This window comes from Podarcis liolepis (assembly GCF_965112155.1).
Source record: "Podarcis liolepis genome assembly, chromosome: 3".
Classification (NCBI taxonomy): domain Eukaryota; kingdom Metazoa; phylum Chordata; class Lepidosauria; order Squamata; family Lacertidae; genus Podarcis; species Podarcis liolepis.
Window position 1 is genome coordinate 123,815,412 of NC_139557.1, and position 282,226 is coordinate 124,097,637.

The 282,226-nt window shown below is 49.0% G+C and overlaps 9 protein-coding genes across 17 annotated transcripts in view; 6 read left to right on the plus strand and 3 right to left on the minus strand.

The window, feature by feature from the left end:
* SLC35F6 (solute carrier family 35 member F6) overlaps positions 1-3,532 on the plus strand; it is a 16,187-nt gene extending 12,655 nt beyond the window's left edge. Inside the window, exon 6 of the mRNA XM_083494706.1 lies at positions 1,280-3,532. Coding sequence (XP_083350832.1) covers positions 1,280-1,746 — 467 coding nt within the window. The 3' untranslated portion in view covers positions 1,747-3,532. The remainder of the gene's footprint in view (positions 1-1,279) is intronic.
* A 1,385-nt stretch (positions 3,533-4,917) lies between these two features.
* Positions 4,918-21,554, plus strand: LOC310702687 (uncharacterized protein). 2 transcript variants are annotated; one of them, XM_083494667.1, is made up of 6 exons: positions 4,918-5,307; positions 6,653-6,757; positions 9,002-9,097; positions 15,317-15,854; positions 17,138-17,344; positions 20,370-21,554. In XM_083494667.1, the coding sequence occupies exons 1-6, from the start codon at positions 5,242-5,244 to the stop codon at positions 20,579-20,581; spliced, it is 1,224 nt and encodes a 407-aa protein (XP_083350793.1). In that variant the 5' UTR covers positions 4,918-5,241; the 3' UTR covers positions 20,582-21,554. The 2 variants fall into 2 exon arrangements, with proteins under 2 accessions (XP_083350793.1, XP_083350794.1); XM_083494668.1 differs by having other exon boundaries at positions 4,933-5,307; positions 6,653-6,761; positions 9,015-9,097.
* Positions 21,555-22,738: 1,184 nt separating this feature from the next.
* Positions 22,739-63,275, minus strand: CLU (clusterin). Of its 2 annotated transcripts, none has more exons than XR_014523568.1 (9): positions 63,126-63,245; positions 44,441-44,555; positions 38,795-38,943; positions 35,085-35,252; positions 32,141-32,582; positions 29,848-29,961; positions 28,403-28,629; positions 25,397-26,185; positions 22,739-25,056 (listed from the first exon to the last, which is right to left on the minus strand). XR_014523568.1 is itself a non-coding variant. In XM_083494636.1 (9 exons), the coding sequence occupies exons 2-9, from the start codon at positions 44,526-44,528 to the stop codon at positions 22,984-22,986; spliced, it is 1,377 nt and encodes a 458-aa protein (XP_083350762.1). In that variant the 5' UTR covers positions 44,529-44,555; positions 63,126-63,275; the 3' UTR covers positions 22,739-22,983. The 2 variants fall into 2 exon arrangements, 1 of the variants encoding a protein (XP_083350762.1); XM_083494636.1 differs by having other exon boundaries at positions 22,739-22,990; positions 26,004-26,185; positions 63,126-63,275.
* A 10,003-nt stretch (positions 63,276-73,278) lies between these two features.
* Positions 73,279-156,668, plus strand: SCARA3 (scavenger receptor class A member 3). 2 transcript variants are annotated; one of them, XR_014523552.1, is made up of 7 exons: positions 73,285-73,945; positions 87,700-87,756; positions 90,741-90,860; positions 98,561-98,659; positions 102,089-103,132; positions 112,806-113,613; positions 156,164-156,668. XR_014523552.1 is itself a non-coding variant. In XM_083494463.1 (6 exons), the coding sequence occupies exons 1-6, from the start codon at positions 73,939-73,941 to the stop codon at positions 113,243-113,245; spliced, it is 1,767 nt and encodes a 588-aa protein (XP_083350589.1). In that variant the 5' UTR covers positions 73,279-73,938; the 3' UTR covers positions 113,246-116,167. The 2 variants fall into 2 exon arrangements, 1 of the variants encoding a protein (XP_083350589.1); XM_083494463.1 differs by lacking the exon at positions 156,164-156,668 and having other exon boundaries at positions 73,279-73,945; positions 112,806-116,167.
* Positions 144,718-169,798, minus strand: CCDC25 (coiled-coil domain containing 25). 2 transcript variants are annotated; one of them, XM_083494862.1, is made up of 9 exons: positions 169,649-169,790; positions 166,195-166,245; positions 162,424-162,463; positions 155,556-155,607; positions 154,236-154,311; positions 153,473-153,576; positions 150,341-150,543; positions 148,802-148,847; positions 144,718-146,470 (listed from the first exon to the last, which is right to left on the minus strand). In XM_083494862.1, the coding sequence occupies exons 1-9, from the start codon at positions 169,671-169,673 to the stop codon at positions 146,441-146,443; spliced, it is 627 nt and encodes a 208-aa protein (XP_083350988.1). In that variant the 5' UTR covers positions 169,674-169,790; the 3' UTR covers positions 144,718-146,440. The 2 variants fall into 2 exon arrangements, with proteins under 2 accessions (XP_083350988.1, XP_083350987.1); XM_083494861.1 differs by lacking the exon at positions 144,718-146,470 and adding an exon at positions 147,177-147,218 and having other exon boundaries at positions 148,751-148,847; positions 169,649-169,798.
* A 26-nt stretch (positions 169,799-169,824) lies between these two features.
* LOC310702555 (uncharacterized protein) lies at positions 169,825-184,236 on the plus strand. 2 transcript variants are annotated; one of them, XM_083494302.1, is made up of 7 exons: positions 169,825-170,150; positions 174,298-174,393; positions 175,349-175,720; positions 178,205-178,256; positions 178,366-178,441; positions 178,994-179,086; positions 181,753-184,236. In XM_083494302.1, exons 3-7 carry the CDS (start codon positions 175,601-175,603, stop codon positions 184,043-184,045), a joined length of 2,634 nt encoding a protein of 877 aa, XP_083350428.1. In that variant the 5' UTR covers positions 169,825-170,150; positions 174,298-174,393; positions 175,349-175,600; the 3' UTR covers positions 184,046-184,236. The 2 variants fall into 2 exon arrangements, with proteins under 2 accessions (XP_083350428.1, XP_083350427.1); XM_083494301.1 differs by lacking the exons at positions 169,825-170,150; positions 174,298-174,393 and having other exon boundaries at positions 175,212-175,720.
* Positions 184,237-185,883: 1,647 nt separating this feature from the next.
* ESCO2 (establishment of sister chromatid cohesion N-acetyltransferase 2) lies at positions 185,884-199,544 on the plus strand. 2 transcript variants are annotated; one of them, XM_083494407.1, is made up of 11 exons: positions 185,884-186,035; positions 188,752-188,811; positions 190,326-191,322; positions 192,631-192,727; positions 192,912-192,972; positions 193,125-193,248; positions 194,104-194,235; positions 194,713-194,802; positions 196,037-196,174; positions 197,838-198,022; positions 198,703-199,544. In XM_083494407.1, exons 2-11 carry the CDS (start codon positions 188,768-188,770, stop codon positions 198,833-198,835), a joined length of 2,001 nt encoding a protein of 666 aa, XP_083350533.1. In that variant the 5' UTR covers positions 185,884-186,035; positions 188,752-188,767; the 3' UTR covers positions 198,836-199,544. The 2 variants fall into 2 exon arrangements, with proteins under 2 accessions (XP_083350533.1, XP_083350534.1); XM_083494408.1 differs by having other exon boundaries at positions 185,940-186,035; positions 188,693-188,811.
* Positions 199,545-203,398: 3,854 nt separating this feature from the next.
* PBK (PDZ binding kinase) lies at positions 203,399-225,962 on the minus strand. The gene is made up of 8 exons (XM_083494755.1): positions 225,848-225,962; positions 223,985-224,056; positions 222,234-222,330; positions 220,176-220,318; positions 218,279-218,448; positions 206,033-206,162; positions 205,663-205,833; positions 203,399-204,029 (listed from the first exon to the last, which is right to left on the minus strand). Exons 2-8 carry the CDS (start codon positions 224,040-224,042, stop codon positions 203,824-203,826), a joined length of 975 nt encoding a protein of 324 aa, XP_083350881.1. The 5' UTR covers positions 224,043-224,056; positions 225,848-225,962; the 3' UTR covers positions 203,399-203,823.
* Positions 225,963-229,241: 3,279 nt separating this feature from the next.
* The window catches only part of SELENOI (selenoprotein I), a 55,927-nt gene continuing 2,942 nt past the window's right edge, over positions 229,242-282,226 (plus strand). Inside the window, exons 1-10 of one of the 3 annotated variants that reach the window (XM_083494662.1) lie at positions 229,242-229,476; positions 260,210-260,278; positions 260,671-260,779; positions 263,024-263,098; positions 264,356-264,618; positions 272,076-272,184; positions 274,203-274,251; positions 276,566-276,746; positions 278,844-279,026; positions 280,647-282,226. The exon at positions 280,647-282,226 is cut by the window's right edge and continues 2,942 nt beyond it. In XM_083494662.1, the coding sequence (XP_083350788.1) occupies positions 229,420-229,476; positions 260,210-260,278; positions 260,671-260,779; positions 263,024-263,098; positions 264,356-264,618; positions 272,076-272,184; positions 274,203-274,251; positions 276,566-276,746; positions 278,844-279,026; positions 280,647-280,769 (1,218 nt within the window). In that variant the 5' untranslated portion in view covers positions 229,242-229,419 and the 3' untranslated portion in view covers positions 280,770-282,226. Of the gene's footprint in view, positions 229,477-239,400; positions 239,520-239,619; positions 239,746-260,209; positions 260,279-260,670; positions 260,780-263,023; positions 263,099-264,355; positions 264,619-272,075; positions 272,185-274,202; positions 274,252-276,565; positions 276,747-278,843; positions 279,027-280,646 lie in introns of those variants that run through there. The other 2 variants (XM_083494663.1, XM_083494661.1) reach the window with 2 other exon arrangements.

Here is a 282,226-nt window from a genome sequence, read left to right on the forward strand (position 1 = left end):
TCTTTTATTTCTAGGACTTCTCTCCCTTCTCCATCATTCTGCCCGGACACTGAGGTCCAGCTCCGAGGGCCTTCTGGCGGTTCCTTCCCTGCGAGAAGCCAAGTTACAGGGAACCAGGCAGAGGGCCTTCTTGGTGGTGGCACCCGCCCTGCGGAATGCCCTCCCACCAGATGTCAAAGAGAACAACAACTACCAGTCACACAATCAATCATTCGGTAGCTGAACTGGGTACCACACAGTAACAAAAACAAAACAAATACGCAAAATAAATAGCAAAAACAGACAGACCTCAGCGTAACACTCAAATGGGAGCACATTCAGCTTCCAAAAAAAGTTGGCAAACCGGAACACTTACAGTGGATGCTCGGGTTGCGAACGTGATCCATGCAGGATGCATGTTCGCTGCCCACAGCTGCACGTTTGCGCACGCACGGGTTGCAATTCGGCACTTATACACAAAGCACGATTTAGTGCTTCTGCGCATGTGCGACCCCCGGAAGTAACCCGTTCCGGTAGTTCCGGGTTTCAGCAAGTCCGTAACCCGAAAAAATGCAGCCTGAAGTGTCTGTAACCCGAGGTATGACTGTACTTCCGGGTTTGCAGTGTTTGGGTTCCAAGTTGTTTGAGTACCAAGGCGTTTGAGAAGCAAGGTACCACTGTTCTGGCTATGTGCATATCATTCAATACTGGCTACATGCAGCTCATTCAATAGCCACCCCCTCCCAACGCCTCCCCTTCTCAAAACTATGTCCAAAATCAAATAAGGTCCCCAGCCCTATCACTTTCTCCTAACTGATTAGGACATTAAAGGCTGTTCTCATGCCATCAAAGAACTTACCGTATTTTTCGCTCTATAAGACACACTTTTTCCCTCTTAAAAAGTAAGGGGAAATGTGTGTGCGTCTTATGGAGCGAATGCAGCTTGTGCGGCTATCCCAGAAGCCAGAACAACGAGAGGGATTGTTGCGCAGCGATCCCTCTTGCTGTTCTGGCTTCTGGGATTCAGAATATTTTTTTTCTTGTTTTCCTCATCCAAAAACTAGGTGCGTCTTATAGAGCGAAAAATACGGTAACAAGAGACAGGGAGGGGGAAGGAATAGAAGCAGGAAGGATAACCGTGTCAGATCACTAACCCCTCGAAATACCATTTATCTTCCGGATAGATTGCCCATACAGTGGGTGGGTCATTGTTTCAGTCTACACCTCTCGTTCGGTTAGTTGACGGAAAGCCATGGCCCACGTCCCCCTTTCTGAGCACCTCTTTCTCCTCCCTGCTCAGGGTTTTTCGGCTTCCTCATCCTCTCCCTCCTGCTGGTCCCCATGTACTTCATCCCGGCGGGCAGTTTCGGGAGCGGACCGCGCCACGTCCTGGAGGACGCCCTGGACGCCTTCTGCCAGATCGGCCGGGCGCCGCTCATCGCCGTGGCGCTGCTGGGCAACATCAGCAGCATCGCCTTCTTCAACTTTGCCGGCATCAGCGTCACCAAGGAGATCAGCGCCACCACCAGGATGGTGCTGGACAGCCTGCGCACCGTGGTCATCTGGGCAGTCAGCCTGGCTGTGGGCTGGGAGGTCTTCCATGCCCTCCAGATCCTCGGGTTCTTCATCCTCCTGTTGGGCGCCGCCATATACAACGGCCTCCACCAGCCCCTGCTGGCACGGCTGCCCTGGAGGGCAGCGGATGCAGATGTGGATAGGGAGGGCCTCTTGGCCGCGGATGGAGCCTCCATCAACGGAGACAGCTGACCGCCAAGCTGCGCCCTTGCCTGCTCCAGAGCTTGGCCAGACCTCTGCTGGGTGGGCTGGCTAGCTTCTCAGGCTGGAGCACGAGACTGGCTTGGGGGTCTGCGTTGCCGTGAAATGTCGGGACGTTGCTCTGCCACCTGGCTCCTTGAGCAACTGCCAAGCAGATGCCCTCTGCCTCTGCTTGACCACATCTCTCATCGTCTCTGGCCGTGATGGGAGGTGGAGCTCCAACGTGAGCTCGACATTGCCTGCTTTAAGCAATTGGTTGAGGGTTTTCTGTCGCTGGCTGAAGTCAGCGTGTGAGACATCTCTGGGCAGCTCGACTCGCAGACTGAATCGGCTTGCTTTGTGGGGACCCCTAACGCCACCTTCCGGGATTTCCCCCCAACTTCCTTCACCCAAAGGTGATAAGGGAAGCCATTGCAGTGAGGTTTCCCAACAACCCTTTCCAGGAAGGAATTCCCTCTTTCTGCCCCTTCTGCTAAACAAAATATTTCTATTTGCTCTCATCCCCGCCCAAAAGGATGCCCAGAGTCCAGAACTCTCCTCCACACTATTTCCCAGAATCCCCTCTGATGCAGCAACAAAGTCTAACCTCCCCCAGGCTGGCCGCCTCCAAGGTATTTCAGACAGCAGCACCATTTGGGCTGCAGCGGATGGAAGTTGTCGCCCCAAAAATCTCGAAAGGGGGTCCCAGGCTGATGAAGTCTGCTCTAACTTGGCAGTTCGATGTTGTTTTTCCCCACTGGGTCTGTTCCAAACCTCCCTAAGAAAAGCAAATGAGCATCTTTTTCTTAGGCCTCCCCTGTTTCTATCACACTTGGGGTTCTGCAGGAGGCGACGCCACAGATCCGGCCCCTTGAGGCTAGAGTTCGAATCAGTGGCATGGGAATCACTTAACAGCCCTCACACCAGCGGCACTGGGCGCAGTTGTGGGTGACCTGAGAGTCCTTTGCCCTGTGGCACGGCGGGTCGCTGGGCCTTGCCTATCAGATCATCTTCGGGTTGCCAGAATTACTGGGGGAACCCATTGATAGGGGCTCCTTCCCCGATGGATCACGTAGCTGCGATTGGGGGCTGTGGGAAAGGAAACACCCCAGACATGTCCCCACATATGCTGCTGTTGCCTTGTCCACATTTTGGGGGGACAGGGGTGTCTCTGCTTCTTCCTAAGGCTGGAGCTGAGTGATGGGGATCGAAGGGATCCTCGATGTTCCCTTAGTATACTCAAGAGTAGGCAGCACCCCGGTTCCTTCGCCCGTCATGTGACGGAATATTCCCCCTTGTTCTGAGCATTTTGGAGGGGGCCCAGAGAGCTCACTCCTCAACCCTTCTCCTGATTCTGTTCGGAGCCTGCAAAATGTGTTGCCCCCCAGCTATCAAGAGTCCTGGGACCTCTTAATTTCCCACTGCTAGCAAGGTGAAGGTGAGAGCTGAGGTCTTGCCCAGTTGTAGGGGACTTAAGAGGGCTCTCTGGTGCCATTTTGGGGTCCGGTCGTATGGAGGGCACCCCTCACTCTTGCATGCAAGCCACGAACACAGCTGGTCTAAGCTGCGCAGCCAGGATCCGTCTCCTCGACAAAGTTCTCAGATGCTGGGCAGACCCACTTCGGTGCTATGGGGGACGAGAGGGAGGGGTGGGCTTGTCTTTGCCTTGGGACTATGAACAAGAATGCATTTATTCACCAATAAAAACTTTCTCATCGTAAGGCCGTTTCTAAAAAAAAAAACACTGGCCGAACTTGTTTTTTTTAACGTGGGCTTTTGACGGCATGTATGAACCCAGGGCTCTCTTTTTTGGGACAAGGGGGGTGGTGGCAAGATTAAAAGGTTCTTTAATTCCTCCTCACTGTCTGCCATCAAGGTTGTGTCATCTGCATATTGGAGGTTGTTGGGAGTCATTTTGGACTCACAGCTGTCCATGGAGGCACAGGTCAGATCTGTATCCAGGGCAGCTGTTTACCAGCTCCATCTGGTACGTAGGCTGAGACCCTCCCTGCCTGCGGACTGCCTCGCCAGAGTGGTGCATGCTCTGGTTATCTCCCGCTTGGATTACTGCAATGCGCTCTACGTGGGGCTACCTTTGAAGGTGACCTGGAAACTACAACTAATCCAGAACGCGGCAGCCAGACTGGTGACTGGGAGCGGCCGCAGAGACCACATAACACCGGTCTTGAAAGACCTACATTGGCTCCCAGTACGTTTCCGAGCGCAATTCAAAGTGTTGGTGCTGACCTTTAAAGCCCTAAACGGCCTCGGTCCAGTATATCTGAAGGAGCGTCTCCACCCCCATCGTTCTGCCTGGACACTGAGGTCCAGCACCGAGGGCCTTCTGGCGGTTCCCTCACTGCGAGAAGCCAAGTTACAGGGAACCAGGCAGAGGGCCTTCTCGGTAGTGGCACCTGCCCTGTGGAACGCCCTCCCACCAGATGTCAAAGAGAACAACAACTACCAGGCTTTTAGAAGACATCTGAAGGCAGCCCTGTTTCGGGAAGCTTTTAATGTTTGATGTATTATAGTATTTTAATATTCTTTTGGAAGCCACACAGAGTGGCTGGGGAAGCCCAGCCAGATGGGCAGGGTATAAATAATAAATTATTATTATTATTGATATTTTTTCTGGCAATCTTAATTCCGGCTTGGGATTCATCCAGCCCAGCCTTTCGCATGATGAATTCTGCATATAATTTAAATAAGCAGGGAGACAATATACAGCCTGCCCACCCCTGTCCCCCAGTTCTAACTCGAGTGGCTTGCCGGTTCCTGCTCCAGGTGGATCACGTTTAGTCAAAACTCTCCACTATTACCCGTCCATCTTGGGTGGCCCTGCACGGCATGGCTCATAGCTTCTCTGAGTTATTCAAGCCCCTTCGCCGTGGCAAGGCAGTGATCCAGGAAGGGCTTTAAAATTATAATACATTATAAAAAAATTACTTTATATACTTACTTATTTATAAGACTTCAGTTATCCCCAGGGTAAAAAAAGGGGGGCGCACATTATCTACCTGGCCTGGGGCCCCTGCCTGGCTCTGCAAGATCCTGCTCCCAGGCACCAGAATTTATCCAAAGTGCAAAGCCAGCAAAGGAAGGGGAATGATGGATCTATGGGGCGAGTGACCTCTAGGGGGCGGAGAAAGAGACCAGCTGCAGCGGATCTCCCTCCGCGGGACTTTCGCTTTCCTTTTCCGCGGTGCGCGCCGCTGCCGGGAACCGTGCGCGCTCAAGGCCGTGGAGAGGGGTGGGGGCTTCCACCCAGGGGGTCCCAGCACCCCAAATCCCGGATTGAGAGCCGCGCCCCGGGGGTCCCAGCCTGGGAGAAGCCGGCTTCCAATTCCCCCTGCAGCGCGTTCCGCAGGTCAACTCCTCGGACTTTGGCCGGCCAGAGGAGAGATCCAGCCCGGAGGGCGCGGCTCTTTCCGGGGATCGGGGCCCTGGGCGCTGCGGAGCAGACAGGGTTGGGGTTCGACTGAGCGCCGGATCCAACCCCACCGAGTTATGTCCGGGGGGTGGGGAGACCAGAGCAAGGCAGAGAAGCCCCCCCGACAAGCATCCCGTTGCCAGGTGAGATGGAGGGAGGCGAGGGATGGGCGAGGCACTCTGCACATGCTCGGCGGCTTCAGGTCAGGGGAGACGCCTCTCCTCCCGTGCAGAGAGCCCCACTCAATGCAGAAATTTGGGGGGGGGGGCAAAGCTTCCTTTGCTGCTGATGGGACCGGGGGAGGGGAGCGTTCCTGAACCAGAGCAAAGTCCTCGCCCCTTTCTTGGGAAGTGAAAGCGGCTAGGAAGAAAGTGAAAGCGAAAGGGAGCCGCTCGCTTAGCGGGGGGTGTGGGTGTGTCTTAGCTAAGGGGGGCCAAACCTCACCCACCTTGCAGGGCTGTCGTGAACATAAAATGGGGAGAACCATTTCGGCCCCAGCATCACACGCCTTAATTGGGACGCGGGTGGCGCTGTGGGTTAAGCCACAGAGCCTAGGACTTGCCGATCTGAAGGTCAGTGGTTCAAATCCCCGCGACGGGCTGAGCTCATTTCTCGGTCCCTGCTCCTGCCCACCTAGCAGTTCGAAAGCACGTCAAAGTGCAAGTAGATAAATAGGTACCACTCTGGTGGGAAGGTAAAAGGCGTTTCCGTGCGCTGCTCTGGTTCGCCAGAAGCGGCTTAGTCATGTTGGCCACATGACCCGGAAGCTGTACGCCGGCTCCCTTGGCCAGTAAAGTGAGATGAGCCCCGCAACCCCAGAGTTGGCCACGACTGGACCTAATGGTCAGGGGTCCCTTTACCTTTACCTATCACGCGCCTTAAAACCTGGGCCAAAAATGGGATGGTTATAGAAGATACGTTCAAATACAATAATAATTTTGACTCCGTGCTAGCATTCGAGTGATAAAGGAGATGGATTTATTATGTCTTCAGAATGCATTGGAAAAATTCTATAGAAAGGTTTATTGTTTTGCGTACATTCGATTTTAAGGCAAAATATATGCAAAGAGACTTGACAGGAAGTCAAAGTTGAAGAAAAGATTTTGGAAGATGAAAGGGGGGGGGGAATATTTACTTTCATTATGATCATTGTGGGTGTCTGCACATATGTGTGTTTTTGTATGGAATGTTTGGGAGGAAATAAGATGGTAAATAACAAACTAAATATTGATGTATGTAATTTTTATTTCTTAATTATATTTAGTGGTAGCATGGTTGTATTGTTTTTTGTAACATAAAACCATTCAATAAGAATGATTTTAAAAAATAAAATAAAACCTGGGCCAAAATCTAGGGGGCGTGCCAGGAATCATAGTTTTGCAAGCTCCCTCCCGACGTCTCACGCTATAATTCCCATCAGCCCTGGACAGCATGGCCAGTGCTCATGTGTGATGAAGTTCAGTGATTCCTGTTTGTGCTGTTTTTAAGGGGCACCCTCTGTGTTCGCAAGGTCAGGCAGAGATCAGAGGTGGTTCACCGTCAAAGCGAACATGGAGTCGGGCAGAAAAAGGCTCTCTGGACTCAGAGCCGCAGGCAAGTAACAGAGTCATCTTCTTAAGCTACTGACGAGAAGTTCATTAAGTTCATTCTTTCCAATATTGTGCTTTTATATCATTGCAATTTGCCATGGGAACCTCGTCCTGAGGGGCAGGTGAGAAACCAATAAGATAGCAATGGTGATTATATTAATCATCAAGATGGAGGGGTTGTTGCTTGCATCCGTCTCTGTATCAAGAGACAATGGAGTGTGCCTCCGGGGGTGAAGTCAAAGCACTGTGTTTGCAGCTCCAAAGCGACTTTCCTGGGGTGCAAGCCTGCATCAAGGTCCTGGGTTTCCCAGGGGGCAAGACTTCTTGGGGTTCTTGGCCTAGCTGAGGGGTTTCAAAGGAAAGCACAGCAAGACACTTGACCCCTGTTTGGCTGCAGGAGTGCCGGAAGGAGGCATACAAGGTGCTAGCCAACCATCCTAGGAGGCTCCCACAACCCCAGGCATAGCTGTCAAGTGTCCCTTATTTGAAGGGGCAGTCCCTTATTCCAGCGCCATGTCCCGCTGCTGTCCCTTATTGATGGATGTCCCTTAAATGATGTCCCTCAAATTTCAAAGGAAGCACCTCCTCTCCCTCCCTCCCTCCCTGCCAGCCAGGGAGGAGGGAGGCTCCAACTGTGTTGCTTGGTTCTTTGCTCACCCAATAAGAAGTCTAAGAACGACTTGCGGGGTGGAGCTGGCATGCCTTGTGTGTGGCTAGTTAATGCAAGCTGATGGGGTTTTTGAATTCTGGACGCCATTTTGTTGCACGTGCTGCTGCAAACTTTGCAGTGCAAAGCCAGGCCGGGGAGCCATCTTAAGTTGAGGCTGCATAGGCCTTGTGGTGCATGTGATTCACATTCTATTCAGTTGAACCTCTGGTTACAAAGTTGGTTGGACAGTGTTCTCAAAGCTACCAGCATGAGTTTGACCAGACTGCAGGAGGACAGGAAGACTGGAGTGCCTGGAACAGGTGAGGCTGCAGGTCCCTTATTTTGGCTGCTGGTCCCTTATTTTCAAATCTGTAAGTTGATAGCTATGGCCCCAGGGGGTCGAGAGTAATGAGATCTGGATCCCAGCAAACAGTGATGAGACTCTTAAAAGCAGCATGAACCTGTTTGGGCTCACCTGTCCAGAGTTTTGGTTTGGGGTGCCATCAGTATGCTGATGACACCCAACTCTATCTGTTGATGGACGGCCATCCTGACTCGGCCCCAGACACACTGACCAGATGTCTGGAAGCTGTGGCTGGATGGTTACGTGGGAGCCGGTTGAAGTTAAATCCTTCGAAGACAGAGGTCCTGTGGCTGGGACGGGGCGATATGGGATTGGGGGGGCAACTCCCATCTCTTGCAGGGGCGCAATTAGTGCCAGCATCGTCCGTGAAGAGTTTGGGTGTAATCTTTGACACCTCTCTTTCCACAGAGGCGCAGATTGCAGCTATAACAAAGGCGGCATTTTTTCATCTCCGCCAAGCTAAGCAGTTGGCTCCTTACCTCTCTCGCCCTGACCTAGCCACTGTGATCCATGCAAAGGTCACCTCCAGACGGAATTATTGTAACTCGCTCTACGTGGGGCTGCCCTTGAGACTGACCCAAAAACTCCAGCAGGTGCAGAATGCCGCGGCAAGACTCCTTATAGGGTCCTCGCTGCGAGATCACATTCATCCAGTACTATACCAGCTGCACTGGCTCCCGGTGGAGTACAGGATCAGGTCTAAGGTGCTGGTTTTGACCTTTAAAGTCCTATGCAGCCTAGGACCCTTGTACCTACAGGACCGCCTCTCCTGGTGTGTCCCACAGAGGACCTTACAGTCTTCAAATAAAAACATCTTGAAGGTCCCAGGCCACAGAGAAGTTAGGCTGGCCTCAACCAGAGCCAGGGCTTTTTCGGCTGTGGCCCCGATCTGGTGGAACGCTCTGTCCAAGAGACTAGGGCCCTGCTGGACTTGACATCTTTCCACAGGACCTGCAAGACAGAGCTGTTCCACCTGGCCTTTGGCCAGGGCACAGTCTGACCCCCTCTCTCCTTCTGTGATTCTCATAGAACTCTAGCCCAATGGATGCCATTAATTTGATTTTGAACTGATTTTAAAACAAATTGATTTTAGAATGCTGTGTTACTTTTATTGTTGTTAGCTGCTCTGAGCCCGGCTTCTGCTGGGGAGGGAGGGGTATAAATAAAACAAAGATTATTATTATTATTATTATTATTATTATTATTATTATTATTATTATCATCTCTATTTACAGCACCAGGTTCAAGACACGGCAGAGAGTGGAAGTTGCACCACAGCAAATGGAGCATCAAGTCAGACAGAGGCGGGCTCTCTGGAGTCACAGCTGCAGGCAAGTAACTGAGAGGCATCATAGTCTTGTAGCGTTGGAAGGGACCCGAAGGGGCATCTAGTCCAACCCTCTGCAGAACAGGAATAATAGCCTGGAGACATTCAAAACAGGAAAAGTTACTGTATTTTTCGCTCCATAGGGCGCACCGGACCATAGGGCACACCTAGTTTTTAGGGGGGGAATAAAGAAAAAAATATATCCCCCCCCAGCCCCAAAGAGCAAAGAAGCCAAGACACCGAGCAGGATCCATCCCACTGGCAGTCTTGGCCTCCTCTTTAGCCATGCACAACCTCCAGCCGGGAGAGGCTGCGCGTGGCTCTGGCAGAAGCCAAGACAGCGAGCGGGATGGATCCCGCTCGCTGTCTTGGCTTTGTTTTTAGCCGCGGGGCTGGGGTGGGGGAAGCCCGAGCTTCCCCCAACCCCAGCCCCCAGAACAGGTCCGGGAGCAGCGGCACGGTTGCGTGCAGCCTCCGAAGGCTTGCGGGTGGCTGCCCGAAGCCCGGGGTGCGCAGCGCTGCGCTCCCCGGGCTTCCAGCTGCAGGGTGCTATCGCAAGCCTTCGGAGCCCAGCGGAAACTCCCGCCGCGCTCCGAAGGCTTGCGGAGAGCTTCCAGAAGCCTGGAGAGCGAGAGGGGTCGGTGCGCACCGACCCCTCTCACTCTCCAGGCTTCAGCGAAAGCCTGCATTCGCTACATAGGACGCACACACATTTCCCCTTCATTTTTGGAGGGGGGAAAGTGCGTCCTATAGAGTGAAAAATACGGTAACTGCATCTTTTTCTTCTTTTTCAAAACCCAATTAAAACTATTTCATTTAATTAATTGGTCATAAACAATAAAAGCCCCCAAACAGCCCAAGTGTTCAGCAACCTCAGCTTTGTGCAGTTGGAGTCAGTCCGGACCTCACCCTCCTAGACTCATGGAACTTTGAAGTGTCAGGCATAGCCCTATTGGCTTTAGCCCAAACGTAGCAGAGTTTTCCTGCACAGTGAAGAAGCTAGTTGCGGCGGTAATGACTAGTCAGCTAGACTCAGAATAACTATTTACAGGATTTATTAAAAAGGAGAAAAATAAAACCAGCAGAGTTTCTGCATACAAATAAAAGCAAAATAAATCCTCTCTTTCTTTCTCTCTCTCTCTCATAACCATACACAGCACTTCTAACTCCTAACACACCTCACACCAAACTGTGCTAGCAATCCCTTGATAACAGAGTTGAGTGCTGCTCGTTAACCAATCAGAGCAAGTAGTTTCTAGGTCAAGCAGACCTGGGCTTTCTGCCAAGAGTAAATTGACACCAGCTTGAGTTAATTGGCGAAGCTAGAATCTGCAAGTTTCCCACGAGAACCAATTAACAGAAACTGAACACCCCCTCACAGATTCTGCTGAACAATTAACTCCAAATACACCTATGTAGGAGATTCTTTTTCCAGCAAACCTAAACCCTTGCACATTCGCTTGTTCTTTACCTTTGCCAATGGTTTGATTAATACATCTGCTACATTTTCTTCACTTGATACATAAGTACAGGTGATTACATTGTCTTGTACACAGCAACGTACATTTTGGTATTTTACAGAGATATGTTTGGAACGCGATTTGAAACCCTCTGTTTTACTTAATGTTATACAAGCTTGATTATCAATGTAAACTTGTACTGGTTCTCCACAATTTACATTTAAATCTGCTAACAAATGCTTGAAATAAATCACCTCATTGCACAATTCACTCAATGCAGCGTACTCTGATTCCGTTGATGACACACTTACAATGTCTTGCTTGCGTGACCGCCAGCTGATTAAAGCTCCACCGACCATTATGACTAGTCCTGTGACAGATTTTCTATCTGGCAAATTTCCCCAGTCACTATCACAGTAGCAACTCAACATTTCGTCCTCGGAAGAATTTAATTGTAACATATAGTCAATTGTCTGTTTGAGATATCTCAGAACTTGTTTTACCCCTTTCCAGGCATTTAGTGTGGGTTTTGAGACCAATCTACTTAATATGCCTACTGCATAGCTAATATCAGGTCTGGACCACTGTGCTAGATACAATAAACTTCCAATTACAGAGTGATATACATCAGGATGTTCAAATTCAGGACTCTCATCTATATGAAGTGTTTTTATGAAACCTGGATCCATAGGCACCGCTGCCCCTTTGCAATCCTGCATCCTGTATGTAGTCAGTAGTTGTTTAACTTTGTTCTGCTGACTAATTAGGCAGCTGCCATCTTGGGCCCAGCACACTTCCAACCCTAGATATGTCCTAACCGGGCCTAAGTCCTTCACTTTGAACTTACTGGACAATTGCTTGGCAAATCTTTTAGTTTGTTTATCTGTTTTACAAGCATACAAAACATCATCTACATAAATCAGACAAAACTCTTGATCACTGCCTGTACCACGTACATAAACACAATTGTCAGCTGTACTCTGCTTGAAACCAAATGACACCAAGGCCTCATGGAAACATTTGTTCCAAGATCTTGCAGCCTGTTTGAGACCATATAGAGCTTTGTTTAATTTCAACACTCTATTGGAACCTGTCCCATAACCAGGCGGTTCGGCTAGATACAGGTTTTCTGATATTGGTGCATGTAAATATGCAGTCTGAATGTCAAAATGGTTTAACAGGAGTTTTCTCTTTGCTCCAAGCGTTAAAATCAGCCTTACACTGTCTCCCTTAGCAGTAGGGGAAAAAGTTTCGTCATAATCTTTTCCAGGCCTCTGAGAATATCCTTGAGCCACTAAACGAGCTTTGTATTTGTACTCTCCTGTCACCAGAGGTTTAAGTTTGTACACCCACCTGCAGCCTACAATCTTTGCCCCCTCAGGCGCTGCCACTGGTGTAAAAACCTTGTGCTCATTCAGAGAGGACATCTCTTCCTCCATTGCCTGTTTCCAGCGCTCTGCCTCCTCTTTTGGTAACTTTAACACCTCCTGAAAACTCTTGGGTTCTGCAATTACACTAAACACATTTGCAGTATCAGGAGAAAAACGCACCGGAGGCACTCCTTTGTTTTGTCTTTTAGATCTTCTGGGAGAAAATTTTTCTTCTGACCCACTTTCCTCCTCAGAACTACGACCTCTCTTTTGTTGCTTAGCAACTGGTCTTTGGCTAACTCCACTTTCTTGAGAGCTCTTATCTGAACTTTCCTCCCCCTCAGACTCTGATTCTCTGTGTCTACCTTCAGAGTCATGAAGCTCCTGGGAAGGTTCAAACCAAACCTCAGTATTGGCATGTAGTCTCTCCCAGCCACTATGTTCACAAAAACTGGCATTCCTGGAGATCACAATGCCATTTGTCCCTTCAGCAAAGCGGAAACCTTTTCCCAGCTCCTGGTAACCCACAAACACTAACTGTTTGGTCTTAGGATCTCCCTTCTTCCTCATTTGTTTCGGAATTAATACCCAGGCTTTTGATCCAAACACCTGCAAATGGTCAATTTTGGGTTTTTTCTGAAACAATTTAAAGTACGGGGTTGTACCTATTGTTTGATGAAAGAGCCTATTTTGGAGATAACACGCGGTGAGCATGCTCTCCCCCCAATAAGACATGGGCAAATCAGCATCTTCAAGCATGGCAAACATCATATCTTGTAAAGATCTGTTTTTTCGCTCTGCAACGCCATTCTCCTCTGGGGAAAAAACGTTCGTTTTTCTATGCCCAATGCCACGCTTTTGTAACCAATCTTTAAAGGCATTTGACATAAATTCACCACCTCTGTCCGTCTGAATCCTTTTGAGTTTAATGGACAGAAATCTTTCCACAGATGCCACCCAGCCTTTAAACTTAGTGAACACGTCACCCTTATTCTTCATGGGAAAAACCCAAGAGTAACGTGTGGCGTCATCCACAATTGTTAGTGAAAAACGCGATCCACCCCTGCTTACAGCAAATGGACCAATTACGTCCATGTGAACCAGCTGTAGCGGTGACTCACTAACTCTGTCACTTCTGGGGTAAGAGACTCTGTGGGTTTTAACCTTTTTACACACATTACAATCAAGGTACTTGTTACAACTCTTTAAATTACCCCCATCAGCCAATTCAGACATTTTTAGTACACTTTTCCAGCAAGCATGCCCCATTTTCCTGTGCAATAAGTGCACACAGTTGTCATGTATAGCTTTGTTATTCACTGCAGGCTGAGATTTACTGACTACTGCTGCAACTTGAGATCCTGCTTTAAGCCAAAACAAGCCTCCCTCTGACTTAGCAGTGCCTAAAATCTCACCAGCCTTCTTAATAATGCAACTGTCTCCTTCAAAATGCACTTTAAACCCAGCTTTTAGCAAACAATCTACAGACATCAGATTGCTCCTTAATGAAGGCACACACAGTACATTTTGCAGGCATTCATGAAGACAAGGAACAAAAACTGCACCCCCTGAAATCACTTCGGAAGTACTTCCGTCTGCTAGAGCCACCTGGCTGCGCTGTGCTGAGTTCTTGGAAACAAACAATTCATCTGAATTCACGATGTGGCGAGACGCTCCCGAATCGACCACCCAGACCGCTTGTTTCTCATCAGCAATCTTGACCTCGCCGGTCACCAGCTGAGCCGACTGTTTTCGTTTGAAGAATTTCTTTTTACGCTGCTGCTGCTGCTGCTGCTGCTGCTGATCTCGTCTCTGCTCCTGCACCGGCAACTGAGACTTGACCAACTCCGGACATTGTCGTTTTAGATGCGCTGAAGACCCACATCGGAAACAACGCCTAACAGCAAACGCTGACTCCTCACCAGTACGCTGCTTTTGCTTCACCTCTGGCACGGCATGAGAACTCCTTCCAAACCACCTGCCAGTAGAAGCCTCTGCAGCCAACGACCTTTCTTGCCTCTTCTGCCATTCTTCAATCAAACGCCCAGTAACGTAACTGACTGATAAATCACGCTCCCGCATGCCTTCTAGAGACAAAACTAAATTATCCCAGCTTTCCGGGAGAGAACTCAAAATAATAGCCACCTTCTCCTGCTGGTCTAACGCACAGTCTCTTTCCTGTAGCGCAGCAAACTTTAACTGTAAACTGTGTAGGTGTTCTTGCATTGTAACCCCAGGCTGTAACATTGCCTTGTACAATGCCTTGCGAATGAACAGCTTGGAAACCGCTGTCTCACGCACATGGAGTTCTTTAAGTGCTTGCCACACACCTCTAGCTGTCTTGATTCCCCTCACATATGGCAACTGGGAATCTTCCAGCCCCAAGACAATTGTGGCCCTTGCTCTTTGGTCTTTATCGAGGTCTTCATCATCAGGCTTCGTAGGAAACTTACTCACCACTTGCCAGAGACGATCCCTCTGCAGCACTGCCTGCATGCGTTCCGACCACAGCAAGTAATTGGAGTCATTCAGACGCTCAAAAGCCATCTGAACTGGTTGTGAGGCCATCTTGAGAGCGATGTCCCTGGAACCCGGAACCAGCTACTCACGACCACCGAGAGAGAAAACAGGAACCACAGCACCCAGCACTCACATGCTGCAGCTGTTGTCCTTGAGTCCGCTGCGTCACCAGCTCACCACGGTCAGGAACCAGCCAGTGTCCATCTGCTGCACCAACAGGAACAACAACTTCTGGAACTACTGGAACCAACGCCGTTGATGCTGACACCACCACAACTCAGGCTGGCAGCACAATGCCCATAACCTCATGGAACTTTGAAGTGTCAGGCATAGCCCTATTGGCTTTAGCCCAAACGTAGCAGAGTTTTCCTGCACAGTGAAGAAGCTAGTTGCGGCGGTAATGACTAGTCAGCTAGACTCAGAATAACTATTTACAGGATTTATTAAAAAGGAGAAAAATAAAACCAGCAGAGTTTCTGCATACAAATAAAAGCAAAATAAATCCTCTCTTTCTTTCTCTCTCTCTCTCATAACCATACACAGCACTTCTAACTCCTAACACACCTCACACCAAACTGTGCTAGCAATCCCTTGATAACAGAGTTGAGTGCTGCTCGTTAACCAATCAGAGCAAGTAGTTTCTAGGTCAAGCAGACCTGGGCTTTCTGCCAAGAGTAAATTGACACCAGCTTGAGTTAATTGGCGAAGCTAGAATCTGCAAGTTTCCCACGAGAACCAATTAACAGAAACTGAACATAGACTCCTCTTACAAGGCCTGTTACGTAGCTCAAGGAGTTTCCCACAGGGCTCTGGGCTCGCCGCACCTCCCTGCTTAGATTGCCTTGACAGCCTGGGACCTTCCCTCTTTTGCAGACTTTGAGGGGTTCCTTGCACCCCTTGGCCTCCCAATTCCTCCAGGCCCAGGAGGTGGTTGTCCGAATCGCTGCCCAGCTGTTGGCCGATGATCAGCCCCTGAGAAGCAGCCTGCCAGCCGCAAAGCCCAACCTGCTAGAAGCCAACCAGCGGCTCCGTCGTCAGCTGAGCGAGCAAGAGGAGCTAGTTTTCCAGCTGCAGGAGAGAAATCAACAGCTTCAGAGCATCCAGGAAGAGCAAAGAGCCCGCAGGCTGGAAGAGAACCGGCAGCTGCAGGAGCAGAAAGAGAAAGTGTCCCGTCTGCTGAAGGAGAAGCAACAAGTCCAGGAGAAGTTGGAGGACCAGGAAAAACTGGTGTCGGAGCTACTGGGGAAGAATGGGGAGCTTCAGCAGGAGCTGGAGGAGAAGGACATCCGAGTGTCACACCTGGTGCAAGAGAACGACTGGCTCCGAAAAGAGAATGCGAGACTCCAGAGGAGCCCCGGATCACAGAGATGGGCTTCTTCCTCCTGGCCCAGTTCTGCTCCCACACTCACAGGTAAGCAAATGCAGCCATTTTGAGTGTGAGTGTCTGGAGGCGGTTGGAGGATGGATGGCGGCAAACAGATTGAGGTTGAATCCTGACAAGACAGAGGTACTGTTTTGGGTGGACGGGGTGGGCAGGTGTGGAGGACTCCCTGGTCCTGAATGGGGTAACTGCGCCCCTGAAGGACCAGGTGCGCAGCCTGGGAAACGTTTTGGACTCACAGCTGTCCATGGAGGTGCAGGTCAATTCTGTGTCCAGGGCGGCTGTCTCCCAGCTCCATCTGGTACGCAGGCTGAGACCCTGCCTGCCTGCAGACTGTCTCGCCAGAGTGGTGCATGCTCTGGTTATATCTCGCTTGGACTACTACAATGCACTCTACATGGGGCTACCTTTGAAGGTGACCCAGAAACTACAACTAATCCAGAATGTGGCAGCTAGACTGGTGACTGGGAGCGGCCGCCGAGACCACATAACACCAGTCCTGAAAGACCTGCATTGGCTCCCAGTAGGTTTCTGAGCACAATTCAGAGTGTTGGTGCTGACCTTTAAAGCCCTAAACGGCCTCAGCCCAGTATACCTGAAGGAGCGTCTCCATCCCAATCTTTCAGCCCGGACACTGAGGTCCAGCTCCAAGGGCCTTCTGGTGGTTCCCTCATTGCGAGAAGTGAGACAGAGGGAACCAGGCAGAGGGCCTTCACGGTGGTGGCGCCCACCCAGTGGAACACCCTCCCATCAGATGACCAAGGAAATAAACAACTATTTGACTTTTAGAAGACATATGAAAGCAGCCCTGTTTAGGGAAGTTTTTAATGTCTGATGTTTTCTTGTGTTTTTAATATTCTGTTGGGAGCCACTCCGAGTGTCAGGGGAAACCCAGCCAGATATGATGATGATGATGATGATGATGCTGGGAAGTTGGTTTGACTACAACTCCCATCGACTACCCTCACCTTGTATGGTCATACCTCGGGTTACAGCCGCTTCAGGTTGCGTTTTTTCGTGTTACGCACCCGCCGAAACCCGGAAGTACCAGAACAGGTTACTTCCGGGTTTGGCGGTCGCACATGCGCAGAAGTACTAAATCGTGCTTTGCGCATGTGCAGAAGTGCCAAATCACGAATCACAACCCACGCATGCGCAGACGTGCTGCTGCGGGTTGCGAACATGCATCCCGCACGGATCCACTGTAAATCAGTAAACAAAAATAATGTAGCCAAGTAGGGGTGGGATTCCAGCCATGAACTGAAAGGGGTCTCTCTCTCCCCATTCCCTTCTTCCCTTCCTCCTGTCCCCAGCCTTCCCCGTGCAGGTCTGGACCACTGGGCAGACAGGAGGCTGCGAAAAGGACATTGTCAACGACGTCTCCAAGCTCCTGGCAGGCCACGGGATCTCCCTCCAGCAGGAGGCTTACGAAGAGAAGTCTGACCGCTTCCTCCTCCTCTTCTGCCCTGTCTCCTCCCGCGTGGGCAGCGACACACTCTGTGCCCTGGCGGCGCTGAACAGTGAGTAGCTCTTGCAGGGCAAGCAGGTCTGCGCTCTGCCCCACGCGGACAAACAGCTTGCATTCATGTCCCCCCACCCTTGCAAGCATCATAGAATCATAGAATCCTAGAGTTGGAAGAGACCACAAGGGCCATCGAGTCCAACCCCCTGCCAAGCAGGAAACACCATCAGAGCACTCCTGACATATGGTTGTCAAGCCTCTGCTTAAAGACCTCCAAAAAAGGAGACTCCATCACACTCCTTGGCAGCAAATTCCACTGTCAAACAGCTCTTACTGTCAGGAAGTTCTTCCTAATGTTTAGGTGGAATCTTCTTTCTTGGAGTTTGGCTCCATTGCTCCGTGTCCGCTTCTCTGGAGCAGCAGAAAACAACCTTTCTCCCTCCTCTATGTGACATCCTTTTATATATTTGAACATGGCTATCATATCACCCCTTAACCTCCTCTTCTCCAGGCTAAACATGCCCAGCTCCCTTAGCCGTTCCTCATAAGGCATTGTTTCCATCCCAGTAAGGGCATCTGGTTGGTCACTGGGGAAACGGGATGCTAGACCAGGGGAGCATCCTCTGGCCTGATCCAGCCAACAGGCTCATGTCATGGGCTTTAAAAAGCTACAGGGTACCTCTGGATGCGAACGGTACCCGTTCCGGAGCCCCATTCACATCCGGAAGCGAACGCACCCCGCGGGTCACGATTCGCCGCTTCTGCGTATGCACGTGACATCATTTTGACCGTCTGTGCATGCATGAGCAGCGAAACCCGGAAGTAACGCGCTCCACACCCCGAAAAAACGCAACCTGAAGCGGCTATAACCCGAGGTATGACTGTACAAATTGACTCCAGTCTTTAGAAAATACTCCATCTTCCTGGTTTCTTAATACAGTGGTACCCCGCAAGACGAACGCCTCGCGAGACGAAAAACTCGCAAAACGAAAGGTTTTTTCGTTTTCGAGTTGCCTCGCAAGACGAATTTCCCTATGGGCTTGCTTCGCAAAACGAAGCTTGCCCCGGGGACAGCGGGTCTTCTCTTTTGAAGCAAGGGGCTGCGGGGAGATCGCTTCTCCCCACTGCCCCTTGCTTCAAAAGAGGTCCGGGGGGCAGCGGGGAAGAAGCGCTTCGCTTCCCGCTTCCCCCGACGTCTTTTGCAGCAAGGGGCTGCAGGGAGATCGCTATCTCCCCGCAGCCCCTTGCTTCAAAAGAGGTCCGGGGGGCAGCGGGGAAGAAGCGCTTCGCTTCCCGCTTCCCCCGACGTCTTTTGCAGCAAGGGGCTGCAGGGAGATCGCTATCTCTCCGCAGCCCCTTGCTTCAAAAGAGGTCCGGGGGCAGCGGGAAGCGAAGCTCCGATGCCCGGCGGGGGGGGGGGACGTCTCCTCCCACCGCCGGGCATCCGAACGAAGCTCCGATGCCCGGAGGGGGGGGACGTCTCCTCCCGCCGCCGGGCATCCGAACGAAGCTCCGATGCCCGGCGGGGGGGGGGGGGGACATCTCCCGCCGCCGGGCATCGGATGGCTTTCCTGAAGACTTGGGGTGGGAGGAGGGTTTTCCTTCCCACCGCCAACATTCAGAATGCTGTTCTGAATGTAGGCGGTGGGGAGGAAAAACCCTCCTCCCACTGCAAGCCCCGGGAACAGAGGAGAAGCGCTGCCTTCCCCCCCGCCTGCCTTCCCCCCGCCTGCCCCGGACGATCTTAAAATGCTGGCGGGCGGGAGCGAAGCGTTCGCTGCCGACCCCCAGCATTTTAAAATCTCCAAGGGACAGCAGAGAAGTCTCTGTCCCGGGGAGATTTTAAAATGCTGGGGGTGGGGAGCGAAGCGCTGCCGACCCCCAGCATTTTAAAATCTCCCCGTGTCCCGGGGAGGTTTTAAAATGCTGGGGGTCGGCAGCGCTTCGCTCCCCACCCCCAGCATTTTAAAATCTTCCCGGGACACGGGGAGATTTTAAAATGCTGGGGGTCGGCAGCGCTTCGCTCCCCACCCCCAGCATTTTAAAACGCTGTTCCGAAGGGGGGGCGGGGACACCTGCCCCAGCCGCCCCACTTCGGAAAGCTGTTCCGAAGTGGGGCAGGGGGCGGGGACACCTGCCCCAGCCGCCCCACTTCGGAAAGCTGTTCCGAAGTGGGGAGGGGGGGCGGGGACACCTGCCCCCGCCGCCCCACTTCGGAAAGCTGTTCCGAAGTGGGGCGGGGGGGCGGGGACACCTGCCCCCGCCGCCCCACTTCGGAAAGCTGTTCCGAAGTGGGGAGGGGGGGCGGGGACACCTGCCCCAGCCGCCCCACTTCGGAAAGCTGTTCCGAAGTGGGGCGGGGGGGCGGGAACACCTTCTGAAGGCGGGCAGGGGGCGAAAGTCTTTGTCCCCCCTGCCTGCCTTCCCAGGGGCTTTTAAATCGCCCCGGACAGCGGAGAAGTCCTCCGCTGTCCGGGGCGATTTTAAAATGCCGCCCGCCAGCATTTTAAGATCGCCCCGGACAGCGGAGAAGTCCTCCGCTGTCCCGGGGTTTTTTAAAATGCTGGGGGTGGGAAGAAAAGCCCTTGTCCCCCCCCCCAGCCTTCAGAAGAGGTCCGGGGACAGACTGTCCCCGGACCTGGTCTGAAGGCGGTTTCCCTAGGAACGCATTAATTGATTTTCAATGCATTCCTATGGGAAACCGTGCATCGCAAGACGAAAAAACCGCAAGACGAAGAGACTTGCGGAACGAATTAATTTCGTCTTGCGAGGCACCACTGTACAGTCATACCTCAGGTTGAAGTAGCTTCAGGATAAGTATTTTCGGGGTTGCGCGCTGTGGCAACCCGGAAGTAACATAGCGCGTTACTTCCAGGTTTCGCCGCTCGCACATGCGCAGACGCTCAAAATGACGTCACGCGCAGAAGTGGCAAATCATGACATGCGCAGACGCGGGTTGCGTTCGCTTCTGGATGTGAACGGGGCTCCGGAACGGATCCCGTTCACATCCAGAGGTACCAATGTAATAATAATAATAAATAACATCAATGATAACGTTTCTGTTCCATTTCCCCCCACCCCAGGAGTACGAAAGGCCGTCCTGGTTGTCCTTCACCACAAGCCGAAGGGCAGCACCCAAGAGATCTTGGACACCCAGCGGCAGGTCCAGCACGAAGCCCTGGTGCGCACGGTGCATGGCTGCTACAGCATCCAGGACGGATTCTACCCCTGCGAGATGAACGAGGCTGCCGTGGCGTCCGTGGCAAAGGCCATCCGGGAGAAGAGGAGGAGCTGAGCCACAGATCCGGCGCTCCGACTTCTGTAGGGTGGTTGACCGCGGTGGGCATGCAAAATCGAGTTTTCAGGGAATGAGGGTGCTCACCACACTGTTTTTTGGACTGGCTAACTAAAGGCTGCCTCCACTTGCGCTGAGCTGTCATGATATGGGTGCAGAGCTCTCGGAAGAAGGTGCCTTGCCACAGTTAGAACCTCGGGGCCATCTAACTCTACACTGTCTACACAGGCTGGCAGGGTTCTCTCCCCGCCTTACCTGGAGATGCCAGTGGAGAGTTTACCTTGGACCTTCTGCAGGCCACGCAGGTGTCCTAGCACTGGCTGCCTTCAGCTGGGGAGAACGTCACCTTCAAGTTTCCAAAACCCACCGGCCCACTTCCAGCCGTGATGCTACCTGGAGGAAGCTAAAAGCCAGCCTTTTTGCAGGAACTCTGCCTTACAAAACCATGGCTGGAACAGCTCTTGAATCTGGTTGCTACAGGAGAGAAGTGCAGAGTTTTAAATTTTGAAATCAGGGTTTTTTAGAATTGCAATTGGGGTTCAAGTGCCAAGGGTGGTGGCTGAGAAATTTGGGTCACCCGTGTTCCCTGCCAGACGTCCAAAATCTGCAGCCAGGTTGAAGCCCAGTTGCAAATGTCCAACCATGTGCATATGTGCTTTTCACACAAGGAGCACACATGCAACTGTGTGAAGGTTGTCACGGTTGCTAAATGTGGCTGTTGCATTGACGACGGAGACCTGAGCACCCTGTAGACTTCTGCTTGTATGTGTTTGCATGCCTGGATTTGCATTGGTGACGGGGGTCTTTTCGGTTTTCTAAGCCTCTAAGAGGAAGGCGTAAAATTAGAGCTACACTTCAGGGGTGGTGTTGGGGACAGAGAAGGCAAATTCGGGTCTGCTCATACACCTGTATTAGCAACTGTTGTGTCCCCAGTGTGAAATATGGAAATAAAGCTAATAAATTGGGCTACTGAGCCACTGACTGCATTTTTGTTCCCTACAAAATCCAGCCTGTGAACGACCCTTTTTATCACAGACCTGAGAGATGGGCCTATGGGTGCTGCAAATTTGTATTGTCAGCGATGCATCCTAAAATAATTTTCAGAACTGCGAGTGACTTTTCAGCCTGAGGAAGAGCAAATACGGACACGCCATACATTTAAAGCATATTTTCCCTCCGTGGAATCTAGTGGGGGGAAATGCGCTTTATAGTTATGGCATGTTTGCAGGCAGAGACCGTGAAATATTATTTAGTGAACCTTGTTTGTCTCTATACAGTGGTACCTTGGTTCTCAAACGCCTTGGTACTCAAACAACTTGGAACCCAAACACTGCAAACCTGGAAGTAAGTGTTCTGGTTTGCGAACTTTTTTTGGAAGCCAAATGTGCTCCATTTTAAGTGTTACGGATCCGATTTGAGTGCCACACTTCTGAGTGTTACGCTGAGGTCTGTCTGTTTTTGCTATTTTGCATTTTTGTTTTTGCGGCTCTTATTTTTTTGTGACTGTGTGGAACCCAGTTCAGCTACTGATTGATTGTGTGACTGCAGTACATTGTTTACTGCTTTCATTTTATGGATCAGTGGTCTCGTTAGATAGTAAAATTCATGTTCAATTGCTGCTTTAAGGGTTGTTTTTTAAAAGTCTGGAATGGATTAATCCGTTTTGCATTACTTTCTATGGGAAAGCGCACCTTGGTTTTGGAACGCTTTGGTTTTGGAATGGAATTTCCGGAACGGATTAAGTTCGAGAACCAAGGGAGCACTGTATATTAAAAGTGTGCTAAGGGCCAAGCTACAAGGGCTGGCACATTTTGCAAGGTGGTAATTCACCTGCTCATTAAGTACGCAAGCGCCAAGGCCCCAACTCGCATGCTTGCAGTTACTGGTTAATGACTGAAACAGAGAGATTCATAGAACTATAGGCTTGGAAGGGACCCTCAGCGGTCATCTATCTCAACCCTCCGCAATGCAAAAATTGCAGCTAATGAACCCCAGCAGTTGGCCACCGGACCTCTGTTTAAAAACCTCCAGGGAAGGAAGGTCCACTTTCAGAGGGAGTCCAACGGCTCTTAAGTCTCAGAAAGTTGTTCCTAAGGTTTTTCCTCTAGAAAACCAAACATATAGGAAACACACAAAGCACCAATACGTCCCAGAGCATTGGGCCTAATATAATCTTTTATTTCGGGTTCGGATCAGCAAAGACCCAGCAGCAAAAACAGGGCAGGCGGTACAGTGTAAACTACTAAGACAGACGGACAGCGCTTGGCGGGCGAAGGTCCTCGGAGGCGCGCTAAGAGAGCATTGGCAGCAGGAACGGCAGAAGGCTATGGCTTCTCTCTCTCTCCCTTGTCGTGGCCTGAGATCCGGGGGGGGGGGGTAGGCGGGGTGGGGGGGAGGCAAAGCTACTCCCTGTTTGAAGGGGGGAGAGAGAAGGGGAAAAGAGAAGGTTATTTGTTGCGGAAGAACTACCATATTTTTCGCTCCATAAGACGCACCTTTTTCCTCCTAAAAAGCAAGTGCGTCTTATGGGACGAATTATGGTCTGTGCATCTTTTGGAATGAATGTGTGGACGTTTGCTGGCTCCCTTTCTGCATAGCTGTCAACTTACAGATTTGAAAATAAGGGACCAGCAGCCTCGAAAATAAGGGATCAGCAGCCAAAATAAGGGGTTTTGGCTTCGTTTATGCACTGATGGAGCCAGGCTGCTTTGGCTGCGACTGACTGTGTTATGCCGGGGGTTGGACTAGATGATCCTAAGGGTCTACAACTCCGATCAAAGCAGAGTGGCAGACAAAACTGATGAACGACGTCCAGATGGCAAAGCTTACAGGCAGAATTAGAAACCAGGAAGAGGGGGAATGTTTATAATTTAGCTGAAAAGCTATTGTCAAGAGTTACATACATTGGTAGGACTGACAGAAAACTTGTAGTAAAAATTTGAACTATGGATGGACAAATGATTAATAAAAATAGAGTTAGGAAAGGGATGCAGAGGGGGAAATCACTACATTAAGATGCTGCACTGGTTGGAGGGGATGCTAAGCAGCACGTTGGGGCTACCGTCGTCCTGGCGCGAGGAGTTCCATCAGCCCTTCCCCGCCCGAGAGAGAAGGAGGGAGGGACAGAGACACTCGCCCACGCTGCCCGCAAGCCTGGCATGAATCGGTTGCGGCGCCGCCCCTCTGCGTCCCTCCCCATCCCCTCCTCTTCCTCCTCCCTCAGGCCGCCTCCTCAGCCACTGCTGCCACCTCCGGCTTCCCCTGGCAGCGCGGCGGAAGTCTCGCAAGAGAGGGGCTGACTGCCCGACCGCTGCCACCCATCTCCTCACAATGCGCCCCTGAGGGGGGAAAGGGAGAGACGGAGACGCGGCAGCTTGTGCGCACTCTCTCGCTCGGAGGACCCCGAGCCGCTGCTTCCGTCCAAAGCCGGGAGAGCATGAAACCCGGGAAATTAAGGGACATCATCAATAAGGGACAGCAGCGGGACATGGCGCTGGGATAAGGGAGTTTCCCGCCTAATAAGGGACGGTTGACAGCTATGCCTTTCTGGCCCCGCTCCCTTGCCCAGGCCTCCATTGTTGAATGTTCTGCAGACGGAGGCTGTTTGTTTCCCCAGCGACATGGGACTGGCTGATTAGATTATCTGTCTGCAAACTGCAGAAAGGGCTCCCTTTCCTAAAGAAGCTGCAGAACTCTGAATTGAACCCCATAAAAACAGGATTTTTTCCCTTTGCAAAGTAAGCTCAACAACTTTGAGCTGATCCTCAAAAAAAGGGGGCTTTCCTCCTCTAAAAACTAGCTGCGTCTGATGGTCAGATGCGTCTTATGGAGCGAAAAATACGGTGAATAGCCAAATACAGCGGCCAAATACCCCTGGGAAGCTAGGAATCCAGGTAGACTGCCCCTGGCCTTGGAAGCCCCCTAAGAAGAGCCCATGGAGCCCAGTCCGTTTCTGAGAGGGGGGCACACCGTTTGGCGCCCCCAATTCAAGGCATGGCCTCTCAGGGGAGCCTGCGCCATCTGCCTCGGCTACAGCTCAGAGGGCTCAGTTTCCCAAAAAAAATTAAGTAGCCCTGTGTTTGGGCTGGACCCCTTCGGACTGGGTGCTTGGGGGGGTGTCACATGATGGAACGCGCCAGTGAGCAAACTCCGATCCCATGCGAGACCCCCCTCCCGCAGTCCTGAATGGTAGCGCCCAAAGAGCCGCTATGGAAGCGCTTTAAACAGTCACGGCTGGCCCCAAAGAACCCTGGGAACTGTAGTTTTCTCAAGGCGTGCAGAGCTACAATTTCCAGAGTTTGCCGTGGAGAAGGAAGGATGGTTAAGCCATAAATCGCTCTGAGAATTGTAGCTCTGCAGGGGGGATAAGGATCTCGGCGCCCTGAAAACTACAGCTCCCAGAATTTTTTCTGAGAAGCTATTACTGTTTAAAATGGTATCTAGTTAATCTGTTGTTTGGTCTACCGTTATTTTAACTTTTCTTTTTAAAAAAAATTTTTTTATTGATTTTACAATTTTTTATACACAATACAAACAAATAAAAAGACAAACAAACATGTATAATTTCATGACCTTTTTTTTTCATAAACCTTACTTCTCGGACTCCCCCAAACCTCCCCTTTCTGCATCCAAAATTTAAAAATTATTTCAGCAAATCCTAACTTTAATCTTCTCGAATATATTCCTTCATTATTCTTTTCTTTAACTTAATCCTTTATCGCTGTAATCTCCTTATCTTTCTGAAGAACCTCAACATTTTAACATTCATCAATTTTATAATATTTCTTAAGATAGATTTTAAATTGTTATTTTAACTTTTCAAAAGTCTGAAATTTCTGTCAATAATTTTTTAATCTTTTTTTTAAACCACTTTGCGGCCTTTTTCTCATTTTAAATCAAGCAGTTTTTATAAACTAAATAGTGCTTTAAAGATATGGTGTGAACGTGGCCAAAAGAGTGCTTTAGCAATCAATTATTCATAGGGAGCTCTGGGAATTGTACCTGTAGGGGGATAAGAATAATGAATCACAAGATGGGAGGGACACCCCAGGGTCATCTAGTCTAACCCCCTGCAAGAAAGGAATCTCAGCTAAAAGCATCCATCCCTGGTGGCCATCCAACCCCTGCTTAAAAAATAGGACCAGATCTACTCCACAATGCACTCTCTCCAGCTATTTCTGGACTACAATTCCCATCATCCCCTGCTAGCTCAGGATGATGGGAGTTGTAGTCCCCCAAAAAACCAGCTGGAGACCCAAGTTTGGGAAACCCTGGTCTACACGGATTGGCAGCCATGGCTGTCTGGGGTTTCAGGCACAGAGTCTCCCCCCAGCCCTACCTGGAAGTGCCACCGCATTTCGAACCCAGAACCTTTCCCCTGCAAGGCGGATGGCTCTAGCTACTGAGCCCTGTGGACACTTACACTTCGTTGGCCTTGAACTGGCGGATGGCCTGCTTGGTCACCAGGTCCATGAATCGGGGGTCTTTCACTTCCAGGTCCCCCGGCACCAACAGGGTCAGTGGCTCAGAGTCAAAGAGCTGGACGGTCACCTGTGTGTCCGACGGCTGGGCTGGGTCCTCGGGGTCAGAAGTTTTGGTCGCCACCTTGGAGAAGAGGGGGGAAAGCAGATCAATGGCTCTTAGCACATGCAAGAGATTCAGAAGGCAGTTCTTCCTTCACACTGGATTCTCCCAGCTGTGACCGGTGTTGCATTCTGAAGGCAAAGGAAGGACTGGACCCCAATTAAGACAATAGACAAGAGGCTTGACCAGCAAGACCCTGGGAGAAAGTGCGCATCCCACTCCCTGGCCCAGGTCATTCTTATTAACAAAAGAACTTCTACAAAGCGTTTGTAAGAACCAATCAGATTTCCCCTGAGCATTTCAGAAAATCCCCACGAGGGGACAAAGTTAAGCTTCTTAACTACAAAGAACTACCGTATTTTTCGCACCATAGGACGCACCGGACAATAGGACGCACTTTGTTTTAGAGGGGGGAGAACAAGAAAAAAAAATTCTCCCCCTCTGCTCAGCGCCCCTTCAGTGAAGCGGCAGGAGGCGCTGCACAGAGAGGGGGAGAACTTTCCCCCTCTTGTTTTCCCGCTCTAAAACAAGGTGCCGCTCTAAAACAGGTTACCTTGGAAGCCTGGAGAGCGAGAGGGGTCGGTGTGCACTGACCCCTCTCGCTCTCCCGGCTTCAGGTTGCTTTCGACCTGCTCTTTGGGGCTGGCGGGGGGAAGCCCACCACCAGCCCCAAAGAGCAGGTCGGGGAGCAGGGAAAGGCGTGCAGCGGAGAGGCTCCTGCCATAGCCGCGCGTCACCTCTCCAGCCGGGAGAGGGTCGCGGGGGGCTGCTTTAGCCCCACGCGCGCGCTCTCCCGGCTGGAGAGGTGACACGGGGCTGTAGAGGTTCCTGCCATAGCCGCGCGTCACCTCTCCAGCCGGGAGAGGGTCGCGGGGCTATGGCGTCTTCGCTCCGTAGGACGCACACACATTTCCCCTTCATTTTTGAAGGGGAAAAGGTGGGTCCTATAGAGCGAAAAATACGGTATTTCCTATTTTGAGCATGCACACATGTTTAGGCTAAATAAAACAGGAACCCAGGAGGAATGCATTTAGCAAACCCCAGAGATCATAAATAGGCAGTAAAAGGAAAGAGAGGCATTTTACCACCTATATGTGAACTCTGTTTCCTGGCCCAAAAATCAAACTAAAGATTAACAAAAGCCACAACTTTTGGGTTGTGGAATGGGTTACTTCCATGTTTCGGCGGTCGCGCATGTGCAGAAGCGCTAAATCGTGCTTTGCGTATGCACAGAAGCGCTGAATCACAACCCACGTGTGCGCAGACGCGGGTTGCGAACGCTGTGGGTTGCGTATGTGCATCATGCACGGATCATATTCGCAACCCGAGCGTCCACTGTAAATTACAACAGCAACAAACAACCACGACTAACAAAAAAAAAAAAAAAAACAACCATGGCTTAGCAAGGTTTTTGTGTTTGGACATAATGCCAAACCACTGTTAAACCATGGTCCGTAAGGCAACAAACCATGGTTTGCTGGTAGAAAACAAACCATGGTCAGTGTGCTTGGCTGCATCCGCACATGCAGACAAGCCATAGTTAGGCTGAGCAAAGCATGGCGGAGCATAATAATAATAATAATAATAATAATAATAATAATAATAATAATTTATTATTTGTACCCCGCCCATCTGCCTGGGTTTCCCCAGCCACTCTGGGCGGCTTCCATAGAAACCAAAAATACAGAAAATATCACAGATTAAAAACTTCCCTGAACAGGGCTGCCTTAAGATGTCTTCTAAATGTCAGGTAGTTATTTATCGCTTTGACATCTGATGGGAGGGCATTCCACAGTGCGGGTGCCACCACCAAGAAGGCCCTCTGCCTGGTTCCCTGTAACCTCACTTCTCGCAATGAGGGAACCCCCAGAAGGCCCTCGGCGCTGGACCTCAGTGTCCGGGCTGAACGATGGGGGTGGAGACGCTCCTTCAGGTATACTGGGCCGAGGCCGTTCAGGGCTTTAAAGGTCAACACCAGCACTTTGAATTGTGCTCGGAAACGTACTGGGAGCCAATGTAGGTCTTTCAGGACCGGTGTTAAATGGTCTCGGCGGCCGCTCCCAGTCACCAGTCTGGCTGCCGCATTCTGGATTAGTTGTTGTTTCCGGGTCACCTTCAAAGGTAGCCCCACATAGAGCGCATTGCAGTAGTCCAAGCGGGAGATAACCAGAGCATGCACCACTCCGGCGAGACAGAGGCACAGGGGCGGACTAGGCACAGGGGCAAGGAGATACCCACCATGGTGACCTGCAGAAGTTTGTCGCTATTCCGCGTGACGTTGGCTAGGCGGGACACCCAGCCAAATTGCTGGTTGAGCTGGTCCAGGAGACTGGTGGTGTTGAGCATCTCCTCCTGGAAAGCCTTGAGGATTTCGTCGTATCTCCGGGTAAAGCGCTCCGCCAGTCGAAGGGCGTCCTCAAAACGCTCTCTCAGCAGGGTCTGCTCCGGGTCTGTCTGGGAGCAATCTGGAGGAGGTTTGGAGGCAGGGAAGCAAAGGTCGAGGGAATAAGAGAATCATAAAATTGTGGAGCACAGAATCTTTGATCAAAGATCCTTCTGGAAAGCGAAGGATCCAGAGCAAAACACCCTCATCTTTCCCCCCCATATAATTTTTACTGATATTTTAAAATTACAGTCAGACCTCGGGTTACAGATGCTTCAGGTTGCGTGTTTTCGGGTTACAGATGCGCCGAAACCCAGAAGTAACCTGGGTTACTTCCGGGTTTCGGCACTCGCGCATGCGCAGAATCACGAAATCGCACTTTGCACATGCACAGAAACACTGAATCGCAACCCGCACTTGCGCAGACGCGACGCTGCAGGTTGCAAACGCTGCGGGTTGCGAACGTGCCTCACACATGGATCATGTTCACAACCTGAGCATCCACTGTATAAGAAAAGGAAAAAATTACAGAAAGAATAGGAGAGAGAGAATATATGCCAGGAAAAGAAGTATTATGCAGACTCATGCACGGAACGTGAGTACAGCAGAATATGTTTGAGAATATTCCAAATATTTGGGGGGGGGAAACACCAACTGGGGGAAATTAAAAGACGCCTGCTTCTTGGGAGAAAAGCAATGACAAACCTAGACAGCATCTCAAAAAGCAGCAACAAAGGTCCGTATAGTTAAAGCTATGGTTTTCCCAGTAGTGATGTATGGAAGTGAGAGCTGGACCATAAAGAAGGCTGATCGCCACAGAATGGATGCTTTTGAATTCTGGTGCTGGAGGAGACTCTTGAGAGTCCCATGGACTGCAAGAAGATCAAACGTATCCATTCTGAAGGAAACCAGCCCTGAGTGCTCACTGGAAGGACAGATCGTGAAGCTGAGGCTCCAATGCTTTGGCCACCTCAGGAGAGGAGAAGACTCCCTGGAAAAGACCCTGGTGCTGGGAAAGATGGAGGGCACAAGGAGAAGGGGGCAACAGAAGACGAGATGGTGGGACAGTGTTCTCAAAGCTACCAGCATGAGTTTGACCAAACTGTGGGAGGCAGTGGAAGACAGGAGTGCCTGGCATGCTCTGGTCCAGGGGGTCACGAAGAGTCGGACATGACTAAACAACAACAAGAAAACTGAATGGACAGTGGTGGGGTGGGGGGGCTCCAACCCAAAAAGAGAACACTGCCCCCCCAAAGGGAAGTTGTTTTCCTGAATCAAGAGGCAGCCTTGACCGACTCACCAACGTCCAAGATGGCCTGGCATTTCTCACACTTCTCCCTCATCCTCAGGCAGCCGGCAGAATTGCGGCGGATCTCGCGGCACACCAGGCGGTCGTCCGCAGGACTGGGGGCCCCTGGCAGAGAAGGAGAGAGACGGTGACTCTGATGGCGGGGGCTTCTAGTCCCTCCCTGATGCACCCGAGACACAAACTGGCATCTTCCATTAAAGCCAAGGGGAACTGCAAGTATCGGAATGCTTTCCTCGCCCCCATCCTAATGGGAAAAGGGGGCGGCTGGGTGCTCAGCAACAGGCCAGCTGCCTTGCAAGCAGAAGGGCCCAGGTTCCATCCCCACTGGAGCTGGACATATCTCCTGCCTGAAACCGGGTATGCTACCAGTCTGTGCAGGCAGTATTGAGCTACATGGACCCACTGACCCAACTCATTGCATACGGCATCACGATACTGGTTGTTTCATTTCCAGTTCCTTTCCTAATGATTCCTAGCATGGTGTTTACCACACACAGGGTCAACCTCCTCATCAAACCATCCACTCCTTCATAGAATCATAGAGTTGGAAGAGACCACCAGGGCCATGGAGTCCAACCCCCTGCGAAGCAGGAAACACCATCAGAGCACTCCTGACATATGGTTGTCAAGCCTCTGCTTAAAGACCTCCAAAGTAGGAGACTCCACCACACTCCTTGGCAGCAAATTCCACTGTCAAACAGCTCTTACTGTCTGGAAGTTCTTCCTAATGTTTAGGTGGAATCTTCTTTCTTGTAGTTTGGATCCATTGCTCCAACCTCAAGGTCTCGTTCCTGGTTCATCAGTTCAGACCCCACGAGTGCAGGTGTGAAATTAAGATTTTTTTCCCCCTCCGACATGCATCACTTTGCACTTGTCAACATCTAACTGCATTTCCCATTTTGCCACCCATTCACTCCTTTTGCAGCTCTTGGCAACCCCTTTTGGTTCTAACCACCTAGATAATTTGCTCTAGATAATTTGCAAACAAGTCAAAAAGCACAGGTCCCAATTCTGATCTGGGCTGGGGACTACACTTTCTACTTGTCTCCATTATCACCAACAAAAAGGACTTTGGGGAGGGAGTGCTTTTAAACATTTTTTCCAATTCATTATGGATCATTTCCCAATACTTTTTACCCTTTTACAAGTCCACCACATATGAAAGAACATTCCCTCTGCCTCTTTGCATCTCCAGTACCTATCTGATTCAGTCTTATACATTTAAGCAAGCCTAGTAAAGGTAAAGGGACCCCTGACCATTAGGTCCAGTCATGACCGACTCTGGGGTTGCGGCGTTCATCTCGCTTTATTGGCCGAAGGAGCCGGCGTACAGCTTCCGGGTCATGTGGCCAGCATGACTAAGCCGCTTCTGGCAAACCAGGGCAGTGCACGGAAGCGCCATTTACCTTCCCGCTGGAGTGGTACCTATTTATCTACTTGCACTTTGACGTGCTTTCGAACTGGCAGGAGCAGGGACTGAGCAACGGGAGCTCACCCCGTCGCAGGGATTCGAACCGCCAACCTTCTGCTCAGCAAGTCCTAGGCTCTGTGGTTTAACCCACAGCGCCACCCGCGTTGCCTACTCGGAGTTAAATACCATCTGTAAATCATTTTCAAGTAGTTCTTCAAAGAATAACATGCTGTAAACTTCAAATCGCTTCTCCAAAGTTTTTCCCAGAGGTTAAATTAACAATTACACCCAGTACGTTTGTGAGCACAATTCAAAGTGTTGGTGCTGACCTTTAAAGCCCTAAACGGCCTCGGCCCAGTATACCTGAAGGAGTGTCTCCACCCCCATCGTTTTGCCCGGATGCTGAGGTCCAGGGCTGAGGGCCTTCTGGCGGTTCCCTCATTGCGAGAAGCCAAGTTACAGGGAACAGGCAGAGGGCCTTCTTGGTGGTGGCACCCGCCCTGTGGAACGCTCTCCCACCAGATGTCAAAAGGAACAACTATCTGACTTTTAGAAGACATCGGAAGGCAGCGCTCTTTAGGGAAACTTTTAATGTTTAACAGACTACAGTGGTACAGTGGTACCTCTGGTTAAGCACTGTTCTTTTTTCCCCTTTTTTCTTTTAATGTTTAACAGACCACTACCCAGGGTAGCTGGGGAAAACCAGCCAGGTGGGCGGGGTGTAAATTATTATTATTATTATTATTATTATTATTATTATTATTATTATTATTATAATCTATATTATGTCCTATATCGATTGCCTAGCAGGCAGGCAATTCTGGACAGGTGTCGGAGGCCAGACCTGCTCACCTGCCCGCGATCTCCACTCACCTGTCGGGAACCTCCCCAGGGAAAGCCCCGGCCACTGGCCGTCGGGCCCCTTCTGCACCCCGTCCATGAGCTTCTGGGTCATCTGGTGGAGCGACTGGAAGAGCTGGTGGAAGTCCTGGTGGGGTCGGTACTGGCCTGGGAAGGAGGGGAAAGGGGACACATCCCGGGCCAGGCGGGACCCCGGGAGGCGGATGCTGCGGATGGGACCCCAGAACATATCCCGGAAGCCGCTGAAGGGCGACTGGAAGAAGGGGGCGAGGTGCCCGTAGGCCTGGGTGCTCTCTTGGAAGATGTCATCCACGCCACCCTCGACCAGGCTGTAGCGTTCCTCCAAGTCGTCCAACCGCTGCCCTTGGTCCTCATCTGCATCCTTCAGGGAGTCGATGCGCTCCCCGTTGACCCAGATCGTGAAGGGCGAGGAGTGGTTCAGGAAGTCCTCCAGCTGGAGCAGTGAGAGCAGAGAAAAGCCCAGAGAATCCTTTCAGCTTCTACACCTAAAAAGCCTGAAATGGCTCAGAACCGCCTCTCCCCATATGACCTGACCCGGACCCCCCAATATCATCTTCTGAGGCCCTCCTTCGTGTGCCTCCTCTTCAAGAGGTCCGGAGGGTGGCAACATGAGAGCGGGGCCTTCTCTGTAGTGGCTCCCCGTCTGTGGAATGTTCTCCCCAGGGAAGTTCGCCTGGCGCTTTCATTATACACCTTTAAAGGTAAAGGGACCCCTGACCATTAGGTCCAGTTGCGAACGACTCTGGGGTTGCGGCGCTCATCTCAATTTACTGGCCGAGGGAGCTGGCATACAGCTTCTGGGTCTTGTGGCCAGCAGGACTAAGCCGCTTCTGGTGAACCAGAGCAGTGCACGGAAACGCCGTTTACCTTCCTGCCAGAGCGGTACCTACTTATCTACTTGTACTGGTGTGCTTTCGAACTGCTAGGTGGGCAGGAGCAGGGACCGAGCAACGGGAGCTCATCCCGTCACAGGGATTCGAACCGCCGACCTTCTGATCGGCAAGTCCTAGGCTCTGTGGTTTAACCCACAGCGCCATACCTTTAGGCACCAGGAAAAAACATTCATTTTTAAGCAGGCCTTTGGTTGATCTGATTCACATCCTATGCCCTTTTAAAGCATGGCTCTTTTCTGGGGTGGGTGGGTGGGTGGGTGGGTGTTATTGGGGTGTTGTTTTTATTGTGATTATATATTTTGTGGTTTTTTTCTGTGAACTGCCCTGTGACCTCTGGGTATAAGGCAGTATATAAACTCAATAAATAATAAGAAGATCAGAAGAGACAGGCCGGATCAGGCCAGTGGCCTGCTAGACTAGCATCATGAATTTAAAACAGCTTTAAAAGGTAAAGGGGACCCCTGACCGTTAGGTCCACTCGTGGCCGACTCTGGGGTTGTGGCGCTCATCTCGCTTTACTGGCCGAGGGAGCTGGCGTACAGCTTCCGGGTCATGTGGCCAGCATGACTAAGCCGCTCCTGGCGAACCAGAGCAGCGCACGGAAACGCCGTTTACCTTCCCGCTGGAGCGGTACCTATTTATCTACTTGCACTTTGACGTGCTTTTGAACTGCTAGGTTGGCAGGAGCAGGGACCGAGCAACGGGAGCTCACCGTCGCGGGGATTCGAACTGCCGACCTTCTGATCAACAAGACCTAGGCTCTGTGGTTTAACCCACAGCGCCACCCGTGTCCCATAAAACAGCTTACAGCCATGAAAATAAGGTGGTTCCTAAAATCATTCCCCTCAAAAGGAAGAGGTCAGGGTGGCAAAGAGGAGGGAGTCCCATGGAGAAGTCTGTCTCTCTCTGGGGCCCCCAGAGGCGGAGGAACTACCAAGAGGGTCCGCTCTGCACCCAAGAGGGTCCCTCCATCCTGAACAAGGGCAGCAAATGGCCCACAGCCCCTGGACATCAGCTCTAAGAAGAAGCATCTTGCATTAGTTTAGAACGGGGCCTTCTCTGCAGTGGCTCCCCATCTGTGGAACGCTCTCCCCAGGGACGTTTGCCTGGCGCCTTCACTATACACAGACCACTGTATTTTAATACTTTGTTGGAAGCCGCCCAGAGTGGCTGGGGAAACCCAGCCAGATGGGCGGGGTATAAATAATGAATTATTATTATTATTATTATTATTATTATTATTATTAGGGAGCTGCCCCATCCCCGTGAGATCATTCTGGGTGCCCTTTCCCGAACCTTTTCCAACTCTTCGATATCCTTTCAGAGGCGAGGCGACCAGAACCTCCAGCCCTAGGCTGCTTCACCCCTTTAAAACCCGAAATAGTTTGCAGAGTCTGGGTACCTTAAGGACTTTCTTCCATATGCCCACCCCTGGGGACCCCGTTCATCACCTGAGGTCCTGATCCCTGGCCCCTGGCGCAACAAGGGAGGACGAGGAACAGAGCCTTCTCCGGCTGCCTTGCCATGCCCGCCCCTGAGTGCCCCGCCTGGCCCCATCCAGATACAGTGGTGCCCCGCAAGACGAATGCCTCTCAAGACGGAAAACCCGCTAGACGAAAGGGTTTTCTGTTTTGGAGGTGCTTCACAAAACGAATTTCCTATGGGCTTGCTTCGCAAGACGAAAATGTCTTGTGAGTTCCTGCTGGTTTTTTTTCCTCCCCCCCCCTTTTTCCCAAGCCGCTAAGCCGCTTATCAGCTGATCCTAAGCCGCTAAGCCGCTTAACAGCTGATCCGCTAAGCCGCTTATCAGCTAATCTGCTAAGCCGCTTAACAGCTGATCCGCTAAGCCGCTTATCAGCTGATCCGCTAAGCCGCTAATCCACTAATGGGCTTGCTTCGCAAGACGAAAAAACCGCAAGACGAAGAGACTCGCGGAACAGATTCTTTTCGTCTTGCGAGGCACCACTGTATTTATCTTTCCATATCAGATGTTGCCCCGGTTCTCCAGGCAGGTTCTTGGGGTACACAGCTGACATGCTCACCTGCCTGCCGACCAGACCGGCTCCACTGTGGCACGTCCGGGTGTAGAACCTCATGCAGGTCTGCTTCAAGCAAGGCTTGCACTCTTCCCAGAGGGCCAGCATGGTCTCGTTGCAGACCTCCTTCTCACTCAGCTGTTTCTCAGTCTCCTGGGCAAGGAGGAGAGCTTCCTACAAAAGCCAAACAGGGCTGTTAAGTTCTTTGCAAGAGGGCAAAGGATTAAGACACTTTGGGAGATGATTCATAACAAAATGAAAAAGGTATTTAAATATACCCTTTTGAAGAAACCAGAGGCCTTTCTCCTGGGCATGGTCGGCCAATTGGTGTTAAAGAAAGACAGAACATTTTTTATGTATGCTACAACAGCAGCAAGAATACTCATCGCGAAATATTGGAAGACACAAGATTTATCTATTCGGGAAGAATGGAAGATGAAGTTGATGGACTATATGGAATTGGCGGAAACGACTGGCAGAAATCTGAGACCAGGGAGAAGAGTCGGTGGAAGAAGACTGGAAAAAGTTTAAGACTATTTATAGAAATACTGTAAAAATAATGAATGTTAGAAAAATGTTGGAATGAAGTTATATGGCTTTCGTAGAAATGCTATAAGGAATTAAGTATAAATAGATTAATAGAGTATTAAAGGGAAAAATAAGGTTAGAATATGTTAAGATAATTATAGGATAGAAAACAGAGGAAGATGGAAAGGAATTGCTGAAACAATTAACAGAAGTGGAATACAAAAAGGGAGGTGTGAGGAGGTCGTGGAAATAAGGGAATGAAAGTTAAGATATTGAAATTGTTTTTTGTTTTAAATGGTTTGTGTCTTGTTTTGTTAGTCTTATGTTTGTTTTTTTGTTTGTTTTCTGTTTTGTTGTGTTTAAACGGTTGGAAAATTAATAAATATTATTTTTTTTAAAAAAGACAAGTAATAAATGTTGGAAATGTATTGTGTAGTTTTTAAAAAAATATTTTTCTAAAAAAATAAATTTTATTAGTATTTTGCACACAACAGCAACAACACATAGAATCATAGAATCAAAGAGTTGGAAGAGACCACACGGGCCATCGAGTCCAACCCCCTGCCAAGCAGGAAACACCATCAGAGCACTCCTGACATATGGTTGTCAAGCCTCTGCTTAAAGACCTCCAAAGTAGGAGACTCCACCACACTCCTTGGCAGCAAATTCCACTGTCAAACAGCTCTTACTGTCAGGAAGTTCTTCCTAATGTTTAGGTGGAATCTTCTTTCTTGTAGTTTGGCTCCATTGCTCCGTGTCCGCTTCTCTGGAGCAGCAGAAAACAACCTTTCTCCCTCCTCTATGTGACCTCCTTTTATATATTTGAACATGGCTATCATATCACCCCTTAACCTCCTCTTCTCCAGGCTAAACATGCCCAGCTCCCTTAACCGTTCCTCATAAGGCATCGTTTCCAGGCCTTGGACCATTTTGGTTGCCCTCCTCTGGACACGTTCCAGTTTGTCAGTGTCCTTCTTGAATTGTGGTGCCCAGAACTGGACACAGTACTCCAGGTGAGGTCTGACCAGAGCAGAATACAGTGGCACTATTACTTCCCTTGATCTAGATGCTATACTCCTATTGATGCAGCCCAGACAAAAAATATCAAAAAATAACAATACACAATGCACAAAAATCAACATTTGAAAACTAAAACAAAAACAAAAACAAAACAAGCCCATAGCTTACAAGTTAATATTATAAACACTAAAACAACAAGACATTGACTTCCACCAATCCCACGGCACCTCCTTTATCTCTCATTGTGTCTTCCTGTTTTCTTTATCATCTCTATCCTAACATCTAGATATAAATCCTTCTTAACTTAACTTAATAATTTTTATTAAGTTTCTTACAGATATAACACATATCACAACAAAAGAAAAACAGGGGGGGAAACAAAAAGAAAAAAAGAGTGTCAAAACAAGGTACTCGTAAATACCTAAACACCCTAAACAACACAAATTAATTAATTAATTAGACTTCTAACCTCATAAACATATTTTGGGCTTCCTCTGAGCCCTCCCATCTAATTAAAATGTAGCAGTTTTCTGATATCTTTTTTTTAATAAAAAAAACCCCACAATATTCCAATTAAAATAAAAATTCTTAACTTTTCTTAAAGTTCAAAATCTTATTTATTTGATTAACTCTTAATTTAATCCTAGCCCTATTTTGGTACTTTCAAGTAATTTCTAATTTTTAATATCACAGTATTTATGCAAATAGTCCTTAAATTTCTTCCACTCTTCTTGGTATTCCTCTTCTTTTTGGTCACAGATTCTTCCAGTAAGGTCAGCCAGCTCCATATATTCCATCATTTTCATCTGCCATTCTTCCACAGTTGGTACTTCTTGTGTTTTCCATTTCTTGGCTATTAAAATTCGAGCAGCAGTTGTGGCATACAAAAATAACTTTACATCTTTCTTGGGCAGTTCAGAACCTATTATTCCAAGGAGAAAGGCCTCTGGTTTTTTAGTAAATGTATATTTCAACTTTTTTTTTAAAATTCATTATAAATCCTTTCCCAGAAGTCTCTCACCTTGGAACATGGCCACCACATGTGATAAAAGGTACCTTCCTTTTCTTTACATTGGAAATGTATTTTTGGAGAGGCACACAAAGGATGAAGAAGTTAAATCTGTGATGATAGATTGGGCAAGAGATGTCAGACATAACATAATGTTTGAAGAACTGGGAAAGGTTGTGGAGGAAAGGGGTCAGGTTCACTGCACGTACGGCGTTAAAGGAAAATGTTATGAAAATGATGTATAGATGGTACTTAACCCCTGTAAAACTAGCAAAGATTTAACACAATAGCGATAATCTATGTTGGAAATGTAAAGAAAAAGAAGGTACCTTCTACCATATGTGGTGGATGTGTCCCAAGGTGAAAGACTTCTGGGAAAAGATTTATAATGAATTGAAAAAAATGTTGAAATACACATTTATTAAGAAACCAGAAGCCTTTCAACTTGGAATAATAGGTTTGGAATCGCCCAAGAAAGATGTCAGATTGTTTTTGTATGCCACAACTGCAGCTAGAATTTTGCTGGCCAGAAACTGGAAATCACAAGAATTACCAACAATAGAAGAATGGCAGATGAAGATGATGGATTTTTTGGAGCTAGCCGACCTGACCGGAAGAGTCTGTGACCAGAAGGAGGAAGAGTACCAAGAGGAATGGTAGAAATTTAAGGATTATTTAGTTAAATATGTTAATTTAAACAGAACTACTTGTGAGTAACAGATTGGCCTAGGATTTAAATATGTGAAATTGTATAATACTACGGATAGAAGTCAAAATGAAAAGAAAGAAAGATGTTAATTGAACAAGTCAATTTTATATGAAAATAGTGTTGGAAAATTGCTACAAGCTAGGGGGATTTGAGGAAGTCACCCAACAATGGTAACAAAACTGGAATTTTTACTGTTAGGATAAATGTTTGTTTGTTTGTTTTTCGATATTGTAATGTTTTTCTTGTTTGTTGTTGTGTTTGTTATAAATTTGGAAAACCAATAAAAAAAATTGGGGGGGAAATAAATGTCAAAACCAGCACCTTTGGGGGCGAGGTCAAGCTGTTGCAAGGTTGCAGTAATTTGACCTCACCCCTAAGGCGCTGCTGGTCAGCTTTGAGTTGCATCTTTTGCAAGAGTGGGGCATTTTGGGGGAAGTTGTGCAGACAGACCTCCTTCTGCTTCTTGGTGTCCTCCAAAGCGTTCAAGATATCCCGGTGGTCCTTGCTGGTCTGGTCCATGAGGACCTTCATCTGCCGGACACCGTTGATGGCATTCTCCAGCTCCGAGTCGACCAACTTGCTTCCCGTTTCAGACATCTCTGCGGGAAGAAAACTCGAACACTTCAGAAAACGGCTGGCAGAGGCAGAGAGAAATCGCTTCCCGTTTCGTGGGGTCGTCTTGAAGGAATGGGTTTCCCAAACCCAAAACTGATTGTGCAGGCAGTTTGAAACTGCACCAAAATCCCTATTTGTCCTTAGCTAAAATGCTTTAACTTGAGCTCTTGAGCCAAAACCCAGCTGTATAAACAAGTGCTCAAAGCTCTCTCCCTTATCAGTCCATGAAGGCTGGTAATGACGGATGGCCTTGTCCATTCCAAAGCGAAGACCACAAAGACGCACAGACCTAGTCCGGGAACAGCGCCAGAGTATGTTCTTGGAGTTGGTGACCTCTTGCTCCAAGATAAGAGTAGGAACAGGAATATCCTTTTATGGTCAGAAGTACAGGAAGGAATACCCTTTTGTGGTTAAGAATACCGGAGCAGGAACATATGTGATGTCAACCTGCGTGTATAGGCTGACGTGGTTGGATTCCTGGGGAAGGAGAGAGAGGGTGCCTGGAGGATATATATACTGCATGAAATTTCTTTGGACTTGCTGTGGACTGACCACGCAAGTGCCTTTCTGCTGTTCCGGAGAGCAGAACTATAGAACTCTTTCTCTGAACCAACCCTCGGTGTCATTTGACTTCCTTCCTCCTGTCCGGGAGCAACGCAGACCCAATCGCTGAACTCATATAAGTCTGCAGTCTCAAATAAGAACGCCTATCTATTTGGAGGAGGAGTACCAGGAGGAATGGATGAAATCCAAAGAGTATTTAGTTACCGTATTTTTTGCCCCATAGGGTGCACCGGCCCATAGGACGCACCTAGTTTTTTGGGGGGGAAATAAAGGGGGGGTTATTTTTCCCCCAGGCGTGGGGCTGGGGCGGGGGATGCCCAAGCTTCCCCCGACCCCAGCCCCCAGAACAGGCTGCTATCCGCAAGCCTAGGGAGCCCAGCGGGAAGTCGCGCCGGTCTCCCCAGGCTTGCGGATATCTGTCCCCTGAGCTTGTGGGGCTGGCGGTGAGGAGAAGCGCGCTTCTCCCAGCACCAGCCTCCAAACCAGGTCGGGGAACAGCGGGATGGCAGCGCTCCGCCTCCCCGCTATCCCCCGAGCTTGTGGGGCTGGCGCTGGGGAGAAGCCCGCTTCTCCCAGCACCAGCCTCCAAACCAGGTCGGGGAACAGCAGGATGGTGGCGCTCCGCCTCCCTGCTGTCCCCCAAGCTTGTGGGGCTGCCCAATATCTGCACGAAGCCCGGGGTGCACTGTGCAGCGCGCCCCAGGCTTTGGGATGAAGGCTGCTATCCGCAAGCCTTGAGAGCCCAACGGGAACTCCCGCGGAGCTCCCAAGGCTTGCGGATAGCTTCCTGAAGCCTGGAGAGCGAGAGAGGTTGGTGCGCACCGATCCCTCTCGCTTTCCAGGCTTCAGCGAAAGCCTGCATTCGCCCCATACACATTTCCCCTTCATTTTTGGAGGGGGGAAAGTGCGTCTTATAGGGCGAAAAATACGGTAAATATGTTAAATTAATTGGAAAAGCTTGCAAATACTAGAGAGGCTTAGGATTTAAACATGTACAGTGGTGCCCCGCAAGACGAATGCCTCGCAAGACGGAAAACCCGCTAGACGAAAGGGTTTTCTGTTTTGGAGGTGCTTCGCAAAACGAATTTCCTATGGGCTTGCTTCGCAAGACGAAAATGTCTTGCAAGTTCCTGTGGGGTTCCCCCTCCCTTTTTCCCAAGCCGCTAAGCCGCTTATCAGCTGATCCTAAGCCGCTAAGCCGCTTAACAGCTGATCCGCTAAGCCTGCTAAGGTGCTAATAGCGCTAATCCGCTAAGGCGCTAATGGGCTTGCTTCGCAAGACGAAAAAACCGCAAGACGAAGAGACTTGCGGAACGGATTCTTTTCGTCTTACGTGGCACCACTGTAATGTGTTAAATCGATATGTTGAAATGTCAAATGGGAATGAAAGAAAGATGTTAAGTGATTAAGTGATGAAGTTTATGAGAATATTGGTTTTGGAAAACCGTTAAAATGATATACATTGAAACTCAGCCCGGGGGATACGAGGAAGTCACTTAACAATATCAATAAGATTGGTTCAATTAAGGCGTTGATTTATGTTTGTTTGTTTGTTTGTTTGTTTGTTTGTTTGTTTGTTTGTTTAAAAAAATTGGAATATCAATTTTAAAAACTGGGGGGAAAAGAATGTTTATCTATTTGTTTACTTGTTGCATTTCTATCCCACCTTTTTCTCTGCGGAGCTCAGGGTCGCGTAAACAGTCTTCCCCCTTCCTCATTCAATCCCAACAACAGCCCTGTAAGGCTGAGAGGCCAAGGTCATACCCGGTGAGTGGGGGATTCGAACCCTGGTCTCCCCCAGCTCCTGACCACCACGCCTTACTGGATCTCAGAAGAAGAGCCTTGCTGGATCAGGAAAGCGGTCCGTCCGGTCCAGCATCCTGTTCTCACAGTGGCCACCCCAATGCCCTTTTGCAAGCAGGATTCGAACACAAGACCCATCTCCCCTCCTGCTATTCAGAAGCATTGCTGCCTCTGGCCATTGAGGCAAAGCATAGCTGTTGTCGCTAGTAGCTATCAAGGGCCCTCTCTCCCATGAGTTTGTCTCATCCTCTTTTAAAGCCCATTTCAAAACTTTTCGAAAATTATTGTTAATTTTTCTTGTTTTTATTTTTACTTCTTTTGTTATTTTTTAGTATCAGGTCAGGCTTAAGGTGGTGGTTTTGACCTTTAAAGCCCTTTGTGGCTTAGGGCCGTAGTATTTCCGGGACCGCCTCTCCTGGTCTGCCCCGCGGAGGACCTTAAGGTCCATGAATAATCGTAGTTTAGAGGTCCCGGGCCCTAAGGAAGTCAGACTATCCTCCGCCACGGCCTTCTCAGTGGTGGCTCCAACCTAGTGGAATGCTCTGTCCCATGAGACCAGGGCCCTGCAGGGTTTAACCTCCTTTCGTCGGGCCTGTAAGACAGAGCTATTCTGCCTGGCCTTTACGTAATTTGAATTCAGCCTGATCTTTTATTCCCCTTCCTTCCCTCCCCCTCCCCTTTTTATGAAGATTCCCCGCTCTGGGATCCCACAGCTAATTCTCCCCTGGTCTCCTCGCCGGCCCAAATAGGACTAACTTAGCCAGCTAGCCCTGGCGATCATCTAATATTTATTGGATGGATTTCCCCCCTAAATTGATTTTTGAATTCTGAATTTGTTGTTATTCACGTTTTATACTGTATTTTATGCTGTTTTTTGTTGCATCAATTAAGTGTTTTAAATTTGTTGTTAGCCGCCCTGAGCCCAGTTTTCTGAACCTGGAAGGGTGGGATATTATTATTATTATTATTATTATTATTATTATTATTATTATTATTTACAGAATCAATGTAAAGAAATGGACTCCCTTGCAGGGTTTGATGAAGCACTTGCAATTAACAAAACAAATGCAGAAAATATTATTATTAGTCTCATTGTTAATTTTATTGTTTTATCCTTGTTTGTAATTTTTTCCTTTTTTTTATAATCAAGCAGCTCATTCATGCAATTTATAAACATACCATGCATCCCAGAACTTGGGGAAGCGGGAAAAAGCCACTGACTGGTGAGTTATTGTTGCTTTTTCCTGCCCTTTTTTTGCATCCTGTCTGGGGCTTTTCAAGCGCCAACAATCATTCCCAAATCATCTAAATACACACAGAAGCAGCAGCCTCCGCCCTGCACCCTTGACCGCAACCCTGGCAGTTTGGCAACCCTAGCAAAACATTGTGACCTCGCCAGGCAGAAATGATTCCCCCCACGAGCCCCTGAGTCACAGTTCTGGGAAATGACTTCATGGTGCAGGTGTCGAAATGATGCCCTTGCAGCCTAAAATTGGCAAGAACATTTCTTTTTATCCCTTTTTTTTAAGACTCTGGGCATCTATTATGGATGCACAAAGGAGTTGTGTGTTTTTTTAGCAAACCTGATTGACAAATGCAAAAATGCAAAAGCGTTTTCCAGTCCGGGGCTCCTTCAACTGCTCTGGAATGAGAAGCACTTCAAGCACAGTCATACCTCTTGTTACGTTTGCTTCATGTTACGCTTTTTCAGGTTGCGTCCCGCAGCGACCCAGAAGTACCGGAAAGGGTTACTTCCGGGTTTCGCCGCTCGCACATGCGCAGATGCACAAAATGACATCATGCGCAGAAGCAGTGAATCGCAACCTGGAATGTGCAGACGCACAGACACAGGTTGCTTTCCTTTCATGTTGCGAACGGGCCTCCAGAACGGATCCTGTTCGCAAGCAGAGGTACCACTGTACATTAATAATAATAATAATAATAATAATAATAATAATAATAATAATAATAATTTATACCCCAGCCATCTGGCTGGGTTTCCCCAGCCACTCTGGGCAGCTTCCAACAAAGTATTAAAATACAGTAGTCTGTTAAACAGGGACACAGGTGGCGCTGTGGGTTAAACCACAGAGCCCAGGACTTGCCGACCACAAGGTCGGCGGTTCGAATCCCCGCAATGGGGTGAGCTCCCGCTGCTCGGTCCCTGCTCCTGCCAACCTAGCAGTTCGAAAGCACGTCAAAGTGCAAGTAGATAAATAGGTACCACTCCGGCGGGAAGACAAACGGCGTTTCCGTGAGCTGCTCTGGTTCGCTAGAAGCGGCTTAGTCATGCTGGCCACATGACCAGGAAGCTGTACGCCGGCTCCCTCAGCCAATAAAGCGAGATGAGCGCCGCAACCCCAGAGTCTGCCAGGACTGGATCTAATGGTCAGGGGTCCCTTTACCTTCTACCTTAGTCGGTTAAACATTAAAAGCTTCCCTAAAAAGGGCTGCCTTCAGATGTCTTCTAAATGTCAGGTAGTTGTTTATCTCTTTGACATCTGTTCGGAGGGTGTTCCACAGGGTGGGTGCCACCACTGAGAAGGCCCTCTGCCTGGTTCCCTGTAACTTGGCTTCTCGCAGGGAAGGAACCGCCAGAAGGCCCTCGGTGCTGGACCTCAGTGTCCAGGCTGAACGATGGGGGTGGAGACGCTCCTTCAGGTATACTGGACTGAGGCCATTTAGGGCTTTCAAGGTCAGCATCAACACTTTGAATTGTGCTCAGAAACGGACTGGGAGCCAATGTAGGTCTTTCAGGCCTGGTGTTATGTGGTCTCGGCAGCCGCTCCCAGTCACCTGTCTAGCTGCCACATTCTGGATTAGTTGTAGTTTCCGGGTCACCTTCCAAGGTAGCCCCACGTAGAGCGCATTGGAGTAGTCCAAGCGGGAGATAACCAGAGCATGCACCACTCTGGCGAGACAGTCCGCGGGCAGATAGGGTCTCAGCCTGCGTACCAGATGAGCTGGTAGACAGCTGCCCTGGACACAGAATTGACCTGCACCTCCATGGACAACTGTGAGACCAGAATGACTCCCAGGCTGTGCACCTGGTCCTTCATTTAAGAAGAATGCAGACATATAGAAGTACCAGCTTCTCCACCGTTGCTTACTTACGTTTCAGCTCTTCAGGAGGAACAAGGCAGTGTCCGCCATCCCAGAAAAAGAGGAGCCCCAGCAGAGGGAGCCATCCAGAAAGTGTCATCTTCTCCGCAGAAACAAAACCAGGTTCCTGAAAAGATAAGGAAAGTCGTCAGGAAGACAGCGGGAAGGGTTCAGGTACTGAACTGTTCATGTACAGTCACACCTCATGTTACGTTCTTTCAGGTTATGTCCCGCCGCGACCCGGAAGTACTGGAAAGGGTTACCTCCGGGTTTCGTCACTCGCGCAGAAGTGCAAAATTACGTCACGTGCATGCGCAGAAGCGGTGAATCGCAACCCGCGCGTGCGCAGACGTGCCGCTGCGGGTTGCACTCTTTTCATGTTGCGAATGGGCCTCCGGAACGGATCCCGCTCGCAACCAGAGGTACCACTGTATGCTACAACTGCGGTTAGGATATTGCTAGCACAAAGATGCAAAAGTATTGAAACTGAAGGAGAATGGCAAGGAAAGCAGATGGAATATGCTGAAATGGCAAAACTAACGGAAAGACTTTGAGATAAAGACAACAGAGATTTCAAGAAGGACTGGGAACCATTTCTGGTCTATTTACAGAATCAATGTAAAGAAATAGACTCGCTCACAGGCAGGCCCAGACAGAGGGGGGGCTATATGGACCACTTGGCCCGGGCCTCCGATTCCAAAAGGGGGCCTCGCCAAAAGCACTATTGTATATCTATATTTTCCATTTTGTCTTTATATGCAGATACGGTTCAAGCCTTGAAATAAAATTATTTGTCAGCATAACTTTTGGGGAAATTATTTATATACTTACATATGTATAAGACTTCAATTATCCCCAGGGTAAAAAAGGGGGGGCACATTATCTGCCTGGCCCTGCTCACAGGGTTTGACTAAACACTTGCAATTAACAAAGCAAATGCAGAAATAGAAAGAGGGTGTTAAAATAATAAGAGAAGAATTATTATTTTTTTAAAAAAAATAAAGAATAAAAAATATCCAATAAGGATATGCCAAAAAATCCAGAAAAGGAAGTTGAGGGAAGTCGGGGGGGGGGGCGTGTTGAGGATTTATAATGCATTTTGTTTTTGAAATAATGGTGGTGGTAAAATTCAATAATTTTTTTTTTAAAAAGGGGGGTTGAGATACTCCAAGGGTGAACAGGATGGACACCTCCAAGTGCAAAAAAGTTGAAGCGTCCCTCTCCTGCCAAAAAAGCACAAGGAAGCTATGGAAAGCAGCGGAACTCCTTGCTACTGGAAACCAACCCTGTGCCCTCTCAGTCACTGAATTACTGAAATTGTGACTGTTGGCTGTTGTTTAAAAAAGTTTATTACCAAAAGTTTATTAGCATTGTTTCCATGTTTGATCTTGCATTTGGATTTTGCAGTGGCTGCATGTCACAGTATAAGCCACTTTTAATTGAATACTTGTAAGGTGAGTTTGATGTCAAAAACTGACCAGCTGATTTTGGGGATGAGAACATAAGGAGAGCCTGGCTGGATCAGGCCCATGGCCTATCTATCCCTGTTCTCACAGCCGCCGACCAGACGCCCCAAAGGGAAACCTGCAAGCGGGATTCGAACTCAGGAGCAACTCTCCCCTCCTGCAGTTTCCAGCAACTGGGATCCAGAAGCATTGCTGCCTTTGACTTTGGAGGTGGAGCAGAGCCATCCTGGCTAGGAGTGATTGACAGCCCTCTGCTCCTCAACGAATTTGTCCAATCTTCTTTCAAAGCCATCCAAGTTGGTGGCCGTCACTGCCTCCTGTGGCAGGGAGTTCCACGGTTTCTCTTAAATAATAATATTTATTATTTATTATTTATACCCTGCCCATCTGGCTGGGTTTCCCCAGGCACTCTGGGCAGCTTCCAACACAATATTAAAATAAAGTAATGCATCAAACATTAAAAGCTTCCCTAAACAGGGCTGCCTTCAGATGTCTTCTAAAAGTCTGGTAGTTGTTGTTCTCTTTGACATCTGATGGGAGGGCGTTCCACAGGGCGGGCGCCACCACTGAGAAGGCCCTCTGACTGGTTCCCTGTAACTTGGCTTCTCGCAGCAAGGGAACCGCCAGAAGGCCCTCGGCGCTGGACCTCAGTGTCCGGGTAGAACGATAGGGGTGGAGATGCTCCTTCAGATATACTGGACCGAGGCCGTTTAGGGCTTTAAAGGTCAACACCAACACTTTGAATTGTGCTCAGAAACGTACTGGGAGCCAATGTAGGTCTTTCAAGACCGGTGTTATGTGGTCTCGGCGGCCGCTCCCAGTCACCAGTCTAGCTGCTGCATTCTGGATTAGTTGTAGTTTCCGGGTCACCTTCCAAGGTAGCCCCACGTAGAGCGCATTACAGTAGTCCAAGCAGGAGATAACCAGAGCATGCACCACTCTGGCAAGACAAGGGCAGGTAGGGTCTCAGCCAGCGAACCAGATGGAGCTGGTAAACTGCTGCCCTGGACACAGAACTGACCTGCACCTCCATGGACAGCTGTGAGTCCAGAATGACTCCCAGGCTGCACACCTGGTCCTTCAGGGGCACAGTTACCCCATTCAGGACCAGGGAGTCCTCCACACCCTCCCGTCCCATCCCCCCAAAACAGTACTTCTGTCTTGTCAGGATTCACCCTCAATCTGTTAGCCGCCATCCATCCTCCAACTGCCTCCAGACACTCACTTTATCTGTCCTGAATGTTCCAACATTCAGCTTCATCACATGTCCACAAGTACCGGTGTGAGGAGGGAGAAAAACCTTCCTCTGCCCCCTTTTTCATCTTTAATTATTACATTTGCATACCGCCCTTCATTTGCACATCTCAGGACGGTTCAAAACATTTAAGGAAAACCCACAAAATAAGTATTAAAAGCAAGAACAACAACAAACCAATTTTAGAGATTGCCTTAATTGCAGAGGCTGCCGTCATGCTCTCTGAACAGCTGGCGCTCTGGCCGTGCGCAGTCTGTGCCTTATCTAGTCCAGCCATTGAAAAACAAACAGGAAACTTGGCCGCAGAGGAGATTGTGGCTGAAATGCGCTCCACCTGCGGCCCTTGGAAGCGGCTGGAGTTTTGCATCGCTCTCCCCGTCCCTCTGCCGCCCTAGAGACCAGCTGCAAGACCCCCCAAATAGAGCCACAAAATAGGGGTGGACATGCTCTGAGTACAGAGTGTCTGAAGGGAGAAACACACAGAGCTCAGAAACAGAGAAGTTTCTTGGCCGGCCTCCCTCGTCTCCATGGCCTGGAGCTTCTGGAATCCAGGGGGGGTGCGGAAATGGGGGCCGCATTGTGCCAAGGTCCCGCTTTCTGGAAACTCCCTCCCTTGTGCCCGTTGGGAGGAAGAGTTGCGTAACAGATGGCACTGCCATCCAAGGCAAGCGGGGCGGGCAGGCAGCTCTCACGGAGAAATAGAACGAGGGGGGAGATTGGGGGAGAAGCTGGCTGCGTGTGCCCTCTGAATCAGCAGGCATAATGGAGGGGAAGAAAGGAACAGGCTGAGCCTCCCTCCCTGGGAGATTTTGTGCCTTCAGCAAGACTGGCAGATGGATCCCCACCAGGAGAGGAAAGGGGGAGAGGATTGCTGGGAAAGCGTTCGGAAAAAAGCCAACCCAAACCACCGAGGGTTTGAGCAAAAAATTCCCAAATGAGGGCAGGCTGGAGGGGGGCTGGCAAAGAGAGAATAGACAGGGGGGAAACCTTGGCAGACTTTGGTAATCTTTGGCAACACGGTGCCCTGAGCGAAGCCAACATTTGGAGCCCCCAACTCGATCTTCTCAATTGTGGATCTCCTTGATTTTGAACCCCCTTGGCTACGTGTCGGTACAGTGGTACCTCTGGATGCAAAGGGGATCCATTCTGGAGCCCCATTCGCAGCCAGAAGCGAATGCAACCAGCGTCTGCGCATGCGTGGGTCATGATTCGCCGCTTCTGCACATGCGTGTGACGCCATTTTGACCGTCTGCGCATGCGCGAGCAACGAAACCCGGAAGTAACACGCTCCGCTACTTCCGGGTCGCCACGGAGCGCAACCCGAAAATACTTATCCCGAAGCTACTTCAACCCGAGGTATGACTGTACAGGGAAACCGCAAACACCACCCAAAATCCAACGCTGCTCTTGCTCCGAACACTAGAACTCGCAGTCATCGAAAGAAGCTGAATGTTGGAAGATTCAGGACAGAAAGTGACAGATTTGCGTATAAGCAAAACAAGCTATAGCTTCGGGCCCCGCTGTCTTGGAGGGCCCCCCAAAATTTAAAGTATACCTGAAGGAACGTCTCCACCCCCATCGTTCAGCCCAGACACTGAGGTCCAGCGCCGAGGGCCTTCTGGCGGTTCCCTCGCTGCGAGAAGCCAAGTTACAGGGAACCAGGCAGAGGGCCTTCTCGGTGGTGGCGCCCGCCCTGTAGAACGCCCTCCCACCAGATGTCAAAGAGAAAAATAACTACCAAACTTTTAGAAGACATCTGAAGGCAGCCCTTGTCCCATTAAACTTTAATTAGTTTAATGCTAATCAAATGTCCAGTGCGCTTCCGATGCCACAATGTCCCATTACAGCAGAGCATTTCGCACAGCGGCTCAAGAAGGGCTGGAGAGTCAGCATCTTTTCAATAAAGGAATCTTGGAGCAAGCGGTTTGGAACTCAAGTAAAAGGTTTATTTACACAAAACAAAAAAACCCTGGTGAAGAATCACACATTTCAGCAAACACGCCCCAAAAGAAAAGAGAAGGTGGGAAGGAGGGGAGAACACATGAGTGAGTTGACTATTTATACAAACTCACATTCCAGGAAGCCTAACGACCTCCAGCTGCTCAGTGACTAGAGCGTCTTGATTAGAGCTTCTTAACCCTTTAATACCAACACCCCCTCTCGCTCGTAACACTGAGCTGTACCAACCTTAATTCAAATTTAAACCTGAACAGAAACATTTATGAGATTGCGGACTCAAAGCTTTTGTAAAACCGTCTGCGAGATTTTCTTGGCTTGGACAATACTTTAGTTCAATTAAACCTTGTTTTACACTTTGGCATACATTTTGATAACGGATATCCAAATGTTTTGTGTGTGCCTTGAATTGACCTGATTTAGCTAGTTTAATACAAGGTTGATTGTCTTCCCACACTCTGATAGGTAGGGAACATTCTCCAAACAATTCTTGTACCAGTTGCTTATAAAATTCCAGTTCTCTACATACATCTGATAATGCATTGAACTCAGATTCAGTTGAACTTAAAGCTATAAGTGATTGTTTTCTTGATCTCCAACCAATTAGTGCATTTCCAAATTTTATCGCCATTCCTGACACTGATTTTCTATCTGGTCCAGCATCTGCCCAACTGCTGTCAGCCCAACATTCAAGTTGTGTGCTGCCCTCTGCTGATAGTTTTAAGCGAAACCTTTTGGTAGTTTGGAGATACCTTAAAACTCTTTTTACTCCTTGCCAAGCATGCATTGATGGTTTTTCAGCTTGTCTGCACAGCATGTTGACAGCATATGTTATATCGGGCCGAGTCCACTGTGCAATGTGGAGTAGACTGCCTATCGCTGACTGGTAAACCCCGGGATTACTGAACTCTGCCTGTTGCTCAGTTTGAGCATCCTTTGTGTAACTTAACTCCATTGGGGTTTTAACACCAGCACAGTTCTCCATTTTAAACCTTTCCAGCAACTGCTGGATCTTAGCTTCTTGGCTGAGCCAATAGTTCCCATCTTCATCTTGCTGAATTTTAACTCCTAGATAAACAGATACATTGCCTAGTGATTTTATCTGAAACCTTTCTCCAAGCTTTGTGGCAAATTGTTGTGCAAGTTTATCGTCCTTTCCACTGTATAATAAATCATCAACAAATATCAAGACTGCTTCTTGTTCACATCCCGAGCCTTTTAGATAAAGACACGCATCTGCTGCGCTCTTTCTGAACCCCATGCTCTCTAGAGCATCGTTTAAGCAGGAATTCCAATTGCGGGCGGACTGTTTCAACCCATAAATGGATTTGTGTAGGCGCCAGACCTGGTTTGGCTTGTCTCCTTCAAAACCTGGTGGTGGCGTCATATAGACTTCCTCCTGTAAGTCTGCATTTAAATAAGCCACATTGACATCAAAATGAAACAGCTTATTTCCCTTCTTAGCTGAAGAGGCTAAAAGCATTCTTAATGACTCTGATCTTGAAGTAGGGGCATAGATTTGAGAATAGTGAACTCCTTTGCGCTGCGAAAACCCTTTTGCAACTAGTCGGGCTTTATATTGCAACTCCTCAGTAGTTGTGGGCTTTAAACGATATACCCATCGACAACCTACAGCTTGTTGCCCTTTTGGAAGCTCTGTACTTGTAAACACACCGAGAGACTTCATTGAAGCCATCTCTTTTTCCATTGCTTCCTGCCACTTTGCGGCTTCTGAGCTTGGAAGCTGTTGTACCTCTACATAGCTATCTGGCTCACACTGTGCCATATTTACGTATACACTTGTCACCTTAAACCGCTCTGGCGGCTTGCCCTTTGTGGCACGTGTTGACCTGCGCAATTGTTCCTCTTGTGCCCCCTCTGACCGTTGGCTGTCAGAATCTGTCTCAGACTTTATGTCTGGATGTGCCTCTAGGGATAAAGACCTCCGTTTAGATACCTCCCTTGGGCTTGGTGTTGCAGGCGACCTGCTTCGCTTTTGCTGTCTGCTAGGCCTAATGACTGGCGATGTTGGAACACTTTTAGATTCTGGCTTTTCTACCTTAGGAGAAGAACCTTGTGCCTGGTCAGAATCTGCATCTGAACCATGTGCACCATCCCCTTCTGGCTCATCACCCTCTGGACTTTCATTCTCAGCATAAATGCCTAAATCATCTCTCAAAATGTCAGGGTTAGCATGTAAGTGAGTCCATCCGGATTGCTCACAAAATTCAGCGCTCCTACTGAGGACCACTCTTGTAGTATCCCCATCTGGGTTCACGAACCTCCAAGATTTGGCATGTGGTTCGTACCCACAAAAGATGAGTTTCCTAGCCCTTGGACCTCCCTTTTTCCTTAACGCTTTTGGGATAAGTACATAGGCTTGCGATCCAAACACCCGAAAGTAATTAACTTTGGGCTTCTTCCCATATAAAGCAAAATATGGCGTAGTATCAATTACCGAATTATATACTCGGTTCAGAACATGAGTAGCCGTCTTCCAGGCTTCCGCCCAGTAACTTTGAGGAAGTTTAGCATCAAACAACATAGAGTTTGCCAACTCTTGCAGAACCCTGTTTTTACATTCGGCCACACCTCCTTCTTGGGGGGAATAAGGTGTAGACAGACGATGCTTAATTCCCTTTTTCTTAAAGAAATTCTGCAACACAGACCCGGTAAATTCTGACCCTCTGTCTGTTTGAAAAGCAAGTACTCTAGTACCGAATTCAAGTTCTACTGCATGAACCCAATTTCTAACAGTTTCTGCAGTATCTGCTTTTGTTTTGAGAGGAAAAAACCATGTAACCTTTGTTTTGTCATCTGAGAGACACAGTGCATACCTCGAACCTCCCATGCTAGCAACAGGCATTGGGCCACATAGGTCCATATGCACAAGTTGGAACACTTTGTCAGATTTCCTATTTGAACTGGGATAGCTGCATCTATGAACCTTCGCCCTTTTGCATGCAGTACAATCCAAATACTTAGTACATTTGTTCAATTTGCACCCTTCTGATAATTCAGGTTGCCTTTTAACATACTGAAAATTAATATGTCCCAAACGGCGGTGCCATAAATGAACACAAGAATTATGGGTAGGTGAGTTCACACAACCAGCATGAACCTGTTCAACTTCATCTGGACTTGTCTCAAAATAATATAACCCATTTCTGCATTTCACCTGCAAAAGAGATACGTTATTCTTTGAAATAGTGCAAACCCCATTTTCAAACACAGTTTTAAACCCATTTCTATCAAGTTCTGACACAGACAAAATACACCCCTTCATTCCCTTCAGCACGTAGGCATCAATTTCTGTTTGCAAACACTTCAAAAACACTGTGCCTACGGTCTCTAAGGAACGTTTAGTTGAATCTGCCATTGTCACAACTTTAAGGGTTTGCAAATGTCTGCAATTCTGCAAACGGACACTAGATGGCGCCACCAGGTGGTGAGATGCACCACTGTCGATCAACCAGCGTAGATTGCTGCCTTGGCCACGCCCTTGCATCAACGCCATTGCTGAAGCCATGTGCTGTGTGCTGTGGGAGTAGCCACGACCTCCTCCTCTTCTTCGACGTCCCCTGGAACTCCTTGTCTGGTAACTAGGGGCAACGGCCTTGGTGCTATCTTGACCAGGTTCACGTGTACAATTCCTGATTAAATGGGAAGAGGAACCACAGCGAAAACAGTGTCTAGCTGCAAAAGCATTTACTGTGTTCTCAAACTCAGCATCCCCACTCTTAGGCACAGCATAACTCCCCTTTGAAGACAAACCTCTTTCTCTTTGCCTTTTATCCTGTTCATCTGCAAGTCGAGAAGAAATGTATTCAAGGGTTAATTCAGTTGAAGGCATAGCTTCCAAAGTTAAAGCTAGAGTCTCATAGCTTTTATCAAGAGAAGACAACAAAATGTATGACTGCTGCTCCATAGAGAAAGGAATGCCCAGCTGTCTTAGTTGATTAAAGGCAGACACCATTTTGGCAATATGTTCTTTCACACACGCTCCCGGTTGGAGACGTAAATCAAACAAACATCTTGTAGCATGGATCTTGGCCCCCGCAGTGTTTCTGGAATTTAGCCGCTGCAGAACCGTCCAGACCTCATGCGTGTTCTTTAACTCAGAAACATAAGGCATTTGCTCTGGTCCCACTGCCAAAACTAGTAGACCTTGGGCTTTCCTGTCGCGTTTCTGTGAAGCTGCCGCTGCTGCTTTGTCTTCTGCAGACGCGTCTGCAGCTGCCTGTAAAGGCGGTGCTTCAGTACAACTCCACAACTCTTTTGCTTGCAACCAAACCCTTACTCTAGCCTTCCAATCTTGCCAATTTTTCCCATTGAGTCGCGTAAAGGGGACAGTAAAACTTTCCTGGGACTCTGCCATCCTCCCTGGGGCTTAGGAACGATACTCACAGACCTGTAGACCGTCTCCCAGCTGCTGAGGTGGCTCCTCGAGGAATAAGACGTCTTCCAGCGAGTACAAACTGCACAGTGCCTCTTTAAAACTTTTCCTAGGCACGTTGCAGGACTCAAGCTGCTTTGAAGGCTTTCGTTGTCGGCAACCGCTTCTGTCTTTGCTCCAGACCTTTCATAAATCACTCTGAACTGCACTCCTTATCTCCTTCTTGACGTACAAACAGCCATAACCTGTCCCATTAAACTTTAATTAGTTTAATGCTAATCAAATGTCCAGTGCGCTTCCGATGCCACAATGTCCCATTACAGCAGAGCATTTCGCACAGCGGCTCAAGAAGGGCTGGAGAGTCAGCATCTTTTCAATAAAGGAATCTTGGAGCAAGCGGTTTGGAACTCAAGTAAAAGGTTTATTTACACAAAACAAAAAAACCCTGGTGAAGAATCACACATTTCAGCAAACACGCCCCAAAAGAAAAGAGAAGGTGGGAAGGAGGGGAGAACACATGAGTGAGTTGACTATTTATACAAACTCACATTCCAGGAAGCCTAACGACCTCCAGCTGCTCAGTGACTAGAGCGTCTTGATTAGAGCTTCTTAACCCTTTAATACCAACAGCCCTGTTTAGGGAAGCTTTTAATGTTTAATAGGTTATTGTATTTTAGTGTTCTGTTGGAAGCCGCCCAGAGTGGCTGGGGAAACTCAGCCAGATGGGCGGGGTATAAATAATAAATTATTATTATAAAGGAAAAATCCTGGATGTACATTTCCAAAATACAACATAAAAAACAAGTAAAATACAGCAACAGTGTTTTGTGTTGTGTAGGCTCCTCTGATGTAAGTCATGGGACCCACCTGCTAGCCTGCTCCCTAAAATATCACATATAAAAGGCCCCATTACCTTCAGTAGCTTAAAGGTAATGGGACCCCTGACCATTAGGTCCAGTCGTGGCCGACTCTGGGTTGTGGCGCTCATCTCGCTTTACTGGCCGAGGGAGCCGGCATACAGCTTCTGGGTCATGTGGCCAGCATGACGAAACCGCTTCTGGCGAACCAGAGCAGCGCACGAAAATGCCGTTTACCTTCCCGCCAGAGTGGTACCTATTGATCTACTTGCACTTTGACGTGCTTTCAAACTGCTAGGTTGGCAGGAGCAGGGACCGAGCAACAGGAGCTCACCCCGTCGCGGGGATTTGAACCACTGACCTTCTGATCGGCAAGTCCTAGGCTCTGTGGTTTAGCCCACAGCACCACCCGCGTCCCTCTTCAGTAGCTTAGGGCCTCATCAAACCTCGATCCAGCCCTGGGGAACTCGCAGCAGCAGGAGACCAACTGCCCATCATGGGGCAGGGAGTAAAATGCACATTCGAAAGGAACCATTTTATCCTTGAGTACCAGGGGGCCGCCCCACACAGGAGTGACACCCGGGGCAGCAAGAGGCTGTGTGCTTTGGATCCTTGCAACAAGTAGCCAGTGTATCCCAAGCCGCCCTTGGCCTCCCCAGAGCTCGATGGCGTGGGAAGGGAGCAGAAATGGCATCGTGTTGCTCAGAGCCACAGGTCAATGGCAAAGCACCTGCTCAGGGATGCAAGAGGTCCCTGTCTCAAGCCCTGGCACCGTCACCTGGGAATGCGTAGCCGGCAAAGAGCATCTCTCTCCCACCCTCCTCTCCTTCCACCTGCTCAGCAGCAGGGCAGCTGCTTGGCATTGAGAAGGCCCCGGGTTCAACACACACACCCAGCATCTCCAGTTAAAGGGATCGGGTAGCAGCAGGGGATGGGAAAGACGTGGCCGGGCCGGCCCAGGAGGCCTGCCAACAATTCTGGGCTCAATGGAGCAGGGTCAATGCACTACCTCTTTTCAGCAACAAACACAGTTTTCTCTCTAGACGGGCAAAGACAAGGGGGACCCTGCAAAAATTCGACACATCCACACCGTATACCGTGATTAAAGACGTAAGGAGAGACTGCTGGATCAGGGCTGTTGCAGGAATTTATTTATAGGTGGGGGGGGGTTGCCCCTCCAGCAGATATCCTGCACATGCAGCCCACTACCAAAATCAGCACAGCCACTTTTGTGACTTGTCCCCACAAAGCACTTCATCACAGTTTCTTCCTATCTATTCAAAGGGCCTCTGCTGCAAATGTAAGAATTCACTGCTAAATGTATCTATGTACTGGCTCACTGGGAAAACTTCAGAAATTCATCTAGACCTGTGAGCTCAGCTCCTCAGCAGCCCCTCTGCCTGAGGGATAATTCCTGGCATCCTGAGACCTGAGTGCCAGACAGGTAGCCATTCCAGAAATAACAAACGCAGATGAAGACAAAAGGGTGTGATGAACTTGGCTGGGAAACAGGGAAATGTAAATATCTCTTTTGTTCCACTTGATGGGTGTTTGGTGGAGGGCAAGGGGAACCATGGGGCAGGGTCCAGGATGCTCAGATTACTGCCACCAGACCTCCCCTTTCATGATGTAACCATGATGTATGAGTGATGTAGTTTGGGGGAGGAGTAACATGGGGATTAAAAGGTAAAGGGACCCCTGACCGTTAGGTCCAGTTGTGGCCGACTCTGGGGTTGCGGCGCTTTTACTGGCCAAGGGAGCCGGCGTACAGCTTCCGGGTCATGTGGCCAGCATGACTAAGCTGCTTCTGGCGAACCAGAGCAGCGCACAGAAACGCCGTTTACCTTCACGCTGGAGCGGTACCTATTTATCTACTTGCACTTTGACGTGCTTTCAAACTGCTAGGTGGACAGGAGCTGGGACTGAACAATGGGAGCTCACCCCGTCACGGGGATTCAAACCGCCGACCTTCTTATTGGGAAGTCCTAGGCTCTGTGGTTTAACCCACAGCACCACCCGCGGGGATTAGCAGCTAATAAAAGTTGGGTTCTCTTTTGTTCTGGGCTTCCATCTTGTTCCACCTGGTGGCAGGTGGGAGTCCTGTCGCGACAGTCTTCAATCAAGACCAAGCCTACTGGCTGCTGTTTTGCTCTGCTATTCCTGGCTGGGGTCCTTGTTTTTTGTCCAAGGGAGCCCTCGGATTTCTCCATTAACAGGGCAAAGGCTGCTCATCTAGTCCAGCATTCTGTTCTCACTGGGGCAAACCAAGCAGGATTCGAACACAAGAGCAACTCTCCCCTGCTGCAGTTTCCAGTGAAATAAATATTTTGATGCTCCCTTTAAAAGCACCCCAGCCTCGTAGGGAGGACAGGACCCACAAAGAGAGCACTTTTGCGGAGGCTCTGCACCAGTCGGGAAATATAGTACAGTACAGGAAGTGGGTTCATGCTTTCAGAAGACATTCAGAAGTCTCACTGCTTCTGACTGTGGAGGCAGAGCCGAGCTGTGATGGCTAGTAGCCCTTGACAGCCCTCTTCTAATAAATAAATAAAATAATAATAATAATAATAATAATAATAATAATAATAATAATAATTTATACACCGCCCTGTCCGGCCAGAGCCGGGGTCAGGGCGGCTAACCCCAATAAAAAATACAGTAATAACATAATACGGGGGGGGGGGGAGGCGAATTTAAAGTACAGGTTAAAATGCAAATTAAAATGCAGCCTCATTTTAAAAGTAGCCCATAGATCAAAACCATCAGGGGAGGGAAACATAAGGGTCAGACTGAGTCCAAACCAAAGGCCAGGCGGAACAGCTTTGTCTTGCAAGCCCTGCGGAAAGATGTCAAGTCCCGCAGGGCCCTAGTCTCTTGGGACAGAGCGTTCCACCAAGTCGGGGCCAGCACTGAAAAGGCCCTGGCCCTAGTTGAGACCAGTCTAACCACCTTGTGACTTGGGACCTCCAAAATGTTGTCATTTGTGGACCTTAAGGTCCTCCGCGGGGCGTACCTCTATGAATGTGTCTCGCCCTCTTTTAAAGCATCATTCGAAATTGGCTGGTCAATTGGTTTAGTCAAAATGTCAGTGGAAGGAAACTGGTCCAGCAAGTGAGATCTCAGCACCTGCTTTGTCTCTGTCTTTATTCTCCGGGACCAACGAGGCATCAAAACGAGCGAAAAAGAGAAAAGCTGAAGGGCAGAGAATGGGGCTGTGATTGCCAGCAAAGTTGGACGGCTGCCCTTCTGCCCAGGCTGCAAAACAAAAGAAGCAGGGAAACAGCTCTGGGACAAAGTAAATTCCTCCCAGAGATAAGGCGCCAGACAGGGAAGAGGAGGAGGAGGGAATTGTTCCTGCACTTGAAACAAAAAATAAAAACAGAGAAAGAGAGAGAGAACCCTCTTGATTCAAGCCCTGAGCCCTTGATTGTGCAAACAGACCATAATGATCTTCCATGCCCTTCAAACACACACAGCTGCCCACACCACCTCTCCAATTCCAGGGCCTGGATGAAAAACACCGAACGGTGTCAGCTGCCGTTTCACAGCGGCCGGCATTTCACACGAGGAAGCCAGCCACACAAATCTGCCGGGATCACATTCCACAAACTGGCTGCGCATCGCTGGCCCTCTCTCCAACCAGATTGCATCTCAAATGAGAAAAGCCAGTAGCTCAGCCCAGCCTGGAAGCCCTGCCAGGCCACAGTTGCTCAGTGATGGCAGAAATGCTCTCTGCACTGTTCTTCCCATGCTCCTGTGTTGATTTCTAGTGGGCCCTGGCAAATAACAATCAATCAATTGTTACGGAAGGGGGGCGCATGTCTTCACTACAATATATTTGCTCAATTTCTCTAGGACTCCATCACCCCTCCCCTGTCCTCCATAATCTCTCAAGTAAGGTGTCAAGACCCTAATCCTGTCAAAATCACTCTGCCAAACCTTTCCTCCGGGCAATGCCAGGTGACAGACTATGCGTACATGGACCATTGTCTTCTCAGGATGTGCTTATCTGCGCATATCTCCAGCTCTGCATATTCCCCCCTCCCTATGTTAATCCAGTGTAACCCAACCTTTCCTAATTTATTATTATTATTATTATTATTATTATTATTATTATTATTATTATTATTATTTATAACCCGCCCATCTGGCTGGGCTTCCCCAGCCACTCTGGGCGGCTTCCAACAAAATATTAAAATACAGTAATGCATCAAACATTAAAAGCTTCCCTAAACAGGGCTGCCTTCAGATGTCTTCTAAAAGTCTGGTAGTTGTTGTTCTCTTAGTGGGAGAACACTAAGTGGGAGGGCATTCCACAGGGCGGGCGCCACCACTGAGAAGACCCTCTTCCTGGTTCCCTGTAACTTGGCTTCTCGCAGCGAGGGAACCGCCAGAAGGCCCTCGGCACTGGATCTCAAATAAAGTCTTATTTTCCAAATGATGGACTGACTGTGATTGATTCTCAGTTAAATATCTGGCTAGTTCAGAGGACAACCTTGAGCCAGGTTAAGAACTTCGAGTACTTAAAGAAGAAAAGTCACTTTTCCCAGGGACAATCCTAATTACATTTTCTTAATGGTGACACGGACCATTCATAATGTAGGGATATTCTTCACAACTGTGAGGGTTGGGGCAAGTGAAGATGAGCGACGAAATTTAGGTACAGCCTTTTGCACTGCTCCTGCTGGGGCTGCGCGGAAAAGGCATTTTGGTTCCTGAAATTCATTCTGGTTGTGCAGATCAAATAAAACTGCTAGAATGCCACAGGACTTTGCATTAGTGTGTGAACACAGCCCAGATTCAATGATCCCCAGATGGTGGAGACGTCGGGCACCAATCCTGGCTCCCGGGCATCTTCACTTGGTTGCAAGTGGTTGATAGCCAGATATTCCACTTTGGTGGCTATAACCTTGGTTTAAGGAACCTAGCTTATATATTTTAGTTTCTAACATCTAGTCCAACCCCCCTGCAAGGCTGGAATCTCAGCTAAAGCATCCCTGACAGAGAGCCATCCAACCTTCGCTTAAAAACCTCCACCACCTTCCAAGGGAGTCTGTTCCACTGTCAAATGCCTCTTACATGATGCCAGCTCTGCGATGCGGGCAAGTCCTTCCACCCCAATAACAGGCACAATCTTTGTATTCTTTGATATCAATAAGCCATCCGCTGCGGCGCTCTGAATACAGCAAGCGTTCCCTGTTTGCAGACATAACAGGCTCCTTTGCAGGGGAGAGAGGAGCCAATTTGGCCAGCTTTTATGAATACTCTTCCAGGAATCTTTCGAGATTTGGGTTAAAAAAAAACCAAGAAAGTTTCTAGCTCTCATTAACGCAGAAGAATACGTTGCCTGCAAACTTGGGAGAACAGATGAAGGCCGAAAGCCTTTCAAGGCAAGATCCAGTGTCAAAATGAATGGGGCCAGTGGCGTAGCGTGGGGGGTGCAGGAGGGGCCGGCTGCACCGGGCGCAACATCTGGGGGTTAGGGGGCGCAAATCCACGGGTTAGGGGGCGCAAATTACTTGCCTTGCCCCGGGTGCTGACAACCCACGCTACGCCACTGAATGGGGCACCAAATCACAGGGGTGTGCAAGAGAGATATGATCACTATTGTCATCCCTCTAGAGCCCTCGCGTTTGACACTCTTCCCTGCTGCTCTTTGAGCACCAGAGCACAGCTATCCGGTGCAATCGCATTTCAGAGCAGGAACAAAGCACGTCGTGAGAGATCAAAAGGATCCTGCCCCGGGTCTTGCACTTAAGGGACATGTTGCCCCAAACACCTAAAAATCTGCAACAATTTTCCAGCCACAAGTGGGGGAGAGAGGGAGAGAAGGAATAGAAGTATCAAACGCTGCCACAAAGAACTACAATAGCAGAAAAATGGAACAACACGGCTGGTGGGTTGCTATTCGGCTGCAAAAGGCCCGTTTTAGAGCTCACCAGAACCTAAGAAAAGCCCTTTCTGGGAGACGATATATAATGAAATGGAAAAAAATGTTTAAAATAACTTTTGTTTAAAAAAAAAACAGAAGCTTTTCTATTAGGAATTATGGGTACAGATGTTCCAAAGGAGACCAGGACGCGACAACAGCTGCACGGATGCTACTAGCCCAGGGATGGGAAGAAGAAAGAGTTCCCTATGCCAAGCTGAGCTGATGGACTGTGCAGAGATGGCAAAGTTGACCGGAAAGCGAAGGAACCAAGAGGATGAAAACTTTTAAAAAGAATGGAGGAAATTTATAATCTGTTTCAGAGACAAAGATGAAAACAGCAGGGTTTTAATCTCACTTGCAAAACACTATAATTTTATGTTTGTAAAATCAAATAAAAATGATTTCATCAAAAAAAGAACCAAAGGAGAGCCTGCTGGGTCAGGTCACCCTTTTTTCAAACCATCCAAACTGCATGTGGCAGGGAGTTCCATAGTTTCTGCACTGAATGAATCTGTCCTGAATCTTCTAACCTTCAGCTTCATTAAAGGTAAAGGTAAAGGGACCCCTGACGATTAGGTCCAGTCATGGCCGACTCTGGGGTTGCAGCGCTCATCTCACTTTATTGGCCGAGGGAGCCGGCGTACAGCTTCCGGGTCATTTGGCCGGCATGACTAAGCCGCTTCTGGCGAACCAGAGCAGCGCACGGAAATGCCGTTTACCTTCCCGCCGGAGCGGTACCTATTTATCTACTTGCACTTCGAGGTGCTTTCAAACTGCTAGGTTGGCAGGAGCAGGGACCGAGCAGCGGCAGCTCACCCCGTCGGGGGGATTCGAACCGCCGACCTTCTGATCGGCAAGTCCTAGGCTCTGTGGTTGAACCCACAGCGCCACCCGCGTCCACAAATTCTAGAGTTATGAGAGAGTTATGAGTCATCCTCTATCCACTACCTCCAGGCCAGGCATAATTTTTTATCCTCTTCCTCATAGCTGAAAGCTGTTCGACAGTGATACAGACTCCCTCGGAAGGCGACGCACTCTCCATCACAGAATCATAGAGTTGGAGGGGACCTCAAAGGTCATCCAGACCAACCCCCTGCAAGGCAGGAATCTCAACTGTAGCATCCATGAGGCTGGAGGCTTTCAAGCAAACGTTGGGTGGCCATCTGTAAAGGATGCTTTAGTTGCAATTCCCGCATTGCAGGGGGTTCAGCTGGATGACCTTTGGGGTTCCCTCCCTCCTCCAGAGTTGTTTCTGCTCGTCATTTCTAAAAAGCCCCAAAGGCTGCAACCTTTCTTCATGGAGTCGTTCCATCCCTTCAATTTTGCGTGCAGTTTTCTAAACTTCTCCCACCTCTACAATATCCTTTTTGAGCTGGATGAAGGCTGCAACTCGGGCGAGGAAAGAGGGCGCTGGAAGGGATTGGGGTACCCTCCCTCTTGCAATCTGGGGTGGTGCAGGGCCTGCCCCCTCAAACTCCACCCCACCCCCTCCCCTTCCTCGGTTTCCCCCATGGCGGCATCTAGACTGGCCAAGACCTGCACACTTCTTCCCTCTGCCAAAGCCCCAGATAGGAATTCAGAGGCGTGTTTTGAACGGTCATGAGGTCTAGAAACCTTACCAGGCGAAAGCCCGCCGCTGATGCGTCAACAACTCTTTGCCCGAGTGCCATTCCGGGGTCAGCAAAGCATTGTTTCCCAAAGGCAGCCACGGAGCCAGAAACTGCATCAGGGACACCGTGCCCAGCCTACGAAAGGAACACGGTGTACCTGGTCTGCTTAATCTGACCCAGCTCAGCTGCGGTGACAAAGCCTTGCCCATCCTCAAGGCCAGGGACGGATTCTGCATGGCAACGAGGGCGGGGCTCAGGCCACAGGATCTGCACCACACACACACACACACCCCGCAGCCTCCCACATCTCCAGGGAGGGGAGCTGAAGGCTCCCTTGTCTGAATTCCCAGAGGGATGCTGCCAGTCAGTGCAGGCCATATAGGGAGAGGTGGGGCAAAGGTTTGACTCGGGATAAGGAAGCTCCCAACTCCGTTCAGTATAAGGAAGTGAAACACTCTTAATTGAAGGGGGGAAGCACAAGGCCTGGGTTCTCACCACTATACAGCACTTCCCTCCAGCGTGCCCCCTGGAGACTGCGTTCAGGAGCCAGGTTCCCAACCACTAGGCGACACAGCCTGCCCTCTTTCCCATCAATGTGCCACTCTACGGCAACCCGCACGCTCCGTCTCGGGGGCGCGCACCCAGCCCATCCTCTTCCCCCACACCCCACGCCGAGCACGCGCGTACAAACCAACCCACACGCGTGCGCGTACACAGACACACACACCCCTCCAGCAACGCAAGACGTCCCAGCCCGAGTTCTCCCGCAAAGACCCGCTCCTTTCCCACCATCCCCAAAAAGGCCGTTTTCTAACCGCGTCCTTGAGGGAAAGCGTTCACACGTGACGCGTGTGCCCGCGCAGGTCAGACTAGGGCTTTCCCCGCATCCACCTACACAGCAGATGTGCGGTGGTCGTTTCTTGAGTCGACCACCCCTCCCCGCCCCACTTGACCTACTCCGAAGCAGGTGCGCCCTGCAGAGCTCGCCTCTCCGGCTCCGCGCACGTGTGGATGCGCTGCTCCGGAAAGGAAAGGGGGGGGGTTCTGCCTTTGCAAATATTAACCATCCTCGCCTCCCCTCGCGCGCGCGCTTCCCAGCCCTTTGCAAACCCTGCCCGGCCTGCGCACATATCCGCAGCCGCTGTTTGGAGGCGAAGGGCGCAAAATCCAGCCGACTTTGCGCGCCGCCTCCACTTTCCCTGCAAAAGCGCTGCAGCTGCATCACCTCTCGAGTCGCTCTCGGCTTGTCCTCCTCGCCCGGTCGATCCGTGGCGCAGTGGCCGCTCTGCGCTTTTATAGGCGGGTCCTTCCCCCCCTTCTCTCCCCCCCCCCAGCTGCTCTGAGCTCATCACAAAACAGACATCAACCTCCACCCCCCTCCTGCCCGCCAGGGATGGAGCCTGGGAAAGAAGCAAGCCAGAGCGCAGCTCCCGGACCTGCCGCCAGGGGCAGCTCCCGCTCCATCGCCGACGGAGCGCCCCCCAAACCGGTTCTGGCTCCCCCAGACTCCCGCTGTTTGTTCAAGCATCTGGGGTCCGTTCGTAAAAGGGGAGCCAGAGCGACCCCCCAGGCCTTCTCATCGTCCCCCATCACCGCAAAGCCCCTTTCTTCAGAGCGTTCTTCGTGCACATGAATTACAGTGGTACCTCGGGTTAAGTACTTAATTCGTTCCGGAGGTCCGTACTTAACCTGAAACTGTTCTTAACCTGAAGCACCACTTTAGCTAATGGGGCCTCCCGCTGCCACGCCGCCGGAGCACGATTTCTGTTCTCATCCTGAAGCAAAGTTCTTAACCCGAGGTACTATTTCTGGGTTAGCGGAGTCTGTAATCCGAAGCGTATGTAACCTTAAGCATATGTAACCCGAGGTACCACTGCATTCGTTGTTGTCGTTGAGTCGTGTCCGACTCTTTGTGACCCCCTGGACCAGAGCACGCCAGGCCCTCCTGTCTTCCACTGCCTCCCGCAGTTTGGTCAAACTCATGCTGGTAGCTTCGAGAACACTGTCCAACCATCTTGTCCTCTGTCGTCCCCTTCTCCTTGTGCCCTCCATCTTTCCCAACATCAGGGTCTTTTCCAGGGAGTCTTCTCTTCTCATGAGGTGGCCAAAGTCTTGGAGCCTCAGCTTCAGGATCTGTCCTTTCAGTGAGCACTCAGGGCTGATTTCCTTCAGAATGGAGAGGTTGGATCTTCTTGCAGTCCATGGGACTCTCCAGAGTCTCCTCCAGCACCAGAATTCAAAAGCATCCATTCTTCGGGAATCAGCCTTCTTTATGGTCCAGCTCTCACTTCCATACATCACTTCTGGGAAAACCAGAGCTTTTACTATACGGACCTTTGTTGGCAAGGTGATGTCTCTGCTTTTTAAGATGCTGTCCAGGTTTGCCATCACCTTTCTCCCAAGAAGCAGGCGTCTTTTAATTTCGTGGGTGTTGTCACCATCTGCAGTGATCATGGAGCCCAGGAAAGTAAAATCTCTCACTGCCTCCATTTCTTCCCCTTCTATTTGCCAGGAGGTGATGGGCCCAGTGGCCAAGATCTTCGTTTTTTTGATGTTGAGCTTCAGACCATATTTTGCGCTCTCCTCTTTCACCCTCATTAAAAGGTTCTTTAATTCCTCCTCACTTTCTGCCATCAAGGTTGTGTCATCTGCATATCTGAGGTTGTTAATATTTCTTCCAGCAATCTTAATTCCGGCTAGGGATTCATCCAGCCCAGCCTTTCGCATGATGAATTCTGCATATAAGTTAAATAACCAGGGAGACAATATACAGCCTTGTCGTACTCCTTTCCCAATTTTGAACCAATCAGTTGTTCCATATCCAGTTCTAACTGTAGCTTCTTGTCCCACATAGAGATTTCTCAGGAGACAGAGGAGGTGATAGAATCATGGAATTATGCTGTTGGAAGGGATGCCAAGGGTCATCCAGCCCAACCCGCAGAGATGCAGGAATCTCAACTAAAGCATCCATGATAGATGGCCATCCAGCCTCTGCTTAAAAACCTCCAAGGAAGGATAGTTCACAGCTTCCCAAGGGAGACTGTGACCACTGCCCAACAGTTCTGACTGTCAGAAAGTTTTCCCCGATGTTTAGTCTTGTCAGTTGAAGCCATGGGTTCGAGTCCTGCCCTCCAGAGCAGGAGAAAACAAGCTTGTTCCCTCTTCCATGTGGCAGCCCTTTAGATATTTGAAGATGGCCCTCATATCTCCTCTCAGTCTTCTCTTTTCCAGGCTAAACATGCCCAACTCCTTCAACCCTTCCTCATCAGGCTTGACTTCTAGACCCTTGATCATCTTAATAATAATAATAACAATAAATTTTATTTATACCCCGCCCTCCCTGGGCTCGGGATGGCTAACACCAGTACAAGTTACAGTAAAAACATAATAGGGAGGAAAAGGGGGAAAAACCATTTAAAATACAGGTTAAAATGCAATTTAAAATGCAGCCTCATTTTAAAAGTAGCCCATAGATCACATCAAGGGAGGGAGACATAAGGGTCAGACTGAGTCCAAACCAAAGGCCAGGTGGAACATCTTAGTTGCGCTCTTTGGGTTTGGTCTGCCAACCAGGTGCAAATCCTCCTAACAGTTGCCTCATCCAGCCCTCATTTTGCCTACTTCTCCACGAGAATATCGTGGGGGACTTTGTCAAAATCAATTTCAATAGGAGCTTTGCAACAGGTGGGACAGGGTTCTTACAATCCCCATCTTGCTTGTTTTGTTTTTATTTATTAGATGTCCTCCCTGGGATCCATTCCAACTCTACAATTCTGTGATTACATTTATATACCATGTTTTTCTTCCAAGGAGCTCAGAGAGGTGTCCTCGTTTCACCCTCACAACAACCCTGTGAGGTGGGTTAGGTCAAGAGACGAGGACTTGAACAAAATCACCCAGTGAGCTTCATGGCTGAGCGGGGTTTCGAACCCGGGTAAACTGCTCCCAAGTTGTTAAGGGCTTTACCGGTATATACCATTAGTAACACTAATCATAGTGACAATAATAATACCATCTCCACAAGAACCTGTGATAACCCAAAGAATCGGGTTGTGGGTGAGAGTCTGGGTCAGTTCAAAGGGACAGCAGCGGTTGTGGCTACAGCAGCCGGGCAGCTGTGAGGGTGCTGACGTCCGCACGTCCAGTGGTGGAAGTGAAACTGGGGCAGGGGGCTAAAAATAAAAGAAACGCTTGCTCAGCTGTGGCAACTGATCTCTTGCCAAATCACAAGATCTGTCTGGCTTTGGGGTTTGTCAGATCTGAGAGAGGGGAGTTTTGTAGAAGGGAACACACATACACACCTTAGAAACCTCCCTGGATAGCATCATAGGATTCTAGAGTGGGGATAGACCCCAAAGAGGGAATATTCAGGGTGGCAGGAGAGGATATATGGTTTATTAATATGAAATATTTATTAAGATTTTCAAAAAAAATTACAAAATAGAAAGAAGAAGAAAAAGGAAAATACAAAATATAAATGGTTAAAAACAATTCAGTCCTTCCATCACATATTTTCATTTGCTTATTTCCCAGACCTCGTCACGCCTCCCATTTCTGTATTCCAATTCAAATTTTTAATTCAGCAAATCCCTCCCCTCTTCAATCATCTTAAACTTCAATTTTAAAATATTATAACATTAAATTTTTACCTATTAATAACCATTTTCTCATATTCTCTTATAGCAGTACAGCCAAAGACCACTTAGTTTCTATCCAACATCATTCTAACATTCATTAATTTTACAATATTTCTGTAAATAGTCTTTAAATTTCTTCCAATCTTCTTCCACCGACTCTTCTCCCTGGTCTCGGATTCTGCCAGTCATTTCCGCCAGTTCCATATAGTCCATCACCTTCATCTGCCATTCTTCCAGGGTGGGTAAATCTTGTGTCTTCCAGATATGGTTTATTAATATGTTTCCTAACTTGCATTAGCAAGTTACTTTACTTAGCAGAGTTTACATTCCTGTGATGGCCTGGGATTTAGTCTCAGATGCTGAACCTGAGGGATCCCAGCCTGCACAGGATTCCCCGCCTCCAGAACCAGCTGAGCCGGGGCTGGGGCTTGAGCCTGAAGGGTCTTCACCTGTGCTGGGTCCTCAGGTGCAGGCACCAGCTGAGTCTACTCTGGCTCCTGAGGTGATGGAGGATCCATTGCCTGCAGGTGCTCCACTCTCAGCCCCATCAGGGGAAGCGGAGGTTGCCTCTGGGTCCGGTAACCCTCCAGCCTCTCCTGAGCTGCAGAGGCTCAGGGCAGAGAGGCAGAGGGAACTAAGTTCCCGCGGGAGGAGTACTCGCCTCCAGGCCAGGAGAGGCGAGTCACCAGAGGATCGGGGCCGCCCTATGCCTCAGGGCAGATAAAAGCCAGCCAGCCCCAGTCCCAAGTTGCGGGAGCAATTTTGTAGGTTGCCAGTTCCTGCCTGAACCCTGTCTTGCTTTCCTGCCTGACCCGCCCTGGCTCCCTGCTTGCAAGCCTGCTCCTGACTTCACCCAACTCCCTTCCCTGCACCCAGCTTCAGCTACTATGGACTGCCTCCACGTTGCACCTTTGACCACAGACCTTGGACCTCGCCTCTCGGGTAACCCACGGGACCAGCACAATTCCCCTTTTTACATGCACAGCAGATAGCTGGTTGCAGGATCGTGTGAGTCTCTCGCTGTTATACAATTCAGTCTGTCTCAGATTGAATTGTATAGTTCCTGGTAAGTTCCCTTGAATCCCTCTTAAAAGAATAAAGGCGCCACAATCTTATTCAAAGTCAATAAACGAAGTTTACTCACATCAGTTCACAGTTGGATTCCTGAAGGCAGAGTTAGTTACAAATATGTACATGTGGATCTACCCCATATGGGGGAATAATCCCAGTCCTAGATAAAAGCTGGTCAAACGAAGAAGGAAGTGAAAAAGAGAGAGAGTGCTGTGTGACTCGTCCTTTTGTTACCTGGACAGGTTAGGTCACGCCCACTTCTAGTCACATGCAAAAGGAAGGATGCTCCAGCCCAGGAGGAACAGGAAGTTTCAACTGGCTGGACCAAACATCCCCTTGCATGTCCACTCTAGGAAAACAAGGAATGTTATATTTGACTGCTCCCAGTGGATTATATCCCACACCCAAAGGGTTATCTCATACAACCCCTTGCAATGCGTCACTCTTAGGTGCACGGTGGGGCCCCGCCAAAGACTGCCCTCTGGAGCCAGGGGCAGCTATTATTGTTGTGGGCATCCGTCTCTCTCGGCAGGCAGTGGAGGAGTGTGCCTTCATGGGTAAAATCAAACAGTTGGAGCGTTTCTGCACTTGCTGTGGCTGTAGAGGCCGATACAGGAGAGACATGTTTCATTGCAGCCAGGGCAGATGAAGGCGTCCAGTTTCGCGACTGCAGACACACCAGGGCGTTTCTTCTCTCACCACCCCTTCTCTCTCTCGTGTGTGTGTGTGTGTGTGTGTGTGTGTGTGTGTCTCAGGAAGCAAATCCAAAAGACTGTAGCTATAGGTGGGTCATTCGCACTACGGTGCACAAATAACTACAAAAACCAACCCGGTGCATGAAATTCAGTGAGTGAGACTCACTCCTATGGTGGCAAGATGAACACATGAAATGCTGGTGTGGTCAAAGAGCAGGGCTTTTGGCCTAGCTGGGGCCATTCGCAGAATCGGAGATTTGTAGGGCTGGAGGGGACCCCAACGGTCATGTAGTTCAATCCCCTGAAATTGCAGCTGACAAGGTGGCCGAGATTCTGAGCTGCTGTGTGCTTGCTCAGTGCAGAGTAATCACCTGAAGGGGGGGGCACAGAGGCTGGGGTTGTGGGGGGAGGAAGAAAAGAATGAGCAAGGTTGGGGGGGGGGCTTGAAAGTGAGTCTCCATTTCCTGATGGGCCTCCCTTCTGTCAGCAGAGGGCAGCAGCCCCAAACACTCAAGCCCTCTGTGGGAACGAGGGTCTCTTGTTAGCCTGTTGCAAGAAAGATCACCAGGAGAGCACTGCAGCGACCCGGGTCAGCCAAAGGGGGTCCAAAAAACCTGTCTTACTGTTCTCCCAGAGGGCAACCAGTTGCCCATTAATAGAAATAGAAATATTTTATTGTCACTGTACCACTTGTTTAAAGGTAAAGGGACCCCTGACCATTAGGTCCAGTCGTGACCGACTCTGGGGTTGCGGCGCTCATCTCGCTTTACTGGCCAAGGGAGCCGGCGTACAGCTTCCAGGTCATGTGGCCAACAGGACTAAGCCGCTTCTGGCGAACCAGAGCAGCACACGGAAACGCCGTTGACCTTCCCGCCAGAGCGGTATCTATTTATCTACTTGCGCTTTTTGTGCTTTCGAACTGCTAGGTTGGCAGGAGCAGGGACCGAGCAACGGGAACTCACCCTGTCGCGGGGATTCGAACCGCCGACCTTCTGATCGGCAAGTCCTAGGCTCTGTGGTTTAACCCGCAGCGCCACCTGCATCCCTCGTACCACTTGTTTACAGTGAGATTAAACAAGCCCACCTCCCCCCATCTCTCAGTCCTTGTTACACTCTGGGTGCTGTCGTACAACCACCAACCCCAAACTTCAGCTGCAATGTTGCTGTCTTCCATTCAGCAGCCTCACGGCCCACGGGTAGAAACTGTTCTTTAACCTGTTGGTGCGACTTATCATGCTTCCGAGGGCAGGAGATTTCAAAGGTGCTGGCCAGAGTGTGAGTCATCCCTGAGAATGTTCCTCGCTCTTCTGAGGCAATGGTCTCCTGTGATGACATCTAGTGGACTCAGGGGACAGCCCATAATATCATGTGCTGTCTTCACCACCCTTTGTAGGGACTTTCTGTCCGTGGCTGTCAAACCAGCGTACCACACCGTAATACAGTATGAGAGAACACTTTCTATCATGGTCCGATAGAAGGAAATCATCAGTTGCTGTCTAACATTTATGTGTGTGTGTGTGTGTGTGTGTGTGTATCAGATGACTTCTGATAGGAGGGTGTTCCACAGGGCGGGTGCCACCACCGCGAAGGCCCTCTGTCTGGCTCCCTGTAACCTCACTTCTCGCAGTGAGGGAACCGCCAGAAGGCCCTCGGTGCTGGACCTCAGTGTCCGGGCTGAACGATGGGGGTGGAAACGTTCCTTCAGGTATACTGGGCCTTTGAGGCTGTTTAGGGCTTTCAAGGTCAGCACCAACACTTTGAATTGTACTGGGAGCCAATGTAGGTCTTTCAAGACCGGTGTTATGTGGTCTCGGCGGCTGCTCCCAGTCACCAGTTTAGCTGCCGCATTCTGGATTAATTGGAGTTTCCGGGTCACCTTCAAAGGCAGCCCCACGTAAAGCACATGGCAGTAGTCCAAGCGAGAGATAACCAGAGCATGCACCACTCTGGTGAGACAGTCTGTATTGTATGTTCTTTCTTCCCAGAAGTCCTAGGTCAGAGGTCAGCAACCTAAGGCCGATGGGCCAGAAGCGGACCGAGCCACCCACTTGGCGAGTCCCCGTGCGCTGCGCTAAAGTGGCGCAGTGTGGTGCAGGGACTCTGTTCCGCGGCTCTGGAAATCGTTTCTGTGCATGCCCGAAATCGTTTCTGTGCATGCAGAAGCGATTTCCGGCACCGCAGACATGCGCGGACGCTATTTCCAGCATCACACTGCGCCAGTCCTCTCATCTTCCATCTTTTTCCTGCCCCCACCCCCTTCGCTTCATTTACCATCCCAGTGAAGAGTAATGGAGAACTTGAATGCTTGGACACTATTTTGGGATGTTTTGCTTGGCCTAATAAAGACCAGTTATTGATTTTGAGATTTTCCTTATGGACCAGCAAGGCTATCTCTGCTTCGTGTGTGTGTGTGTGTGTTCCTTAGAAACCGAAGTTTGTGAAAACAACTTGTAAGGCACAAATCCAGGAAGCACTTCTACAAACTCAGCCCCACCGAAGGTCCCTAAGGCTTGAAGTGATGATGGCTGCAGTTTTAAAAAATATGAACATGTTCTCAATGTGTTCCAGAACGTTAGAGCTGGCACCTCTACAGGATTTTAATTCCTTCTTTAAATAAAAGAAATGGGCGTTTGGCCACCAGCTCTAGAAATCCCCATTTCAAGAGACTCGGAAAGAGATAAATGTAAAACTGTGATAAATGTACAATTCTGTTTACGTATAGGGTCTGTAATGCATCTGCATAAGGGCTTTTGTATGTTTACATGTGTGTGCTGTTGTGTGTCTACACAAGTACGTCATGATGACAGTGAGTTTTTAAAAAGGCTGAGTGGCGCCCCTTCCCCCAAAATGTGACTTTGTTTGAAGGGCCCCCAAACTTTCAGTCAACTCAACCGACACTTGCTATGCACAATGGTTCTGTGCTCTGTGGTTCTGGGCACCACAGTTCAAGAAGGACACTGACAAACTGGAACGTGTCCAGAGGAGGGCAACCAAAATGGTCAAAGGCCTGGAAACGATGCCTTATGAGGAACGGCTAAGGGAGCTGGGCATGTTTAGCCTGGAGAAGAGGAGGTTAAGGGGTGATATGATAGCCATGTTCAAATATACAAAAGGATGTCACATAGAGGAGGGAGAAAGGTTCTTTTCTGCTGCTCCAGAGAAGCGGACACGGAGCAATGGATCCAAACTACAAGAAAGAAGATTCCACCTAAACATTAGGAAGAACTTCCTGACAGTAAGAGCTGTTGGACAGTGGAATTTGCTGCCAAGGAGTGTGGTGGAGTCTCCTACTTTGGAGGTCTTTAAGCAGAGGCTTGACAACCATATGTCAGGAGTGCTCTGATGGTGTTTCCTGCTTGGCAGGGGGTTGGACTCGATGGCCCTTGTGGTCTCTTCCAACTCTATGATTCTATGATTCTATGACACACTATGTACCAAGACAGTATCATTTTTCTAAGACCCTGACCTGTCGAAGAAATCACTGTTCTATGGGATACAATGCTCCTTCTTTCAAAGGAGTCTGCAGCCTCCATTCTGCAGAGCAAGTCACTTTTGCTGCCACTTAACAGGTGGGAAACTGAGGCTGAGGAAGGCTCATAGCTCAGGGATAGAGCACTTGGCTTCCATGCAGAAGGTTCTGGGTTCAATTCCTGGCATCACCACGTAGGCCTGGGGAACGATTCCTTGCCCTAGGGAGCCACTGCCAGGTGCCGTTGATAAGTGGCCTGGAGACCGGAATCTGTCCAATATCAGGTGAGCAGATGGACACCAAGGGAAGGCACTGCTTGCTAAACAGCTGATTATCATCCAAAGCATACGCAACACACTTTTAAAAGCACATGATTTCCCCAAAGAACCTTGGGAACTATAGATTACCCTACACAGAGGTACCAGCTTTCTTAACCAACTGTAGTTCCCAGGATTCTTGGGGGCCGTGTGCATTGAATTTCCGCTAACAAAGAAATAGTACCTCAGGTTAAGAACTTTGCTTCAGGATGAGAACAGAAATTGTGCAGCAGCGGCGCAGCAGCAGCAGGAGGAGGCCCCATTAGCAAAGTGATGCTTCAGGTTAAGAACAGTTTCAGGTTAAGAACAGACCTCCAGAACGAATTAAGTTCTTAACCTGAGGTACCACCGTAGTGATGTATGGAAGTGAGAGCTGGACCATAAAGAAGACTGATCGCCAAAGAATGGATGCTTTTGAATTGTGGTGCTGGAGGAGACTCTTGAGAGTCCCATGGACTGCAAGAAGATCCAACATCTCCATTCTGAAGGAAATCAGCTCTGAGTGCTCACTGGAAGGACAGATCCTGAAGCTGAGACTCCAATCCTTTGGCCACCTTGTGAGAAGAGAAGATTCCCTGGAAAAGACCCTGATGCTGGGAAAGATGGAGGGCACAAGGAGAAGGGGACAACAGAGGACCAGATGGCTGGACGGTGTTCTTGAAACTACAAACATGAGTTTGACTAAACTGCGGGAGGCAGTGGAAGACAGGAGTGCCTGGCGTGCTCTGGTCCAGGGGGTCATGAAGAGGCGGACACGACTAAACGACTAAACAACAAGAACAAGTCGAGATGCTTCTGAATCCCTGTTGCTGGAAGCCGCAGGAGGCGAGAGTACTGTATTGCTCTTGAGTTCAAATCCTGCCTGCAGTTTTTCCACATGCATCTGGTTGGCTCCTATGAGGACAGGACGCGGAACTAGGTAGGCCATTGGCCTGACCCAGTAGGCTATTCTTAGGCCCCTCCAGAAAGGGCATGCTTGGAGGGTGGGGAGACCCCGGATCCCCCCATCTCCTCCCCCCCCACTGCCTGCCTCCTGCTTGCCTCTTTCTCTCCCCCTCCTCTCCCCCCTTCCCCGGTGAAGAGGACATTTGTTAGCAATTAGGGCTGGAGGGAGGGGACCCAGCGCATATTTCGGCAAAGCTCCAAGGCCGCCTCGCCTCCCTTTCCTCCCCTCCCTCCCCCACCCCCTGCTGGATTTGGGGGCAGCGGCCATGGGAGGGAAGGCTCCAGCCAGCCGGAGAGGCGGCTGGCATATAGAGGAGCCACTCGCCCTGTTTTGAAAGCGCGAGGAAGTTTGTCTGGGCAATGGCCCAGGGGGAGCGCGCAGGAGAGGAGAGAGTGCGGTGCGCCCTCGAGGCAGCAGAGATGCGGCTCTTTGCGCACTGACTGAAGGCCACTCTCTGGGGCGAGGGGAGCCAGGCAGGGGATGGATGTTTAGCCAGGAGGAGGAAGGAGAACCCAGCCACCTTCATGGGGCACTGAAGGGGTGAGTCTCGCCGCCACCTCCCTCGGCGCACCGATGGCCAGGTGAAAAAAATGGCCCACTTTTAGCAGCGCTGGATGGAAGCGAGGACCCCCTTCTCCAGGCTGCGGGGAAAGTATGTCCACTCCACGCTCCGGAGCCGCGATGCTCTGTTCCCCGAGCCGCGTCCGGTGTCTCTGGGATGCGCTGCTGGGATGCGGCGCGATCCTCTGAGCTCCATCCTCGAGGACCAGAGACGTCTGGCAAGCTGCGCCTCTTCACCTGCAAGGCCTATCGAAGTCGAACCTCCCTCGCTCGCTTGCTTGTTTCGGTAGAAGCGGCTCGGACTGGGTCGTGGGGGTCGCAGTTCTCCTCAGGGGGAGGATCATGAAAGGTGAGTCGGAGGCAGCGAGGCTGCTGGGTTCCACAGAGCTCTTTGTCGCTTGCGCTGCAAGAGAAAACGGTGGCGACCCTTCTGGAAATGAAAGAGAGGTCTCCATTTAGGGATCTGAGGTTTGTTTAGAATTGACGCAGCTCTTCAGAGCCACAGTTACATTGCTGTCAACTTTTCCCTTTTCTTGCGAGGAATCCTATTCGGAATAAGGGGATTTCCCTAAAAAAAAGGGAAACGTTGACAGCTATGCAGTTATGATCTATCACCTGCCCTGAGGTTCGTACTGGAGAATGTCCATCTGGACATTAACGAACCTGGGTAAAGGCGTAGTAGATCTGTTTGGATCTTCTGCCTTGCGCGTCCAACTGACTTGGGCTGGCCGGGATTGCGCGCATGGCACCCGCTGTGAGGAGTCCTGGGTGCACTTCTGAGCCTGAAATCTTCTGGTTGACTCTACAGACATGATGTCAGCCACAGTCAACAGCTTGTAGTGCCCAGGTCAAAGGAAGGAATAGTCCCACTCTATTCTGCTTTGATCAGACCCCACCTGGAGTCCTGTGTCCAGTTCTGGGCACCACAATTTTAGGAGGATATTGAGAAGCTGGAAGGTGTGCAGATGAGGGCGACCGAGATTATAAAAGTTCTGAAAACGAAGCCTTACGACGAATGGTTGGGGATGCTTTAGCTGAGATTCCTGCATTGAAGGGGGGTTAGGCTAGATGACCCCCTGGGGTCCCTTCCAACTCCACATTTCTATAATTCAGATCTTTCCTGTCATTTCTTACGAAAGGCTGTGTTTTGATGTATTCCCCCCCCCCCCAAAAAAAAACCCAGCTTCGATCCAAACTGGGCAAAATAAAACCCCAGCTGCGTTTTAAGATGGCGATGTGCCCACAGCCTAAATCTCCCAGGCGCTGAATTCAAAATGAGCGTCCCCTTTGCAAACGCCGGAGACCCCGAGATGTTTGTCCGAGGAAGGCAATGCCGAGGGAGACTGGGCGAGGAAGGCAGCCAGGAATTGCTACCAGGGGTCTGAGGAAACACAAGAGGCGGGGGTGGGGAGGGGGGAGTGGGCGGGAGAGGCGGGGCCGGTGGGGTTACGCAGAGGGCTCACAGCTCTGGCTACAACAGCGGCTTATTGCTTGCCTTCCAGTCCTCAGGACATCCACCCAGCCCCCTCCCACTATTTTTTCTTTTCGTCTGACTTCAGAGATCAAACGTACAGCTCAGATTTCAGAGTGCAAATTACCAGAAAAACAGATGGAGGGGACTGGACGGGACTGTTTCTCGTCCGTGCGCAAGACGCATCGTTTAGCGCTGATAGTCATAATTGCGGGCTTGAAACTTGACCCCGCAAATGTCGCTGGGTTCCTGGTGCAGGAAATTGCAGAAGCGCCGTTTGAATCTTCTCTTGGCCCAGGCAGCTTCTCAGTCCTGAACACGCCCTGAAGTTTCCTTTTCCCTCGCTCTCATCCTGCAAGCGCCACCCTCTGGGATTGCTGCGGGCCGGTTCTGCCGCCCTGGAGTCACAGAATTGTAGAGTTGGAAGGGACCCCCAAAGGTCATCCATTCCAACCCCTACAGTACAGGAATCATAGCTGAAGAATGCCTTAATCCGAGGTTTCAAAGCAGAGGTTGGGTGGCCGTCTGTCATGGATGCTTCAGCTGAGATTCCTGCATTGCAGGGGGCTGGACTAGATGCCCCTTAGGGGTCCCTTCCAACTCTACAATCACAACCTGACTTGTGGGAAAATAAACCCCACATAAAGGTAAAGGTAAAGAGACCCCTGACCATTAGATCCAGTCGTGGCCAACTCTGGGGTTGCAGCGCTCATCTCGCTTTATTGGCCGAGGGAGCCGGCGTACAGCTTCCGGGTCATGTGGCCAGCATGACTAAGCCGCTTCTGGCGAACCAGAGTAGCGCACGGAAACGCCATTTACCTTCCCGCTGGAGCAGTACCTATTTATCTACTTGCACTTGGACATGCTTTTGAACTGCTAGGTTGGCAGGAGCAGGGGCTGAGCAACGGGAGCTCACCCCGTCGCGGGGTATCGAACCGCCGACCTTCTAATCGGCAAGCCCTAGGCTCTGTGGTTTAACCCACAGCGCCACCCACGTCCCCCCTAACCCCACATACCTGGGAGTAAACTTACTGATTTCAATAGGACTTCTGAGTAGAGCAGACATGGTTAGAAGTGCACTGTATGTATTTATTGTTGCATTTTGTGGCCTATGTAGGCATGCATTCTGTGTGTGTGTGTGTGTGTGTGTGTTTGTCTTACATACACAAAGACGCCCTGACCTACCGGTACTTCCTAGTGTTTAGACATGAATGCAGCGCAGAACTAGGGCATCATCAGATAGCATGGATGGGGCAGTCAGTGGGAATTCCTAGTCATTAGGAAGACAATGGACTCAAATGACTGGGAAAGTCTCATAACAACCCAAGAAGAGCGCTGCTGGATGAGGCCACTGCCCAGCATGGTCTTCTCACAGCGACCAACCTGATGCCTCGATGGGAAGGAGGATCAGAGCCCAAGATCCCCCCTCCCCTTTCCGGCACGTGGGATGCAGAAGCATTACAGTGGTGCCCCGCAAGACGAACGCCTCGCGAGACGAAAAACTCGCAAGACGAAAGGTTTTTTCGTTTTCGAGTTGCTTCGCAAGACAAATTTCCCTATGGGCTTGCTTCGCAAAACGAAGCTTGCCCCCGCTGTCCCCGGACCTCTTTTGAAGCAAGGGGCGGCGGGGAGAAGATTGCTTCTCCCCGTTGCCAGCCCCGCAATCTCCGGGGACAGAGGGGAAGGTGCGCGCGCGCCTTCCCCTCTGTCCCCGGACCCCTTTTGAACCAAGGGGCGGCAACGGGGAGAAGCGATTCTCCCTGCTGCCTCTTCCCTTGCTTTAAAACAGGTCCCCTCTGTCCCCGGACGGTCTCCATAGGAACGCATTGATTGATTTTCAATGCATTCCTATGGGAAACCGTGCTTCGCAAGACGAAAAACTCGCAAGAAGAAAAAACTTGCGGAACGAATTAATTTCGTCTTGCGAGGCACCACTGTACCATGAATGGCCTCTGTTCTAAACAAAATCTGCCCTTATTCCCTTATGGGGGACACAAGAGCCCATATAGAGCACTTACGTAGGTTCCCTATTGGTAGGAGAAAATAACAGAGGCCAAGCAGAGAATATTGAGAAGCAAAGCAGTTAGTAAGACTGATCTTTATTACTCTGTTGCAACAGGGTCATCACTCCCCACACACAGGAGGGAAGAGGAACCCAGAACAAAGGTGTGCCCACCCTTATATAGACATTTTAAATTCCCTGCCCTGGAGCTCAAGACCGCCCCTCCATACATCATACTTACATCACAGAAAAGGCGGTCTACAGCAGAAATCTGAGTGCATTGTTTATCTCATCTGACAGGTTACCTATTAATGCTCACTTGATTGGATACCCTGGGGAGCCTGGCCAGTCTTTTGTAATGATAAATACTTAGTTCCTGGGCCATGTCACAGGCTCACACCCTATTCAAACACAGACATACCCTTAAGACAGGATTTGTGAAGGAAAAGACAATGGGGAGGCTTTTCCATTTTCCTTTGACCTTGCAGAGAAAACATTTGGTCAGTCTGGGAATCAAAATTGGTTTCAGGTCGGTCTTCCTGTGCTGATCTATGTATGTGCTTGGTTGGTACATTATATATCTAAGACCTTAAAATTCTTATCACAATTTATATCCTCCTCCACAAATCTGTCTAATCCTCTTTCAAAGCCATCTAGGTTGGCTGCCATCACTGCCTCCTGTGACAGGGAGTTCCATAGTTTAACAATGTGCAGCGTGAAGATGAAGTTTCTTTTATCTTTCCCAAATCTTCCAGCATTCAGCTGCATTGGATACTTGCAATGTCTCCTTTTTGCAAATGAATGGGAGTTGGGCAACTAGACCAGACCCTGAGTCATTCTTCCAGATCTGTGGATTCCAGCCCCCTGCCCTAACTCCAGCCCCCCACCCAGATGATATGCAGAACAATCCCTGTTTCTTTGCCTTAAAAGCTGCTCCTGTCCAAACAAAGATTCGGAGCTCTCTTCGTCTTGCACGCACTGCAGAGCTTCATTTTTGGCTAACAGAACCCCATCATTACCAGATCCCCAACCCGGAGTTTACAATCAATAAATAAATTAAAGGCCTGCATCTCGCAAACTCACCAGTCCTGGGAGTTTAAGCTAGCAATCATCTCATTTCCAAATGGAGGGCCTGGTCCTTGTTTGCTCTCCTTCAAAGGCCTCCTGGAGTTCACCCTGATATTTGTGGACCCCTTCCATGCTGTAATCACTCAGAAGAGAGACAATCTGCAATTATGCTGGGGAAGAGGAAGGGCTGAGTATTGGGCTGGACTTTGATGAGCATTTCTGTGGATCCCAGACTGGGTTTGGAGCTTATTAATTTGATGATGAAGATGATGATGATGATGATAATTTGGGGCAAATAAAGGGGTATGTGACAGAGGTTTAGAAAACTATTCACAGGCATGGGGAGAATAGGCAGAGAAACCTTTTCCTCTTCTCAGCTCCTAAAGCTAGACCCCTGTGAGGATCATGTAGCCAAGCAGGCAGATTCACACTGTTAGTGGAGAAATCTGAGGGCTCCCTTGGACAAAAAACAAGGACCCCAGCCAGGAATACCAAAGCAAAACAGCAGCCAGTAGGCTTGGTCTTTACTGAAGACTGTTGCGACAGGACTCCCACCTGCCACCAGGTGGAACAAGACGGAAGCCCCGAACAAAAAAGCCCCCAGACTTTTATTAGCTGCTAATCCCCAAGTTGTGACGCGGGTGGCGCTGTGGGTTAAACCGCAGAGCCTAGGACTTGCCGATCAGAAGGTCGGCGGTTTGAATCCCCACGACGGGGTGAACTCCCGTTGCTCAGTCCTTGCTCCTGCCAACCTAGCAGTTCGAAAGCACTTCAAGTGCAAGTAGATAAATAGGTACCGCTCCGGCGGGAAGGTAAACGGCGTTTCCATGCACTGCTCTGGTTCGCCTGAAGTGGCTTAGTCATGCTGGCCACATGACCCGGAAGCTGTACGCCGGCTCCCTCGGCCAATAAAGCGAGATGAGTGCCGCAACCCCAGAGTCAGCCACAACTGGACCTAATGGTCAGTGGTCCTTTTACCTTTACCTAATCCCCATGTTACACCCCCCCCAAACTACATCACTCATACATCACGGTTACATCATGAAAGGGGAGGTCTGGTGGCAGTAATCTGAGCATCCTGGACCCTGCCCCATGGTTCCCCTTGCCCTCCACCAAACACCCCTCTAGTGTAACAAAAGAGATCTTTACATTTCCCTGTTTCCCAGCCAAGTTCATCACACCCTTTTGTCTTCATCTGGGTTTGTTCTTTCTGGAATGGCTACCTGTCTTGCACTCAGGTATCAGGATGCCAGGAATATCACCCAGGCAGAGGGGCTGCTGAGTAGCTGAGCTCACATGTCTATAGGAATTTCTGAAGTTTCCCCAGTGAGCCAGTACATAGATACATTTATCAGTTAATTCTTACATTTGGTATCATGCAGCAGAGGCCCTTTGAATAGATAGGAAGAAACTGTGATGGGGTGTTTTGTGGAGACAAATCACAAAAGTCACAAAAGTGATTGCACTGGGTTTGGTAGTGGGCTGCATGTGCAGGATATCTGCTGGAGGGGCAGCCCCCCCCCCAACCTATACATAAATTCCTGCAACAACAATTCCGTCCTTGGATGGTCTCTTCCAACACGGCAGCTCTATGATTCACACAGCGCTTTGGAATTCAACACCACAAATTCCTGTGGCATCTAGTAATTTTTATGGCTTTAAAGTCAGATTAGACAAATTGAATAAGGCTATCAGTTTCTATGCCTCCAGGCAGAGAAGCAACTTGGCCCTTTCCTGAAACAACTCATTTGGTAGGAGGAATAGAATTGTAGCACTGGAAGGGATCCCCAGAGGTCATCTAGCCCGATCGCAGGAATCACAGTGAAAGAATCCCCAACAGATGGCTATCCAGCCTCTGCTTGAAAACCTCCAAGGAACGATAGTCCATCACCTTACGAGGGAGTCTGTTCCTGTGCAAGCAAGCTTTCGAGCTGCACAGGTCTCTTCATCGGGCACAATGGGAAACACAACTAGATCACAGGTACTCCTTTGGCAGATCCTTTCCACAGGGTGCAGCGTATGCCTCTGACTTTGGACCCCAAATCTCCAGGGTGCCACTCGGCGCTAAGATTTTCACCTGGGAGCCCTCTGTCCTTCAGATGGCAAATATTTGCTTGCCTTCGCCGCAGGAGGATAAATGCAGGTGCCAGGTCTGCTGCTCTGGAAAACAGCCTGCACCTGGCCAGACCGCTTCTCCCTTCCCCTTGTTGATGTAAGGGAAGATGGGGGTTTCATAAGCTGTTGACCCAAGGAAGCCCGTCAGATGTTGAAAGGCTCTTTGCAAACCCCTTTGCTGGACTGATTTCGATCCACATCAAAGTCCGGGCACTCAAGCCCATGGTAACCATGAGAATGCCAAGGGGGCGCAAGGCCTGGCGGAACACAACGCCCACCCTCTGGGCAGCCACCTGGGTGAGGCTAAGACAGGGGCTCCTGTCTCAGGTGTGTAGGGCAGCGAGGAGAGCCAGCACCAGGACCTGGCAATCTGGGGCATCTTTCTGCAGGGCCTGCAAGACAGAGCTGTTCCACCTGGCCTTTGGTTTGGACTCAGTCTGGCCCTTATGTTTCCCTCCCCTTACGGTTTTGATTTATGGGCTACTATCAAAATGAGGCTGCATTTAAATTGCATTTTAACCTGTATTTTAAATTGTTTTTTTCCCTATTATGTTTTTACTGTAATTTTACTGGGGTTAGCCGCCCTGAGCCCTGGGGTATAAATAAAAATTATGATGATGATGATGATGATGATGATGATGATGATGATGACACGGGTGGCGCTGTGGGTTAAACCACAGAGCCTACGACTTGCTGATCAGAAGGTCGGCGGTTCGAATCCCTGCGACGGGTGAGCTCCAGTTGCTCGGTCCCTGCTCCTGCCAACCTAGCAGTTCGAAAGCACGTCAAAGTGCAAGTAGATAAATAGGTACCACTCCGGCAGGAAGGTAAATGGTGTTTCCGTGCGCTGCTCTGGTTCGCCAGAAGCGGCTTAGTCATGCTGGCCACATGACCCGGAAGCCGTACGCCAGCTCCCTCGGCCAATAAAGCGAGACGAGCGCCGCAACCCCAGAGTCAGCCAAGACTGGACCTAATGGGCCCTTTCCCTTTCCCTATTATTATTATTATTCTCATCATCATCTGCCAGGGCCCAGTACTGATGCCTGCCCCTGACCTCATAAGATCCCGCTGGATCAGGCCAAAAGCCCATCTACTCCAGCATCTCTTCTCAGCATGGCCAACCAGATACTGTAGATAGTTCAGGTCCAAATATGCAAATAAGGGATTGAAAGTGACATTCAGTGATTGGGTAGTTACAGAAAGTTGTTACTGTTGCGTTGTACTGGAGCTCTATATAAGCAGGCTGGCTGAACCCTTCAGTTCAGTTCTGTTCTGGCCTGTGAATAAACAAGAGCTGTTTGAAGAATCGCTGTGTCGTCTGATATGTTCACCCACAACTTAACACAGCCAGCAGAATCCAAGCTTTGTCTTCTGCTGATCTTATTCTTAATTTCCTTCCTTTCACTCGGGGAGACTCCAACTTGACAATATCTTTGTCCCTTCTCGACAAGTCAGCCCCTTTTCCATAGTCAACACTGAAATCCATATAATATTTAAAGGCATGTTTCAAAGTCCCTCCAAAGTTAAGGGCCCCCACAACTCCGAACTCCCCCCGGCCCAAAGCCAGACTCGAAAGGTCAAAACATCCCTGCATAGGGCGATCCATCCAGCCCCCCCATCTCCAAGCCAAACAGAACTCCATCTCTCCAAATCTGACTTTTTCCAGGTTCATTCGTCGAATCCAACAACTCATGTTCCTGCTGGGCCACAGCTCTCTCCATTTCTTCTACTTGAGGTCCAGCAACAACCTCCTCCTTTATCTGATCTGTCAAAGCACATTCCTGGATTAATTCTGAGTGGGTTCTATATAGGTACCCACTGCCTGTCCAAAATTTCCGACCGCAACAGTCATCAAATCCATCTTCTCATGTAACTGTTCCAATAAAGCACTTGTCTTGCAGAGAGCAAGCACCAAAGCCTCCTCTAAGCACATTCTTGTTCAAGGTCGAAGTCTGGTCCCACGATCTTTAATCTCTACAGCTGCAAAGCTCCCCAGTTCGACTCTAATAACAGTTTCACAGGCTCCCTCTAGGGGAAACAATTTCTATTTGTATCCATCTTCTTCTTCTTCTTCTTTTTAAAAGCAGATCTAGCAACAAAGTTTTCCTTTTTCAGATATTTTGTTCCTTTCAAATGCGAAAGGGAACAATGGAATCAATATGTTTCTCTTCTTTTGACTATCTGTCAAAAATGTTTGTCCACAGTCAATGAACTTCCCCAAAACGTCTGTCCTGACACCCCACTCCCAGGTTCAAGACGGTGGAAATTTACCTTTCTTTACTCTCTCTTCTGCAGGTTTAGACAGTCTAAAAAAGGTTCCCCCCTCTTCTCCTGCTTCCAAGGGGGGTTCAGTAATTTTAAATGATGAAAATTTAATCCTTTACAAACGACTTTCCAGACTCTAGCTTGCCATGTCTTTGCTTCAATCTATTTACAAAAGCGGAAGGCGGACTTCCTGTTTAGACCTTCCTGCTTCAGTGCCAAATTAAGAAATTTCATAGTCCAATTTTCTGTTCTACTCACGGGCAGTTGTTTAAAATCCAATTGTCCACAGGAAAAAGTCAGCGCTCTCCGGCAACAGCAATGCGGCTTCACTCCGTGAAAGAAGCAGTCGATTCGAAGCACCGCGCCACTCACCCCACGTCACTCCGGATCCCCGAAACCGGGTTTCCCCGCGAGTAGGGGAGGTGCAAAAGGTGCCAGCTGAATCCCACGTCCACAGGCTTCTCCCGCCTGTGGTTTTTAATGGGTCTCCGCCTCGCCGTGGCAGTTCAGACCCTGATTTCCACGGAGCGGATTCCTCCCGATCAGAGGAAATCCGCCATTGCCAGAGGCGCCAACCCGGAAGTGTTAACCTTCCTTCTTTCATGGCCTCTGAGTTGTTTGCACAAGCGAGTTGAAATAACCAATGATAATAATAATAATAATTTATTATTTATACCCTGCACATCTGGCTGGGTTTTCCCAGTCACTCTGGGTGGCTTCCAACACCAATAACAGAATAAAACTTCAAACATTAAAAACTTCCCTAAACAGGGCTGCCTTCAGATGTCTTCTAAAGATGGGATAACTGCTTATTTCCTTCACATCTGGTGGGAGGGCGTTCCACAGGGAGGGTGCCACCACCGAGAAGGCCCTCCGCTGGTTCCCTGTAACTTGGCTTCTCGCAGCGAGGGAACCGCCAGAAGGCCCTCGGAGCTGGACCTCAATGTCCAGGCTGAATGATGGGGGTGGAGACGCTGCTTCAGGTTTAATTCTGTGCTGCGTGCAGAAATCGTTTTATCTCTCCCGAAAACCCCAACATTCAGTTTCATTGGATTCCAACTCCACCATTCTATGATTCTTTGAGTCTCTTGGTTTGTCCTTTTATTTTTATTTTCTGGCTCAGAAACGTCCGCCAGTCTTGTGTTGCTGACAGAGCAAGTCAAACCATCTCTTTTTAATTTTTTAACCCTAGTAGGCACTTGGAGGAATGGGTCTGAATTTGTGACCGGTGATTATCTGTTTCCCCCCTCAAACTGAGACATTGGTTTGCTGCTAATGGATTCCATCAGCCTCCAGCAAGCGGGTGCCATTCAGAATCTTTGAACTACAACTCCCCGGGGCCATCTGTTTAGCACCCAGGTTTATGGATGTATTTATTTCACAAAATTTATACACCACTTAAAAACAACTCTGTAAGTCATTCATAATATAGAATCACCAATCAACTAAAAACAGATTTTTAGAAGTCCACATTCTGCATGTCTGGAGAGGCTTGCCTAAGCAGAAATGTTTTTAGCCGGTGCTTGAAAAAAGCACAGGGAGAGCGTTTGCCTGGCGTCAAGTGGCAGGGAGTTCCAAATTGATTCACTCCCCGCTGGCATCTGCAGGAAGGGCTTGCCCGAAACCCCGGAGAGCCGCTGCCAACCAGTGTGTACAAGCCTGACTCAACATAAAGCCGTTTCCACTATTCCTGTACATTGTTGTAAACAAAAATTGCCCTTTTCCCTTATGGGGTATCCAAGAGGCCATATAGAGTCCTTACGTAGGTTCCCTATTGGTTGGAGAAAAGAACAGAGGCCAACCAGAGAATATTGAGAAGCAAAGCAGCTAGTAAGCTTGATCTTTATTGATCTGTTGCAACAGGGTGCTCCCCTCACACGCAGGAGAGAGGAGGAACCCAGAACAATGGCGGGCAAGGCCTTATAAAGACTTTTGAAATTCCCATCCTGTAGATCAAGACCACCTGCAGAAACATCATACATACATCACAGAAGGGGTGTAACCTAAGACCACCCCTCAGATACATCATACCTACATCACAAAAAGGTGGTCTAAATCAGAAATTTAAATATTGTTTTTCTCCTGTCCTTGTTTATCTGCTGTCTGGCAGGTTACCTGTTAATGCTCACTTAATTGGATTTCCTGGGTAGCCTGGCCAGTCTTTTGTAGTGATGAATACTTAGTTCCTGGGCCAGGTCACAGGCTGACACCCTATTCATGCACAGACATACCCTTAAGACAGGATTTGTGAAGGAAAAGACAATGGGGAGGCTTTTCCACTTTGACCTCGCAGAGAAAACATTTGCTCAGTTTAGGAAGGAAGACCGGGAAGACCGACCTGGAACCAAAATGGTTCCAGGTCGGTCTTCCTCTGCTGATCTATGTATGTGCTTGGTTGGTACACTTATGAACATTACCATATATCTAAGACCATAAAATTCTATCACAATATTCTGGGACCGATCAGATTTGCAGTTCGAAACATCTGGGAGACGCCAGGTTGGGGGAGACTGGCTTATGTTGCTTTCAAATATAAGGCGTGAGTTGCATTTCTGATTTGGCTTTGAGGTGTTTCATTGTTTTTTTATGGCCCTATCGCCAGCCCCCCTCGGCTTTATGGAGCCATGAGACAGGATCAAGAGGGAAAGGAAAAATCAATAGCAGACGGTGCTGAAATAAACTGTGCCCTGAGTGCCTTTGGAAATGAAACCTTCCCCCTCATCCATAGCTGCCTTATACAAGGCCGGACCATTGGTCCATCTAGAATCATAGAAGTGTAAAGCTGCAAGGGACCCCCAAAGGTCATCCAGCCCAACCCCCTGCAAGGCAGGAATCTCGGCTAGAGCACCCATGAGAGATGGCCCTCCAATCTCTGCTTAAAAACCTCCAAGGAGAATTCACAAGGGAGTCTGTGCTACTGTTGAACAGCTCTTACTCTCAGAAAGTTTTTTCCATGTGTTGAGTCGTAAACTCCTTTCTGGTCACTTGAAGCCATGGGTTCGAGTCCTACCCTCCAAGAGCAGGAGAAAATCTTTATTATTATTTTTTATTATTTATTGAATTTATATAGCACCCAATACCCAGAGGTCCCTCTTCCATGTGATAGGAGAGCCATCTTCCAACATCTCAAGGGCTATCTCCTCTCAGTGTCCTCTTTTTCCTTCTAAACATACCCAACACCTAATAATGGGAGACTACTATAATGTCAAAAGGGACGCGGGTGGCGCTGTGGGTTAAACCACAGAGCTTAGGACTTGCCGATCAGAAGGTCGGTGGTTCGAATCCCCGCGACGGGTTGAGCTCCGGTTGCTCGGTCCCTGCTCCTGCCAACCTAGCAGTTCGAAAGCACGTCAAAGTGCAAGAAGATAAATAGGTACCTCTGTGACGGGAAGGTAAACGGCGTTTCCGTGCGCTGCTCTGGTTCGCCAGAAGCGGCTTAGTCATGCTGGCCACATGACCCGGACCCGTACGCCAGCTCCCTCGGCCAGTAAAGCGAGATGAGCGCCACAACCCCAGAGTCGGTCACGACTGGACCTAAAGGTCAGGGGTCCCTTTACCTTTACTATAATGTGAGCTGCATTTTCCAATTTAATTTTTTTATTTTTTATTTAGTCTTCAGACCAGCAGCGGCTAGTTTATCAAATGTTAGCTATCAAATGTTAGTCATTCCCACCCCCCAGAAGCAGAACTTTACTTTTTTCTTTTTTCTTTCTGCAAATTCTTGTACGCTGTGATGGCTTTGGTGATTTCTTCCTTGTAACAACCCACAAAATTAGGAGAGGGATCTCTCCACGCTCCCACCAAAGCAGCTAAACCCCAACACCTAAACCAACTTTGTCACCAGGGAAACATTTGGTAATTACACATTTCATTTCCTTTTAAAACTGTTTTTTAGAATAATAATTATATAATAATAATTTATTATTTATACCCCACCCATCTGGCTGATTTTCCCCAGCCACTCTGGGCGGCTTCCAATCAAGTGTTAAAAACAATAGTGTTAAATAGAAGATGTAATTAACTGCAAAACACACAAACAAAGCAATGCAGATTCAATGTGTGTGTGTGTGTTTTACAGGAGGATATAAAAAGAGGTTTAAATGGGTATTTCTGAACTATTAATCAGTTTCAACGGCTGCAGCATATGGCACTGTCTTACCTTAATTCTCCCGAAATTCTGCTTTTGACTAGGCATGAAAAACTAAGTTCGCAAATACAATGCAAATAAAGAAAAAATAAGAATAAATAAACATACCCAACCTCCACTGTTCCTCACAAACATGGGCGCCAACTCCTAGGAGCTGAAGTCCCTTCACCCTCCCCAATAAAATATTTCAGGTGTCCGGGGGGCCCCAAGACTGATGGGCGTTGCCATTCAAATGGTGCGTGTGTCCCGTGTCATGTCCTTGATTATGTGGGGTGGGGTTTGCCTGGGCCCCCCAATATTTTATTCAAGTTGGCACCCCTGCTCACCCACAATACTGCGCGCCCCTACCTAGCAGCCAGGTGGCATTAGCACGAAGGAACCCCTCACTTAGTTGCGTCTCTCACATCCTGGCTCCCTCTTTTGAGATGTTGATGAGGACACTCAAGGGGCCAGCGAAGGTCCTTGTTGTGTAACTAAACTTGTCTGACTAGCACAGGAATTGGAAGGGGGGACACAGGGCATCATCTAGACTGACCCCCTACCCCTGCCCACAACAGTGTGTATGTTTGTAAACCATAAGCCTAGCTGCTTTGGGTGAGGAACCCGCTCCGAGGGCTCTTGAAATCTTTCGTCTGTCTTCTTCATCCCTCGATGGCCGACGTCTCTGCCAGCTCTTATTCTCCTTGTCAGAGTGCCCGGCTTGCGGCTGGCAAAGAAATCCCTGGTGCGCCCTCATCTCTTAAATGAACCACAGCGTCCAAGAAACACAGAGCCGGGGGGGGGGGTTGAGCTCTTTGCTCTTTCCCCCGAAGCATCCCGGTTGTACTTGGCCATCTAGCGCTTTCGAAAAAGGCTGGAAGCCTCAAGGGAAGTGGGTCAGAAGGAAGTTCCGGACCAAAAATTCAGAGTAGGTTGATTGGCACCTGTCTGTCTCAGGAGTCAACGAAGGGGTGCGCATTCTGGGGTGCAGTCAAACCGTCGTCACTTTGTCCTTCTTAATTTTTAACAAAACAATGTTTTCGTTTTGTATTTCAGAGGAAGACCTCATTGGAGAAGACGACGAGATGCCATCTTTCAGATACAGGCCAAATGGTAAGAGCAGCTGGGCAGGGAGTGTGTTAGTGCCCAAAAGAAGAGTGTGTGTGTGTGTGTGTGTGTACGCTCGCATGCTTGCAAGCGGTGATGGTAAGAGAAGGAACATACATAAAAGTACTGGGCATTTGAAACATGCCACAGCGTGCGGGCAGAGTAGACTAAACGGATGGAATCCCTGAAGAGACACAAAAATACCTTTGGCATCGTTTAATAACAAAACTCCTCTAACACACATCTTGCATTGTGTCTATAATCATCACCCATCCATTCACCAGGGGAGAGGAAGGTACATATTGCACAGTATATATCATTCACAATTTCTGACACAGCTAATTACAGTGACTTATCCGCACCCGATACACTGCTAAACAGCTGTGAAAACTAGGCCAGGATATGCACTCCTACTTTTAAAGTGGTACACATCTTGTGGAACAATAATGAACCCTAACATTTCAACAAGATATTCAAGAAAAAGTGGCAGCGGAGGCAGCAACGTAATATGAACTAGGACTCCTCATACAGCTTTAATAATTTTTATTATTTTTTTATTAATTAAATAATTTAAAAATATTATTACTTTTTATTATTACCCACCCTCCCCAGCCAGAGGCGGACTCAGGGCGGCTAACACCAATAAAATCACAGTGAAAACATAATAGGAAAAAACCATTTTAAAATGCAGGTTAAAATGCAATTTAAAATGCAGCCTCGTTTTAAAAGTAGCCCATAGATCAAGACCATAAGGGGAGGGAAACATAAGGGTCAGACTGAGTCCAGACCAAAGGCCTGGTGGAACAGCTCTGTCTCGCAGGCCCTGCGGAAAGATGTCAAGTCTCACAGGGCCCTGGTCTCTTGTGACAGAGCGTTCCACCAAGTCGGGGCCAGTACTGAAAAGGCCCTGGCCCTAGTTGAGACCAATCTAACCACCTTGTGACTTGGGACCTCCAAAATATTGTCATTTGTGGACCTTAAGGTCCTCTGTGGGGCAGACCAGGGTCCCTCCAGACATCCTTTTTACTGAACATTACTATTTGTGCTCGTGATGCTATCGGAGCAGTCAGATGAACGTGATCAAAAATTATCAAGGGGACAGAGGGATTCCCTTGCAAAGGGAGACTGCAGCGTTTAGGACTTCTTAGTCTGGAGAAACGGCAAGCAAGAGAAGGCTTATAAAATAATGCAATGACCAGAATTATTTGAGGGAAAGAATGTGCTTTAAAGTTATGGTGTGTCCACACCCCGGCATGCACTAAAGAAGGGAACCTGAGCATGGGCAGCTACTGAGCAGAAAGTCGGCTGTGATAATTAACTGTCATGAACGCTTTAGCTGAGATTCCTGCATTTCAGGGGGTTGGACTAGATGCCCCCTTGGGGACCCCCCCTTCCAGTTCTATGATTCTATGATGCCAACAAGCTTTCTGGATCATCTGTGGGTGGGGGTGGAGTTTTCAGGCCAGGGGAGAGACCTCCAGACAAATGTAAACTCCAGCATTTCTGATTAAGACATTTAAACTTGACACTGATGCACAAACACCTTTGCTAGACACACAATAGTCTCCCATCGAGTGCCCCAAAATCCATCTATTCTGCAGAACAGCCGTACGAGAAATATGTAAAATAACTAAGCAAGTATTAGAAACCTCCCCAGAATTGGCCCTGCTAAACATCTTCCAAGACAATAATGCCCATTTACACCACAAAGAACTCATAACCCACCTACTTTCAGCAGCCAGAAACATCATAGCCAGACACTGAAGAGACCTGTCAGGAGTAAGCATGGACCAATGGTGCAAAATAGCATGGGAAACAGCCCTACTAGAAAAAATAACCAATAAACTGAAACTGACACGGGGACAAATAGAAGAAGACGCCTTCACCCCGGTATGGCTCCCCTTTATCACATACACAGCCCAACAAAAGGACCCTGACCATTAGGTCCAGTCGTGGCCGATTCTGGGGTTGGCTGAGGGAGCCGGCGTACAGCTTCTGGGTCATGTGGCCAGCAGGACTAAGCCACTTCTGGCGAACCAGAGCAGCGCACGGAAAACGCCATTTACCTTCCCGCCAGAGCGGTACCTATTTATCTACTTGCACTTGGACGTGCTTTCGAACTGCTAGGTTGGCAGGAGCAGCGACCGAGCAATGGGAGCTCACCCCATCATGGGGATTCGAACCGTTGACCTTCTGATCGGCAAGTCCTAGGCTCTGTGGTTTAACCCACAGCGCCACCCGGGTCCCTTACACAGCCCAACAAGACAATGACAAAAATCCACCAACAGCATACAAATCAATATGGGTAACCTGATCCAAAACACCCACCCACCTCACTCACACATGAAAACAAAGACCACCACAGCCAACCACAAATGAACAGCCACACCCTGGGCCAACCCCAACCTCTCTCACCACCAAAGGAACACAAGTGAATAGCAGAGAACCTGCACAAGCAACGCTGAGACAAAATCCCACATATATTAAGTAAAATAGAAACATCTTAGAATCATAGAATCCTAGAGTTGGAAGAGACCACAAGGGCCATCGAGTCCAACCCCCTGCCAAGCAGGAAACACCATCAGAGCACTCCTGACATATGGTTGTCAAGCCTCCGCTTAAAGACCTTCAAAGAAGGAGACTCCACCACACTCCTTGGCAGCAAATTCCACTGTCAAACAGCTCTTACTGTCAGGAAGTTCTTCCTAATGTTTAGGTGGAATCTTCTTTCTTGTAGTTTGGATCCATTGCTCCGTGTCTGCTTCTCTGGAGCAGCAGAAAACAACCTTTCTCCCTACTCTATCTTCCTAATGTCTCAACAAATGAAACTGATCTGTAAAAAATTTTGCTTAAGAGAGAGAGAGAGAGAGAGAGAGAGAGAGAGAGAGAGATATTGCACATACTTTTGTAAACCAAGAAAATCTTTAATAAAAATACATTAAAAAACAACAATAGTCTCCCATCTGTTTTGTGCTCCCTCCCCAATCCAGGCCGGATGAGGACCAACTGCAGCCAGTGCGAGAAGACCCTGACCCTGCAGACGTCCGTGAAAGTCCTGTATGTCTTTGTCGTCTTGCTCATTGTGGCTGTGGTGGTGCTGGCAGCTCTGGGTGAGTAGGACACACACATCCCTCCTGTCTCTCAGGTTCAGGAAACAGAAACCGAAATCATCAAGGGTGTGGAGTTGCTCCACTCTGCAGGAAGCTTGCAGAACCCAGGGACTTTTTAGTTTAGAGAGAAGACCAGGAAGAGACAACACGGTAGAATTATGCATTGCATGGAAAAAGCAGACAGAATTATTTTCCTCTCTCAAAAAGCTGGAACCGGTGAAGATCCAATGAAGGTGAATGCTGGAAGATTTGGGACAAGGGAAGGGCTTCTTCGCAAAGTGCATAGTTGTGGGAATGTTCAGGGATACAGGAGAGGATATATTGTTTGATTACATCCTTTCCAACTTGTGTTAACAAGTTATACAATTTAGCAGAGTAACATTCCCCTTTTTAAACTTGCACAGCGGATGCGTTTGCTCAGGATCGCTAAAGCCTCTAAAATAAGTTTCCTTGGTAATTTCCCCTTTAGTCCCTTCATAAAAAGATAAGACACAACACAGTCTTCTATAAAAGTATAAAAAGAGTTTACTCACTCACTCACATTCTGTTCACAGATGGATCCCAGAAGGCAGACTTAAGCTATAAAAGTAATATACCTGGAATTTATCTCATAAAGAGATAGTCCCTTTGTCCTATTTTGGCTGGAAGATGCCAAGAGAGCATCTTAGGCTAAGCAGATGTTGCTTCTTTGACCAATGTGGTCAGAGAGAGAGAGAGAGAGAGAGAGAGAGGTGGCTGACCAGTCCTGCTTTTTTGTTACCTGGGCAGGTGAGGTCACACCCACCTCTAGTCATATGCAGAGGAGGTCTGTCCCAGACAGGAGAAACAGGAAGTTCCGACTGGCTGGTCCAGACATCCCCTTTTTATGTCCACTCTAGGGATGTTGTACTTGTCTGCTCTGTGTTTCACATCCCACAATAGTTAAGCTGTGGAACTCTCTGCCACAGGAAGCAGTGGTGGCCACCAACTTGGATGGCTTTAAGAGAGATCCAGGCCCTTTTGGAAGATCCATGTCAGTCAGGGTTTAGGCCTGGTTTTGGCACATTAACTGCTTTGGTCACCCTGTAGGATGACCTCTGTCAAGAGAGACAACGGAAACATGTCCCTATTAATTCTTCTCAACCTCTCAGCGGCTTTCAATACCATCAACCATGGTATCCTTCTGGAGCGACTCTCCAAACTAGGGTTGGGTGGCACCGCTTTGCAGTGGTTCCAGTCCTACTTGGATGGTCATTGCAGAGGTTGCTCACCAGAGCAAGACGGTCTGAGCATATTACACCAGTCCTGGTCCAACTGCACTAGCTACCAATTAGTTTCCGGGCTCAATACAAAGTGCTGGTTTTGACCTACAAAGATCAGGACCACCATGTTGGCATACAACCAAGGATCAGGGGACAATTGGCAGGCCCCCAGCTGGCTCCAGCCCACCGTCCGTCAAGAAACCAGGAGTCAAGAAACCAAAGGTTCAAAGGTCAGGAAGCAAGGAGTCACAAGGTCAAGGGTCCGAGGATCAGGATGCAAGGAGTCACGAGGTCAAGGGTCCGAGGATCAGGAAGAAAGGAGTCACGAGGTCAAGGGTCCGAGGATCAGGAAGCAAGGAGTCACGAAGTCAGGGGTCCGAGGGTCAGGAAGCAAGGAGTCACGAAGTCAAGGGTTCAACAATCAAGAAGCAAGGAGTCACGAAGTCAAGGGTCTGAGGGTCAGGAAGCTAGGAGTCAGGAAGGCAGGGGTCCGAGGATCAGGAAGCAAGGAGTCACGAAGTCAAGGGTCCGAGGGTCAGGAAGCAAGGAGTCACGAAGTCAAGGGTTCAACGATCAAGAAGCAAGGAGTCATGAAGTCAGGGGTCCAAGGATCAGGAAGCAAGGAGTCAAGGAGCCAAACACAGCAAGGCAAGAAACATGTTGCTGTGGCAAAGTGCTAAAGGGAAATGCTGACCTTATATCCCTTCCCAGCTCTTGCCACCAGGTGCTGTGAGTTCCCAAGCGGCCTCACCTGTGCGGCCGCACCTTGCCTCTCCAAAACAAAATTAGGAAGGCCCCAGTCCTGCAGAGTCCTATTGGTCACAGGGCCTGGCTCCTGCACACACTCCTGACGCCCCCCTCTTTCCATCCCAGGCCTCTCTGCCTGGGCGTCTTTCTCTGCATCCAACCTCCTGCGCCAGCATCCGGCTCTCCAGGAAAGGAGGCCCTTCTCTCATCTCTGGGTCTCGGCCGAGACCACCCACTGCCTCTTGGCATGGCTGGCGCACCAGGTGGCCTGGGCTGAGAGCCCTTCCTTGGTCTGAGGCAGAAACTTCCCTGCTGCCCCCAGGTGGCCTTCCCTGCCGTGTTGTTTTGGGCAGAGAGAAGCTGCCCTCTCTCTCGAGATCACGTGCCCCAAAGCTGAACTCAACTTGTGGGGCTGGCACACAGCTGAGAGGAGCCTGAGGTTTGGGTCCTGTCCCAGCCCACAGCACAGCCACGGATTCTGCAGCCCCAGCAGCTGCCTGGGTGGCGAAAGAGCTCTGCGTTCATATATTCATTGGCCTGATCCTCTCCTTACGGTCTTGCAAGAGAATCACAAATCACACCTAAGGTAGCAGATGCCCGATGCAAATCGTGCAGACTGATGCAAATCGTGCAGACTGATTGCAACTTTCGCTCAGAATACAGAATTTCAGGTTTGCTTGGTGCAAAATTTCAGGGGTTGTTTTTTTTAGCCCAAGACCACCTTGTTCCAATGAGTCCTGCCCTTGAGCCAGTTTAGCGGCAGGAACATTCAAGGATCTCAGATGGAGATGCAGGTGGGGTCTGCAGTTGGCTAGAGAAGTGGGGGCATCAGCTGGCAACCAAAGTTGCCTAGAGGACAGGCAATGGATGGGCAAGAGAAGGCAAGAGCCAGCCCGAGAAGCCAGGTTGGGGGGTGCAGATGCAATAGCTTTGAGAAGCTGGCCCCCACAACACCAACAGGCTGCCAGTCCAAACCTAAAACTGGCAATACACTCATACCTCAGCTTACAGACACTTCAGGTTGCGTTTTTTCAGGTTGCAAACTGCCAAAACCCAGAAGTACCGGAATGGGTTACTTCCGGGTTTCGGCAGTTGCACATGCGCAGAAACGCTAAATCGCGCTATGCGCAGAAGCGCCAAATGGCAACCCACATGTGTGCAAACGCAGGGCTGCAGGTTGCGAATGTGCATCCCGCACAGATCACGTTCGCAACCCAAGCATCCACTGTACAGTCGTACCTTGGATCCCAAACGGCTTGGTACTCAGACCGCAAACCCGGAAGTGAGTGTTCCTGTTTGCAAATGTTCTTGGGACCCCAAATGTCCAACGGGGCTTCCGATTGGCTGCAGGAGCTTCCTTGCAGCCAATTGGAAACCGCACCTTGGTTTCCGAACATTTCGGAAGTCGAATGGATTCCGTTCGACTTCCAAGGTATGACTGTATAAGGATCAGTTTCAAGGCTCAGCTGACCTGCGTTCTGAAGAAGGCAAGATCTCAGCATTGAGCAGAAGGGAGGAAGGCTGTCAGATTTCTGTGTATGGCTCAAAGCTACGCAATTGGTAAAGCTTGGTTATTTATTTATTTATTTATTTATTTGCATAACGTTTTCACATTGCTTGAAATGTGAAATGTGGAAAAAAACCTCACCTCCAAGCAGTTTCCAAAAAAAATGGTAAACACAATAAAATTATCAATGGAATTGGGAAGCTCCAGTTAGTGCAGAATGCTGCAGCACGATTGCTGACCAGAGTGAGGCCTTGCCAGCCATACAACACCTAGGATCAGAGATCTGCACTGGTTGCCAATTTGCTACCGGACCAAATTAAAGATGTTGCTAATAGTATAATAAAACCCTTAACAACTTGGGACCAGTTTGCCTACGAGATCATAATACCCTTCTGCATTTGTAATAAAAAAAAACCTCCCTCTTTTAGTATGGCTTTAGTATAGCAGCGTCTACACTCTGGAACTCCCTGCCAATTGATACCAGGCCTTCGGTGTACACTTTTCAACGCCTGCTAAAAACATTTTTGTTTAGACCCAGATGTTTAAAAAGTTGCTGCGAGTTCTTTTCTTAGCGTATTGTTCATTCCACTTTTTGAAAGGGTTAAATTATTGTTGTTAATTTCTCTTATTGACCATTTTATTGCTTTCCCCTTTTTTAAAAAATCGCTTTGATGGGCTTTTTTTAAAAAAAACAAACCCTCAAATGTTGGATGGATTTTATGAAATAAATAAAGCGCCAATACTTTTCTAAGCACCATACAGAGATTAAAACCAGCATGTTCACAGGGAAACACGGCACAAAATGAACATGACATGGGGAGGGAAGAGGAAAGCAAAGCCAATCCTTGAAATTAGTAACTGGCAAGGGGGCAGGAGGGGGGAGTTTGAAAGGAAACCAGATCTGGGTCAGAAGTATTTTTAAAAATAAAGAATCCATTTCTGAAAAATGCCGGAAACTTGGGGAATTATGTTGATAGGCTGCACTGTAAGCATTTTCAACATTGCAAGGTTGGTAAATGAAGCTGAGATTGTGCCTAAAATCTGGTTTGACGAAAAAAGAAGATTGAAATCCTGCACACACACACACACAGCGTCAACCAAGCGGTGTCACCATTTTTCCACCACATTTTCCCCAGGAAAGGAAACCTCGAGGGTACAATACAAAGCGAAAAGTGAGGATCAGATAACCAGCTGGCTGGGAGGAACCGGTGGGATACGGTGGACTGCAAGCGAGAAACATGAGTCAGGAAAAGCGGGCGATTGCCAGGAGAAGGGGATGTTTCTTGGGGATGCATTAGCCAAAAGAACGTGAAACAGTTCCGCTCTGCTTAGTCCTTGGCTGCAGCCAGGATCTCCACCCTGGAAGGAGGAGGCGGACAAATTTCAGAGGGTAAAACGCAGCAAAACGGGGGGCAGGAGAGCGGGGTGTTCTGCTTGCAGAAAGGAGAAGAGATTGCCCTTGTTGTTTCTGTTGTTGTTGTTTAGTTGTGTCCGCCTCTTCGTGACCCCCTGGACCAGAGCACACCAGGCCCTCCTGTCTTCCACTGCCTCCTGCAGTTTGGTCAGACTCATGTTTGTAGCTTCGAGAACACTGTCCTGCCATCTCGTCCTCTGTCATCCCCTTCTCCTTGGGCCCTCCATCTTTCCCAACATCAGGGTCTTTTCCAGGGAGTCTTCTCTTCTCATGAAGTAGCCAAAGTCTTGGAGCCTCAGCTTCACGATCTGTCCTTCCAGTGAGCACTCAGGGCTGATTTCCTCCAGAATGGAGAGGTTGGATCTTCTTGCAGTCCATGGGACTCTCAAGAGTCTCCTCCAGCACCAGAATTTAAAAGCATCCATTCTTTGGCGATCAGCCTCCTTTATGGTCCAGCTCTTACTTCCATTCATCACTACTGGGAAAACCAGAGCTTGAACTATATGGACCTTTGTTGGTAAGGTGATATCTCTGCTTTTTAAGATGCTGTCTAGGTTTCTCACTGCTTTTCTCCCAAGGAGCAGGCGTCTTTTAATTTCGTGACTGCAGTGATCATGGAGCCCAAAGAAAGTAAAATCTCTCACTGCCTCCATTTCTTCCCCTTCTATTTGCCAGGAGGTGATGGGCCCAGTGGCCATGATCTTCATTTTTTTGATGTTGAGCTTCCGACCATATTTTGCGCTCTCCTCTTTCACCCTCATTAAAAGGTTCTTTAATTCCTCCTCACTTTCTGCCATCAAGGTTGTGTCATCTGCAAATCTGAGGTTGTTGATATTTCTTCCGGCGATCTTAATTCCGGCTAGGGATTCATCCAGCCCAGCCTTTCGCATGATGAATTCTGCATATACCGTATTTTTTGCACCATAACACTCACTTTTTTCCTCCTAAAAAGTAAGGGGAAATGTCTGTGCGTGTTATGGAGGGAATGCCTACGGGTGGCATGCCTACGGATTTTCCTCCTCTAAAAACTACGTGCGTGTTATGGTCGGGTGCGTGTTATAGAGCGAAAAATACGGTAAGTTAAATAAGCAGGGATAAGCTAAACAGGCTATAGCTTAGGGCCCCACACTCTTGGGGGCCCCAAAAAAAAATTTTAAGGAAAAAAACCCTGGATGTACATTTCCAAAATATAAGATAAAAAAGCAAATAAAATAAAACATACAAACAGCAGCAGTGTTTTGTGTTGTGTAGGCTCCTATCTGTTATGTGTAAATGGCTTTAGATACTTATGAGGTCCATAAATGACCATATAGCATATATTTAACACAAAAAACAGCGACAATTTGTTGTTGACAAAGCGCAGCTGGACATATAAAGGGCCCCATTACCTTCAGGAGCTTAGGGCCTCATCAAAGCTAACTCCGGCCCTGACCGAATCCATAGATGAATTATGCAAAGCTTTGTTGATTCATTCCAAGAAGTTCATATCAGTTGCACTTTCATCAATACTGGAGCAGAGCCGGACAATATATTTAAAATACTTGCAACACCCCAGGGTACCTCCTTCTATTCCCGCTCAACCACTAAGATCACTTGCAAGTATGTTGTTAGTCATTCCCCAAGTTGGTGAGGCTCATTCAGCAACAACCAGAAACCAAGCCTCCTGTGTCATCGGCCCAGACCTGTGGAACTCTCTGCCACTGGAGATTTAGCAAGTGTCAACTTTTTAGTAAACGGTGAAATTTTTTCTATTCCACCGGGCCTGTGCAGGCAATTAAGACTGGATCCTTCCCAATGGTTCATCGATGTCTGTTTCAAACTATTTTCATACAGCTTTTATCGTACGGCTTTGTTTTTATGGCTGTAAACTTCTTTGATATATATTTTTGATGACATGGTGATGCACATTCTTTTTTATAATTAATTGAATGAAACACATTTAGAGCACACGACTTCTCCCTGAAGAATCCTGGGTAGTTTGATCAAGGTGCTGGGAATTGTAGCTCTATGAAGGGGGAGGGCTCTTGGGGGGGGGGAATCATGTGTTCTAAACGTGTGTTGGATGGTGTGTGGATCTGCCCTTTCCGTTTTTAGCATGTCTTGCTTGCCGTATAAGCGTGAAAACGAAGGAAATGAAAGAAGGAACTGGCAAGGGACTATGATTCAAATATCTTTTATAAGGCACAGCAAACCACACATTATCAAACAGACACCATATACAAATTGTGCAAAATTCGAGCTCAGCATAACAAGGTTTGTCCCAGTCAGATCTTTAACTCCAGAGGAAATCAATTTGCATATATAATACAACACAACACTACCACATCACCGATCAGTTAAGAACCACTAAATCTCTTTGTAATGGCCCGGTCTTTCTACATGGACAGCACTCAAAAAATCAGCCACTATTAAAGTAATTTGATCATTCCTGTCCGAAAGCAGGTCCTGTACCGTTGGTAGCATAGAAATCAGCCTATTGAGTTGTAAGGCCTCTAATAATTGTCTTCTGGCATAAATGCCGAAATCACAAGAGAAGAAAATATGCTCCAAAGTATCAGGTTCCTGTTTACTACATTTGCAGAGATGATCTGATTCTGGGAGAGCTAAATATCTTCCTCTCACTATCAGTGAGGGAAACATATTAAATCTGGCTAACATAAACAGCCTGCACAGTTCATGAATCTTCAGATTTGCCGTATAAATGTGAAAATGAAGCTATCAAGGTGCGCTTGTTGTTCAAAGCCAGGTAGCCCCAGGGATAACGTACTCGCTTTTTGTGTCATCCTTGCAGTTTTCAAGAAGGTGGATTCCATAGCTGACGATGTTAACTCGGCCCAGACGTACTATGAGAAGAAAATCGGGTCGGTCGAGGAGAACCTCCAAGAACTGGGTAAGTTGGAGGTTTTTAAAGAAAGGTTAGGTGTCCACCTGCCGGGGATTCCTCCTTACCTGTGATCCCTGCATTGCAGAGGGTTGGGCTCGATGACCTTTGGGGTTCCCCTCTGATTCTGTGAGTCAGCTAGCTCAGTATTGATTACAGCAGCTCCCTGTGCTGGACCCGGGGGTTAACGCGAGTAATGCGGTCCAGGTCTGGTCCCAAATCCAGGGGCTCCACGAGGAGTCAGTCCGACAGGGCCAAGGCAGGAAACCAGGCAAGGACAGGCACAGGATCACAGGCAAGATCTGGCAAACAGCAACATTGCTTCCGCAACCTGGGACGGGGTCCGACAGCCTTTTATCTCTGTTGGGGTAACGGCCGGTCCTGATTCCCCGGCGACTCACCTCCCTGGCTCGCCCGAAGGCGAGCACTCCTCCTGCGAGTACTCAGGTCTCTCCTTCTCTCAGACCTCAGTCTCTGCAGCTCAGGAGACATCGGTGGGTTACTAAACCCAGAGGCCGCCTCAGCCTCCCCTGACCCAACCGGTAGTGGAGCAGCTGTAAGTGATGGCCCAGCTGGAGGCAACGAGGTCATCCCCACATCTGGAGCCAGGGCAGGATCAGGCCCCTGACTCGGCCCAGCTGGTGCTTGTTGCAGGGGAACCTGTGCAGACTGGGACTCTTCCGGATCAGGCCCCAGACTTGGTTCAGATGATGCCTGAGGCAAAGGATCCGGTGTGGACTGAGACTCCTCTGGTTCCGAGTCTGAGCCCGAGTCTCAGGCCATCACACTCCCCAGACTGAGGTTGCTCCCAGCCCTGCCTGAACATGACAGGGGTTCATCCCAGGACCTTCTGCATGCCAGGCAGGTGTGCTGCCTTTGAACTACGAACCCAGGTAAACCACAGCCAAACTCGGCCTCCTCCGCCAAATCTAGAAAAGGCTGCAGCCTCAATGTCACCTCTCAGCTCGCTCTCAGGGCAGAGCAGGGAGACTTCCCTCACCTCCACCTGTGTCTAACTCAGCTCCTTTAACAGGCCATGTTGAAAGGGACATCTCCTCTGAGTTATCCATCTTTAGGTACTGGCATGATTAAAGTTGGCAGGCTGCACAGGGGGTTGGACTAGATGGCCTTCGGGGGTCCCTGCCAACTCGACAATTCCACAGTTTTGCACACAGCTAGTTTTCCACGCTGGTATATGCTGCTGGGATGAGCAGTTTCCACCCTGGTGACAATAATAATAATAATAATTCATTATTAATAATATTATTATAATATTAATATTATTTATACCCCGCCCATCTGGCTTGGCTTCCCCAGCCACTCTGGGCAGCTTCCAACAAAATAGTAAAATACTGTAATGCATCAAACATTAAAAGCTTGCCTAAACAGGGCTGCCTTGAGATGTCTTCTAAAAGTCAGATACACTGGTACCTCGGGATGCGAACGGGATCCATTCCGGAGCCCCGTACGCATCCCAAAGGGAATGCAAGGCGCGACGGCGCGTGGGCGGGTCGCGTTTTGCCGCTTCCGCACATGCGCGTGACGTCATTTTGAATGTCTGAGCACTCTGTTACTTCCGGGTTGCCGTGGAGTGCAACTCAAACACGCTCAACCCAAAGCACATTCAACCTGAGGTATGACTGTAGTTGTTTATCTCCTTGACATCAGATGGGAGGGTGTTCCACCGGGAGGGAGCCACCACCGAGAAGGCCCTCTGCCTGGTTTCCTGTAACCTCACTTCTCACAGGGAGGGAACCGCCAGAAGGCCCTCGGCGCTGGACCTCAGTGTCTGGGCAGAATGATGGGGGTGGAGATGCTCCTTCAGGTATACTGGGCCTTTGAGGCCCTTTAGTGCTTTAAAGGTCAGCACCAACACTTTGAATTGCGCTCGGAAACGTACTATAAATGTAAGCTTCTGTCAGGTGCTCAGGGAACAGTTCTTGGAGGTCTCTGTTTAGCAGGTCTTGCAAGATCTCGGTCGCAGAGGAAATGGATGAGTCAGACTTTGAAACGAGAAGAAGCAACATCTGCTTAATTGCTGAGCAACATGTCTTGTGAGGGAGCGAGAAAGTTTGCTGTCAGTCAGCAAACTTGACGCTTGGATTTTGCAAGCATCTGCAAGCGATTGGGACGTCTCTGACTCACTCTCAGGAACCAGGGGAAGCAGTTTAGCAGTCCCCAAATTCTCAGTTTAGCCAAATTCTCAAGGGGGCTTACTCCCTGGTCCAGAGGCTCCCAAACCTTTTGCGGGGGTGTCACTGTCCTCCTGCTTCCCACTCACCCCCAGTGTTGCCCCCCCTACCCTATAAAAAGGATTATTCAGAACAGCGGTTGGAACAACCCACTTGAGAAGATAATAACGCAATGGAATTCAAAACAGTAGCAACTAATTGCATGGTTTTTCTTTTTCAAAATCCAGTTAAAACTATTTAGTTTAATCAATTCCACGAAACGGATGAACTTGATCTAGTGAAACCAGCTTTTCAAAGTCTGATAGTTATTTATACCTCCAGTCCTGCTCAGCCCAGGGAATTTTGGAGCATTGATGCCTCCAGCTGTAGAGGCAAAGCAAAGCCATCCTGGCTAACAGCCACTGAAGGCCCCTCCTTCTCCAGGACTGGGTCCAATCCTCTTTCAAAGCCATTTAGGTTTGTGGCCATCACTGCCTGCTGTGGCAGGGAGTTCCACAGGTTAACTCTGCACTGCATGAAGAAGGATTTAATTTTCTCTGTCCTGAATCCAGCTGCACTGGGTGTCTGTGACTGCTAGTCTTATGTGAGAGAGAAAGAGAGAGAGAGAGAGAGAGAGAGAGAGAGAGAGACTTTTCTTTATCTACTTTCTCCATGCCAGGCATACATTTATAAACTTTCCTTTTTCCTTTCCCCTTCTGTGATGGAACTCCTATTTGGGGACTTCCCTGGCTTTTTTCTGGCCCACGTAGGGCCAGTCTGGATAGTTGGCCTTGGTGAAGATTTGACGTTTTCATCCCCAAAAAGTTTCTGATTTGAGGTTCTATTGAAATGAGGCTGCATTTTAATGTTGTATTTTATTGTTGTTTTTAACAAGTATCTTAGTCAATTGGTTTTATATCTGGTGTTAGCCGCCCTGAGCCCGGTCTTGGTGGGGAGGGCGGGATATAAATAAAATAAAATAAAACTTCTGTCATATACTAGAAAGCCCCAATGCTGCATCCTTCGTTCATAGGGGACTCGATTGATCTTGTTGGCCTTTTCTTTGCCTTTTCCAGCTGTTCGATACCCTTTTTGAGCTGAGGCGACCAGAACGGTGCACAGTAATTGGGCAGATTCGCAGTTTTATTTCCGTGGTGCATTCTGCCGTTTAGCTATGGGGAAGGACAAGGCCTGGTCAACTGCTGGGTATGTGCTAGAAGCGGTTTAACCAACCTGCTTTCTTTCTGCACCCCACCTTCCAATCCAGATCAGAAATCCCTGGGCAACTGCTCCTTCTGCCACGATGCAGGCCAGCTGGGACAGGAGATCAGCAGGCTGCAAGAGGAGCTGGAAGGAATCCAGAAGAAGCTCTTGGCGCAGGAGGTGTTGCTCGACCGCGCTGGCCAGACCCACCAGCAGCTCTCGTCCGCCAGCAACAAGATCAACGACGAGGTGGACGGGTGCTTCTCCGCCATCCAGCGGGTCAACCAGAGCCTGGCGCTCTTCCTGGCACAGGTGAGGGGCTGGCAGGGGGCCACTTCCGAGCTGGGCAGCTCGCTAAAGGAGCTGTCGCAAGAGCGCTTTGACATGGAAGCCGCCGTGCAGCAAATGAACTTCACCGTCGGCCAGACCTCCGACTGGGTGCACATCATCCAGAGGAAGATGAACGAGGAAACCTTGACGCTGCAGAAGATCGTGTCCGACTGGCAGAACTACACCCGCCTGCTGGGGGGCTTGAGGACCACCTCCTCCAAAACTGGAGAGCTGGTCAAGGGCATCCAGACCAGCCTGGGCATCACCTCGCAGAGGATCGGGCAGAACTCGGAGGGCATGCACGACCTGGTTTTGCAAGTCATGAGCCTGCAGTTGCAGCTGGACAACGTCTCGTCCTTCCTGGACGACCACGAGGAGAACATGCATGACCTCCAGTACCACGCCCGCTACACGCAGAACCGGACGGCCGAGCGCTTTGAGACGCTCGAAGGACGCATGACCTCCCACGAGATCGAAATCAGCACCATCTTCACCAACATCAACGCCACGGACAGCCACGTCCACAGCATGCTCAAATACCTGGACGACGTCCGGCTCTCCTGCACGCTGGGCTTCCATGCGCACGCCGAGGAGCTCTACTACCTGAACAGGTCGGTCAGCCTCATGCTCAGCGCCACCGACCTCCTGCGCGAGCGCTTCAGCCTTCTCAGCGCCCGCCTGGACTTTGACATCCGCAACCTCTCCATGGTCATGGAAGAGATGAAGGCGGTGGACACCCGTCACGGACAGATCCTCCGAAACGTCACTGTCTTGCGAGGTGAGAAGCAGCGATGGGGAGGCAAGCGGGAGGCACAGGGTTGTTTTTATCATTACTTGTTAAATTCATTAGCCACCCTTTTCATAGAATCATAGAATCATAGAGTTGGAAGAGACCACAAGGGCCATCGAGTCCAACCCCCTGCCAAGCAGGAAACACCATCAGAGCACTCCTGACATATGGTTGTCAAGCCTCTGCTTAAAGACCTCCAAAGCAGGAGACTCCACCACACTCCTTGGCAGCAAATCCCACTGTCAAACAGCTCTTACTGTCAGGAAGTTCTTCCTCATGTTTAGGTGGAATCTTCTTTCTTGTAGTTTGGATCCATTGCTCCGTGTCCGCTTCTCTGGAGCAGCAGAAAACAACCTTTCTCCCTCCTCTATGTGACATCCTTTTATATATTTGAACATGGCTATCATATCACCCCTTAACCTCCTCTTCTCCAGGCTAAACATGCCCAGCTCCCTTAGCCGTTCCTCATAAGGCATCGTTTCCAGGCCTTTGACCATTTTGGTTGCCCTCCTCTGGACACGTTCCAGTTTGTCCGTGTCCTTCTTGAACTGTGGTGCCCAGAACTGGACACAGTACTCCAGGTGAGGTCTGACCAGAGCAGAATACAGTGGCACTATTACTTCCCTTGATCTAGATGCTATACTCCTATTGATGCAGCCCAGAATTGCATTGGCTTTTTTAGCTGCCGCGTCACACTGTTGGCTCATGTCAAGTTTGTGGTGATGGCGACTCAAAACGACTTATGAAAACTAAAGCTATAATAGATGCATGCATTAAAACCGGGAGACAGGAGATACCGTATTTTTCGCTCCATAAGATGCACCTAGTTTTCAGAGGGGGAATGCAAGAGAAAAAATATTTTTTAAAGGGAGCGCTGAGCAGAGCCTATATGCATCCCAGGCTCTGCTCAGCGCTCCCTTTCACAAGCCGCGTGGAGCGTGTGTGCGGCGCTTGCAGGCTTTTCCCGAGGAGGGAGAAGAGACTGATGGGCTGCCCTCCTCACTCCTCGGGGGGAAAGCCCCCATGAGCCGCACACATGCTCCGCGCAGCTCTTGGGGGCTTTTCTGGGAGGTGGGGAAAGGGACAGAGCCGCGCACTCTGTCCCTTCCCCCACCTCCCGCAAGAGCCGCACGTGAAGCCAGGACAGCAAGGTGGATCGCTGCGCAGCGATCCCTCTTGCTGTCTTGGCTTATGGGATAGCCGCGCACAGCCTCTCCCGGGCAGTGGGATGAAGGCTCCCCCAAAAGCCACACTCCCTTTAAAGAGCGCATGGAGCGTGTGTGCGGCTCGTGAAAGGGAGCGCTGAGCAGAGCCTCTCGTCTGCATTCGCTCCATAAGACGCACACACATTTCCCCTTAATTTTTAGGAGGGGAAAGTGAGTCTTATAGAGCGAAAAATACAGTACATTAAAGGATCTCACCCACTCTAAAAGGCCATAGATAGTTAAAAGCCTAGTTGAAATTGTTATTACTATGGTTATAATTACAGTGGAACCTTGGTTCTCAAATGCCTTGGTACTCAAACATTTCAGCTCCCGAATGTTGAAAACCCAGAAGTGAGTGTTCTGGTTTTCAAATGTTTTTTGGAAGCCGAACGTCCGATGCAACTGTCAGCAATTGTTTCCTGGGCGCCTGCACCAATCGGAAGCTGCTCCTTGGTTTTCGAATGTTTTGGAAGTTGAACGGACTTCCGGAATGGATTGCGTCCGAGAACCAAGGTGCCCCTGTATTCATATCCCAGTTTCTTCCCCGTCCGGGACTCAAGGTGGCTTACACAGATGAAGGAATGTTTTTGCAAAGTGCTTGAAAATATGCAATGAAGGGGCCAGGCGAGCCTCTCTGGGGAAAGCGTTCCACAAACGGGGAGCCACCACAGAAAAGACCCCTTCTCATATTGCTGCAGGTGCCTTCTGTGCTAACCATTAATCACCTGCTGGAAACTTTTCATCTCCACCAGGCCTATGCAGGCAATTAAATGTACATCCTTCCACTTTGGTTAAATGAGGTCTGTTTTTAACTTTGTGTGTTTGTTCTGGCATGCTTTAGGTTTCTATTGCTGGAAGCCACTTTGACCTATTTTTCATGCCACTGGGGTGTACAAATATTTTAATTAATGAATGAAACAATGAAAGACATCTTCCCTGCTCCCATGGCCAGCTCTTGTGCCAGGGACTCTGTGCCCTTCCTGCACCAGGGGGTCTCGTGACCCCAAGTGACCCAGTTTGGACTTAGGGAGGTCTAGATCCTGACCTGCACACTGTGGACTTCTGGGGACCACTGGAACAGAGTGGTAAGGGCTGCTTTCGATGCATGGCTTCGGATTTTTGCAGCCTCTCCTGAATCTCCAGAGCAGGTTAACTTGGGCTGCAAAACCCAAATAAATAGATGAGTCACAGGCTTGGGCGACAACCTCTGATATTTCGCAAGCTTGTTTTTGCCAATTTGCAGAGCTGTCTTTCCCATCAGCTGCTGGCCGCTCGAAATAAACTTCATTCAGGGACTGATCAAAGTGGGTGTCCATATAAGAAAAGAACGTAAGAAAATCTGCTGGACTCCGAAGCGTTGCTGCCTCTGACTGTGATAGCCATCAATAGCCCTGTCCTCCATGCATTTGTCTAATCCTCTTTTAAAGCCATCCAAGTTGGTGGCCATCCCTGCCTCCTGTGGCAGGGAGTTCCATAGGTTAACAGTGAGCTGCATGAAGAAGTCTTTTCTTCAATCTGTCCTGAATCTTGCAGCTTTCAGCTTCAGTGGACACCCAGGAGTTCTAGGAGAGAGAGAAACAAAATCCTTCCTTCCTCCCATGCCATGCTTAATTTTGTAAACTTCTATCGTGTCACGTCTTCCTCACTATTTCTCTAAGCTAAAAAGTCCCAAACCTTTCTTCATGAGGGAGTCACTCCAGCGCCTCAATCATTTTTGTTGCCTGGGATAGCCTGCTTTTATTCCAGATTCACTAGGATAGCTATAAAACCCTGCTTAGAAGCAAAAAGACAATCAGTACAATGAGATGATGATAATAATAATAATAATAATAATAATAATAATAATAATAATAATAATAATTTATTATTTATACCCCACCCATCTCGCTGGGTTTCCCCAGCCACTCTGGGCAGCTTCCAACACATTAAAATACAGTAATGCATCAAACATTAAAAGCTTCCCTAAACAGGGCTGCCGTCAGATGCCTTCTAAAAGTCTAGTAGTTGTTTTTCTCTTTGACATCTGGTGGGAGGGCGTTCCACAGGGCGGGTGCCACCACCGAGAAGGCCCTCTGCCTGGTTCCCTGTAACATGGCTTCTCACAGGGAGGGAACCACCAAAAGGCCCTCGGAGCTGGACATCAGTGTCCAGGCAGAACAACGGGGGTGGAGACGCTCCTTCAGGGATACTGGGCCGAAGCAAACAGACAAGCAGTACAATGAGATCACACCAGGCATAATTTTTTAACTTTCTGTCATGTTGCCTCCTGCTTGCATTCCCTCTAAACTAAGAAGCCTCCAAACTCTGCAACTTTTCCTCATGGGAAAGTTCTGCTTCCCCATCTCAGGAATATAAGTTGCGGGGTCCCCAGCAGCAGAAGAAACGCCTGTTCAGACAACGTGTCATGCTGGGTCGACCTTTCCGCTCCAATCTACGGTGGTAGCAGGAGCATAAGAATATATGTGCTCATTTCAGCTGATAAGGTCATCCCTTCACTTGGTGACTTGCAGGAGAAGAAGAGTTTCCAAACTAGCTTCTTTTAGGCCAAAGATGATCGATTAAGGATTAATGTGCAGGCAGGAAGTCCTGCTGGGAATATTGTCATAGATTGTGGAGTTGGAAGGGGCCTCCAAATGTCATCTAGCCGAAACCACAGTGGTGCAGGAATCACAGCTAAAGAATCCTTGAGGGATCCAGTCTCTGCTTAAAAACCTCCAACAAAGGAGGGCGTCGGTCCTACTGTCCAATGGCTCTGACCATCCGAAGGTTCTTCTGAATGTTTAGTCGGAATCTTTCTTGCAACTGGAATCCATTGGTTCAGATCATCCCCACTGGAGCAGCAGAGAAGCTCGCTCCATCTTCCATGGGAAACCCTTAAGGTGTGTGAAGATGTCTCTCCTATCACAGCCCCTTCTTTTCTCCAGGCTAAACATCCCCAACTCCCGCAACCATTTGTGGGCTGATCTGCTGCCAGGCTGCCACCTAATCCCTTGGGTGGCGCTGTGGTCTAAACCACTGAGCCTCTTGGGCTTGCCGATCGGAAGGTCACTGGTTCGAATCCCCACGACGGAGTGAGCTCCCTTTGCTCTGTCCCAGCTCCTCCCAACTTAGCAGTTCGAAAGCACACCAGTGCAAGTGAATAAATAGGTACTGTTGTGGCGGGAAGGTAAACGGCGTTTTCATGCGCTCTGGTTTCCGTCACGGCGTCCCATTGCTCCAGAAGTGGTTTAGTCCTGCTGACCACATGACTCAGAAAGCTGTCTGTGGACAAACACCAGCTCCCTCGGCCTGAAAGTGAGATGAGCGCCGCAACCCCATAGTCACCTTTCACTGGACTTAACCATCCAGGGGTCCTTGACCTTTACCTTAATAGGGACGTGGGTGGCGCAGTGGTAAACCACTGAACCTCTTGGGCTTGCTGTTCAGAAGGTTGGCAGTTTGAATCCCTGCAACGGGGTGAGCTCCCGTTGCTTTGTCCCAGCTCCTGCCAACCTAGCAGTTCGAAAGCACGTCGGTGCAAGTAGATAAATAGATACTGCTGTGGCAGAAAGGTAAATGGCGTTTCCGTGCGCTCTGGTTTCCATCACGGCGTCCTGTTGTGCCAGAAGCGGTTTAGTCCTGCTGGCACACGACCCAGAAAGCTGTCTGTGAACAAACACCGACTCCCTCGGCCTGAAAGCGAGATGAGCTCCGCAACCCCATAGTCGCCTTTGACTGGACTTAACCATCCAGGGGTCCTTCTAAGGTAAAGGGACCCCTGACCATTAGGTCCAGTCGTGGCTGACTCTGGGGTTACGACGCTCATCTCACTTTACTGGCTGAAGGAGCTGGCGTACAGCTTCCTGGTCATGTGGCCAGCGTGACTAAGCCGCTTCTGGCGAACCAGAGCAGCGCACGGAAACGCCGTTTACCTTCCCGCTGGAGCAGTACCTACCGTATTTATCTACTTGCACTTTTGATGTGCTTTCGAACTGCTAGGTTGGCAGGAGCAGGGACTGAGCAACGAGAGCTCACCCCGTCGCAGGGATTCAAACTGCCGACCTTCTGCAAGTTTAGCTGTGACGCGGCAGCTAAAAAAGCCAATGCAATTCTGGGCTGCATCAATAGGCGTATAGCATCTAGATCAAGGGAAGTAATAGTGCCACTGTATTCTGCTCTGGTCAGACCTCACCTGGAGTACTGTGTCCAGTTCTGGGCACCACAATTCAAGAAGGACACTGACAAACTGGAACGTGTCCAGAGGAGGGCAACCAAAATGGTCAAAGGCCTGGAAACGATGCCTTATGAGGAACGGCTAAGGGAGCTGGGCATGTTTAGCCTGGAGAAGAGGAGGTTAAGGGGTGATATGAGAGCCATGTTCAAATATATAAAAGGATGTCACATAGAGGAGGGAGAAAGGTTGTTTTCTGCTGCTCCAGAGAAGCGGACACGGAGCAATGGATCCAAACTACAAGAAAGAAGATTCCACCTAAACATTCGGAAGAACTTCCTGACAGTAAGAGCTGTTTGACAGTGGAATTTGCTGCCCAGGAGTGTGGTGGAGTCTCCTACTTTGGAGGTCTTTAAGCAGAGGCTTGACAACCATATGTCAGGAGTGCTCTGATGGTGTTTCCTGCTTGGCAGGGGGTTGGACTCGATGGCCCTTGTGGTCTCTTCCAACTCTAGGATTCTAGGATTCTAAGTCCTAGGCTCTGTGGTTTAACCCACAGTGCCACAAGGGGTCCTTTACCTTTACCTTATCTAATCCCTTGAAAATTCTGCCAGACCACGAGCGACCTAGGCATCAAGTGGGCCAGAGGCAAGGCACAATGCCAGCCTTCCTTCATCTGTTCGCACGTGAATGCGGCGTCCGGGCGCTGCAGCGTTAAGGACGTGGTCCCCGCAGCTGGTTCCCATTTGACACGCGCTGCAACATGCATCATAAAAACACACAGGCCGTTGATTGGAAGCAGCTGAGTGTCAGCGCTCTGGCTGTGACTCCGGCCTCCCGGGGTGGAAGGAAAGAGGGGTTGCCTTTTAGGAAGATGCTTCACACGTTGCAGCAGGGAGTGAAAGTCTATGGCGTGTGGGGGGGGGGACCCTGCTGCAATGTGAGGATCTGCTCAGACCCCCCAAGGTGCGCTACTGCTGCTGCTGCTATGGTTGCAGACCTGGGTCTGTGCATAGTTAAACTGTAGAATTGCCTCCATAGTCAGCTTCTGAAGACCAGTTGCTGGAAATCACAGGAGGGAAGAGTGAAGGCGGTGAAGGTCCTGTGTGAGTGTCTGGAGGTGGTTGGAGGATGGATGGCAGCTAACAGATTGAGGTTGAATCCTGACAAGACAAAAGTACTGTTTTGGGAGGACAGAAGGTGGGCGGGTGTGGAGGACTCCCTGGTACTGAATGGGGTAACTGTGCCCCTGAAAGACCAGGTGCGCAGCCTGGGAGTCATTCTGGACTCACAGCTGTTCATGGAGGCACAGGTTAATTCTGTGTCCAAGACAGCTGTTTGCCAGCTCCATCTGGTACGCAGGATGAGACCCTATCTGCCCGCAGACTGTCTTGCCAGAGTGGTGCATGCTCTGGTTATCTCCCGCTTGGACTACTGCCATGCGCTCTATGTGGGGCTACCTTTGAAGGTGACCCAGAAACTACAACTAATCCAGAATGTGGCAACCAGACTGGTGACTGGGAGCGGCCGCCGGGACCACATAACACTGGTCCAATTCAAAGTGTTGGTGCTGACCTTTAAAGCCCTAAACGGCCTCGGCCCAGAATACCTGAAGGAGCGTCTCCACCCCCATCGTTCTGCCCAGATGCTGAAGTCCAGTGCTGAAGGCCTTCTAGCAGTTCCCTCCCTGTGAGAAGTGAAGCTACAGGGAACCAGGCGGAGGGCCTTCTCGGTGGTGGCACCTGCCCTGTGGAACGCCCTCCCACCAGATGTCAAAGAGATAAACAACTACCTGACATTTAGATGACATCTGAAGGCAGCCCTCTTTAGGGAAGTTTTTAATGTGTGACATTATAATGTATTCTCAATCTTTGTTGGAAGCTGCCCAGAGTGGCTTGGGAAACCCAACCAGATGGGCGGGGTACAAATAATAATTTATTATTATTATTATTTTCAAATCCAGCTTGCAGGTTTCCCACAGGTATCTGATTGGCTTCTGTGAGAACCGGATGCTGAGCTAGACCGACCATTGGTGTCCTAGACTTGATGCAATGGACAAAGTCTGAGTCTCCCTAGCTGCCAATAATCACTTAGTGTTGAGAGCACTCTGCATATGCTCAGAGTCCCCCTTTATTTCTCCCACACACCTTTCAGGACAAGAGTTCCTGATTTTGGAGCTGAGCCTCGGATCAAACAAAGCCCTAGATTTGGGGTGCCAAGCCGGGACCTTCTCCCCTCCTCCCCCCTTAAGATTTGAGCCCCTTAGGAGCTGCCCTGTTGCCGCAGCTTCAGCAAAGTCTCCCCCACTTCCCTGGCCCAGCTGCTCCGAGTGCTGTTTATCCTTCCTGCTGCTGAGCTCTGTTATTTTAATTTTTTTTTATTGCTATGGAAAAAGAGTGCAATGCACAGCGAGCTGCCGCAAGCCAGAACCACCCCTGGGTACCGCCTCAGACTGGCCAGTTATGTGCGTGGCCTGGCAGGATGGTCTGAGTCAATACAGGATTGCGTCCCAAGCCGGCGGGGCTGTGAGCTTGCAAACGCCAGCTGGGGAGGCAAAACCTCCCGGAGGTTTTCTTTGGCTTTCTCTGGGTGGGAGCTGAGCGCTCGAGGCTGCTGTTGATCTCTCTCCTTGCAGATCCCAGCACATTGAGTTCCCAGACCCTCCCAGCCAGGTAGCCAGATCTAAGCAGTCCCAGGCTGGAACCTCCCCTCTGAACCCTCAGGTTGGCAAGGAGAACATCACACAGTTGCCCGTGACATGTTGCAGAAAGACACTGGCCCAGAGGCGCCTCCGGGCAGTCTCTGGGAGACCTGTTTGTTTGCAAATGTCCCGGCTCAGCTTCCAAATCCTAGAGGCCCAGCAAAAGAGCCAAGAATCTCAGCAAGACTGCTTTACTTCTGTCAACCCTGTTAACGGAGAAATCCAAGGGCTCCCTTGGACAAAAAAACAAGGACATCAGCCAGGAATACCAAAGCAGTAGGCTTGGTCTTTATTGAAGACTGTCACCTGCCACCAGGTGAAACAGGATGGAAGCCCGAAACAAAAGAGAACCCAAACTTTTATTAGCTGCTCATCCCCATGTTACACCCCCCCCCCAAACTACATCACTAATACATGGGAGGTCTGGGGGCAGGAATCTGAGCATCCTAGACCCTGCCCCATGGTTCCCCTTGCCCTCCACCAAACACCCATCAAGTGGAACAAAAGAGATATTTCCCTGTTTCCCAGCCAAGTTCATCCCACCCTTTTGTCTTCATCTGGGTTTGTTATTTCTGGAATGGCTACCTGTCTGGCACTCAGGTGTCAGGATGCCAGGGATTATCCCTCAGGCAGAGGGGCTGCTGAGTAGCTGAGCTCACAGGTCTATATGAATTTCTGAAGTTTCCCCAGTGAGCCAGTACAGAGATACATTGATCAGTGAATTTTTACATTTGGTATCGTGCAGCAAAGGCCCTTTGAATAGAGAGGAAGAAACTGTGATGAAGTGTTTGTGGGGATAAATCACAAAAGTCCCAAAAGTGACTGTGCTGATTTTGGTAGTGGGCTGCATGTGCAGGATATCTGCTGGAGGGGCAACCCCCCAAACTTATACACAAATTCCTGCAACAGCCCTGATCCAACAGTCTCTCCTTATGTCTTCAAACACGGTATACAGTGTGGATGGACAGCTGTGAGTCCAAAATGACTCCCAGGCTGCGCACCTGGTCCTTCAGGGGCACAGTTACCCCATTCAGGACCAGGGAATCCTCCACACCTGCCTGCCCCCTGTCTCCCAAAACAGTACAGTGGTACCTCTGGATGCTAACGGGATCCGTTCTGGAGCCCCGTTTGCATCCTGAAGCGAAAGCAACCCGCATTTGTGCATGCGCGGGTCGTGATTCACCTCTTCCGCGCATGCCTGTGATGTCATTTTCAGCTGCAAAACCTGGAAGTAACCCGAAAACGCTCAACCTGAAGCTACTTCAACCCGAAGTATGACTGCACATCTGTCTTGTCAGAATTCAACCTCAATCTGTTGGCCTCCATCCATCCTTAGTTGTTGCTCTTACAACTCAGATTGTTATTTTGGGATGCCGATGAGGATATTCAAGTGGTCATTTTTCTTACACAGAAACCTGTACGGTTCACCAATCGCTTCTATAGGATCCCAAGCCTCACTGGGCACAGGAGGCCAAAAATTGGAAAGGGGACCCAGGGCATCATCCAGACTGACCCCCCATCACAATCTCATAGTGATACACTGCCCTGGATGTTGTTGCATAGTTTACTGTTGCTGACCCCATATTTCCCTCTCGTCCTATCCAGGTGTCCCTGGCCCGCCCGGCCCTCGAGGATTCAGAGGCGACGTTGGTGTCAAAGGGCCGACCGGGAGCAGAGGAGCAAAAGGCGACTCCGGGAGCCTGGGGCCGCCGGGGCCCCCAGGAGCCCAGGGCCCCCCTGGCAACCCGGGCCCTGCAGGCGAGAGAGGCCTCGTGGGCGCGAAAGGCCTCCCAGGCTTCAAAGGGGCCAAGGGAAGCTTCGGACAAGGGGGCGCCAAAGGGCAAGCAGGCCCCAAAGGCGATGTGGGGCCCCCAGGGCCTGGGGGGCCACCGGGACCAGCTGGACCTCCTGGGCTGCAGGGGAAGCCGGGCATCCCAGGGAAAATGGGGCCGCCGGGCTCAATCGGGCCGACCGGGCCAAAAGGGGACCCTGGGATCCAGGGGCGGCCGGGGTTACCAGGGCCCCCGGGGCCCCCGGGAATGTGAGCAGTTCCTTTGTCCCCCGTACAGAAAGGGGTGGGGGTAGATGTGTTGGTGGTGGGCAGGCGGACAGACTCTTTTTGACTGCAGGCAGCTGCCCCCCACATCCCTGGAAGGTCCCACCACCCCAGCTCCTGCCCTCATTTATTCTGCACAGTTCGGGGCACCGTTTGCAGCAGCTTCAGGGAAACTGGAGAACCATCTAAGGCGAAGAGTTGCAGCTGCTAAACTCCGGCCACCCTCCCACCTCGTGTTGAGCACCTTCTTTGCCCGCCCCCTGCCGCAGGACCACTGAGATCGAACCGCTAAACAGATCTCCAGATCCCTGGCTATTTGCCCTTCCAAAGACTCCTTTGGAAGTGAGCCAGTGTGGTGTAGTGGTTCAGAGCAGTGAACTCGTAATCTGGTGAACCGGGTTCGCTTCCCGGCTCCTCCACATGCAGCTGCTGGGTGACCTTGGGCCAGTCACACTTCTCTGAAGTCTCTCAGCCCCACTCACCTCACAAAGTGTTTGTTGTGGGGGAAGGAAGGGAAAGGAGAATGTGAGCCGCTTTGAGACTCCTTCGGGTAGTGAGAAAGCGGGATATCAAATCCAAACTCCTCTTCCTCTTCTTCTCCTTTGGTCAACCTATGTGTGAGCCGGGGAAAGATGCGAGGGTGTTTTCCAGTGGAAGAGCAAAATTTGTGCATGTGTGTGCTGGGGCTGGGGGTTAACCCGAGCCACGCGGTCCAGATCCAGTCCCAAATCCAAGGATTCCGCGAGAAGTCAGTCCAACAGGGCCAAGGCAGGAAACCAGGCTAGGTCAGGCACAGGATCACAGGCAGGATCTGGCAAACAGCAACATTGCTCCTGCAACCTGGGGCGGGGTCCAGCAGCCTTTTATCTCTGTTGGGGTAACGGCCGGTCCTGATCCCCCGGCAACTCACCTCCCTGTTTCGCCCGAAGGCAAGTATTCCTCCTGCAAGTCCTCAGGTCTCTCCTTCTCTCAGACTTCAGTCTCTGCAGCTCAAGAGACGGTGGTGGGTGACTAGACCCAGGGGCCACCTCAGCCTCCCCTGACCCAACTGGTAGTGGAGCAGCTATAAGTGATGGCCCAGCTGGAGGCAACGAGGTCATCCCCGCATCTGGAGCCAGGGCAGGATCAGGCCCCGGACTCAGCCCAGCTGGTGTTTGCTGCAGGGGAACCTGTGCAGACTGGGGCTCTTCAGAATCAGGCCCCAGACTTGGTCCAGATGCCACCTGAGGCAAAGGATCCGGTGCGGACTGAGACTCCTCCGGATCCGGGTCCGAGCCCAAGTCCCAGGACACCACAATGTGTAGATTTGGGTGTGTGCATATGTGCGTGTGAAAGTTTGCCACCTTTTCCCCTTGCCCTGCTCCTGCGCCTTTTAGCAGCAGCCCAACACATAAAAACGCATCGTTAAACTATGGAACTCCCTTCCACTGGAGATGGCCACCAACTTGGATGGCTGCACTGTCAAAGGCAGCGATGCTTCTGAACACCAGTTGGTGGAAGTCGCAGGACGGGAGAGGGTCTCATGCTCGGATCCTGCTAACAGCCTTCCCATCAAGGTATCTAGTTGGCCCCTTTGAGAACAGGATTCTGGACTGACCTGACCCAGCAGGCTCTTCTTAGCTGGCGATACTCTTCCTCCTTCCTGCTCCCATGGGAGGAAAAGCCTTAGCTGCTACATTTCCAGATGCGGGTTGTTGCAGAAAGCAGAAGAGCAGGGCAGGCGGCACAGATGTTCAGCACTCCCGGTAGAACATCTGCAGGCTGTTTCCCACGATTCCCATTTCTCCCACAGCAGCAGAAAAGGAGAGCCGGTTAGGACAGGCCGTAGTTCATTGGTAGAGCCCGGGCTTTGCGTGCAGAAGGCGGCCTCAAGTTTGATCCCTGGACTCTCCAGTTGAAGGGCAATAGATCAGGGATGGATATCGTGCTTTGCACAAGACCCTTTTAGGCAGAACTGCCGGCCGTCAGAGTAGCCAGCCACACTGCAAGGCAGGTTTGGAGATGGCCTCGTCAATCATAAGGGGGCAGAGCAGCTGCCTTGAGTGCAGAAGGCCTTGGGTTGAACCCCCAACAGTATGTCCAGGTAGAGGGGGGAGAGAGACTCCCATGAACCCAATGGCCTTCCTCTGTTGGCTGGAATCACAGAATCGTGGGACAGAACTGCAGAGTTGGAAGGGACCCTCCAAAGGCCATCTAGCCCAACCCCCTATTGCAGCTGAATAATCCCCAACAGGTGGCCACCCAGCCCCTGCTTAAAAGCCTCCAGTGATGTCCCGAGGAGGCTGATCTGTGACTCTCCAGGGACTCAGCCAGAGGAGAGTTTTTCCTCCAGAACCTTCTGGAGATCCTGCCAGAGGTTGAACCCAGAATCTTTCACGTGGAGAGGCTACAGAATTCCGTCTGAACTTCTGGGCTGGATCCACAGAACCGTGTTCTAGCCTCTCTCACCTTCGCACAGTGAACACCCCCGTTTCAGGAACTGGTGCCCCACCACCTGCAGGCCAGCCAGGCAGTGTGCCAACATGCCAGCTCTGGCCGAGGAAGACCGTGGTGGGCTGGAGGCAGCTGCAGACGCCCCCCAAAGGGCGTGCGTGCGCCCCACAATCCCAAAAGGTGCCCCCAAGGTACCTTCTGCAGCGAAGCAAAGGACTGTGGGGCGCAAGCTCATTCACCCTCCAAAATATTGTCGCCCCACAAGGCGGCCCGTTCTTGCGACAGCCATGCGTGTGTTGTGAGGATCGGTTGCAGTGCTTCCCGTTGCATGCGTGTTGTGTTGTTTCTGTGCGCCCGTTCCATGGTGCAGCTGGTTTGCGTCATCAGTCGCCCGCCGAAGTGTAACCCTGGTATCCATGTATCATGTAACAGCAGCCACATGTATAATTTCCAGACCAATAAAGATACGGATGTACAAGTCTCATCGCCTGACTCCCTTGGGTGCAGGGCAGGGGGTGGGCACCCCCCTAAAATCAAGGAGAGACGGAGGGCAAAGGGGTCCCAGCTTGTAGCCTGCATTCAATCAGATAGCTGTTTAAAGGCTTCATAAAGAGTTTGATATACGGGGGGGGGGGGCACACACCCTTTTTCTTACTCACTGGTAAAGCACGTGTAACATATTTTCATTCCATTTATTTATATCCCAGCTTTTGCCTCAAGGCAGCTCACACACAATTTAAAACAACACAGATAAAACCCAAAACAAACTGGGGAAAATAATAATTACCTTTTTTGCCCATAAGACGCACTATTTTCCTCCTAAAAAGTAAGGGGAAATGTCTGTGCCTCTTATGGAGCGAATGTGTGGTCCCTGGAACCGAATTACCCAGGGGCAAAAAGCAGATCATGTTGAAACAAAGCCACTGATCATTTGCCGATCGGGGAGGGAGATAAGGGACGCTAGAGATAAAGGAGGCTGCCTGGGTGGGGGGGAAGTAAAGACAGGAAACTTGCAAGGGGGGCAGGAAGACTAAAGCAATAAGGAGAGAAATTAGAAGAAAAGGAGGAGCAAAAAACTCCTCCAGCTAAGGAAAAGACACTAAGGCAAACAAGAGGGAAGGGAGTGTTGAAAGGAAGCAGCTGATCAGCAAGCAATCGGGAGGGAGATAAGCAATAAAGGAGGCTCCTAGGAGGGGGGAGGTAAAAGCCCATGGATCCTCAGGATTTTAGCATTGGGTCACCCCATATTCAACATCAGATCACATAGCATGTCCATGGCTACAGCCTGCACCAAAAAACCCACGCACCCACTGTTTCGTGGGGCCGCAATGGCACAAAAACGTGGTTACAAAGCACGGATCCACATGGATCCTCAGGATTTTTGCATTGGGTTTGCCCAAATTCACCATCAAATCAGATGTCTGTGGCTACAGCATGAATCACAAAAATCATACATCCACTGTTTCATTCAGAATTTTTTTTTCTTGTTTTCCTCCTCTAAAAACTAGGTGCGTCTTATGGTCAGGTGCGTCTTATGGAGCAAAAAATACGGCAAGCCATAATTAAGCTCTGATAGATATATTAAAATGCAGGCAGGTCTTTGTTTGTCACTATGCTATGCATTTTTTGTGTTTTTATACTGTAAACTGCCCCGTGATCCTTGCATGAAGCACGGTACAGAAATTTAATAAACGATAATAGTAACGATAATAATAGCAGCACAGCGTTGCTCCAAGCCTGAATTTTAACAGGGAGAAATGTAAAGTATTGCACTTGGGCAAAAAAAATGAGAGGCACAAATACAAGGTGGCTGACACCTGGCTTGAGAGCAGTACATGTGAAAAGGATCTAGGAGTCTTGGTTGACCACAAACTTGACATGAGCCAACAGTGTGACGCGGCAGCTAAAAAAGCCAATGCAATTCTGGGCTGCATCAATAGGAGTATAGCATCTAGATCAAGGGAAGTAATAGTGCCACTGTATTCTGCTCTGGTCAGACCTCACCTGGAGTACTGTGTCCAGTTCTGGGCACCACAGTTCAAGAAGGACACTGACAAACTGGAACGTGTCCAGAGGAGGGCAACCAAAATGGTCAAAGGCCTGGAAACGATGCCTTATGAGGAACGGCTAAGGGAGCTGGGCATGTTTAGCCTGGAGAAGAGGAGGTTAAGGGGTGATATGATAGCCATGTTCAAATATATAAAAGGATGTCACATAGAGGAGGGAGAAAGGTTGTTTTCTGCTGCTCCAGAGAAGCGGACACGGAGCAGTGGATCCAAACTACAAGAAAGAAGATTCCACCTAAACATTAGGAAGAACTTCCTGACAGTAAGAGCTGTTTGACAGTGGAATTTGCTGCCCAGGAGTGTGGTGGAGTCTCCTACTTTGGAGGTCTTTAAGCAGAGGCTTGACAACCATATGTCAGGAGTGCTCTGATGGTGTTTCCTGCTTGGCAGGGGGTTGGACTCGATGGCCCTTGTGGTCTCTTCCAACTCTATGATTCTATGATTCTAGAAGCCCCATAATCTGGTCCAGTTAATCTCTTCTGTACAGTGGCAGGGATTCCCCCAAGGCAGACTTAATGGAATTGCCTTTGAGAAGGGCATAGAAACTTCAGAATACAGAACTCTGCTTTTTCAATAGTCCGATGTGGATCATCCGATCTCGTTGCACCTTCCTTGGCTCCCAGTGAACTATATATAAACTCGTGCACTGGCTAAGGTCCTCAGCTGAGGCCTCATCCTGCTTCCAACTAGGTTAGAAGAGCAGAGAAGGTTAGGAGAGCTCAGAACAAAGAGCTTCCTTCCAGCATTTCAGTCTTGCCAAGGCAGCCAAGGATGACAAAATAATAATAATAATTGGGGGGGAACACAAAGGCGTTGCAAAATACATAAATGGTGCAACAGCCAGCAAAGCTGGAAAACCAAAACAAGATAAATAAAACAGAAAAGAGCAATAACACAGAACAGCAGAGCAGAGCAAAAATGAGAAAAACAAAAGCCAGAGATCTTTAATCATAAGAACTGATTCAAGTTCTAGAGCTGCCAAAAATAACGCTTTGACCAGGCACCCAAAATTAAAGAAATAGCCAGCCTGTTTCTTGCACAGAGTTCCAGGGCCTGGGAGCCAACACTGAAAAGGCCTTCCCTTCATACCCTGCCCATTTTAGGGAGTGGCCCTGCCAGGGGTGCTAACTTGAATAAAATATTGGGGCAGAAACAAAATTAAAAAAATCCTTCCAGTAGCACCTTAGAGACCAACTAAGTTTGTTATTGGTATGAGCTTTTGTGCACATGAACACTTCTTTAGATACAATATCTGAATATTCTTCAGATATTGGGGCAGGTAATGCAGATGGCGCTGTGGGTTAAACCACAGAGCCTAGGACTTGCCGATCAGAAGGTCGGCAGTTCGAATCCCCATGACAGAGTGAGCTCCCGTTGCTCGGTTCCTGCTCCTGCCAACCTAGCAGTTCAAAAGCACGCCGAAGTGCAAGTAGATAAATAGGTACCACTCCGGCGGGAAGGGAAACGGCGTTTCTGTGCGCTGCTCTGGTTCGCCAGAAGCGGCTTAGTCATGCTGGCCACATGACCCGGAAGCTGTACACTGGCTCCCTCGGCCAGTAAAGCGAGATGAGCGCCGCAACCCCAGAGTCGGCCACGACTGGACCTAATGTTCAGGGGTCCCTTTACCTTTAAGCCCCACCCCACAATGGGTACCAGTCACCAAGGACCCTACAGCCTTGAGCCAAGCCAGATGATTGTGGTGTGGTAATTGGATGGGGGGGGGCCTGTTTCCACCTCCTCTGTGTTGACAAAGACGTGGGCACGCTCCCCCCTGTGCCCACACCAGCAGGCCTCATGTGAATAACCCCCCCCCCCTTTTTGCAAATCCACATGGCTTCCGTGTACAGACATGGACTCTTCCACTCAGCAGTTGCAAGGGCGAACGGGCTTCCAGGCGCCTCCTCGCTCGACTCCCAGCTGCAAGCATCTGGAGAACAGCTCCCCAAAGCCCCAGGCTTCCCGGATGGGAAGCGGATGTAGAAAAAAGCAGAGTAGCCGCTGGGCAGCAAATGCTTTTCACATCCCCAGAGGAACACTGAGCCTTGTGGACAGGCCTTCGGAGGGTCTGTGCTGGGCAGCGTGAGCCATAGAGTCATAGAATCATAGTGACCCCAAAGAGACACGGGTGGCGCTATGGTCTAAACCACTGAGCCTTTTGGACTTGCCGATCAGAAGGTCAGCAGTTCAAATCCCTGCAACGGAGTGAGCTTCCGTTGCTCTGTCCCACCTTCTGCCAACCTAGCAGCTCAGAAGCATGCCAGTGCAACTAGATAAATAGGTACCACTGCGGCGGGAAGGTAATCGGCATTTCCATCACAGTATCCTGTTGTGCCAGAAGCGGTTTAGTCCTGCTGGCCACATGGCCCGGAAAGCTGTCTGTGGACAAACGCCGGCTCCCTTGGCCTGAAAGTGAGATGAGCACCGCAACCCCAGAGTCGCCTTTGACTGGACTTAGCTGTCCAAGGGTCCGTTACCTTTACCTTTAGTGACCCCAAGGGTCATCTAGTCCAACCCCCTGCAATGCAGGAATCTTTTTGCCCGACATGGGGCTCGAACCCACAACCTTAAGATTAACAGTCGCGTGCTTTACCGACTGAATATATTGGTGAACACAGCACCCAAAAATGTATCGCATTGCTTCCAAAAACGTGTGCATGACTCAAAACTGTGTTTATCAGGGGACGTGCTCACTAAAATGCTGGTGGATTTGCATGAGATTTTCTTTCCTAAAAATTAAAACGAAACCCTCTCCAGAAATGTGCAGACCCAAATGTGAGACTGGGAGAATGAGGAACAGAGACAGCAGTCGCTGACAGATCCTTCCGTCCCTTCTGGAAAGGGCAAAGGCTAAGCCTACAAGGACCGAGGGAGAAGATTGGAAAGCATAGCCAGAAATTAATAAACAGCGAAAGAGGGACCCAGAGGGGTTGTGGTCTGCGCAGGACGGCCTTTCGGCTGCCTTCTTCCTCCATCTGGCTTCATTCAGGAAGTGGGTCATTCTAATCTTTCAACCCGTATCCAATCTGTTGTGTTTTGGTGTGTGTTTTTTAGGCAGAAAATCAAACAATTTAGCCTCTGGAAAATTGGGAGCCCAGGGATGGGGGTGGGAGCGATCACAATGTGTTTACTTATCTGGAAATGCTTTTGTGATGCATCGCAAGCTCAGCCCACGATAAAATCACACCATCCCGACTTCTGACCAGTTCCCAGTTTGGGGGAGTGCCTGGGAATGGCCCAGCGGGAGTTGGGTCTGATTGCCCTGAATTATAGGGGGGGGGGGTTGATGAAGGGAGAATAACAAGACTTATCCCAACAATAGGAGTTGATTTCACAACAGGTCGGATCTCTCTTGAAGACGTGGAGCAAGAAGCATTGAGGCTGCAGTCTTCCACGCACTTACCAGGGAGTAACACCTGCGCGCCCCCGAAATCAGTGGAGCTACCTTCTGAGTAAGCATGCAGGGCGTCAGCTGGGCGGTGCGCCCAAATGTTACGAAGGAAGCTGATAAAAATGAGCTAAGCATAGCCTGGCAAGTGAAGTTGGGTGTTGATGTATTGCTTTGTTTTATTTATTGGAAATACTTTGTATTTTTATACAGTGGTATGCGGGTGGCGCTGTGGGTTAAACCACAGAGCCTAGGGCTTGCCGATCAGAAGGTCGGTGGTTCGAATCCCCGCGACGGGGTGAGCTCCCGTTGCTCGGTCCCTGCTCCTGCCAACCTAGCAGTTCGAAAGCACGTCAAAGTGCAAGTAGATAAATAGGTACCACTCTGGCGGGAAGGTAAACGGCGTTTCCGTGCGCTGCTCTGGTTCGCCAGAAGCGGCTTAGTCATGCTGGCCACATGACCCGGAAGCTGAACGCCGGTTTCCTTGGCCAGTGAAGCAAGATGAGTGCCACAACCCCAGAGTCGGCCACGACTGGACCTAATGGTCAGGGGTCTCTTTACCTTGGTTCCCAAACTTAATCCATTCCGGGCAGTGGTGTAGCGTGGGGGGTGCAGGGGGGGCCGGCCGCACCGGGCGCAACATCTGGGGGTTAGGGTTAGGGGGCGCAAATCCACGGGTTAGGGGGCGCAAATTACTTGCCTTGCCCCGGGTGCTGACAACCCATGCTACGCCACTGATTCCGGGAGTCTGTTTGACTCCCGAAACCGTTCAAAAACTAAAGCGCAGCTTCCGATTGGCTGCAGGAGCTTCCTGCACTCAAGCAGGAATGTTCAACTTCCGAAGAACATTTGTAAACGCCGAGTTGCGGCGTTCAGGAGCCGCTTTGTTCAGGAGCCAAGCCGTTTCAGTACCAAGGTACCACTGTATATTGCATTTTTAAATTGCAGTCTTCTTCTTCATCAGCCTGGCAGAGCTTTTTAAAAAATGAAAGGCAGCCTCTAGAGGCTGCAGTTTTGAGAGGAAGGGCATTAAAGGGGCATTTAACTTACCCCTCCAACCAGGGCTTTTCCTACTCAAAATCCCTCCTGCTTGCATTGCCAACTGCAGTCTCCCATTCCTACTCGCTGGATCATCGCCTTGTTGTGGTGCGTGGGCTTGCACATTCCTATGACCCTTGTGAGCGAAGCCGTCGGGAATCTCGTACTCCCAGCAGAGTCACCCAAGGTGGTAAGGTCAAAGGGAAGGAGCTAGACAAAGAATGATCCAAGAAGTCCTCTTACTGGGCCACGAGTGATCGCCAAAGAAGAAGAAGCAGTCTCCCATGAGTGCGTTCCATTGGGCACAATGGAGGCCCCTACTAAAGACTCCTGTCTCACAACTACTTTGCCCTTTGCTCTGCCACCAGGGCTACTCCAGAGTAAACTTCTACAGGTAGGTAGCCGTGTGGGCCTGCCGTAGTCAAAACAAAAACTTTGAAGTAGCCGTCTTATTACAAAATAATTTCAGAAATAGACTGGAACGAGAAGTTGCTGGATTGCAACTTATTACGCGGGTGGCACTCTGGGTTAAACCACATAGCCTAGGACTCGCCGATCGGAAGGTCGGCGGTTCAAATCCCGGCGACGGGGTGAGCTCCCGTTGTTCAGTCCCTGCTCCTGCCAACCTAGCAGTTCAAAAGCTCCGGCGGGAAGGTAAACGGTGTTTCCGTGCGCTGCCCTGGTTCGCCAGAAACGGCTTAGTCATGCGGGCCACAAGACCCAGAAGCTGTCTGCGGACAAACACCGGCTCCCTCGGCCAATAAAGCAAGATGAGCGCACAACCCCAGAGTTGGTCACAACTGGACCTAATGGTCAGGGGTCCCTTTACCTTTACCTCTCTACCATGGAGAGACCTGGTCTGAATAGAGACTTTGGATTCTTATCTCATTATACATGATAAAGCTATTTTTATCCATCTCACCCCTTGCTTTTTCCTGTAAGACCAACTGCAGTCGTTAACAGTCGTCAACAGGTTTACCACACCTGTCAGCCAATCACCCATTCCCACCACCCTTCTGAGTAATACCCCTCCCCACCCTCTCACTATATAGAAGGGTCTGGTGACTTCTGTTTCAGTGTATCTGAAGAAGTGTGCATGCACACAAAAGCTCATAACAAAAACAAATTTAGAATTTAGTTGGTCTCTAAGGTGCTACTGGAAGGATTATTTTTTCCATATCCCTGCATTTTTTGAAAGCAACACCTGGGCCCTGATTCTGAAGAGAAAGAGAAGGAGGCCCAGCCCTTGTCTTAAGATGCTCCTGCAATGTGGGGGAGTAGGGCGAGATCCACAACGGAAAACAGGCACAAAATATCAAGCCCAACTTTTTCCTTTTTGTGGTCAAGTCACACATGTGCTGATCATTTGCTGGCCTTCCTTAAATGCACCAGATATTTGCTGACCAACCAAGCCACAGCTGTCCAGCTGGTATGCTATTTAAATCACAGAAATAAATAAATAAAAAAGTTATTAATAAATAAATAAAAAAGTCTAATCCTCCTTATGGTGCTGGAGGAGACTCTGGAGAGTCCCATGGACAGCAAGAAGATCAAACCTCTCCATTCTGAAGGAAATCAGCCCTGAGTGCTCACTGGAAGGACAGATCCTGAAGCTGAGGCTCCAAGACTTTGGCCACCTCAGGAGAAGAGAAGACTCCCTGGAAAAGACCCTGATGTTGGGAAAGATGGAGGGCACAAGGAGAAGGGGACGCCAGAGGACGAGATGGTGGGACAGTGTTCTCGAAGCTACCAGCACGAGGGAGGCAGTGGAAGACAGGAGGGCCTGGCGTGCTCTGGTCCATGGGGTCACGAAGAGTCGGACACGACTAAACAACTAAACAACAACAATATCCTAGTTCCTAAGTCCAGGACACAGGCTCACCCTATTCATACACAAATACTCTCTTAAGACAGGATTTCCCAGCAAAAAGACAATGGGAAGGCTTTCCCCATTTGCCTCCCTTCCTGCAGAGGAATATTTGAGGTCACTGGGAGAGTTGAAATGGCTCCAGGATTGCTCTATTCCAGACACATGGTCCATATATTTAGATATGTGTGCATTTATGAATATTTATTCTATATTTATCATAGAATCATAGAGTTGGAAGAGACCCCAAGGGCCATCGAGTCCAACCCCCTGCCAAGCAGGAAACACCATCAGAGCACTCCTGACATATGGTTGTCAAGCCTCTGCTTAAAGACCTCCAAAGGAGGAGACTCCACCACACTCCTTGGCAGCAAATTCCACTGTCAAACAGCTCTTACTGTCAGGAAGTTCTTCCTAATGTTCAGGTGGAATCTTCTTTCTTGTAGTTTGGATCCATTGCTCCGTGTCCGCTTCTCTGGAGCAGCAGAAAACAACCTTTCTCCCTCCTCTATGTGACATCCTTTTATATATTTGAACATGGCTATCATATCACCCCTTAACCTCCTCTTCTCCAGGCTAAACATGCCCAGCTCCCTTAGCCGTTCCTCATAAGGCATCGTTTCCAGGCCTTTGACCATTTTGGTTGCCCTCCTCTGGACACGTTCCAGTTTGTCAGTGTCCTTCTTGAACTGTGGTGCCCAGAACTGGACACAGTACTCCAGGTGAGGTCTGACCAGAGCAGAATACAGTGGCACTATTACTTCCCTTGATCTAAATGCGATACTCCTATTGATGCAGCCCAGAATTGCATTGGCTTTTTTAGCTGCCGCATCACACTGTTGGCTCATGTCAAGTTTGTGGTCAACCAAGACTCCTAGATCCTTTTCACATGTACTGCTCTCAAGCCAGGTGTCCCCCATCTTGTATTTGTACCTCTCATTTTTTTTGCCCAAGTGCAATACTTTACATTTCTCCCTGTTAAAATTCATCTTGTTTGTTTTTGCCCAGTTCTCTAATCTGTCAAGGTCGTTTTGAAGTGTGATCCTGTCCTCTGGGGTGTTAGCCACCCCTCCCAGTTTGGTGTCATCTGCAAATTTGATCAGGATGCCCTTGAGTCCATCATCCAAGTCGTTGATAAAGATGTTGAATAAGACCGGGCCCAAGACAGAACCCTGTGGCACCCCACTAGTCACTCTTCTCCAGGATGAAGAGGAACCATTCATGAGCACCCTTTGGGTTAGGCTGAGGTCCCATCTAGTCCAGCACCCAGCCAGATACTCCCCTGGAAAACCCACAAGCGGGACCTCAGCAGCTCCCCTGCAGTGTTTTCCAGCAACTGGGATTCCAAAGTATTGTTGCAGAGCAGAGCCATCACCGTTTGGAGCGGGAGCCTCAGTCGCCCTCGCCTTCCATCCCTGGCTGCTGGGGGTCCCTGAAATTGAATCCCTGCTTAGCAAAACTATCTCACTTCATCTGCCCACCTCCCCGGCCACATCCACCCCAGGCAGCCTGCCTGGCTCCAGAAAAGCCATGAAGGGCTGAGGAATTAAAACAAAGCTGCTCTCCACCTCCCCTTCTCCAAACATCCCCCCACAAACACACACACAGAGACGCACCCTGCATTTTGGGAGCAGCCAACAGCCGTGGGAAATAGCCAGGGTGCTGACTGCCTTCAAATCAAATGAAGGGTTGGATAAAACCACAACCCCCCCACCCCCCCACCCCACCCCCGGGACTGGAAGAACTGTTCCAGCGAGTGGGGAGAGAGAGACCATTGCTGGATTTCCATTCTCCAAAGTAAATTGCCCAGCCTCACGCAATATGGCTTTTCTTTTCTTTTTTCTTCTTTTAAAAATATTTTTATTAGGAATTTCAACATAACAATTTATCAAAAATACATCATCTTCCTTCCCTCCCCCCAAAAAAGAACCCAACCAGAGACTTCCCTCAGCTCCTCTCTCTGCTTTCTCAGCACATATTATTCTCTGCATGTTATAAAATTGTAAAGATCCTCAGTTTGTCTATCTGTATATTACCAATAAAGAATTTGTGACTGTTGGTTCAAAACCTGCCAGGGAGTCCAGGAAGTCCAGCTCTACAATCCTATTATTCTAACTCTTGGAGGTCACTGCAAGGTGACCAGCAGTTGTTGGATATCAAATCAATGCTGGACTTGTACAAATCCTCTCCTAAGGTGCTGGTCCTGATCTTTAAAGCCCTTTGTGGCTTAGGGCCCTCGTATCTACGGGACCACCTCTCCTGGTCTGCCCCGCAGAGGACCTTAAGGTCCATGAATAATCATAGTTTGGAGGTCCCGGGCCCTAAGGAAGTTAGATTATACTCGGCCAGGGCCAGGGCCTTCTCAGTGGTGGCTCCGACCTGGTGGAATGCTCTGTCCCATGAGATCAGGGCCCTGCAGGATTTAACCTCCTTCCACAGGGCCTGTAAGACAGAGCTATTCCACCTGGCTTTCAATTTGAACTTAGCCTGATCTTTTATTCCCCTTGCTTCCCTCCCCCTCCCCTTTTATGAAGATTCCCCGCTCTGGGACCCCACAGCTAATTCTCCCCTGGTCTCCTCGCTGGCCCAAATAGGACTAACTTAGCCAGCTAACCCTGGGGATCATCTAATGTTTATTGGATGGATTTCCCACCTAAATTGATTTTTGAATTCTGAATTTATTGTTATTTACGTTTTATACTGTATTTTATGCTCTTTTTTGTTGCATCAATTAAGTGTTTTAAATTTGCTGTTAGTCACCCTGAGCCTGGTTTTCTGAACCGGGAAGGGTGGGGTATAAACAAAAAAATATTTATTATTATTATTATTAAACCTGTGAAACCACACTGGTACCACCGTTTGCCCACAGGAGTGGTGTGAACATGCCTCCATTGCTAGCCCATTCTCCCCCTCTCCCCACTCCCCGCCTCTGTGAACTAGAAAGCAAGCTCAGAAAGGAGGTTTCTGTGTCCCGTGACCAGGGAGAAATCATCACCAGGATCCGAATGCTAAGGCACATTCCGGGGCGGAAGGAATCTCCCCTCTGAGCTACATGGCCTGGTTTGCATTACGGGAAAGTTTGGCCGGGGGCCTTGTTGACAGGCGTCCAGGCGAGGTTTACACGCTACCCTGTGATTGTGGGAGAAAGAGCCATTCACAAGAAGAGCCGTGGAGGAGTTGGCATCTGCGGGGAGGAAGAGACAAGCCGCAGAACCACCAACGTGGATGGCAGCGGGGCTCAGTGGTCATCACCCGGCGGAGCTCTTAAATTCTCCGCAGTTTGGGCATCACAACTGTCATGTACTGAGTTGAATAGGATTCAGAATGCAGCAGTCTGATTGGTCCTAGAACAATAGGATCCAGAATGCAGCAGTCTGATCGGTCCTAGAACAATAGGATCCAGAATGCAGCAGCCTGATTGGTCCTCGAACAATAGGACCCAGAATGCAGCAGCCTGATTGGTCCTAGAACAATAGGACCCAGAATGCAGCAGTCTGATTGGTCCTAGAACAATAGGGTCCAGAATGCAGCAGCCTGATTGGTCCTAGAACAATAGGAGTCAGAATGCAGCAGCCTGATTGGTCCTAGAACAATAGGATCCAGAATGCAGCAGCCTGATTGGTCCTAAAACAATAGGATCCAGAATGCAGCAGTCTGATCGGTCCTAGAACAATAGGATCCAGAATGCAGCAGTCTGATCGGTCCTAGAACAATAGGATCCAGAATGCAGCAGCCTGATTGGTCCTAGAACAATAGGGTCCAGAATGCAGCAGTCCGATTGGTCCTAGAACAATAGGATCCAGAATGCAGCAGTCTGATTGGTCCTAGAACAATAGGATCCGGAATGCAGCAGCCTGATTGGGCCTAGCACAATAGGATCCAGAATGCAGCAGTCTGATTGGTCCTAGAATCCAGGAATTAGCCAATCCCGTGGGGCCCATTGTGTATATAATGTATATAAGGCAGACATTCTGGGGGAACTCCCATTCCTCCTCACCACTATGAGCTGAATAAAAAGCATGAAATCCACTCTCGGCTCCGAGTATATTTCAGCTCTGCTGGCTTCCAAGGCTGGGCCAGGAGAGGAGAAGGCTTAAGAGTTTGTTTTGGTTGGGTTTGTAAGTGAAGTTTTGGCACGCAACTGTGAAAAAAAATGGCAAGAGCAGCCGCCTCTCTGGGAAAAGAGCCCAGCCCCTCGGGGCAACCAAGTGACTCACAGCCATGAGGGGTCCTCTTGCAAAACAGGGCAGGACAAATTGCCATCTTGCTTGGGTTACAGGAATGTTGCAGGCCTGTCATGGGACACCAGAAGACAGCTGAAGTCAGCAGCAGCGGCAAGTTAGCGCTCCGTTGAAGACCTGTGTCTGGGGAAGCCAAATCACGGCTGTCATAGGCTCTGAGGTCCAGGCGTAGGAGGAGGGAGCTGTGTGCCAGATTTGGTGGGGCGAGGAAGCCTGGGTGGTTGGGAGGCAGGCAAGAAGGTAGAACACAGTGGCATGGAAAATAGAACTGCCAATATCTTCGTGGTCCTCCTTGTGGTGCAGCAATAAAAAGGACAGCCCATTTGCAAAGCTAAGCAGGGTCAGGTATGGTTTCAAGTTGGATGGGAGAATGCGTGTTGAGATTCCTGCATTGCAGGGGGATGGACTAGATGATCCGAGGGGTCTGCAGTTTGGAAGAGTCAAAATGGCTTCAGGATTGTTCTCCTGTATGTTCTTGGACTCCATGATCACTGCAGAGGGTGACAGCAGTCACAAAATTAAAAGATGCCTGCTTCTTGGGAGAAAAGATCTAGACAGCATCTTAAAAAGCAGAGACATCACCTTGCCAACGAAGGCCTGTATAGTTAAAGCTATGGGTTTCCCAGGTTAGCATAGGCTAGGCAAAACTATCACAAATGGGGAGCAGACATGAAGGAAAGAGGAACTATGGTGATTAAGCAATCTGTGGTCCTAGTAGTTTGGAGAGCAAAGGGGCAAAAATATGGTCTGAAGCTCAACATCAAAAAAACGAAGATCATGGCCACGGGTCCTGGCAAATAGAAGGGGAAGAAATGGAGGCAGTGAGAGATTTTACTTTCTTGGGCTCCATGATCACTGCAGATGGTGACAGCAGTCACAAAATTAAAAGACGCCTGCTTCTTGGGAGAAAAGCAATGACAAACCTAGACAGCATCTTAAAAAGCAGAGACAGCACCTTGCCAACAAAGGTCTGTATAGTTGAAGCTGTGGTTTTCCCAGTAGTGATGTATGGAATTCAGAGCTGGACCATAAAGAAGGCTGATCGCCAAAGAATGGATGCTTTTGAATTCTGGTGCTGGAGGAGACTCTTGAGAGTCCCATGGACTGCAAGAAGATCAAACTTATCCATTCTTAAGGAAATTAGCCCTGAGTGCTCCCTGGAAGGACAGATCGTGAAGCTGAGGCTCCAAGACTTTGGCCACCTCATGAGAAGAGAAGACTCCCTGGAAAAGACCCTGATGTTGGGAAAGATGGAGGGCACAAGGAGAAGGGGACGACAGAGGACAATATGGTGGGACAGTGTTCTCGAAGCTACCAGCATGAGTTTGACCAAACTGCGGGAGGCAGTGGAAGACAGGAGTGCCTGGCGTGCTCTGGTCCAGGGGGTCACGAAGAGTCAGACATGACTAAATGACTAAACAACAACAACAAATTAGAATTATTGTAACATTAGGTTAGGGACGTGGGTGGCGCTGTGGGTTAAACCACAGAGCCTAGGACTTGCCAATCAGAAGGTCAGCAGTTCGAATCTCCTCGACGGGGTGAGCTCCCATTGCTCAGTCCCTACTTCTGCCAACCTAGCAATTTGAAAGCACATCAAAGTGCAAGTAGATAAATAGATACCGCTCTGGCAGGAAGGTAAACAGTGTTTCCGTGCCCTGCTCTGGTTTGCCAGAAGCGGCTTAGTCCTGCTGGCCACATGACCCGGAAGCTGTATGCTGGCTCCCTCAGCCAATAGAGCGAGATGAGTGTCGCAACCCCAGAGTCGGCCACGACTGGACCTAATGGTCAGGGGTCCCTTTACCTTTACCTTTAACATTAGGTTGTCAAGAGCTGCTTTGAACCTGGTTCTGCCATGGAAAAGTGGGATACAAATAAACCCAGGTTGCTGCCTCTGGCTGGCTTTCCCTCGCAGGTGCTTTCGAGTCCGTGTGGCCGTGCCTGCTTCAAGGTCATGCCAGGGCAGAGGAGGGGCGAGCTGGCAAATACCCCAGCCGCTTCCTCTCTCCCAAACAACTGCTCTCCCCACGCAGAGCTGCAGACCAAGCCAGGGGCCTCTTTCCCATGAACTCCTGGAAGCCCTCCAGGATGCAATAGCAAGGAGAGCAAATCTCCGTTGGGAAGGAGAAAGGGGGGGCAGGGGCACTCCAACAACAAACCATGGGGTGGAAGTAGAAAGAGGGTCTCCAAGCCCTCCCAGAAGAGGACATCAGATCGCTGTAGGGCAGCTTGCAGCTGCCTGTCTGACAGGCCACTATTTGTGGAGAGCAGCTCCCGACAATTATTTTTTGAAATAACTTTTCTGCGGGGATGGAAATTCTGCTAAGGTAGCACATTATGGTTGTTAATATAGGGAGGAGGAGAGGCTGGCAAGGGAGCAGAGGGACTGCGGGGTAGAATTTCAATCACGTTAGCAGAAAACGTCGAAAAGTCAACTTGTTTTCTGCTGCTCTGGAGAGTAGGACCTGGTCCAGCAGAGTCCGGTTACGAGAAAGAAGGTTCTGACTAATTGTTAGGAAGGCGGTAAAAGCTGTTTTGCAGTGCAATAGATCGCCTCTGAAGGTGGGGACCCTCTGGCAGGGATTCTTCCGTTGTCATTCTTGCATTGCAGGGGGTTGGACTAGATGGCCCCTAGGGGTACCTTCTGTGATAGGAATTTTGAGGTCTTAGATATATGTTAAATGTTCATAAGTGTACCAACCAAACGCGTACATAGATCAGCACAGGAAGACCGACCTGAAACCATTTTTGATTCCCAAACTGAGCAAATGATTTCTCTGCAAGGTCAAAGTGGGAAACCTCCCCATTGTCTTTTCCTTCACAAATCCTGTCTTAAGGGCACATTTAAGATATGAATAGGGTGTGAGCCTGTGACCTGGCTCAGGAACTAAGTATTTGTCATTACAAAAGACTGGCCAGGCTCCCCAGGCAATCCAATCAAGTGAGCATTAACAGGTAACCTGTCAGACAAGATAAATAATGCACTGTAGACCGCCTTTTCTGTGATATATGTATGATGTATGGAGGGGTGGGCTTAAGCTCCAGGGCAGGGAATTTAAAATGTCTATATAAGACCTTGCGCGCCATTGTTCGGGGTTCCTCCTCCTTTCTCCTGCGTGTGAGGGGAGCACCCTGTTGCAACAGATAAATAAAGATCAGGCTTAGGAGCTGCTTTGCTTCTCAATATTCTTTGGTTGGCCTCTGTTATTTTCTCCTACTGACTGGGAACCTACACAAGGACTCTGTACGGGCTCTTGGGTACCCCGTAAGGCAGTGGTGTCCAAACTTTTTTCAAAGAGGGCCAGATTTGACGAAGTGAAGGGCCGTGAGGGCCGACCGAAGGGCCAACCAAAGTTGAGCTTTCTTTTAGGGTTGAAGCTGTTGAGCTTTGGAACAGGTTTTTCTTATAACAAGGTTGACTGTGCCTAAAATCTCTCCCAAACTGTGTGATGGCCGTTCCAGCTGCAATAAGCAGGTGTGCCGTCAACTCTTCACGAAAACCCCTGGAGGGACAAAAGGTTCCCGTCCCAGGGTCAGAGAGCGGCAGGTGATGCCCAGCCCTCCTTCAGCCAACTCAGACTTTGCATCGCTGGCTCAGCGGGAGGGAGGGGTGTCCGAGGGCAGCGGTCTTTTCGGGTTGACATTCGCTCCAGCCTTGCCGGCCAAGGTCAACATTTCCCCAGCTGTTGGGGCCGCTGGCAGGCCTGCTTCTGATGACCAAGTAATTTTTCCACAAGAGGCGCTTTTGCCAGGCTCCCGAAAACACAAGGAGCCTTTCAGCAAAGGTGGAGGAGGTCGAGAGAAAAGGTTAAGTGGATCTGGAGGGTTCAGGGATAAGGCAGAGGAAGAGGCGAGAGGGTAGGGCTGCCATAAGACTTGGGGTTTCCCAGGGTGTCCTGCTTTTTACTTTTTGAAATACGGCAACCCTACAAGAGGGTGGCCATGGGAGAAGCGGGTCTAGGCCCCTAAACTTGTTTCTGAGGCTGGAGCTGAAGTCCTGGAACCGTGCTGTGCAGTAACTTTGGGCCTCTCTGAGCATGTGCAGAGTTTGTTTCTAGTCCCACTGAAAAACAAGTGGAATGGGTGACCTCAGAAGATGGTGGACGCTCCTTCATAAGGACATAAGAGAAGCCTGCAAGTGGGTTCCTGCATCTGGAACTGGGTTGCTCTCCAGAGCAGCTGCCAATGACTGGCTGAGGCTGATGCATCCAAAACACCTGGAGGGCTTTCCATGGGGAAAGTCTGTTCTACAGCAACTCAGAGGAGGAAAGCAAGGAGATCGCCCACTCCATCAGCCGGCCTGGAGCTGGGAGGCATAGCTGTCAACCTTCCCCTTTTTTGCAGGAAATTCCTTTATTCCAGCGCTATTTCCCGCTGCTTCCCACTGCTATCCCAGATTGTTAGATATCCCATAGACCAGGGGTCTGCAACCCGCGGCTCCGGAGCCGCATGTGGCTCTTTTACACCTTTGCCGCGGCTCCAGGGCGGATACTAGCGAGGGGAGGAGGCGCATTGTGCGCCCCGACACTCCCCACTGTGGCGGGCGCTGTACTGGCTGTGACGTCGCATGGGGGCGGTGGGTGCGTTAGTCATGCACCGTCCCAACGTCACCTTCCCGCCCGCCCGCTACATTGTAAGGGGCATGTACGCTGGTCACTGCATTGAAAGGGGAGTGAAGAACACACACACAAAAAAAAGGTAACTTGTTAATTTAATGTTTATTTATATGAGGCGGAGTAATTCTGAGGGGTCAAACAAAGAAATAATAAAAAAGTGACAAAAAAGTTATTTTTATAATGACGAGTTTTGCGGCTCCGTTTTTTTTCCTTCGGAAACGGGTCCAAGTGGCTCTTTTTGTCTTAAAGGTTGCAGACCCCTGCCATAGACTGTCCCTGGGACAGGTGAGGCTGCTGATCCCTTATTTTCAAATCTGAAAGTTTCAAGATTCCTATCACAACATCAGTCAGGTATTTTGCGGACTGACGTTTGTTCCAGTTCATTGGTAAACAACACAGGACAAATGAAAGTGGAAGGTGTAACAAGGGTCCTTGTATTGTTTTTTACCATTATGCTTATGCCGTAAATGGTTCCGCTTTGCTACCTTCGACACATTCACATACCTGTGGTTTATTTATTTTGGTTGCATTGTATGTCTGTATTTGTTCAGTGGTAATCTCCAATTGTATGCTGGACTTTGGTTGGACGCCACCTCCGATCTCTGCAGGGCTGTGGCAGAGAATCAAGACGCAGTGGAGGAGGCTGTCGTAGGTTTAATAAATAGGCTCAATTCACACATTCACACCTGAATTTAGATGGAGGTCTTTCAGACCTTGCAGCACGCAGAGACACCGTCTTGCGGCTAAGACTGATGGGACCCAGCATGCGTTGCAGACTCCCCTCTTACATGTGTTTAATATTTGTGCATACCAAACTGCATAAAAATTGTCAAGCTTTTTTTTTGCCCTCGCTATATTGTAAGTGTAAGGATTTTCCAGCCATTGCTATCCTAGCAGCTGGAGGCACAGGTCAATTCTGTGTCCAGGGTGGCTGTCTACCAGCTCCATCTGGTGCGCAGGATGAGACTCTCCCTGGCCACAGACTGTGGTGCATGTTCTAGTTATCTCCCGCTTGGACTACTGCAATGCACTCTGTGTGGGGCTACCTTTGAAGGTGACCTGGAAACTGCAACTACAGTGGTGCCTCGCAAGACGAAATTAATCCGTTCCGCGAGTCTCTTCGTTTAGCGTTTTTTTCGTCTTGCGAAGCAACCCTATTAGCGGCTTAGCGGATTAGCGCTATTAGCGGTTTAGCGGCTATTAAAGGCTTAGCGGCTTAGCGGCTAAAAGGCTATTAGCGGCTTAGCGGCTTAGAAAAAGGGGGGGGGGAATCTCAAGACTCGCAATACATTTTCGTTTTGCAAAGCAAGCCCATAGGGAAATTCGTCCTGCGAAGCACATCGAAAAACGGAAAACCCTTTCGTCTAGCGGGTTTTTCGTCTTGCGAGGCATTCGTCTTGCAGGGCACCACTGTAATCCAGAATGCGGCAACCAGACTGGTGACTGGGAGCGGCCGCCGAGACCACATAACACCGGTCTTGAAAGACCTACATTGGCTCCCAGTACGTTTCCGAGCACAATTCAAAGTGTTGGTGCTGCCCTTTAAAGCCCTAAACAGCCTCAGTCCAGTATATCTGAAGGAGCGTCTCCACCCCCATCGTTCTGCCTGGACACTGAGGTCCAGGGCCAAGGGCCTTCTGGCGGTTCCCTCACTGCGAGAAGTGAGTTACAGGGAACCAGGCAGAGGGCCTTCTCAGTGGTGGCACCCACTCTGTGGAACGCCCTCCCATCAGACGTCAAGAAAATAAAAAAACTACAGTCGTACCTTATGTTACATTTGCTTCAGGTTGCGCGTTTTCAGGTTGTGTTCCGCAGCGACCTGGAATACCGGAAAGGGTTACTTCCGAGTTTCGCTGCTTGCGCAGACATGCAAAATGACATCACACTCATGCGCAGAAGCGACGAATCACCACCTGTGCACGTGCAGACGCGGGTTGCATTCTTTTCAGGTTGCGAACGGGCCTCCGGAATGGATCCTGTTTGCAACCAGAGGTACCACTGTATCTGACTTTTAGAAAACATCTGAAGGTAGCTCTGTTTTGGGAAGTTTTTCATGTTTGGTGTTTTTAATATTCTGTTGGGAGACACCCAGAGTGGCTGGGGAATATATTATTATTATTATTATTATTATTATTATTATTATTATTATTATTATTACTACTAAACCTGCTCCACTGTCCTGTGATTCTGTGATTCATTTCAGATTGGCACACACCATCACAGAGCCGCTTTGTGGGTCTTGCTGCTGCAGCCACCTCAGACCAGTCAGGAGGCGATGAAGGCTGCAGCGAGGGCTGGACGGAGCCCAGGTGCTGACTCAGCCATCCGAGGGGATGAAGAAGGAAGGAAGGAAAGGCCATGAACTGATGCATTTGGGTCCAAGACATGAGGCAGAGTAACCTCACTTGGCCCTGAGGAAGAGAGTATGGGGTGGGGAACTGGGACAGATCATGCTGCCTGTCTGATTTTTCATAGAATCATAGAACTGTAAAGTGGGAAGGGATCCCTGAGGGCATCTAGTCCAACCCCCTGAAATGCAGGAATCTCAGCTAAAGCATCCATGGCAGATGGCCATCCAGCCTCATATCTCAGCCTAATCTACCTCACAGGGTTGTGGTGAGGAGTAGGAGGAGTTTTATATAGCTCCTTGAGTTCCTTAGAGGAAAGGTGTGGCCAAAATGCAATAAAATAAATAGTATGTGGACTTTAGGAAATGTAAATGGAATATTCCGTCACTCATTATTGAGGGGAAGTGTGTGGAACAGGTCTCGGTGTTTCGATTTCTGGGAATGGAGTTGAGAGATGACCTAACCTGGGGAGAAAACAGCAAAGTCCTGATGAAGAGGGCACAGCAGAGATTATATTTTCTGAGAATCCTCTGGAAAAACAATCTCTCAAAGGACCTGTTGATGGCATTTTACCATTGCACTGTGGAGAGAGTATTAACTTATGGTCTGTGTGTGTGGTTTGGGAGCTGCACAGTCAGGGGAAAAACAATGCTGTCCAGGGTTGTAAAGACTGTGGAGAGAATAATTGGGTGCACTCTTCCCACCTTGGATCAAATCTATGCTTCTAGGTGCCCTAAGAAAGCTGCAGAGATAGCGCAGGATAGTGCGCACCCCGGAAATTATCTCTTTCAGCTTCTGCCTTCTGGAAGAAGGTCCAGGGTTATAAAGACTAGGACTAGCCGCCTGAGAAAGTTTCGACCCAAATGCAATTTTGGTTTTAAATGCAGTGTAAGGACGCGGGTGGAGCTCTGGGTTAAACCACAGAGCCTAGGATTTGCCGATTAGAAGGTTGGCGGTTCGAATCCCTGCGACGGGGTGAGCTCCCGTTGCTTGGTCCCAGCTCCTGCCAACCTAGCAGTTCGAAAGCACGTCAAAGTGCAAGTAGATAAATAGGTACCGCTCTGGCGGGAAGGTAAATGGTGTTTCCGTGCGCTGCTCTGGTTCTCCAGAAGCGGCTTAGCCATGCTGGCCACATGACCCGGAAGCTGTACGCCGGATCCCTCAGCCAATAAAGCGAGATGAGCGCCACAGCCCCAGAGTCGGTCACGACTGGACCTAATGGTCAGGGGTCCATTTACCTTTACCTTTAAGGAGTCTCTATGGGAGTATATTGTAAATATACTCTATGGGAGTATACTCTAAGGGAGTATATTTAAAGTGGGGTATCAGAGTTTTTAGGGGGCTAACCAGGTTGGGATAGCTGGGATAGCAGACTTGTTGAGTTTTGAATGTCTTATGTAGATTTGATTTTATTTTTCAATTTCGTTGTTCTGGGACAATGACAATAAAGATTATCATATCGTATCATATACAGGACATCTGCACAGCAGTCTCTGCAAGGTCGGGCCAGTCTTCGGACCACCGTCCTGCCTTTCTGAGCCTCGCAGGCACCTGGTTAGCCAGTTAGAAGACGGATCATTGGGCCTGATCCAGGAGGCCCTTTTGAGGTCCTGAGGTTATTATTAGGAGGCCCAGCCAAGGACTGACGGAGGCCTCCCACGCCGGCTGGGCAGGAAGCCACTGAGCGAGCCAGGAGGCATCATGAGACCAGCAGAAGGAAAGACTCACGATGTTCTGCAGATGCCTCCAGAACAAGCAAGAGGAGAAGGCGAGGAAGTCGCCACCCAGAAGTGTCTTCTCTGGGCAGCTGGCTGGTGGGCATTTGCCAGCCAGTCTGGAAAACAAAAACTGCTCCAGGCAGGGACAGCATCCTGCAAGCTCTGAACTGGGAAAAGGAAACAAAGCAGAGAGGACTGGACTCTCTGCACAACCTTGGGCCGTTGGAGACAGTGGCTTCACAAGGCCAGCAGTGACCTGATCATTTGTCTGCTGCATCAAAGGTGTGCTTGTGTTTCGTTTGTTCCTTAAGAAGGTAAGAAGACTGGTGGATCAGGCCGGCGGCACCTCTAGTCCAGCGTTTTGTCCTCGCAGCAGCTGACCAGGTGCCTGTCCGAAAGTAGTGTGATAGGAATTTTGAGGTCTTATATGTTAAATGTTCATAAGTGTACCAACCAAGCACGTACACAGGAAGACCGACCCGAAACCATTTTTGATTCCCAAACTGAGCAAATGATTTCTCTGCAAGGTCAAAGGAAAATGGAAAAGTCTCCCCTTTGTCTTTTCGTTCACAAATCCTGTCTTAAGGGCACATTGAAGATATGAATGGGGTGTGAGCCTTTGACTTGGCTCAGGAACTAAGTATTTAACATTACAAAAGACCGGCCAGGCTCCCCAGGCAATCCATTCAAGTACAGTGGTACCTTGTGTTACATACACTTCAGGTTACAGACTCCGCTAACCCAGAAATAGTGCTTCAGGTTAAGAACTTTACTTCAGGATGAGAACAGAAATCGTGCTCTGGCGGCGCAGCAGCAGCAGGAGGCCCCATTAGCTAAAGTGGTGCTTCAGGTTAAGAACAGTTTCAGGTTAAATAGGGACCTCTGGAACGAATTAAGTACTTAACCTGAGGTACCACTGTAAGCATTAACAGGTAACTTGCCAGACAGGAGATAAATAACAACAGGAGATAAACAAAGCACTCAGATTTCTGCTGTAGACCGCCCTTTCTGTGATGTAGGTATGATGAATGGAGGGGTGGTCTTGAGCTCCAGGGCAGGGAATTTAAAATATCTATATAAGGGCGGGCACACCTTTTGTCCTGGGCCCTCCTCCTCTCTCCTGCGTGTGAGGGGAGCACCCTGTTGCAACAGATCAAGAAAGATCAGGCTTACTAGCTGCTTTGCTTCTCAATATTCTCTGGCTGGCCTCTGTTATTTTCTCCTCCCAAGAGGGAACCTACATAAGGACTCTATATGGGCTCTTGGGTATCCCATAGGGGGAAAGGGGCAGATTTTTGTTTACAACTGTAGCAAGCAAGATGCAAGCCCAGAAGCACTCTCCTTACCTGAGTGCAACAGGTGCTCAGAAGCATTGCCTAGCCATCAATAGCCATATCCTCCCTGAAGTTGCCGGATGCTATCTTAAAGCCATCCAGGTTGGTGGCCATTGCTGCCTCGGAATTATTATTATTGAACAGATTCATAGAATCATGGAGTTGGAAGAGACCACAAGGGCCATTGAGTCCAACCCCCTGCCAAGCAGGAAACACCATCAGAGCACTCCTGACATATGGTTGTCAAGCCTCTGCTTGAAGACCTCCAAAGTAGGAGACTCCACCACACTCCTTGGCAGCAAATTCCACTGTCAAACAGCTCTTACTGTCAGGAAGTTCTTCCTAATGTTTAGGTGGAATCTTCTTTCTTGTAGTTTGGATCCATTGCTCCGTGTCCGCTTCTCTGGAGCAGCAGAAAACAACCTTTCTCCCTCCTCTATGTGACATCCTTTTATATATTTGAACATGGCTATCATATCACCCCTTAACCTCCTCTTCTCCAGGCTAAACATGCCCAGCTCCCTTAGCCGCTCCTCATAAGGCATCGTTTCCAGGCCTTGGACCATTTTGGTTGCCCTCCTCTGGACACGTTCCAGTTTGTCAGTGTCCTTCTTGAATTGTGGTGCCCAGATTCAGTAACAGCAAAATTATTAGGGGGTGGGGAAGAATCTGATCAGTTTACTGCAAGAGAAGTACACAAATCTGGCCTTTTTCTAAGTTTTTAAAGATAGATGTAGCTTGACAAACATTTCATTAGCCCAGATGACTTTCCGCAGCATGGTTTGTTTCCCTTTGCCCCGCTGCATGACCTGGCCCCGATTGTGAACTTGGGTTTACGTCTGTGGGCTTATACATGGTGTCTCTGTCTCCTGCTGGCTTTGCAGCAGTAGCCATAGCCGAGTTTATTGCCTTTAAATGTTTTGAGCTGCCTTGTGGCAACAGGATGGGGAAATCTGGATTATTTCATTTTCTAAAGAAGAAGCCGAGCCTGGCTTACCGCATCTCTAGATCTAAGAAAACAAAACAGAGCAAAACAAGAGCTTTGTTTGAAGTGATGCAGCCCCAATTATGGGTGATTCACGTTGTGCAATTTATTTTATTTGTGCAGTGAAGAGCCTCAAATGTTTTTGCAAGTTATGCAAACAGCTTCCCTGAAACTGCTAGGAGCTCGTGGAAAAACAAACCCTTCCTCGTCTTGCAAAGCACACACCGTGAATCAAAGGATACGGATCTAAGAGTTTACCAAGAGCTCCACCTATGTGGGGCTGGCGCTCTGTACATGCCTCCCAAGCTACTGGATTCCCTTAGGTCCACTCTGTGCAACGGGTATGAGCTCCAGTGTGGAGTCGTGGTGATGGCATCAGAGTGGGACCTGGGAGGGACCACGGTTCGAATTCCCACGCAGGGCAAAAAAAATGAGAGGCACAAATACAAGATGGGTGACACCTGGCTTGAGAGCAGTACATGTGAAAAGGATCTAGGAGTCTTTGTTGACCACAAACTTGACATGAGCCAACAGTGTGACGCGGCAGCTAAAAAAGCCAATGTAATTCTGGGCCTCATCAATAGGAGTATAGCATCTAGATCAAGGGAAGTAATAATGCCACTGTATTCTGCTCTGGTCAGACCTCACCTGGAGTACTGTGTCCAGTTCTGGGCACCACAATTCAAGAAGGACACAGACAAACTGGAACGTGTCCAGAGGAGGGCAACCAAAATGGTCAAAGGCCTGGAAACGATGCCTTATGAGGAACGGCTAAGGGAGTTGGGCATGTTTAGCCTGGAGAAGAGGAGGTTAAGGGGTGATATGATAGCCATGTTCAAATATATAAAAGGATGTCACATAGAGGAGGGAGAAAGGTTGTTTTCTGCTGCTCCAGAGAAGCGGACACGGAGCAATGGATCCAAACTACAAGAAAGAAGATTCCACCTAAACATTAGGAAGAACTTCCTGACAGTAAGAGCTGTTTGACAGTGGAATTTGCTGCCAAGGAGTGTGGTGGAGTCTCCTACTTTGGAGGTCTTTAAGCAGAGGCTTGACAACCATATGTCAGGAGTGCTCTGATGGTGTTTCCTGCTTGGCAGGGGGTTGGACTCGATGGCCCTTGTGGTCTCTTCCAACTCTATAATTCTATGATTCTATGATGCTCACAGGGTGACGTTGGCAGCCAGCCGCGGCCTCTCAGCCTCACCAACCTCACAGGGTTGTTGTGAGGATTCAGTGAGGAGGGGGAGAACCAGGACTAGGAGTCAGCAAAGTTTTTCTGGCTTGGGCTGGTTCAGTCACGCAGACGCCATGGTGGGCCAGAGTGTGCGCATGCACGCACACATGCGCAAACGCTATTTCTGGCGCTCCTTCCAGTGTGCGCAGCTTCCCATTGGCTGCAGGAGCTTTCTGCAGCCAATGGGAAGCCGGCCGGTGTCACGGAAGGCGGTCCCCACCCTGCTCTGTGTCGGTTTAGTGTGGCGCAGGGGAGCCAACCAAGTTGGTGGCAGGGGTCCCCAAGCGAGTGGCGGGGGTCCATGGGCCGGCTAAACAACCCCAATGTGCTGCTTGTGGCCCATGGGCCTTAGGTTGCTGACCCCTGACCGTGACTTGGAGTTCCTTGGAAAATAAGTTGGGATATAAATTCAAATGATATGCATTTATATTTAAATTTGTATTTATTCCTCTTACATGATTGCTAATTGCATGGTGGGAACATCACTGAATAAGGCTAATGTGTTGATAATAAGAAATAGCTTCCTCAAAATTATCCCTTTCTCAATTTGATTCAGTGGGGCAGCCTTACAAGATCTCAATAATTGGCACCTGTGGTGTTTGCTTGGTTTTGAGTAAGAGACCATTAACTTCCTTGAATACTGTAAAAGTTTGTACAGTGGTGCCCCGCAAGACGGAAAACCCGCTAGACGGAAAACCCGCTAGACAAAAGGGTTTTCCGTTTTTGAGCTGCTTCGCAAGACGAAAACGTCTTGCGAGTGTTCCGATTTTTTTTCCGCCCCCCCCCTTTTTCTAAGCCGCTAATAGCCTTTTAGCCGCTAAGCCTTTAATAGCCGCTAAGCCTTTAATAGCCGCTAAGCCTTTAATAGCCTCTAATAGCGCTAAGCAGCTAATAGGGTTGCTTCGCAAGACGAAAAAACCGCTAGACGAAGAGACTCGCGGAACGGATTATTTTCGTCTTGCGAGGCACCACGGTAAAGAAAACACAGGAACTGTGTGCATATTTGAAATGCATGATTTAAATAAATATTCCAGTTGACTATTTGCACTCCGGTAAATTTTGCTTACAAAAGAAAATAATAATAATAAATGCAAATGATAGTAATAAGGAAGTGAGCACTGTCCCAGGCCACCACCCATCTCTAGGTATAGAACTGAGAGGAGCGCAAGGCTCCAAATGTGAGCTAATGCCCACTGCCACATTCGCCACCACTGCCACCTTGAGGAGACACTTTTATCCAGCCGTTTATTGGCTGTGGGAGAGAAGAAAGGCCTCTTGTTCAGACCCTACCTGGAATACTGCGTCAAAGTTCTGGGCACCCCAATTTTAGGAGGATGTTGACAAGCTGGAAGGAGTGCAGAGGAGGGCGGCCAGGGTGGTGGCCTGGAAACCAAGCCTTGCAAGGAACGATTGAGGGTGTTGGGGATGTTCCGCCTGGGGAAACGGAGGCTGAGAGGTGGTGCGAAGACCACCTGCAAATATTCGACAGGGCTGTCCCATGGAAGATGGAGCAAGCTTGTTCTCTGCTGCTTCCGGGAGGGGAGGAGGAGGAGGAGGAAGAAGAGGAGGAAGAAGAAGAGGAGGAGGAGGAAGAAGGGGAAGGAGAAGGGGAAGAGGAAGGGGGAGAAGGAGAAGAGGAAGAAGGAGAAGGGGAAGGAGAAGAAGGAGAAGGGGAAAGAGAAGGAGAGGAAGAGGGAGAAGGGGAAGGAGGAGGAGGAGGAGGAGGAGGAGGAGGAGGAGGAGGAGAGTTTGGACTTGATACACTCCCCTTCAGGTCTCAAAGCGGCTAACATTCTCCTTTCCCTTCCTCCCCCACAACAAACACTCTGTGAGGTGAGTGGGGCTGAGAGACTTCAGAGAAGTGTGACCAGCCCAAGGTCACCCAGCAGCTGCATGTGGAGGAGCGGGGAAGCGAACCTGGTTCACCAGATTACAAGGCCACCGCTCTTAACCACTACACCACACTGGCTCTTGAGCTATTAGACCACTATCATAACTCCTCTTTTCCAGGCTAAACATACCCAGCTCCTCCAACCGTTCCTCATAAGGCTTGATTTCCACTACACCACGCTGGCTGAAGGAAGGAGAGGCACGAGGAAGAACTTTCTGGTGGCAAGAGCCGTTCTGACACTGCAATGGGCTACCTCGGAAGCTAGTGGATCCTCCTTCGTTGAAGGTTTTTAGGCATTGGATGAACACCTGCCGGGGATAACTCAACTGCAATTCCTGCACTGCAGGGAGTTGGGACTAGATAACCAATCCTATGATTCTAAGCAACCATCAGACTTCCTGACTCCAGAGTTGCGAAGAGGATCAAACAAATAAACTAACTGGCTACCAGGAAAGACATGCTTCTCCTCTTTAAGTTTAAACACCGATGCCTTAATTTATGACACCTTAAGATTAGGTTATTATTATTATTATTATTATTATTAATCTATATCCCGCCCTCCCTGGCCGAAGCCGGGCTCAGGGCGGCTAACAACAATAAAATAATACAACATGGGACATGTTTCCCCAAAAATGCCAATTTCTGCCCTCTTCACCCCAAATTCATCTCACATAGGCAACAATGGTAATCAGAAGGAACAGACATTAAAACATACACGTCAAAGGAATATTTTCATGTTTCCTTTGTGCACAAGCATTCCCTTCTTCTCCATAGGAATAGATGAGATCCCAAAAACATATTTAAGGTATAAGTTTGTTGTAGGTCAAAGGAGCAGCTCTCGGGCTCTGAGACTTTTCTCCATACTCTGCATCACTCACTGGGACAATGGCAAAGCCCCATTGGACCAGGCAAAAGGGTGAGCTCTCCATAGCCTCTCAGATTGCAGGTTTCAGAGAGAGAGAGGGAAAAGCCTAACTCTCAACAAGCACAGAAATCTTAATCTTTACTCGTGAGTCCTCACTCTCTCCTGGATAAGGCACAAACCCATCTCTCTTCCTCTTATAATTTCAGGTCTGCAACAAATAGATAAAAGACGGATAAAATGTTTTTTCATGCAGCACAGTTAAGCCATCACTTGCTCCCACGGGAAGCAGGGACAGCCACCAACCTGGCTGGCTTAAAAAAAAAAAAGATTAGAGTAAATATCTTGTGAAAACAACTGGTCTTATATGTGATCTGGGCAGCACAAACAGAAATTGTAACTCAATGGAAAACAGCCCAAAATCTTACACTAGACACATGGTACCGCTCACTCTGGAAGAGCTGTAATGAAGAAAGCCATGCATAATTTGAGAATGTCCACACTCGTATTTATGTGATCTGGAATTCCTTTATATGACATATAAAGCGAAACCATCATTTTCAAGACAACCATTGCACAACAGCCTGGCCAATCCAGAACAATACTCTTGTGATCTGATAAAAAAGTCGAAAAGTTTTTACTTGGGCTTTGTGACTTTAACCCATGTGCAACCGGACTCATTTTCTGCGCCTATTTTATTGTTGTGTTTTTCATCCTTTAACGTTCGTCTGTTGCTGTAACTGTTCTCCCTGTTTCATATACATAATAACATGAAATAACAGTGGTACCTTGGGTTACAGACGCTTCAGGTTACAGACTCCGCTAACCCAGAAATAATACCTCGGGTTAAGAACTTTGCTTCAGGATGAGAACAGAAATCGTGTGGCGGCAGCAGGAGGCCCCATAAGCTAAAGTGGTACCTCAGGTTAAGAACAGTTTCAGGTTAAGAATGGACCTCTAGAACGAATTAAGTTCTTAACCCGAGGTACCACTGTAATGGAAAACTTTACCCCGCCAAAGGGATTAGACAAATTCAGGGAGAAGAGGGCTATCGATGGCTCTTAGCCACAACAGACGTGCTCTGCCAGCACGGGAAGAGACAGTGGTGCTTCTGGGTACCAGTTGCTAGAAGCCACAGGACAGGAGGGGGTTTTCGGGGTCAGATCCTGCTTTTGGGTTTCCCACAGGCATCTGGCTGGCCACTGTGCGAACAGGATGCAGGTCTCCCTTAGGCCTGACCCAGCAGGCTCTGTTCTTATGAATGTTATGCTCACTTTCTCTTTCTTGGAACTCAGGGATCTGTTACCTTTAAGCTAGGAATGCGAAGGCATCAGTATTAAAACTGCCGCCTGCACCTATATTTGCACTATAAATTACACAACGGATTTTAGCCTGCACACTGCCTTTTCCTTGCAATAAACCAATCACTCATCCATTAGCTCTTGGTGTGCAAGTTTCTTTTTATTAGGCATCAGGGTTGCAGCAACAGGCACACATTCAGGCAATGTGCGTTAACTCTGCGCCAAAAATCCCATTTCTCACAGAAGGGAATGCTGAGCCTCTCATGCAGACTGCACACATGTGAAGGTTCAGACAGACACACTTAACATCCTCTAGAGTCGTTCTTGAGGTCAGGCAGAGCACTGATCTGTAGACACGATGGAGGTATTAGGGGAAGCCCTAGGCCAGACTCTCCCCAACCTGACGCCCTCCACCCCAAACGTTTGGCTCACAAAATTCCAGCTAGTGTGGCTGCGTAACTACAGCCATAATCCTAAAGATCAAGAGGACATCATGTTGGGGAAGGCTGGCCAAGGCTGAGGTTGGCGCTTCTTCATCTAAGGTCGCCGATGCGGCAGCAGGAGCACGTGGTTGGTCCTGACCCCATGGCAACGTGAAAGGCGTTTTCTGGGAGCTTGGAGTCAGGTCTTGTGGTGGGAACTTCGAGCCTCTGGAGGGGACGAGGGCAGTCCTGACGCTGTTGGAGGAACTGGGAACTAAACCCCCACAATCTGAGGCTCCCCAGTCTGGTCTTAAAAAGCAGCTGCTTCTCCGCTTTGGAAAACTTCAGAGAGGAACTGTGATGCCCCCGCTTGAGCATCTTGCATCTTGCAACCTTCCCCACTGAGGCGAACCAGACAGCTGTGAGCCCTGCTAGTCGGAGGGACACCCTCTGCAACCCCCAAGCTTTGAGAACGAGACGCCGAGGACGAGAAGTGAAGGGGAGAAAAAGCCAAAACGCGGGTGTGGGCGGGGAAAAGACACAGGGAGACAGACAGATTGCAGAACTGCAGAAAGAAAGCATACTGAGAGAGAATCACGTTGCCAGCCTTTAAAAAAGAGTGAATAAGGAGCGGCTGAAGTTTGCTATGGAGGGATCAGTCAAAGGAGAGCTTCTCCTGAGCTGCTGCTACTAGGGCAACAGGCAGAAGAGAAGCAAGCAAGGAGCCCCTCACAAGGCAGGTGCTGGTAGCCAAGGGTGGAGAGGTCCAATTCTGCCGCCAGAACCCTGGGATGATCCCACAGCCTGCCTCGCTCAGGGCACTAGTGGGCTGCACAGAGATCACACGGAAGTCCAGTTTTACTTGAACAGGGGCAGTGAGCTATGTGGGGCCCCAGAATGGAAGTCCCATCCCATCCCTACGGTTACATGACTGCTCAAATGAGCGATGCTCTTGAGATCCAGGCAAGCATTTTACAGCACAGGTGACGCAGCTGTGCGGAGCAGATTCCTACAGAGTTTAAAGAGAACACCAGACTCTTGACACAGGTGCACTCGACCAAAGGGAGGGGGGGGGACCACAAACCCATCACTTAAGGAAAAAATACCCTAAACCCAAACACTGTGAAATGAAGACTCAGGTCACAGACTCCGATTCTAAGGTCACGGTCTGCTCCCCAGGAGGCTTCGGGCAGGAAAAGCCACAGCCGCCAGCACCTCCCCAAGTTCCCCTGGAAAGGTGCCTGCCTCCTCGCGGCTCTGGAACTGGAAGGTGGCAGCCACAGAGCGTCTGTCCAGGAAGGGGAGCCGCCCACCTCCTCCCGGACGCCAGCCAGAATGATGAAACGGGCACAGAGACTCCCAAGTTTGCTTGCTTATTTTTGGCACCGACAGCGAAGAGCTCAGGTCCGTCTTCATCGTCCAAGAGGAGGGTGCCTTGGTTTACATGAAGTCATCTGAGTCGTTGCCGTCCTGCGGGAGGGGAGGACAGGAAAAGGGCTTTCTAGAGGATGTTTTAAGGGCGGGAGGGCAAGCTTTGCAGGGATTGGGCAACTCTCAGGCTGGATCCCAGAATTAATTCTCCCTCACTGGGTCCACATCTACCTGATCATCACCGAAAGACAAATGCCATCAAAAGCTTCCCCCCTCCTGCATGAATTTGTCTAATACAGTGGTACCTCGCGAGACGAATGCCTCGCAAGACGGAAAACTCGCAAAATGAAAGGGTTTTTTGTTTTTTGAGCTGCTTCGCAAGACAATTTTCCCTATGGGCTTGCTTCGCAAGACGGAAACGTCTTGCAAGTTTGTTTCCTTTTTCTTAACACCGTTAATACAGTTGCGACTTGACTTCGAGGAGCAACTCATAGCACGCGGTGTGGTATCCTTTTTTGAGGTTTTTAAAGACTTTGGTGATTTTTGAAGCTTTTCCAAAACTTTTCCGACACCGTGCTTCGCAAGACGAAAAAATCGCAAGACGACAAAACTCGCGGAACGAATTAATTTCGTCTTGCGAGGCACCACTGTACTCTTTTGGAGTCATCCAAATTGGTGGCCATCCTGTGGGAGGGAGTTCCACAGCTAAACAATGCCAACCAGCTGGGGACAGGCAGCTTCACAGGATTAAGTCTTTACTGCCTCCTCATTCTAGTCACATAACTCTAACCCTTACAGGCAAATGAGTTTGGAGTTCACTTTCTGGCTAGGAAGCCTCTTCTGCCTCCTGCGCACAGCCCAGAGGCTAAATTCTTGCTGGGCCCATCCAGCTTTTTAAGTTTAGAGGCAAAAGCAACTGCATAAACGAAGACTCCTTTCAACATTTTTTCAAAAGGGAGGCATGGGGAAGCCACCAGGCAGTCTATTGCACTTTCTCTCATTCCTGTATTCTTTATGCTCCACTCTCAAGCTAAGATTGGCTTAGAGTTATAATAATAATTATTATTACACTAATAATTTTATTATTATTACCCTTCCCAACGGACTCGGTAGCCCCAGCCACTCTGGGCAGCTTCCAACAAATATCAAAGTCTAACGAAACATCAAACATTAAAAAACTTCCCCTAAAAAGGGGTACCATCAGATGTCTTCTAAAAGTTGTACAGTGGTACCTTGGTTTTAGAACAGCTTAGTTTAGGAACAAGTTGGAAACCGGGAAGTAGGCATTTCTGTTTGAAAACTTTGCCTCAGAACTAAAATGTGTTCCACTTCCTGTTGAGTCCGTTCCATTTCTAAATTGAGTTATCCTACAATGCTTTCATTTGATGGATCAATGGTCTCATTAGATAGTAAAATTAATATTAAATTGCTGTTTTAGGGGATGTTTTTAAAAGTCTGGAACGGATTAATCCATTTTGCATTACTTTCTATGGGAAAGCGCGCCTCGGTTTTAGACCGCTTTGGTTTTAGAACGGACTTCTGGAACGGATTAAGTTTGGGAATCAAGGTACCACTGTACAAGTTATTTATCTCCTTGATATCTGATGGAAGGGCATTCCGTAAGGTGGGTGCTTCTACCGAGAAGGCCCAGTTATGAACAGTGAGAAAGGACCCCAAAGGAGAGAAAGAAAAGGTAAAGGTAAAAGAGCCCTGGACAGTTAAGTCCAGTCCAAGGTGACTATGGGGTTGTGGCGCTCATCTCACTTTCAGGCTGAGGGAGCCGGCGTTTGTCCACAGACAGCTTTCTGTGTCATGGGGCCAGGACTAAACCACTTCTGGCACAACGGGACACCATGACGGAAACCAGAGCGGATGGAAACACTTTACCATCCCACCACAGTGGTACCTATTTATCTACTTGCACTGGCGTGCTTTCTAACTGCTAGGTTGGCAGGAGCAGGGACCGAGGAATGGGAGCTCACCCCGTCGTGGGGATTTGAACCGCCAACCTTTCAATCGGCAAGCCCAAGATGCTCAGTGGTTTAACCCACAGCGCCACCCGCATCCCACCAGAGAAACAGAGGAGTGGTGGGAGTTCCCCTCTTTTCACAGGGCTCTTGCTGCCCAGCTTGACCAAGAGGTACTGGAGAGGCAGTGGCAGTGCCCTTGCATAAGGGTGCAGACTTTCCCCAGCTGAAGTTTACTAGCTCTGAGGAAGCCTGCAAGGGGAATGCATGAACTGTAGAACCATCAGGCTGGAAGGGCACTCAAAGGCCATCCAGTCCAACCCAGCTTGCTCTCTCTACCCAGGGATTTTGCTCAGCAAAGGCTAACGTCAGCGGTGGAACTGAAAGGAGCTTGCCACCACGCCCATCCAGCCTGCTGCTCACTAGGGCAACAGGCTCCTCGCGAGAAGCACCCTGGACATACCTGGTTGGAGGACATGTTCTCCGCTTTCATTAAGGAAGAGTAACTCCTGCAAAAAGGAAAGGCAACAGTGCATTCAGACATTGCTCAGCCAGAGATAACCTGGCTGGCAAAAAAGTACGGCCCTCTAACGCAGAGGTGGGGAACAGAATCTGGCTGGCAGCCCTGTGACTAGCCAGGATGGCTCTGCTCCGCTTCCAAAGTGCTTGGAGGCATCGATGCTTCTGAGTGCCAGTCGCTGGCAGCCACAGGAGCTGAAAAGGCGCTTGCGCTTGGGGGAATCTGGTCAGCCGCTGGGAGAACAGGATGCTGGCCAGATGAGCCACTGGCCTGATCCACCAGGCTCCTGATGTTCTTATGAGCCACCTGCCTAGCACCTGAAATCAGGTAACCCAATTTCAAAAAGAAAGAAGCAGAGGGGCACTCACAAATCTATCCCTTCTTCCTCTCAAGCTACGCAGCCCACAAACAAGGATCCCATACGAAAGCAGGCGAGGCCCGAGGGGCTCACTTTAAGCATCAGTCAACGGACTGGCGCTTATAGCAAGGATGACTTGCCGAGGAACAACCATGTTTTCAAGGCTCCCGATTTCTCCTTTGCAGACACGTTTTTACTTCCCCCACACATGACAGCACCTATGTTGTGGGTACGGTTTGGGGGGAAACAGGGCCAAATTATTATCCCTCCTGGGCCTAATTTGGCCCACAGACTGCAGCATCCCCACTGTTGCTCTAACAGTTCCTTCAAGAGCTTGCAAGATCGGAAAAGCTGGAAGCCAAAAGAATTCCATTTTCCCACAACTGAAGGTCAGCCCCCCACCAGGGGCCCCCAAATCACCCCACGAGGCTCAAAGGGCTGCTGCAATCAACTTTTTAAAATAATAATAATAATAATAAATTTTTATTTATATCCCGCCCTCCCCAGCCGAAGCCGGGATCAGAGCTTCGCACATAGAGAACCACACACCCTTGGTCAAGTTTCCTGACAAGGCCACGGAAGAGGAGCCCAGGAGGCAGCGAACTGCAACCAAAGCCTAGCATGGAGGCAGGGTTCATGGCCAAATACCAGCCTGCTTGAACGCACCCTAGTGGGGCACTCGCATGCTTATGCCACTGGGCAGCACCCACAAGGAAGGGGGGGCAAGAGGCACACTGGCCAAGGAACCAACCACTGTCACAGGGGTGGGGGTGGGGTTGTGCCCCCCCCAAAAAAAACCCTGCCAGAAAGTTGCTTGCCTACGTCTGCAGCAAGGCCAAGAGGCATCGCTCTCGCTGCTCGGAGAGCCTCTCGGTGCAACATATTGCTGGCCCGTAGAGTCAGGTCCTAAATCATAGCATAATATCACGGTTATTTAAAAGTCATGTGTGAATTCATCTAGAAAGGGAAGACAAATCTGTGCCTAGCCCTGGGCTGTGTTGCTCAGGGAAGCAGGCCGGCTGGCTTGGTTTTCTGCTTTTTTTCCTACACCCTCCCACCCCACCCCCATTCAACTGGGACGGGCCCAACTCGACTTCCCAAAAGGGGGTCATTGCCTGGCTCACCTGAGCTCTTCCATCTCTTTCTTCTTCTTCACCTCCTCCTTCTCTTTCCGCTTCATCTCCTGGATCTGGGCTTTCTTCTCGTTTCTCTCCTCCCGGTCGCGGGATTCCTTCTCGGCAGCCAGATCCGGGAACCGCTCCACTTTGGTCTTCTCCAGTCGGTTCAGGATCTCGTTCACCCTCTTATCCACCGTGACAATCTTCACCTGGGGACAGAAAAGAGCGGTGATCAGCATTCGCAAGACCTGCACCCACCTTCTCAAAATCGCTGGAGGCCAAAGCTGCGATTCCTTCACTGCACTTCCAACTCTTACAATTCCATGTTTCTGGGAAAGGCTGGCACAAGGAAGGCAGGCAAGGAAGAAACCATCACAGTTGAGGGCAGCCTGGACAGCACGAACGGCAACTGAGTTACAGTCAAACTGGAAGGCACAGCATCCCTGATAAACCTCATCTTTCCCACCCCCACGAAGTCAACACAGGAGGAAAAGCCCAGGGCCCTGCTCTCCTGAGCATCTGTAAGGAGGGAATGAGGCCAGATACAGCTGTGGCTCCTGCCAGGACCAAGCGGAAGGTTGCCATTGTCACCCTTCCACTTCTAATTATTCAGAACTGAGGTTGTTTTGAACAGCTGTCAGACACTACTCTGCCCTTCCATCATGTCGCTAGTTCAAAACATTAAGTCAGCAACTTCCTGCCTTCATTTGGTTAAAAATACATTTTTTAAAAAAATTAATCCCATGCTACACGGCCTCCAGTATCTGATTCGATGTCGTTGATGTCATTGGAAAGGTTTCTTTTTTCCAGGCTCAAGAGATTACATCACTCGCCCAGAGTAACACAGGAAGTCTGCGCAACGGCCAAAGCACACCCCCAGGAGGCCAGGCTGGCTGGCTCACCGCATCCATCCCCTCTTGGAGGACATCGCCACTCCCACCTCCCCTTGCTATCCCTCAATCCTGGACACATCGCCAGGGCTTCAAGCCCAAGCGACCCTGTGGGGAAGCCTCACACACTGGAGAGGAGAGGGATGAAACGCAGCAACAAGTCACAGGCCCATGTAAGTGTTGAAGTCAAAAAATGCACCCCTGAAATGCTCAGCTGGCTGGAGTAGCTCAGGACCTGGAAAGAGGAGGAGAACAAAACGGGGTTTCTCTACGACGTCCCACACTGACTGTGTTTTACAGGTTCGCCTCTGGCTGGTGGCTTTCCTTTGAATTCCAGGCTGAACTTTTCACACACAAAAAGTGGGGAGGGAAGTGATGTGCTTTTAGGTTCCAGGTTTGCAAGGAAAATGCTGAACATGGGAGAAGCATGAACTTTGCAAGGGGCCTTGTAAACGAGTCAAGGCCCATTTGGCCCAGCCTGGGAGCTCTGGACAGAGTCTCCTCCCAACGGGCTTTGAAGGAGGAGTAGACAAATTCATGGAGGAGAGGGCTATCAACGGTTGCTAGCCCTGATGGCCATGCTTTGCCTCCACAGTTCGAGGCTGCTGGAAATCTCAGCAGGGAAGAGTTGCTCTTGTGCGTGACTCCTGCTTGCAGACTTCCCAATGGGGGCGTCTGAGAACAGGATGCTGGACTAGATGTTTTCTGCTGCTCCAGAGAAGCGGACACGGAGCAATGGATCCAAACTACAAGAAAGAAGATTCCACCTAAACATTAGGAAGAACTTCCTGACAGTAAGAGCTGTTTGACAGTGGAATTTGCTGCCAAGGAGTGTGGTGGAGTCTCCTTCTTGGGAGGTCTTTAAGCAGAGGCTTGACAACCATATGTCAGGAGTGCTCTGATGGTGTTTCCTGCTTGGCAGGGGGTTGGACTCGATGGCCCTTGGGGTCTCTTCCAACTCTGTGATTCAACCCAACTCAATTCAACTCAACTCTAGATGGGCCACCAGGCTCTTCATATTTTCCCAACCTCTTTTTTTGGGAGGGGGTTGAACCAAAAGGGTCTTGAGGCATCTTCAGGCCCAACACACAAGCACATTCCAGGGTGATGGCAAGAAGCATGCAAAGCACCCAGCTCAATCCCTGTCGTCATCTCCAAGAGCCCTGCACACACCCCCTCTGAAAATGAACAGGTGGTGGTAAGCAGTGGGGACTCTGCCCCTCCCAACTAAAGGTGATGCAGGTGGGGCTTCACCAGCCTGCCCAGCAAACATGGATCTTGACCTCACCTATGCGCATCTCTGTAAAGGCAAAGGGATCCCTGACCATTAGGTCCAGTCGTGACCGACTCTGGGGTTATGTTTTTGGTAATTTGTTATGTTGAAATTCTTAATAAAGTTCAGGCAGAATCCGAGACCAGGGAAGAGAGATGGCGGAAGAAGATTGGAAGAAATTCAAGGACTATCTTGGGAAATATTACAAAATTAGTGAATGTTAGAATGATGTTGGATAGAATTTAAGTGGTTATCAGCTCTAATGATTAAGATAATGGGGGGGGGGGAGAAAGAAAGGTGTAAAATTAAGTGAAAATTAAGGGCAAGGATTTGCTGAATGAATAATTTGAATTGGAATACAAAAGGGGGAGGTATGAGGAGGTCTGAGAAGTAAGTTAAAAGAAAATAAGTGAATGAAATTATATGTGTTTTTATTTTTGTATTTTTGTTTTTTGTTTTTTTGTATAATCTCTGAAAAGTTAATAAATATATTAAAAAAAAAGAAATTCTTAATAAAGTTCAGTTGTGTTTGCAATAAATTACAATCTTCATTGTTAACTTGGAAAAAAAATTAACTGTGGATAGAGGCAGGCACACCCAACACACACACACACACAGAGAGAGAGAGGAGAGTGGCATACAGCCTCTGTCCGCTTCAAACCTTACTTAATCTTTGTGGCTTCTCACATGAAATAATAAATGGTTGCTGCATAACACACAGCTTGGCAGAGCAAACGCAGTCCCCCCCTGCAAACCACCCCCCCACCAGCAACCCATGCACCGCACAGACTGTAACCACGGTGGGAGAGGAGCCAAAGGGTGCTGTGATGCCTGAAGAACGACACCAGGAACTCCCACCCACTCCTTCCTCGCTTTACCCATGCGGCAAACCTCCCACTGTTTCCCTGGTGGGCCAGTGCTCCGGATCCAGGAGGTGGGTATCTGAGAAGATGGGAGCAGGGGCAAGACACTTACGTCCTTCTGGTTGTGAAACCCGATCTGCCCCACGTCCATTTCTGCCGTCTTCTTTAAGTTGGCCCAGGAAGTGTACACAATGTCAACATGATTCGTTTTGCAGCCTAGAAGAACAAAGGGGGGCGTTTTGTTCACCAAGCTGATTCTTCTCTCCCCCACACCCCCTTTCAACCCCATTTCCTAACAACTCTTTGCAAGATTCGGTAAGCCAGCATGGTGTACGGTGGTTAGCGTTGGACTAGGTCCTGGGAGAGATCAGGGTTCGAATCCCCACTTGGCCATGCGGCTCGCTGGGTGACCTTGGGGGCCAGTCCGTGCCTCTCATCAGCCTAAACGACTTGACAAGGTTGTTGTGGGGATTAAATTGAGGAAAGTGGGAGAGCCACGCGCACCACCCTGAACTCCTAGGAGGAAAATGGTGGGACAGAAATGTAATAAATATAAACGAATAAAGAATAAGAGTCCTTTAGGTTGGCAACAATGCAATGTCAGCAGCTGTTCCCCAAGGGACTGGGCACCTCTACAGAAATGTTCCATCAGATGGTTTTTGACTGGGCTGGCAAAGGAGGGAACAGAGGACGTCTTAAGCGGCTCCTGCGACGCCTGCCCCTTGCAAGTGGACGGGTTGGAGAAGCCACACCATCAGAGCAGCGCCAGCTGACTCCAGCTGCCCCCAAAGGCCTCATTCTGCACCCATGATTCCTCTCTGAATCCTTGCTGGTTTCTCCAGGCCAGGACATGCTGCAGAACAGCAACGCCTTACCCTGAATGCTGTTGGCTTTCACCAGGTGGGCGCAATCTATCAAAACCTCCTTTGGGATGTCCTCCATCGTCTGCCCCTGAAAGGAAGCAAGGTAGGAAGTGAGCAGCTCGTGCGGAGGAACAGGCAAAAGGCATGCTGGGAAGGAAGCGGATTCTGCAGGCAGAGCCGGGGGTCCCTGCAACCGAACTGCCAGCGCAGGGCCATTGCAATTAGTCTGTTACCGCAAAGATAACCACCAAATTAGTCGGAGTAGACCCATCAAAATCCAGAGATTCCAATGGGTCTGCTCTCAGTAGAACTTAATCGGGTGCAACCCGAATAGTTTTGCAGCGCTTTAAAGACTAAGAAAATCACGGACTAAAACTGTGCAGAGTAGATGCATCTGACACAGTCTGCAAAATCATACACCACAATCAGTGGGTTTACTGTATTTTTCTATGTACAAGACTATATTTCCCCCCAAAAAAATTTAAGTTTAAAATTTGGGGCCGTCTTATACACAGAATGTTGCAATTAATTATTTCTTAATTTGGGGCTTCAAAAATAGGGGTCGTCTTATACATGGCGGCATCTTGTACATGGGAAAATACGGTAGCTTTCAGAGGCTACAATATGTTGAAGAAAGCCAGTCACAGGGGCTCTCCCTTTTATGCAGAATATTTTATAGGCTTTATAATAAAATGGCCTCGATCAACTCCGACAAAACCTGCAGAGCGTTACAAGAATATGTCAGAGGACCTCTTTTAAACATGATAGTTGATGTCGGATGGAAAATAAGTGGTATTGGTAAAAAGATTATCAAGAATATGTAAATATGGATTGATAATGGTTATAAACATATAGTTATAATAGGTTAAGATACTGAGTAAAGATAAACGACAGAGGGTAAGGATTTGCTGAATTAAATATCTGAACTGGAATACAAAAAGGGAGGTCAGGAAACTAGTAAATGAAGTATAAGATATGAAATTATTGATCTTTTTCTTTTTTCTTTTTTTCATTTGGTTAACTGTTTTCTATTTTGTATTTTTCAGGTGTTTTGTTTTTGTATTTTTGTAGTTCTTTTTTTTAGGGTTATTCTTTGTTCTTACTTGTTAAGTTTAAACTTTGAAACTTTTTTATGTTTGTAAAATCTCAATAAATATTATTTTTTAAAAAATAAACATGATAGTTTTCAGCAGCTGGTGCTAACAGGCCGTGAGAGGAGGGGTGATGGCTGCAGCCCCCAAAGTGGACAAGTGGCCCTCCCTCCTTCCCTCCCCACCACTTGGCTGAGTAAGAACCACCACAGAGGGCAAGAAGGAGAGCAAGGCTGTTTACCTTGTGCAGCCGGAGGTAGACATGGGCAGAGGAGAGCTTGTCCACATGGAACCTGCACACAATACAGCACAGATTTGAGTGAGGAGATGATTCAACCCAAAAGAAATGTTGCCCTGTGTGCCGCTGCCAGAGGCTGGCCGCCACCTGGCCATCAGCATCTTAAAGCATGCATGCTTGATAGCGGGGGAAGGAATTTTTATGGCTTATCACGCTCACATCTCTGCAAAAATATGCAATGGCCTGAAGAGGAAATTGAAAGGCTGGAGGAAACAGCTGCTAAAACAGCGCCAATTCCCTGTGAGCCGAGTGCTCCCTCTAGCGATCCCAAGGCCAGCAATGCGAGATGAATGAGACTTCACACTGCGCACACGGAGGAAGAGAGGGCTCTCGATGGCTCGGCTCTGCCTCTGCAGTCAGATCTGCAACGCTTCTGAATACCAACTGCGGGAAACCACAGGGAGGGGAGAGGGCTCTTGTGATCGAATCCTGCTCAGGGATTTCTGAATGGGGCATCTGATCGGCCACTGTGATAACAGGGTGCTTGACTGGATGTGCTACTGGCCTGATCCAGCAAGCCCTGCTTAGGTTCTTATGTGGAGCCAGTGTAGTGTAGTGGTTAAGAGCGGTGGACTCGTAATCTGGTGAATTGGGTTCGCGTCTCCGCTCCTCCACCTGCAGCTGCTGGGTGACCTTGGGCCAGTCACACTTCTCTGAAGTCTCTCAGCCCCACACACCTCACAGAGTGTTTGTTGTGGGGGAGGAAGGGAAAGGAGATTGTGAGCCACTTTGAGACTCCTTAAAGGGAGTGAAAGGCGGGATATCAAATCCAAACTCTTCTTTAGAACTGGATAAGGAACCTGATGATGTTGTCTGACTCCCAAGTCCTACCAGCCCTGGCCAGGATGGCCGACAGGTACATGGGAAGCTGCCTTATAGAGAGTCAGGCCATTGGTCTACCCAGCTCAGTACTGTCTAAAATTGACTGGCAGCAGCTCTCCGGGGTTTCAGGAAGGGGACCTTCCCAGCCCTACCTTGGAGATGCTGGTAGGGACTGAAACAGGGACCTTCTCCAGCATTGTCCAAAGGGTGCAGTGTTGCCCTCTTTACAAATAATAATAATAATAATAATAATAATAATAATAATAATAATAATAATAATAATAATTTATACCCCAGCCATCTGGCTGGGTTTCCCCAGCCACTCTGGGCAGCTTCCAACAAAACACACAAAAAAAATAACCTATTAAACATTAAAAAGCTTCCCTAAACAGGGCTGCCTTCAGATGTCTTCTAAAAGTCTGGTAGTTGTTCTTCTCTTTGACATCTAGTGGGAGAGTGTTCCAGAGGTGGAGAGCGTTCCACAGGGCAGGCGCCACTACCGAGAAGGCCCTCTGCCTGGTTCCCTGTAACTTGGCTTCTCGCAGCGAGGGAACCGCCAGAAGGCCCTCGGAGCTGGACCTCAGCGTCCGGGCAGAATGATGGGGGTGGAGAGGTTTACAAAAACCTCTATAGCCATTTCCCCCTCCAAGGAATAGAGCCAGTCTATGAATCATCCCAGTCTGAAGCTTGCATTTACGCTATCTTCCAATGGCTAAGAATTATCAACAAACCTGGGTAGTCTGCCTTGTTGCTCAACGAGACGTGGAGGGGAAGAATTGATTGCTTGGGCCCTAAAAATGTTCCAGACACATCAGACACCTTCAGTCACGTCCTGTCACAAGAGATGAGAGCCCTGCAGGATTTGACATCTTTCTGCATGACGGAGTTGTTCCGCCAGGTCTTTAGCCAGGGCTCAGCCTGACTCCCCTTCTCTTTTTGTATAAGAACTAGTATGAACCAGTATTCTCACAGGCCCATAGAAGAACAGCGTTCCCAACCCTAATCCTGCAGAAAGCCATCTAATTCGATTTTAATTTGATCCTGAATTGTTTTTAGGAGGTAATTTAATTATTGTTTGATTTTATACCAATGTTATGTATTTGATGTTAGCCGCCCTGAGCCCAGTCTCGGCCGGGGAGGGCGGGATACAAATAAAAGGTTTTTTTAATCACCGTATTTTCGCTCTATAAGATGCACCAGACCATAAGACGCACCTAGGTTTTGGAAGAGGAAAACAAGAAGAAAAAAAATTCTGAATCCCAGAAGCCAAGAAAGCCAGCGAAAGCCAGCTGCCCTGGCTTATGGGATAGCTGTGCACGGCCTCTTCCAGGCAAGGGGAGCCTTCATCCCCTGCCCAGGAGAGGCTGCGTGCGGCTAAGGCTCCCCCAAGAGCCGCGCTCCCTTTAAAGAGTGTGCGGAGTGTGTGTGCAGCTCTTGGGGGCTTTTCTATGAGGTGGGGGAATTCCCCTACCTCCTGCCAAAGGCAGCAAGAGCCACACACTCTTTAAAGGGTGCGCAGCTCCTGCAGGCTTTTCTATGAGGTGGGAGAAAGACAGCCCGTCAGTGATGGGCTGCCCTTCTCTCTCCTCGGGGAAAAGCCCGCAAGAGCCGCGCAGAGCGTGTGTGCGGCTTTTCCCACCTGCCTCCCACCTGCATTCGCTCCATAAGACGTACACACATTTCCCCTTACTTTTTCGGAGGGGAAAAGTGTGTCTTATGGAGCGAAAAATACGGTATTATTATTACTGAAGGATGAAGCTGACTGGTCCACAAGCCCCTCTCCACTTTGGCTCAAAGAGGCAGCATCTACAAGAGGAAGGTCACGAGGGAACTTGCAGCAGCTCCTATTTTCTGTTTCATACTCTGCCCTCACCTGCTGTCTGTTCAACTACTCTCATTGCTTACATTATTCACTGTAGCCATTGCTTTAACTGCTCATTTCATTCTTCATATTTTAAATAAACCAAAATAAAAAGCACAGTAACCTTTTGGGGGTTAATGGTGGGGGGAGAGAGAGAAAGAATGAATTAAATGCTTCACGGTGTGGTTTATGCTGCATTTGCTTGCTTAGTATACAAAATGGCTTGTGTGAAATCTGTTCGTGGATCTACTGGAGTGGAAAAAGATTATCATGTTAACTCCTTTGGATCCTCTCTGCCTTTGGGTGTAACTTAGGCACCACTTTCTGTGCCAAGGCAGAAGTGTTTTTGTCTGCCAGGAACCTGATCATTCAACATCCAGTCCTTTACAACGTTTCTTTGTGGCTTCTCACGAGATCATAAATTTACAACATTTCTGTACTGCCTTTGTCAAAACTGATCCCAGGAGACCGTGGAGTTATATATTAGTTAAAGTCCAACAGAATAAAACACCAGCATTAGCAAATGTAATAAGAGACAGCAGATAAAAATTACAAAGCTAACAAGGGATTACAGAAATGAAATTGCCAAAAAGATAGCAAAGTAGACACGGAAAGGCCTGGAGCCAGCTGGACTCAGATGAAAGGGGAAATATAAGGAAGGAGACTCCAGTAGTACAAAACACTTGGCAGGACAACAAACATCGCAACTGGATGTTGAGAAATTATCACTGGAACCTTTTTGGGATGGGGGTGGGGACAGAACAAGACAATCATATATATATATATATATATATATATATATATATATATATGCAGGTTTTGGTGTCCTCGGGTGTCTTCCCGTGTAAAAGTTGGGGTGTCTAGGCGACGTTTCGACGAGGTCTCACTCGTCATCTTCAGGCTGGTGCTTTCGGCTTCTTGTTACTGGAACAGAGCAGGATCTCAGTGTTTGAGTTCCTATAAATACTGTTGAGGGGGTGTGGTGTATAGCCTCCAATGTTCTGGGCAGAGAGGAAGTTCCCAGGCTAATGTGCCTTTTCTTCTTTTGTTCCTTAATTACTTGAGGGATATCTTGAGTGATTTCTTGGGTGATATTCTGAGTACCACTTAGGTGGGTCATTAGGTGTGGATTAGTTGCTAAAGCCTTCGTGTCTTGACATCTTGAGCTTTGTGAAGAGTTCAGAAACCCCAAGGATAAAATCCAGTTGGAAAACCAAGGGGTCTATGAAATACCCTGCAAAGTCTGCCCAGCCACGTACATTGGACAAACTAACAGACGAATAAATGCACGTATCGCAGAACACAAGAATGCCGTCAAAAAAGAAGAAAAAACTTCCTCTCTTTTCCAACACATGAAAGAAACAGGACACGAAATTAATTTTGCAGATTCCAAATTGCTCTTTAACATGGAACATCACCACAAGAGAATAATCATGGAAGCCATCGAGATAGAGAAACACCCTCACAACATGAACAAGCGTGACGACACATCCCGCCTGCCAGACATCTGGAAATTAGCCCTCCCCACAAAAACCGACACCAGATCCAGAGGCACACAGAACGCCATCACCAATCAACCACACCAGACCCAAACCCAGACCCTCTCCACAGATAAATTACAGACACCATCCAGTAGCCAAACCATGGTGGCACCTCCGGATGCTGCACCCCCCTGCAATCCCTACACAGATCTGGCTGGCACAAGACACAAAACCACAGCTCGCCCCTATACACGAAGCCAAGCCAGAGCACAACTAAGTGCAGTACAGCCATCTTCTCAGAAAAACTCTTCACAAAGCTCAAGATGTCAAGACACGAAGGCTTTAGCAACTAATCCACACCTAATGACCCACCTAAGTGGTACTCAGAATATCACCCAAGAAATCACTCAAGATATCCCTCAAGTAATTAAGGAACAAAAGAAGAAAAGGCACATTAGCCTGGGAACTTCCTCTCTGCCCAGAACATTGGAGGCTATACACCACACCCCCTCAACAGTATTTATAGGAACTCAAACACTGAGATCCTGCTCTGTTCCAGTAACAAGAAGCCGAAAGCACCAGCCTGAAGATGACGAGTGAGACCTCGTCGAAACGTCGCCTAGACACCCCAACTTTTACACGGGAAGACACCCGAGGACACCAAAACCTGCATTCCTGTACCCGTGAAAATCTACGAAAGCATATATATATATACACACACACACACACACACACACACACACTAAGAACTCACACCTGTTTTGTGGGAAACTATCAAATCAAGGTTCTGGCCCCCGATACACTGGGGGAGGGGGCATGATAAGCACAGGGGGCTTTTCTCTGCATTTAGAGTGAAATTTAAAACTAGGATCCCACCTCCAGTCTTCTTTTTTTTCAAACATGATTTTTATTAAATTACAGCAAAACAAAATAAACATGAGATTCTACTTCTTATTTTCACAGATCCAGTCTTGTACAATGCAGCGCAGGAAGGGCTCTAAAATGTGATTTTGCTGTCAGCTTTACTAAGGAGCGCGATTCATTTCACAAATTACCACGACGAGTACAAAAGAAGAGCATCTGCTGGATCAGGCCAATGACCTATCTAGTCCAGCCTTCTGTTCTCACAGATGCCCCATGGTAAAACTGCAATCAGGATTCGAACACAAGAGCACCATCACTCTCCCCTCCTGTGGATTCCGGCACCTGGTGTCTGAAGCATTGCTGTCCCTGACTGTGGGGGCAGAGCAGAGCCCTCCTGGCTAATAGCCACTGATACCTTATGCAGGAGTCAGCAAACTTTTTCAGCAGGGGGCCGGTCCACTGTCCCTCAGACCTTGTGGGGAGCTGGACTATATTTTGAAGGTGGGGAAAGATGCAAGAGCACCACGGGCCCCGGTGGTGAGCAGCAGGGGCTGGCGGCAGAGGGATGATGAGCAGCGCGCGAAAGGGCTTGCATAGCTGTCAACCTTCCCTTTTTTTGCGGGAAACTCCCTTATTCCAGTGCCGTTTCCTGCTGCTTCCCACTGCTATCCCGGATTGTTAGATATCCCGTAGACTGTCCCCGGGACAGGTGAGGCTGCTAATCCCTTATTTTCGAGGCTGCTGATCCCTTATCTTCAAATCTGAAAGTTGACAGCTATGCTCTGGAGAGGGGCTGCTTAAAATGGCGGCTGCTTGGGCGCTGCTGCTGCTGCTGGCACCAACAAAGCCCAGCCCCCTTCCTCCTCTAGGCAAGGCAGGGAGAAGCAAGGAAGGAGGGAGGAGACACCGACGCCGCTGCCATGTGAGGGAGAGAGAGGGAAAGAACGCATGTGCTGGCAATCCACATGGCGATTCCCGGACCACCCACGGGCCAGATCCAGAAGGCAATTGGGCCTGATCTGGCCCACGGGCATTACTTTGCCAACCCATGGCCTTATGCTCCATGAATGTGTCTAATCCCCTTTAAGCCACCCAAGTTGGTGGCAATCACTGCCTCATGCAGGAGAAACGTCCATAGTCCATCTCTGTGCTGCACAAAGAAGGACTTTATCTTTCCTGGAAGTTCCAACATTCATTTTCATTTGATGTCAACGAGTTCTAACGTTATGAGGGGAAAAAATTCTCTATTCGGTTTCTCCACACTATGCACAATTGTTTAAATTATATGTCACCTCTTGCTTGCCTTTTCTCTAAACTAAGAAATCCCAAACACTGTAACCTTTCCTCATGGTGGAGGTTGCGCTTTTCTGAACCTTTTCAAACTCTATGATAACTGTCACTGCCAAACTACATTTGCCATTAGCACCCATTCGCTCAGTTTGGAGGGGTCCTTTTGGAGCTCTTCTTAATCTGTTTCTGTTTTAGCCACCCTGAACAATTTCAGCAAACTCAGCCGCCTCACTGCTCACCCCTAAGTCTGGACCATTTAAGAACAAGTTAAAAAGCCAAGGTCCCAATACAGACCCTTGGGAGACGGCACTTTCTGCATCCCTCCACTTGGAAAACTGTGCATTTATTCCCACGCTCTGCTTCTTCCTACTTAACCAGTTCCTTATCCACAACTTCTCTTATTTCATGTCTGCTAATCTTACTCAGAAGTCCTTGCTACCTTATTGAAACCTTGCACCCCAGGGCATAAAGAGAGGCTCAAATCAGTACTTACCAAACATCTTCCGGCCAGCCATGTTTTATTAGGTCTTCATCTGCAAGAAAAAAGCCAAGCCAAGCAGTGAGCAGAAATAATTCCCTCTCAGTCCTCCCTGAGAGTCAGGTTACAACTGGACCTTTGGGACAGGGATTATCACTTGAGTCCATTGGGTCACAAACCAAACTGTGAAAGAGGAAGATCTCTCTGGAAACAATGGAATTCAGTACTAAGCTTTCAAGACAGGAACCATTATTTCAGTTTGAACCACGCTGCAAATTTTGAATGCTGAAGTTCCTAACTGGATCTGAGCAGATGTGTAGCACTGCTGAACGATTAATACAACACTAGCAGTTCAAGAAGGTGATGCAGACACACACATTTCCCTTGGTTGTCTCTGCAAGGGAAATGCTTTGTGCACACATTAAGTATCGTGAGACAATAGAGGTCTAACCTTTTAGAATTTGGCTTCATCTGGTTAGACGTGCCAGGATTGTGCTGCTAAATGTTTCTTCAGTTTAAAAACACAAACAGATTTCAAGAGAGATATTGGGAGATTAGCTCAGAAATAATCTGGAAGTAGCTGTCTCATTTCAATAAAGATGCTCTAAACAACCACCACTGTACAGCAAATATAAGTAAGTAGGGAAAGGCCCTGTGTAATTAATATTACTAAATATATTTATAGTTACAGATAGGTAGCCATGTTGGTCTGCCATAGTCAAAATAAAAAATTCCTTCCAGTAGCACCTTAAAAACCAACTAAGTTAGTTCTTGGTATGAGCTTTCGTGTGCATGCACACTTCTTCAGATACACTGAAACAGAAGTTGCCAGATCCTTCTATATAGTGAGAAGGTGGGGAGGGGTATTATTCAGTGTATCTGAAGAAGTGTGCATGAACACGAAAGCTCATACCAAGAACTAACTTAGTTGGTCTTTAAGTATATTTATATATACTTTAAATATATTTATTTAAAATATTAAATATTTTAAATATATTTATGTCTGTGAAAATGACCTCATATTTCAGTGCATAAATTTAAGTGACCCTTAACAAATAGGGACAGATGACTGCTACTTAATCTTATGAAAGACTTATTAGATTAGCACAATTTGGGACAATTGCCTGGTAGAGAGGACATAAATTCGGAGGAGATTTCAAAGGTTATTTTAAAGGGACCAAGCTCAAACAACAGAACAACTCTGGAAAACATTTTCCTTAGGATTAAAAATAATGTTGGTATCTGAAAAGTCATGGGTGACCATCAAAGAGTAGTTTTAACAGCTGCACGTGCAAAAATAATCAACCAGCTGACCAGGTTCAAGGAACCGCTCATTACTTTCTTGAACTCCTACCCAAAAAAATTGCTTCCGCAATTTCAATATTATAACATTGGAAAGTCTGTGACAATGTAAGTAGAAACAGTTTTCCCTTTCTTTTGAAAGTCAGGCAACTTTTGGGCTACAAACTAATCAGAAAAAAAAGAATCTATGAGATGACTTGCTTTTGAGAAAGTATTTCAAAGCTTTTGCGTCTTGACAAAAATTGGATACAGATACACACTATTTAGCTAAATGCCAGTTTATACATCAGAATTGCCTGGCTAGCCTCCTTGGATTCCAATTTTAAGATAAAATCCCCCACCCAATCTCAGTGGGGCTGAGATCACAGATCAAGCACTTGCTCACAGTCCTATGTTAGGAAGTGAACTAAAAGCAAGAAAATGCCCTTATTAAAAAATGCTAATTTTCATCAGCATTTGGCTCAAATGAGGAATATTTTACACAGAAATAACATAAACATGTTTGTGCCATCAGCGTTTTGCTGAAATGCAGTCTGAGGCACCCAAGAATTGACTCTATTAGTTCCATCCCCAATAGCGGGTCCAGAAGCCGGTTTCTGCACATGCTGTAGAGTGAAGTGAGGGGCAGATGGGGGCTTGTCAACCTGGGAAGGTAGCCCATCTAGGAAAAGAAAAGATCTTAATCCTAAACCTATCCTGCCTTGTGGGATATCTTTGGTTAGAGAAAAGGCTAGGGAGTAAACCAGGGGTCAGCAAACTTTTTCAGCAGGGGGCCGGTCCACTGTCACTCAGACCTTGTAGGGGGGCCAGACTATATTTTGAAAGAAAAAAAAATGAACGAATTCCTATGCCCCACAAATAACCAGAGATGCATTTGAAATAAAAGGACACATTCTACTCATGTAAAAACACACTGATTCCCGGACCGTCTGCAGGCCGATTTAGAAGGTAGTTGGGCCGGATCTGGCCCCCGGGCCTTAGTTTGCCTACTCATGGAGTAAACCCTATACAAATCCAGAGCGGAGTCCCTAAGACAGTTGGGTGGCACCAGGAGCTCCTGCTGGTGCCAAACGTCCTGCTCTGCTTTCCTTTGAACCACATCAGTGAGACCAAGGGGGGGGGGGTCTTCTCAAATGGGCACTCCAGGACCTCCCCCCACACTGTCCAGGTTTGCACCCTAAGGAGGTCACTTTGGTGCTGCTAAGGCAGCAGTTTGACTTCACCTCTGGAGGCACACTATTGTCTCTCAAGACAAACACCAACGATGTCTGCATGCCTGTGCAAGAAGATTTTGGCTTTCCCTCCCTTCCAGCGCTTGCAGAGCAGATTTTGGGGACACACAGGTGGCTGCAAGCCAGAGAAAATGTGGAACCAGGCAAATTCCCATCCACTGGCTCCTCTAGACGTTGTTGCGTTGTTAAGGGCAGACTTTTTTTTTGGCATGTTTTTATATTAAATTAGTGTTAATGCAGTTGCCTTTCACTTCAACGTCTCTAGAGGTACTTATGTTTCCCATGAATTTTACTCCTGGACACTGTTTTGTATCAAGCGATCATAAAGTGTCAGGGATTTAATCCTAAAATGGTTTTTGTTTTCAAAAACAATGCTGGGCAGAGGAATCCCCACTGATCAGAATAAAGGCTTGTTTTCTGCCATACCAAAGAGCCAATGAGTTCTGACTGAAGATGCACAACTTATCAGAAGGTCTGTTTTAAAATAAAAATGGGGTCAAACACAAAATACCGTATTTTTTGCACCATAACCCTCACCTTTTTCCTCCTAGAAAGTAAGGGGAAATGTCTGTGCGTGTTATGGAGCGAATGCCTACGGGTGGCAGGGGGATCTGCTGCAGTCGTGAGCAGAGGATCCATGATTCCCCTTCCTTCCCTCCTCCGTGGCTCGCTTTGAAACAGCAAAGCGGGAGAGGAGCCTCTTACACAGGTGTAAGCGGCTCCTGTCTGGCTGGCTGCTTTAAACCGTGCTCTCTGTCCCTCTCTCCTCCCCACTCAGCTCGCTAAATAGCAGCAAAGCTTTTCAGCTCTCTAAGCCGGGGAGGAGGGAGAGAAGCAGAGCCTGCTTGTTTTAAAGGAGTAAAGCGGGAGAGGAGAGGAGCCTTCTCCCCTTATACCCCTCTTCTGCATTATTAGCAGCATCCTTCTCCAGACACCCCACGCATGCTCCTTGTCCCTTGAGTGCTTTTCCTTCCCTCCCCACTTAAAACGTGGTTACAAAGCACGTATCCACATGGATCCTCAGGATTTTTGCATTGGGCTACCCCAAACTCACCGTCAGATCACATGTCTGTGGCCACAGCATGAACCACAAAAATCATACATCCACTGTTTCGTTTAGAATAATTTTTTTCTTGTTTTCCTCCTCTAAAAACTACGTGCGTGTTATGGTCAGGTGTGTGTTATAGAGCGAAAAATACCGTACATAAAATCGATTCCATCTTGACAGGCATAGCCAGAGTGTTGTACTTACTTTCGTATTTATCTTTTCCCATGTAAATTGTGTAAGCAGCGCCAGGAACAACTGAGGGGAAGGAAAAGGGAAACAAAATGAGCCAAAGTTTCGGATCAAACCCCACACAGACACACAGTGTCCCTCCCCCAACTTATTTGCATCCCACCCACTACAAAATCCACTGTATAAGATGATAAGGTCCTGGTCTAGCTCAGAGGTTCAGAAGCTCTGTTCCAGGACAAGTTCTCCCAGAAGTTCTTTCAGGTGGCCCAGATGTGAAAATGCCAAGAGGCGGCCCCTCTTCAGTCTCACAGGTTTGGCAACGATAAAGAGGGAGGAAACCCCCAATAATTCTAACAACCTACTGCACAGGACTATTGTGAGGATGAAATGGAAGAGTGCGGGATAACTAGGTATGCCAACTTTGATTTTTTTGTCTTTGGAAGATTAAAAAAAAAAGTCTTCAATGTTGTGGCCCCAAAGCTGCCAGAGGGGCCAGAGTTGAAGCATTTGGGGAAGTGGATCAGGATTCTGATGTCCATATCAGCTCCAAAGACTTTGAATCGGCAATGAGCCATGGATAGGATATTTGTCAGCGCTTCCTTTGCCCTGAAGTATGTTTCTCAGTGAAAGCAGCCAAAGGAAAAACTCCACAGCTAAGGTTGCCTGAAATCTATGAAACATTTCCCTTCAGAATCTTTTTTTTAAACGAATCAAGGCAGATATGATGCCATGGACAAGCTGCATTTGAACCCTCCGTGGGATGCATAGAGTCTTTAAACATATATTCTGGTTCTCAGGATTGAGGATGAATCCCGACAAGAAAGAAGTACTGTTTTGGGGGGACAGGGGGCAGGCGGGTAAGGGGGACTTCCTGGTCCTGAATGGGGTAACTGTGCCCCTGAAGGACCAGGTGCGCAGCCTGGGAGTCATTCTGGACTCACAGATGTCCATGGAGGCGCAGGTCAAATCTGTGTCCAGGGCAGCTGTTTATTAGCTCCATCTGGTCCACAGGATGAGACCCTCCCTGCCCGCCGGCTGTCTCGCCAGAGTGGTACATGCCCTGGTTATTTCCTTCTTGGACGACTGCAATGTGCAATACATTGGGCTACCTTTAAAGGTGACCCGAAAACTGCAGCTAATCCAGAATGCAGCTGCTAGACTGGTGACTGGGAGCGGCCACCAAGACCATATGACACCAGTCCTGAAAGACCTACATTGGCTCCCAGTACGTTTCCGAGCACAATTCAAAGTGTTGGTGCTGACCTTTAAAGCCCTAAACGGCCTCGGTCCTGTATACCTGAAGGAGCGTCTCCACCCCGGACACCAGGGTCCAGCTCCGAGGGCCTTCTGGCGGTTCCCTCCCTGCGAGAAGTGAGGTTACAGGAAACCAGGCAAAGGGCCTTCTCGGTGGTGGCGCCTGCCCTGCGGAATGCCCTCCCATCAGATGTCAAGGAAATAAGCAACCATCTGACTTTTAGAAGACATCTGAAGGCAGCCCTCTTTAGGGAAGCTTTTAATGTTTGATGAATTATTGTATTTTAATATTTTAATGGAAGCTGCCCAGAGTGGCTGGGGAAACCCAGCCAGGTGGGCGGGGTATAAATAATAAACTATTCGAATCAAAATAAAATAAAATAATAAATAAATTCCTTCCAGTATCACCTTAGAGACCAAATAAGTTAGTTATTGGTATGAGCTTTCAGGTGCATGCACACTTCTTCAGATACCAATAATAGATTATTATTATTATTATTATTATTACAGTGGTACCTCTGGTTGCGAAAAGGATCCGTTCCAGAGGCCCGTTTGCAAGAGGAAAAGAGTGCAACCTGCAGCGGCGCATATGCACACATGCGGGTTGCAATTCGCTGCTTCTGCACATGCGCGTGACGCCGTTTTGCGCATCTGCACATGTGCGAGTGGCAAAACCCGGAAGTAACCCTTTCCGGTACTTCCAGGTCACCACAAGATGTAACCTGAAAGAATGTAACATGAGGTATGACTGTATATATTATTAATTCGTTCCGGAGGTCTGTACTTAATTCGTTCTGGAGGTCTGTACTTAACCTGAAACTGTTCTTAACCTGAAGCACCACTTTAGCTAAGGGGGTCTCCCGCTGCCGCTGCGCCGCTGGAGCGCAATTTCTGTTCTCATCCTGAAGCAACGTTCCTAACCCAAGCTACTATTTCTGGGTTAGCGGAGTCTGTAATCTGAAGCGTCTGTAACCCGAGGTTCACTCCCCCGTCCCCCAGTATACTGCTTTTTGCATTTTAAAAAATAAGAAATAAAGAAATTGGAGTGTGTGTAGAACTATGTGTGGGAACCCTGAGCTCCCCTGAGGGAAAGGGAGAGATGCGATGATGCAACAGCAGCAACAGCCCCGAACTACCTCGCGGGTTGTTAATAATAATAATAATAATAATAATAATAATAATAATAATAATTTATTATTTATACCCCGCCCATCTGGCTGGGTTTCCCCAGCCACTCTGGGCGGCTTCCAAAAGAATATTAAAATACTGTGATACATCAAACATTAAAAGCTTCCCTAAACAGGGCTGCCTTCAGATGTCTTCTAAAAGTCTGGTAGTTGTTGTTCTCTTTGACATCTGGTGGGAGGGCGTTCCACAGGGAGGGCGCCACCACCGGGAAGGCCCTCTGCCTGGTTCCCTGTAACTTCGCTTCTCACAGGGAGGGAACTGTCAGAAGGCCCTCGGTGCTGGACCTCAGTGTCCGGGTAGAACGATGGGGGTGGAGACGCTCCTTCAGGTATACTGGACCGAGGCCGTTTAGGGCTTTAAAGGTCAGCACCAACACTTTGAATTGTGCTCAGAAACGTACTGGGAGCCAATGTAGGTCTTTCAGGACTGGTGTCATATGGTCTCGGCGGCCGCTCCCAGTCACCAGTCTAGCAGCTGCATTCTGGATTAGCTGCAGTTTTCGGGTCACATTGCAGTCGTCCAAGCGGGAGATAACCAGAGCATGCACCACTCTGGCGAGGCAGTCCGCGGGCAGGGAGGGTCTCAGCCTACGTACCAGATGGAGCTGGTAAACAGCCGCCCTGGACACAGAATTGACCTGTGCCTCCATGGACAGCTGTGAGTCCAGAATGACTCCCAGGCTGCGCACCTGGTCCTTCAGGGGCACAGTTACCCCATTCAGGACCAGGGAGTCCCCCTTACCCGCCTGCCCCCTGTCCCCACAGACCTTGTTGTGAGGATGAAACGGTGTGCTTCTTGGGGGGGGGGTCCCCCTCCTTGCTCGCCCCCCCCTCAGCTCCTCTGAGGAAAAGCGGGGGGTGCCAATGCAATAAAAATAATGGTAATAAATAGATACAGGGCGAATAAACCGAGGCGAGTTACCCCCCCCCCCGAAAAAAACAAACAAGGCCCTACGGAGAGCGGGAGGGGGGCGGTGGGCGTGGCCGGCGCCTCCCCCCTCAACCCAACCCCCCCCCGCGCCGCCTACCGTTGGACGTGAAGTAGAACACCATGGCAACGGGCCGCCGGGCGGGTCTCCTTCGCGTCCGCACCGGGTGGGGGAAGGAAGTCGGAGGCGCTTCCGAGCGGCGCGGGTACAGCGTGCAGCCACTTCCGGCGGCTTCCCGGAAGTGACGCTCCCCTCCCGTCCCATAGAGTTAGGGACAATCGGGAAGGGCCCCTCGGAGGCCGTGCAGCCTAGTGGGCTCGTTGAGGAGAGCGCGGCGCCCGGGTGGGAGCCTGGGGTTCAAATCCCCTCACCTCCGGCATGGCCAGTCGGCGCCTCTCGCCCCGGGAACGAGGAGCGCGTGTGGGACCCGTCAGGCATTTTGGACTACGACTCCCGTCATGCCCTGACATTGGAGTCGCCGCTGGGGCTGATGGGAGTTGGAGTCCGAAATGAGAAAAGTGGCGGGCGGGAAACGGAGTCTCCATTATGAGGCCTACCTCGCGGGGGTGTCGTGTGAGGGGCGAAGCGCTGAGGAAAGGAGGTCCGCGCATGTTGTTTGTAGGAGGAGGTCGGGATATAAAATTCACATTAGACTCGTAGAATTGTATGTTTGGAAGAGGGCGCAAGGGTCATCTAGTCCGACCCCCTGAAGTGCGGGGATTTTCTTCGACCCTGAGATTCAGAGGATCATGCTCTACTGAATAATAATAATAATAATAATAATAATAATAATAATAATAATAATAATAATTTTTTATTTATACCCTGCCCTTCCCGCATCAGGAAACCGAGCTCAGGGCGGTTCACAACAAATTTAAAACACTTAACTGATGCTAGAAAAAATAGCATAAAATATAGTATAAAGCGTAAATAACAATAAAATCAATTTAGGGGGGAAATCCATCCAATAAAAAATTGGATGATCACCAGGGCTAGCTGGCTAAGTTAGTCCTATTTGGGCCAGCGAGGAGACCAGGGGAGAATTAGCTGTGGGATCCCAGAGCGGGTAATCTTCATTAAAAGGAGAGGAGGAGGGAAGGATGGGGAATAAAAGATCAGGCTAAGTTCAGATTGAAAGCCAGGCGGAATAGCTCTGTCTTACAGGCCCTGCAGAAGGAGGTTACCGTATTTTTCGGACCATAACACGCAGTTTTCCCCCCCTAAAAGACAAAGGGAAATGTGTGTGCGTGTTATGGAGCGAATGCAGGCGGGAGGAGCGCAGCGTGTCTGCCTGCTTGCCTGCTCTATGGCTTTTCTGCAGCCTGTCCTCCCCTCCTCCCTGGCTGGGAAGCCCGCAAAACAGCTGAGCGCAGAGTGCAAATGGATTTGAAATTGGCCAGATTGGGAATATGGATGAAGTCCCGCTAACCTTTGATGTGCTATCTAATAGGACTGTGGATCTGAAAGGTGCCAAAACTATTGCTGTGAAAACCTCTGGACATGAGAAAACCCATTACACGGTTGTGTTGTCTTGCTGTGCAGACGGCACCAAATTGCCACCCATGTTAATTTTCAAAAGGAAAACATTTCCAAAAGAAGTGATTCCACAAGGAATTGTTGTACATGTTCATGAGAAAGGATGGATGGACGAAAATGGAATGAGAGTATGGGTTGAAAAAGTGTGGTCCAAACGTCCTGGAGGGCTTTTGGAAAAACCTGCCTTATTAGTACTGGACCAGTTTAGAGCACATATTAGCGAAAGTACAAAAAAGTGTTTTAAAGAAGCGAAGACTCATCTAGCTGTAATTCCTGGAGGTCTTACCAGCCAGTTGCAACCTCTCGACGGTTCCATCAACAAGCCATTTAAGGTCTTTATGCGAGACAAGTGGAACAAATGGATGGGTGCTGGTAATCATGATCTGACAGCTACTGGACGAATGAAGAGGCCCACTATCACTCAAGTTTGTGAATGGGTGAAAACATCATGGCACTCGGTGAAGGAGGAAATCGTTGCACAGTCATTCAAGAAATGTGGCATTAGCAATGGTTTGGATTCAAAAGAAGATGACATTTTATATGAAGATGGCGAAGAAAGTGATGCCAGTGATTGTGAGGAGCTGAACTTCATAAATTCTGACTCTGACACTGATGAGTTCTTGGGGTTCACAGAAGACTAGAAGAGTACTCGAACCTAAAATTCTCTCTTCATTTGTTAATGACAGTGATGATGGTTCTTAATGCCACTGTTGACTGCTGTTCACTTTACATGGTTGTAATATGATTCTGATATACCGGTTGTTTAATAGTTTAGTACAACATTTGATTCAGAATTTTTTTTCTTGTTTTCCTCCTCTAAAAACTACGTGCGTGTTATGGTCAGGTGCGTGTTATAGAGCGAAAAATACGGTAAATCCTGCAGGGCCCTGGTCTCCTGGGACAGAGCATTCCACCAGGTGGGAGCCACCACTGAGAAGGCCCTGGCCCTGGTGGAGGATAGTGTAACTTCCTTAGGGCCTGGGACCTCTAAACTATGGTTATTCATGGACCTTAAGGTCCTCTGTGGGGCAGACCAGGAGAGGTGGTCCCGTAGATACGAGGGCCCTAAGCCACAAAGGGCTTTAAAGGTCACAACCAGCACCTTAAATCTGACCCGATACTCCACCAGGAGCCAGTGCAACTGGTAAAGCACTGGGTGAATGCACTATTTTAATTACTGTTTTTTTAAATCATGTACTTTAAATGTGAAAATATTGTGTTTTGAATCTGCTGGATGCACTTAATCTGCCCTTGGGTTTTTTAAAAAACCCAACAATACCCTAAAACAAGAGCATATGAGAAACAAATATCCGAAGCAATGACAGAAATGAATATATTTTATCTTCAGTCCAGCAAGATCTGGAATGGGCTGTAGCAAAGATGTCTGGGAAAATAGCCTCGCCAAGGCTGCAAAATAGCCTGGCATCAGCACACTTGCGGGAGTTTAAGGTGAGCTCAGGGTGGCAAAAGTGCCGCTGACCTATGCCAGAGCCAGCGGGGTGCAGTGGTTAGAGTCCAGGACCAGGATTTGGGAGAGACCTGGGTTCCAATCCTCCCACTCGACCAGGTGACCTTGGGGGCCAGCTCTGGCCTGCCTCACAGGGTCATTGCTGGGATGAAAGGAGGAGAGGGAGAAACAGGGGCACCTCCTTGGAAGGAAAAGGCGGGTTATAAATGCAAGGCTTGTACTGGAGTAATCAGCTGCGCATGCACCAGGCGGGGTGGCGCACACCAGGGCACCGTGCTGAGGCATCTGATGAAGACCTGCATTTTTAAAATGAGCTTAAAAATATATTTGTAGATGTTTGTATCTCTCATTCTCTCATGCCAGGCATAAAGCAGCTGGGTGCTCTGGCAGCTGTTTATCATCCTGTTTAAGGGCCCCTGTTTAAGCAAGTGCCTCAGGGTTGTAAAAGGAAATTACAGGCTAGGAGCAAAAGGTCACACTGACCATACAAATTACAGAATACAATCAAGCTGCAAAGACACAATTAAGAAGTTTTATTGTTTAACAGAAGACTTGAGCCACATCTTCATAAGGTTAAAAAGGGCAAAAGCTAATAGAAACAGCTGGCTAGGAAAAAGAGTTGTAAACTAAAAAGGCTGCTTTCAAAGATGTTTTACTGAGTCCTCTTTGAAAAGGCCTTTCCTTTCCTCCTAAAAATCTATCTATGTTATGTATGAAATATATTGACTTAAATGTAATTATGCAAATGATTTAGAAAGTAAGAAATGTTAGATTCTTATGTTAGATTCTTATTTCATTGATGGTGTGTGAGAAGGTGAACCCAAGATCTCTTTAAGATAAAATTAGAACCATGCACCATCTGCTTTAGCCATCTGTTTTGCAGTGAATAGGGCAGCAGGGGCCAAAGATGATCTGATAATTAAGGTGCCTGATCAAGGTAAATGTAAGATATATGGCTACTTGTTTGCCATTTATAGATAGAAGGAAATATAGCTCTTTGTCTCCCATAAAAGGTAATAGGAAATGGGTGTATCTTTTGTGACTGGTTCTAGCAAACAGCCAATAGGAATTTCAACCAGGCTGATTGGACAGAGGCAGCCAAAGGAGGAGCAAGGGGGCTGGGCTGAGGAAATATAAGTGCTGGCCATCAGGGCTGGAAGAGCAGAGCATTGGTAACCATATACCACTGTGTCTCTCATTTATTTGTCTGACAAATAAATTATTATTTTAATTTCTCTATTGCTGCACTGAATATTTCATTCCAGCTAAGCGTTAACCACAAGCAGGGTGCTACAGTGCCAGGCCAGTTCTCAACACCAGCGCTGCTGGCCACACACCCATGGGGTGCAGAGGTTTTACGGAGCCTGCACATTGGTTCAGGCCTGGCCGCTGGAGCTAACCTTTCTTCTTTGTTGGATCATTTCAGTTGCCCTTTTCTGATCCTTCTCCAGCTGTACGATGATAATGATAATAATACCAATAATAATAATAATAATAATAATTTATTTATACCCCCCATCTGACTGGGTTTCCCCAGCAACTCTGGGCGGCTTCTGTTAAAATATTAAAATACAATAACTCACCAGCTATTAAAAGCTTCCCTAAACAGGGCTGCCTTCAGATGTCTCCTAAAAGTCAGGTAGTTGTTTATTTCCTTGACATCTGGTGGGAGGGCATTCCACATGGCGGGCGCCACCACCGAGAAGGCCCTCTGCCTGCTTCCCTGTAGCCTCTCTTCTTGCAGGAAAGGAACCGCCAGAAGGCACTCGGTGCTGGACCTCCGTGTCCGGGCAGAACGATGGAGGTGGAGATGCTCCTTCAGGTCTACTGGGCTTTCAAGGTCAGCACCAACACTTTGAATTGTGCTCGGAAACATCCTGGAAGCCTTACAGGACAGGTCTTACAGGACAAATGTTATGTGGTCCCGGCGGCCACTCCCAGTCACCAGTCTAGCTGCCGCATTCTGGATTAGTTGCAGTTTCCAGGTCACCCTCAAAGGTAGCCCCACGTAGAGCGCATTGCAGTAGTCCAAGCGGGAGATAACCAGAGCATGCACCACTCTGGCGAGGCAGTCTGCGGGCAGGGAGGGTCTCAGCCTGCGTACCAGATGGAGCTGGGAGACAGCTGTCCTGGATACAGAATTAACCTGTGCCTCCATGGACAACTGTGAGTCCAAAATAACTCCCAGGATGCACACCTGGTCCTTCAGGGGCACAGTTACCCCATTCAGGACCAGGGAGTAATTTCTGGGTCACCTTCAATGTCATATCCTCCCACATTTCTCCGGTGAAAATAAGAACGTCCTAAGGAAAATGGACGCGGGTGGCGCTGTGGGTTAAACCACTGAGCCTAGGACTTGCTGATCAGAAGGTTGGCGGTTCAAATCCCCGCGAGGGGGTGAGCTCCCGTTGCTCGGTCCCTGCTCCTGCCAACCTAGCAGTTCGAAAGCACGTCAAGTGCAAGTAGATAAATAGGTACCGCTCCGGCGGGAAGGTAAACGGCGTTTCCATGCGCTGCTCTCGTTCACCAGAAAGGGCTTAGTCATGCTGGCCACATAACCCGGAAGCTGTACGCCGGCTCCCTTGGCCAGTAAAGTGAGGTGAGCGCCACAACCCCAGAGTTGGTCACAACTGGACCTAATGGTCAGGGGTCCCTTTACCTTTAAGGAAAAGCAAGACATTCCAGGTTCAGATCAGAAACTGGGATGGCTTCTGTCCATCTGGGAAAGAGAGAGCCTTTGTGGGTCTGCAATATCGAGCACAAGCATGCTTGAGTTTCAAGTCCTCTCATCTCAGAATCGAAACCTCAGCTGTGGGGCAGGAGCCACTCTTGGGGGTCAGGGGGCAGTTGCCTCTCAGCCCAGCCCAGCTCAGAGGGCTGGATGAATGCCACCCATTCTGCTGCTGGCTGACTGATCACAGAGAGGCCCTGAGCCAACCAGGGTGGACTACAGAAGACATTTGTGATGCAAGCGTTACCTCGGGAGAAGGGGCCCTGTGAACTCCCTGCCTGGAGTCCGGCCAGAGCAGCTGCCTTGCCCCAAGACCATGCTGGCAAACCTGCTGGATGCCATCCCAAATAGCTGCCACTTGCTGTTGCTGCTGGTGGTGGTGCTTTTGTTGCTGTTCGCCGGTAACTGGGCTGCTGAAAACGTGAGAATATCCTGGGTGAGTAAGGCTCAGCCTTTGAACCCAGGTGAGATCTGGGGTTCTGGTTCTTGGCACCGAGAACGGCATAGCCTACCAACCGGTTGCTGCTGGACTCGCTGCCTCAAGTGGGAGAGAGTTCCACAGTCTTTACTACGCTGCATGAACGAGGGCTGCATTTTATCTGCCCTCAATCTTTCAACATTCAGCGTTGTTGAGCATCCGCAAGATCTAGCATTGTGAGAGAGGGATAGAATCAATAGATAGAATTCAAGTTCCAAGAATCATAGAATCAATAGATAGAATTCAAGTTCCAAGAAAGGAGATTCCGACAAAACATTTGGGAAAACTTGTTGATGGGAAGAGCTGTTTGACAGTGGAACTGGTGGACTCTGCTCAGCTTTAGCTGAGATTCCTGCATTGTAGGGGGTTAGAATAGATGACCTTTGGGTCTCTTCCAACTCTTAAGATTCTGTGATTCTCCCTCTGCTTTCTCCATGCGGTGCATAATTTTAAAAACTTTTAACAAACTATTCTGGCACCTCTTATGTGCCTTTTAAAAAAAGTCCCAAAGGTTAAATAACAACAACAACAATGTTTTATACCCCGCCCATCTGGCTGAGTTTCCCCAGCCATTCTGGGCAGCTTCCAACAAAATATTAAAATACAGTAATTCATCAAACATTAAAAGCATCCCTAAACAGGGCTGCCTTCAGATGTCTTCTAAAAGTTTGGTAGTTATTTTTCTCTTTGATATCTGGTGGGAGGGCATTCCACAGGGTGGGTGCCACCACCGAGAAGGCCCTCTGCCTGGTTCCCTGTAACTTGGCTTCTCGCAATGAGGGAACCGCCAGAAGGCCCTCAGCGTTGGACCTCAGTGTCCGGGTAGAACGATGGGGGTGGAGACGCCTCTTCAGGTATACTGGACCGAGGCCAGTAAATGCTAAAACCTTTCTTCATAGAAAATATGACTAAAACAACCGTTTAGTTTTCCTGGCTAAACATGTTTAGCTCCCTCGGGAGATGGTGGACCAGGGGCACCAACTATGGGGGATGTGGGTGCCTGAGGTCTCTCGAGATCTTGGAAGCTGAGTTTCGGTACCTCTGGAAGTCAGGTTCCAAGGCCGGTGGGGAGGGACGTCATGACATGGGGCCCAAGTTGGCTCCCCTGTGGTGGATTCTCCTTCCTTGGAGGTTTTTAAGCAGAGGTTGAATGGCCATCTGTCATGGGTGCTTTTAGCTGAGATTCCTGCCTCGCAGGGGGTTGGACTAGAGGACCCTTGGGTGTCCCAACTCTACAATTCTATGAAATCAGCCCTCCCCTCGCTTGTGATTCCTAGCTGCAAGGGGCTTTCAGATGCAGATCACCTCTGGCAGAGGGACAGATCCATCTTTGCGCTCTCTTTGCACCAGCATTTCTCCTGGCCGGACAAAATGATCCTCCCTCTCCTCTCTTCCTCTGTGCTGTTCTGATACTTTCAGAGGAAGCAGTGAGGGCCAATTCTTTCAAAGAGGAGTGGACAAATTCATGGAGGAGAAGGCTATGGATAGCTCCCAGCCACAATGGCTCTGGTCTGCCTCCACATTCAAAGGCAGGAAGGATTGTGAATTCAAGCTGTTGGGATCCAGAGGAGGCAAAGGTGCTCTTGGGCTCAGATCCTGCGTACGGATTTCCCATAGAGGGATCTGGGTGGGCCCTGTGAGAGCAGGATCCTGGGCAAGATGATCCAGCAGGCGCTTCTTATGTTCTTAAGGGGGGGGAAACAAAACAAAAACTGGGGGAACCTGAAGCACACCAAGACTAACAGGGCCGGCACTACCATGAGGCAGGGTGAAGCAGCGGCCATAGATGGCAATTAGGGTAGGACAGGGGACGCGGGTGGCGCTGTGGGTTAAACCACAGACCCTAGGACTTGCCAATCAGAAGGTTGGCGGTTCGAATCCCCGCAACGAGGTGAGCTCCTGTTGCCTGGTCCCTGCTCCTGCCAACCTAGCAGTTCGAAAGCACGTCAAAGTGCAAGTAGATAAATAGGTACCGCTCCGGCGGGAACGTAAACGGCGTTTCCGTGCGCTGCTCTGGTTCACCAGAAGCAGCTCAGTCATGCTGGCCACATGACCCGGAAGCTGTACACCGGCTCCCTCGGCCAGTAAAGCGAGACGAGCGCCGCAACCCCAGAGTCGGCCACGACTGGACCTAATGGTCATGAGTCCCTTCACCTTTAGGGTAGGACAGAGCTCTGCCTGTGTGACATGCAACCTGCCCTGCACCCACTGAACCAGGCCGCTGTCCTCGGGGCATAAGGAAGGATGCTGAAATAAGATTCAGCCGTCTGCCTGGGAGGAGGAAACTCCTTGCACTTTGTTTTAGGCGGCAGAAAGTCTTGGACAGGCCCTGCAGACTACGAAAGGGATTCAGTCCCGCTCACCGTTTCCTCCCCTGCCCCTGTTGCCACCGCCTTGCTTTGCCTTCAGCTCTGTTCTTTTCGCCTTGCTATTCTCTGACAGGTTCCTCCTTGTCTCAAGAAGAAGCAGACCAAGCACCCAGCAGCATGGATAAGTAAGCAGCAGGCGCACTCCTACCTTCCTGCCCCATCCCTGAGGCAGCCGGGATGCTGCTCCTTGCGCCGCCACGCGGTTCATGGGCTCTTCCTTGCCTTTCTTTGCAGCACCTTTAGAAGGAGCAAGAGACATCAGCACAGACACGGAAGTGAGATGGAACACAAGCACAGAATCGGGAAAGAGGTGAGCCTTGATTCCTGCAGTGCAGGGGGTTGGACTGGATGACCCCGGGGGGTCCCTTTCAACTCTACAATTCTGTGATTCTATGAAAAATCAGACAGGCAGCATCATCTGTCCCAGTTCCCAAAAGGTCATAGTAGTGTAGACACTGAGAGTCATCTAGGCAACCTAAGCCCCGGGGGCTGGATCCGGCCCAATCACCTTCTCAATCTGGCCCACGATCAGTCTGGGAATCAGCATGTTTTTTCATTAGTAGAATGTGTGCTTTTATTTAAAATGCATCTCTGGGTTGTTTGTGGGGCCTGCCTGGTGTTTTTACACGAGTCGAATATGTGCTTTTGTTTAAAATGCATCTCTGAGTTATTTGTGGGGCATAGGAATTCGTTCATCCCCCACCAAAAAAAATATAGTCCAGCTCCCCACAAGGTCTGAGGGACAGTGGACCGGCCCCCTGCTGAAAAAGTTCCCTGACCCCTGATCTAGACGGACCACTAGCCTGATCCAGCATACTCTTACTAAGTTCTTATGCTGCTCTGCTTCTCTGGTTTTTCTTAGGTCATGCGAGACCCTAAGCTTGCATCGCACTCTGCACACCTTGGACAAGAACATCCAGTATCTCGCCTGGCAAATGCAACGCATCAGCGGCACGTAAGGAAATCCTAGAAAACGGCATGCACTTGCAGTCTGAGGGTCTTGCAGATCCGAGCTTCCTTGGCACAGAGACGCCTTCACGCACACGCACACACCCCCGGATGCCCTCCAGATTATTACTGTTTTAATATTTGTATGCCGCTCTTCATGCATAGATCTGAGGCCAGTTCACGGCAGTAAATAATAATAATAGTAATAATAATAATAATTTATTATTTATACCCCGCCCATCTGGCTGGGCTTCCCCAGCCACTCTGGGCAGCTTCCAACAAAATATTAAAATACAGTAATGCATCCAACATTAAAAGCTTCCCTAAACAGGGCTGCTTTCAGATGTCTTCTAAAAGTCTGGTAGTTGTTGTTCTCTTTGACATCTGGTGGGAGGGTGTTCCACAGGGCGGGTGCCACCACCGAGAGGGCCCTCTTCCTGGTTCCCTGTAACTTGGCTTCTCGCAGTGAGGGAACCGCCAGAAGGCCCTCAGAGCTTGACCTCAGTATCCGGGCAGAACGATGGGGGTGGAGACTCTCCTTCAGGTCTACTGGGCCGAGGCCGTTTAGGGCTTTCAAGGTCAGCACCAACAATTTGAACTGTGCTCAGAAACGTACTGGGAGCCAGTGTAGGTCTTTCAAGACCAGTGTTATGTGGTCTCGGCAGCCGCTCCCAGTCGCCAGTCTGGCTGCCGCATTCTGGATTAATTGCAGTTTCCGGGTCACCTTCAAAGGGAGCCCCGCATAGAGCACATGGCAGTAGTCCAAGCGAAAGGTGAAACACAAACCGAGCGGATCAATTTTCCAGGGGTTCCAGGCACAGGGTCTATGTTTCCTTTTGGAAATGATGCACATAAAGACACCACAGATATATGGTTTATTCACACATATATACAAGCTGAGCCTACGATGGAGGGCTTCACAGCATTAACATCCCCAAAGGGCCTTGCTTCGCCAAGCCACAGCCTTGGAGTCAAACAGATATCAAGCATCTCTCTGTTTCTCTCAGGAAAGGGACCCCGAGGGTCAACCAGTACAACCCCCTGCAACGCAGGAACCTTTCCCCCCACATGGGACTCAAACCCACGACCCTGAGATTAAGAGCCTCATGCTCTACCAGCTCAGCTATCTAAGTTCCCATTACCTCACAAGGAAGCTAGCCTAGCTATTCCGAGAATTAGATGTAGGCCAAGGCTTTCAGCCTAATGCCAACTCATAACAATATTTTATTATCTTTGCACTTTTGTCCCTCTGGGCAACGGTGCTTTGTGGTTTATTTCTTTTTACCCTTCTGTTTTCTTTCACAATGTTCTTCTTCTTGTTCTAAGAAAACTGCTCCCTTTCCCTTATGGGGTATTCTAGAACCTGGATAGCAGGGGTAGGCAAACTAAGGCCCGGGGGCCAGATCTGGCCCAATCGCCTTCTTAGTCCGGCCCACGGACGGCCCAGGAATCAGCGTGTTTTTACATGATTAAAATGTGTGCTTTTATTTAAAATGCATCTCTGGGTTATTTGTGGGGCATAGGAATTCGTTCTCCCCCCCCCATATAGTCCGGCCCCCCACCAGGTCTGAGGGACAGTGGACTGGCCCCCTGCTGAAAAAGTCTGCTGACCCCTGCCAAATAGAGTCCTTTTGTAGGTTCTCTGTTATTAGGAGAAAACAGCAGAGGCCAAGCAGAGAATATTGAGAAGCAAAGCAGCTAGTAAACCTGATCTTTATTAAACTGCTGCAACAGGGCCCCCGCTCCCCACACACTGGAGGGATAACCCTGAACAGTGGTGTGCAAGCTCTTATATAGACTTTTGAAATTGCCCACCCTGTAGCCCAAGAGCAACCCCCAAAATATCATACATACATCACAGGAGGAGGCTATCTACAGTAGAACTCCTGCCTGCCAGGATACCTGATAATGGTCACTGATTACATTACCTGGGCAGCCTGGGCATTCTTTTGTGATGCTTAATACTTTACAGATAGGTAGCCGTGTTGGTCTGCAATAGTCAAAATAAAAAAATTCCTTCCAGTAGCACTTAGTTGGTCTTTAAGGTGCTAGTGGAAGGAATTTTTTTATTTTGCTTAATACTTTAGTTCCTGAATCCAGGTCACAGGCTCACCTTATTCATACACAAATACCCCCTTAAGAGAGGATTGCAAGTAAAAAGACAATGGGAAGGCTTTCCCCATTTGCCTCCCTTCCGGCAGGGGAATATTTAAGGTCACTGGGAGAGCTGAAATGGCTTCAGGATTGCTCTCCCGTACCTTTTCAGACACATGGTTCATATAATTAGATAAGTGTGCGTTTATGAGTACAGTCATACCTTGTGTTGCGTTTGCTTCAGGTTGAGTGTTTTCAGGTTGCGTCCCGTGGCAACCTGGAAGTACCGGAAAGGGTTACTTCCAGGTTTCGCTGCTTGCGCATGTGCAGACGCTCAAAATGACCGCATGTGCAGAAGCGGCAAATTGTGACCCGTGTACGCGCAGACACGGATTGCGTTCTGTTCATGTTGTGAATAGGGCTCCAGAACAGATCCCGTTCGCAACCAGAGGTACCACTGTATTTATATTTGAGACCTTAAGATAACATTCCGTTGCTGGTGACAAACAAGACGAACTGAAAGAAGGCCTGTTCTGACCACCTTCCTTTGCCTTTCTGCCTCTCCCCTACCCTCTCCAGGATCTCGCGGACCCCGTCCAATGTCTCCATGGGGTCCGTCACCTCCATCTGCAGCTGGGGCCATTCCTCAGGAGGAGGAGGAGGAGATATAGAGGAGGAAGAGGTCGAAGTTGACACCACCTGCTACAGCTGGTCAGCAGTGCCCCCCTCCCTGGCTCCTACCTCCCTAAACAAAGCAGCGGCAGCCCCAGCAGCTCATCTCCCCAAACCCCCCAGGGTGGTCTGCCACCAGCCCCACCACCAACCCCACCACCAGCCCCACCCCTGCCCCAAGCAGGACTCCAGCCTGTACCAGAAGCAGCTGCAGGGGCAATGGGGGAGCACCACGCCCTGCTCGGACTCCACCACCAGGCGCATCTGCACCCCCCCTCCCTGGCACCCCACCAACAAACACCCCAGCGGCCCGGCCCACCCACCAAAACCGCCCAACAGGATCGGCTTCCTAGACTACAAGTCCCAAGAGCTGCTCAACTGGCACGTCCACACCAAGCAACGCCAGAAGGAAGAGGACGCGGTGCTGGCAACGCTCTCTCGCCGGGACCCCAGCCCCAAAGGCAGGGCCTGGGTGGTCAGCCTCGAAGCTCCCAAAGGCGGGGTCCCTCAGTGGGCCGCCAGCCCGCAGCTGCCCACAGGCCAGAGGTCGCGCAGCCGCACGCCCCCTCAGCCCCACCCGGCAGGCCGCCAGAGCCCGCCCAAGACCCTCCACGTGCGCAGCCCGTGCCCCAGGCCCCCCACGCCGCCCCGGGAAGAGCTACTGACTCCCCCCATCCTCGTATGCAAGACCGTGAGTCACAGCAGCCTCCGGGGCCTGGCCGCGGGCGAGGTGGGCAGCGAGGCTGCCAAGGAGGGCCTGGAGACTCTCCTTGGCCTCTTCGGTCCTGGCAAAAGCCCCCTGGCCAAGGAGCTGAGCAGACCCGGGACCCCCAAGGAGAAGGAGAGGGATGTCGGGGGCAGTCGGAGGCCCCACAGCAGCCCCAAGGAGACCAGAGCCGCCAGCCCGAAGGCCAGAGCTGCCAGCCCAAAGGCCAGAGCCGCCAGCCCAAAGGCAAGAGCCGCTAGCCCGAAGGCCAAGCCCCTGGAGATCGAGATCAGCGCCACCCTGGACCGCAAGGTGCGCCGCCTGAGCTGGGCCGACGCCACTGCACCCGAAGCCCCCAGGCCGCTGGCAATCCGCGACGTGATGAGCACCACCCGCCCACCAGTCCTGGACCCGTTATTCATGTGCCAGGCGCAGCTGGAGATGCCCTGCTTGGCCCTGGGCCCAGCCAAGGTGCAGCAGGAGGTGTGCCAGCCTGCTGTGCCACCCGGCAAGACCCCGTGCCTGGCCCACGCGCTGGTGGAGTCGCTGGACCAGGCGCAAGCCGTGCAGGACCTGCACCAGGCCCTGGCCAAGGGGCTGGGGAAGGGGCGCGGCCGGCCGTGCGTGGAGTACCCCGTCTGCCTGCTGTGCGGCCGCTGCACCCCCTACTGCCCCCACCCACCCACGCGGTACAGCCCTTCCCTGGTGGTCTACCCCCGGCTGAGCGTGCGCGAAGGCGAGGTCCACATGGGCCTGGGCTTCTTGCTGAAGATCAAGCGGTCCGAGGCCAACGAGTGGGGGCTGGTGTGCAAGCCGGACGCCTCCCGGACGCGCCCGGGCAAAGAGGGGCCGCCCTCCAAGCTGGACAGGAGCAAGGGCAAGCGGCGGAAGAACAAGGCAGCCGCCCCCCAGCCTCGAGACCCAGAGAAGGTTGTCCGCGTGCACAGGCAGCAGTCGGCAGAGAGGCTGGACACGAGGCCTAAAAACCACGGCCGGAGCGTCCTGAAACCCGTCCCGCCACCGAAAATGAAGCCCGAGCCGGAACTCCGAATGCCGGCCCCCAGCACGGTGCTTGCCGTGCCCCCCAAGAAGCGCCCCAACATCCTGAAGCGGCTGCTTCTCTGCATCAAGAACGCCTGGGCGAAGGTGCGAGGCAAACCTGTCAAGCCCCCCAAGAGGCAGGGCTCCCCGCCTGCCCTGCCCAAGTCCCCCGAGAGGCCGTGGTCCCCTTCGTCCTCTCCCGACGACTCCAAGCCCCCAAACCACGAGGGGATCTTGCTCCACAGGCAGGACTCTCTGCTCACAAATATAAATGCCTTGGAGCCCAGCCCCAGGCAAAGTTCCCGGAGGGTGTCTCTGCAGCTCGGCACGCCCAAGGCGCCACGGAGCCCCCAAAAGTCCGGGGCGCTGAAGAAATTGTCCAGGCAACCCTCCCCGGTGCAGTTCAAGAAGGCCTCGTCCAAGCAGAAATCCCACAGGAGCAGCGCATCCTAAGGGCCTCGGCAAAGGCGCTCAGCCAGCTTGGCGCTGATACGGAAGGGGGGCGGAAAAGGCTCCATGGCCAGAGGGCTGGAGAAGGGACTCTCCTGCAGGGACCTTTGCTTTCCTTATCCTACTCCACAGGCGGGACACAGCTGGTCTGTGTTGCTTCGTTCCAGGCTGCAAATAAATTGGCTGGACGTTTACATCTTTGTTGCCCCATCCTCTTGCACTTTCTCTGTGAGCTTGTGGGTGGGGGGTGTTGGTGGGAGTGGGGCAGAGAAAGAGGCCAGCTAGGTCAGCATCCTGTTCTCAAAGTGGCCAAGCAGATGCCCCTTTTGGGTGTTAACGGTGAAATCTGAGGGCTCCCTTGGACAAAAACCAAGGACCCCAGCCAGGAATAGCAGAGCAAAAGAGCAGCCAGGAGGCTTGGTCTTTACTGAAGACTGTTGCGACAGGACTCCCAGCTGCCACCAGGTGGAACAGGATGGAAACCCCAAACAAAAGAGAACCCAAACTTTTATTAGCTGCTCATCCCCATGTTACACCCCCCCAAACTACATCACTAATACAGTAGTGCCCCGCAAGACGAATGCCTCGCAAGACGGAAAACTCGCTAGACGAAAGAGTTTTCCGTTTTGGAGGTGCTTCGCAAAACGAATTTCCTATGGGCTTGCTTCGCAAGACGACAATGTCTTGCGAGTTCCTGCTGGTTTTTTCCCCTCCCCCCCCCTTTTCTAAGCCGTTTATCCGCTAAGCCAATAAGCCGCTAATAGCGCTAATCCGCTAATCTGTCAATGGGCTTGCTTCGCAAGAGGAAACGAAGAGAATGTCTTGCGAGGCACCACTGTACATGGGAGGTCTGGGGGCAGGAATCTGAGCATCCTGGACCCTGCCCCATGGTTCTCTTTGCCCTCCACCAAACACCCCTCAAGTGGAACAACAGAGATCTTTACATTTCCCTGTTTCCCAGCCAAGTTCATCACACCCTTTTGTCTTCATCTGGGTTTGTTATTTCTGGAATGGCTACCTGTCTGGCACTCAGGTATCAGGATGCCAGGGATTATCACTCAGGCAGAGGGGCTGCTGAGTAGCTGAGCTCACAGGTCTAGATGAAATAAAAAAATTCCTTCCAGTAGCACCTTAAAGACCAACTAAGTTAGTTCTTGGTATGAGCTTTCGTGTGCATGCACACTTCTGAAGATATCTGAAGAAGTGTGCATGCACACGAAAGCTCATACCAAGAACTAACTTAGTTGGTCTTTAAGGTGCTACTGGAAGGAATTTTTTTATTTTGACTATGGCAGACCAACACGGCTACCTATCTGTAACAGGTCTAGATGAATTTCTGAAGTTTTCCCAGTGAGCCAGTACAGATACATTGATCAGTATCGTGCAGCAGAGGCCCTTTGAATACATAGGAAGAAACTCTAATGAGGTGTTTTGTGGGGATAAATCACAATAGTGGACATTTGTTTCTGAGTAAGCAAGCAGAGAAGCAGCAGCGACCCTCTGAGATTATTTGGAAGGGATCACTAAGGATCATGTAGCCCAACCCCATGCAATGCAAGAAACTCGGGATCTCCCTGAGCTGCCCTGAGCCTAGCAATCCAGCCAGCAAGCCATCAGACGCGCAAGTTGATCCGTCGGAATCCGGGCAAGTGCGCTGCCTGCCCGTCCCGTTGCTCCACGAGAAACTACAACCCCCACAATGCCTTGCGCCCAAACCCGGGCTTCTCCCATCATTTGATTGGCTAGGACTTGTTGACAGTGAGAGATTGGCGCTTTCTATTGGCCGGGGAGCCCGCGAAAGGCGGGCTTCTTCCTTTAGTCCCGCCTCCAGAGGCTACGCTCTGTACTCGGGCCAATGATCGCCGAGGCAGCGATGGGACTGGCGGCGCGGCTGGCCAATGGGCGTGAAGGCGCGAACGGGGAGAGTTTCGAACGGAGCCGCGGCGCCGTGAGGGGAAAAGAGCGGCGGGAGCTCTGAGGTGGGAAACGTGAGGTAAGAAATGGAGCAAAAGGGCGGCTTTTGTGAGGGGGAAAGTGGCGGGAGGCGATGTTTTTAGGGTTTTAATGGTGCCTGAAACCTCCCTAGGCTCCTTTCCCGGGCGAAGAAGCCTCGGTCGAGGCGCCTCGGCCCACTTTGGCGCGGAACTCCCCGCACGTAGAAAAGGAGCCCCTCAGGGAGAAAGCGCGGAGGGCTTGACCTAATAATAATAATAATAGTAATAATAATAATTTATTATTTATACCCCGCCCATCTGGCTGGGCCTCCCCAGCCACTCTGGGCGGCTTCCATAGAAACCAAAAATACACTAAAATATCACACGTTAAAACCTTCCCTGAACAGGGCTGACTTAAGATGTCTCCTGAATGTCAGGTAGTTGTTTTTCTCTTTGACATCTGATGGGAGGGCGTTCCACAAGGCGGGCGCCACTACCGAGAAGGCCCTCTGCCTGGTTCCCTGTAACTTGGCTTCTCACAGCGAGGGAACCACCAGAAGGCCCTCAGCGCTGGACCTCAGTGTCCAGGCTGAACGATGGCGGTGGAGACACTCCTTCAGGTATACTGGGCCGAGGCTGTTTAGGGCTTTAAAGGTCAGCCCCAACACTTTAAATTGTGCTCGGAAACGTACTGGGAGCCAGTGTAGGTCTTTCAGGATTGGTGTTATGTGGTCTCGGCGGCTGCTCCCAGTCACCAGCCTAGCTGCTGCATTCTGGATTAGTTGCAGTTTCCGGGTCACCTTCAAAGGTAGCCCCACATAGAGCACATTGCAGTAGTCCAAGCGTGAGATAACTAGAGCATGCACCACTCTGGTGAGACAAGGGCAGGGAGGGTCTCAGCCTATTTACCAGATGGAGCTGGTAAACAGCTGCCCTGGACACAGAACTGACCTGCGCCTCCATGGACAGCTGTGAGTCCAAAATGACAGTTACCCCATTCAGGACCAGGGAATCCTCCACACCTGCCTGCCTCCTGTCCCCCCAAAACAGTACTTCTGTCTTGTCAGGATTCAACCTCAATCTGTTAGCCGCCATTCATCCTCCAACCGCCTCCAGGCACTCACACAGGACCTTCGCCGCCTTCACTGGTTCTGATTTAAAAGAGAGGTAGAGCTGGGTATCATCCGCATACTGATGGACACTGATAAAATACTGATGAATACTGATAAAAGATAAAGCGATAAATAAAATGAAGGAGGGGGAGAAGAGAGACATAGAGACGGTTCTTCTCCCTCCTGCCATGAAGCTGGGGTTCAGGACAGAGCCAGGAAAGGCAGGGGGGAGCTGCGGAACTCCCTGCCACCGGAGGCAGCGATGAGATGGCGGGCGGGAGCAGCCAAAGGCCACAACAGAGGGAGAGAAATAACTATATGGAGAAGCAGAACCTCTCTCCCCCCCCATATGTGTGTGTGTGTTTAATCTATATAAAGATAGATTTAAAAGAGGATTAGAACAATTCACGGGGGAGAGGGTTGGGGCTGGACTAGATGACCCCCAAGGTCCCCTTCCTGTTGGGTCTGGTTTCAAACCCTGAACTATCTTTGCAATAGAGAGCCAATGAATTGCAGACAGGGGGGATCCATGAAAAGATCTTTATTTTACCTAAGTACAGTGGTACCTCGGGTTACAGACGCTTCAGGTTACAGACTCCACTAACCCAGAAATAGTGCTTCAGGTTAAGAACTTGGCTTCAGGATGAGAACAGAAATCCTGCGGAAGCAGGAGGCCCCATTAGCTAAAGTGGTGCTTCAGGTTAAGAACACTTTCAGGTCAAGAACCGACCTCCGGAACGAATGAAGTACTTAACCCGAGGTACCACTGTACATGTACAGAAAGTGTGGCCGGCCCTGAAGGACTCTTGGTAACAGGCTTTTAAACATTCATTTTCTCCTTACACCTCCTGCAGAAGCAAATAGAGCTGGTTATTTTATATAAAAACAGGACCAGTAATCATTTCTGACCCCACATGCCCACTCTACAATTATCTTATTCTGCTCTTGCGAGAGGCAAGGGATCTCTGTGGTTCTCCCATCAGAGGCAGCAATGCTTCTGAATACAGTAGTGCCCCGCAAGACGAATGCCTCGCAAGACGGAAAACCCGCTAGACGAAAGGGTTTCCGTTTTTGAGCTGCTTCGCAAGACGATTTTCCCTATGGGCTTGCTTTGCAAGACGAAAACGTCTTGCAAGTGTTCCGATTTTCCCCCACTCCCCCCCCCCTTTTGCTAAGCCGCTAATAGCCTTTTAGCCGCTAATCCGCTAAGCCATTAATAGCCGCTAAACCGCTAATAGCGCTAAGCCGCTAATAGGGTTGCTTCGTGAGACGAAAAAACCGCTAGACGAAGAGACTCGCGGAATGGATTAATTTCGTCTTGCGAGGCACCACTGTAGCAGTTGCTGGGAAGTGTGCTTTTTCTCTAAGCTTCTTGTGGGTTTCCCTGTGGGGCATCTGGTTAACGGGATGGGCCCCCATTTAGCCTGATCCAGAAGCCTCTCCTTCCTTAAGCGAAAAGACCCAGGCTGTTTTATGCTGCTGTCCCAAGGCTAAAGGGTCTGCCAGTGTAAACTAGCCTGGGTGGGGGATCAGGAATATCAGTGGCTTGCAAAGATAGGCAAGGGATGCAAACATGAGTTCTCCTTCTAATCTCGGCTCTGCAGGCAAATAGACCACACCTGTCAACACATAACTGACTAACGCACCTGCCTCTGACTTGTAGGCGCTTTGCTGAGAACATGGCGTTTGTTACTCCGAGGAAGCGAAAACGCAGTATTGACAGGTGAGATTGCCGTTGCAAGTTTTCCGAGAGCTTTAGCTACTGTTGTGACTTGAAAAATCAGAGGGATTTATTTTTATACATGTATTACTGTTGGTTTTGGGATGCTACAAAACGATTGGAATGTACAACATCCTGCTCTCTTCCTCTTAGGTACTTTCATTCTTCACTTTCCGAATTAATGATTAAGAAATTTGGTTTAACGTTGTCCAAATTGGAGTAAGGTGTATTGTAAGTGTTATGTACTGAAGTTCTCACCCTGGGCCAGCAGGGGGATACTGTAGATAGTTTTTCACTCAGGTCCACATATGCAAATAAGGGATTGAAAGTGACATTCAGTGAATGGATAGTTACAGAAGTTTGTTACAGTTACGTTGTACTGGAGCTCTATATAAGCAGGCTGGCTGAACCCTTCAGTTCAGTTCAGTTCTGTTCTGGCCTGTGAATAAACAAGAGCTGTTTGAAGAATCGCTGTGTGGTCTGATATGTTCACACACAACTCAACAGTAAGAGACACTGTTGTGTTATTTCATTTAGATCCAGTTTGTGATCTCCAATATTTTGCATAATTTCCTGTGATAATACAGGGAACTAATTATGTTTCTTCTGAATTCACTGATTGCTTAACATAATTTAATAGGAAGAACAGAGGAAGGAGTAGGAACCCATATCCTTACAAGTAAATCTTTATAACTTGATTTTTTTTATCATCTTCCAGTATGTATTTGTCATCTTACACATCTATCACATGTGGAAATGCACCAAATTTCAGTATCTTCAACTGGCTAATCTAGCTCTTTTAAAAGATTGCATAGATTCTGCTAAAATTAGAATGATGTCATGTGCAAAAAGTTTTATTCCCCCCCCCTTTAAGTAAAGAGTCAAATATTTACTTTATATTGTTGTAATGGATTACACTTCCTCACACCAGCCAGACCCCAATCCCCAGTCCAGTGCCCGAACCGTCAAGGATGTAATGACTGTCCCTCAGGAGCCTCTGGGTAATGTAACGGAAATTCTTACTGTGATTTTCTTTTCCCAGAGTCTCCTGAAGGACAGTATCCACCACACTGGGAGAGCCTTCATGGTTCACCAGTTGTATCTGGAGGAAGCAATTTAAACTCAGTGCACTAACTTTTCTTTTATATGGTCTGTGTATGATACTGTGAGAGCCAGTGTGGTGTAGTGGTTGAGAGCGGTAGTCTTGTAATCTGGTGAACCGGGTTCGCGTCTCCGCTCCTCCGCATGCAGCTGCTGGGTGACCTTGGGCCAGTCACACTTCTCTGAAGTCTCTCAGCCCCACTCACCTCACAGAGTGTTTGTTGTGGGGGAGGAAGGGAAAGGAGAATGTTAGCTGCTCTGAGACTCCTTAAAGGGAGTGAAAGGCGGGATATCAAATCCAAACTCTTCTTCTTCTTCTTCTACTTTGAATATGGAGTCGTCACCGGCTACGGTTGGTGTTTTACTGTGTTATGTTTATGCATAATGAAAATAAACATTAACTTTACATTTTGCAGCTTGTTACTAGTACACAGGAATCCAGCGAAAAAACTGATGATGGAATTCGCTAAGGGTCTGCCTATGACAGATCCTGCAGGACACTGTACTGTATCTCAGATGCTGAGTTTCCAAGATGAAGAAAAAGAAAATCAAAACCTGTCCCAAGCATCAAGAATATCACAGAAGCTTGATAAGTCTCCACTACAAGCAGCCAGTGTGCCAAAGGGGATACAAAGGGAGTTTCCACAGAGAACGTCTCCTGAGTGTGGCACCGCATACAGTTCCATTGTACCCCCCAGCTCCTTTTACAACAAAGGGAAGCAATATCTAAACCTACTGGAGAGGAAACTAGCAAATGAAAGCCATCCTCTGAATCCAAGAAATGATGACGGGAACCTACCTGTTGCCAACAAGACTGAGACAACACAGCTGAAAGTGATGACAAACAAGAGCAAGCCTTCAAAAGCATCCAAGCGGCCTGCTGCTTCCAGGCAGGCCAAGGCTTTGCCGAGAAACACCAAAAAAGCCAAGGTAGAGACGGTGCTTCCCAAGCCTGTGGAGGGGAATAAGGATGCTAACTGTGCTATTCAAAATAAAGTGGAGACTCCTTTTAAAGTCTTAAGCATGAAATTCAAACCTGTGCCGAAGCTCCAGACGGGGGCAGCATTCTTTGCCACTGGAAAGAAATGGCAGTCGGGTTCTAAGAAGATACTTTCATCTCCATCGTCCCCCTGCTCAGTTAGCAAGCCCACAGTGAAAGAGAGACAGGGCAGACACCCGGCTCATTCCAAGCTCTTCTTGTCCACTGAAAGCAAAGCAACGGAAGCAGACAGGAAAGGAAGCCCCAAAGAGAAAAAACATGATCGTGTGGAAGATGGTGTGAAATTGATCTGCAATACAAGCCAGGAGACTGTGTGTGAAGGGAACCTGTTGCAAGATACCAGCCCTCTCCAAACGTCTCATTCTGGTTGCTCGGAGACTCTGGTAGAAAAGGAAGCTGATGCTGGAACTCAGGTATGTAGAATATATGAAAACTGGTAACCAAAGTTTGCATTTATGGAACTTCTGCTGCGATACACATTTTTGGAACTTCGCTGTGTGTAGACAATGTTTTGTCCATTGAATATTTATGTAATTTGTATACTGCCCTTCACCCGAAGAGTGATTCAAACATAAAAATACAAAATGAGAACAGAAAATACATAATGCATAATATAGCAAATACAAACCAATAATCCCCCTCCCACAAACACATTTTAAAAAGCCATAGAATGGTAATCAGCCAGATGCCTGGTTGAAGAGAAATGTTTTCACTTGGCGCCTAAAGATATGTAATGAAGTTTCCTAGTGAGCCTCCCTGTGTGGAGCAATCCACAAAATGGGAGCAGAAAATGCCCTTGTGTTGTCACCCTCCCGACCTCTTGTAAAAGAGGCATAAAAAGAAGGGCCACAAAGGATGATTGCAGGGTCTGGATCTGTTCATATGGGGAGAGGCGATCCTTCAGGTATTATGGTCCTGAATGGTGTTGAATGCACTGTACATCAGCAGGTTATATGCCATCCTTTAATTCTTTTTTAAATCTCACAAGCAAGCAAAGAACATTAATATAACACAGTATAATAAACACTTTATATTAAAACAGGTGTTAAAATCAGTAAGATCCAATAAAGCCATAAATTAAAACTACTTCAGAAAAAAATACTGAAAGGCCAAGGCCAAAAATTCATAAAATTTGATATCTGGGTAGCCTGTCTGCTGTAGGCTTTCCATGTATGAGATGTCTGAATTGGGGGTGGGGGAGGATGGGAACACCTCTAGTCACCACACATTTTAACTTTCAGCAACTTGGAGACTTGAAAAAGGGTCTCATAATGTTCAGCGTGCTCTGGTCCATGGGGTCACAAAGAGTCAGACACGACTAAACGACAACAACGTTCAGCAGTAAAAATGAGGAATTTGCAGAAATCTCTGCCTTCCATTCACAGAATTCACTGGGTCAACAAGCCTGTTAGCATGGCAACAGTTTTATATATGTCACTATGCCATGGTCACTCTGGCATTCCATGACATCTAGTGAATCTTATTAAATCCCACCTTTCTTCCATGACATGGAAGGTGGTGTTTGTAGTGGTGGTTTTCTCTTAAGCCACTGACCAGACCTAGATCTGTGCTTTTCAGCAAGGTTGCTCCATTGCTTTTCTTCATATCATTCCCTGAGACCTTAAATGGAAACTTCTGAAGGGGTAACCAAGTAGCAAAACTTATTATTGGGGCACCTTGAAAATTTGCCTACTCGAAAAAACATTTGTCTTGTTCATTAGGACCCTCAAGAAATCTTGCAGGGATCACCAAAAAACGTGGACAAGCATGAGACTGCCTCTTCCAGCAAGCTTTCTAGTACGATAATCAAGGATAAGCGTAAGTAACATTGAGAATATATTACAATTTCAGATGCATCTGTTCTGTGGTCATAGAAAGCTTGGTAGGCCACCCTATCCTGTTCATCACAATATTCTGAATAGAGAAAGTTCTCCGTGTCATTGGGACCTGGGACAAATTGCCCATGGAGGATAGAAATCACAATATTTTTTTCTTTCCTCAGAGCCATCTTCAGCAAGTGACACCCATCCATTTTTCAGTACGCCTTCCAGCAACAAAAAAAGGTATGACAATCTTGTTCTGATATTCAGTAGTGATATGTAGGTGAAAAGAGTTCTTCAGTTTTGATACTTTTCTTTATGAACCTGTTTCCCCCTGTGAATATTTACTATATAACCCATTACTACAAGATATAAATTCCTTAAATAAATTTCAGGCCACACAGTCTCTCAGATGAGCAGTCTTCAGCTGTCGCATTCAGTCCAGTAGGACAGAAGGTCCCTGCCATTCTGAGAACCAGCAAGAAAACAAAGGAACTGAGCAAAGATCAGATGATCATTGTGAGTATATTTCTGAATATATTGTTAATGACTTGCAGGTCAACTAATGCCATGCAACTTGGAGCTTCTATTTTAGAATAAAAAAGCCCATCTTAGCTGCTAATCAGCTTTATATGCACTCCTAAATCATTGTACAGTGGTACCTCGGGTTACATACGCTTCAGGTTACAGACTCCACAAACCCAGAACTAGTGCTTCAGGTTAAGAGCTTTGCTTCAGGATGAGAACAGAAATCATGTTCCGGCAGCGCGGCGGCAGCAGGAGGCCCCATTAGCTAAAGTGGTGCTTCAGGTTAAGAACAGTTTCAAGTTAAGTACGGACCTCTGGAATGAATTAAGTACTTAACCCGAGGTACCACTGTACATGGAAGTGAGAGCTGGACCATAAAGAAGGCTGATCACCGAAGAATGGATGCTTTTGAATTCTGGTGCTGGAGGAGACTCTTGAGAGTCCCATGGACTGCAAGATGATCCAACCTCTCCATTCTGAAGGAAATCAGCCCTGAGTGCTCACTGGAAGAACAGATCGTGAAGCTGAGGCTCCAGTACTTTGGCCACATCATGAGAAGAGAAGACTCCCTGGAAAAGACCCTGGTGTTGGGAAAGATGGAGGGCACAAGGAGGAGGGGACGACAGAGGACGAGATGGTGGGACAGTGTTCTCGAAGCTACCAGCATGAGTTTGACCAAACTGTGGGAGGCAGTGGAAGACAGGAGGGCCTGGCGTGCTCTGGTCCAGGGGGTCACGAAGAGTCGGACACGACTAAACAACAACAACAACCACTGTACAGTTTTTTCCTGATGACTCAGGCTGATTTAGGCATGGCAACATGGTAACTCCCTCTTTCCCCTGACAGGATGCTGGCCAGAAACATTTTGGTGCCACCGTCTGCAAATCATGTGGTATGGTCTACTCAGCTGCAAGCCCAGAAGATGAAACACAGCATGCCCAGTATCATCAGCGGTTCCTGGAAGGAATAAAATATGTGGTAAGACACAAACTAAATGCACCATGGTATCCTTTGTGAATTGATTTTGTTTTGGACAACAGAATTCCCTAGAGCATACCTTGCTATATAGAACAGGGAGTTCTTAGGAAACTGAGCACAAATGTTATCTAAGTTCAACAATCCACACACTCCAGCATTTTGTGTGACTTGCCATATAAAAATTATGGAAGTACTTCACTTGAGTGTCTTTCGCATGGCTGAGACTCTTCCTTGTGCCTTCCAGATGTTTTGGAGTACAACTCCCATTGTCCCTGAATATCAGCCTTGCGGGCTAGGACTGATGGGAGTTGGAGCCCAACATCTGGAGGGCCAGAGGTTGGGTAAGACTACCGTAAAGGGACATACAGGTTGTTTTAATCATGACTTTAATATATATAGTGGTTTACAACTCTCACGAATTAAACTCTTGGGGATCTACACTTTTTGCCCCCTTCTGTCTTTTTCTCCTTTTGATAGAGCTGGAAGAATGAACATGTCGCTGCAGAATTCTGGGATGGAAAAGTTGTCTTGATTCTTCAGGATGATCCAAAATATGCCATCAAAAAGGTGCGGTGCTGACTTTTCTTCTAGTCTTGCTCCTCCAAATGGGAGTGGTCCGCTACTTGATGCAAAGGAAGAATCTGGAGCATACACTCCTGGTTCTTTTTTCTTTTAGTTGTGGATTGACCCTTCTCACAAAGGTGGGTGTGGTTCACCCCAAACAGCTTGGTAGGCCTGCAGGTTGGAGATTCTCCACAACTGGTGTAAAATATTTGCCCTACCTCCAAGTAAAATGAACTAATTTTAAAGTGTGTACAGTGGTACCACAGGTTACATACGCTTCAGGTTACAGACTCCGCTAACCCAGAAATCGTACCTCCTATTAAGAACTTTGCTTCAGGATGAGAACAGAAATCGCACAATGGCGGCAGTGGGAGGCCCCATTAGCTAAAGTGGTGCTTCAGGTTAAGAACGGACCTCTGGAATGAATTAAGTACTTAAACCGAGGTACCACTGTATGTGTTCTTTTTTAAAAAAAAATAAAATAAGGGAAAGTCTCCACCTTCCTCACCATATCAGTTCTATTTCCTTTTTCTGGCTCTTTTCCTTTTTAGCTTGTTAAATTTGAATTTAAATAAATTACTTTGTTTGGAGCAAAATTGGGGTGTTTTTTCCAGCCACACTTCTTGTATTGTTACAAAAAAAATACACCTGTTGCCTCAGATTTTAGGATTTACCGTATTTTTCGCTCTATAAGACACACACTTTCCCCTCCAAAAATTAAAGGGAAATGTGTGTGCGTCTTATGGAGCGAGTGCAGGCTCCTTGGCTTCAGCGATAGCAACGTGAAGCCTCCGAAGCGCAGTGGGCGCGCTCTGGAGGCTTCGGGTTGCCTTCACTGAAGCCTCCGGAGCGTGGCGGGAGCTCCCGCTGCGCTCCAGAGGCTTCGGGTTCCTTTTGCTGAAGGGTAGATGCCCCTTCAGCTAAGGCGCAGCGCCCCTTCAGCTAAGCAAGAGGACAAATGGAAGGGGCTCCGTTTCTCCTGCCACTTCGCTGAAGGGGTGCTGCACAGAGGGGGAGAATTTTTTTTCTTGTTCTCCCCCTCTAAAGGTGCGTCCTATGGTCGGGTGCGTCCTATAGAGCGAAAAATACGGCAATCAAGAGTTCTTCAGTTGTTTCTGCGGATAACTGCTGGTAGGCACAGTCGCAATGTATTTAGAAAATAATGTTTGTTATGACCTGGATTGAGTTTTGTCTGGTTTAGTTGCTGAGCTTTATATATCGCATTTTCCTTGCACAGGCTGAAGCTGTACGGGAGCTTGTAGATAACGAGCTTGGATTTAAACAAGTTGTGTTGCGCTGTCCAACCCAAACATATCTGTTTGTATCCACTGAAAAGAAGATTGTTGGCTGCTTAATTGCTGAGCCGGTCAGACAGGTGAGTAACTTGCCAAGTGGAAAGAGCGATAATCTGGATCAGGGCAGACCCTTGATACAGGAGTTCATCCTTAGAGGTGTTTATGACTTGGCAAAGAGAAGGAGCAATGCAGTTGACTGGACCTCTTTCAGCCATGTGTCTTGCTACTTGAATAAAGCAAACCACTTTAGTTCTAAGAACCCAGTCTGCTGGTAACTCTTACTGCACTGAAAGCAGGATTTTGTCACTTGGAGCAAACTCTTTTGACAGTATGGAAACCGTTTAAAAGCAGTTGGGAGTGTCTGCTGTTCATTCTTAGATGTGAAGGGAAACATTGCTAGAAATGGGAAGTAAAAGTTCCTCATCAAGTTTGATAAATGTGGAGTGGAGCTCTGAGACAGGAGGACATAGCCCGTGTGAAACCTGGGTTGTTTCTGGGGGAGCAGTTGTATCGGGCTGCTCCAGCTCGCTACCTGGCGGATATCCACTACGTGGAATACCGCAGGCTATTTACTGCGGCTAGGCTGAATGTTCTTGACTCGGCGGTCCTGAAGGGAAGATATGGAGGAGTCCCATATGACCAGAGATTATGCCACTGTGCATTGGGTGAGGTAGAATTCACAGAGCACATTCTATTGAGCTGTCCCTTCTACAACAATTTAAGACAGTATCTTATAACTCCATACTTACCCCAGCTCAGTTCCCAACAAAGAGGAAAGCAGACAGCATATCTGCTAAATAAGTCTTCTGGGAAAACAACCTTGTCAATGGCTAAATTTCTTTTCCTGGCACTCAAGTGTCGGAAACGTATAACTGAATGCTTGGACGTGGGTTATCTGTGAGAGGTCTAGTACTGTGGCCCTACCTTATTTATGTACCCCCTATGATGTTATAGTTTATAATTATTGTGTAATGTTTTAATTCTGACTATCGGTCGAATAAAGGAAATTGATTGATTGATTGAGTGGAGCTCTGGCTGCAAGTCTCCACTGTGCCTGGCAACTCCTCTTTCTGCTTGTAGTTCTAGGTCCTTGCTAGATGGGACTCAGCAGGCTTATCCTTTCCTTAGCTAGTGGATTCTGTTGGGTCAGTTCCCTTTACGGAGAAAGAAGTGTCATCTGCTTAATGAAAGCTGCACAATATACCTCTTCAAGAGCATTAAATTGCTCTTGTCCTAGATAAAGGAAAAAGTAAATGGGGAGGAGAGGCCAATTGCAAGAAAAATGAATATGCACATTTTCTCTGCTGTCTTGTATGTCAGAACAAATCTGTCTTTTAGAGCCTTTTAGCTGGTCCCTTATTCTGACCTAAGAGCATTCTAAATGAGTTTCTGGGCTGGTCTCATTCCACTGCGGCTCTCCCCCAGAGATGAGCCCACTCACACATTCCCATGCTTAGATGGCTGGCTGTTCATAGCATTTAAAGTGTGGCAATTGTTAATCTGTTGCTGTAAAAATAGCTTCTTAAAGGCTAACAAATGTTTTATGGATAACATTTGTAGGTAGCTCTCTACTTCAAGAATAATTGAGGCACTTCTGGCATTTGGTACAGACGCTCCAAACATGATGCTTTGGGCATTGTGGTGCGTCCCATTGAAGCCTTGCATAAAGCGTGCTTTGTTAGAGGCTTGCTGCTGTTTTCCCCACCCCACTGCCTTGTTATGAGCGTATCCTGTTGTTCCTAGGCTTACCAAGTGCTTTCAGAGCCTCCACCAGTGTCAGGGTCTCCTACTAATGACAGTCTGGAGCCTCAGCGTGCCTGGTGCTGCTCAACAAAGCCAGAGAAGGTGTTTTGTGGGATCAGCAGAATCTGGGTGTTCAGCCTGATGCGGAGAAGAGGCATTGCCAGTCGTCTAGTGGATGTGATGAGGTAAGGAAATGTAATATCTGAAATAAAAGTAGAGAGTGTTCTCAGATATGACCTTCTGGGATTACAGCCAGTTTTCAGCTTGCTTTAAAGGAGGTTTACCAGCAAGTAATACTTAGGAGCTTAAGATCTGGTGTATGAACCACATACAGCAGGGGGTTGAGAGAACCTTGGACTTAACTGCCTCTCTGACTCCCAAGCCTGGTGCACATGCTTTGGTCAGTGATAGTTTGGGGCTCTGTATAACAGAAACGAAACAATCTTCGTTCCTCCTCACCCCACCCCAAGGCCCACTTTCTGATGCAGATCACATCCTTGCAACCACTCCATGCATAAAACATTCTTCGTGAACCAAGGCTTGTGAGAATACATTACCATACAAGTATGCCCCAACCACGAGAGGTTTGCAGATCCTATACAACACATTGAAGCTTGGTGGGAGTCTTAAGTTTCCGATAACACTAGTTTTTTAAAACAAGCTTCTCCTTCTAATCCAGAAAAATGTGCCCACTGATTGTGAGTGTTCAGTGATGTGGGAAAAGGCACTCCTTGCATGTCTGGTGTGTTCCCCATTTCTTTAATACTGACAAATTTAAATATACAAACTGACCGTAAATTGAAATGAGCATGAAAACAGGACTGGATCCTTGTGTTACATTGATAACTTTTCTTTTCTTTTCCAGACGTACATTCTTATTTGGCTCTTTTTTAAACACCAACGAAATTGCTTTTTCTGACCCCACACCAGATGGCAAGCTATTTGCAGCCAGGTATTGCCAAACACCCAACTTCCTTGTTTATAATTTCATTAATTAAGCTCAGTTGAGGGTGTCTTCCTACGAAGATTCAACAATCTATTTTGTCATTTTCCTTGTGTTATATTCTGCATTTTAACATTGTAATATAAATTAGGAGCGGCAACAAACCATGTTTGTGTTGCTTTAAAAAGTTTTATTCTGAAAGTTGAAACTTTCAAAGTTGATTGTAAGTTTTAGATGGTACGAAGAGAAGGCCAATTTAATCTATCTACAGCTGACATCTGCTTGAGCTATTTGTATCCTCTGCCTCCAGCGTTCCAAAACTTTGAACTCCTTCTGTCAAGCCTATTACTATAATAGAAGGTTGGCTTCTTTGTTTAGCCGGCTGGATCTGAGGTGAGAGTTTGAAGCCAGGGGCCAGTGGTCCTCCAGATATTGGACCTAATGGTCAGAGATGACTGGAGGTGTAGTTCTGCAACATCCAGAAGGTGACTGATTCTCCATTCTTGCTTTAAGCTAAAGAAAGTCACTCTTGACAAAGAGTAAAATCTTCCTTACAGAATGGAGGTAGGAAGAGTCTGAGATGTTCTAATGCTGCTATGGGCCAGTTAAATATTCTTTTTGCACCTGTTGGTAGCACTTGAGGCTACTTTTGCAATCCTAAAGCATTGGGTTTTGAATCCTGAGCCTGCGTCTGGGAACTGCTGCAATTATTGCACTAAACCTTGTTCGAACGAGTCTGTTCAAATAAAATATTTGTGTAATTTCGTCTCTTTGTGTTCATGTCAATATTGCTGTGTCTGGTGGGGTTTGTTGGCTTCCATCTGTCTTGGGAGACGATGGAAAAGTATGCCTTTGTGGGCAAAGTCTGTTAGGAATATGATAGGGGTGCCAAAAAGTCTGGCCCATAAAGAGAACTTGTAGCAGTCCTCACAAGTTTAAACGGGGTTAAAACAAAAATCACCTATATCCTTTCACTTGTAATGAAAATCATTGGTAGCTAACTTACTACACTATTGTCTTTTCTATATACCCAGATACGCTTTTCTATTCTATGTGCTCCAGAAATGTAATAATAATAATTTTTTATTTATACCCCGCCCTCCCCAGCCAAGGCCGGGCTCAGAGCGGCTTACAAGCAATAATAAGAACAAGATGAATGATTACAACTTAAAAACAAAAATAAAATACAACATTAAAATAATGGAACATTAAAATATTAAAATGTAGCCTCATCGCAGGAGGAGAAGGAAAAGAAAAAAGAAAGGGAGGGAGGGAATCAAATTGGCTCCAAGCCAAAGGCCAGGCGGAACAACTCTGTCTTACAGGCCCTGTGGAAAAAAATCAGATCCTGCAGGGCCCTGGTCTCGTGAGGCAGAGCGTTCCACCAGGCCGGAGCCAGAGTTGAAAAGGCAATGGCTCTGGTTGAAGCCAATCTAACTTCCTTCGGGCCTGGGACCACTAGGGTGTTGTTATTTATGGACCTTGAGGCTCTCCGTGGGGCATACCAGAAGAGGCGGTCCCGTAGGTACGAGGGTCCTAGGCCGTGAAGGGCTTTAAAGGTCAAAAGCAGCACCTTAAATCTGACCCTGTACTCCACCGGGAGCCAGTGCAGCTTGAAAAGCACTGGGTGAATATGCTCCCATGGCAGAGACCCCGTGAGGAGCCTTGCTGCAGCATTCTGCACCCGCTGGAGTTTCTGGGACAGCTTCAAGGGCAGCCCCGCGTAGAGCGAATTACAGTAGTCAAGCCTGGAGATGACCGTCGCATGGATCACTGTGGCCAGGTTGTAAAGCCTATAAGGCAGAGAGAGAGAGAGAGAGACTTCCACTTGAATAACAGTGGCTGAAAAGAACTGAAAAGCTCCCTCCCTTGCCAATTAGATTGCTAAGAGAATGTGGGGTCAGAGATAGAGAAGAGAACCAGGTGTAGATTTTTGTGTGAAAAGAGGTAGGGTTGATTCTGATATTGATCATCGATTACTGGGCTGAGCTTGTGTTTAGTGACACCGCCTGTAATTCTTCGTTGTACCTGTGGTTCCTGCTGCAGCGGTTGGACCACAATCTAACTAGAATTTCCAACTGTACAGTTCTCTGATTCTGATTCTGTGTCTGCCTTCTTCAGCCATGTCCTTGCACTCTGCTCTAGTTGATAGTTTCAGGGTCCTGGGGCAGGAAAGAAACTAGATCCCACAAACTTGGGAGTAGGCCCACCTCTGCTCTTTTGTGCATCATTCTGTTTATACTACTAGTGGCATCTGTTGGGAGACAATGGAGTTGCAGTGGTGCCCCGCAAGACGAATGCCTCGCAAGACGGAAAACCCACTAGACGAAAGGGTTTTCCGTTTTGGAGGTGCTTCGCAAAACGAATTTTCTATGGGCTTGCTTCGCAAGACGAAAATGTCTTGCGAGTTCCTGCGGGTTTTTCCCCTCCCCCCCTTTTTCTAAGCCGCTAAGCTGCTTATCAGCTGATCCGATCAGCAGATAAGCTGCTAATAGTGCTAATCCGCTAATCCGTCAATGGGCTTGCTTCGCAAGACGAAAAAACCGCTAGGCGAAGAGAATCACAGAACGGATTCTTTTCGTCTTGCGAGGCACCACTGTACTTGTATTGAAATGACAGAAGGAAAAGATTCACAATGGGCAAACACCCATTTCCAGCCTCTTGAAATGGAAAGGGGAGTTGATCTCACTGAAATGGAGGTACAAAAGCTGGAAATGGGGCCTTGCTTTGTTATGTAATTTATCTTTTATCACCTAAGAGTAGGCTTCCTGGCTATCCCTTTCACTATGGCCTTGAGCTAATTTTCTGCTTCGCATACAGCCTGTTTGCTGAAAATGGGACTTTTGCCAGAAGGGTTTAAAACTACAGTGGTACCTCGGGTTACATACGCTTCAGGTTACAGACTCCGCTAACCCAGAAATAGTACCTCAGGTTAAGAACTTTGCTTCAGGATAAGAACAGAAATCGTGCTCCGGCGGCACAGCGACAGCAGAAGGCCCCATTCGCTAAATTGCTGCTGCTTCAGGTTAAGAACAGTTTCAGGTTAAGAACGGACCTCCGGAACGAATTAGGTTCTTAACCCGAAGTACCACTGTATCAAGCTGAAGTGGCAGGGGAATCCTTTCATTAATTTTCAGGAAGTTGGTGCACCAATGCAACTCTTACTTGTATTACTCCTTTAAGTGGGTGCCAGAGCAATGCCATTGAGGTTATAGAACACTAACATCACAAATACACCTGTTAGAGTGACTGAACAGCTTATGATGTATTTTAGGAAAGTTTTTTATGTGGGAACATCATCTCTTGTAGGGGTTTTGTGTCAGATTCAAATGAAGGAGGCTGCCTCTGGGTTTATCAGAGTAGAATCTCTGAAACGAAACCCTCTTCAGTATCATGGTCCTAATCCCCACATGGAATCCTTTCAGATATCTTGTACATGAGGTGGGGTCGTCTTCTATAACCCACACTGCTTTTATGTCCACTATTTTGTACCAAACACTACTTAGTTTCCCCATCTTGGCTCAGAGCCTTATGGCATCAGCATATAAACAGCTAAACTTTGTGTGCCTGTATGGTTGTCATGCCATTTTGTTTGCCATTGCAGAGTTCTATCCCACCCTACATGAATGATCTGGAATAGGAACACCCCAATATTTATCCCAGTTTCTCCTCAGTAATTAACAAATCTAAGCCTCAACTCCACCATCTCTGCTGTCTTGTCTAGTTTTGACCCCCAAACATGTTGTAAGAAGAACTGGGAGTATACTAACAAAGGTACTGGATTTCAACTTCCTACCTAACAAGCTCCTTGGAGGTTTGGACTCATCTGGGAATGAAACCCAGACTGTCTAGATCCTTAGCCCAAAAAGTACCGTATATTTCGCCCTATAGGACGCACTTTTTCCCCTCCAAAAATGAAGGGGAAATGTGTGTGCGTCCTATGGGGTGAATGCAGGCTTTCGCTGAAGCCTGGAGAGCGAGAGGGGTCAGTGCACACCCACCCCTATCGCTCTCCAGGCTTCAGCCCCACAAGCTCGCCCCACCGCCAGCCCCACAAGCTCGGGGGACAGCGTGGAGGCGCAGCGCGCCCAGGCTTAGCTTCGCACAGCTCTCCGCAAGCCGTGGGAGCCCGGCGCTGGGCTCCCACGGCTTGCGAAGAGCTGCATGTTCTGGGGGCTGGGGAAGCTCGGGCTTCCCCCGCCCCAGCCCCGCGCCTGGGGGGGAAATAATCCCCCCCTTTATTCCCCCCCCAAAAAAAATTAGGTGCGTCCTATGGGCCGGTGCATCCTATAGGGCGAAAAATACGGTAGTTGAACGCAGAGGGACCTGACTTTACATCGGACAGGAGAGCCCAGTTTAAAACCAGCAGCCACAAGAATGAGAATGCAGGTGCGTGGGTGGTGCAAAGCCAAAAGATAACCAAGGAACATCCCAAAATAAAAAAACTTCCTTCCAGTAGCACCTTAGAGACCAACTAAGTTTGTTACTGGTATGAGCTTTCGTGTGAATGCACACTTCTTCAGATACATCAGATACAAGGAACATCACCTCACTGCCAAACAGCCAGAGGAAACAGGCATTTTCTAAACAAGAAAATAAAGCAGTTTTTGTGCCAAACTGTCAAGTTTGAAAGGTTTTATTTCAACAGCCACAAATGTTCTGATATTTACTCATAAGAGAAAAGTACAAGTCAAGATCAAAATGAACAACGCAAATAAAAACCAGGACAAGAGGAGGAGCAGGGAAGGGAATTGAAAGACCTGACCAAGTTGCTTTATATTTACAATACTGAAAAACTAACTACAAGGCTGCGGTGTGTGTGTGTGTCACTTAAGACACAACTTTGTGGAATACGGAATATTTACAGTCGGTGCCTAAATAGCTTGAAATGAAACCTTGTTATAAGCCCCCCGTTCTAATATAAAACTATGGGAAACTAAAAATCCATATCCCCATGTATGCACACTACACAGAAAGCAATAAAAGAAACTTCTAAAAGAAAATGAAGCTGCCATAGTAGTGCAGGGTAGTAGAAGAAGGCACTTATTGTATGGATCCTTCCGCCTCCAAAACATCCACGATATGTGCCGCTGCAGGGCGTTTTTCCGGCTCCTCCATAGTGCAGAGAGAAAACAGCTCAATGACCTTTTGATAGGAAGAATCCAACTCTTCCATGTTGAGTGGTGGCCGAGTCCCAAGGGCAGCATAATAAGCGTCTTCATCAAAGTCATCTTCATCAAAAGAAGACTCTACAGAGACATGACAAACAGGCCTGAGCAAGCCAGTCACCAGATGAAATAAAGGCCCTCACGGTTGCTATGCTGGTATCGAAGGAGGAGGGAAAGGGGATAGAAGGAGCATGCTCTAGGAAAGGCACAAAATTAAATCACTTGAGGATCTTTTTAAAATGCAAAACTCAAGCAGACTGTTTTACACACACAAAAGTATTTCTCTTATCCCCTGGAAATGTTAAATAAGTACAACTGAGTAAAAGTTGCATTACCGTATTTTTCGCTCCATAAGACGCACCTTTTCCCTCCTAAAAAGTAAGGGGAAATGTCTGTGCGTCATATGGAACGAATGTGTGGTCCCTTGAGCCGAACTGCCCAGGGGCAAAAAGCAGATCGTGCTTTTAATTTTTTTAAGAAAGAGGGAAGGGGGTGTTGAAACGAAGCCGCTGAGCAGCTGATCGGCAAGCGATCGGGAGGGAGATAAGGGACACTAGCGATAAAGGAGGCTGCCTGGGAGGGGGGAGGTAAAAGCACATGGATCCTCAGGAATTTTGCATTGGGTCACCCCAAATTCACCATCAGATCACATAGCATGTCCATGGCTACAGCCTGCACCAAAAAAATCACACATCCCCTGTTTCATGGGGCCAAAATGGCGCAAAAACATGGTTACAAAGCATGGATCCACATGGATTTTATGGATTTTTGATTTGGGCTACCCCAAACTCACTGTCAAATCACATATGTCTGTGGCCACAGCATGAACTACAAAAATCATACATCCACCGTTTCATTCAGAATATTTTTTTCTTGTTTTCCTCCTCTAAAAACTAGGTGTGTCTTATGGTCAGGTGCTTCTTATGGAGCGAAAAATACGGTAAATCTTTAAAGTATTAGGCTGTAAAATAATGCTCAAAAGTCCCTAGGCCAGAGCCTATTCCCCAAGACCATAGAAAGCTTGGCCCAACAGAAAGCCAACTTCATGAGCAAGTCTGTGTGGGAATGTTCAGGGATGCAGGAGAGGATATATTGTCTGATTATATCCTTATCCAACTTGTGTTAACAAGTTTCCCAATTTCAGCAGAGTAAAACATTCCCCTTTATTTTAAGTTTGCAATGGCAACGTTTGCTCAGGCTCGCTAAAGCCTCTATAATAACTATTCTGGTAATTTCCCCTTATTCCCTTATAAAATAGAAGAGACGACACTGTCTTTTACAAAAGTATGAAAAGAGTTTACTCACATTCTGTTCACAATCAGATCCCAGAAGGCAGACTTAAGCTTAATGAAATAACATACACTTGGAACCTATCTTATAGGAAGATAGTCCCTTTGTCCTCTCTTGGCTGGGAGCCAAGAGGGCATCTTTCACTCAGTAGATGTTGCTTCTTCGATGAAAGTAGTGAGAGGTAGATGGCTGCCCTGCCCTGTGCTTTTGTCCTTACCTGCACAGGTGAGGCCACGCCCACCTCTACTCACATGCAGAGGAAGTCTGTCCCAGCCCAGAAGGAAACAGGAAGTTGACCTGCTGGCTGGACAAACATTCCTCCCCATGTGTAAACATGTACACTCTAGGAATGTTGTACTTGACTGCTCTTGTGTTTCACATCCCAGTCTGCACTCAGCTGGACCAAAAGGAAGCACAAACACACCTTCATCGTCTTCCTCCAGGTTAAGATGAGGTATCGAGAGAGTCATCATTTCCCAGAGTGTAAGCCCAAATGCAAAGATGTCAGCCTTGTCGGTGATGGGGCCATCTCCCTCCAGAGCTTCCTTGGGCTTCCAGGGCTCCGTGCCAATATAATGAGCTTCTGGGTCACTCACTGCATGGAAACAGAAAATCCAAATCAAGATATCAAGAGCCATCCTCATGACCCGGTGCACACCTCCCAGTTGCCAGGAGTAAAACAGAGCAGAGGCAGACACAGAGATCCAGGGGCAGAAAGCAGAAGGGAAGATGCAGCAAAGAGGACTTGGCCATTGAGACAGCAGCCGTAGGACATTAAAGGATGGCACACATACCCATCATATTCTCATCCAGAGGCAGTGAAACGCCCACGTCGCAGATCTTTATTGACTCAAAGTCACCTTTAATGACAACATTGGAAGATTTGATGTCACCGTGCAGCAAGGTCTTGTCGTTGTGTAGATACTGAAAGGCAGAGGTTGGGATGAGTGCCTTGCAACTTTAATTCTCTACTTTACGATCTTTTGAGTGATAGTGCAATCTACAATCTATCATTGATTTGTAAGAGAAAACTGGATTCGATAGGGCTCACTCTGACTTTGAAATCTCTGATCCCAAAGATACATGGGAAATTATCAGAAAGACTCTCACAGAAAAAAGTGTTCTCGCCATGCTTGAGGTTGCAAAGCACAGCACCTGCTCTCCTATCCACTTAAATCTCCCTTTGTGTAGAGATTTCCAAAAGGGATACATGACAAATTTGAAGAAACATGAATCGTGTTGGCTGTTTATGTTGGCCAGATTCAACATGTTTCCCTCGATGGTAGTCAGAGGAAGATACTTAGCTATCCAGAATTAGAGCGTCTCTGTAAATGCAGAAAACAGGAACCCGATACTCTAGAGCATATATTCTTTTCCTGTGATTTCGGCCGTTATGCCAGAAAACAATTATTTGAGGCCCTAAAATTTAATAGACAGATTTTTACACAACCAACTGTTCAGGACCTGCTGGCGGACAGCGATGATCAAATTACATTAATAGCGGCTGAATTTTTAAGTGCTGTCCATGAAGAAAGAATGGGCCATGATAAAGAGACTTAGTGGTTTTTAATGGTAGGTGATGTTGCTGTGTTGTATTATATTATCTTTGTACATCGATTCATTTCTTGGAGTTAAGAATAGGACTAGGATAAATTGTGTTTGTTGAGCCCGTATTTTCTACAGTCTGTATATGATGTTTGTTAATGAGTGGTGTGTTATGCCTAATAAAGGATTTTGAATATAAATAGAGTGCCTTGCTACCAAAGGGAATCAGAACCGAAAGATAATTTCAAGGCAGGAGTGGGCTTTCATGCAAGTCTCTCTTCGGGAAATGCCTCTCAAGTTTTCACCTCAAGTGCCAAGCACTGTTAAGGCAAAGAGTAGAGATTCAAGGCCCCCCCGCTTCTAGGGATCCTTCCCTAATTCACGCAGGATCCTTGGAGATTCTCACGAAGGCCCAAAAGACCCTAAAAGACTATTTTGAAATAAATTTGAGGACCGACGTGGAGAAAAGAGTGATCTGGGACGCAAGTAAAGCGGTTATGAGAGGATTCTTGATTCAACAAAATTCAATAAAGAGGAAAAAACAAAATGAGAAAAAAGAGAGGATTTTGGAAATGATAAAGGAAGGAGAGAGAAAATTAAGAACAAAACCAAAATCTCAGGACATTTTAAGAGAGATCAAGTTATATCAAACACAATATATGGAATTGATGAACCAAGAGATTGAATGGAAGATAAAGCAAATGAAGCAAAAGACTTTTGAATCAGCAAATAAATGTGGCAAACTTTTGGCATGGCAACTGAAGAAAAGGCAGAAACTAAATACAGTTACAAGCCTAGAGGTGGATGGAAAGAATATATCTAAACCTAATGAAATTAGAAATTGCTTTTTAAGTTATTTTAAAAAACTCTACACTCAAGGCCCGCAAAATGAAGAAGATATAGACAAATTCCTTGGAAAATATGGACTACAAAACATCTCTCATCAAAGTAAGATGGACTTGAACCAGAGAATCTCAGAACAAGAGATAGAGGCTGCCATTCAGAATATGCAACTGGGCAAATCTCCGGGACCAGATGGACTGACTTCCAGATACTACAAATCGCTGAAGGAATGGCTGACTCAACCACTAAGAGAAGTTTGTAATGAGATCCTTGAGGGAAAAAGGGCACCTGAATCGTGGAAAGAGGCATATATTTCACTCATACCAAAGTCAGAGACTGAAAAGACCCAACTCAAGAACTACCGCCCAATATCACTCCTTATCACTCCTTAATGTGGATTACAAAATTTTTGCAGACATTTTGGCAAAAAGATTTAAAAGAGTCTTGATGGAGAAGATTCATAAGGACCAAGCAGGTTTTCTCCCTAAAAGACACCTGGCAGACAATGTAAGGAATGTAATAGACATTCTGGAAAAGCTAGAGGTGAATATAAACACTAAAGCAGTATTGATTTTTGTGGACGCGGAGAAAGCCTTTGACAATATTTCTTGGAGTTTTATGAGGAAGAATCTTCATGGGATGGGGGTAGGCCAGGGTTTTGAGAATGGTATGGCTGCAATATATTCTGAACAAAAAGCTAAACTGATTGTAAACAATGTTGTGACTGAGGAACTTAAGATAGAAAAAGGAACACGACAGGGGTGCCCAATTTCCCCATTACTTTTTATTTCAGTTCTGGAGGTGTTGCTGAACATGATAAGAAATGACCAGCAGGTCAAGGGTGTGCAGGTCGGAGCTAAACATTATAAGTTAAGAGCGTTTGCAGATGACCTAGTATTGACTTTGCAAGAGCCAAACACTAGTACGAAAAAGGTTTTAGAAATAATACAACAGTTTGGCCAGGTAGCTGGATTTAAGTTGAACAAGCAAAAAACCAAAGTTTTAGGGAAAAACTTAACAGATATGGAAAAGGAGAAATTTCAAGAGGAAACAGGTTTGACTGTGGTAAAGAAGGTGAAATATCTAGGGGTTTACTTAACATCTAAGAATGTGAATTTGTATAAGGACAACTATGAAAAATGTTGGTCAGAAATTAAAAAAGATCTAGAAATATGGTCAAATTTGAAATTGTCAATGTTAGGCCGAATTGCAGTAATCAAAATGAATGTATTGCCTAGAATGTTATTTTTGTTTCAGACCTTGCAGATTCTTGACAAGATGGAATGTTTTAAGAGGTGGCACAAAGACATTTCAAAATTTGTCTGGCAGGGCAAAAAGCCCCGAATTAAATTTAAGATATTGACAGATGCTAAAGAAAGAGGGGGTTTCGCCCTGCCGGACCTAAAATTGTACTATGAGGCAGCAGCTTTTTGCTGGCTGAAAGAATGGATGCTCCTCGAGAACACGGACATCTTGGATCTGGAAGGTTTTAATAATGCTTTTGGTTGGCATGCATATCTTTGGTATGATAAAGTTAACAGTGCCTTTAAAAATCACATTGTTAGAAAAGCATTGTTTAATGTTTGGATAAGATATAAAGATCTATTGGAAAACAAAACCCCTAGATGGGTCTCACCAGTGGAGGCTAAAGCAGTGAAGAAACTCAATATGGAGGTCGGATGGCCGAAGTATTGGGAAATTTTAGAACAGGATGGAGATAAGTTCAAACTACAAAGTCAGGAGAAATTGAAGCACAAAGTAGAAAATTGGTTCCAATATCGTCAAATAATGGAATTTTTTAAACAGGACAGGAAAATCGGTTTCCAGGTGGAAAAATCAAAATTAGAAACCGAACTGTTAGAACCCAATACTAAGAATTTATCTAGAATGTACAACTTGCTGTTGAGATGGAACACACAGGATGAAACAGTTAAATCGGCTATGATTAAGTGGGCTCAGGATGTTGGACACAACATTATGTCAGCTGACTGGGAATGGTTATGGAACACCGGTATTAAATTTACGGCATGTAATGCCTTAAAGGAAAACATTATGAAAATGGTATACAGGTGGTACATGACCCCAGTCAAGCTGGCAAAAATCTATCATTTGCCCGACAATAAATGTTGGAAGTGTAAAGAGACTGAAGGTACCTTTTATCACCTTTGGTGGACATGCCCGAAGATTAAGGCCTTCTGGGAAATGATCTACAATGAAATGAAAAAGGTACTTAAATGTACCTTTCCTAAAAAACCAGAGGCCTTTCTCTTGGGCATTGTCGGCCAATTGGTGACAAAGAAAGATAGAACTTTTTTTATGTATGCCACAACAGCAGCAAGAATACTCATCGCAAAGTATTGGAAGACACAAGATTTACCCACTGTGGAAGAATGGCAGATGAAAGTGATGGACTATATGACATTGGCCGAGATGACAGGCAGAATCCGTGACCAACGAAAAGAGACGGTGGAAGAGGAGTGGAAAAAATTTAAAAGCTACCTTAAGGACTACTATAAACTTAATGAATGCTAAAATGTTGTGGTTTCCAGAAGCAAAAGGGTACAGGGATATAAGGTTAGACTATAAAAGAGGACTAAGATGATAGAGATTGGAAAGTAACAATTGGGAGTTGCTAGTTGAATTATGGACATTGGGATGCAGAGAGGGGGGGTATGGGGAAGTCCAAGAAAAGAGGTTTATGAAAATATGTTTGAAATTATACGTGTATGTTTGTCTTTTTTAGTGTTTGTTTGTTTTTCTTAAAAATGTTGTAAAACCAATAAAAATTTTATAAAAAAAAAAAAGGATCCTTGGACCCACACATCTTGGAATGGCCTGATCTTTAAGCAATGTAGATGTTGGTAGGCACCCCAATTTGAAATCCTGCAATGTGGTACCTTCAAAGGAGACGAATAGCCTCAGTAAGTGATTTCAGTGAGTTAAAGCAGCTTGCGATGGTGCCAGCATTGCCAAGAGACAGAAATGTTAAAAAGGCATGTGACCAACATAAAGTGACAAGCCAGATAACTCACCTAGCTAACTGTAAACCCCCCCCCCCAATGACTTCCTCAGGACACCTCTGCCAAATCCCTCTCCTTCTGTCAAGTCATCCCTACTCAACTGTCCTCCTGAAATTCCTGCCCTGGTTCCTTGCCGCTCTTTGTAAATAGGGGCCACATTGCTTCCATGTGCTATGCATAAGTTATTACTGCTGAAACTAATTGACTGTGCAACAGACCACCAGCCTTGCAGCAGTGGACATTATATCACCTGTCAGGGGACTGCCGTCGGAACAGGGGAGGGAGGCAGGGGTACAAAGAGCCTCCAAAACTCCTGAGGAGCTGTTCCTCTTCCTGCGGTGGGGAAAGCCACGCCTCCAGTGGAGAAGAGAGGGAAGGGGCCAGGCAAGCGAGGAAAGGGCTTGAGGATGCTGCTGAGAGCCCCAGCGCCCCACCTCACCAGGCTGGCCAGGAGGGATGCACGCCACTTCCGTCGCCCAGCTTGCGCAGAGGGGTGAAACGCAAGGAAGGGAGGAGGAGGCTTAGGGTGCCAAAGTTCTTATGTTGGGGGAGAAGCCGGAAGGGGCCACTCCCGGATTCTGCAAGAGACTGAGACAGACATGAACTTGGTAGATCTGCACTGTAAATACCATATTTTTCGCTCTATAGGACGCACCAGACTACAAGACACACCTAGTTTTTGGAGGAGGAAAACAAGAAAAAAAATATTCTGAATCTCAGAAGCCAGAACAGCAAGAGGGATCGCTGCGCAGCGAAAGCAGCAATTCCTCTTGCTGTTCTGGCTTCTGGGATAGCTGCTGTCAGAGCTGCTTGAAGATCCTAGCTCACAGAGGATCACGCTAGCCAGCGATCATTAAGTAAAAGTCTTTATTGAGTTACAGTTTCCATTCTCACGCTGCTGCGTGCAACTCTACGTCTAGTAGCTAGATCGGCGAAGCTCCGTCTGAGTCTCCGCCCCGTGTGCACCAACTTAATATCCTAGCCCGGCTCCACCTTTTCCGCCTGACTGTCCTCCTCTGGGTCCCTCTACCCCCCGGGGTCTCTTCCTTCCGGGATTCTTCTGACGCTGACCCCCCGGACCCTCCTGTCTCCTTGCGCCGGGCTTTAGGACCTGGCTCCCTTTCCGGGCTGCTTACTGCGCCGCCTTCCTCTGCATTTGAACTTGGCGCGCGCGCCCAACCTTCCACTTTCCGCTTAACCGTTTCTTCGCTCCCCGATGGAGGTGTGGCCACTCCTGACTCGTGCCCTCCCTCCTGTGATGAGCTGCCAGCGCTTGCCCCCTGGCTCCCTTCCTCTTCCCTGCTCTCTGGCGGTGACGCTGGTCCCGATTTCCAACTGCTCTCCTCTGAGTCCCCTCTGGCTCTATCTTCCTGGGGTGCCCCCCTAGACTCCCCCCTTGCCCTGGCCACTGGTGCTCCTTTCTGTGAATCCTCTGATTCACTGGAAAGACTCGGAGATCTCGGGTCGTCGTCATCACTCATCTTTTCTTCTGCCTCCTCCCCTTCGCTCTCTGTTTCCTCCCTTGCCCTTGCCTCTGCTCCTAAACCCCTGACATCCATCCCCCCCTCGAAGCCCCCCATTCCCCCCTCCCCTCCTTCCGGTGCTGGAGCTGGGTGCTGCTGTTGCAAAGGGACGAACGTCGGATATCGTTCGCTTCCCGTGGCGGGCCTCCATCTGAAGTCTCCCGGGTCTTCCTCCCTGCTCTCGTTGACGACGGTCACCTCCGCTTCCATCTCTGTGCCGCCGTGCTCGAAACCAGGGTCGTCCCCGAAAACGTCCATGTCCGTCTCTCCCTCACTTCCTCCTGGCGGCGTTGCTCGTCCTGGGCATTCCAGCCACTTTCTGCGGAACTGCTCCTCTGGTCTATCGTCCCACCAATACGAGGGTTCTGATGCAGATCCCGAGGGTGACCCCTCCGGGGAACGGACGTCTCGTGTCGGGTCTTCGTCCGAGTCGAACCCCCGGAACGTGCTGGCCGAAAGCGTGGGCGTGAAAAGCCAGTCGTCGAAAAAGTCTGCTGGCATAGGTCTATGTGGGAAGAGGGCATGAAACTCGTCTTTGAGCAGAGGTTCGTCCAAGGCGTAGCCCGGCACCCAGCTGTTCGCACTGGCCGGGGTGCCCTCCTTGGCGAGAAAGTATTCTACCCCCTCTTCCCCCCATCTGGAGTCCAAAATCTCCGTGACTTCGTTGATGCGCTCCTTCTGTGCCACTCCCGCGTGCCCTGTTCTGTCTCTGACCGGACTCGGCGCCGTTCCGGGTTCCTGGAACCTGTGCGGTGCCTTGTAGGGAGTGAGCACCGATCTGTGGAACACCGGATGCATTCTGGAACCCTCCGGAAGTGCCAGTCTGAAAGCTACCGGGTTGACCTGCTCTTCAACTTGGTAGGGCCCCAGTTGTTTATGCCCTAGTTTCTTCTTGGCCAACGACCTGGCAGGCACTGCGTGGGCTGCTAACCAGACCCAGTCTCCCACGTGGAGCTCTTCACCAACCCTTCTGTGTTTGTCCACTTGTACCTTGTATGCGTGCTTGGCCAGCTCCAGGTGGCGCCTCAGCTGATCGTGGACTTCCTGCAGCTCCGACGCGAACGCATCTGCTGTCTGCGGCTCCCCCTCCCCCATTCTTTCCAGTCCCGGGAAGGTTCTGGGGTGCCTCCCGTTGTTGGCGAAGAACGGCGTGACCCCCGTGGACACGTGCTTCGTGTTGTTGTAGGCGAACTCGGCCAGCGGCAGGTAATCCACCCACGTCGCAGGCTGTTGATTTGCATAACATCTCAGGTACTGCTGCATGATGGCATTGACCCGCTCCGCTTGCCCGTTGGTCTGCGGGTGTCTCGCCGACGCCAGGTTGATCTTGACGTTCAGGAAGCCCATCAGCTTCTGCCAGAAATTCGAGATGAACTGCCGCCCCCGGTCGGACAGAATAGACCGTGGCAGACCGTGAACCTTGAACACGTGGTCTATGAACAGTTTGGCGGTTTGCTCCGCCGTGGCCACCTTAGCACACGGAATGAAATGTGCCATCTTGGAAAACAGGTCCACCACCACCAGCACTGCCGTCTTGCCCCTCGAGCTGGGCAGATCCGTGACAAAGTCCAGGGCCACCCTTTCCCAAGGTTCGACCGGAGTTTGCAGCGGTTCCAACAGTCCGGCCGGTGGTCTGTGCACTGGCTTGGCCCTCTGGCAGGTGTCACACCTCGCCACGTAGTCTGCGACCTCCCCTCTCATTCCAGGCCACCAGAAATCCCTGGCTACTAATTCCACCGTCTTCTCCTTGCCAAAGTGCCCGGCAGTGGGCGCGTCGTGCAGCTGCTGCAGCACCTTGGCGCGAAGGTCGTCTCCCGGCACGTATATGGCCCCTTTACGGATGAGCAATCCATCTCGTAGCTGGAAACCGTCGGCCGCTGCCTTGCCCCTTTGCACCTCTGCCATCTTTGTTTGCGCGAAGGAGTCATCCTGCAACGCTCGTCGCACCGCCTCCAGGTCCACGGTTGCCGCGGCGCACGCCCACACTGTTGGTGCGAAGATGTGCATGGCGGCCGCTGGCGTTGCGTCCTCCAGATGCTGTGGCTTACGGGAGAGAGCGTCCGCCATGATGTTAGTGTCCCCCGGGACATACTCTATGCGGAAGTCGAAGTTCGCAAAGAACTTGCTGAGCTTCCTGGAGTAAAACGCTCCCGGTCGCCACACCCCCTGCGGGTCCTTCTGCAGCAGGACCGCCCCCACGGCTCTGTCCGAGGCGTCTGTCTCCACCCTCATCGGCCTGCTGGGGTTGACATGAAGCAGCTGCTCTTCCGACGCGAAGAGACGTTTGAGTGCCTGAAAGGACTGCTCCGCCTGCTCTGTCCAAACGAACTTCTTTTTCTTGGAGCTAAGCGTGTCTGTGATGGCCGCTGTCTGCATAGCGAAGCCCTTGATAAACTTGCGATAGAAGTTCGCAAAGCCGACAAACCGTTGGACCTCCTTCCGGTTGCGTGGACTCTTCCAATCCAATACCGCTCGAACCTTGGCGCTGTCCATGGCGAGCCCCTTGTCAGACAGCTTGTAGCCCAGAAAATCCACCTCCGTCACGTCAAATTGGCACTTCTCCAGCTTGGCGTAGAGCCTATGTTGCTTTAGCCTGCTCAGCACTTCCTTGACGTGTCCGTCATGCTCCTGCTGCGATTCCGAAAAGATCAGGATGTCATTTAAGAAACAGACGCACGTCTTGTAGAGAAGTCCCGCCAACACGTGATGCATGAAAACTTGAAAAACGTGGGAGCCATTTTGCAATCCAAAAGGCATAACTCTATATTCGTAGGTACCCAGTGGCGTGAACATGGCCGTCTTCCACTCATCTCCCTCCCGCATGCGAATGAGGTTGTACGCCCCTCGCAGGTCTAACTTGGTGAACACTTTTCCCTTCCGCACCTTCGCCAGGAGGTCGTCGATTCGGGGCATGGGGAAGTCCGATGGCTTGGTCCCATTGTTTAAAATGCGATAGTCCACTACCAGTCTTTTTTGGGGCGTGTCCCGCTTTTTAACAAAGAATACAGGACTGCCCCCCGCTGCCTTGGACTCTCGGATGAAACCGCGCTCCAAATTATGATCTATGAACTCTTTGAGTTCTTGCAGTTCGTCCTCTGACATGGAATACAGTTTCCCTTTAGGCAGCGCCGCCCCCGGCAGCAGGTCAATTTTGCAGTCATATGGTCTGTGAGGGGGTAGCCTGTCTGCCTCCTTCTCGCAGAAAACTTCCAAAAATTCTGCGTACTTGTGGGGAATCGCTTGCAGCGTGCCTAGCAGCAGCTGTGACTCCTCTTCCTCTCCTTCCTGCCGGGGCACGATGCAGTGTTCAGCACAAAAGGAAGAGCCGAAGATCAGCTGCCTCTGGTACCAAGCCAGCGTTGGGCTGTGCTTGTCCAGGCAACTCATTCCCAATACAATGGGCGTATCCGATAGTTGAGTGACATTGAAGCTGATGATTTCTTTGTGATTCCCAAGTCGCATCGCCATCGGTGGCGTCTGCTTCACCACTTGCCCCCCGAGCAGCTCCCTGCCATCCACCGTGACACCCTGCAGGGGCAGTGTGGCCGGCCGCAACTGTATAGCGTGTTTGTCGACAAAGTCCTGCCCTATAAAGTCCGCATTGCTGCCCGAGTCAACGGTTATTGGCACGTCCATGGTGATTCCATTGGGCAGCTGGAGAGATGCGGTGAGCCTCACTACTGGTTTGGGCGGGAGGGGGTTCACGGGCTGTAAAATCTCTGGGGACTGCGTCACTAACACGTCTGGCTGGGCCCCAGGGCCTCTTCCTCCAGCCAGACTGCGTCGTTTCCCTGCTGTGGTCCTCCTTGCTGCGTTGCTGCAGTCACCATTGCTGAGGCTGCAGTGAGCTTGTGGAGCCTCTGGGGACACTCTTTCGCCATATGCCCTGGCTCCTCACAGACGTAACACTTCCTGTTCCCTCTAGGAGGCTTCGCTTTCACTGCTGCCGGTGCTAGGGCTCTGGTTGCTGACTGAGCCCTTGCACCTCCAACCTCCATAGGTTCCGCTCCTCCTCCTGGCGGAGGCGTGGATTGCGCACGCGCTGCTTCTCTGGGAAGGAAGGAGGAGCCCCTGGCTGGTTCGCGCCCTCCACGCCCTTCGTCCCTGCTCCACGGACGTTCTTCCAGCCGCACCCCCACTGCCAGTGCCCTCTGAACGACCTCCTGGGTGGTCCGGGGTCTCTCCCCCCTCGCGATCTCATCTTTAATCGAGCTGTGCAGCCCCTCCCAAAAGAGGTCTCTTACAGGGGCCGAATCTCTGTCCCATTCCAGGGCACTGACCAAAGCGAAAAAGCGGGCATGGTACTGCCTCACGCTGGCCCTCCCTTGCCTTAGTCCATGCACCTCCTTCCGGGCAAGATCCACGTCAATGCTTGATAAAAAACACCCATCCATCGCTTTAATAAAGGCATCCGCATTTTGGAGCGCCGGATCCTTATCTCTCCATAAATTGCGCAGCCATGCTTTAGCATCCCCATGCAAATGGGACATGATGAATCCCACTTTCTCTTGCTCATCTCTAAAGTCTTTATTCAGCAGTTGCAGTGCGCACAGTACGTCTGCTCTAAAGTTGGGATACTGTTGCAGGTTCCCATCGAAGTGAGAGACCAGACCGCCTGTTCGTCTCGCCAACCCAATTCCCTCCTGCCTGGGTGTCTGCTTTGTCAGCACGTCTAACCTGACCTGGAGATCCCTGCAGGCGGCAGCTGCCTCCTCCTCTCTCTTCCTGGATGCGAGAGCCGCTGCATTCAGTTGTGACACTGCTTCTCTGAGTTCCGCTATCTGCTGCTCAGCCGTCATGTCGGCTGCCGTTCGTGAGCTCGCTGGTAGGCACCTGCTTCTCTCCCCTCCTCGAGGCTGCAGATGCCCACAATTGTGAGACGGAGCTTACTGTCAGAGCTGCTTGAAGATCCTAGCTCACAGAGGATCACGCTAGCCAGCGATCATTAAGTAAAAGTCTTTATTGAGTTACAGTTTCCATTCTCACGCTGCTGCGTGCAACTCTACGTCTAGTAGCTAGATCGGCGAAGCTCCGTCTGAGTCTCCGCCCCGTGTGCACCAACTTAATATCCTAGCCCGGCTCCACCTTTTCCGCCTGACTGTCCTCCTCTGGGTCCCTCTACCCCCCGGGGTCTCTTCCTTCCGGGATTCTTCTGACGCTGACCCCCCGGACCCTCCTGTCTCCTTGCGCCGGGCTTTAGGACCTGGCTCCCTTTCCGGGCTGCTTACTGCGCCGCCTTCCTCTGCATTTGAACTTGGCGCGCGCGCCCAACCTTCCACTTTCCGCTTAACCGTTTCTTCGCTCCCCGATGGAGGTGTGGCCACTCCTGACTCGTGCCCTCCCTCCTGTGATGAGCTGCCAGCGCTTGCCCCCTGGCTCCCTTCCTCTTCCCTGCTCTCTGGCGGTGACGCTGGTCCCGATTTCCAACTGCTCTCCTCTGAGTCCCCTCTGGCTCTATCTTCCTGGGGTGCCCCCCTAGACTCCCCCCTTGCCCTGGCCACTGGTGCTCCTTTCTGTGAATCCTCTGATTCACTGGAAAGACTCGGAGATCTCGGGTCGTCGTCATCACTCATCTTTTCTTCTGCCTCCTCCCCTTCGCTCTCTGTTTCCTCCCTTGCCCTTGCCTCTGCTCCTAAACCCCTGACAGCTGCGCAGCCTGCATTCGCTCCATAGGACGCACACACATTTCCCCTTACTTTTTAGGAGGGAAAAAGTGAGTCTTATAGAGCAAAAAATATGGTAGTTTGCGCAATAAAACCTGTAAAAGACAGGTTGGAGTCCTGCCTGGTTACTCACAAGCAACCACCATCAGCATCTGACATCACCACGCTGCATTCTAAGGGGCTTTCCAACCCGTCTCGCCCAGTCCAATTCCGTTTGCCCCCTTCACAGCTTGTTGCTCCCACTGTGAACTGGACCTTTTATTTGTTTCCCGCGGTCCCTTGGGACCTCTTATCCCTGGCACTCCAACCTCAGACAGTCACTTCCCTCTGAGAGAGACTCTTCCCTTTGCTTCAGAACCAGAGAAGCCTTTTAGCCAAGCTAGTTTTCTCGAGACCAATGACTCTCCCGTCGCTACAGCATCACACGCCAGCCTCCCCAGACCTACCTTCAGGCCCCTTGCCATGTGCAAGGCAACTTTCAGGATGGTGGCAGCTGGAAAGGGCCCCAGATGTTTCGTGTTCCTTTCTTCAATTAGGTCATTGAGAGACTTTTCTCCCCCGTATTCCATGGCCAGGCACATGCTCCCATCTTTAGCTTCGGCAAACGCACGGTAGCCTTCAAAGACAAGCGCACAGCCATTTGTTTATGGGCCAGAAAAGCTATCTCCATTTAATACCAGCCCACATTGCAGTTATTCCCAGGTTTTATCCTTGTTACACAATTTCCCCCATAGTCAAAATAAAAAAATTCCTTCCAGTAGCACCTTAAAGACCAACTAAGTTAGTTCTTGGTATGAGCTTTCATGTGCATGCACACTTCTTCAGATACACTGAAACAGAAGTTGCCAGATCCTTCTATATAGTGAGAAGGTGGGGAGGGGTATTACTCAGAAGGGTGGTGGGAATGGGTGATTGGCAGATAGCTGAGATGAGCCTGTTGACGACTCTTAACGACTGCAATAGGTCTTGCAGGAAAAGGCAAGGGGTGAGAAGGTGAAAAATGGCTTAGTCATGTATAATGAGATAATTTCCCCCATGTTCAAGTATTCCTATTTTATTGATGAAGCTTCTATCGCTATTTCAAAACAAGATAAAAGATAACACATATTTATAATACAGTCGTACCTTGGTTCTCGAATGTAATCCATTCCGGAAGTCTGTTTGACTTCCAAAAACGTTCGAAAACCAAGGCACAGCTTCCAATTGGCTGCAGGAGCTTCCTGCACTCAATCGGAAGCTGCGGAAGTCACGTTGGATGTCCGCATTCCAAAGAACGCTTCAAAACTGGAATACTTACTTCCAGGTTTTCAGCATTCAGGAGCCAAAACGTACAAGTACCAAGGCATTTGAGAACCTAGGTACAACTGTAATGGTATTAAAAGTACACCTTGGATAAAAATAAGGATAAAATAAAATAAAATAATAATGATAAAAATTTTGCAACTACATATGCCTCCCTAGGATGCGGGTGGCGCTAGGATGCGGGTGCCGCTGTGGGTTAAACCACAGAGCCTAGGACTTGCCGATCAGAAGGTCGGCGGTTCGAATCCCCGCAACGGGGTGAGCTCCTGTTGCTCGGTCCCTGCTCCTGCCAACCTAGCAGTTCAAAAGCACAAAGTGCAAGTAGATAAATAGGTACCGCTCTGGCGGGAAGGTAAACGGCATTTCCGTGCGCTGCTCTGGTTCGCCAGAAGCGGCTTAGTCATGCTGGCCACATGACCTGGAAGCTGTATGCCGGCTCCCTCGGCCAATAAAGCGAGATGAGCGCCGCAACCCCAGAGTCGGCCACGACTGGACCAAATGGTCAGGGGTCCCTTTACCTTTATGCCTCCCTAGGGAGAAAAACGGGGCACCACCATCAAGAAGGCTCTCAGCTCATCACCCATCTTAACTCATGGCAGAGAACGTGGAAGAGCATCCAAAGATCACTTCAATAGACCGGCAAGTTGGTAGGGTGCTTTGCAATTCCCAGCCACTAGTTGAGGCAGGTTCCCTATTCACATTTTACAGCTAGGGAACAAAAGCTGTTTGGACACCCCTGAATAATTTAATCCCATTGGCAGCAACAGAGCCGGCCCTGTCCTCATGGGCTTAAATGCAGGCTTCTTCAACATGCCATAGCCTGGCAGTCCGCAGCTGGTCTACAACTGCCAACCCTGCCCACTGCTACATTCCCATGGGACAGAACAGTGGACTGTACTCTTTAATGCCAGTTATGGCTGGCCCATATGAGGCTGCAGGCTCCGGCATGTCTGCACATAGGCAAATATCAGCCTGGGAAAACCCACCTCTGGCTAATAGGTCTGAATGAGGACCCCCCATTTTCCCCCATTCAAAGCTTACCCACAATGTTTGGGTGCTGAAGGGTTTTTAGAATCTTGGCTTCTTCATTCAGCCTTTGCTGATATGTACTTCTGCGGCTGGCGTCACATTTGAGATTGATCTTCTTCACAGCCCAGGGAGAGCAAGAGATACCTTTGGGAGACCTGGAAACAAACTATGGAAATCAGATACAGATAGGTAGCCGTGTTGGTCTGCCATAGTCAAAATAAAAAAATTCCTTCCAGTAGCACCTTAAAGACCAACTAAGTTAGTTCTTGGTATGAGCTTTCGTGTGCATGCACACTTCTTCAGATACACAGTAGTACACGAAGAAGTATGTGTATCTGAAGAAGTGTGCATGCACACGAAAGCTCATACCAAGAACTAACTTAGTTGGTCTTTAAGGTGCTACTGGAAGGAATTTTTTTATTTTGACTATGGAAATCAGAGAAAGGGATCTGGGCAAACCAGATTTCTTGGACCACAGTAACGTGTTTTCTTCCTACTCTGAGGACGGCCGACGTTGAATCAGTTTTAATCAGAGGCCATATTATTATGACATTTAGGAGGAAACGGCGCATATTTCTCTTACCCCAACCCTAGATCAGGCGCGCTGACAAATCCAGAATTAATATTACTATAGTATGTCTCTAAATACACCCTCAGTCCAGAAATCCTTTCAGATCCTCAGTCAATCCAGATTGCAAGTACATTGTAAGTACATATTAAGAACCACCAGGAGGCGCCATATGAATTAGCCTGCACAGCAGTTAAGTGTTTCCACCATCTGAGCCACAGGGAAAGACAGCTCACCCAGATAGGCATATTGACCCAGGGGAGACCACCTTCTCTACCCCAAATCTGGCAGGTGCTTTACTAAACCAAATATTCCTGGCAGCCTTTAAATTACCGTATTTTTTGCACCATAACACTCACTTTTTTCCTCCTAGAAAGTAAGGGGAAATGTCTGTGCGTGTTATGGAGGGAATGCCTACGGATGGCGGGGGGATCTGCTGCAGTCGTGAGCAGAGGATCCATGGTTCCCCTTCCTTCCCTCCTCCGTGGCTCGTTTTGAAACAGCAAAGCGGGAGAGGAGCCACTGAGTGGGGAGGAGAGAGGGACAGAGAGCCTGCTTCTTTAAAGGAGCAAAGCGGGAGAGGAGAGGAGCCGCTTACATGAGTGTAAGTGGCTCCTGTCCGGTTGGTTCCTTTAAAGCAAGCAGGCTCTCTGTCCCTCTCTCCCCCCCACTCAGCTCGCTACATAGCAGCAAAGTTTTTCAGCTCATTAAGCCGGGGATGAGTGGGGAGGAGGAAGAAAAGCAGAGCCTGCTTGCTTTAAAGGAGCAAAGCGGGAGAGGAGAGGAGCCTTCTCTCCTTATACCCCTCTTCTTCATTATTAGCAGCATCCTTCTCCACCCACCCCACGCGTGCTCCTTGTCCCTTGAGTGCTTTTCCTTCCCTCCCCACTTAAAACGTGGTTACAAAGCACAGATCCACATGGATCCTCAGGATTTTTGCACTGGCTCACCCCAGATTCACCATCAGATCACATAGCATGTCCATGGCTACATCTTGCACCAAAAAAATCACGTACCCACTGTTGCCTGGGGCCACAGTGGTGCAAAAACGTGGTTACAAAGCATCGATCCACATGGATCCTCAGGATTTTTGATTTGGGCTACCCCAAACTCACTGTCAAATCACATATGTCTGTGGCCACAGCATGAACCACAAAAATCATACATCCACTGTTTCGTTTAGAATATATTTTTTCTTGTTTTCCTCCTCCTCTAAAAACTACGTGTGTGTTATGGTCGGGTGCGTGTTATGGAGCGAAAAATACGGGTACTACCCTTGAGAGTATCTGTTTCTAGAAGCAATTGTTTTATTTTTTTAATTGCACTTGTTTTATTTTGAGATTTTAACTCCAATGTGCCCTGGGCTCCTTAGGGAGGAAGGGGCAAGATAACACATTTAATAAATACATATTCTTTCCCAGCCCCCAGCAGCATAAATCCACTCCACTTGGCAATATCAATCTTGCTGCTTGAAGTCCCCACCATCCTTTAAGACAACTTACCTTTTCATAAGATAAACATTGACTCCAGTTCCATAGCCAAGCTTCTGCATGAAGGGAGAGGCCGGAATAGCTATTGAGGGTGAAGAGCCACTCTGCCCTGTATTTGCAAAAACAGAGATGTTGCTTTTGTTATTAGACATGCAAGAAAGATTGCCACCCCATGTAAAAAGTAGAAAACCCAAGAATTACCAACAATAGAAGAATGGCAGATGAAGATGATGGATTTTTCGGAGCTAGCCGACCTAACCGGAAGAGTCCGCGACCAGAAAGAGGAGGAGTATCAGGAAGAGTGGATTAAATTTAATGATTACTTAGTTAAATATGTTAAGTTAAATTAACTGAAAACAGCTTGCAGATACTTAATTGGCTTAGGATTTTATTTATGTCAAGTGATGAATTAATATGTATAATTTCATAATGTGAAGATTTAAGGGTGATAATGTTTAAGTTAAATTTTATAAGAACTGTGATTTGGAAAACCGTTAAAAGGATATGCAATGAAATTCAACCAAGGGGATGTGAGGAAGTCACTTAACAATGTGAATAAGTGTAATTTTTAATAAGGCTATGATTTATGTTTGTTTGTCTTATGTGTTTGTTTGTTTATAATGTTGTGAAAACAAAACAAAACAAAATTTTTGAAATAGAAAATCGCCACCCCATGTGTTTTCCATATACAGCGGAAGAGTAACACACCTGAGATTTCTTCCCCTTCTTAAGGATGGCAAACCCCCTCCTGCTACAAGTTTTTCAAACAGAGCAGGGTATGGCAAGACTCCATTTGAATCCTCCCAACCAGCTTTCCCCAAACTTGTCCCCTCAGACGGTCTCCACTTCAGCCTCCACCTGCCCCACCCACTATGGCCAATGGTGAGGCATGATGGGACCTGTAGTCCCAATATTTAGAGACCATTCACTCATTGCCCTGGAGAATAGCAGTAGCAGCAAAACAAAAACCTCTCATCTGCTTCTGCCAGGGAGATTTAGCTACAGCAGGGATGGGGGCTCTGTGGCCCTCAAGATGTGGTTGGATGCCCATGAATCCAAGCCAACGGCCTCGGTCCTGTATACCTGAAGGAGCGTCTTCACCCCCGTTGTTCTGCCCAGACACTGAGGTCCAGCTCTGATGGCCTTCTGGCGGTTCCCTCCCTGTGAGAAGTGAGGTTACAGGGAACCAGACAGAGGGCCTTCTCGGTGGTGGCACCCGCCCTGTGGAACGCCCTCCCACCAGATGTCAAGGCAATAAACAACTATTTTACTTTTTAAAAAAACTGAAGGCAGCCCTGTTTAGAGAGGTTTTAAATGTCTGGTGCTGTAATGTTTTTAATATTCAGTTGGAAGCTGCCCAGAGTGGCTGGGGAAACCCAGCCAGATGGGAAGAGTATAAATAATAAATTATTATTATTATTATTATTATTATTATTATTATTATTATTATTATTATTATTATTATTATTATTATTTGGCCAGTGCTCAGAGATTCTGGGCCACAGATTCCCCATCTCTAACACAGAGGAAAACATCTATAAAGATGTTTAAAGATTCTTTTAAAGACTGTCTTCAGACAAAAAGACTTGATTCTCTTAAGGGAGTTCTTTTTGGATCATCTTTTAATAAAAAAGTTTTTTTAATCTTTCCTCTTGTTATTTATTATAGAGGGAAGCATTTATAGTTCAAATGAGCACCCAATTTTGCCTGTGTGTTAGGGACAATGTGTGTCCCTAACACACATTGACAAAGCATAGCCTCACCTGATCTCTTCCCCCCAGGTGGCTTGCTAGGGGTCTTGAAAGCAGTTTCCACATCCATGGCTGAGAATTATTCTGTTGGGAGAGAGAGAAGAGTTATTACGGTCCCAATTGCTTTCCCCCCAGTTATCATCGCCATTATCTACCCACCATTCACCCCTAAGTTCCCAAGATGGCAAATAAAAAAAATTCCTTCCAGTAGCACCTTAAAGACCAACTAAGTTAGTTCTTGGTATGAGCTTTCGTGTGCATGCACACTTCTTCAGATAGCATATATCTATCTGGTATCTGAAGAAGTGTGCATGCACACGAAAGCTCATACCAAGAACTAACTTAGTTGGTCTTTAAGGTGCTACTGGAAGGAATTTTTTTTATTTTGACCATGGCAGACCAACACGGCTACCTATCTGTTCCCAAGATGGGTTAGGGCACTTAAAACCCCACATTAAAAGCAGTTTTAAACAACTTTCGATCATAAAAATTAAAAGTGATGGTGGTGAGGAGTTTTGGGAGCATTCGGGATGTGGGTGTGTAGGGACCATAGCCGTCAACGTTCCCCTTTTTTAAAGGGAAGTTCCCTTATTCCGAATAGTATTCCTCGCAAGAAAAGGGATAAGTTGACAGCTACGGGATGTGGGTGGCGCTGTGGGTTAAACCACAGAGCCTAGGACTTGCCGATCGGAAGGTCAGCGGTTCGATTCCCCATGACGAGGTGAGCTCCCGTTGCTCGGTCCCAGCTCCTGCCAACCTAGCAGTTCAAAAGCACGTCAAAGTGCAAGTAGATAAATAGGTACCGCTCTGGCGGGAAGGTAAACGGCGTTTCCGTGCGCTGCTCTGGTTCGCCAGAAGCGGCTTAGTCATGCTGGCCACATGACCCGGAAGCTGTACGCCGGCTCCCTCGGCCGATAAAGCGAGATGAGCGCCGCAACCCCAGAGTCGGTCACGACTGGACCTAATGGTCAGGGGTCCCTTTATCTTTATGTGGGGTTAGCACAGCTATTTTCCCACAAGTCAGGTTGTGATTGTAGAGTTGGAAGGGACCCCTAAGGGGCATCTAGTCCAACCCCCTGCAATGCAGGAATCTCAGCTGAAGCATCCATGACAGATGGCCACCCAACCTCTGCTTTGAAACCTAATGGTCAGGGGTCCCTTTACCTTTATATGGTAGGGACTGGGGCTCGTGCAAACCCACTGCACCCCACTTCCCCATACATGACCACCATGACCCCCCAATCCTACGAACCCCCCCCTGAAGTGCCACGTCCCGGGGAGGGCACCTCTTCTAGGTTTCTAATTTCCATGGGGGCTGGGAGGAAATCCCTAAATGAACTGCCCCCCCCAGCCAGGGTCCTTTGCAACCCCCAAAATAAAAAGCTGCGGGGGAGGTTTGGGAGGATGGGGGGGACAGTTAGGAGAGGATCTGGGGGGGCAGTTAGGGGAGGATCTGGGGGGCAGTTAGGGGAGGACCTGGGGGGACAGTTAGGGGAGGATGGGGGGACAGGGGAGGATCTGGGGGGACGGGAGGATCTGGGGGCAATTAGGGGAGGATGGGGGGACAGTTAGGGGAGGAGCTGGGGGCAATTAGGGGAGGATGGGGGGACAGTTAGGGGAGGAGCTGGGGGGGACAGTTAGGGCAGGAGCTGGGGGGACAGGGCTTGCGAGCCCCCCAAGGCCCTGCACAATCCAAGGACCCCCCCATCATCACACCCCCTTCCTTGGGAACTTGGGGGGCGACGTCCTGGGGTCGCTTTTCCTCCCTTCCCTTCCTTTATTTGTTGGTGCGTTTTGAAGGGGGGGGTGTCGCCCGACGCCCCCTCCCTCTGCGACCCCCGCCCCCCCCCGCGCCTCCTTCGCTCTTCCCCCCACCTGGGAGAGCCGGACACCGCCCAGTCCCTGCGCAGCTGCCTCCGTTTGAATCTTGGCGGGAGCGAGAGGCGGCGACGGTGGCCGGCGAGGTTCAGGAAGGGGCGTGGCGGGGGCGTGGCCAGGGGAGGAGCCAGAGATGGGAAAGAATTGGGGGACCAAGAGTTTAGTGGGGGCATTTGCAAGGGGGAGTGTCTGTTGTGTGCTGGAGGGGAGGGAGTAACACCCCCCAATCTTTATAAAAATTCCAGTAACAGATGCTTTATCGTTGGGTCTCAGCGTTGCTCCTGCAGGTTCTTTGCTGTTCACTTGTGTTCCTACATATATTAAGTTACAGATGGGTAGCCGTGTTGCTCTGCCATAGTCAAAATAAAAAAATTCCTTCCAGTAGCACCTTAAAGACCAACTAAGTTAGTTCTTGGTATGAGCTTTCGTGTGCATGCACATGTGTATCTGAAAAAGTGTGCATGCACACGAAAGCTCATACCAAGAACTAACTTAGTTGGTCTTTAAGGTGCTACTGGAAGGAATTTTTTTATTTTTACATATATTAAGTTAAATAGAATCCCCCTGGCAAATAGAAGGGGAAGAAATGGAGGCAGTGAGAGATTTTACTTTCTTGGGCTCCATGATCATTGCAGATGGTGACAGCAGCCATGAAATTAAAAGACGCCTGCTCCTTGGGAGAAAGGCGATGGCAAACCTGGACAGCATCTAAAAAAGCAGAGACATCACCTTGCCAACAAAGGTCCGTATAGTTAAAGCTCTGGTTTTCCCAGGTTAGCATAGGCTAGGCAAAACTATCACAAATGGGGAGCAGACGTGAAGGAAAGACGAATTATGGTGATTAAGCAATCTGTGGTCCTAGTAGTTTGGAGAGCAAAGGGGCAAAAATATGGTCTGAAGCTCAACATAAAAAAAAAAACCCCGAAGATCATGGCCACTGGGCCCATCACCTCCTGGCAAATAGAAGGGGAAGAAATGGAGGCAGTGAGAGATTTTACTTTCTTGGGTTCCATGATCACTGCAGATGGTGACAGCAGCCACGAAATTAAAAGACGCCTGCTCCTTGGGAGAAAAGCAATGACAAACCTAGACAGCATCTTAAAAAGCAGAGACATCACCTTGCCAACAAAGGTCCGTATAGTTAAAGCTGTGGTTTTCCCATTCCACTGCCTCCCGCAGTTTGGTCAGACTCATGTTTGTAGCTTCGAGAACACTGTCCCACCATCTCGTCCTCTGTCGTCCCCTTCTCCTTGTGCCCTCCATCTTTCCCAACATCAGGGTCTTTTCCAGGGAGTCTTCTCTTCTCATGAGGTGGCCAAAGTCTTGGAGCCTCAGCTTCAGGATCTGTCCTTCCAGTGAGCACTCAGGGCTGATTTCCTTCAGAATGAAGAGGTTTGATCTTCTTGCAGTCCATGGGACTCTCAAGAGTCTCCTCCAGCACCAGAATTCAAAAGCATCCATTCTTCGGCGACCAGCCTTCTTTATGGTCCAGCTCTCACTTACATATATCACTACTGGGAAAACCATGGCTTTAACTATACAGACCTTTGTTGGCAAGGTGATGTCTCTGCTTTTTAAGATGTTGTCTAGGTTTGTCATTGCTTTTCTCCCAAGGAGCAGGCGTCTTTTAATTTCGTGACTGCTGTCACCATCTGCACTGATCATGGAGCCCAAGAAAGTAAAATCTCTCACTGCCTCCATTTCTTCCCCTTCTATTTGCCAGGAGGTGATGGGCCCAGTGGCCATGAACTTAGTTTTTTTGATGTTGAGCTTCAGACCATATTTTGCGCTCTCCTCTTTCACCCTCATTAAAAGGTTCTTTAATTCCTCCTCACTTTCTGCCATCAAGGTTGTGTCATCTGCATATCTGAGGTTGTTAATATTTCTTCCAGCAATCTTAATTCCGGCTTGGGATTCATCCAGCCCAGCCTTTCGCATGATGAATTCTGCATATAAGTTAAATAAGCAGGGAGCTGTTATGGGACTGCAATTCCCATCATTCCTGAACACTCGGCTTGCTAGCTAGGGATGATGGGAGTTGTACTGCAAAAACAGCTGGAGACCCAGGCTTGGGAAATACTGCTCTAAAGCATTGCAATACTGTACAGGAGAAGCAGCGTCAATCAAAGCGCGCCACAAAGCCATCGGATTGAAAAAAGACACAGATTAAAACCCAGTACTCGGGGCAGGAGACGCCGGGGAGGCCTGCGTGTTCCTAAAGGCTGGCAGGATGCTGATGGCGATGCGGGGCAAATTCCCTGGCATTTCATTTAAAGACTACTTGCAGAAATACTGTAAAATTAATGAATGTTAAAGGGATATTGGATTGAAAATAAGCGGTATTGGTAAAAAGATTAACAAGAATATGTAAATACGGATTGACAATGGTTGAAAATATATCGTTATAATTGGTTAAGATATTGAGTAAAGATAAATGATAGAGGGTAAGGATTTGCTGAATTAACCATGTGAACTGGAATACAAAAAAGGGGGGTGTGAGGAGGTCAGGAAACAAGTAAATGAAATATAAGACAGGAAAATATTGATTTCTTTTTAATTTTTTTTTTACTTTTTATGTATTTTGTCTTTGTATTTTTGTATCTCTTTTTCTTTTATTATTATTATTCTTTTTTATTTCTTATTTTTAATTTTGTAACCTTTTATTGTCTGTAAAATTTCAATAAATATCATTTAAAAAAAGAAAATTCCCTGGCATTTCATCCAGAAGCGCCGCAGCAGAGGAAAGAGGGCAGCGGAGGGTAGAGGAGTGCGGAGCCTGGGGAGAAACGGGGGGAGAGCGCCCCTTCCAGCGGAGACAGGAATGGCGCTCAGGGCAGCGGGCGGCGGAATGACGGAGGCAGGGAGGCGGGCGCAAGTAAAGAGCAGTGCCTGCAGCCCTCCATCGCTTTCTCCCGCCCAATCAGAAGCTTCCAGGCAGAGTGGGTGGGCGGGAGCCGCCCATCAATCAATCAATAGGGAAGGCGGGCACCGGGAGAAATTAAAGGACCCGTATTGGTCCCCAAAGCCAAGAGTGACAGGGCTCGCTACCAATTGGGCGCCGGGGGATCGCGCGCGTCAGAGGGTGCCGCCGTCCCGCCTATGCCGGCGACGGGGGAGGGAGGTGCCTGGGAGACGTCACGGGCGGGCCGATCTCGCGTCGCCGTCACGTGCCCAGAGGCGGCGGCGTCGTCCGTTGCCTCTCCCAAGATGGCTTCTCCTGAGCGAGGAGCCGCAGAGGGAGGGAAGGGAGCGCCTTGCTGACGTCACGGGGGCCGATCTCGCGACGCCGTCACGTGCCCAGAGGCGGCGTCGGCGTCCGTTGCCTCTCTCAAGATGGCTCCGCGGGAGCGAGGAGCCGCAGAGGGAGGGCGGGGAGCGCCTCGCTGACGTCACGGGTGGGCTGATCTGTCGCGGGGGCGGGGCGAGGTACGGAAGCCGGCGAGGGCGGGCCGCGGCGCTCCTTCGCGCGCTGTGAGGGAGCTTGTGAGGGAGCTGCCCGGCGGCGCCTGTCACGGCGGCGAGGCGCGTCTCTCTCTCTCTCTCTCTCTCGCTCCCCGACAGCCTCCGCCATGGGCGGCTACGAGTACGTGAGCGCCGAGCAGCTGGCCGGCTTCGACAAGTACAAGGTGGGCGCGCTGAGGGGGCGGCGGGGGACCGGCTGGATGACCTTTGGGGGACCCCCTCTCCCTTCCCCGGGCTCCTTCTCCGGGCTGCACGCGGGACCCGCCCTTCCTCTCAGGCGCCGGAGGGGCCTCCCCGCCGGGGCCTCCTCCTCCTCCCTCCCTCCCGGCCCTCCTGCCTTTCCCCTCACAGGGCCCCCCCCTCTGGCCGGGCGCCTGCGGAACTCCCCGCTACTGCTCCCCGCCGGGCAGCAACGCAGAAGGGAGCGAGCGAGCGGCTGCCACGTGTTTGCCGGTTCTCACGTGCCCGGGCTGCAAGATGGGCAGAGCCGGCTGGGTGGCTCCTTCGTGCAGCTTCCACGCCGGCCTTCCGGGGTCTCTTCTTCGGAAGCCGGAGGGGTGGGGGCGGTTAGGGGCTCAAGCGAGGGCCCGGGAGAGAGACCCTAATTTAACTGGACTGCGAAGCTCCCCGGGTGCGGCCTTGGGCCTCGCCGCCCGACCTCCTTCGCGGGGTGTTGGGAGGGTGGGATGAGGCGGCGGAGAATGGCATGGGCGCCCCCTGGAGCTCCTTGACCCCAGTCAGTTGATAGGGTTGTAGAATTGGGAAGGGACCCCCAAGGGTCATCTAGTCTGACCCCAGGCAATGCAGGAAATATACAGGGTACCTCGGGTTACAGATGCTTCAGGTTACAGACTCCGCTAACCCAGAAATAGTGCTTCAGGTTAAGAACTTGGCTTCAGGATGAGAACAGAAATCGTGCGGCAGCAGCGGGAGGCCCCATTAGCTAAAGTGGTGCTTCAGGTTAAGAACAGTTTCAGGTTAAGCACGGACCTCCGGAACGAATTAAGTACTTAACCCGAGGTACCACTGTATTGGGATGCGGGTGGCGCTGTGGGTTAAACCACAGAGCCTAGGACTTGCTGATCAGAAGGTCAGCGGTTTGAATCCCCGCAATGACGGGGTGAGCTCCCATTGCTCGGTCGCTGCTCCTGCCAAGCTAGCAGTTCGAAAGCACGTCAAAGTGCAAGTAGATAAATAGGTACCACTGCGGTGGGAAGGTAAACAAAGCGGCTGCTCTGGTTCGCCAGAAGCGACTTAGTCATGCTGGCCACATGACCCAGAAGCTGTACACCGGCTCCCTCGGCCAGTAAAGCGAGATGAGCGCCGCAACCCCAGAGTCGGTCACGACTGGACCTAATGGTCAGGGGTCCCTTTACCTTTACCTTACCACTGTAATCAGATAGAATCGTAGGACAGATTCTCATTAATGATTCCCACGTTGGAAGAGAGTGTATGGGGGCAGCTGCAAGCGCATGAGAATCCTCTCCTGCAGTGAGCAAGGGGCAGCCTGCGCATGGTCTCCACACAGAGGACTTGTGACAACTTTTGGGTTATTCAGGTTTCTCCTTCTTAGCCCTGTGGTACTGAGGTTCTTGAGGGACCTTACACATCCCCAAAGGGTCGACATGCGTTCTTCTCCTCCGTCCCCATCCCTGCTGTTATTTTAATTTTGCCAGACATGTGCTGACTGTCAGGGCTGCGTCTGGTGAAAGAGCCATGTGGGAATAAATGGTGGAATTGCGAAATCTCAGTGGCTTAGTTCAGGCAATACTAAATGTTCTTTCCTTTGGCAAGGAGCAGATTGCAGGGCGTGGCTGGTAGTTACAACTCGGTGGTGGAGCAGTCGCGGGTTCAATTCCCATCCTCTCCAAGTCTGGCTCAAAAAGACTCATTGTCCAAAGTCCTGCGAAGCCATCACCTGTCAGCTAGAGGAACAGTGATCATGACTCAGTATTTATATCCCACCTTTTTGGCAATGAGCACAAGGTGGTGTACCTACTTCTCCCAATGTTATCTTCATGGCAACCCTGTGATATATAGGGGTTTTTTATGATAAATCATGGCCAAGTGGGTGTTTGAATCCTGCTCTCCCAGGTCATGGTCTGGCACTCTACCCACTACACCACACTGCCTTTCTTAGCAATGTAGTGGCCAAACCACTCCTGCCTCCTTTCCTCCCAATCTGGGAGCGGGGTAGAGATGCCTATGAAACTCCAGGGCTGATCGCCACCAACTTTTGCAGCTCCCAGGCTGCGAAGGAGGCTCAGATTAAATGAGTCAGGGGAGAAGCATGTGTGCCACCTTGAGCTATTTGGAGAGGAAGGTGAGATAAAAATGTCACCCTGAGCATCTCGGAGCTCCTTGGCTGAGTGGCAGCCAAATGGGCGGCTTCATTTTCCCAGGGAAAGGGCGACTGGAGTCTTGCTTGGCAGCCGTGTGGCTGAGACACCTGGAGCACATTGCCCATGAGAGGACCACACAGGCTAGCTGCAGGCCTCCTGCTCTTGTTGGAAAATGAGATTGGGATGGGGCTTCCTTAGGCACAAACTGTCCAGGGGCAAAGGCAGGCTGTCACCCATTTTTTATCTTTGTGAACAAGGCTAGTCAAAAACTGTGCATCCCTGTAGATGAGTGGTTTGAGTGGAGGAAACCATTTCAGTTTGCAAAACAGACCCAGTAGTGGGGTTTTCCTACAAATATCTGTTACTCTCCTGATGATATTTTAGGATCGGGGTTGGTGAAATACAGGGGGGGGGGGCGTGTAACCAACTGCTTCTCTGTGTCCCCAGTCTGCTCCCCCCTTCTCTTTCTCTTTCCCCCCCAAAACCGCTTACGGTTCTTCCTGTTTCCATCCTCCCTGCTCACAAAGGCGAGGCCTAGCATAGATGTTTGTCGTCAGAGGTTAAAATTCATGCTGCCCTGTGCACGGTGGTTTTGCTCAATGCCCCCTCGCTTTTCTCTCCTGCTGTTGTCCCCTTGAAGCAAGCGCATTTATATACAATTCTTAATTTTTCTGGTGCTTTGGAGGGTCGGAGGAGTGTTTTCTTGTTTTTCTGGTTGTTTTTTACTTCTTTAAATCTTGGGGTAGAATGCCTCTGTCTTTCCTTTCAGTAGGGCAGTTTTGCAGTCAGAACGGCTGGCCGGTCACCATGGTTCTGCAGTCCGTTGGGACTGTGGTTTTCTGCACAGATCATTCCTCTAAAAATCCACCTCTGAGTGGTCACCCAGTCGTAGTTGCTGAACCTTAGGCGTAGGAAGGCACCGTGTCTTGTCTGTGGTACATCTCGCCCCCTTAGGAATAAACCTTTTTGCTTCCATCTGCACCTTTCTGCCATATGTGAGACTCAAATGGTCAGACTTCCTTTCTCTAATAGAAGCTGGTTCAATAAGAGACAGAGATTTCCCAGTTTTGAATATTGCTCCGTGGTGCCGACACGCTTAGCTGCATGTCTTGCAATTTTTGTCGATAGCTGTGGATTTGGAGTGGCCTGATTATTACTAGCTTAACTTGAGGGGGCCGAGTCACCTTAGATTTTTGAATTGCTCTTGAGAGTTATAGGAATGAACTGATTATCTGAGAGGCAGCCTTGGGCGGGGGGGGGGGGGGACACAGCCTCTTTGTCAACAGGAGGAGCTCATCTTCTCCAGGCTAAACATGCCCAGCTCCCTTAGCCGTTCCTCATAAGGCATCGTTTCCAGGCCTTTGACCATTTTGGTTGCCCTCCTCTGGACAAGGACACTGACAAACTGGAACGTGTCCAGAGGAGGGCAACCAAAATGGTCCAAGGCCTGGAAACGATGCCTTATGAGGAACGGCTAAGGGAGCTGGGCATGTTTAGCCTGGAGAAGAGGAGGTTAAGGGGTGATATGATAGCCATATTCAAAGATATAAAAGGATGTCACATAGAGGAGGGAGAAAGGATGTTTTCTGCTGCTCCAGAGAAGCGGACACGGAGCAATGGATCCAAACTACAAGAAAGAAGATTCCACCTAAACATTAGGAAGAACTACCTGACAGTAAGAGCTGTTCGACAGTGGAATTTGCTGCCAAGGAGTGTGGTGGAGTCTCCTACTTTGGAGGTCTTTAAGCAGAGGCTTGACAACCATATGTCAGGAGTGCTCTGATGGTGCTTCCTGCTTGGCAGGGGGTTGGACTCGATGGCTCTTGTGGTCTATTCCAACTCTATGATTCTATGATTCATGTCTGCATCTTAGATCGTGAGACGAACCCTGCAGGATCACACCAAAGGCCCACCTGGTCCAGAATTCTGTTTTCTTTTGTTATCTGGTATTCAGAGACATGACACTGGAGCTCATAAATGGCCATTATGAGTACAGTAGTAGCTTTTGATAACTTTAGCCTCCATGATGCTCCCTAAACCATGGTTACCAGATTTTTTTCAATGAATCCGGGGACACTTTTTTTTTTTTAAGCTGAGTAGCAACAGGGAGTCAGTAGTGGGCAAGGGATGCAGGTGGTGCTGTGGGTTAAACCACAGAGCCTAGGACTTGCCGATCAGAAGGTCGGCGGTTCGAATCCCCGCAACGGGGTGAGCTCCCGTTGCTCGGTCCCTGCTCCTGCCAACCTAGCAGTTCGAAAGCACAAAGTGCAAGTAGATAAATAGGTACCGATCCGGCAGGAAGGTAAACGGCGTTTCCATGCGCTGCTCTGGTTCACCAGAAGCGGCTTAGTCATGCTGGCCACATGACCCGGAAGCTGTACACTGGCTCCCTCGGCCAGTAAAGCGAGATAAGCCCCCCCCCCCCCGAGTCGGCCACGACTGGACCTAATGGTCAGGTGTCCCTTTACCTTTACCTAGCAACAGGGAGTCAGTAGTGGGCATGGTGAGGAAAAAGACTCTGGGCCCAAGCACTTATGCATATTGTATAAAGGTACAAATCCCTTCTCTCGCACCCTGTGAAACATAAATGTGCAGAGTTTTTTTTTAAAAACTGGGCAATGGCCACCCGCCCACAACTCTTGAGCCTCCCCCCATCAGTCAAAACAAAGGGGAAATGGGGAGGGAGATCTATACTGCCAGACATCCCGGTTCCCCTTCAGCAGTGGCAGCAGCAGTCAGCAGCCCGTAGCCAACCTGGTAGTGCAGTTGGCGCTGGCTGGCTGCAGGAGCTGCTCACTGCCATGGCGCCCCCCATTTTTCCTCACCGGAAGTCCTCGTATGATGTGTTATGCACAAGACACGTCATATGGGGATTTCTGGCGAGGAAAAGTTGCAGACACCACAGCAGCGAGCAGCTCCTGAAACCAGCCAGAGCCAACTGCGCTACCAGGCTGGCTCCAGGCTGCTGACTGCCGCTGCCACATTTCCTGGGGACAGATTTGCAAATCTGAAGACATTCCGGGGACGGAATTTGTCCGGGGACAGATTTGCACATCCGGGGAGTGTCCCCAGGAACTGGGGACGTCTGGTAACCCTACCCTAAACGTCTTTTTAAGCCATTGAAGTTGATGGTGGTTGCAACATCTTAAGAGTATCAGATTCCATAGTTTAGCCGTGTATATATTATGTGAAGAAGGTTCTCTGATCATTTTGGTTGCCTTTTTTTGCACCTTTCCCACCTTCTATATTCTAATATCCTTTTTAGATGCAGGAGCCAGAATCAGTGAATTGGATCAGAAGCAGATTCAAAGGTCTCTCGACTCTGAATAATCACAGTGCTACAGCCTGTTAAAACCCTTTTCTCCCTGTCAAAACAGGCTAACCACCTAATTGTAGTTTCTGTGGGGCTTCAGTTTTGATTTCCAAGAAAGCAAATAACAGGAGACCTAGGAACTTTAAGCTGCCCGAGGACAAAATCAGATATATTTTTCAGTTAGGAAATTGGAGCTTATAACTGTGATGGTCACGAAGAAAAAATAGATAATGTGTAGGCAATTTCCGTTGAAGGTGAAGGCTGTCCGGATTAAACTTTCATTAGACACACAACACAGTTGTTTGTCCCTCTCTCCTGACCTCATTTTCTTTGGTTTCGTTGCCAGGGAAAATACCCAAAAGCCTGCCTAGAAAGATTTATATAGCTCCTGCCCCGACCCATATTGGGGCAGCCGGAATAATACTTTCACAAGGATAAGTCAGTGCACATGCACACAGATTTAATAATTCATCCTGTTAACAAAACCTGATTTCTGGAAAATCTGAATATTTATTCTGTAGTGATTATAACAGACCATAACTCAGTCGGCAGAGATGTGCATGTTTCTGGAAATTTTGAAGAAGACACTTTCTGGAAAATTTTCTAATAATCCTAAATCAATCAGAAACCAACTAGCATGTCTAGATTATTTATAATTTAATGCTTCCCTCATCCAACCCCCCACACATTCATAAATCACATTAATGCGCAATATATATTGAATGCTTTCAAGGGTTGGTCACCTGGAAAAATGAATCACAATTTTCAGATTGTCCAACTTGACTGCTGTACTTTTTATTATTTTTATTTAACGAATTAATTTCACGAAACAAGGCATTTCTAGAAGTGGAACCTGTTATTTGGTAAAACGAGGTACCGGTAATGGAAAAATTTCCAGCCCTTTCACTGGTGCTCAAGTTACTCTGTTGATTTTTTGCCACTAAATTGCATTGTGGTTTAATGAGGGGTGCAGGATTCCCTCCCCACCAGCTCCCCCCTGTGTCTGCTGTGGGGCAGAAGCTTGCCCCAAGCAGATGAGGCTGTGCAGCGTCCTTTGCAATTGACTCGAACGCTGCAAGATTCAATTAAAGAGCTGATTCCAGGTTTTCCTGTTGGAGCTTAAACTGAATACTCATACGAGGTTATCCTGGGGACACCGATCTGATGGTCTTTAATTGCAACAGCCCCATCGAACTCCACTGTTGACAGCAGCATGGGTGGCAGAGTAGACTCCTTGAAATTAATATACATGACTCCCAATCCCGACCCGCAGTCTTACAATCTAAAACCCACAGCACACAAGGAAAAAGGAAGAGGGCAGGATGAGGAAAATTAAAACTCAGACACCAGATTCTAAACCAGCAGTTGGCAAGGTTTTTGTGGCTTGGGCCGGTTCACGGTCCCACAGATGGCGCGGTGGGCAAACGCTATTTCTAGTGCGGAGGAGGCATGCACAGCTTCTCATTGGCTTCAGGAGCTTCCTGCAGCCAATGGGAAGCCGGCCAGTGTCATGGAAGGCAGTCCCCGTGCCGGTTTAGCGTGGCACACGGGAGCTGACCAAGCTTGTGGCCCGTGGGCCTTAGGTTGCTGACCCCTGTTCTAAACACTTGCTCCGATAATGATCTGCTGGCACAGTTGTGCTGCTCTTGTGTTCGAATCCTGCTTGTGGGCTTCCCTTTGGGACATCTGCTTGGCCGCTGTGAGAACAGGATGCCGGACTAGATAGGCCATTGGCCTGGACCAGGACGCTCCTTTTATGTTCTTAAGTGAAACTTCCTGGTAGCAAAACAGCCATCTATAGCAGACCCCCCAGTGCTTGTCTCTTCCGGAGGCCCCTTTTCCTGTCGGAGCCGAGGTTGGATTGTAGAGCTCTGCTGCCTTTTTTCTTCAGGGGTTCTAGGTAAGGAAGGAATTTCCCTGCCCTCTCATGCACGCCTTTGCACGCTCCCCGAAACAAGGAGGCATTGTGCGGCAGCCCTGGCTTCTTAACGTTCAGAGTCCAAGCTGGAGCTGCGTGAGGCTCACGCTGCCGTCCTGTGACCCTGGCTCTCTGGATCCTACTTCTTCTCCAGGATGCAAAGTCCTCCACTCTTCCGGTTTCCAGCTCAATGCCTCTGGGTGGAGAGTTTAAGGGGAGCGATCAGTTCGCTTCATTCACTTGGACATGAGAACAAGCTGTTGCTGGAACGAGTGGGAGGTTTCCAAGAAGCCAAAGCGGAGCTGAATGCTGTGTTAAATGGTGGCTTTTCACGGGGCAGCTTTTGCCTCTTATTAGGAAGCATATGGAGAACACAAAGATAAGCATGTGGCAACAATACCTTAAGCTTCTCATCTCCTGGTTTCAGTGTTCACCCTTCAATCTGCACCCCAAAATCTGCATGTGTTTGACATGGTTTTATTAGGTTGCGTTACTGGAAAGCTGTTTGCTTAAGTCAAGCAATTCCTAAGCAATCAAATAATTATAATGACTAACTTGTAGCAGAGCAAATTCAGTGTATGTCTTCTCACCTTTCCTCCCGAAGGTATGTGCACTTTGGCCCCAGGTATATGAGGCTGGGTATATCACAACAGCTGAAAACCTGTTCGTTGTCAGGGCTCATGCCTCAGCTGAATTGGGGCACCAAGCTTTTGCCTTTTAAGAGCTGGGAATCTTTTAGCAAGAGGAAGGGGTGGAATCGTGGAGCTGTAGAGTTGGAAGGGACCCCAAGGCTCATAAAGTCTGACCCTCTCCTCCTCCATGTATTTGTCTAATGCTCTTTTAAAGCCATCAAGTTTGGTGGCCATGCCTGCCTACAGGAATGCACTGCTTGAATACATTCTTTTATCTGTCCTGAGCCTTCCAACATTCAGCTTCACTGGAGCTGATGGGAATTAGGAGTCCCAACAACATTTGGAGGGATGCACAGTTCCCTCTTCTGCATTGTTGTTGTTGTTTAGTCATTTAGTCGTGTCCGACTCTTCGTGACCCCCTGGACCAGAGCACGCCAGGCCCTCCTGTCTTCCACTGCCTCCCCCAGTTTGGTCAAACTCATGCTGGTAGCTTCCAGAACACTGTCCCACCATCTCGTCCTCTGCCGTCCCCTTCTCCTTGTGCCCTCCATCCTTCCCAACATCAGGGTCTTTTCCAGGGAGTCTTCTCATGAGGTGGCCAAAGTCTTGGAGCCTTAGCTTCATGATCTGTCCTTCCAGTGAGCACTCAGGGCTGATTTCCTTCAGAATGGAGAGGTTTGATCTTCTTGCAGTCCATGGGACTCTCAAGAGTCTCCTCCAGCACCAGAATTCAAAAGCATCCATTCTTCGGCGATCAGCCTTCTTTGTGGTCCAGCTCTCACTTCCATACATCACTACTGGGAAAACCAGAGCTTTAATTATACGGACCTTTGTTGGCAAGGTGATGTCTCTGCTTTTTAAGATGCTGTCTTCTGCATTACCGTGTTGCTAAACACAACACTTCGGTGGCCATTTCTGGCTTTGGAGACATTGTTTACTCCTCTTCATCTATGGAGGCAATCCTACAGCTGCATTGAAACTAGAAGCTCTGGCCTGTGTGAGAGAGGCCGAGAGTAAGCTAAGCCTCTGAGCCTGGCCACTTCAGTGATATTCTAGACCTCTTTGGAAGGAAACCTGTCTTCGGTTTCTGGATATACGAGGGCTGGGCCAACATGCAGGCTGAGTAATGGCTCAGTAAGGCATAAATCATTGTTCACTTAGGAACATAGGAATCTGTGTACATGGTGGATGGATGCCAGGGAAAGCAGCACAAAAACAAATTCTGAAACGGCACCGTTTTTGTAGGAACAGGAAGCTGCCTTATACAGATGAAGGATATTCCCAGATCCACCTGCCTTGACCCTGGGACCTTCAGCGAAGCAGATGCTCTCCTGCTACTGCCCTTGGTGAAGGGAAGAAGGAGCAGGATGACAGTGGTACTTCAGAAAGATACACAGGGACACTTGCCGTCTGGTTGTATTAAAGCCGCAAACATAAACATTGAATTAAGATGCCCATCCCATAATATCAGACATACGGGGCTGGCTTGTGGCTGCTGCATTTCTTACAGTTTACTACTGCAATCTCATATACGGCACTCTTAACTTTCCCCTGGGATCTGCAAGACTAAAAATAATTTGCTCCCCTAAGCATGCTACCTTTATGTTCAGCAAAACAACTGTCAGCTGGTTTGAGAAAAGGGCGCTCAGTAGGAGGAATCCTCTCCTATCCTGTCCTCTCCAAACCCAGGAAGGTGTTAACGCACATGAAGTCGCGTTGGCTGTAGGATTTCATCTCAGTTTGCAGTTCAGAGAAGGTCATGTGTGTCTCCACCACCAAGCAAGTTATTTTGATGTGGAGCTTATTTTGATGGAGTTATTTTGATGTGGAGCAAATCGTTGTTGTGGGATTTGTAGTTGGTGTAAGGATAAAAGCGGGTGGCTGGGGGAGAGAAGAGAACCACGTAGTCTATGCTGTTGGGATTACTGGAAATCCTGACTCTTGTTTTTAGTGAGAGGAAGGAGGAAGTTATAAAGGGGGAAGATGATGCAGTGATGGGTAGGTGAGAGTCTTGTGGCGAAAGGAGTGAGGATCCCAGGACTGTGGAAGTGGCGCACAGTGGCAAATAGAAATTGCTCTTTTTAAAAATATGCTTGACCTGTGGTGCAAGATTTCCAAGGAGCAGCATCCTTTGGTCTGCAGGAGGGAAAAGGATGAGATGTTGGCAGCCACCCTGGCACCTGGACAGCAGGAAGCTAGGATGGAGATTGCAAGCACAGTTTAAGCACGTATGAACTGCTCTAGGGCAAACATATCACACATTCACATCAGAAAGCAAGGCTTCTGGGTGCTTGGGTGTGGTTCTGTGTTTGGGGGGCAGGAGGGCGGTGGATGCGTGGGTAAGCAAGAATCCCAAAGACTTGGGAGGAGGGAAGATTATATGGTGATGCAATGGCTGATAGCTGGGGAAGGAGATTGGGTCAGGTACTGCCTCTTTTGTAACTTTTGGTTACAGGTAGCTGTTGGCAATGTTGCAGGTGTTTCTTGAAGTTCACCTGGGGTTGAAAGCTAGCCAAGAAGGTTGGGCAGGGCCACTTTACCTGCAACTCAAGGAGCAAGCTGGGGATTGGCATGCGCTGTCTTGAGGTTAGGGGACATGGGTGGCGCTGTGGGTTAAACCACAGAGCCTAGGGCTTGCCAAGTAGAAGGTTGGCGGTTCGAATCCCCGCGACAGGGTGAGCTCCTGTTGCTCGGTCCCTGCTCCTGCCAACCTAGCAGTTCAAAAGCACATCAAAGTGCAAGTAGATCAATAGGTACCGCTCTGGCGGGAAGGTAAACGGCGTTTCTGTGCGCTGCCCTGGTTTGCCAGAAGCAGCTTAGTCATGCTGGCCACAAGACCCGGAAGCTGTACTCCGGCTCCCTCAGCCAATAAAGTGAGATGAGCGCCGCAACCCCAGAGTCGGCCACGACTGGACCTAATGGTCAGGGGTCCCTTTACCTTTATCTTGAGGTTATAATTGAGGTATCCCATTCCTCACCACCACAAAAATAATAATAGTTCAGCTGCATTGTGTAATGTACTGCAGACCCAGGCAGTGGTCAACATGGGTTTTGAGGGAGGGCAGGGTGGTCATAGAGATGATATGATTGCATCAGCCTATTGACTTGACTTCCTTTTGGTGATTTTGTGTGTGTCCTTCTGGAGGATAGAACCCAAACCAATGGCTACTAGTTGCAAGAAGGGAGATTCTGACTAAACACCGGGGATAATTTCCCGACAGTCCGAACTGTTGGACAGTGGAACGGTCTCCCTCGGGAGTTGGTGGACTCTGTTTCCCTGGAGGTTTTTAAGCAGAGGTCGGATGGTCACCTGTCATGGAACCTTCAGTTGAGATCCCTTCACTGCAGAGGGTTAGGCTGCACAATCTCATGGTCCTTTGGTGAGCCTGGCTGGGGCTGATGGGAACTGCAGTGCCGCAACGACTGCAGAGGAAGAGGCCAGGGAATGCTGGTTGTGGCTTCCCAGGGTTTCTTTCCAGGGACTTTTCTAGCCCTACCTGGATATTGTCCCTACAAGGGTGACTAGGAGGCTAGCTGTTGTTGAGTCAGAGCGCTGGTCCATCTAGCGCAGCACTGACTTGCAGTGGGTCTCTGGGGCTTCAGACAAGGAATCTGCCTGGAGATGGTGTGGGTTGAACCTGGGTGTGATTCAGGCACTCCACCCACTGAGCAATGCACCTTCCCTGGGGAAGCATTCTTAGATGAGCAGCCAGCCAGAGGTGCATTGCAGTAAACTGCCCTTTTCTTGCTAAGGGAGCTGTAATTAGCTGGGCAGCCTGGCTGACTTTTAATTTATGAGCAGATCTGCGCAGGTGACTAGCACCTCCCCACCATTCTCCTCTGACTTTCTGGGGGCCCATTTGGGAAATTCCTTTTTGCGTGTTGCAAGACCGCTACTTTCCCGAATTGGGTGTAAAGTGTGAAACATCCCGCGTGAAGCATGATGGATTTTTTCAGGACTAAGCTACCAGACTGGTGATCCTCTTTTGAATGTCTGTAACCAGAGAGGGTTTTTTTGGGGGGGGGGGTTCCGGTGATCAGAGAAGGGAGGTGAGTGGGACATTTCTCACTCTTCTTGTCCCCCTCCGTGCCTCTCTTGAGCCCAGCCCATCTGCCTCCATCTCCTTGGACAGAATAGTACCGGTTTCCGGAATTGATTTTGTACACTAATATCCTGCCTCTTCCTTCTGTCGGTAGATAGCTTGCTGCCTCTTATTTATTACTGTCTAGCCACAGTGTTTGCTCTGTCCTGCCTTTCATTGAATACATGCACCCAGGAAGGTTTCACAAACAGAGCAGGAACAATAAGTGCAGAACAAGCAGACTGTGGAACAATAAAATGGCCTGTAGTGTCATTGAGCATGCATAGTTCAAGTTGGTTAACTGCATGCTGGGATAAAGCTGTCTTTGTTGCCCGCCGAAAGGCAGGCAGCGAAGGAGCCTGGGTGGGCCCCGTTGTGCTGGGAAGGCAGGCAGGAAGCCTCCATCTCCATCATCCTCCCTCCAGCAAACTTGAAAGAGCAAAAGCAATAAGGAAATTTCACTAGAGAGGGACAAGGGCAGGCATAGGCAAATTCGGCCCTCCAGATGTTTTGGGACTACAACTCCCATCATCCCTGACCACTGGTCCTGTTAGCTAGGTATGATGGGAGTTGTAGTCCCGAAACATCTGGAGGACCGAGTTTACCTATGCCTGGACAAGGGGAATGCCACTCTGAAACCAAATTGGACGGGGATGATAAGTACTGTGTACTGTTCTGGTCTCCTCACCTCAAACAAAGACATTAAAGACCTGGGAAAGGCTCCGAAAAGTCGAAGCAAAATGATCAAGGAGATGGAGCAACTGGTGTTGTTTTGTTGTTGTTTAGTCATTTTGTCGTGTCCGACTCTTCGTGACCCCCTGGACCAGAGCAGGCCAGGCCCTCCTGTCTTCCACTGCCTCCCGCAGTTTGGTCAAACTCATGCTGGTAGCTTCAAGAACACTGTCCCACCTTCTTGTCCTCTGTCTCCCCTTCTCCTTGTGCCCTCCATCTTCCCCAACATCAGGGTCTTTTCCAGGGAGTCTTCTCTTCTCCTGAGGTGGCCAAAGTCTTGGAGCCTCAGCTTCAGGATCTGTCCTTCCAGTGAGCACTCAGGGCTGATTTCCTTGAGAATGGAGAGGTTGGATCTTCTTGCGGTCCATGGGACTCTCAAGAGTCTCCTCCAGCACCAGAATTCAAAAGCATCAATTCTTTGGCGATCAGCCTTCTTGATGGTCCAGCGCTCACTTCCATACATCACTACTGGGAAAACCAGAGCTTTAACTATATAGTTAAAGCAACTGGTGAGCAAATGTTAAAATGTTTGCAGAGGACCCCTGCAGAGTGTTTGGTAAAATTCCTCCCCCACTTGCGGCCCACAAATAGCGAGGAGAGTTTTGGCTCACCCCTGGTATAAGCTGCTCTTCTGAGAAGCTCCGGGTAGCTGCTTAACTTGACTATTTCCCTGTAATTGCGCTGTGCTTGCTATTTCTGCATGCAGCACATTGCAATTGTGTCATTTTTTTATTTGTAGCTTCCTTGCAGGAGGGACCTGTTTTCTTGCTGACCTGTCTTAAGGTCACCTGGTGAGCTCGTGGCTGAGGAGGGGAGGAGAGCCACAGTTTACCCGCATAAAAATCTCAAACTTGACACGCCATGCTTGCTCCATCATCAGTTCACCTTTAGGTTGGGAAACAATTTGGGGCATCCCCTGAGGAAGCTGGACCTCAGTGGCGTTGGGGGGCTGCTAGAACTGCTGTGTCTGCGTGGAGGCAGAAAGGTGCAGGTAACACAGGAGTTCAACAAAACTGGCGTCCTCCTCAGCTTGCATGTGCAGTCCTTTCCTCCGGGTCTAGAGATGAGCCAGGAGCTGTTCAAGGTCTCCTGCTCTGCTTCGCTGCAGTTTGCTCAGGGAAATACCTTTGATCATCGTGGAAACTGAATGATTTCCACGTAGGAACTTCAAATATTTGTTTTGTTTCAGTGGCTGACAAAACGGAGATTAAATTTTAACAGTCAGGCATCGCAGCTCCTGCCTCCATCAGGTCCTCTGACGTGAATCAAAGGATGCTGTTGCCAAGGTGATTTTAGTTTAGATTTTGCTGCAACCTGCCAGGACCCAAACTTGTACGAAGCCCCCAAGCAGAATGGATTTGATTTAAATGAAATCGATTTAAATCACAATTTAAATCACTAGTCAGTAAGACTTGATTAAATTCATTTTTTTTTTTGCAGAAAGGTTCAACCTTGCTGGTATAATCTTAATATTTACAACCAGATGAAGGTTTTGTTTTTGGAGTCATAAATTTTCAGAGTAGTTTTTACAGTTATATCAAAAATTACTGATTTGGTTATACCATTAGAAATACATAGACAGATAATTCTGAAATTATTGTTTCTATTTAGACAACCTTTCTGCTGTACTTTATTGGAGAAAAATAACCATTTCCTTAATGACAATTGGAACAATTTATTTAACTAAAACAACCCCTCCTGCCTCTTTTCCAGGAGGCGGCCAGCTCTCTGAGTGTCTGTCCCTTGTGTTGGGCTCTGAGAAGAGGCTGGGGGTTCTGAGTGTCCTTCGCGCTCCTCTGCCCATTGGTCTCTCTCTGCCTGCGCAGAAGGAGATTGTCTTGGATGTGGCACTGAGCGCCCCGGAACTGCTGTCCCAGGGAACAGGGTGGCCCACTTTGTGGTTGCCGTGACAACCGTGGCGCTGTCCCAAAACGTTATCGGCCTGGCGCACGTGGCGGGACACAATATTGATCTGCTTTTTCTCAGGCAGGGAAGAGGGAAGGGTGTTGGAAAGCGGAGAATTTTAACACGCAGTCCTTTGTCATTGTCAGACCAGTGTCAAGGTTTAGGCTAACAGCAGCCTTTTTCCTCTGCAAGGGGTTGAGGGGACTTGTTAGGATGGTCTGGATCCGAAGGCTGATGGATCCAGATGTATCTCAGAGGACTCTGGGCTGGGAGATTTTCCATCTGATGTGGCTGGTGCTTCTTTCAGAGTTGGCGTGTGGGATGTGAAGACGACTGTAGCCGTTGACGTGATTATATATTGCAGTCTATTCTGTTAAAATTTAAGTTCCGTTGAGTTCAAATTATAACCTCATAATTACAATCTAAGAAATGAAGGAAGCAATAAAAATACAGTTGGAAATAAATATGAATACAGTGGCACCGCATGTTGCGTAACCTCCTGGTCACAGAATCTTCGGGTTACGTCCACGGCAAACCTGGAAGTGTATACTTCCGGCTTTCGCCGCATGTGCAGAAGCGCTCTGCATGCCATGTGTATGTGCAGATGCAGCGCCTCTAGTTACGGATGGCTGCCCGAAGCCCAGGGTGCGCAGCGCTGCGCTCCCCGGGCTTCGGGCTGCAGGCTGCTATCCGCAAGCCTTCAGAGCCTGGCGGGAACTCCCGCCGCGCTCAGAAGGCTTGCAGATAGCTTCCTGAAGCTTGGGGAGCGAGAGCCTGCATTCGCTCAATAGGATGTACGCACATTTCCCCTTCATTTTTGGAGGGGAAAAAGTGCGTCCTATAGAGTGAAAAATACGGTAAATACAATATATTCCCATAGAGACTACCTTACACTGCGTTTAAAACCAAAATCGCATTTGGATAGAAACTGTTTCTCAGGCGGCTGGTCCTAGTCTTTATAACCCTGGACCTTCTTCCAGAAGGCAGAAGCTGAAAGAGATCATTTCCGGGGTGCGCACTATCCTGCGCTATCTCTGCAGCTTTCTTATGGCACCTGGAAGCACAGATTTGATCCAAGGTGGGAAGAGTGCACCCAATTATTCTCTCCGCAGTCTTTACAACCCTGGACAGCATTGTTTTTCCCCTGACCGTGCAGCTCCCAAACCACACACACACCACGTTTAGTACAGTTCCATTAGTGGAGGCGTCCTGGGTGCTATTTGACCCGGTGCTGTTGGCTGTCTTTCGATAGTTGAGGCCTGAGGATGTGGGAAAGGCAGTTGGACGTGTTTGGCTGGTGGCTACCTGCCAATGACACTTGGACCGGTTGGGTTTTTGCAGCACGTTCTCTGCAAGGTTATCTTTGAAAACAGCTTAGAAATTGCTTGCAGGCTTCCCTTAATGGGCATCTGGGGGCGTCATTGCCTGATCCAGCAGATGCTCTTCTTGCGTTCAGCAGGACCTGAGCACAAGAACATTCTTGATGCCCCACACCCACTGTGGTTTCCAGCAACTAGTATTCATAAGCATTGCTCTTTATGATGTGGTTGCTTCATTTTGTGTCCTGGGGGTTTGGGTTGGGTGTTCATCAATATGCGGATGACACCCAGCTCTACCTCTCTTTCAAATCAGAACCAGTGAAGGTGGTGAAGGTCCTGTGTGAGTGCCTGGAGGTGGTTAGAGGATGGACGGCGGCTAACAGATTGAGGTTGCATCCTGACAAGACAGAAGTACTGTTTTGGGGAGACAAGGGGCGGACAGGTGTGGAGGACTCCTTGGTCCTGAATGGGGTAACTGTGCCCCTGAAGGACCAGGTGTGCAGCCTGGGAGTCATTTTGGACTCACAGCTGTCCATGGAGGCGCAGGTCAATTGTGTGTCCAGGGCAGCTGTTTATCAGCTCCATCTGGTACGCAGGATGAGACCCTACCTGCCCACCAACTGTCTCACCAGAGTGGTGCATGCTCTAGTTATCTCCCACTTGGACTACTGCAATGCGCTTTACGTGGGGCTTCCTTTGAAGGTGACCCTGAAACTACAACTAACCCAGACTGTGGCAGCCAGACTGGGGACTGGGAGCGGCCGCCGAGACCACATAAGACCAATCTTGAAAGACCTACATTGGCTCCCAGTACGTTTCCGAGCACAATTCAAAGTGTTGGTGTTGACCTTGAAAGCCTTAAATGGCCTCGGTCCAGTATACCTGAAGGAGCATCGTTCTGCCCGGACACTGAGGTCCAGCTCCGAGGGCCTTCTGGCGGTTCCCTCACTGAGAGAAGCCAAGTTACAGGGAACCAGGCAGAGGGCCTTCTCAGTGGTGGCACCCACCCTGTGGAACGCCCTCCCACCAGATGTCAAAATGAAGAACAACTACCAGAATTTTAGAAGGCAGCTGAAGGCAGCTTTTAATGTTGAATAGGTTATTGTATTTTAATACTTTGTTGGAAGCCACCCAGAGTGGCTGGGGAAACCCAGCCAGATGGGCGGGGTATAAATTATTATTATTATTATTATTATTATTAATCCCAGTTGAAGGGGCGTTTTTTTAAAAAAAATTAAAGGGTTTTGAGGAAAGGGCATTATTTTTGAGGGGTTTTTGATTATTTTGGCCCTGTGTGCCATTTAAAACTCTGCAAGCACAATAACATACTATGAAACGCCTTGGGAGCATGTGACTCCTGGTGTGGTCAACTCAGGGCCCACCAAGCATCTGATACGTGAAACACAAGTTCATCCAGGTTGCAAGTAGTCATACTCAGTAAGATATAAATACTTTCTTGGGCAGTATCCAGACCAGTCAAGCTGCCTCCTTGCAACTGCGGGTTGACGGAGTTCATGTTGCCCCCGGTATCCTCTCCTCCTCTGCTCAGTCTATTGGGATAAAAACAAATCTGAACCATTAACAGGATAACGCTCCCTGAGGACGACCAGCTCAAAGCTACAAAGTAGGTAGCAAGCTTTGAAGAACTCATCTCCATTTTATGTTCAATAAAGATTATTGGGCTTGAGGGCATGGTAAGAAAAAGAAGCCCCCAGTGTTGGCCAAGGTGTCATTTCAGAAATAATAGGTAATGTCATTTCAGAATTAAAATGGAAGATGTTATTTCTTGTCTCATGACTATGGTTGGCATTCAGCTCTAGGTTTTACTTGGCGTATACCAAGCATAGGCAAACTCTGGCCCTCCAGATGTTTGGGACTACAATTCCCACCATCTCTAGCTAACAGGACCAGTGGTCAGGGATGATGGGAATTGTAGTCCCAAACATCTGGAGGGCCAGTTTGCCTGTGCCTGGTGTATACCCACTGACGTTAATGCATCTAGCGAGGGCCTTCCCAGATAGCTCAGACGGCAGAGCATGAGGCTCTTAATCTCAGGGTTGCGGGTTCGGGCCCCACATTCGGGGCCAAAACGATTCCTGCACTTCAGGGGGTTGGACAAGGTGACCCTCATGGTCCCTTCCAACTCTACAGCTCTATGATTCTACATTAATTTCAGTGGGTGTATTCTGAGTAAACCTTAGTTGAATATCACCCGTTGTATATATGGGATGGGAGCCTGATATGCATGTGGGACAGGCTCCATGTAGCAAACTGGTGCTTGCCTCCCCCTCAAAAAAAATGAATGGTTGGGTCCTGGCCAGCAGATTCACATTGCATGGTGCTAAACAGCTTCACCGAGCAGAGGGGTACAGCCATCCACTTAATGAACTCAGGATGCAAGGGAGAAACGCGCTAAGAGGAAGGCACACTTGGCAAATCCACACTGTGATCAACTCCTGCCCGGGAACCAATGTCCCCACTGTGGAAGGACATGTGGACCCAGAATTGGCCTCCGCAGTCACTTATGGACTCACTTTTAAAACCGTGTTTATGGAAGACAATCTTACTCGGCTACAAGGGATCACCAAAGAAGAAGAAATATAACTAAGGTGCCTTTCAGTCCATATTTGTGGCAGACCAGTTTGTGTTGACACCGGTTTGCAGGATCAGTGGCTCTGACTCAGAGCATTCTTCGAAAACACTAAGCATATGGGAATGCTGGCACAGAATCATATCACGAAAGCTCTGAAGAGCTGGTAGGACTTGTCAAGGCTCCCAGTTAAGTGATCTTCTATCTGCGTTGCGTGAAAGTTCAGGCAGGCTGCCTAGACGCAGCATCCTTCAGACAAGGGTGAGCTGGGATGCAAGCCCGCCCGTCTATTTCAGGATGAACGCTTGGCATTTCTGTGGCGCACTTCAGGTTATTTCTGTAATCCTTAAAACACTTCCGTAAGGCAGAGAAGTGCGCTCAGTCATTTTGAGTGGCTGTGCAATGGTGGTATACCCGCCTTAGGAGAGAGAACGCAAAAGCACTTCATGGTATGGCAAGTCCTGCTGGGCATGTTCAAACCCTTAAGTGTGCCTGAAGTGGCTCCTTGGATCATGGCCACAGAGAGCTTGCCACATCCAATAAAAATATTCTCATTTATTCCCTTCCTCCCCCTCCCCGCCCCGTGTGTGAGAAAGAGGTGTGGCAATGTAATTTGTCAATGGCTTCCATATGAAAGAAATAGCCTGAAATGGTTAAAGGTATGACCTCTCAGTGGAGGTGGCTTTTTTTTGGGGGGGGGGTGAAATGGAGAAATCTACTTCAGGGGTTTTCTGTTTGCAGCTATTTTACTTTTACTTCTTTTACGCCTAGACATTCCATTGTTGTGCCCATAACCGGGGTTTAAGGTGCCATTTAGTTCCTAGCTACTATATCTCAGAAACTGAGATATGGGGTCCCTTCCAACTCTACAATTCTATGGTTCTATCAGTATGGCTTGAAGGATGAGTAGCAGCAGCCTGGCAATTCTCAAGAGGTTGTACAGAACTACTACTTAAGTTTTCTCACACAGAGGCCTGTAATGAAATCAGTTTGTGGTCTTCTCCTACCTGGGGCAAGGTTCGGACCACCTTGGCTGTTCCTGACATACCTAGAGCTTCAACACAGGGAAAGGTATAAAAATAAGAATTGAGAGTAGGTGAAGCACTGCTGAAATATAATTTTATAAATGGGAACGCAGGAAAGGGAGATGTGAGGAGGTCCAAAAAGAAGGTTATGGAAACTTGGTTTGTGAAACTTAATCATGGTGTACTTTTTTGTCTTGTGTGTTTTTCTTTTTACTTTGGTGATGGTGTTGTATGTGTTTGGTGTTATAAATGTTTAAAACCTTTAATAAATATTAAAAAAAAAGAGCTTCAACGCAGGGAAAGCAGCCCATGTAGACACCATTCCTTTGCTCTCTGCAGTCCTGGAAAGAAATCTTTGCTTTTGCCTTGTCAAAAGCCTTGATCCTAAGAAGAACCTTGTGCAGCTGGATCAAACCAAAGGCCTGTCTAGTCTTCCTGCTTCCCACAGTGACTGAGAAGAAGACCACAGGCAGGGCACTCAGTGGAAAAGGAGGATTTTGAAGACTCAAACCTTGGCTTTCAAGGCTAAATTAATTAATTTTTATTTAGCATGTTTTTAATGCTACTTTTATGCTATGCTGATTTATAAAGCATTTAGAACAATTGAAAAGCAAAGTGCAATCCATTAAAAAATGGCAAGCAGTGAAATCTAAAACGGTCTGACAGACGGCAAATAAAGAGCAGCAGGTTTCATCCCTGATACGGGCCAGCAAAAAGGGCCTCTTTCTGAAAGATCCAGCAGAGCAAACCTATTTTTGCAGGTCTCCGAAAAAGAGGAGAAACAAAAATGACAGGTAGCCGCAGTGATATGGCACACCTTTTATTAGGACCATCTACATTTTTGCACAATAGTGAGCAAGGTTGAACCAAGGTGACTCTGGAGTGTGAATCTAAATGGAGCCACAATTGAAGCCATTTCCCAGGCAGAGCTTTGAACGGAGGGGATTGGCTCAGTCCAGAATCTGCATTTCAGCGTAGTTGACTGCTCTGCCTGCCCTCCTCCTCTGGGATCCCAGAGGAATGATTAAAGTCTTGCGGCTCAGGCAGTCTGAAGCCTTTGGTGTGCTTCTGCAATGCGCACAAAGGACGGAGAGCTGGGAATGGCTCTCCCTCGAGCTTGCCACTTGGCAGCCGCTGCAGCCTCTTGCTGACATGTTAGGAGGCCAGCATCATGTGCTGCAGCCCCAGAGAAAAACGCCACAGGGCTTTGAGCAGGGCTGCTTCCCTTGCACACAAGTACCGTCTTCTCCCCATCTGGCTGCCTTTGGGAAGAAAGGGAACCCAGCAATTTCTCCCCTAGGGAAGAGGAGGCTCCCTCTTTCACATGGGTCAGTTGCATTGCATCAGGTGTGGGTTGCCTCTGTGCAAGCAAATTGAATTCTGGTGCTGGAGGAGACTCTTGAGAGTCCCGTGGGCTGCAAGAAGATCCAACCTCTCCATTCTGAAGGAAATCAGCCCTGAGTGCTCCCTGGAAGGACAGATCCTGAAGATGAGGCTCCAAGACTTTGGCCATCTCATGAGAAGAGAAGACTCCCTGGAAAAGACCCTGATATTGGGAAAGATGGAGGGCACAAGGAGAAGGGGACGACAGAGGACGAGATGGTGGGACAGTGTTCTCGAAGCTACCAGCATGAGTTTAAACCAAACTCTGGGAGGCAGTGGAAGACAGGAGGGCCTGGCGTGCTCTGGTCCAGGGGGTCACCAAGAGTCGGACACACGTTCTGCAGGCAAAAGCCAGTGATGCCTGATGAGGTTATGGGGCAGAGCTGAACCTAGTTGTACCTGGGGAGGCCAGAGAGTGGCATCTGGCTGTGCAAAGATGGGCTGGATGTGGGGATGCAGCAGGCAGAACAAATGACATTAGCTGTGGATCTTGCACAGCAAGCTTTGCACCCCATAATTCCTCTTCCTGCACAAGACTGTCTCCCTCCTCTTTGGAGCACCCTGGCTCATTGAAATTGTATAATTCAGCAACCTCTGGCTTCTGAAACTTCATCAGGCCCATTTCAGTCCCAGGTTTCCATCCAAAGGGACAAGAAACCCGCCCTGGAAATGCGGAGTTTCTTGGAAATCCTGCATCCTAGCCAATGTGCATTGTTTGCCAGCAGCTATAGAAGGGTTGCGTGTATTAATATAGTTCCAAGCAGGTTTAGAATGAAGGCCAGACCTGGAGCAGTTTCAATTCTGTGTTGGAAAAAGAAAGACTGGAGCCAGTGGGAACTTGTTTTGGGCTGTTTGCAGTGGTCCTCTCTTAAACTCCAGATACACGAGGGGCACAAAGTAAAGGTGTCACTCTTGCAAATGTTGTTTAGTCGTTAGTCGCCAATAGTCTAATTATTTTTACAGGAACAGATCCCTAATAAGGGTAGTGCACATCTGCCACAATCCAGACCTACTATCAAATGCAAAATGTTTCATAGTTTAGCATCCCCCTCATGGGTACCCCTTTCTAGCTCAGAGCTTGGAGGGTGGGTTGATAGTTTTGATACTAGGCTGTTGCTTTTTTTGCTATTACGTTATGAATTTTGTGCTTTTATGTTGTAAACTGCCCTGTGATCTTCAGATGAAGGACAGAGCTAAACTGTGGAACTCACGTGTGCAGGTGATGCTGAAAGCCAGAAACCTAGATGGCTTTAAAAGAGGAGTGTAAGTTTATCCATGGCCACTATCCATGATAGCTGGGCTGGGCCTCCACACCCAGAGGCAGCAATGTATCTGACTAACACAGGCATAGGCAAACTTTGCCCTCCAGCTGTTTTGGGACTACAACTCCCATCATCCCTAGCTAACAGGACCAGTGGTCAGGGATGATGGGAGTTGTAGTCCCAAAACATCTGGAGGGCCGCGTTTGCCTATGCCTGGACTAACAGTTGCTGGAAACCACAGCGGAGGGAAACACACTTGTGCTCTGATCCTCTTTGCGGGTTTTCCCTGGGCATCTGGTTGGCCACTGTGAGAACAGAATGCTGGACTAGATGGGCCATTGGCCTGACCCAGCAGGTTTTCCTCACGTTTTCATTTTTAGCGCAGGGGTCAGCAAGGTTTACTTCGCCTGGGCCAGTTCAGTCCCGTGGAGATCGCTCCATGGGCCGGATCACGTCTGCGCAGACGCAATTTCCAGTTTAGAGGGCGGCTCAGTTCGGAGGCGGCTCATGGGCCATTTAAATGACCCCCATGGGCCGTTTGTGGCCCATAGGTCGCAGGTTGCCGCCCCCTGGTTTAGCTCATGGGTTAACTTTTGCCTGTGTGATGCCATAGCCCAGGGGTCAGCAAACTTTTTCAGCAGGGGGCCGGTCCACTGTCCCTCAGACCTTGTGGGGGGCCGGACTATATTTTGAAGGGAAGAAAGGAACAAATTCCTATGCCCCACAAATAACCCAGAGATGCATTTTAAATAAAAGCACACATTCTACTCATGTAAAAACACACTGATTCCTGGACTGTCCGCGGGCTGGATTGAGAAAGTGATTGGTGTGGATCTGGCTCCCGGGCCTTAGTTTGCCTACTCCTGCCATAGCCTCTAGAACAGGCTTCCTCAACCTCGGCCCTCCAGATGTTTTGAGACTACAATTCCCATCATCCCTGACCACTGGTCCTGCTAGCTAGGGATCATGGGAGTTGTAGGCCGCAGGATGGGGAAGCCTGGTCTAGAAGGAGGAGAGGAGTATCTGTTACGGTGTTTTTGAATTCAGACATCAGCCCAGGCTCAAGTTAACCTTCCATTTGGCCCTGAGATGCTTCTGGAAACATGAGTCCTTTGAAAGGGTTGCGTAGATCTACCGGCAGACTTGTGTTTTTATCCTGACCGAGAGAGGTTTGGTTTTGCTGTCTTCCGGCTAAAGAAAATGTTGCTTCTGGCTGATTCATAATGGGCTTAGTAATTGAACGTGGTTAATTAGGAGGGGCATTATTGCAGGGCAGGCTTGAGCGAGAGACACAGTCTCCTGGCACTTGAGCCTTGAAGCTCTGCCGCGCTCATAATTCTGCAAAGAGATGATAGCTGGGAGGACGCCTCATCAAAAGGCAGTTTCTGTCGCTTGGCTGTGGAAATGCTATTTGCTGTGCTTTGCTTTATATGGCTGCCCATCAATAAACATTCTCTCAGAGGCTTGCAAAATCAATTCTGCAGTATTTATAAATACAAATTAATTAAAGCAAAAAAAATCGGTAAGAACAATGCCCTATTACAGAGACAGAATAAAACAGTTTGAAGCTCAGCTCAAAGCTGCACTTTGAGAGACTGCATAAGGCTTAATTGAAATTGCATTGAAGCAGCAAAGGTCTGCATTTACTGTGAAATATTTGTGGTTTTTCTGCAGAATATAATCCCACCCCACGCTCCCAGTAAAATAGACTTGGATTTTTATATTTGCTGTTTTGTAACCAACCCTTTTACTGGGACACGGGTGGCGCTGTGGGTTAAACCACAGAGCCTAGGACTTGCCAATCAGAAGGTCAGTGGTTTGAATCCCGTTGCTCGGTCCCTGCTCCTCCCAACCTAGCAGTTCGAAAGCACGCCAAAGTGCAAGTAGATAAATAGATACCGCTCCGGCGGGAAGGTAAACGGCGTTTCCGTGCACTGCTCTGGTTCTCCAGAAGTGGCTTAGTCATGCTGGCCACATGACCCGGAAGCTGTACGCCGGCTCCCTCGGCCAGTAAAGCGAGATGAGCGCTCCAACCCCAGAGTTGACCACGACTGGACCTAATGGTCAGGGATCCCTTTACCTTTACCTTTTAACCAACACTTTTATAAAGAAGAGAGGAGATTGGCATGATTTTTCATTGACTTCTAACGAACCTTACCTCTGTGATGTAATTATTTATTCTTCTGAGTTGCTGTGGACTCTCCTATGCTGGGGGTGAGCCACGAGGTGGCTAAGATCACGGATGATGTGAAATGGTTCAGGGTTCTTAAAGGGAAAAAAGGATTGTGAAAAGCTCCAAAAGGACTTCTCCAAAGTGAGTAAATGGGGCAGCAAATTTAGTGTAAACAAGTGCAAAGTTATGCACGTCGAGGCAAAGAAATCTACATTTCACCAATAGGCAACTCCCCATTTTCACAGGGGTTGCGTTCTGAGGCACCAATCCTGCCCTGCTCCACCCCCGCCCCCTTGCAGTGCCGAAATTGGTGCACACATGCCAGTCTTGCTCAAATGGGGAGTTGCCTATGCACACTTGTGGGATTTGAAGCAGTGCTGATGGTCCAGGAGCAGGTTCTTGGGGTTGGCGTGAATAGCTGGATGAAGACATCAAGATAGTGCGCAGCAGCTCTGGGAAAAGCAGGCTCCATGCTTGGGAAATAATTTCTTACGAAAACAATGTCAGAATTAACAAATTATACACAAGAAGACTGGTGTGCAATTTGTTCAGAATTGGAGAACATTCATTGATGAGAAAAATAAATCATGATGTTTTAGACATTTATGTTCATACTAACACGCGAAATAAACTTCATGGAAAGGAACGGAGGGCCGTGCTCAGGTGCTTTGTCTGTAGGCTGGAGTTGCAGGTATCTTGTGTTCTCTTGGCAGCGGCTGGGCTCTGAAACCAGAGCAGGTGCTTCTGTAATGGGACCCGAGGCTACGTGATATCCAGGCTAAAGATTACACCAGTAATTGTGTCCCAAATACCTTCCCTCCTGCCAGGTGAACTTCAGACCATGCCAGCCAGCTGCCTCCTCCTCCTCCCCACCCCTCTTTGCCAGAAAATGTCCCTGCATTGAAAGTCCATTTCTCTGGAAACTGTCTGTGCCAGCCTTATCCAAACTGGTGCCCTCCAGACATTTTGGACTACAACTCCCATCAGCCTCGACCATCGTAGACCTGCCGGCTGGGACGGATGGGAGTCGTAGTCCTGAACACCAGGTTAGGCAAGGCTGGCATCTAGACAGTTTAAAGTAGCACCATGCTACTGTTTTCTGAAGGAGAAGCAGAAACTCTGGGTTTACATCTCTAATTGAAGTGTGTTGTTTTCAAACTGCAGCACAGGATGATACCTAATCAGTGGTGCTTCTAGAGAAAATGAGCGACTTGGCTGCGATGGAGATGAACTAGTTTATTGTGGTGTTAGTTTTTGTAGGCTGGAAGTTCTTCCACCAAACTGGAACCTTCTGTTCACCAGGTCTGCCTTAGTTTCCAGCCAGAAACCGGAGTTAGCATGGCCCCTTGACTCTGAAATGATGAGTTCCAACACAGCACAGTGGTACCTTGGTTGTCGAACGGCTTAGTGTTCGAACAAATCGGCTCCCGAGCGTCGCAAACCCGGAAGTGAGTGTTCCGGTTTGTGAACAATTTTTGGGAGCCAAACGTCTTCCGCAGCTTCTGGTTGGCTGCAGGAAGCTCCTGCAGCCAATCGGAAGCCGCACCTTGGTTTTCGAACTGTTTCGGGAGTCAGACTGACTCCCAGAACAGATTAAATTTAAGAACCAGGGTACAACTGTACAAGGCTATGGATGATACCTTCCCTAGCTTCTGAGCTTGGAAAAAGGGCAATATATGTAAGACAAAGGAATGCTGTGTGATTTGGCATGGATATGAGTTTTCTGGCCTGGTTTCCTGGCTAGTCTGGGCCATTCCTTTGAAATGGTAAATACCTATTGATACACAAAAGATGCTCATTTGGCAGGTCTGGTTTGCTGTTAACAGAAATTTGCCAGACCAACTGGAAGGATTTGTAAGTGAAAGAGCTATTGGGAAAGGTTTTCCAAGATGAACAGAGATGGTTTTGGGTTTCCTCATCCCAAATATTCAAATGAAGTTTAATTTTCTCAGGGAATATTTCCTAAATTTTGAAGGGCAAAATAAAAAAATTCCTTCCAGTAGCACCTTAAAGACCAACTAAGTTAGTTCTTGGTATGAGCTTTCATGTGCATGCACACTTCTTCAGATAGCATATATCTATCTGGTATCTGAAGAAGTGTGCATGCACACGAAAGCTCATACCAAGAACTAACTTAGTTGGTCTTTAAGGTGCTACTGGAAGGAATTTTTTTTATTTTGACTATGGCAGACCAACACGGCTACCTATCTGTAATTTGAAGGGCAAAGGATTGGTTTTCTGGGGAGTGTGTGTCTGCACCCTAAGAAAATTATAACACCCCTCAGCCATGAAACTTACCTTGGGCCAACCACCACCTCTCAGCCTCAAAGTTTACCTTGTATATCTCTGGGGCTGTCATTGGGGAGAGTGAAGTGGCCACCGCTTCAAATGACCCATGCCGAAGGCAGCCTCAAGCTGCAAAGTGCATTGAGGTGTCAGCCTTGTGTATCAGCAGGAGGAAAGACAAGGAGGTTCCTTCACTGAGACCTGGGCTGATGGCTCAGGTTAGGAGTCGTCGTCGTCATGCACTAACTAACTCTTTGCACCAATCACTTGCAAAATAATAAGTGACCTGATTGTTTGGCTTTGTAAGATGAGTTTAGGGTTATTCTAGAAGGAGTCCTCCTAGATGATTAAATTGAAACTTGATCTTGATTGCCTTCAGGTTTGAAGATTGATCTTGATTATCTTCTGGTGTGAAGATTGCGCCATCAAGCCAGCCTTCCCTCTAGTATTGCTCTGTCCCAGATCACCCAGCCTTCTTTTCTTCCTCCGCCTCCTATTCAGCACTTCCCATAATAGTAATCTGACTCTCTGGTGCTTAAAAGCCAAACAATTGAGAAATGAATGGTCTGGGGCTGCATCTCAGCAGGAGCTGTCAAGGGAAGAATGAATGGGATTATTATCTTCATCTAGTCCTTGGTGCTGTCCAAAATTACAAATATTAAGGTTGACTGATCTGTGGCAGGGCTTGTTTGTGTGTAAGCACTGGCGGCAGTGGTACTCAAAACTCAAACCCAACTCCACTATAACCCACGCTCTTCTCTAAAGCAAGCAGAATTCTGTGACCTCTTTAAATTACACGTATGAAGCAAATTGCTGAGTACTGTAGATTTGGATGTCCTGGTTGGTTTTCCCCTCCTCTCTCGCTCCTGATGCTGCCAGGATACAAACCATGGTCTGGCTCAGCATTATGTCTCAAGCCGGGCTCATAGTCTGCTTCTCTCCAAAGAAACCATGAAAAGTAACAGGGCCAGCCCACCCATGAGGCAAGGTGAGGTGATCGCCTCAGGCAGCAGGATACACAGGGACGGCAGATCCAGCAACCAAGGAATGCTTTGCTCACTGTCACAACAGCGGCTACAGCAGGCTCCTTGCAGGCCAGATCAGCCGGTTCTCACCAGCCCCAATAATAATAATTTATTTATACCCCACCCATCTGGCCGGGCCTCCAAAGCCACTCTACAGTGGACTTTCAGCAGATAGGAGCTGCTGCTGGTCTCCTATTCACCAAGAGACCAGTAGCAGCATCTTGGGCTGGTCACCCAGCCCAAACTGCCTCACAGGGTTGTCGTACGGGTTAAACGAAGAGAGAACCATGTAATCCGCTTTTAGCTCTGTGAAGAAAAGGGTGGACTATAAATAAATAAGAGTTAGTAAGTAATAACCAACGAAATAAACTCCCAAGCACTGAGTTTGCTGGTGGTGCTGAATACCTGGGTATACAAACAGCTTTAAGACCCTAACCCAGCCTTTGCCAACCTGCTTTTGACGGCAACTTTCTTGCTATGGGAGTTGTAGGCAAGAGCAGTCAGTTGGCAAAGGAGGTCCTCGCCCCTCCTTCCTTTACCTGCAGAAAAGAATAGATTTGGGAGAGAGCTTTGCTTATCAGGAGGTATGAAGCCAACAAGAGCAAAACCTTTTGGCTTTGCAGACGGGATGCTAAATGTTTGGCAGGTTGCCTTCTGGTGTTCTGGTGCTGCTGCTGCTGCTGCTTGCCTGCCATAGCTCAAGGCACAATGTTTACAGCCCTTCCTTCAGGGCCAAAATACTGGGTTTGCTACAGTGCAGGCAAAGCAAAGCATTCGGCTTGAGGGATCTCTTCCACTTACTCCAAATGCTCAGGAGCAGCCTTTCCCGACTTCCGCAAGAAGGATAGAGATAATGGGATTTGAACAAATCTGCCAAGTACCCCCCTGCCATTAACTGAAATCTCATTACCTCCTAAATCGCTTGGTAGTTCCGTCCTTGGAGACGGAGCGGAGCTGGTGAATCAAGTGCCAGGGAGGCTGGCCGGACGCCACTCAAGAGACCCAGCGGCGTAGCAAGGCATCACTCGCCCTGCCGGCCTGAAGCAGGCGGCTGTTGCCCAGCAAAACTGACCTTCTGACTGACGTTGCCCATTTCTCAAGCACTTCTGGGGCACGACATGACGTTAGAGAGGGAGGGCAGTTGGAAGCCTATATGGAGGGAAGCTCCATCATCTGGAATAATAACTCGGGTGGGATTATTGCAGCACCTTGGTGTGTTTGTTGTTATTGTTTAGTCGTTTAGTCGTGTCCGACTCTTCGTGACCCCCTGGACCAGAGCACGCCAGGCCCTCCTGTCTTCCACTGCCTCCCCCAGTTTGGTCAAACTCATGCTGGTAGCTTCGAGAACACTGTCCCACCATCTCGTCCTCGGTCGTCCCCTTCTCCTTGTGCCCTCCATCTTTCCCAGCATCAGGGTCTTTTCCAGGGAGTCTTCTCTTCTCATGAGGTGGCCAAAGTCTTGGAGCCTCAGCTTCAGGATCTGTCCTTCCAGTGAGCACTCAGGGCTGATTTCCTTCAGAATGGAGAGGTTGGATCTTCTTGCAGTCATGGGACTCTCAAGAGTCTCCTCCAGCACCAGAATTCAAAAGCATCAATTCTTCGGCGATCAGCCTTCTTGATGGTCCAGCTCTCATTTGGTGTGTTTAGGAGACTTCTAACGTGCGGTTGGTCCAGGGGGTCACGAAGAGTCGGACACGACTAAACGACTAAACAACAACAACAAGCGTGCAGTTGTATGTGGCTGAGCTTCTGGCCTGTGGACGCAGGTTGAGCCAGAACTCTCTCCCAAAAGCAACCTCTGCCAAGCTGTTGGGCGCATGCTCTTGGCACCCTGAACCACCGCAATGGAAGAATTGCCCTCTCCTCCATGCTTTATCCCAGCTTTCTCTAACCTGGTGCCCTCCCGTTCTTTTGGAATACGGCTCCCATCAGCTCCAACCAGCTTGGCTGTGTTGGCCTGGGCTGCTGGGAGTTGTCGTTTGAGAGCACCAGGTTGGGAAAGCTGGTGTTTGGTGTGCATTTCTCACTATAAGATCATAAGAGCCTGCTGGATCAGGCCAGTTCCCTAGGAGTGGGGAGTCTGCCATCGTAATGCTTGCTTTCCCCAGTACGTCTTGGGGACAGCCTGATCCCTGCATAGATCCAAGAGTGCCTCGTTTGACAGCCTGTTCCCTCCAGCTGCATCCTGCCTTGAAACTCAGACTAGGAGCAGACGTGGCATTGGCACCTACCATGTTTTCCCTCTGTCCCACCCCTTGCTTTGCTTACCATCTAGCCCAGTGGTTCCCAAAACGGGCCGTATCTCCCACCCATCCCTTTGGGGGGGCAGTGGGATTACCTGGGGGGGGTGCTAAGATGCAGGGAGGGGAGACTGGAGGTATAAAAGACGTATCAGACTCTTAAAACCTGGTGTCACTACATCAAGTTATTTTTATTATTTATAAAATTCCTATTCCACCCTTCGCCTGAGGACCACAGGGCATTTTACAATGTAAACAAGGAAGCAAAAACAATAACCCTCGCTCTCACAATCTTTGTTCTTTATTAAATTTCATCCATTTTGTTGATTTAATTAAATAGTTTAAATTGGATTTCGAATAAGTGTGCAGCTAATCGTTCCTGGATGGGTTTTCATCGGGTTATTGCCTTCCTCGGGGTGTTGTGCAAAGACCTCCTATAGGACAGGGTGCACTGGGGGTGAGTTCGGTTGGTCAAAAAAGTTCGGAAACTGCTGCTCCAGCCTGATGTGATTGTTTTGGAGAACTCAAAAGCTTGCTGGCGACCTTTGTGCCATTTTGGTTGGCCTGATAAAGGCATGACACAAATACGGATTTAGGTATTTCTCTGTAGCTCTTGCTGGGTTAGAAAATCTCCAGCCTAACCTCTCTCTCCTCTCTGTTTCCTTCACAGTACAGTGCTGTGGACAACAACCCCCTTTCCCTGTACGTCATGCATCCCTTCTGGAACACGGTTGTCAAGGTGAGTTGGCCCTCCTGCCTCCCTCCGTGCCCTGTCGAGTGCGCTTTCTGTGCTTGAAGTAGACCTGTTGGCATCCCTGTCAGTGGAGAAGTTGCCAGTCCCCTTTCTGGCTGGCACGGCCTCTTGCCTGTTCTGGTCTGTGACTCATTCAGGAGCTGCTTCTCCTCCTCTTTGAGGGGGCTTAATTGTCCGGAGATGCACAAGCTACACTCATGGCCTGAACTCCTTTTTGTGTTGCCGCACGAAGGATAAGCAAGAAAGACAAACGTCACCCTAACTCTCAAGGAGAGTCTCTTTCTCCTCCTACCTAAACGTCACGGAGGGGGCTCGATTGTACATGGCTGATCAATTAATGTGGGTTTTCTGCATGTGTTTTTGCTGCTTTCTCACAGATTTTCCCCATGTGGCTGGCCCCAAACTTGATAACGTTTAGTGGCTTCTTGCTCCTGGTCTTCAACTTCTTCCTCATGGCATACTGTGACCCTGACTTTTATGCATCTGGTAAGACAGTTTTTCTTTAAACAGCAACAGCAAAAGCTGTATACACATTTACAAGCATGAAAGTGATACGAGCTGAGATGGCGCATGTTCTTCACTCTGTCTCTGCGCATTGATGGCATCTTGACTTCCTTGTGTCTACGGTGACACACTCAAACGTCAGTTCTGGACTGTGGGGGGGGGGGATGGCCCACAACTGTCTCGTCACCCCACACATCTAAAGGGGAGCAGAGAATTGTGTGTGCCTAAAGGTGGCCAAGGGATGCGAGTGGCGCTGTGGGTTAAACCACAGAGCCTAGGACTTGCCGATCAGAAGGTCGGCGGTTCGAATCCCCGCGACGGGGTGAGCTCCTGTTGCTCGGTCCCTGCTCCTGCCAACCTAGCAGTTCGAAAGCACGTCCAAGTGCAAGTAGATAAATAGGTACCACTCCGGTGGGAAGGTAAACGGCGTTTCCGTGTGCTGCTCTTGTTCGCCAGAAGCGGCTTAGTCATGCTGGCCACATGACCTGGAAGCTGTACGCCGGCTCCCTCAGCCAGTAAAGCAAGATGAGTGCCGCAACCCCAGAGTCGGCCACAACTGGACCTAATGGTCAGGGGTCCCTTTACCTTTAAAGGCGGCCAACACTGCTGGGTACCTTAGGAACGGCTACTGCTCTTGCGCTCAAATCCTGCCTGCAGGTTTCCCTGGTCGGCCAGTGTGAGAACCGGGCACTGGACTGGATGAGCCGTTGACCAGATCCAGAAAGCTGTTCTTATGAGGGGGCACCAAGTTGGGAGAGGCTGCCTTGAACTGCTGCCATAGTCCTAGCTCCCGTCATTGCAGGGGGTTGGGCTAGATGTCCTTTTGGGTCCCTTTGACTCTACAGCTCTAGGATTCTACCCAGATTGGCTGGGAATGCCAGGGTGGTACCCTATGCCTTGGGAGTTGCCTTCCAGCCTTGGAAACCTGACAGCTGGGAGAAGGCGTTGGTGGCAAACCTCTTTACAACCTGGGTGATAAGCTCCAGGACTCTGCCCTTGGCTGAAATGAGCAGGGAGTTGTCAGTTTGCAGAGGTGATGATCACCAGTTATCTGATGGCCTTGATCTCTCTGTCGAAACCCTACCAGGAGTCTTGTGGTCCTGTTCTGGGCCTTCCCTATCCTTCCTGGAAGTGTCACCTGTTCTTTGGCCTCTGAGCATCATTGGTCATCCCACAAGTTGGTGAGGCTCGATTGACAACAACGACCTTTAACGCTGCTAGAGATTCTGTTGCAACATTTAAACCCCTGCCCCAAACTTAACTGCCAGGCTGATTTGGGCAATTAAGAAGACATCCTTCGGCAGTGGTTAATTGGCGTCTGTTTTAAACCTCTTGTTGCAAGGTGTTAATGGTTTTATTGCTGCAAACTGCTTTGATATATTATTTTCTGTTCTACAACGGGATACAAATATTATTATAAATAAATAAAATATAAGTCCCATCTTCTGGCTGCTCCTGTTGTTGTTGCTGCTGCTTGTGTGGCCTCCTCCTTGTCGTCCTTCACAGTTACATCTCGGCGAATCGTCCCAGTAAATTGTCCTGGATAGTCCTTGCAGCATCTCTAATCCAAACTCTTCATGTTTCCAGTTAACCTGTTTATTGTCCTGACCTTCATTTCTGATGCCTCTTCCGTCTTGGGCAGGGATCATGCCCCTTCCTGTATGTCTTATGCCAGGCGTCAGCAAACTTTTTCAGCAGGGGGCGGGTTCACTGTCCCTCAGACCTTGGGGGGGGGGGCGGACTATATTTTGGGGAAAAAATATGAACGAATTCCTATGCCCCACAAATAACCCAGAGATGCATTTTAAATAAAAGCACACATTCTACTCATGTAAAAACACACTGATTCCCAGACCATCTGCGGGCAAGATTTAGAAGGCAATTGAGCCGGGTCTGGCCCAATCCAGCGTGTTTTTACATGAGTTTTTACATGAGTAGAATGTGTCCTTTTATTTAAAATGCATCTCTGGATTATTTGTGGGGCATAGGAATCTGTTCATTCCCCCCCCCCAAAAAAAATATAGTCTGCCCCCCCAAAAAAATCTGAGGGACAGTGGACCAGCCCCCTGCTGAAAAAATTTGCTGACCCCTGTGGGCCTGGGTCTTCAGATGAAGGGCAGCATAATATGTAATAATAACAGTAATGGTTATAATAGCAGTAATGATTGTGCAGCAAACATGTCCCTAGAGGTTGTGTTGACGCTCAAAATGGTTTTCTTTCCACAGCACCCGATCAGCAGCACGTTCCGAACAAAGTGTGGGTCATGGTGGGCCTCCTCAATTTCATGGCTTACACGCTAGGTAAAAGCTGGTTCTTTACTGTGTCTTTGTGTCTGTGGGCGGTAGAAAGGGACGCGGGTGGCGCTGTGGGTTAAACCACAGAGCCTAGGACTTGCCGATCAGAAGGTTGGCGGTTTGAATCCCCACGACGGGTGAGCTCCTGTTGCTCGGTCCCTGCTCCTGCCAACCTAGCAGTTCGAAAGCACGTCAAAGTGCAAGTAGCTAAATAGGTACCTCTCCGGCGGGAAGGTAAACGGCATTTCCGTGTGCTGCTCTGGTTCGCCAGAAGCGGCTTAGTCCTGCTGGCCACATGACCCGGAAGCTGAACACCGGCTCCCTTTGCCAATAAAGCGAGATGAGCACCGCAACCCCAGAGTCGGCCACGACTGGACCTAATGGTCAGGGGTCCTTTTACCTTTAAGAGGCGGTAGAAGGGGGTATTTGCAACAGTGGTCTCAGCAGTTGTAGGGGCCAAACGACTTGCATGCAGGAGCCCCCTTCCATCACCACAGTGTTTATGGCCCTGCTCTAACAGTGGGTGCTTGCAAGAGGACTCTGCTTTCCCCTTTGTACTGAAACTGCTTTTAAAAGCACACCTTGAAAGAAGCCTCTGCTCAGACAGAGGTGGCCAGGGGTTCATCTTCCCTGACTCTTTAAGTGATGCTTTTAAAAAAAAACATTTCCCCCCTTTATATTTCCCCCAAATTACACCCCCCCAACAAAAGATTCATTATGAAAACCTGCATCCATGAACACCGCAGCTTACAACAGTATATATGTGTTAAATATATTCTTATTAACCGATCCACAAGCTACTATAAATCTTTGGGACTAGGCTTTGGTTTTCTGGAGTGCTTGTGAATGAAAGAAATCCCCACCGTTCCCCAACAAAGGTCTCTTTGTGCTTTGTTCCCCTTGCCCGTCTCAATTTGTGGGTCAGTTTCTCCGTAAGGGCATCGTGCCACCCTCTCTGGTACCAAGCGTTCACGTTCGCGCCTCCTAAGCCCTCCCAGAACATGGCCGTAAGAGAAATCCCGTTAGCGGTTTATCCACCGAGTAGTCCTGATTCTGTTTAGGAGCACAGGAAGCGATCTTAAAGGTCTTGCAAGGCAGACACCCTACCCCTGATCTATGGCCCTCCGACAGATAAATACAGATTCTTTAACGCAAGCTCTGGCTTTGGGGCTTGTGCCTCTCCTCTCCCAGCCAGCCACTGGGACTGCAGGGAGTTGACCCGTGCCTCTGACCCCCCTCCTTTCCTTATCCCCACCCCCCCAGATGGCGTGGATGGCAAGCAGGCCCGGCGCACACAGTCCAGCACCCCTCTGGGAGAGCTCTTTGACCACGGCCTGGACAGCTGGGCTTGCATGTTCTTCGTGGTGACGGTCTACTCCACCTTCGGCCGGGGGCCCAACGGCGTCAGCGTCTTCGTCCTCTACATCCTCCTGTGGGTGGTCCTCTTCTCCTTCATCCTCTCCCACTGGGAGAAGTACAACACGGGTGTTCTCTTCTTGCCCTGGGGGTACGACATCAGCCAGGTGGTAAGTGCGGCGCTTCCTGACCCTCCGGTTCCCTCTCCCCACTTTTGCTCTACTTCATTTACAGTGGTACCTTGCTTCTCAAACTTTATCCATTCCGGGAATCCGTTCGACTCCCGGAACCGTTTGAAAACCAAGGCACGGCTTCCGATTGGCTGCAGGAGCTTCCTACGCTCCATCAGAAGCCGCGTCGGACGTTCGGCTTCCAAAAAATGTTAGAAAACCAGAACAGTCACTGTTTGCGGTGTTCGGGAGCCAAAACATACGAGTACCAAGGCGTTCAAGAACCAAGGTACGACTATATAGGCTGCCTTCTCCTCCCAAGGAAGTCAAGATTGTGCGCATAGCTCTCCTGCTCCCCATTTTGCTTTGGGGTTTTATAGGTTTCAGAAAATTTACAAATTTGATACGTATTTTCCCAAATCATGTTTGTTTCAGATTTGACTTCCCCTCCACCCCCTCCGTGGTTTTCACGTGTTTTCTAAAATTTCTGCGTATTATGGTCATTCTGTGTCCTAACTTCTCCACAATATTCTCCAACAAATATTTTGCCGATGTTCTTCATTCAAATCCTACCTGTGTTTTTACATGTTTACAGTCATGCTTTAACTATTCAACAGAAGGTTTCCAGTCCTCCTTATAGCCCGCCTCTTCTAGCTCTCCTGCTCCCTGTTTTACCCCACAACAACTCTGTGAGTTATAGTTAGGCTGAAAGGCAGCAATTGGCCCCCCAAAGTCACACCCAGTGGGAGGATTTGAACCCAGGTCCTAGTCCAGCACTACACCGCAGTGGCTGCCTATCACCTTTACCTGCATGTGGATTTGCTTTTATTGGTTTGATTTTCATGTGCTGTTTTATTTTGACAATTGAGTATTTTTATTTTTTGGTGTTGTGAAGCCCATTGTGGGGAAGGCAGTGAAAAACTTAAAACCTCAATTTATTATTACTACTGCTTGGTCCTCTTACATAGGGCTATGCTTAAAACTTGTCATTGAGGTTTTCATACCTTTCTTTAACATCAGAAGTCAGGAGTGCTTCAGCCCTGTTTTTGAGTGTCTGCCCTGTTTTTGAGTTTGTTTGAAACTTCAAACCTCAATTTCTTATTACTACTGCTTGATTCTCTTAAAAAGGGCTATGTTTAAAACTTGTCATTGAGGTTTTCATACCTTTTTTGTAAACTCGGGGAAGCGTTTCAGCCCTGCTCTTGACTTTGTTTGATATCACTTAAAAATCATTTAAGGCTTATAATATCTTTATTTCCTTCTGAGGAAACTGATTAGTTCAGTGAAACGAGCTTTGTAGCCGGCATCTCATAGAGTCTTTGTTTAATTCTAGGTTAACTTTTCCTTAATTTTTTAAATTTTTTGTTATTTATTTCAATTCTATAGTCGATTACTTCTCGTTTCAGGGATTTTCACGGCAATTCTTTTGTTTTGTGTAACATTGTGGGGAAGGGGCTGGTTTGAGAGGCAGAGGGTGGAAAAGAAACACTTAGTTATTTGAAATCAAGCGCCAGGAAAAAACCTCTGGCCTGGCTTGCAGGGGGCTGTGTAGTTATTTCGCCTCCAAGGATGCCTTTCTGCAATCAGAGTGGGTGGAGTGGGGTGGAGTGTTTATCACAGCAGCACAGAGCGCCTCCTCTTAAGGAGGGTTGCCTTGGGCTAGTCAAAATAAAAAAATTCCTTCCTGTAGCACCTTAAAGACCAACTAAGTTAGTTCTTGGTATAAGCTTTCGTGTGCATGCACACTTCTTCAGATACACATCTGAAGAAGTGTGCATGCACACGAAAGCTTATACCAAGAACTAACTTAGTTGGTCTTTAAGGTGCTACAGGAAGGAATTTTTTTATTTTGACTATGGCAGACCAACACGGCTACCCATCTGTAACTTGGGCTAGTCAGTGTGACAACAGAATTTCACTGCTGGGAAAGGCTTAACGATCTGCCCCAGGCCAGCTTGAGCAAGCCATGCCTGGAAATGGCAGACTGATCCCTTCCAAAGATTACAAAACGGTCTTGGAAATCTTTGGAACTCCCTGCCTATTGATGCCAAGCAGGCACCCTCACTGTTTTATTTCTGGCACCTGCTAAAAAAAACATCCTTGCTTAGACAAGCTTGCCCAGATGCTTAGAAAACTGATGTGGATTTTAACCAGGTTTTAGTATTTTAACTTTTTGTATGTTTTAAAATGTTTCCCCCTCTTTTTGTAAACCACATCGGGGGGTTTTTTTCCCCCCTTTTGTTTGCAACCAAGTGGTGTATAAATTTTTATGAAATAAATGAAAACAAAACACCGTGGGTGAAAGTTACAGAGGAGGAGTGCAAGAAGGTCTCTTGCAAGGAATTGCAATGTTGAGTCAGATGGCGCTAGGAGGGACCGAAATGCAAAACAACAGGGCTGCAACATTTCATGGGGCAATTGATTTCCCAACAATTTGCATCAGTTTTTTATCTGTGCCAGTGATAAGCCAGGCAGCTGAGGAAAGGAAGCCAATTTCAAAAGCTGCCAGTCAAGAGGCAACATTTTGGAAGGGGCTGTTCTGCCTTCCGTCCACTGCAACACAGCAGTCGCTTCTCAGATGGCGCCTGCTGTGACATCTGAGGTTTCCCCCCTTCCTTCCTGCTGCTGCTGCACATTTTAATAGATGAGTCTGTCAGCCAAAGCAATCAACATTCATCGACTAAGATCTGCAGAGTCCTCTCTGACTAAATTACTTGGCTGACGTCATTGCCTTGGAGTGGGGAGGAAGGGGGTCATGCGTTCTGCCAGCCACCAGCAAATCAGTCAGCTGCACTCACGAGAAGAAATTGCGGGATCAGATCAGTGGCCCATCTAGTCCAGCTTCCTGTTCTCACAGTGGTTGACCAGATAATAATAATAAATTTTCTTTATACCCCACTCTCCCCGGCCAGTGTCGGGCTCAGGGCAGCTAACACCAATAAAATAAAACCACAGTAAAAACATAATGGGGGGGGAGAGGGAGGGGGGAAACAATTTAAAATACAGGTTAAAATGCAATTTAAAATGCAGCCTCATTTTAAAATAGCTGATAAATCAAGACCATAAAGGGAGGGCAACTTAAGGGTCAGACCGAGTCCAGACCAAAAGCCAGGCGGAACAGCTGTGTCTTGCAGGCCCTGCGGAAAGATGTCAAGTCTCGCAGGGCCCTAGTCTCTTGTGACAGAGCGTTCCACCACGTCGGGGCCAGTACTGAAAAGGCCCTGGCCCTAGTTGAGGCCAATCTAACCTCCTTGAGGCTTGTTACCTCCAAAGTGTTGTCATTTGTGGACCTTAAGGTCCTCCACGGGGCATACCAGGAGAGGCGGTCCCGTAGGTACGAGGGTCCCAGGTCGTATAGGGCTTTAAAGGTGAAAACCAGCACCTTAAACCTGACCCTGTACTCCACCAGGAACCAGTGCAGTTGGTAAAGCACTGGATGAATGTGATCCCGCGGTGAGGACCCCGTAAGGTGGCATTCTGCACCCGCTGGAGTTTCTGGGTTAGCTTCAAGATGCTTGTGGGAAACCAGCGAACAGGACCTGAGCATGAGAGCCCTGACTGTGGAGGCAGAGTAGAGTCATTCTGGCTAGTCCCCATTGCTAGCCGCCTTCATGGGTTTGTCCAGTCCTCTTTGGACCATCGCTGCCTCCCGTGATCATCTGCAGGCGCGCAGCTTCTGCCTTCTCTCCCCCTTGGCAGGAAAAATACCTCTGGGCAATCATTTCCCGGCTGTCCTTCCCCTCCCCAGCCCACGGCCATGGATCGCTTTCTGAACAGCCGCTCACCACGCTGGAGCCTTGGAAGGGCCCTTTGCCCCCGGATGTTTGCCTCCTCACACAGCCAGTCAGAGAGGTTTTGTTGACTTGGACTTGGCTGAGCAGAGACCTCTGCGCAATGCTGACCCGTAAATTGCAATGGGGGGAGAAGGGTTGTTGTACCTGCGTTGGTCAATAGATTTTGCAGGTGGGAACGTAAGACTCTTGGGGCAAATTTCATTCCTGAGCCGAAAGGGAAGAAGCAGCTTGACATGTCCCTCTTCCTGTCCACCTTTGGTTGTGTGTTTTCGAGACAGTTCATAGTTAAATTATCCTCCCAACAAGAGGCAAGGATGCCCACCAACCTGGATGGCTTTAAAAGAGGATGAGGCCAATTCATGGAGGAGGAGAGGGCTATTGATGGCTCTGTTCTGGAGGCAGCAGTGCTTCCAAATACCAGTTCCTGGGAACTGCAGAAGTAATTATTTTTATTATTTATTTATTTATACCCCGCCCATCTGGCTGGGTTTCCCCAGCCACTCTGGGCGGCTTCCAACAAAATATTAAAATACCATAATACATCAAACATTAAACGCTTCCCTAAATAGGGCTGCCTTCAGATCAATGGCGTAGCGTGGGTTGTCAGCACCCAGGGCAAGGCAAGTAATTTGCGCCCCCTAACCCGTGGATTTGCGCCCCCTAACCCGTGGATTTGCGCCCCCTAACCCTACCCCCCAGATGTTGCGCCCGGTGCGGCCGGCCCCCCCTGCACCCCCCACGCTACACCACTGCTTCAGATGTCTTCTAAAAGTCTGGTAGTTGTTGTTCTCTTTGACATCCGGTGGGAGGGCACCTCAGTGTCCGGGCAGAACGATGGGGATGGAGACGCTCCTTCAGATATAGTAGAAGGGGAGAGTGTTGCTGTGGTGCCCTGGTTCTGATTGTAGATAGATTTCCCTTTGGAGCAGGCACACCTGGCCCTCCAGATGTTTTGAGGCTACAACTCCCATCATCCCTGACCACTGGTCCTGTTCGCTAGGAATGATGGGAGTTGTTGTCCCAAAACATCTGGAGGGCCGGGTTTTCCTCTGCCTGCTTTGGAGCATCTCATTGGCCCCTGCGAGAAGAAGATTCTGGACCAGATGGGCCCGTTTGGGCCTGATCCAACAAAACTCTACTTATGCTCTTAAGACTCGAGTGAATTCAGATCCCTCCTTCTCTCTCGTGGGAGTTACCATATTTTTCCATGTACAAGACACCCCCTATTTTGGGGGACCCAGATTTAAGAAAATGGGGGGAGATGCATCTGTGTTTAATACGCCCCCCCCTAATTTTTGACATTAGTTTTTAGGGGGAAAACCTAGTCTTATTCACGGAAAAATATGGTAACTTTTATAGGCTGTGCAAATTGCCCATGGGATGAATCCCTGTCCAAGCAGGAAGGCTTTGACCCCTTCCTTGGAGGTTTTTAAGCCGAGGTTGGAGGGCCATCTGTCAGGGATGCTTTGCTTGCATTGCAGGGGGTTGGACTAGATGACCCTCGGGGGCCCTTCCAGCTCTATGATCTCTTCCTTCAAAAAGCTCAGGACCAATATTATTTTTTAAAAAAATAATAATAATATTTGTTAAATTTTCCATTTTAACATTCCAATCAAATCACATCATATATTCCGACTTATACAAATTATTCAATAATTGAACAATCCAAATATTATGCCAAATTTTCCGGGGAGACTTCACCATGCTCTGAGGTCGGAGGGGATCTGATCATCTCATACTTCTACTGCTTCTCATATTCATTTCCGGTGGTTCCCATAAGTCATTCTGATGTTAATCCTCATTATTTCCCACAGCCTCTGAGTTCTTCTGACAAGCGAGATAAATCAAACAATATGTTTCTGTGTGGTTTTATGTCCAGGATTCCCCTATATAGGTTCGCAGCGTCTCTTCACAGGCTGGTATTTCTGCCAAATCAGTCCAAGAATCCTCCCATTACATGCAGATGCAGATGTCCAGTCCATTCTGTCCAGATAAAATCCAGTCAAGGTCTCTGCCCCATACTTTCGCCAAACCAGTTGTCACTCAAACGTTAGCCTTTCCAGGGAAGAGTTTTAGTTAAAAATACAAAAATAGAATATTGGAGACTCACCACCCCCGCTCAGGACCAATATAAGTGGTTTTTATCCGCCCCTCCCATGAGGTCAGGGACGTGGGTGGCGCTGTGGGTTAAACCACAGAGCTAGGACTTGCCGATCAGAAGGTTGGCGGTTCGAATTCTCACGACGGGGTGAGCTCCCGTTGCTGGGTCCCTGCTCCTGCCAACCTAGCAGTTCAAAGCATGTCAAAGTGCAAGTAGATAAATAGGTACTGATCCGGCGGGAAGGTAAACGGCGTTTCCTTTTCTTCTTTTTTTAAATGATATTTATTAAAGTATCAGAAAAGGTTACAAAAATAAGAAAAAGGAAAAAAGGAAAGGAAAAAATACAAAATACAGAAAAATAAAAGCAGTTAAAAACAAATCATTCTTTCCATGTCTTGTCCTTCATTTACTTGTTTCCCTGACCTCCTCACACCTCCCTTTTTTGTATTCCAGTTCAATTAGTTAATTCAGCAAATCCTTTCCCTCTTTGATTTTATCTTAATCTTTTATCTTAATATATTATAACTTTAGATTATCACATGTTAACAATTCATTTTTACATATTCCTTTGTAACATTGCTACTAAAAACCACTTAACTTCAATCCAACATCATTCTAACATTCATTAATTTTGCAGTATTTCTGTAAATAGTTTTTAAATTTCTTCCAATCTTCTTCCACCGACTCTTCTCCCTGGTCTCGGATTCTGCCAGTCATTTCCGGTAAACGGCGTTTCCGTGCGCTGCTCTGGTTCGCCAGAAGCGGCTTAGTCATGCTGGCCACATGACCCAGAAGCTGTACGCCGGCTCCCTCGGCCAATAAAGTGAGATGAGCGCCGCAACCCCAGAGTCGGCCACGACTGGACCTAATGGTCAGGGGTACCTTTACCTTTACCCATGAGGTTGCCAGGGAGTGGGCTTTGTGACTGAGCAGGGATGTGAATCCTAGTTTCCTGCCCCGCTTTCTCCCCTGCATGTCTGGTGGTGGAAAATGGGCTGAATCAGGTTACAAACAACCTCTTACCAAAAGCAAAAACTCAAAGGAGTGGTTGGCTGGTTCCTAGCACCTTTATATATAAGCGTGTGTCTGCCTGCCTGTTCAGAGACCACTTCACGTTGTGTTGCCGGTCTTTGCAAGAGCAAACCTCTGATACAGACCAGTACAATCCCTGTGTTCCAGCTGAGGCTGCAGGTGACTCTCCCAGCCGTGGCAAAGCTGGCATCCTCAAGATTTTTTGGGCTTCAGCTCCCACCAGACCCAGCTGCCACTTCCCCAGGGGAGCTTCAAGCCGTGCAGGTTTCTGTGTCTGCTGTGTGCAGCCAGCAGTTGCCCCTGGGAATGCATTTGTAGGGACCGTGTGGGATGAAGAGGGGGAAATGGCTCTGTGGGGTCTGTTTTTCCACCCCAGGGGCATAAGCCCAGGCTCCTTTGGGCGATGTCATAACGTAGCTAAGAGCTTTCTGATCGCTAAGCCATTCTATCCAAACACCAGCTGGCCGGATGAGTCTTTCCAGATGCTGCAATTCTGCCTCTCTCTCTCTCTCTCTGTGATTACTTTTCAGACCATTTCCATCGTGTACATTGTGACGTCTATTGTGGGAGTGGAGGCCTGGTACAACCCTTTCCTCTTCAATTTCTTGTATAGAGACCTATTCACTGCAATGATCTTTGGTAAGGCGCTTCCTCTAAAAGCCTGTATTTTAAAATTTCCTAATATCATACAGTGCCATAATCCCATGTTCAGCTTTCTATGTTTCCTTTTGTTTGCCATGTGCTCCCCGCACCCTTTCTTTGGAGTACACACACTGGGTCACAATTGAGAAACTGCTTGCTCCAGAATTTTAGACCCTGTTTAAGATCCCTAAGGTATTCTGGACTTGTCGATAGTGGCAAGATTTCATTGAGGCTGGTCTGGGGCAAATTTGTTGTATAATTACAATGTTAGTAAAAAAATCTGCCTAGCTTTTTATTTGCTATTTATTTTTTCTTGGTCTTTCATCTTAAGGTCCTGGGTAAGGTTACATTGAGTGTGTATTGCAGGGGGTTAGACTAGATCAAGCATCCGCAAACTCTGCCTGCCAGCTGTTTAAGGACTACAACTCCCATCATTCCTAGCTAACAGGACCAGTGGTCAGGGATGATGGGAACTGTAGTCCCAAAACATCTGGAAGGCCGAGTTTGGAGATGCCTGGACTAGATGACCCATGGGGGTTTCTTCCAACTCTGATTCCTATAAACTAAAATGCAAAATAATGAATAAGCCACAAAGCATAAAATGATGATGATTTTATTTGTACCCCGCACATCGGACTGGGTTGGCCCAACCACTCTAGGCTGCTTCCAACAAATTATAAAACCACAGTAAAGCATCAAACATCAAAAAACTTCCTGATACAGGGCTGCTTTCAGATGTCTTCTAAAAGTTGTGTAGTTCTATATCTCCTTGACATCTGAAGGGAGGGCTTCTCACAGGTTGGGTGCCACTACCGAGAAGGCCCTCTGCCTGGTTCCCTGTAACTTGGCTTCCCGCAGTGAGGGAACCGCCAGAAGACCCTCAGAGCTGGGGTGGAGGATGCTGGGGCAGACAAAGGCCTTTTGGCCTGAACAGGCAGAGCTCTTATTAACATCTCCTGCTCCCCTTTGCTGACCTCAGGAATCCACAGTATTTCTAAGTTGTTGCACTGATTCAGCTTTTGGGGGTTTTGCTGTACAGTGGTGCCCCGCAAGACGAATGCCTCGCAAGACGGAAAACCCGCTAGACGAAAGGGTTTTCTGTTTTTGAGCTGCTTCGCAAGACGATTTCCCCTATGGGCTTGCTTTGCAAGACGAAAACGTCTTGCAAGTGTTCCATTTTTTTTCCGCTTCCCCCCCCCCTTTTCTAAGCCGCTAAGCTGCTAATAGCCTTTTAGCTGCTAATCCGCTAATCCTTTAATAGCCGCTAAGCCTTTAATAGCCGCTAAACAGCTAAGCCGCTAATAGGGTTGCTTCGCAAGACGAAAAAACCGCTAGACGAAGAGACTCGCGGAACGGATTAATTTCATCTTGCGAGGCACCACTGTATTGATGTTGAAAAAAAAGGAATCCGAACAGTCTCAATGTGAAATACAGTGGAACCTCGGGAAGTCGAACATAATCCTTTCCAGAAAGACATTCGACTTCCAAAACATTCGAATTCTGAGGCGCTGCTTCCAGTTGGCTGACAGCTAGGCTTTTTTGCAGATCGGAAGCTGCTTCGGATGTTCAGGTTCCAAGGAACATTCGAAAACCAGAGCACTTACTTCTGGGATTTCAACATTCAGGAGCCGAAACATTCGAGAATGGAGCGGTTCGAGAACCGAGGTTCCACTGTGTTTATTTTTATAGCCTGCCTTTTGGTCCTCAAGACAACTCACCTCTGCACACTGCCCATTAAATCCGTATTAACAGAACAAAGCAAATGCATTCTTCCATGAATGATAGAAATGGCCAGCACTGCAGGGTGCGCTGCTGTTGAGCCAGCCCAACTAAAGCTTCCTTTTTCACCAGCAACTGCTCCCCCCTTTTTGGAGACACTCGCATTCCCCTGCCTCAAGTTGCTGTGACAAATCCAAGTGAGGGTTGTGGAGCAGGCTTTGCTGTGTGGCGGCGTCTGTCTTTGTGTGAAGGGAAACGCGTGCTCTGAGTCGTAACCCGGCCCTCCTCTCCCTTAGGTTGCGCGCTGACTGTGACCCTCCCCATGAGCCTGCTGAACTACTACAAGTAAGTCCTGTCTGAGCTCGGTTGTCAGCATCCCATGTGACTGGCTGCCCCAGTTCTGCTGGGGTTTCAGCGCCACTCAGTGTCTCCCCCAGTGGGGAGAGTTTTGAGAAAGCAAAAGGGGCACGAGGGATGCCAGGGGCAAGCCTTTGCTTTTGAGACTATGGAGCAGAGAGATTGGCTGGGCCCTCTCTCTCATCCAGCTGGGCCAGGCCTCTTGGACAAAGCCAGGCCTCCTATATGTATTTTATTTTATTTATTTTGAGGATTTTGTGCCCCGCTTTTCAGCCAGGAAGGCTCACAGAGTAGCGTAAAGGTAAAGGGACCCCTGACCATTAGGTCCAGTTGTGACCAACTCTGGGGTTGCGGCACTCATCTCACTTTATTGGCCGAGGGAGCCGGCGTCCAGCTTCCGGGGCATGTGGTCAGCGTGACTAATCCGCTTCTGGCGAACCAGAGCAGCACATGGAAACGCCGTTTACCTTCCCGCCACAGTGGTACCTATTTGCCGTATTCTTCACTCTATAGGACGCACTTTTTCCCCTTCAAAAATGAAGAGGAAATGTGTGTGCGTCCTATGGAGCGAAGACGCCATAGCCCGGTGGCCCTCTCCCGGCTGGAGAGGTAACGCGGGGCTATGGCAGGAGCCTCCATAGGCGCGCGTCACCTCTCCAGCCGGGAGAGCGCGCGCGGGGCTAAAGCAGCCCCCCACGACCCTCTCCCGGCTGGAGAGGTGACGCGCGCCTATGGCAGGAGCCTCCATAGGCGCGCGTCACCTCTCCAGCCGGGAGAGCGCGCACGGGGCTAAAGCAGCCCCCCGCGACCCTCTCCCGGCTGGAGAGGTGATGCACGCCTATGGCAGGAGCTTCCATAGGCGCGCGTCACCTCTCCAGCCGGTAGAGCGCGCGCGGGGCTAAAGAAGCCATAGCCCCGCGACTCTCTCCCAGCTGGAGAAGTGACGCGTGACTATGGCAGCAGCCTCTCTGCTGCGCCTTTCCGCTGCTCCCTGACCTGCTCTTTGGGGCTGGTGGTGGGCTTCCCCCCACCAGCCCCAAAGAGCAGGTCGAAAGGAACCTGAAGCCTGGAGAGCGAGAGGGGTCTGTGCGCACCGACCCCTCTCGCTCTCCAGGCTTCCAAGGTAGCCGCCTGAACGCACCTTAAACGGCACCTTGTTTTAGAGGGAGAAAACAAGAGGGGGAAAATTCTCCCCCTCTCTGTGCAGCGCCTCCTGCCGCTTCACTGAAGGGGCGCTGGGCAGAGAGCGGAAGAATTTTTTCCCCTTGTTCTCCCCCCTCTAAAACAAGGTGCGTCCTATTGTCCTGTGCGTCCTATGGTGCGAAAAATACGGTATCTACTTGCACTTTGTCGTGCTTTCGAACTGCTAGGTTGGCAGGAGCAGGGACCGAGCAATGGGAACTCACCCCGTCATTGCGGGGATTCGAACCGCTGACCTTCTGATTGGCAAGTCCTAGGCTCTGTGGTTTAACCCACAGCGCCACCCGCGTCCCAACAGAGTAGCTTACATACTATCAAAACGAGACTGTCTCGCAGAATTATACTGCCCTCCCAAAAAACCCACAACACGCAAGGAGAAAGGGACAGGGAGGGAAGAGGAAAATGAAAACTCAGGCACCGAATTCTAAATAGTTGTTCCTCTAATGACCAGCTGGCCCAGTTCAGGGGCAGGAGGTGCCCGGTGGAGGAACTGGACCTCCGGAAAAGCTGGTGGAATGAGCCCTGCTTCTTTTCTGTCTCTCCCACTGAGGCAGCCCGAGGCACTGGCTGCCCCAGGTGACCTTTGAGGGGAGAGGAGACCTGATGGGGCTGGCCTGCTCCCAATGGAGGGAGCTTTGCTTCTCAGCCCTAATCTTAATTTTGCTGGCCACACTGCAGCCTTGCAGATGAGACCCTGTTGGAAGAACTATATCAGGTTCTGCCTCCTTCAGAATTAGTCTGATGGTGCTCCCAGCTGCCTTTCATGGGACCACCACCACCCCTTTTTGAAAATTTTATTTATTAAAAGTCTCTTATACCGCTGTGTCATTTTAAAAAATCAAAGCGGTTCCGTACAAAGTTAAAAACGGACATCAGTTAACCATTGCGGAAGGATGCATTTGTGATTGCCTGGCAGGATAGAAAAGTTTTCAACAGATGTTGGCACAGAAGCTCCTGCTCAGTCTCCAGTGGCAGAATGTTCCACAGGACTGAGCAGGTGACACTAAAGGCTGGGGTTTTTGTTGTCGAACGAGCCTCACCAGCTCTCGACCAGCAACGCTCCTGCAGGCGACCTCTTGCTGACGCCTCTCCCGCCTTTCAGAGCCTACAGAAGCAACACCCTGAAGCACCACTCCTTCTACGAGGCGATGCTGCCCTTCCTCTCGCCCGTCCTCCTCTTCATCCTCTGCACCATTTGGATCTTCCACTCGCCGACACAGATCCTGGAGACCCAGCCCCGCCTCTTCTACTTCATGGTCGGCACGGCCTTTGCCAACATTTCTGTAAGTTCCTTCTGCTGCAGAGACGCGTGCGCAGAGGGGCTTGGCGGGGCAGGAGGAAAGCCACTTTGCCCCGGGGTGGGGAACCCTGAGTGTGGCCCTCCAGCCCTCTTTACCCAGCCCTCCGCAATCTCCCTTGGCCACGCTCCTCTCTGGCCCTGCTCCACTTCATTATTTCCCCCCTGGCTTCCCCTTACGTCCTTGAGCTGTAATCAGTTCCTCCTCCTCCAATGGCAAGATGCGCGTGTCGAAACCTCTGGCTTCCATGTGGCTGGACTCTAACCTCCTTGTGCAAGAGTTCACCCAGGAGACAGCTTTGCCCTGCATGTGCCACTGCTTTGATCAACGGAATGGGCACTGCTAGAGGCGCCACACGAGACCCACAGAGCATTGAGGGCGGCAGCACCTAACCTTAGGAACTCCCTGCCTCTTGATATCAAGCAGTGCCGTCACTGTACTTTTCGGCACCTGCTAAAAATATTCTTGTTTAGACAAGCCTACCTGGATGACAGGCAGGTTGATGTAAACTTTCATCTGTTTCAGTATTTTAAGTTGTTGTTTTTTAAAGCGTTGTTGTATTCTCCCCCCCCCCCCCCCGATTTTACAGTCATACCTCAGGTTAAATATGCTTCAGGTTGAGCGTTTTCAGGTTACGCTTCGCGGCGACCCGGAATTAACAGAACATGTTACTTCCGGGTTTCGCCGCATGCGCAGACACTCAAAATGACGTCACGCGCATGCACAGGAGCAGCGAGTTGCGACCCGCGCAGTCGTGGGTTGCGTTCTACTCAGGATGCGAATGGGGCTCCGGAACGGATCCCGTTCGCATCCAGAGGTAGCACTGTATTGGTCTATCTTTTTGTAAACCAACCACTTTGAGGTCTGTCCCACCCCCACCCCCCAAATCAAGCATTGTCTAATTTTTATGAAATACATAAATAAGAGTCATGTGGTGCAATGGCCCCTGGAAGGCTGTCCGCTGAGGATCATAGGATAATAGAATCATAGAACTGTAGAGTTGGAAGGGACCATGAGTGCCATCTAGTCTGACCCCCTGCAATGCAGCAATCTTTTTGCACAACGTGGGGCTTGAACCCATCACCCTGAGATTAAGAGTCCCATACTCTGCCGACTGAACTACTGTGAATCTTTTAAAAAATATGTTATTTTTATTTTTTGAGAAAGTAATAATCATACATAAATAAGAATAAAAATGTGCATCCCACCACTGAGACTATTCCATTGTAACTATCTAACCTCCCAAAATTTCAACACCTCTTGCCCCCTTTCCATTTTAACAGTGCAGATTCTACAAACACCTTCCATATCTCCTCAAAATCATTTCTCCTGCATATTCCCCATCTTACCTTAACAGCGCATGTTAAGTTATCATGAATAGCTATATCCCAGACCTCTTTATACCATTCTTCCATTTTATATTCCCCTCGCCCCTTCCACTTCCTAGCTATAATAATTCATGCAGCTGTCAATAAATTTGTGAGCAAGCCCTTGCGAACCTTCCACCCCATCGTAAATTCAAAATAGTGCTACCTCTGGACTTTCGGTCAGCTTTAACCCCGTGATTTCTGTTCTCTTTAAACACCCTTTGTCAAAACAAATGTGAATCTTTTTAAGAAAGAAGCTTTTTAGGAAAAGCCAGCCCCTCTCTTTTTTTAGGAAAAAGCTTCCCTATCCCTGGTCTAACTTTTCAGGTTCCCTGAACTGAGGAGTTTGCTCAAGGGGCAAGGAGGAGAGCCTCAAAGCCGGGGGCATCCCAGAGTCCCCTTGACAACTATATGGGTTTGTTTGTGCAGAAAGCACCTCCGCTGCCTGCCCTCCAGCGTTGCCCTTGGATTCCTGCCCACGTGTAGGACTGAGTCTCTGTTACAGAGGATCCGTTTGCACTGCAGCAGTAGAGTTCTGCCAGAAGCCCTAGAGCGGTGCCTCTGGAGCAGTGAAGTTCTAGAGCGGCTCCCTAAGTGGTCCTCCAGGAAATGGATGGATTGGAGCAGCTGTTGGTGGAGCAGTGCCTGCCTTGGAGGGCAGACCTCTCCTCCCATCCTGGACCTCCCTTACCAGCTCTTCCTCCTCTCCCCCCAGTGCCGCCTGATCGTCTGCCAGATGAGCAGCACCCGCTGCCAGCCTCTCAACTGGCTGCTCTTCCCGCTGGCCCTGGTCATCTTCGTGGTGCTGACGGGCGTCTTGCCGGAGAGCGAAACCTTCCTCCTCTACCTGCTCACCACCTTCATCACCATGGCGCACATCCATTACGGAGTCGGCGTGGTAAGTGATCCCGTGGCACGCGTCTGTGTGGCACAGGTAAAGGTAAAGGGACCCCTGACCATTAGGTCCAGTCGTGGCCGACTCTGGGGTTGCGGCGCTCATCTTGCTTCACTGGCCAAGGGAGCCAACGTTTGTCCGCAGTTTTTCTGGGTCATGTGGCCAGCAGGACTAAGCCACTTCTGGCGAACCAGAGCAGCGCACGGAAACGCCGTTTACCTTCCCGCTGGAGCGGTACCTATTTATCTACTTGCACTTTGAGGTGCTTTCAAACTGCTAGGTTGGCAGGAGCAGGAACCGAGCAACGGGGGGTCAAGGGGGATTTGAACCGCCAACCTTCTGATCGGCAAGTCCTAGGCTCTGTGGTGTAACCCACAGCACAACCCACAGGCAAGGCAAAGGGAGGGCTATAAAGGAGGAGGACGCACATTCACAGCAAAACTGCCAACATCGGCCCCTTACCTTAGACTTCCTGCCCATGTAGTTCTGGGCAAACCAATCCGAATCCATCGCCTTCATATTAGCTAGAATCTGCCCCTAGGAGGGAAAAGGGAGAGGAAGGATGAGGCTCTGGGGCAGCAAAAGCAGATAAGAGTCCTAGAATTGTTGGGCTGGAAGGAACCCCCAAAGGGCATCTGCTCCAGTCTCCTGCAAGGCAGGAATCATAGAATCAGAGTTGGAAGAGACCACAAGGGCCATCGAGTCCAACCCCCTGCCAAGCAGGAAACACCATCAGAGCACTCCTGACATATGGTTGCCAAGCCTCTGCTTAAAGACCTCCAAAGGAGGAGACTCCACCACACTCCTTGGCAGCAAATTCCACTGTCAAACAGCTCTTACTGTCAGGAAGTTCTTCCTCATGTTTAGGTGGAATCTTCTTTCTTGTAGTTTGGATCCATTGCTCCGTGTCCGCTTCTCTGGAGCAGCAGAAAACAACCTTTCTCCCTCCTCTATGTGACATCCTTTTATATATTTGAACATGGCTATCATATCACCCTTTAACCGCCTCTTCTCCAGGCTAAACATGCCCAGCTCCCTTAGCCGTTCCTCATAAGGCATCGTTTCCAGGCCTTGGACCATTTTGGTTGCCCTCCTCTGGACATGTTCCAGTTTGTCAGTGTCCTTCTTGAACTGTGCTGCCCAGAACTGGACACAGTACTCCAGGTGAGGTCTGACCAGAGCAGAATACAGTGGCACTATTACATCCCTTGATCTAGATGCTATACTCCTATTGATGCAGCCCAGAATTGCATTGCATTGGCTTTTTTAGCTGCCACATCACACTGTTCGCTCATGTCAAGACTCCTAGATCCTTTTCACATGTACTGCTCTCAAGCCAGGTGAGGTGCTGCTTCCCCATCACAGCTGAGGAGCTGCTTCCCCATCTTTCTGCCCAGGAGCAGAGCAGGTGAGGAAAGAGATATGGGGCAAATTGGTGGGCAGAGCAGAGGAGTAAGTGTAGCTGCCCTGCAGAAGGAGCGTTATATGTAGAATTTGAAGGCAGGCAGAGGAGAAGGAAGGATGGGGCTTGGAGGGGAGGGGGCCATGGTCAGGGGTCTGCCTTCCTGCGACACCCCCCTCACCTTGCCCGTTCTCTCTACCTCTGCTTTCTCCCCCTCCCAGGTGAGCCAGCTGAGCAAACACTTCAACATCCGCCCCTTCTCTCTACGAAAGCCCAGCTCCGATTGACTAGACGTGGAGGCGGGAGAGAAGAAATCTGGCCCACCGCCTGCAGGGGCTCTGTGAACGCAGCCCCCCCCCCCATGTAAATACACTTCAGCCATCACCACGGAACTAAAATTTGACCCACTTTGGGTGGCAACGAAGCCTGGCAGCCTTGCAGAGGGACGGACCCTTCTTGCACCGCCTCTCTCATGGATGCGCAGGTGGCTGGGCAGGGGCTGAACCACCGCGAACATGTCCTCAACCAGCATGATGCTTCCAGACCAAGCATGGGTCCATGCCACCCAGAACGCTCAAGGGAGACACCCAAAAAACCACAGGCGGGCGCCAGAGGTGTCTCTGAAGCCACACAATTGCCGCAACACGTCTTCAGGTTACGCTGAGGACAGTGTGGCCCCCTCTCCGTGGACCCAGCCACGCAAGAGGGGTTTTTTTGTGTGTCAGCTGCTTTACGTAAGGGGCTTTGGTGGCGGTAATCACACAGTGAAAATGTGACTATTCTATGTAGGTTATATTATCCTTCCATTCACTTCCTCCTCTCCTCCCACCCACCCCTGTTGTGGCTTCCACGTGGCCAAACCAGATGTTGAAGCAGGCAGATGCTGTCTCCACTCAGCGGAGGAGTAGCCTTCCAGCCCACCCTGTCTGAGCTGCTCTGGAGAGCAAAGCTGCAAAACCTCCTTCACCTTTCCGGCAGGATTATGTTGCGGCAAGCGACACTCTTCTGTGGGATAACCTTTGGGGTGGGGGACCGGCTGTTTCCAAGAACTGTTTTGTCAGGCATATAACCCTTCCATGCGGGTCCATTCCGAGTAGCTCTGCTTCCCTCTAGAGGAAATAATCGAGATCTCCTTTCGTCGAAACGACAGCTGAGCTCTGTGTTTGCCTCCATGCCCGGCTCTAGTAGCTGAAGGTGGCTTTCCTCTGTGTTTGTTACCCAAATGTTGTGTTCAGCCATCCTAACCCTGCTTGAACTGTGTGGTGGTGAAGTCTGCGCTGATTCCCCCTCCCTTCTTCTGTTTAATTTCATGAACAAGCCTTGTTTTGGGGTGGGTACGCCTGTGCGTCCTGGTATGAAGAGGGCGGCCGAAACCCAACTTTTTTGGAACGGTGGCACCTGGAAGAAACCCAAGCGCAGCAAAGGATGTTCCTACGTGATTCCGAGGGCAGGGGCTGCTTATGGCTTCTGCTCCTAAAATGAGAGGGGGCGACCCGCTCTTGTGGATGACACATTCCACTCTGGGGAGAGAGAGAAATGGGAATTGTGAAATGACTATTTAACCTTTCTTTTTGTAAGCTTAAATCATTATGTCAACAAGCAATGTGAAAATCCAGGAGCCAGTGCTCTTTTCTGCCTCCAGCCCCTTGTAAATAGATCCTTCCCCCCCCCCTTCTGTTTTCTTCCCACACCTGACTTTAAATGCCTTTTTTAATTTCTTTTGGTGTGTTAATGAGCAAGGGAAGAGCTTGTTCTGACCCTTAGTGAGGCACCTCTCAAAAAACCAGCGGGAAAGAGCACT

What these genes read in the sequence shown, in the direction of transcription:
- LOC310702687 (XM_083494667.1), top strand. Translation starts at nt 5,242, where the DNA reads ATGTCCGGGGGGTGGGGAGACCAGAGCAAGGCAGAGAAGCCCCCCCGA. An exon ending in GACAAGCATCCCGTTGCCAG is followed by an intron (nt 5,308 to 6,652) that starts GTGAGATGGAGG and finishes GCTGTTTTTAAG; the next exon opens with GGGCACCCTCTGTGTTCGCA. An exon ending in TTCTGCTCCCACACTCACAG is followed by an intron (nt 15,855 to 17,137) that starts GTAAGCAAATGC and finishes TCCTGTCCCCAG; the next exon opens with CCTTCCCCGTGCAGGTCTGG.
- CLU (XM_083494636.1), bottom strand. Translation starts at nt 44,528, where the DNA reads ATGACACTTTCTGGATGGCTCCCTCTGCTGGGGCTCCTCTTTTTCTGG. An exon ending in ACACCAAGAAGCAGAAGGAG is followed by an intron (nt 35,253 to 38,794) that starts GTCTGTCTGCAC and finishes TGGCTTTTGTAG; the next exon opens with GAAGCTCTCCTCCTTGCCCA. An exon ending in CCTGGGGAGGTTCCCGACAG is followed by an intron (nt 29,962 to 32,140) that starts GTGAGTGGAGAT and finishes CTTCTCTGCCAG; the next exon opens with GGGCCCCCAGTCCTGCGGAC.
- SCARA3 (XM_083494463.1), top strand. An exon ending in GGTGGTGCTGGCAGCTCTGG is followed by an intron (nt 90,861 to 98,560) that starts GTGAGTAGGACA and finishes TCATCCTTGCAG; the next exon opens with TTTTCAAGAAGGTGGATTCC. An exon ending in AAACGTCACTGTCTTGCGAG is followed by an intron (nt 103,133 to 112,805) that starts GTGAGAAGCAGC and finishes CGTCCTATCCAG; the next exon opens with GTGTCCCTGGCCCGCCCGGC.
- CCDC25 (XM_083494861.1), bottom strand. Translation starts at nt 169,673, where the DNA reads ATGGTGTTCTACTTCACGTCCAACG. An exon ending in AAAGAGATGGAAGAGCTCAG is followed by an intron (nt 148,848 to 150,340) that starts GTGAGCCAGGCA and finishes TCCTTTTTGCAG; the next exon opens with GAGTTACTCTTCCTTAATGA. An exon ending in GTTGCCCTAGTGAGCAGCAG is followed by an intron (nt 147,219 to 148,750) that starts GCTGGATGGGCG and finishes GGCTGTGCGCAG; the next exon opens with GAGGCAGAAGAGGCTTCCTA.
- LOC310702555 (XM_083494302.1), top strand. Translation starts at nt 175,601, where the DNA reads ATGCTGGCAAACCTGCTGGATGCCATCCCAAATAGCTGCCACTTGCTG. An exon ending in GCACCCAGCAGCATGGATAA is followed by an intron (nt 178,257 to 178,365) that starts GTAAGCAGCAGG and finishes CTTTCTTTGCAG; the next exon opens with CACCTTTAGAAGGAGCAAGA. An exon ending in AGCACAGAATCGGGAAAGAG is followed by an intron (nt 178,442 to 178,993) that starts GTGAGCCTTGAT and finishes GGTTTTTCTTAG; the next exon opens with GTCATGCGAGACCCTAAGCT.
- ESCO2 (XM_083494407.1), top strand. Translation starts at nt 188,768, where the DNA reads ATGGCGTTTGTTACTCCGAGGAAGCGAAAACGCAGTATTGACAG. An exon ending in CGAAAACGCAGTATTGACAG is followed by an intron (nt 188,812 to 190,325) that starts GTGAGATTGCCG and finishes TACATTTTGCAG; the next exon opens with CTTGTTACTAGTACACAGGA. An exon ending in TACGATAATCAAGGATAAGC is followed by an intron (nt 192,728 to 192,911) that starts GTAAGTAACATT and finishes TTCTTTCCTCAG; the next exon opens with AGCCATCTTCAGCAAGTGAC.
- PBK (XM_083494755.1), bottom strand. Translation starts at nt 224,042, where the DNA reads ATGGATGTGGAAACTGCTTTCAAGACCCCTAGCAAGCCACCTGGGGGG. An exon ending in ACCTGGGGGGAAGAGATCAG is followed by an intron (nt 222,331 to 223,984) that starts GTGAGGCTATGC and finishes TTGCAAATACAG; the next exon opens with GGCAGAGTGGCTCTTCACCC. An exon ending in ACATGGCAAGGGGCCTGAAG is followed by an intron (nt 206,163 to 218,278) that starts GTAGGTCTGGGG and finishes TCTGCCTTTCAG; the next exon opens with TATCTACACAACGACAAGAC.